The sequence below is a fragment of the Styela clava genome, chromosome 5 (assembly GCF_964204865.1).
Source record: "Styela clava chromosome 5, kaStyClav1.hap1.2, whole genome shotgun sequence".
In the NCBI taxonomy this organism is placed as follows: Eukaryota; Metazoa; Chordata; class Ascidiacea; order Stolidobranchia; family Styelidae; genus Styela; species Styela clava.
Genome location: NC_135254.1, coordinates 2,665,248 through 2,940,412, shown reverse-complemented (window position 1 = coordinate 2,940,412; position 275,165 = coordinate 2,665,248). Strand labels below are relative to the sequence as shown.

Below are 275,165 nucleotides of genomic sequence, written 5' to 3'. Positions count from 1 at the left end.
TCGTGGTGGTGGTCATTTTAGCCTAAATTAAAAAATGAGCGTAAGAACATTTTTAGTGAGTACGGGAAAGAATTCAAAGTTAAACGAAGCTTGAAGGGTAAGTGCTTCGCACACTGTGACGTCTGTAATTGTGACATTAACCTGGAGCCCATAGGAAAGCCAGCTATTTCTGCTCACAATGCAGAAATTTTTCCAGTCGTCCTTATTTTGGGTTCCAGATCGATGGAATCCCTGCATATAAGCATTATACAAAATACTGCCTCATTCTGTATATTTCTATGAGAAGCAATAACTCATGTGAGTGAATGGCTGAATGCAAACATTTAGCAATACTGCATTCAAGCTTCTGGACTGTGCAATGGCCTAACGCATTGGTTACCAAAGGCTGTACCGCAGTGCACAAGTGTTACGTAACAATAGAGATGGACACTGCTTGCTGCAATTTCCCAAGCTGCAGTTTATTTATCTGCTGCACAGAGTTTGTTTGGAGTTTCGAAATAAAATCAGGCAGAGAAAAGTTGACATTAGGCCTATATGTTTACAAATATAAAGTACACATTAATGATCACAATATTGATTTTTATTCAAATTTTTTCCATTAGTGAGCAGTTTTTTCCCTAATAAATAAGCGGCGCACAAACAATAGGTTTTGGAACAGCTGGCCTAATGGTTGAAGTGTTGGACTGAACTAAGCTGACATCACATATTGAACATCTCGCGTCAAATCCCCATGCCAACCATCTCACCCAGGATGAAATAAATTGGATAGGAAATGCAGAATCAGAAAATTCGAAATAATGATATCTCCTTAAATATCATTAGATATCAGTGTCTGATAGCTTAAATTTCATTAAATATAAGATATTACAGAATTAACATATTTATCCTGGGGAGAGAAAAGTCGATAAGACGACTTAATCAAGTGGCGAACCACAGCCTCTCATCCGGTTACCAGTCTATAACACGTAAGAGATTGTTTAGCCAGTTATTCGTTTTCGGAAGCCTGGACTTGATGGTGGAGGAGGCTGTAACAGACCAGTGGTTACGTGAACCACCCTACTAAATATTTGTGGCTGCTTGTATAGGGCCTTGTTCCGAGCAAAAGGCATGAATAAGCATCTCATAAAAAAGTAACATGACAGTACTATTATAAGGGATGTCTTTGCCATTATATCAAAATCACCATATTTGGAGCATTTATGAAATTAAAGGGTATGACAGAAAATTTTCTATTTTCCATCAACGTTATTTGTTTACATCATGTTGTATTTAGTAAATTTTGACATATATAATGATTTTGCTTCTCAATTGCTCAATAAGATATATACTTGTGACCCCTCAATGAATGGCTTCAAGAAATTCACATTAACAATAATTGTACCAAAGAATTCTAGGCAAACTATCAGGTTGTGGGCATCCCTAAATATCACTTTTACCAAATTGTGATTCTTCATTTATTGCACTGGTATTTAAATAACTCAGGAAAGAAATTTAAATCAATCGATGTTCAAATATGCTGATGTGCAATGGGTATTAATATTAAGAACAACAACCTTCTTGAATAAGAATCTTGATTCCAATAAATCTATAATTTATTTTTCAACCGACAATTAAATTTGTTCCATAACTCACCATCAGACTTCCAGCAGGAAATGAGTAGGTGATGACATGAGTCAACTCTCCTTCATATCCTGGCAGTGATTCTTCCAACAAATCCCATGTCCTCTCACCACCAGGTGGTTGTTGGTTGATGATTTTTAGACCAGAAATAGTTTGACTTGAAGACTGAAATCCTGCACCTGGATAAAAGAAACCAAAACTTGTAGCAAAAATAATGTTTCTTCTTATTCAAGCAAAAATGCTTGTAATTGAGGGGTTTAAGTATATTTAAAAGGTACCATGATATATAAAAATTCAAATTATAATTTAAAAGAATGAAAATTACGATATCTAGATGTAATTAAGCTATTGTGTGGTTATTTAAGTTTTGGGCAATGCCATGGTCTAGTGTAGAGTTTCCCAAACCAGGGGGTCGCGACCCCAAATTGGGTCAGAGTGATAAGTAGGTAAGGTCGCAAACAGGTCATGGAGTCGGCGAGATCGCTGAGGTATGGAAGAGGATGTACAAAACATCTGAAATTTGAAAAACCATGTTAAATTTAGCAGTTTGTATCATGTCTTACAGTAAACCAGGCCCATAGGCATCGCTCTATGCTTATGCTATAAAAAAATGTAGGTGCTTATTGTGACATCACTATTTGGTTTTCGCTTATTTTTACTTAATACCACCACATGACGTGGCCCCCTTCCGGCGCCTTTTTGCACTCGTGGCCCCCCTGTTCGCCATGCAAAAAAACTAAACGTGTTGGATTGTATTATATTTTTACGATCTTTTATGGAATGCAAAAGCAAACCACAGACAAGAAAGTAACTGCTTTTTAGTATACAATCAATAGGAAGTCTTTTAAATATAGAGCCAGACAAATGTCACTGTTAACATTGAACTCGGCAAATTGAACTAGAAGTTAATGAGCTTTCTTACTAATTAGTGGGTAAGAATCTGATATGCTACTTCATAGCTGCTTTCAAGAGCGGGCTATTCCTCTGATAAAACCGGACTTGGGCAATGTCTTGTCAATCTAACTCGCTTGACATCAAAGAAACCGATATCAACCTCTTTCACCTGGGGATGATTTTTGTCACGGTGGTTTTGGAGTTTAGATGGCTGTAATGATTCATTGCTAATAACGGTTCCATTACATTTGAATCCACGTACATTTGAACCCATAAACATTTCCACCTGCATACTATTGCACCTATGGATATTTGAACCCATACTAACCCTAACCCATGAATTTTAACATCCGCATGTAGACTGAACCCGCGGATATACGGGTGCAAATGTATGGGTTCAAATGTACGTGGGCCAAATGTGCTGTCACCCTAATTACACACTAGCAATGCAACCATTGCGCACATTTTCTCTCATCTCGATTTACTTTGGTGAAGCCAAATCCAACGTTACTGTCGCGCCATTTCCGTATTTTGGGCATTGGGGATTTATAAATGGGTTTTGCGTCTATAATATGATAGCGACGATTATCTCGCAGTCTAGTGAAACTGCCGTTTACAGGTTAGACGGCCTACCAGCAAACTATTTTGATAGGTAGATTCCAAGTTCCATTATGATCAAACAATTCACTAACAAGAAAGTGACTACACCCTGCAATCGCAAATACCGCATGAACGGAGAATTTTATTTTAAAAGAAAAGCATGCAAACGAAGTCGTTTTGTGGTCAAATTTTAGCCTTGTGTCGGGCCCCCCTTGAGCTGATTCGTGGCCCCATTGAGAGGCCATTGGCCCCCGGTTGAGAACCACTGCTCTATCGTTTCATAAAAATATATATATTGAAATGGGGATGCACTGGACACTCGAAAGTTGTTTTTGGGGTCGTCCTGAAAAAAGCTTGGGAACCCCTGGTCTAGTAGTTAAAGCGGTAGACTTAACTGTAGGATGAAATGACAGATTACACATTTCAGGTTTCAATCTCTATGCCCCCCCCCCCCCCCCCCAAAGTCAAAGTGTGTAATAAATAAGGTAGACAACGCCATATAGGGAAAAGTCTGGTTCTTTGAAATAAAGTGCCTTTTTGCATATCAATAGATATCAGTAAGTGAAGTGTATGGCTTAGTTTGTAAATTAATGTATCTTCGAACAATTTAATGTAACAAATTTCTGAGGCTAGGATTAAAAAACTGTCAGTCGTGGGCTTCCTAAAACAAAAATTATGGTGTATGGTTTCCTTTTTTATTTTTTGATATTTTACATTGTCGCTTTTCAATCCAAAAATTTTGATTGTGGATTCACTTTCTTATTATCGAAACGCAATTGCATGCGCCATTGGCGGCTTTATAAGTCTTCAAAAATTTTAAAAAAGGGGATGAGGGGAGTTCCGACCCGCAAAACCACTCCCTTGAGCCACTTGGTACAATACATTTTTGTTGTACATTAGCTGTTTGTTTGTAAATGAACTGTTTTTATTTTGTGTTTCATATTGAGCAATCGGCCCAGTAAGCAATCTAGAACCGGCCGACTCAAGAAAGTAGTTGCCCACCCTGAGCCTTGATTTTCAAGATTTATATATTCAACCTGCGGGAGAGGAAAGTGAATGAGACGGCCTAATCATATGACAAACCATGACAGCTCGTCCGGTTAAATAAAATTCAGATTGTATTTACGAAGTATTGCAAAATGACCAGAAAAGAAGAATGTATGATGACGATTATCTCAAGTATGGCTTTATTCATACAACATTGAACGGTGAGGTTATACTCAAATGCGTTTTTATGACTATAAAAATTTAAGCAATTAAGTTATGAGACCAACTCGCTTACAGCGCCAACATTAAACAAAGTAACCTGCCAATTACAAAGGCATTTGACTTTTTTCAAAGCAAAAGGGGAGCGCAAAGTTTGTAAGATTTGGGGGCGCGGCTCAAAAAGTTTCCAACCAATGGTCTAGTGCAGGGGTTCTCAACCTGGGGTTCGCGAACCCCCGGGGGTTTTACGAGAAGATTTCCAGGGATACTTGGAAGGCAGGCGAATTTTTTTGTGTTGCTGTTTATCCTTTATTACTACCAGAGGAAAATGCGTGCCAATTGAAACGTAGATTTTCCATGTTCTTGCGTTGTTGTGATTGTGACGCAACAATGTGAAATTCTCGGCTTTGCAAGCAAACTGAAATCTCTAAGACAGTGTGCTGCGAGCATTGGAGAAAGTGATTATGCTTATTGAAACTTGGGAAAGATTTTAAGAATTCGTTAGCTAGGCAGACGACAAGGGCAATATTATCAATGCGAATATTTAATTTAGTTGCATTATGGTCAATGAATTGTTGTTGCAACAAATTGTTAGTCAATATATCACAACTTAGTTCGATGCCTGATTACGGGGGTTCACGTTGATTGTTTCGTGACTCGGGGGGTACAGGACATAGAAAAGGTTGAGAACCCCTGGCCTAATGGTTAAAGAGCTAGATTTAACTGTAGGATGACATGACAGATTACACATCACAGGTTCAAACCCTGTGTCATGTCAAAGTGTGTAAAAGATTGGGTAGGCAATGCCTTACAAGGGAAAATCTGGTTCTTTAAAATAAAGTGCCGTTTTACATAACAAAAGATATCAGTGGCTGCAAGTATATGGCCTTGTTTGTAAATTAATGTTTTATAAAAATATTTAATGTGTCAAATGTCTGAGGTTATGAAGTAAAAAACACTACTGACATGGGTAACTTCAAATGTGCCAGGTCATGTGTTTATCCAATACCAAAGGCCTGGGTCAAAGACATACTAAAAATATTACAGAATTTACTTATTTCAAATTATTTTATAGAATTTATAATTTATTCGTACATTCGACTGACTATTGGAAAGCCAGGGCTTGAAATTCAGTTTCGTTTGCACCTCTTAATGCACTTCAATACAAAAAGTTTTTCAATATTTCCATATTTTTCGATTAATTAGCCACTGTTGCGTATACTCTGGGCCAATTGTTAGCCAAATGAGAGTTTTATGAGAGATATTCCAGATTCACATTGTAAGACCGCTGTTTCATAAAAAACGACAGGGAAAGTACGTCATCTTTGTTTTTCAGTATTTATAGTATAATAAACCTTTATGATAAATCTTTCTTTTTATTACCATTAGCAGGTCTGGAACTGGCAGTGCCATAACCAGATGCCCCTCCAATGACAGAAGATCCTTCCTCATCATCTTTTGAAACCGGTAGAGTCAAAGGTTGCTCTGCCTTCGGCTTTTCTTCAGCTTTTAAAGATGCTCGTGAAAATATTTCATCGATAAGCAAATCATTGCATTTATCTGATTTTTTCACTAAGGGTTCAATTCGAACTGTCTCTTTTAGGAATTCGAGAGATAAATCTCCAAGTTTCAGCAAGCTAAATAAATCTTGGAAGATTTTTCTTCTGTTTTTGACATCATGTTTCACCCATTTCATCATCCCCACATATTTGATAGCCTCAGAAGAATACTTTGTTTCTGAAGATTTGAAAAGTCTCAGTATGTCATCCTTGCTGATATCAAGAAATTCCTTTTTCTTGCTAATTTGTTCAAAATTTGTCTCCAAGAATAGAATAATGGAATCTTTTACTGTCGTTTGTTTAGGAGTTTGATTGGTTTCAGAGAGATTCTTCAAGATAAAGCAGTTGTCAATATCAAGGTTTGTCTCAAGTTTTTTGACGTCAGAAAACAATGCAGTGAATACGGATTTCTCAGCTGTTTTATTGTTCCTAACAATGGGTTCTTTGAGGACAGTTTCCAGAAGAAATTTGAAGGGAAATTGCTCAATCTTGAAGAATTCAGAAACATGTATTTTATCTTTTCCTTTTGCCCATGTTACCACAGCTTTCCATGATGTTTGGTAAGTCTGGTTACTTATGTAATGCAAGAGATCTGATTTGGTGATGAATGGAAACATCTCGGAAGAAATAACAGATTCGAAATTATCAATCACGACCTGTACGGCTTGTTGTTTTATATCATGGCGATCATACATTTGAGCCAGGTTGATGACAGAGAGACAATTTATTGAAGAAATGTTAATTTCCAAGAATTGAAAACAAAGATTCGTTAATTCCTCCATTTGTAAAAGATTGGAAGCATGCAGGATATGCTGAATGTTTTCTATTTTCAAATCTGCCTTTCCTTTATACATGAACTCTACACATTGTGCGATCCCATTCTGATCGACATCCTTCATATTAACGTGACCATCATGAACTTCCTTCAAGTTGCTTGAAAACATGGCTTCGAAGTACTCTGAAGAGGCTGCCAAGACAGTACGATGCACTCGATATGATTTTTCACCAACGTTGATGTTGAAATCGCAAAGAAATCCTTTTTCTTTGAACCTGTCATATGATGTCATGAGACGATCTGACTGTTTTGCTCTAGCCTGGTCTATTACTTTCGAATTCATCTTCATACATCAACAGACACTTACAATTTAATCCTTAAACTAAGATCTAAAATTATTAGTTTGGTTTTTTATCGAGGATAAAATGCACAAACACACGTTTATCTATTACAAATTAGCTTCAACTTTACTAGTTCAGCTCACAAACGACAATGAATTAATGCGCCAATAAGTTAATAATAAGTATTTCTCTAGATCAGCTGTTCCCAGAGTAGGCGATATCGCGCCTGATTGGCGAAAGCGATACAGAAGGGGGCGAAAAAGTCGAAGAGGGCGATGAAGGACAATTTTGCAAAACTTGTTTTTGTTCGACGACTGGCACATCATACATTTGATTGGTGTACCCCACCCTGATTGGTGTACTCGTGTTCCCAGGTTTGAATCCCGTGGGCAATAATCACACGCGAAAGGGTTGCTGGACTCCTCCCCGCCGTGAGGTAGTTTGCGTAGCCCATGAGTCTGCAACCTACGGCCCGCGAGCCAGTTAATTAGACAAATGGCAACACGCAGAAAAGTTGATGCTAAGTGAAGGGTTTCAATGGCGTAGAAAATATTTAAATGAAGCCCCTTGAGATGCAATGCAATAAGGAAATTACATTTATATTCTATTCGAGAGATGCATAACTGCTTGATTTTTATAAAAAAATTTACTTCGAGGTTTGGAAGTACATATATGTGTGACCAATTATTTTCCAAAATGAACATTACAAAGAACAAGCAGAGAACTAGAATTAGCAACAAGACAGTGTCACATTAAATGTCATATTCAAATATTTTTTTCAATAAGACGAATGAGTTGAGTTCACTGGTTGTTGCAGTCTTCGAGCACGACCACTAATATAACTCTGGCTTATATACTACAATGTGGCTATAACTTTCAAAGTGTAAATGGGAAAGGCTATGGAAACTGGAAAAATATATCAATCACTAATTTCATTATAATTTAACAAAGTAAACTCTGGAATATAATTTGGCTCAAGGTGTGGACCATTTTTTAAACAGCATTCCAACAAAGTTGAAATTTAAAAGTTCTACACCAGACTAAACCAAGCAGGTATTAATAATATTTTCCAAGTCCCTAAAAAGTTCACTGTGTATTCATACAAATTGAAATTTTGAATAAATAACTTGGTATAAATTAAAAGGGATTTGGTATAAAAGTATGTGAATTTGTCAATGCACATTTTCCGTTTAGCTGATGTCTAGGGCTGTCCAAGCGAACCAAATAGTCGAAATCGAAACGCAAATTATTCGAATCGTTTTTCGAATCGCTAAAATTAGGTACAGAAAGCGGAAACCACCTTTGCAGGACGTTTTTTATCGGACAAGCAGCGGCGTTTCGAGCTTAGACCACTCTCGCTCCCGGCTTAATTGGTTTCCCGGTATTTCACTCGCCTTCATTTTGTGATAACACATGTCATTCCTAATGCCCGCACGATGGCACGGTAATGACGTTTTTGAGAGAGAACAAGGAGAAAAAGGCAATTTAGAAAACGATAGTTCTATAAATAGAATCGATTTGAAGCTGTTGAATTAGTTATCATAAGAACATGATACGAGCAACTCAAAGCTGAAACAGTTGTTTTGGGATCCTCATGATGGCAATACCTTCTTTCAATATAGTTTGTAATTTCTTATGATGGCAATACTGTATTATCCATCTATATACCAAGACCAATAATTGCACTCTTGGATTTTGATGGCTGTTGTATACTAACAATATTGTAGTCATCAAAAAATATTGTCATCAGATTGCAATTTTTTTTTTGTGCAATTTTTACTCTTAACACTCAACAGTTTGAGACCCAAATTTTGCAGTCCTTCAATTTTCTGACCAGTTCATACAAGCGTGTGACCTCTGAAAACATTTTATTGCAAAATACCAGCAGTAAGTAAGATGTAACTGCACATACGTTACCACAACATCAAAGGGTAGGTGTTTATTGTATAATAGAGGCAGATTTAGGATTGCGCAATAATATTCGATTATTCGGTTCGATTTGGCAAAAATATTCGATTCGAATCGAAAAATTATTCGATTTTGGACAGCCCTACTGATGTCTCTTCCCTGGTATAATTAAGTCAAATATATACATATATCCCCACATATAAGCCGATCCCCTAAAAACGCCCATAAAAGAGTGAATTTGTAAAAAAAAAAAATCATATGAGCCGACGCTGCAAATTGTAACACGCCGTTTAGACTTACTATCACAGCAAATTGTTGCAGAATTGAATTAAGTTAGCATGTCTTTTTGTTTGAGTGCGATCAGAGCTATGCACGTATAAGCCGACACACAATTTTGACAACTTTTCTCTAGTTTTAAACTAGGCTTATATGTGACGATATAGTACTCAATAATTTACCAAATCAAAAATCACAATAAGTCATCCATAACTCTGCTGAGACTTCAGAGCATAATATAATCTGATTCCCTGATGCTGTAATTACATGCACAAATTGGTACACTTTAAAAGCTGTTTACGTATTCTGCTACAGGTAATATTTTATATCAAATCAGTTTTACGCTATTAGTCTACAAATTGAAAGGTTCAGACAACAGCGCTAAGTTCAATTCAAACTAGGTTCTGTCACTCATATTAATTTGGATAATTGATTTTTCTTAATGCCAACCCTCCATTTATTGTATCCTGGAATCAAAAAATACTTATCTCACACCAAAGTATTTACTGCAGCGGCTCCAAACCGGGGGATACAGAGCGGTCGGAGGAGGGGGCAGAATTGATTTCCCATTTGCCTTTACAGGAAAACTCCCCATTCTTACTAGTTTCATTGCCTTATATGGTTATTTCACAAGGTGTTCACATTGTTGAGCATGAATTGTTTGAGCATAATGGGATTTGAAATCTAACAATAATAATACCACTATAAATACCCCTGAAATGATAAACAGAGGGGCCATTAGTGCTAAGTACCTCCGAAAGGGGGCCATGAGCCATAGAAAATTGGGAACCACTCTCTCAGAGCAATATAACTGAAGCAAAATGCAGTCAATTGTATTTTGATAGTGTGTGAATTTTTACCTGTGTTCCAGCAGCAACAATATAGCAGATTTCAATGAAAATTGTCAACACTTTGAGAGTGATAACACGACCCAGGTGTTATCCAAATCCCACTCAACTGCCCACAAAATATATGATATTAATAAGATATACCTACTACCAACGAAAGCTATCTATCTATCTACTTACGGTATCTATCGACTACAGTTACCTAATACAAAACTGGAATTAGACCGTTGCTCATATTTCCTAGAAAATTCTGTGTTGCAGAAGTGGCAATGTTGTTTGTAATTGCCAATAAATTGTTTTCATCGCTTCTTCAGTTTGCTTGATCATACCAAGCTATAGGATAGGATTTACATATTGATCCCGGGAAGAGGAAAGCCGATAGGACGGCGTAACCATAGGGCGAACCACAGCCTCTCATCTGGTTACCATTCCATGTCGGGTATGGAATTAGCTAGTTATTTGTTTTCGGAAGCAGGGACTTGATGGTGGAGGAAGCCTTAACCAACCAGCGGTTACAAGAACCATTCCACAGCAGTGAGGAGTCCAGCAATCCTCTTGCACATAACTATCTCCACATGGAATTCAAACCTACGATCTCATGCAGAGTAATCAGAACATATTCCTAACACTTAGCATGATGAGACACACCGCAGTGCTGCCAATTTATCAATATACTGAATCTGAAGAATAATATGGATGTTGAATTTGTCATACAAATTGATTTACTGAGCACAATCTTGGACTTTTTAAATATCCTGTTGTTTAATAATTCTCTGATATGTTTATAAGTTCTTTAAAATAACATCTGCTTTTCAATTTAATAATGTGCAACAAAGTTTGGCCGGCAACAGTTTTCTATGTTAGTTCATGCATATGCAACAATCAAATTTGTAAACAATTTTTATTTGGTCATGAGGGGCTGGCTTGCATTATTTTGGTAATAAAAAAAATCAAATAGTCTACCAGGTCATAGTCATGTACTTTATCGAAGTATTTTATCTATGTTAAAATGTAATACTGCAGGAAATCCGTTTTTATCAGCGGTATTCGGACACGGCCTAACTGTAGCATACATGATGCAAACATTTTTCGGTTTTGTACCATTCCTAGTATATGCAAGAGAACTGCTAGTCTTTCTGCTATTACAGGGTAGATCTCATAATTCTGTAATTGCTGATCTGTACAGCTTTGTTTACTAATCAATCCATACATTTTAAGCAATCAATTAGTTCAATAAACAATGCCAGTATTCCCATACCAAAGTTGGATTAACCGTACTGTCAAACTGTACAGCTGTACCTGTACTGACAGACAGGTGACAAAATAACCGGACATGGTTCGCCATACGATTTATAATCCAGCTTATCAAGGATATTTATAATAACAACAAATATAGTAATATAAATACACCAGTTCAGGAAAAATGTAAGTAAAACAGAAAATAGCTAAAAAGAGATTTATAACTACCTACAACTACCCACTTTCCCAGCCCTCTTACCACTGTTTTGAATCAAGCAGAAAACAAGGAACTACCGGTAATAATTCTGGGGTTTTCAACGAAATCCCACACAGTAAAAAAACTCCCCCATTGAAAATATTTCTTCAAATAAACAATTCATAATCCTACACAGAATTAAAGTTTACAGACAATAAAGCAAATTTTTTACATTACTTAGACTTATTGAGTAATTAGGGGTAATATTCGCAAACCATGGAAGACTATACAAAAATAATTAGATTTATGAGGGGGGAACACTATGATTCCATAAAAAATATATGCAAGTCTGAAGGTTTAAAAACAAAATAAAATACCATCAGAAACTTGCTTACTACTTTGGACAACGATTTTCGATCGTCACAAGTTGAAATACAAAAGAACGGTGGGCAGCAAACTTTATGAGTAAAATGTACTAAAAAAAATCAAAAATCTATTTTACTCACATTTAATGCAAACTCAACAATTTGGGACCAAATTCAAATATCAATTCGCTTTTGGAAGTAACTTTAATCACAAGCATGTGTTTTATTCACAACTCTGTAGAGGCTTTGAAAATCAACAAAAAGGAGATTGTTTCCATATTTGGCGGAAACAAAAATTTGATACAGTGATTTTGAAAAATTTTTGAGGCCACGAGTATCAATAGACAATAGACAATAAATTTATTTCGTCGTGCAAGAAATCACAATACAAATTCAGTATTACAGTACATTTCAAATACAGTAACGGATTTCATCGCAATTGACAGGAAGTCGCGAAGGACCAGGAATGGTCATCACAAGTCTGCGACACCAAGATTAAAAACGAGTCAATAATAAAAAATTGAAATAAGTGAAAGCAATATGCACAAAGAAAAGCTTATCCATTCATAAATTAACCAACAAGGTTGATATGAATCATTATATATGATTTGGGAGAGAAAGTAAAAATAAAAGTCGGGAAAATTCAATTGATATACAGTAATTATAAAAATAAATCACCATATCATTCAGCTGTGTTTTTGTACAATTGCAGCGATTAAATTTTTATATATTGTCATATGCAACATTAAATTGAGCGATCATTTTATTTGATGAGAAAAATTAAATTAAGCAACCTCTATGTACGAATTATAAGGCACAATTCATACTCAATGTACAACCATCCACGTAAAACTTTTAGGGTAGAAAATAAAATTTGGCACCAGGCCGATGTTAGGCGCATATATCCAGATCGGAGGCGACTCCAGCCACATCTTAGTTACAGTTGGTTAGCTACGGAGGGCAATCATTTGTCAACGAACTGGAAAATTGTTCAGGTTGCTGAGCGACCGCACGCGCTTCAGAATCTGATTTAGAGAGACAGAAAATTTGAAAATATTTCTTCGTAATGGTACAATTGAAGGAGCCTGCTCTGAAATACATTGTAAGATATTGTCCAATAACATAAAAACTTTCAATTTTAAATTAATGTGGGATATTCTTTCTGTTAAAGTAAAGCCCAGAATTAAACATATTTCTGGGAATGATTTATGTGTGTTTTGCACACAAGAACCTGAGTTTGTTTCTCATTTATGTTGGAAATGTCCTTTTACGCAAAATGTTTTTGATTATATTTTTTCTGTTGCATTAAAAATCAATCATTGTGTACTGAATAATAATTACAAGACTTGTATTTTACTAGATTTAACTCACCTATGTTATTCACATTTGTCCAAAATAGAACGGAATGCTATAATATTATTATTTTGCACTGCCAGACACAAAATTTGGCTTGAAAGGAATACAGTAATTTTTCAAAAAGTTAATCCAAATGTTAGCAATGTAATCATGAAAATTAAGAAGTCACTTATAGCAAGAAGAAATATAGAAAAGTTGAGACAATATCCTAATTTTACAAGAGAACTAGATATCATTTATAATAACTTGTGAATTTTTAACGATGTGATATATAGTATCAAAACTATTAGATATTAAAATTTTTTTTTTAATAATTAATACTAAAAAATATAAATAATGATCAAACATTATGGATTATGGAAATTACATGATGGACATATCAATGGCAATGGGATACTATGGACAATACAATCAATGGACTGTAATGAAATGCTTTGTTACTTATGTATACTTGGTTATTGTTGTTCATTTATTATTTTATGATTTTTATATATTGCATAAACCACATTGTGGAATCATAAAAAAAAAAAAAAAAAAAAAAAAATAATTTGAAAATATGTGAGTAAGTAAGATAATACCATATTAGATAACTCGGAAGCTATATCACGGTACACAGTGAAGCGAACTAATGAACCGCTATCGTTTATATGACACAGAAGACAGTACCGGTAGGTTACCACGGTACCGGTATGGTGCTGTATGACACTGTCCAGCTGTCAGCAAAACCACAGTTTATGAAGACTAACGGTACCGGTAGTTTTTGATTAAATATTTTTTATATGTATTCTTGAAAGTCGTGTAGCCATGTGATTTTACTTCATGTGGAATATTGTTCCATATTTTAATGCCCGTATACTTGATTGAGTTTTGTGTTCTTGCAGTGGAATATCTGGGCACAAAATAATTTCCACGCGCAGAAGATCGGGTGTAGTGTGTGTGTGTTTTAGACTGCTTAGTGAAATATTTATCGAATGCTTCGGGTAGGGATTTATTTTGGTGTTGATGCATTAGTTTTGCAATTTCAAAATTGAATAAGTCTGTTAATTTTAGAATGTTGAGTGACGAATAAAGATGATTAATATTAGTTCTAGGTGCTGCATTGCAAAGAGATCTAGCAATTCGGTTTTGTAAAACATTAATTTGTCTCAAATATTTTTGTGCAGCAGCTCCCCATGCTGCGATTCCATACTGGACATAAGATTGAAAAAGGGAAAAATACACAGAGCGCAGGGTAGATGTAGGCATGTATTGTTTGAGCTTGTAGGTGATACCAACTGCTCTGGTTATTTTTTTTACCACATGCTCAATATGTTTGTCCCATTTAAGACCAGAATCAATAAAAATTCCCAGGTATTTGTATGATAACACATTTTCTAATTTGGTACCATCAATTTTTATTGACAAGTCATGGTTTATCTGATGCTTTTGAGGAGTGATTATCATGGATTTCGATTTTTCAATATTAACTGTCAGTTTGTTTGATACCATCCAATCATGCACCTTCATCATTGCATAGTTCACATTATTCTCTAAAGTTGGAATTGAATTATGACTGGAGAGAAGGCCGGTGTCGTCGGCGAATAATTTCGTTAATAAGTTTGAGCAGTTGGTGAGATAATTGATATATGTTAAGAAAAGGATTGGACCTAAACATGATCCTTGTGGGACGCCACAAACTATTGGTAAAGTCTCAGATGTTACTTCACCAATTTTTACAAATTGTACTCGGTTTGTTAGGTAGCTCTTTAAAAGTGATTGGGCGGGTTCACGAAATCCATAATTAAATAGTTTATGAAGCAAAATTTTGTGGTCAACTGTATCAAACGCTTTCTTTAAATCAATGAAAACAGAACAAACAATCTCATTATTTTCTAATTTGTCATAGATGTATGACATCATGTCTAAAATAGCATGGTTAGTTGAGTGGTTGTCCCTAAATCCAAATTGAGACTTATTAATTATATTATGTTTAGTAATAAATTTTACCATTCTTTCGTATATTAGTTTTTCAAAAAGCATGTTTAAACAAGAAAGGATAGAAATCGGTCTGTAGTTAGATATTAATTTATTATCACCAGATTTGAAAATCGGTGTTACTCGAGCAATTTTGAAAACTGAAGGGTACATACCCAACTGTATTGACGCATTGAACAAAATCATAAGGGCCGGCGATATTATGTCTACAATATGCTGAAGGAAACATGATGGAATGTTATCAGGACCAACAGCTTTGCCCTTTTTCAGGCTTAAAATACCACATATAATTTCAGAGAGTGAAACAGGCTGAAGAAATATGGTTTGTGAGATCTTCAGATGTAAATATTTTTTGTAATCCGAAACATCATTAAATTCACTGGCTAATTTTGGACCGATGTTAGTGAAATAGCTGTTGAACTCATTTGCTATCAGCAATTTGTCAGAAGAAATAATTTTATTTTGTAACATAATTTCTGTAATAGTATTCTGTTTGTCATTCTTAACATTTACTATTTCTTTGATTGTTCTCCATGTTTGCTTTATATTGTTTCGGTTTTGCTTTAGCGTATTATGATAATAAAGTTGTTTAGCTTTGTTTATTATTCCTTTCAGTTTGTTGCAATACCTCTTGTACAAATGCTGCTGTGACATGTTACCTTTCAAATAGTACTTATTGCGCATTTTATTTTTATTTTTGATTGACACTCGAATACCCTTGCTTAACCAGGGTTTTTTCTTAATTTTCAGGTCTTTTCTAGATAGCATTTTCATAGGGGCATGTTTGTCAATAAGATTTTTGATTTTGAAGATAAAATCATCACATAATGCATCAAAGTTTTCCCTATTGGGTACTATTGTAGAAGACCAGCTGGTGAAGATTGAATCAGCATCCTCTCGGAAATTGTCGATGCGAAACTGTTTCATGTCTCGTTTGTATCGAGGTTCGTTACGACTGTTGAGAGATATGTCGGAAATAGAACACAAAACTGGAAAGTGGTCGGTTATCGAGCAGGATATGACATAAGCATGGATTTTTTTATGTATGATGATGGTGTATACATGATCAATTAATGTGCAAGATGAACTTGAGACTCTGGTAGGTTTTGTGATGATCTGCACCGTGCAATATGAAGATATCATATCCATGTATTCAGATATGGATTTGTTCAAGGAATGTTTCAAGAGGTTTATGTTGAAATCTCCAAGCAAAATGAATTGTTTGGTCGATATTCTTTCAAGAACAGCAGAAAGAGCACTTGTGAAGGTTGGAATATCATTTCGTGGATGTTTGTATAGAATGCAAATAATGAGTGTTTTGACTGTTTTATGGTTATCCGAGTTATTTAACTCTATCCAGAGGTCTTCGCAATCTGGATGATTCAATTTTATATCATGGATAATCTTGAATTTAAAGTTGCTTCGGATATAGCATCCTACCCCTCCAGCATTTGTATCAGAGGGTTGATGAATGAAGTTATAAACCAGGATTCCGTTCCGACCGTCGTCGGGTGCGGACGTGTCAGCTTGAAAAGACTAGTGAATGCCACGCGTTGTATATTTCGGTATCTGTAATCTGTATCGCGCAATATCAACATGAGCAAAGCCCATCTACTAAAATTAAAGAAGTTTATGGATAAAAGATTGGATTTAAAGGTAAATGGTGGACGATCCTTTTATGAATCTAGTCGTGTATGATGAAACAGAGCATAGAAAAGATGGGATCACTGCACCTGTTGGAATGGTTGAATGGTGGTCGTTCGTGGAAATTCGATATTAATGTTGGAAGCATTGGAACGGATACAATGATTTTAAAGTGAACTAACCGAAAACGACAAAAGAACCCAATACCCCAATTCATGATTTGTGCATAGACTGCTATGGAACATTCAATCCATTTAGCAAGCTTGTTTTTTAGTAAAAAAAAATTGTCACTGTGTTATTTTTGCAATATAATTGAAGTAGGCCCACAACATCATCATTTTTTTGTCAGCGAGTGTTCTTTAATCCATATATCTGTATAGGAAAAGCACATACACGTCTCACATTTTAATTTGAATTTATAAGATATTGCCCGATGTCACATCGTGTTTTTGTTTTATTGTGTTTTGCCTGTTTTTGGGGGGACGGGCACGTACTTGTACGTATTTAACTTTTTTATTAAGTTATGCCCGTCCTCCAGGTCCTCTGTATTTTGTTTGTCCCTTTGTTGTTGTTTTGTGTTTTGTTTGTATCAGAGTGACCGAATAAAATTGATTGATTGATTGAATGTTGATTTTTGCCAAGGGGTTGTGTTTCAACTTGGTCTCACTGATTCCAATGATATGAGGTGGGTGTTGGAATTCAGACAGAAGATTTATCAAATAATCGAAATTTCTCTGGATTGACCGAATATTCATATGGAAAATAGAGAGATTACTAGGATTGGAAATAGTCGATATTTCTTCTATTTCAAGAGTATCACATGAGAAGTTTGTCATGGAGTTGAAATTAAATAATATGGGGTCATTTTCTAGACATGGTTGTTGAGAGCCAATTGAATTGGAAAACAAAGCCTCATTTGAATGTTGCATTGACAATTGAGTTCGAGTACAAGATGGACAGGTATTCGAGATGCAATATATATTCCCTTCAGAGGTTGCACAATCATTATGAAAAGGTTTCAAACAGAAGGCACAGCAAAAATAAGATTCATTTGCTCTACAAAGTCTATTACATATGGTACATTGGTTGCCCCATGACATTATAATAAGAGTTTCAATAAAAAAAATTAGGTGTGACTCTATTTAATTAAATTCAGGTCACCTTCATTCTTGATGAGTATTGGTCTGAAAAAGTCATTTTTCTTGACTAGGATCCTCCCACTCGATGTCCAAATGCTTGAGTAGCCACATTCGTTTTTCTTTTCTCTCGCTTGATACAATAGATCTCTTGTGTAATCCGTTAAATTTTCTACTATAAACATGTTGGTAGGGTATCCAGAGTCTTTTGGAATAAGCTTCAAGTTTCTTCTATTTTTCATTATTTGGCTGATAACCCTTCTGTTAGAAAATTTGATTATTAAAGGGGGTGGTCTTTCAGTTTTTGTGTTTGGCTGAGTCGATTGGTTTTTGTATCTTGTGTTGAGCCTGTGTGAATTAACTATATCTGTTTCTTTAATGTCAACTTGAATAAAAGAGCAAATTCTTGTGATTACTGCATCAGTGTTTTCTTTTGTTGTAACAGGGACTCCATGGAATTCCAGATTTTGGAGTCTAGAGCGCCTTTCTTGATCATGCTGGCGTTCCGCATAATACTGCAGGTCGTCCTCAAGCTCATCAATACGCTCTTCCAGGCTTTTTATCCGTTTTTGATTAGAGGATGTAGAATCTTTTAATTTATCAAGACTTTCTAAAATTGAGTCAAATTTGTTTGACTGGAATTCCTGAATTTTTTTGATTTCAGATATGTCATTCTGTATTTCAGCAACAGATTCAAGTTTTCCAAAGATTTTTTGGAGAGAAGCCTCGACTGACATAAGTGACTCCTGTATATAGGAAATATTACCATCACCAGGTGTTGATTGGTTTGAGAGATCAAATTTGTCATTAAGGAATTGCTCTATCATAGTAGGCAGCTGCACTTTGATTGCATTGAATATTGAGGAATGGAGTACAGGCAGAAGTGAGCTTGAGTCGATTAACCCCTTGGATGTCGATGGTGACGAATCTGACATGCTTACAATTGCCGTTTTTGCTTGTTCAGTTGGACTATTCCTCTTTGAAGATTGCTTCTTTTCATGATTTCCTTTTTTGTTTTCACTCATGGTGTTGTTAGAGCAGGATGTATTATATTATCTATATTAGATTAACTCTAGTTTTAAATCTTAATCAAACAGCGAATATAATAAATATAATCATATAATAAATGATCGAAAATGAAGTGTGACCTAAGGGTATATAAGCCTTCAAAATTTTAAATGACTGTCACAGTCTTTCGCGACCCCTTATCTATTGTTAAGAATCTCTCACTTGTATGAATTCTTATGTGTATAATCACATTTCTTACGATTGTCATTATAAACTCGTTTAATGAGCCTATAATGTTCAGTCCTCGCGCCCTGCTTAAAATTTAACTTCTGATCTGTGTGATAAAATGAGATTCATCGGTCATCCATTCGATTTTTAACATTCTAAAAATATGTGCGGCCCGCCAATGACTTGCAACCTTTAATTTTGGCCCGCGTGCGACAAAAGGTTGCCGACCCCTGCTGTAAGTGTTCATTTTGAACCAGTTCTTTAGTGGCTGCTTATAGCGCTGAGTTTTGTTCAGTGCGATCATAGTCTGCTCCAAATTGGCCCACTTAAAAATTAAGCAACAAAGCCGACATATTTTCAATCTAACTTCATTCAATCCATTCCCTAAACTTTCTAGATTTAATGGGTGTTCATGATTTGAAAAATGTTCCGAATGGAAATATTAGATTAACTATATATTGGTGACGCTGTTGTTCACAGGGGAATCCCCCATTCAAATCTAAAATTCCAAGATTCCTCAAACTTCGACCATTCGACCAGCCGTTACGTGAACCACCAGTCCATCATTCCTCTCCCACATAATCAATGCGACTGGGATTCGAACATCACGAGACCAAAGCCCATATGTACCTAAGTTGCGCAACAATGGAAATTTGCCGCCATTTTCGATTAACGTCGCCTGCGAGGTTACGGCGGTTCTGCGTGATCCTCGGCTAGGCTGGTACCTTCTATACCTGGTACCTGCTATAAAATTATAGGCTGCTCGGCGTCTAATTGCAGCGGGAATAGCAAACAGTGCAACTATTGAAGCTATCAGCAGATGCCGAGAGAAGAAACAAATGGGAAAACAACTGTAGAGGCTGGAAATCCGGCCCTGGCAGTTCGTTGTGTGAGGTTAGTCAAACGAATGGCCTAATGTCAAACTGACATCAGGAAAGACAGGTTGGTAATCTGCAGGCTGTACAGAGTTTTAGGATGATGTCACATTTAATTATTTATATCACGTTGCCCATCCGACTCACTAAAGTTAGCCCAGAAAAGTTACCTAAAGTTAGGTTGAACTACAACGATTTTCTAAACGCTGGCTACAGGTGTCAGATTAGGAAAACTGTATTTAAATCATTCTAGGTAATGCAAAGTCGGGAATCAGTGCATTGAATGTATAAGATTCACTGTCATGATTGCTTGGAGTCCTGCGGTCACAACAATTCATAGTAGCCTAATTAGCAGCAATATGAATAGATAATTCGGAGCTTAAGGGAAATAATGCTTTATCTTTCAAATTTTGATCTTCTGAACTGAATGCGTGTTTAGTTAAGTCACTGTCAATTTGAACGCTTGCTATTTCAAAAATACGTTCATTTTATAACCTACAACTCATTCCATTTTCAGACTCATTTTTGAAAATATCAATTTGAACAGAAGAGGACGGATAAATGGGAAAAAATAAAATGGGATATAGACAATATCGATGAGCCAAACTCATCAAAAAATTCAAATCATCAAAACCTGAATTAGCTAAAATATTGACTGAGATGAAATTTCAAAAAAGAACAATAAGCCTACAGTAAGTTTTGAATGCCAAAGTAATCTGTAATTGTCAGTTTAATTGTCTTGAAATGAATCATTTCACCTACGTTTTAGGTTTCATCAAAACATCCTACTCCGGGTGCCACCAGGACAAACCAGTTGTGTCAGAAGCCTATAATGTTGGGTCATATACAGAGTGTGAGACTGCTGTCTAAGCCTCAAGAATGACTTCAGAAGGCTTCTGTTTATGCATATGATGTATTGTAGACTGTAGAGGACGCAATTTGATGGTTACTACTGTTGCATGTGTCCAGAACCACATTACACTGTGTAACGCACATTTTGTTACTGGCTTCTGATTATTGTTTTCTGATGAACAGGTACACACCAAAACTGAGGCAAAATGGATTTCACCCAAATCTTTTTTTTTTTTGGGGGGGGGGGGGGGGGATATAAAACAACATAAAACTTATAACACAGGGGTGCCATTTTTTTTTCTTAATTATCCAAATTTTTACAAATTAAATATTTTTTTAGCGATTAAAAGACTTAAAATTGAACATTAAAACAAAGATTATTTGTCAAAGTCATTTTCATGAATAGGCACTCATATGTAGTCACCATCGCTTGGCTGACATGGGCAGTCCCGATCTTGTAATGGAACTAAGATAAGGAAAGTTGGAATAAAAATTGGGCCTAGCTTTAACCTGATACACATACTGCGGGAGTTTCAATTGATGTAGACTTTTTCATGCCTTTGTTATTTAATTGTTGAAATTTCTATTGTTGGTCAATCGAATAGCAATTCTTTTCCATGTCTTTTATATTTAGGTATACCTGCTATTGCCATTGCTTCGTTTTGTAAACACGATTCGCAAGATGTGAATTATTGAATTTTCCTATTGATTGACCCTCTTGTGTGAGTCAGAAACGTTTTCAAACTCCATCTGGTAATACTTATTGATAAGTATTAACATTTTTGGAGTGCAATTTTGTAAAAATTCCAAACATATATATATATAAAGTTCATGCAATTTTTAAACATTTTCAGATTATGACAAACCTATGAGTAAAATTCCTCTTACCTTATCCAGTGTGTTAGTTTTTTTCAGTAATGTGTATGTAAGCCTACCACCGAGTTGCATTTTATTATTTTCCACGTTCAGACACATTCACACCAATTCTCTGATCCACTTTTCATATATAGCCAGTTTATTATTTTTTCCTGATTATCATCGTCCAAACCCCATTAAATTTATTAATCAGTTAGGTATGAATTTCCATCACATTATTCTGGCCTCTTTAGATTGTTTTTTTTAACGAATGCAACACCGGACACCCCTGACGCTTTTTCTGTTTGTTTTAAAAACACACATTTATTACACTGCTTTTACCTAAGGATCCCCTCATTTTGTTCCCAAATTTATTGTAAAAATATTATCGTAATAGTTCGTATCGTAAGTTTTGCCACTGGTCATCTTTCAGTGTTAGTCTTAATCACATCAGCGTATATGGTGAGAGCTGACTTCGATGACCGTATGGTCGTATCGCTCCCTCCTGTCCATACCAAAACAGTTTATTTGCTGTGGCTATTTTATTGATGACTGTATTTTTTGGTTGACAAAATAATAAAATCTCTTTTTCTCGTTGTACTGCCATTGGTAAGGACGTTTACAATTCAATTATGCAGCTAGAGTGTCTGAAAAGGGCGAATTTATAATGTAACATTGACATCAATATTTAGCTACAGTCCCATTTGACGCCGCCTTTACTGTCAAAAAATTTAGTTTGTTTTAGTCATTTAGGCCTGTTGTAGTGTGAAACTGTGTGTGTCTACCAGAGATGGATCAAGTACATCAATTCAGTTTAATTACAACTACTTCCTTAAATTTTTTAATTACATAACAATTACTCCATGCTAAAAATATCAAATTACATTTATAATTACAAGAGAGCTATGCTCAAATATATGGACACGTAGCGCCACCCAGTGGCAATAATTTTGATGACGTCATAGCGAGAGAAAAAAAGTAATACCCTTCTGGAGAAAAATTTTATCTTTAACCACTGAAAATATCAAAGCAATTGGTCCAGTATTCGAAGAGAAAAGCGATTCTTTAAAAATGGAGACGGAGACAAATAACAACAAGAGAGCTATGCTCAAATATATGGATACGTAGCGCCACCCAATGGCGATAATTTTGATGACGTCATAGCAACAAAAAAAAAGTAATAGCCTTCTGGAGAAAAAATTTATCTTTAACCACTGAAAATATCAAAGCAATTGGTCCAGTATTCGAAGAGAAAGGCAATTTTTTAAAAATGGAGACGGAGACAAAAAAACAATAACAACAAAATTTTGAAACGATCGTTATGGCCACTAAACGTGTCCAATAACAACAAAATTTTGAAACGATCGTTATGTCCACTTCGTGTCCAATAACAATAAGAACAAAATTTTGAAACGATCGTTATGGCCACTAAACGTGTCCAATAACATTTTGGTATAACAGCATGCCTCAGTGCTGCTCAAAGATAAAAAAAAACTCTGACAATGGGAAGGAAGTGGTACAACACAGTTTTCGGGAAAGTTTGTTTGATGTTCATCCATTTTCAAAATACTAAGTTTAGTCCAATTGAAAGTGTAATTGAGCGAAAATGTTAGCAAATTACAACTACACAGAATGAAAATGCCTCCATTACATTACAATTACATGAAAAACTGTAATAATTACAATTGATCCAACTCTGGTGTCTACTATCCTAATGGAAAAATCAACATGGAGGTTTTGTCGCGCCATCAGGACGACTTGGTTATCAGTAAATTCCGGACAACCGGGAGGCCAGACGTCGATTCCAGGACTGTCCCGGCCGTTCCCGGGACGGTTGGTAGCCCTAGCATCATCAGGTATTGAATAGTTTTAGATTTTGCCTACTTTCCCGATATTCCGTAGGCTATATGTGTGTGTTGACTTGCATTGCCTATATATTTGTTTTAGTGTTACGGAAAATCGAAATGAACTTTACTAACCGTGCGTTGCGTCTATATTATGTTTGTTACCGAGCGGCGTGGGTTGTTAATGTAAGTGCGGCGGTGTGGCTCAACGGGCTAAGCGTTAGCAATACGCTCGCCACCGCACCTCTAATTACTCTGCGTGGGTTCGCAGGTTCGAATCCCATGCAGGGATGGTTATGTGCGAGAGGATTGCTGGACTCCTCGCCGTCGTTGGGTGGTTCACGTAGCCGCTGGTCGGTTACAGCTTCATCCACCACCAAGTCCATGCTTCCGAAAACAAACAATATAACTAATCCCATACCCGACTTGGAATGGTAACCGGACGAAAGGTCGTGGTTCGCCATATGGATAAGCCGTCTTATCGGCTTTCCTCTCCCCCGGGATAAATATGTAAATCCTATCCTAAGTGCCCCGTATTGGGTTCGATACTGACTGAGACGTCCTATCGGATTTCTGCGCCCTTGGAATATAACTATTGATTTAAATCTGCCCCAATAGCCTTTTAAAACTACTGAAATTAGGCCTGTTTGCGTTACACTACCCGATCCGAATGATTGAAAATGGCGTCCATATGACGCCATAGTGGGACAAGTTAGTTTCACGGGGTTGCGTAAAAGTACGGCGCTTGCCATCTTGTTGTTATGTAATATCTATGGGTGATCACTGCCGATTCTTATGGCGGCGGTATCACCATCAGGGGCGATAGAGATACCCAGAGATGTTTTTGAACGAGTTCGCCGATTCAGCTTCAGGGAAATATTTTCGCTACCGTTATTTTAACAGATACCGGTACCGGTAGGCCTACTGTCAAAATTATCAACTTGGCAAGCGAACTTGTTAAAAAAATATTTTATATCTGACAAAGCAGGTGAATGCAAAAAGGAATATACCGGTAACACACAAGAGCCGTCAGCTTCCTTTTATGTACCGGGACCAGGAAAAGAAAAGTTATCATCAAGTAATTAATTCCATGCTGACGCTTGATATTTGGTCACAAGATTGAAGGTAGTCTATAATATTTCAATGGTTTTAATTAAAATATATAAAATATTTGTTACTGCAAGAAGGTTTACAACTTGCAGACATGGGTTGTAGTACAGAATATTGGAAATACAGTTTGTTTTTCGCCAAACCTAAATAACAATTTTGATTGAATTGTATGCCAATCGGAATCCCATGGCCTGGTTTTTTGGTAGTATAGATCAAATGTGCATGAAATGTAAAACTTGTACGATACTTGAAGACTTTTAGTAATTTAATGTTGATACTGTAATAAAATCAATATTTTATTTCAATGCCCCCTGATTTGTAGGTATCAATTAAAGTGACTGTGTCGGGAGTTCGAAAACAAGAAGTTCAAGGTATATTTCTTATCATTATTCTCTCCATTCCAGGACTATGGAGGTTTCCCAAACTGCTTTCAACTCAGTCTGGAGCACATATCAAAAAATTCGATTGAAATGAATAAAGCTGCTGGACACAGACTCTAGTCTTGGGTATGAAAGATGTTTTATATCAAGATTTCTAACTCTTGTTTTCACTCTTTGTATTTGTGACATTCCAAGACAAACACTTGAAACTGAATAATTAATGCAATGAAAATAAAATTTAAATGGTTCAAAGAAATTTGTCCAAAATGTTCTGGCTGAAACAACTAAATCAATCGGATCAATAACCTTGCAATTAATATGAATTTTTTTCTTTTCTCCCGTTTTAGGTTCTGTACTGTTATTGTCCAACCTTTCTTTTCCTATTCTAATCTATCATAGTTGGGTCTGATTCAGGATATTAAAATTTTGAATATGAAAACCTTGCATTCATATACTTTTTTTGTGGTTTTATCATATTATTGGCCCACCAGTGAGCTAATCCTAAGTAAGGATTAGTTAGATGAGGCAATAGCAAGACATTACACACTGCGATAATGGACTGGTTTGAACTTCTAGATCAGCCCTAATCAGCCTAGTATCAAGCGAATGTTTCATGGGTGCTTGTCTACTGTCTTGCTTAGAGATCAGAAATAAAAACCTTGATCAAATCGAGAGTTTTTTCATTCTGAATGAAATGAATTGCAGGTACTCCTGTAGTATGTGGACCAAGATGGGGGACACCAAAACTTAGTATGTGTACCAGTTTAGGATTAGGCCATAATTTGATTCCAATTTTCCTTATTTTAGTTCTATTACGAGTTCGGGGACTAGTCAAGTGACTCCTGTAGTATTTGTACCTGAAATTATGGCCTGGTACACATACTACGTTCCGGTGTCTGCCATTTCGGTTTGCATACTACAGGAGTACTAAATCGCACTGTAAATAAATTCATAAAATCCCATGTGGTAAATAAATTGGCATTTTTAATTTCAAAATAGGAAGAACATATTGCGATCCGATCTCCCCAATATGGAAACGATGATTTGCGAGTGTGACCGACCACCAGAATACATTGGAACTCATCATGACCAAGTGGGACAGCAGATGATGAAGTTTACAGAGCACCAAAAGTATCAACATTTTTCGTAATCCCAGGGTGAGGAAAGTTAATTGCTTTATTAATATTTTTTTAGAATGTCGTGAATCTGAAGCGAATAAAAATAACTGGCTAACTAACTAACTAACATATCTGACATGGACTGGTGAATGGGCGTGAGGCCATGGTACGCCATGACTAAGCCATCTTATCGGCTTTCCTCTTCCTCATGATAAAAATAATATCTTATCCTTAATATGAGCAATCCTAGTTGAATAAAACAAAGCTAGAAGACAAATTATTGGATTAGGCAAATGTCTTCCTAACCAGGGGAGGGCAAGGTTTTAGGACCAGGGGCCAAAAAGCAAAAGCAAAAATGGAAACCCGTATGCCTCCTGCCAAAACTAAATTTGATCGCAATCTCAACAAATTCCTTGAGCTAATTTTAGCTAAAACCACAAAATTTGGTTTTAATTTGATTGCGGCAGCATCAGGTGGCCAGATTAAATTACCCAATGGGCTGATTAATTAACCTTTGACCTATGCAAAAATACTTCGTCAATGTATTGCGAGACTGGACTGGACTGGCGTGCCACGGCCACTGATTGCACGCTCGATTTCTCGTGTAAAAAAGCCATAAAAACCAGACTGGACTACCATGGGGTCTCGGGTAGTTTTGTACTTCTAGTGGACGTAGTATAACAATTTTTGCACATGTCAATCCTAACCCCCACCTGACTACGCCATCCAAATAATATGTCATTACGTCGCCACAATCATCTATAGACCTTGCTACGATTGTCCAAAATGGCATCTGCCCCAACTCACTCATAAAGAACTCACTATCGTCAGTGGTCTTTTTCATATCGGAATCGTTGCGATGAAAAAACGAGAGAGATAGCTTGCTCAATATCAGGTGATCGTCTGCACGTCTTGGATGACAGTTTGTATAGTTTGTAGGGCTTTATTAGGTCACTGTGACCTAATATTCAGGTTAGGATTGACATATGCAAAAATTGTTATGTCACACCCACTAGAAGTACTTTAGGTACGAAACTACACTGGACCCCTTATCATGGAGACTTCTGACTTTCTTTACTGTTTATTAAGATTCTGCTATTTATTGATAAAAGTACAACAGTCTGAAAGTTCAATATTATTGAGTAATTTAGTCCTTAAAATTATTACCCAGGCCTCGTTTAATTGGGTTTTTGTGTGTGTTGGTGGTCAGGCACATGATATTTCTCATGTTTTAAACTTCTTTATAGGTTTCGCTTACTCTCCAGAATTCTCCATTTCAAATTTTTGTGTGTTATGGAGTTTTCAAAATAAACCAAACTAATCCCGGGGGCAGGGAAAGTTAATAAGAGGGCTTAATCACATGGCGAACCACAGTCTCTCGTCTGGTTACCAGTACATGTTGGGTATGGGATTAGTTAACCAGTTTATTTAGGATGCATGGACTTGATGGTGGGAAAAACCGTAACCGACCAGCCGTCACATGAACCACCCTGTTCCTTTGTGTATACAAATATGAACTCCTTGCTATCATATGGCTGTTCATGTGAAGGCTGGTTTGTTAATGCTTTCTCCAATGTCTAAGTGTGCGCCTGTAATATAGATATGTAAATTAGTTTTAATATATTCTTATTGTTGTGCACAAGTCGCACTCCAGCTTTTTCTACACTTTAAGTAGTTCATAATGTCATAGGAAATCAAATCAGTATTATAGTAATGATAAAGAGTCTCGCACCAAATTCAGAAAATTCCACCTTGGTTGGGAAAAGTGGCCCCATGGTATTTTGAATTGTTTTAAACTTCTCAGGGCCCTGGATACACAATAGTTAACTAATGATTTTCAATCTTATTTTCTGGTTGGACTCTTAAGAATATTTTAAATGCTCAGATCATAAAAATATTGTCCACATCATTAATGCTGGATGCGTCATATCAGAAATATTTTAAATTAAAAAAAGGAGCGTTTATGTGGGCTACACTGCAACAATCAAACTTATCAATGCTCTCTAACATACACTTCCAAATGATTTAATTTCATCTATTATCCCAGGATCATGACAGTGCTGCTGAAAGTCTTGCCGAACAGGCTTCAACTCTCAAGAAAGAGATGGAAGCGAGTATCACATATCAAGAAAATTTGATTGAACTGAACAAAGTTGCTGGACACAGACCAAGGTCTACTTTAGTCTTAGGTACGACAAATTTTTACAAGAACCAGTATCAGCTTTGCTCATTTTGTAACGCAATATTTATTCTATTATCTTTACTTGCCTGTATGATATTTCCGGACATAAATTGATCGTTTTCTATTTTGTACCAAACTCTGCATGAACAGAAAAATTCAATTTGAAATTAATTAAGAACTAGTCTAAAATCAGTGGGTATTTTAGATCAAGGGTGCGCAATAGGCAGCCTGTGGGCCACAACCCGGCCCACCAAGCCGTTCAGTGTGGCCCTCGTCAATGCTCTGATTCTCCTCATCAAGCATAAAATCTGAATCCAACAGTTTATGTCCAAAAACCGCTCATGTGGATAAAAATACATCTTTTCGCTGCGTTAAATCTTTGCTGTTTTGTTGGTGCCTTTAATACTGTGAGGCTGAGCAGCAGTCATATTATTTTCTCTTGCCTTTTTCGCATGGATAAACTAATAACATGGATAAACTGAATCCAACAGTTTATGTCCAAAAACCGCTCATGTGGATAAAAATACATCTTTTCGCTGCGTTAAATCTTTGCTGTTTTGTTGGTGCCTTTAATACTGTGAGGCTGAGCAGCAGTCATATTATTTTCTCTTGCCTTTTTCGCATGGATAAACTAATTTTTTGTGTGGCCCGGCTAACTGTATGAAGTTGGGTATATGGCCAACCGACAAACAATGTTGCAGGCCTTCGCTTTGAAAGGTATAAGTTTTGAAGAGAAAAATATAAATATTGATCCAAAATTGTAAATATTCAAATGTAAATCTCAAATAATAGTTCTGATGGAAACAAAATTATATTTGCTCAATTCCCATTTTTATCTTCAAGATATTCAGCATAAAAATAATGCAATTCGGTCCCTACAACATGAAAACGATGAATTGCGACAAAGTTTGACCATCCACCAGAACGCATTGGAACTTATCATGACCAAGTACAGACAGCAGATGATGAAATTTACTAAGCACCAAAAGTATGTTGATCTTGTCAATTTATTTCATAATCTCAGGGAGAGGAAAGTCTATTGTTTTACTATAAAATGGCTGTATTATTACTAATAAACATTTAATTGAAGTTTCAGTCTTTCAGAATACCTTATGGTTCTAATACAAACGATCCTATTTCCCGTAGAAATGGCAAATTAAGGTTTTTATCCTAGGCTTTTGGCCAGTTCAGTGCAGCGTCTCCAAAAGTTTACATTCAAATACGACAGTCTATATAATATATGTACAGGGTGTCCATGAAGTACCTTTACAATTTCAATTTTGTTGTGAAGTCAGTTCTCAATATATCTTAACCATTTTTTTTTCAAATCGGTAATTGTTCAAGTATTGTTACTTCATTTAATACATCTGTGAGGGCCGAAACAATATATGGTATCGATAAATTTCTTTCCAATTTTAACAAAATTTCACGACTTTATGGACACCCTATATATTGTTTGAATAATATCAAATACTTGTACTTGTATTTAAAACAAAATATACTTTTTATTAGGTTTAACATTATTATCAGACCTGCTACACTTTAAATTTCGCTATGTTTTGCAAGTATTAGTGTTAAGTATTGTACTGGGGTACCTTGAGCCTATGGAATGTTCTAATGGGGTTCCAACCCACCAAAAAGGTTAAGAACCAGTGGATTAGGCATATTGGAGCAACAATTCCAAAAGCTAAGAAGAACACATTATAGCATGGGGTGTGCAACCTTTAATACAGGAGGTCCAGATAGAAATAACTGGGTGAAACCTGTTACGGCATTGTAAAGTCGTAGGCATGTATAAACTAGACTCAGATATTGGCTTCGCAACGCACAGGGATTGGAATTACTCGCACGTACCAAATTGAATTTAATTGAAAACTGATTTTGCGGTCCGCACACCATTCAAAATTGCCACTCTTGTGGGCCGCATTTGGCCCATGGGCCAGTCGCAGGTTGCACACCCCTGCATTATAGTATTTGTAAATTAATATTAAAAATCCAAAGCCGTATAGCTGAATAATATTCACAAAGAATAATTATGAAGTTTTACTTGGATTCAAATATTTCAACAAAATCAATGAACCATGACTTAGCAGCATTAATAATTTTATTTATATCTTCCATTTGCAGCATCCAGATCACTTAAAATGCTTATCAAGCAGAAAAACAATATCATAAAGAGAATATGGAACTTGTATGGAATAAGGTATTGAGACCAAGGTTATTCTAACCCACAGTTATGTTGTAGTGCTTGTTACGCCATCCCACAATATTGGTTACCCTGGCCCACAATTCTGGTCCCACGTTTCAGTTTATCACAGATTTGATTCTGGGGATTGGTTTTGATGTAAAACTAAAAAAACATGTTATTAGTCCCATATCTAAATTCGTTAGGTATTCCTGCTAAAAATCCCACAATCGCTGTAAATATATGCACGATTAACCCTCTGACCACCACAAAATTGTGGCATGGCAAATTGTAGGAGTAACCTTGGTGGTGTTGAACATTTATATATACAATCTTATAGTAGAAACAGTGTGTACCAATATGGAGGTAACTAATTTTGTTTGCCTACTTTACATCATGTTGTATAAAGAGACTGAAATTTATGGTCAGAGGTAGGGTCGTCATCGGCCTGCCGATATATCGACCGTGTTTTTCACAAATTTCGAAAGATCGGTATCCGCTAATTTTACCGATTTATATCGGCCAATCATGTGACTGCCAAAGTGTCAAAATTACGTCGGAATACAGTTTTATCGTTATCCCTCAATTATGTCGTAGTGCTTGACAGCTTGGTTACCCCACAATTTCAGTTACCCTGGCCCACAATTCTGGTCCCTTGTTTCCGTTTAGTGCAAATTTGATTATGGGTATTGGTTTTGATGTAAAACTAAAAGAACATGTTATTAGTCCCACAACTAAATTCGTTAGGTATATCCTCTGTAATTGCTGTAAATATATGCACGATTAACCCTCTGACTTCCACAAAATGGCAATTTGTGGGAGTAACCTTGCGTAACATTGAGCATTTTTATGTATAACCTTATAGTAGAAACAGTGTGTACCAATATGGAGGTAACTAATTTTGTTGCCTATTTTACATCAAGTTGTGTAAAGGAACTGAAATCTATGGGCAGGGAGTATATTCACTTGGCTAACACAGACAGTCCTCGTACTTGTAATAGAACTAAAATAAGGTAAATCGGAATTATGGCCTAACTCGAACCTGGTACACACACTACGTGATTTCTGAAATAGGCATCTTGATTAATCAAGTTCAGTTTATTGTATATTTGCCACTGATATCAAACAGTATGTAAAGGGCTACTACTGTTTGAAGAACTGAAATCATTCTTACTTGGCATTCTGTCATTAGTAATGCTGGAGGTTTGACAATAGTTATTCCAGCAAAATAATTCAGCCACGTGGTGGCGCTGAAGGTTCAAGTTATTTCAAACCAAAATAGATAGCAGTTTTATCTTAAAAGACATGAATTATCTTTCCATGTTTCAGATCCATGAGATGGTTGCTGCGATGAGGCATGCTGCGGATGTTGATAATGAGCATTATCTCAGAGATTACGAAGAATTATCCCGATTGGAAACAGAAAATGACATTTTAGGAGAAATGATGATAATTATCCCGATTGGAAACAGAAAATGACATTTTAAGAGAAATGCTGATGATATCTAAGAGTTCATTTGGATCAAGACTCATAACCACTATACATGGGGGGAATCCCCTTAAGACTACTCCCCAGACAATTATTATATTACAATAGGGAGGAAGTTTATGTTCCTTCAAAGGGTACTCTCCTAGTATGTGTACCAGGTTCATAATTTCATTCGTATTTTCATTATTTTAGTTCTATTACGAGTTTGGGGACTGTCTATTTTAGCCGAGTGGATATACCACCTGCCCATAGGTTTCAGTCCCTTTACACAACTTGATGTAATGTAGGCGAACAAAATTAGTTACCTCCATATTGGTACACATACTTCTGGAGTGCCCCTTACTCTTGTTATTCCTTGTGTTTCTACTGAAACTCAGTATTGAGAAAATATATCTGGTTCATACAAAGTACTCTGCACAAAGCTGTAGACCTGGGTTTTCCAAACTGGGGTTTGCGAACCTCTGGGTGTCAGTGATGACTGCACAGGGAGTCCGCAACTATATGAAAGGAGTCTATCTTTAATGATTGGATTTAACCAGAAAGCCTTTGCATCATCTTGGTTGAGCGCTGCAGACGAATATCCATCGCTCTCAGAAAAGGCAATAATAATTTTATGTGCGAGGCAGCAGTTCTTGCCAATATGATGACAAAATACGGGTCGAGACTTGCAATAGAGTTGAACCTACGAGTTTGCTTGCCACAAATTGCTTTAAAAATTGATGAATTGTGCAGTGAAAAGTAACCTCATCCATCATATTAACATTTTTTGTGTTGTTCATTCTTCCTCGCTGGTTTGACATAGAAATCGATATGGCTTATTAGCATGGGGGTTTGTCAAATACAAGATAAACAAACAGGGGTGCGCATTTCGAAAAGTTGGAGAAAATACTTGTATGTTCCTTTTGTGTTTAGCTCAGAATTGGAAAAATATATCTAATTAATTCAATGTACTCCACACAAGGCTGACATTGACAGTTGACAGTGATTTATAACCGGGATTCCTTCCGCCAGTACAGTCCAGCGGTTTGCGTTTAAATCCGATAGTCTATAGTATTAAATCTATATTATTAAATACATGAATAATATAATAAGTGTGTTTCATGAGAGACTTTCATTATTCTGCATCAAATTTCTGTTTCCACATTTTTTGATTGGCATTACACTGGAGTTCCTTAAGCCTTTGAAATGTTAATTGGGGTTCCGCTCCTCCATGGAGATTGAAAAAACACCGCTCTAGACAAGAAACACTCGAAAGAGGTTCAATATAGCGTCCCTAACATTTGGGAATGGGGCATGATCTTCTACGCAAACTGGTCCCACATCGTGCTCATGCGTCAACCTTTACAACCTTATCACCGACCTTGGGCCCAAAGTCAGGGATTTTAAATGGAGTTCGTTAGTATTGGAGTCTTGAGTCATAATTTAAAATTAGATGGCCCGAATTCGAGATTTTTGGAAACGCCTGTGATTTTGTTGTTCTCGAGTCCTAGTTGATAGATTTTTGTCAATTTCAAATTATCTAAAATTTTGTTATCGGGAAGTCCAAATTCGGGGCCGTTTTTGTCAACACTGGAGCAGTTTCTCAAACGAATGTTTAACTGAATAGAACCTTTATAAAAAAAAAAGGAAAATGCAAAGTTGGAATATTGCACATCTGTGACACGCTGTTTTAGCATTTTGAGGTTTTATAGCAATTGGAGGTTGCCAATTTTGATTAATGTGCGGGTGCGGCCAACTATAGGAGTTTTTAATTTAGTAATTCCAATTACTTTGCGTTGCGAAGCCTATACCCGAGTCCAATCTATGCGTATGAGGTTACAATGCCCTAATAGCTAGCTTGTGCAAAGCGAACTACGCATGTCATAGGATCAATAACCAAATATTTTGTGCCTGCAACAACTAAAAAGCATATGTTAAATAAGTTGCGGCCTACGGTTTCACCCAGTTATTTCTAAAGGTTGCACACTGCTGGTGTAGGGATTGGCCAAATCAACAATCTAGTATTGGAAACAGCATTTTTGAACATATTCTTAATGTTCAGTAAAGAACATGAGGTTCTTGTTTCTTGAATATTGATTCGAATCAGATTGGACATTCTTAATACTCCATCATGTTGGGTATATCCAGGAATAAAAATGTTTGAATTTGGTATACAATTTATTTATTAAACAATGTTATTGAAATGTCAACTGAAAGCAGATTTCCTGAATTATTATTGATTTGAAGGCAGAAATCACGATTCTCCTGTAGGGTTAGATCATAATTGTTATGAAATATATAATATAATTGTTATAAATGTTATGAATTATTAACACATTCTTTTATATTAAATTTGTCCGAAAACACATAAAATACACTTGAGCACATAGACAAATTAATTTCGATGTGCAAGAATATACAAAGTCACATATTTCCATAAAATTATTTTGATGGAACTCTTTGATTTGTATATTGTCAAATGCTTCATAATAGGTACTCCTTAAGTATGCGAACCAAGATGGCAGACACTGGAATGTAGTATGTGTACCAGGTTAGGCCATAATTTCAGTAACAAATACTACGGCATAATTTTATTCCAATTTTCCCTATTTCAGTTGTATTACGAGTTCGAGAACGAGCCAGGTGACTCCCATAGTATCTGTTACTAAAATTATGGCCTAACCTGGTACACATACTACGTTATGGTGTCCGGCATCTCGGTTCACATACTTCGGTAGTACCTCATATTCTACAGAACTTGGCTTGGTTGCGTAATTATAAAAATAAAACATGAAAATGCTATAGGATATTGATAGATATATACAGTGGTGGTTGGTAATTAGGAGATCAGAACAATTGTATAGATCTATTGGAATGTGGTATATACAGTAGCAGTGGGGAACCTAGGGGAAAAGTATACAATATGCCATAAAAATATTATAATAAAGTACATAAGAACGACATTGAAACTTAGATTAATATTATATTTAATTGTGGATAGCAATTGGGACCCATGGTAGAAATAGAAAGTATGAACCAATGGGCATTCGGGGGTTCTCCAGATGTATGCGCAACAGGGTGTCGCACAACCTGAATCCTAACCGGTACACACATACTATGTTCAGGTTGTGCGCCATCTTGGTGCGCATATTTCTGGAGGTCCCATTCGGGTATAACCTGTTACAAATTGCCCAAACAATTTTCAGGTATTGTGACTGACATAAAAATGCCAGTTGAATTAACATATTATTTTAATTTATAAAGAATTATTGCGAATAAATTCACTAAATTGTTTTCACTAAATTGATTCCCCCAAATCTAATATATTGACAATACAACCATCCTGTTAGCCTAGTGTTCGAACTAAACAATGTTTGCATGTCTGATTAAAAAACCCAGGTCATATGCCCACCACCTCCAAGTTCAATCACTGCGGCACCCAGAGTGTTGTATGCAGTGATAAACAAGAATATTTCAAGTCCTTTTGTGCGATATAGAAGTTCCATATTCGGTACTCCTGTAGTATGTGAACCTAGATGGCAGACACCAGAATAGGGTTAGGCTATACCGATAATTTCAGGTATAAATACTATGGGAGTCACTTGGCTGGTCCCTGAACTCGTAATAGGACTAAACAAGGAAAATTAGAATAAAATTATAGCCTGTACTTACTACGTTCCGGTGTCTATAGTCTCGGTTCACATACTACGGGAGTACACCATATTTATCATTGGATGCTTGTTCAGGGCAATGGTAGCCATGAGAATACCTCAAAAATATTTATATATTTAGCAGTCACAGATATCTAACAATATGTAAAGAGCTAGTATTCATTAGAAAGGACCAGAATGTATACAGCTTGTCATTGCCCACCCAATCTAATACACTCTGGGTGAGGTGAGGAGTGAAATCTAAACATGAGATGTGTAATCTGCGATGCCAGCAAAGTCAAGTCTTACGCTTTAGCTTTTTAGGCTGTTTCAATTATTTCATAAAATGCCCATATCCATGTCGCCTAGGGCATTCTACTTATTGATATGCCCATTAGCCATACAGCAATGGCACAAATATATTTTCTCAAAATATTCACCATTTTCATCTTATAAATTAGTTGATCAAAGACACCATTTGCACAATGGCTGTAATGGCATTATTGCTTTGACCTTTGATGTAGTTTTGATTTAGGCGAGGTCAACGTCTCAGTTCAGTATCCCATGCAGTAAAAGTGAAACCAATGTTGCAGAAAATACTTTCTTGTCTTTAACTTATTCATAAATTATCCCCAATAAACTCTGTGAAATGAAATAAATATTATTATGTGAGTTATTATGTGAATTTCTTGTCTCTGGTAAAATCTCAGTATCTCTGAAAAATATTAGTCATTTACATATCAGTGGATGCTTGCTTGTACAGAGTCTTGTCCAGAGGTAAAAGGGGAAAAAAAAAACATTATTTTCTATATTATTAAAATCACCATATCCTACACACTGTTTTGTCATCACTTCAATAGTGGATTGTCAAAGAACCTACATGAAATCAAAAGAACTGGGTGGATGTAAAAGTTGGACCTTGAACCTATATTGTCAATAAAAACTGCCCAGAAGATAGAGTGTCTCATTGAAGATTGCGCTTTTGAATTTGCATTTTAAAAGCTTCAAAATCCTGTTATTGTGACATCATATGTGACAGTAGAGCACTTTATGATGTCTTTAGGGCTGGGCTTTCCAAATCGAATTATTAGAATTGGAGAAAATTTCATGTAAACAAGCAACCCTTTATCTACCTTTGATACCAATGCAAGTTCATTACTCAATTCAGTTTCAAGTGATGATTATCCAACTTGTTATTTCAGGAATTTAAGACTGTTCATATGGATGCATGTTGGGGAAAGTGGGCAAAGCAATATTTTGCCAAATGAATAAAATTATCTCACCCGTATTGATTCATCATACTTGAATCCTTTCGCCTCCAATGCTTCCTGCAGTTTTATTGTATGGTTTGAATCTGGATATCCATTGCTGAAAAAATGAATTTATGAACTCTCATTGAACATGTACATAGAAAAAGAATGGAAGTTTGGTAAATGATGGATCCTGACTTCAGAGTATTGCAGTACAGAACTTGCACCTAGGGATTTGAAGAAAAAACTCTTATTTGACAAACATTTAGGCGCTCCGGAAGTATTCGTACCAAGATGACGCACAACCTGAAAACTAACCTGGTACACAATACTATGTCAGGTCGTGCACCATTTTGGTACGAATACTCCAAGAGCACCAACATTTAAATTTATCATAAGCGACCAATTTAGTTTCTGTTAAAAAGTCTGAAATTGCAACTTCTTAACAGGAACAAATTATGACTCTGGCTCCCAAATAAATGTTAAAATTCAACTTGTCTTGAGTTTTGAGAGTGAATTATAACAATACCATTGGTACTGAGAACCACACCCATAGTGCAGATGCCCAAAATACAACATTTTAGAATCATAATTTAGATTTCTTATCTATTTAATAAATACGAGTTGTGGTCATCATGGTTAGGTGGATATGTCCGGAATTTTAGACCAGACCCTGGCAGTTAAAAAACATTAAGTCACTCTGAATTTAATAAATCATTTTCCTATAAAAATGAGCCTAATTTTCCTTTGAGCAAGGTTGGAAAAACCCAAATAAATAAATTTGAATAATTTTTAGGAAAACTATTTCATCCAAAATGTCTTTATGGTTTAAATCCCAAGGTCATTATGAGCAATAACTTAAATACCAGGGGTTGTGAATCCTATTTTTTATTATTTTCCATAAATGACGATTTAGATATCAAAATAAGGATTTAGAAAGAATTTTGAATTGTTTTGTAGTGCAATACATAACAAGATTTTAAATTTGTTTTATTCCTTCCTATTTCCTAACATTTTATGAAGTAAGTAACCACCAAATATAAAACACACAAAGTACTTACTTTTCTGGTCCTCCAGTTTTATTAGTCTTATGAGGAAACTCGTCGTTCCAAATAATTTTTCCTCTTCTGTCACCAACTTCCTGAATCTTGAAAATCAATTCTGCATCGAATGCTTGTCTGAGTAAGTTGCGACATATCCATCCATCATCAGTATTTGGCAAATATTCAGTAAATTCTTGAGCTTCATATGAAACCCCCTGAAGAAACAAACAAAACTAATCATCTCCCATACCTGGGGGTTTGTTAAACTGATATAAATATCAGAATATCTATGAAAGTTTAGCAGAAGTTAAAAAATTTCTAACAAAATACTTGGTTTTTCTAAAAAATTAATTCAACTTGACAACACAACAACTTAATTAAACATTGAAATCAGAAATTATAAGAAAGCCCGCTAAATATTTAGCTTGTCGTGATTTTACTGCATCATTGAATCAAATTCTAAATTAAACATAGCAGAACTAAATTCTATGAACAAATTAAATTTAAACGAACCACGAGTTTAATATTACTCAAGTTTCAACAAGCATGATCTATATATGGCTATGTTACGATTTTACTGCACAAATGGCTTCTATATTCGAACTTTTTCTCAATAACAAACCTTTCAAAGCTTTGATTTCCATTAGAACTGAATTCAAACAGCATACCAGTTTAAATTAATTATAGATGGACAAAGCATGAACCCGAGTCAACCCATATAAGCATTATACAACATACTGCCTGATTCTGTATATTTCTATGAGAAGCAATAACTCATGTGAGTGAATGCAAACATTCAGCAATACTTCTTTCAAGATTCTGGGCTGTGCAATGGCCCAACACAGTGGTTACCAAAGGGTGTGCCGCGGTGCACTAGTGTTACGTAACAATAGAGATGGACACTGCTTGCTGCAATTTCCCAAGCTGCAGTTTATTTATCTGTTGAACAGAGTTTGTTAGAGTTTCAAAATAAAATCAGGCAGAGAAAATTTGACATTAGGCGTATATGTTTACAAACATGAAGTACACATTAATGATCACAATATTGAATTTTATTCAAATTTTTCCCATTATTGCGTCGTTAGCAGTTTTTTCCCTAATAATTCAGCACTGGCTGCACTGCACAAACAAAAATATTTGAAACAATTGGCCTAATGGTTGACGTGTTGGACTGAACTAAGCTGACATCACATATTGAACATCTCGGTTCAAATCCATGCCAACCACCTCACCCAGGATGAAATAAATTGGATAGGAAATGCAGAACCAGAAAATTCGAAATAATAATATATCTCCTTAAATATCATTAGATATCAGTGTCTGATAGCTCAAATTTCATTCAATATAAGATATGACAGAATTAACATATTTATCCTGGGGAGAGAAAAGCTGATAAGACGGCTTAATCAAGTGGCGAATCACAGCCTCTCATCCGGTTACCAGTCTATAACACGTAAGAGATTGTTTAGCCAGTTATTCGTTTTCGGAAGAATGGACTTGATGGTGGAGGAGGCTGTAACACACCAGTGGTTACGTGAACCACCCTACTAAATATTTGTGGCTGCTTGTATAGGGCCTTGTTCCAAGCAAAAGGCATGAATAAGCATGGCATAAAAAAAGTAACATGACAGTACTATTATAAGGGATGTCTTTGCCATTATATCAAAATCACCATATTTGGAGCATTTATGAAATCAAAGGGTATGACAGAAAATTTTCTATTTTCCATCCACGTTTTTTCTTCACATCGTGTTGTATTTAGTAAATTTTGACATATATAATGATTTTGCTTCTTGATTGACAATAAGATATATATTTGTGACCCCTCAATGAATCAATTCAAGAAATTCATAATAACAATAATTGTACCAAAGAATTCTAGGCAAACTATCAGGTTATGGGCATCCCTAAATATTACTTTCAACAAATTGTAATTTTCCATTTATTGCACTGGTATTTGTTTCAGGAAATATATTTTAATTGATCGATGTTCAACTTTACTAATGTGCAATGGGGATTGATATTAAAAACAAAAACCTTATTGATTAGGAATCTTGATTCCAGTAAATCTGTAATTTATTTTCCAACCAACAGTTAAATTTGTTTCATAACTCACCTTCAGACTTCCAGCAGGAAATGAGTAGGTGATGACACGAGTCCACCATCCTTCATATCCTGGCAGTGATTCTTGAAACCTATTCCATCTCATCCCCCCACCAGGTGGTTGTTGGTTGATGATTTTTAGACTAGAAGTAATTTGACTTGACGACTGAGATTCTGCACCTGGGTAAAAATAAAATCAAAACTTGTAGCAAGAGTAATGTTTGTTCCTGTTTAAGCAAAAATGCTTGTGATTGAAGGGTTCAATGATATCTAAAAGGTACCATGGTATATAAAAATTATAAATTAAAAGAATGAAAATTATGATAACTAGATGCAGTTAAACAATTTAGGGGTTATTTGAGTTTTGGGCAATGCCATGGTCTAGCGATTGAGGTGCTAAACTGTAGGGTTTGCAGATTACACATCTTAGGTTCTAATTCTTTGCCCCTCATACCTAAGTGTGTAATAAATTGGGGACAAAGCCAACAAAAAAAAATCTGGTTCTCCTTCTTACATATCATTAGATATCAGTGGCTTAGAGTATATAGCTTTGTTTGTTAATTAAAGCATTGAATAAATTTTTGAAAAGTTGAGTTTATGGAAAAATAACACTGACATGGCCAACTTCAAATATGCCGAGTCATGAGTTTATTCAATACCATGAGCCTGGGTCAGAGACATCAGATATTGTTAAAATTTACTTATTTCATTGAATTTATAATTTATTCATACATGCAACTGTTGAAAAACCAAGGCTTGAAATTTAAAATTTCGTTTGCACCTATTGATGCATTTGAACACAAAAAGTTCTTCCATTTTTCCAGATTTTCAAGCCAACGCATCGTATAATCGAGTCCTAGAATGAGAGTTTTGATGAAAGATATTTCAGAACCACATTGGAAAACCCCCGATTCATCAAAACTGACAGGGAAGCATCGTTAACCCAGTGATTTTCAGTATTTAACATATAATAAACTTTTTTTCTATTACCTTTACATGGCCAGGAACTGACTGTGCCATAAGCCGATGCACCCCCTGTGGCGGAAAATCCTTCCTCATCATCTTCTGAAGAGCTTGAATCTGGTGAGGCCAAGGGTTTCTCTGCATTTGGTTTTTCTTCAGCTTTTGAAGACAGACGGGAAAATAATTCGTCTACCAGCGAATCGTAACATTTATCTGACTTTTTTACTAAGGGTTCGAGTCGAACTGTCTCTTTAAGAAACTCGAGAGATAATTCTGTGAGTTTAATGAAACTAAACAAATCTTGAAAGATTTTTCTTCGGTTTTTGACATCATGTTTCACCCATTCGATCATCGCCTTATATTTGACAGCCTCTGAGGAATAATTTGTGCCTGAAGATTTGAATAGTCTAAGTATGTCATCCTTACTGATATCAAGAAATTCACTTTTCTTGCTAATTTGTTCAAAATTTGTCTCCATGAATCGATTAATGGAATCCTTAACTGTTGTTTTTTCAGGAATTTGATTGGTTTCAGAAAAATTCTTCAAGATAAAACAGTTGTCAATATCAAGGTTTGTCTCAAATTTTTGGACGTCAGAAAATAATGCAGTAATTACTGATTCCTTGGTTGATTTATTGTTTTTAACAATGGGTTCTTCAAGGACAGTTTCCAGAAGAAATTTGAAGGGAAATTTCTCGATGCTGACAAGTTCAGAAACATCTACTTTATCTTTTCCTCTTGCCCATGTTACCACAGCTTTCCATGATGTTTGGTAAGTCTCATTTCTCATGTAACGCAAGAGATCTGATTTGGTGATGAATGGAAACATCTCAGAAGAAATAACAGATTTAAAATTATCGATCACGACTTGTTCGGCTTGTTGTTTAATATCATGGCGATCATACATTTGAGCCAAGTTGATTACAGAGAGACAATTTATTGGAGATATGGTAATTTCCAAGAATTGAAAACAAAGATTCGTTAATTCCTCCATTCGTAAAAGATTGGAAGCATGCAGGATATGCTGAATGTTTTCTATTTTCAAATCTGCCTTTCCTTTATACATGAACTCTACGCATTGTGCGATCCCATCCTGATCGACATCCTTCATTATAACGTGGCCGTCATGAACTTCCTTCAAGTTGCTTGAAAACATGGCTTCAAAGTATTCTGAAGAGGCTGTCAAGACAGTACGATGCACTCGGAATGATTTTTCACCGACGTTGATGTTGAAATCGCAAAGAAATCCTTTTTCTTTGAACCTGTCATATGATGTCATGAGACGATCTGACTGTTTTGCTCTAGCCTGGTCTATTACTTTCGAATTCATCTTCATACATCAACAGACACTTACAATATAATCCTTAAACTAAGATCTAAAAATATTAGTTTGGTTTTTTATCAAGGATAAAATGCACAATCACACGTTTATCTATTACAAATTAGCTTCAACTTTACTAGTTCAGCTCACAAACGACAACGAATTATTGCGCTAATAAGTTAATAATAAGTATTTCTCTAGATCAGCTGTTCCCAGAGTAGGCGATATCGCGCCCGATTGGCGAAAGCGATACAGAAGAGGACGAAAAAGTCGAAGGGGGCAATAGAGGGAACAATTTTGCAAAACCTGTTTTTGTTCGACGGCTGGTGCATCGTACATTTGATTGGTGTACCCTGCGCGTGTTCCCAGGTTTGAATTCTGTGGGCGATAATCACACGCTAGAGGGTTGCTGGACTACTCCCCGCCGTGAGGTAGTTTGCGTAGCCCATGGGTCTGCAACCTATGGCCCGCGGGCCAGATAATTAGACAAATGGCAACACGCAGAAAAGTTGATGCTAAGTGCAGGGTTTCAATAGCGTAGAAAATATGTAAATGAAGCCCCTTGAGATGCAATGCAATAAGGAAATAAAATTTATATTCTATTCGAGAGATGCATAACTGCTTGATTTTTATAAAAAATTTTACTTCGTGGTTTGGAAGTATGTATATGTGTGAACAATTATTTTCCAAAATGAATATTACAAAGAACAAGTAGAGAACTAGAATTAGCAACAAGACAGTGTCACATTAAATGTCATATGTAATTTTTTTTTTAATAAGAAGAATAAGTTGAGTTCGCTGGTTGTTGCAGTCTTCGAGCGCGACCACTATTATAACTCTGGCTTATGTACTACAATGTGGCTATAACTTTGAAAGTGTAAATGGGAAAGGCTATGGCAAACAGGAAAAATATAGCAATCACTAATTTCATTATAATCTAACAAAATAAACTCTGGCATATAATTTGGCTCAAAGTGCGGACCATTTTTTGAACAGAATTCTAACAAAGTTGAAATTTAGAAGTTCTACACCAGACTAAACTTAGCAGGTACTAATAATATTCTCCAAGTCCCTAAAAAGTTTACTGTGTATTCATACAAATTTAAATTCTGAATAGGCTAATAAACTTGGTTTATATTAAAAGGGATTTGGTAGGAAAGTATGTGAATTTGTCAATGCAAATTTTCCGTATAGCTGATGTCTCTTCCCTGGTATAATTAAGTCAAATATATACATATATCCTCGTATATAAGCAAACCCCCTAAAATCGCCCATAAAAGGGTGAATTTACAAAAAAAAAACTCATATGAGCCGACGCTGCAAATTGTAACACGCCGTATGCACCTACTATCACAGCAAATTGTTGCAGAATTGAATTAAGTTAGCATAATGTCTTTTTGTTTGAGTGCAATCAGAGTTATGCATGTATAAGCCAACCCACTATTTTGGCAACTTTTCTGTAGTTCTAAACTAGGCTTATATGTGACGATATAGTACTAAATAATTTACCAAATCAAAAATCACAATGAGATATACATAACATACTCTGCTATGACTTCCAGTGCATATGATAATTTCCTGATGCTGTAATTACATGCACAAATTGGTACACTTTAAAAGCTGTTTACGTATTCTGCTACAGGTAATATTTTATATCAAATCAGTTTTACGCTATTAGTCTATAAATTGAAAGGTTCAGACAACAGCGCTAAATTCAATTCAAACTAGGTTCTGTCACTCATATTGATTTTGGATAATTGGTATCCTTGCCACTCATTGTATCCTGGAATCAAAAAATATTTATCTCACACCAAAGTATTTACTGCAGCGGCTCCAAACCGGGGGATACAGAGCGGTCGGAGGAAGGCGCAGAATTGATTTCCCATTTGCCTTCACAGGAAAACTCCCCATTCTTACTAGTTTCATTGCCTTATATGGTTATTTCACAAGGTGTTTCACATAGTTGAGCATGAATTAATTAAGCATAATGGGATTTGAAATCTACCAATAATAATAACACTATAAATACCCCTGAAATGATAAACAGAGGGGCCATTAGTGCTAAAAACCTCCGAAAGGGGGCCATGAGCCATAGAAAATTGGGAACCACTGTCTCAGAGCAATATAACTGAAGCAAAATGCAGTCAATTGTATTTTGATAGTGTGTGAATTTTTACCTGTGTTCTAGCAGCAACAATATAGCAGATTTCAATGAAAATTGTCAACACTTTGAGAGTGATAACACAACCCAGGTGTTATATAAATCCCGCTCAACTGCCCACAAAATATAGGATATACCTACTACCAATGGAAGCTATGTATCTATCTACTTAGAGTATCTATCGACTACAGTTACCTAATACAAAACTGGAGTTAGACCGTTGCTCATATTTCCTAGAAAATTCTGTGTTGCAGAAGTGGCATTTTTTTGTAGTTGCCCACAAATTGTTATCAACGTTTCTCCAGTTTGCTTGCTCATACCAAGCTATAGGATATGATTTACATATTGATCCCGGGAAGAGGAAAGCCGATAGGACGGCTTAACCATAGGGCGATCCACAGCCTCTCATCTGGTTACCATTCCATGTCGGGTATGGGATTAGCTAGTTATTTGTTTTCGGAAGCACGGACTTGATGGTGGATGAAGCCGTAACCAACCAGCGGTTACAAGAACCATCCCACAGCAGCGAGGAGTCCAGCAATCCTCTTGCACATAACTATCTCCACATGGGATTCAAACCTGCGAACCCACGCAGAGTAATCAGAACATATTCCTAACACTTAGCATGATGAGACACACCGCAGCGCTGCCAATATTTCAATATACTGAATCTGAAGAATAATATGGATGTTGAATTTGTCATACAAATTGATTTACTGAGCACAATCTTGGACTTTTTAAATATCCTGTTGTTCACTAATTCTCTGATATGTTTATAAGTTTTTTAAAATAACATTATCTGCTTTTCAATTTAATAATGTGCAACAAAGTTTGGCCGGCAACAGTTTTCTATGTTAGTTCATGCATATGCAACAATCACATTTGCAAACAATTTTTATTTGGTTATGAGGGGCTGGCTTGCATTATTTTGGTAATGAAAAAAATCAAATAGTCTACCAGGTCATAGTCATGTACTTTATCGAAGTATTTTATCTATGTTAAAATGTAATACTGCAGGAAATTCGTTTTTATCAGCGGTATTCGGACACGGCCTAACTGTAGCATACATGATGCAAACATTTTTGGGTTTTGTACCATTCCTAGTATATGCAAGAGAACTGCTAGTCTTTCTGTTATTACAGGGTAGATCTCATAATTCTGTAATTGCTGATCTGTACAGCTTGTTTTACTAATCAATCCATACATTTTAAGCAATCAATTAGTTCAATAAACAATGCCAGTATTCCATACCAAAGTTGGATTAACCGTGACTGTACAGCTGTACTGGCAGACTGGTGACAAAATAACTGAACATGGTTCGCCATATGATTTATGATCCAGCTCATCAAGGTCATTTATAATAACAACAAATATAGTAATATAAATACACCAGTTCAGGAAAAATGTAAGTAAAACAGAAAATAGCTAAAAAGAGATTTATAACCACTTACAACTACCCACTTTCCCAGCACTCTTACAGCTGTTTTGAATCAAGCAGAAAACAAGGAACTACCGGTAATAATTCTGGGGTTCTCAACGAATTCCCACACAGTAAAAAAACTCCCCCATTGAAAATATTTCTTCAAATAAACAATTTATAATCCTACACAGAATTAAAGTTTACAGACAATAAAGCAAATTTTTTACATTACTAAGACTTATTCAGTAATTAGGGGTAATATTCGCAAACAATGGAAGACTATACAAAAAGATTAGATTTATGAGGGGCGAACACTATGATTCCATGAAAAATATATGCAAGTCTGAAAGTTTAAAAACAAAATAAAATACCATCAGAAACTTGCCAACTACTTTGGACAAAGATTTTTAATAGTCACAAGTTGAAATACAAAAGAACGGTGGGCAACAAACTTTATGAGTAAAATGTCCTAAAAAAAATCAAAAATCCATTTTACTCACATTTATAGGTATAAGTTTATTTCGACTCCAGAATCAGCATAACAATTTATTTGACAGATAAAAACAAATCAATAAAAACTGAAGTTATTTAAGTAAGAATAAAACGCGATAAATTTAGGGTATACTATACAGTAAACAAAAAAAAATAAATAAATACTAGAAAAGAAAAAAAATTATTTGCCACACCATATTGATATTTTTGTAATGGTTGTCATTGCCAAATTAATCGATCTTCTAATCGTTAATTAAAACATAAAAGGAAGATTCTATTGAAAACATATTGTCCAGCTGATTATAGTTGGAGTCAAATGCCAAGTTGCCCAACCGAAGTTGCCAGAATTGGGTGCATGAAGAGGTGGGCGAGACCATTTCATTCCCCAAATTAGAGCCTATTTTTGCCAAATTATCATCCAGATTGTAATAAGTAATTAAAGTTACCGGTAACAGTAAAATTATTATAATTTAGTAAAGTAAAGGGTGTAAGTGAGGTTTTTCATTCTTGGGTATTGATTTCAGACAAGGATATAGGAATAAGGTTGTTATTTCACAGGATATCGGGGTCTTTGTTTGATTTTTTCCTTATGTGTTTTACTTCATTTAATTACTTTGAAGTAACCGGAAAAACAAAAAATAAAACTGCGAGCAGTGGTTTCAATGATTGGGTGAAGGGGAACGCGCTGAACTATTTTATACAGGCAAAACAAAATTGTTCAAATAAATGGGATGTATTGTCATTATATAGCGATGGATAGATCTATGATGACATTCTGCTTGGGACAGAGAAAAATTTATCACACCATGCAAAAAACACACAAAATTTTACTATCTATACATTGGCCAACAAGTCAACTCAAACACCAATACCATGCCCTAACATAAAATGCATGCATACATAAATGATATAAAAACCACATCCAATTACAATGACCCACAGCAAATTAAAATCTGAAGGGGAGAATCCAACATAGCTCTACTACTCGCCTAGTTGCAATAATTAGTAACCTTGCAGGAACTATATTATACTATCTACAACCCCTATACCACCACTCAAATATAAGACCAAGCGTGTATGATAAGGAAATCACGGCTAGAAAAAGGTAAAAAAACGAGTGAAGTGATAGAGTGTGTGCAGTTATTTGAAGAAAATATCATCCGGGTACGTTAGCTACCTATATATTTAAAAAATATATACTCATGCATGTCACAATACCATTTCTTTGGTGCTGGACTAGGTCTGGCCAAGCCATGGCAAGATATAACAATATTATTATAGCTGTTCAACATTTTCATTAAAACAATAATGTGCAAGTGTGGAGTGTCCCAAGTTTTTGTCATCGAGTACCACCAGTAGTAATTTTTAATATTTGGAAACCAAATGAGACTTGACTTGTTTTTGAAAAGATTTTTCGGACTTTAACGTCTTTAAATTTAAGGGAAGAGAATTCCAAAGTTTGGGTCCAGTAAAAGACAAGAAATGCTGACTCACAGATTTACTCATGAAAGGTACGAATAAACCAAAACTACTTCTTCGATTGGAGGTATTTTTGACAAGTATGTCATTAAAGCAATTGGGCAGCGCATTATTATGGAAGTCGTAAGCTAGGGATAATATTTCAAATTTCATCATATCTTCAACCTTAAGTATCTTTAGTGATTTGAAGTAAGGGTCTACACTTTCACGTTTTCTTTTACCAAAAATTATTCTTAAAAAATTATTACAAATACTCTGCAGTTTTGAGACAAGTGTTTTATTACCATGAAGCCAGACTAAACAATAATATCGAATATGGCTAAGTAGTAATGATTGAAACATTGCTAGTAGAGCTGATTGATCAACACACTGGGATACTTTGGCAGAAACTGTTAGGTTTCTTTTTGTTTTACCAATAACATGCATTAGTTGTGATTTCCATGACAGATTTTCATCAAAGATAACTCCTAGAAATTTTATTTCTTTCACTCTTTCAATTTCATTGCCACTGAGCAGTAGTTTTTTTGAACAACTCACACTTTTATGCTTGCTTGGATGGAATAATACAAATTTAGTTTTGTTAGCATTAAGAGATAATTTATTAACTAACATCCAGCTATGAATGTTGGTTAGTTCTTGGTTTGCAACTGTGAATATATCTTCAAGGTTTTTCCCATGAAAAATCAAGTCAGTGTCATCAGCAAACATGATCGACTCAGAGGATTTCAGACACCTGGACATGTCATTAATGTAAGCTAGAAAAAATAATGGGCCAAGTAAAGATCCTTGTGGAACTCCGTGCTTCATGACACAAATATTTGTAGAGAATGAGTTGTCATATTTCACAATTTGCTTCCTGTCTTGAAGGTAGCTCCTGATCCAATTGAATGGGACGCCTCTAATTCCATATTGATAGAGCTTACTTAAAGAGGATGGAATGGTCAATGGTGTCAAAAGCTTTTGAGATATCAAGAAATATTCCAATTGCATGTTGTTTGCATTCAAACGCCTTGGTCAGTTTGTGTATCAAAACATTAGCAGCCATAGCACTGGAGGGATGCTTGCGGAAACCAAATTGATGCGAGTAGAATACATTGATAGTTTGAAAGTAGTTTGACATTCTACTATACATTATATTTTCAAGAATCTTAGAAAATGATGGTAAAAGACTAATAGGTCTATTGTTTCCAAGATCTGAAACACTACCCTTTTTAAAGAGAGGAAGAACTTTGGATGTCTTGAAACTTTTAATGAATAATCCACTAGATAGTGAAAGATTAAATATATATGTCAGGATATCAATAATATGTTCTGGAACATATTTCAATATTTTGAATGGAATACCATCGATTCCAAAACTTGACTTGGGCTTCATATCGCGTATGATATTTTTTATTTCTAATGATGTAGTTGGCCTTAAGAACATGGATGAGGATTCTTGCTTCCCAAGGTATGAAATGTAATTTTTGTCGCAGCCAGCTGGCTGTGGCATACAGTCGAGCAGGCTTTGGGCCACTTCGGAAAAGTGTTCATTAAATTCATTTGCAATTTGTGTATTACTGCAATCAAGTCCAATCAAAGGACAAGAATTTGTTTTATTTTTACCAATAAGTTCATTAATTGTTTTCCACACTGCCTTGATGTTGCCTTTGTGAGAAACAAATTTAGATTTGTAATAATTTGATTTATTTTTGTGGAGCAATCGAGTATAAAGGGTCGTGCATTCATTGAACTGTAATTTGTGCTTGTCATTTATGTTTTTATTGTTTATTAATTTTTCATTAAGTTTTCGTTTGACTTTGTTGAGTTTGCGTAACTCAGTATCATACCAAGGTTTGTTTGATCTGTTTGTCTGTTTTTTGTAAGGAAAAGATTGTGAGTAAGCAGTGGAGAATTTATAAAAAAAAATGTCAAAGCAAGTGTTGGGATCCTGGATGCTGCTGAAGTCATCAATATCAATAGAATTCAGTTCATTCATAAAAGTATTCAAGTTGGGCGAAGTAAACTGGCGATAAAGCGTTTCAATTCTGGTCCGAATTTGCTTTTCTAGAAGAGAGCATTGTACAATTGGCAGATGATCAGAAATACATTCTGCTAAAACAACACTGTTAATTTTTTTATCATATACGTTTGTTCAGATGTGGTCTATACAGGTAGCAGAACTTGAAGTTATCCGGGTGGGGCAGTTTATCAGAGAATAATAGGCCAGGTTGTGCATAATATCAACAGATAGGCTATTGGACTCATCAAAAAGATTATAGTTGAAGTCACCCATTTATATAATTATAATTCAACCTGTTCATCTTTGAGAGAACTTGGGACAAGAGATTCCGAAAGTTAGCATTGTTCAATTCATCAGTTAGTGGTGATCTATAAATAGTACCGCGTTTTATTTTCCAATGATATGTCAATGAATATAGATTCAAAAACCTTCTCCTTTTCGCACATTATAGTAATATCTTTGCGGACAATGTATTTCAAATCATTTCGAATGTAGAGACGAATAGACTCAGACGTTTTATTTCGTCGTGCATGAAATATTGTACGCAATTAAACAATTATAATGATAATACAAAAATCAATTGAAGACTGAAGTATACATGCATACAATATATCGCAATTGACGCGGAGCCGCGAAAGACTGCAAAAGTCATCGTGTCAACGACACCGTGTTGATTTATTGATGAACAGATGACGTTAAATAAATGTAAAAAAAAAAAAAGATATGGATTGGATGATATCATCATGACTTGCTGAGCGAATTTAATTCAGGAAATAAAAAGTAAATATGATGCAAGTCAATCGGGAAAGAGTGACTGAATAAGTCAGTTCTGCTTTATATAATCATGCTCGGGTGAGCGTAAAATCAACAAAGAAATTTATGACTAACATGACGCCGTATAGCGTAGTTACTAGTTAGCAACCAGAAAAGGGGAGAATTTCGTTATATGAGTTAAAGAGACATTAATAATATTCAAATTTGACAAGTGAAATGATTATATCGACAGAGGAATTAAGCAACACTAAATAATGTGAGATGAAAAGGCATGTATGATAAGATAATAATATTAAAAATATTCAATAATATGCCTTTAGATTAACGTACTAACAGCTGTACAGACTTATGCATTCATGTAATGGCAGAGCCACATGCCCAAGTCTGTAAGTGTAAAGTGTTATCATTAATATTGATTTAGTGCTTTCAGAGGTTCATAAAATTTAAGATTATACATCAATAGATATGAGAATTGATACTGCAGTATTGGCAATGCTAGTAGCATTGCAGCTTTGTTGAATTATTACATAGAGCACATGAAGACAACATACTGACATATATATTTTATGATTTCGAAGAAAGGGGTAAACCTGACAACAAGCCTAAATGGTATAACAACTGGGAAATTACTGACATATATAAGCATCAAGGTGAAGATTTTTCAACATTTGTTTAAATAAGTTATAATTTTTGGAACGAATTGAATTAGGCAGTGTGTTCCATAGTTTCACACCGATGCATTTGATACTGTTTTGTGTATGACTTGAAGAGTAACGAGAAACATAATATGAGCTATTGGCAGAAGATCGAGTTGCATACGAGTGGATACTGCTTTGCTTAACAAAATATTTAGTGAATGCAACAGGCAATTTATTATTGTGATGCTGGTGCATGATTTTCAGTATCTCAATTTTATATATATCTGCCATTTTGACTATTTTCATGTTATAATAGTGGGGGTCTAGTTTCGACCTATATCCAGCGTTAGTAATAGCACGGATAGCCCTATTTTGCATAATTTCTACTCGATGCAATGAGGTAGGCACTCATATGGCAGTCAATAGGCACTCATATGTAGGCACCATCGCTTGGCTGACATGGGCAGTCCCGATCTCGTAATGGAACTAAGATAAGGAAAGTTGGAATATAAATTGGGCCTAGCTTTAACCTGGTACACATACTGCGGGAGTTTCAATTAATGTAGACTTTTTCATGTCTTTGTTATTTAATTGTTGAAAATTCTATTGTTGGTCAATCGAATAGCACTTCTTTTCCATGTCTTTTATATTTAGGTATTTACCTGCTATTGTTAATCAATTGAATGGTTCTTTTCTCAGATCTTTGTTATTTGATAATATTATTCTATTTTTGGTGAATTAAAATGTTTCCAAATTGCTCTGAACTATCAGTAGGATCAGTTCGTTTATGATGGTTTCATGAATCGTACTGTAACACCAAATATTTGAATAAAAACGTTCACTATTCCTATGATGATCATTGCTTCGTTTTGTAAACACGATTCGCAAGATGTGAATTATTGAATTTTCCTATTGATTGACCCTCTTGTGTGAGTCAGAAACGTTTTCAAAACCCATCTGCTAAAACTTATTGATAAGTATTAACATTTTTGGCGTGCAAGTTTGTAAAAATCCCAAACATATATATATAAAGTTCATGCATTTTTTAAACATTTTCAGATTATGACAAACCTATGAATAAAATTCCTCTTGCCCTATCCACTGTGTTAGTTTTTTCAGTAATGTGTATGTAAGCCTACCACTGAGTTGCACTTTATTATTTTTCACGTTCAGACACATTCTCATCACACATTCACATCCATTCCCTGATCCACTTTGTATATATAGCCAGCTTATTATTTTTTCTTGATTATTATCGTCCAAACCCCATTAAATTTATTAATCAGGTAGGTAAGAATTTCCATCACATTATTCTGGCCTCTTTAGATTGTTTTATTTAACGAATGCAACACCGGACACCCCCGACGTTTTTTTGTTTTAAAAACACAAATTTATTATATTGCTTTTACCTAAGGATCCCCTCATTTTGTTCGCAAATTTTATTGTAAAAATATTATCGTAATAGTTCAAGTTTTGCCACTGGTCATCTTTCAGTGTTAATCTCAATCACATCAGCGTATATGGTGGGAGCTGATTTCGATGACCGTATGGTCGTATCGCTCCCTCCTGTCCATACCAAAACTGTTTATATGCTGTGGCTGTTTCATTGATGCCTGTATTATTTGGTTGACAAAATATTAAATCTCTCTTTCTCGTTGTACTGCCATTGGTAAGAACGTTTACAATTCAATTATGCAGCTAGAGTGTCTAAAAAGGGCGAATTTATAATGTAACATTGACATCAATATTTACCTACAGTCGCATTTACTGTCGAAAAATTTATCAAATTACATTTATAAATATAACATTTTGGTATAACAGCATGCCTCAGTGCTGCTCAAAGGTGTAAAAAAAAACTCTGACAATGGTGCAGGAAGTGGTACAACACAGTTTTTGGGAGAGTTTGTTTGATGTTCATCCATTTTCAAAATACTAAGTTTAGTCTAATTGTGTAGTGTAATTGAGCGAAAATTTTAGCAAATTACAATTAGACAGAATGAAAATGCCTCCATTACATTACAATTACATGAAAAACTGTAATTAACTAAATCAATTACAATTGATCCAACTCTGGTGTCTACTATCCCAATGGAAAAATCAACATGGAGGATTTGTTGCGCCATCAGGACGCCTTGGTTATCAGTAAATTCCGGACAACCGGGAGGCCAGACGTCGATTCCGGGACTGTCCCGGGACGGTTGGTAGAGCTAGCATCATCAGGTCTTGAATAGTATTAGATTTTGCCTACGTTCCCGATTTTCCGTAGGCTATATGTGTGTGTTGACTTGCATTGCCTATATATTTGTTTTAGTGTTACGGAAAATCGAAATGAACTTTGCTAACCGTGCGTTGCGTCTATATTATGTTTGTTACCGAGCGGCGTGGGTTGGTAATGTAAGTGCCCCGTATTGGGTTCGATACTGATTGAGACGTCCTAACGGATTTCTGCGCCCTCGAAATATAACTACTGATTTAAATCTGCCCCAATAGCCTTTTAAAATAACTAAAATTAGGCTTGTTTGCGTTACACTACCCGAGCCGAATCATCGAAAATGGCGTCCATATGACGCCATAGTGGGACAAGTTAGTTGCACGGGGTTGCGTAAAAGTACGGTGCTTGCCATCTTGTTGTTATGTAATATCTATGGGTGATCACTGCCGATTCTTATGGCGACGGTATCACCATCAGGGGCGATAGAGATACCCAGAGATGTTTTTGAACGAGTTCGCCGATTTAGCTTTAGGGAAATATTTTCGGTACCGTATTTTAACAGATACCGGTACCGGTAGGCCTACTGTCAAAATTATCAACTTGGCAAGCGAATTTGTTAGAAAAATATTTTATATCTGACAAAGCAGGTGAATCCAAAAAGGAATATACTGGTAACACACAAGAGCCGTCAGCTTCCTTTTTTGTACCGGGACCAGGAAAAGAAAAGTTATCATCAAGTAATTAATTCCATGCTGACGCTTGATATTTGGTCACAAGATTGAAGGTAGTCTATAATATTTTAATGGTTCTAATAAAAATACATAAAATATTTGTTACTGCAAGAAGGTTTACAACTTGCAGACATGGGTTGTAGTACAGAATATTATGGAAATACAGTTTGTTTTTCGCCAAACCTAAATAACAATTTTGATTAAATTGTATGCCAATCGGAATCCCATGGCCTGGTTTTTGGGTAGTATGGATCAAATGTGCATGAAATGTAAAACTTGTACGGTACTTGAAGACTTATAGTAATTTAATGTTGATACTGTAATAAAATCAATATTTTATTTCAATGCCCCCTGATTTGTATCAATTAAAGTGACTGTGTCGGGAGTTCGAAAACAAGAAGTTCAAGATACTGAGATATATTTCTTATTATTATTCTCTCCATTCCAGGACTATGGAGGTTTCCAAAACTGCTTTCAACTCAGCCTGGAGCACATATCAAAAAAATTCGATTGAAATGAATAAAGCTGCTGGACACAGACTCTAGTCTCGGGTATGAAAGATGTTTTATATCAAGATTTCTAACTCTTGTTTTCACTCTTTGTATTTGTGACATTCCAAGACAAACACTTGAAACTAAATAATTGGGGCTCCCGAAGTATGCGAACCAAGATGGCGGACATCGGAATATTATATGTGTACTATGTTAGGGTTAGGCCATAATTTTAGGTATAAATACTACGGGAGGCTCTTGGCTAGTCTTCGAACTGATAATAGGACTAAAATAAGGAAAATTGGAAAAAAATTATGGCCTAACCCTAACCTGTTACCCATGTTACGTTCCGATGTCCGCCATCTTGGTTCGCATACTTCGGGAGCACCAAATAATTAATGCAATGAAAATAAAATTTAAATGGTTCAAAGAAATTTGTCCAAAATGTTCTGGCTGAAACAACTAAATCAATCGGATCAATAACCTTGCAATTAATGTGAATTTCTTTCTTTTCTCCCGTTTTAGGTTCTGTACTGTTATTGTCCAACCTTTCTTTTCCTATTCTAATCTATCATAGTTGGGTCTGATTCAGGATATTGAAATTTTGAATATGAAAACCTTGCATTCATATACTTTTTTTGTGGTTTTATCATATTATTGGCCCACCAGTGAGCTAATCCTAAGTAAGGATTAGTCAGATGAGGCAATAGCAAGACATTACACACTGCGATAATGGACTGGTTTGAACTTCTAGATCAGCCCCAATCAGCCTAGTATCAAGCGAATGTTTCATGGGTGCCTGTCTACTGTCTTGCTCAGAAATCAGAAATAAAAACCTTGATCAAATCAAAAGTTTTTGCATTCTGCATGAAATAAAATGCAGGTACTCCTGTAGTATGTTCTCGTGTTCGCCATCTTGGTTCGCATACTACAGTAGTACCAAATTGCACTGTGAATAAATTGCATAAAATCTCATGTGGTAAATAAATTTGCATTTTTATTTCAAGGTAGCAAGAATATATTGCGATCCGATCTCTCCAACATGAAAACAATAAATTGAGACAAAATTTTACCGATCACCAGAACGCATTGAAACTTATCATTGCCAAGTACCGACAACAGATGATGAAGTTTATCGAGCACCAAAAGTATCAACATTTTTTTAAATCCCAGGGTTAGGAAAGTTAATTGTTTTATTAATTTTTTTTTAAAGGTTTAAAATACCATGTATCTAAAGCAAATAAGAAAACTTGCTAACTAATCCCATATTATGTAATGTTTATATGTAAATTAGCTTTAATATATTCTTATTGTTGTGCACAAGTCACACTCCAGCTTTTTCTACACTTTAAGTAGTTCATAATGTCATAGCTAATGAAATCAGTATTATACTAATAATAAAGAAAATAAGTAATACTACACCAAATACAAAGTTCCTGTCCATATCAAGAAATTCCACCTTGGTTGGGAAAAGTGGTATTTTGGGTTTTTCTAAACTTCTCAGGGAAACACAATAGTTAACCTGTGATTTTCAATCTTATTTTCTGGTTTGACTCTTAAAAATATTTTCAAGGCTTGGATCATAAAAATATCGTGCACGTCATTAATGATGTCCTCGTCAAATTAGAAATATTTTAAATACAAACAACAAGCATTTACAGCTACACTGTAACAATCAAAAAACTAATCAGTGCTTTCTAACATACAACAATACATTTTAACTTTTGAATATTTTAACTAGTCTTTTATTTTCATCTATTATCCCAGGATCATGACAGCGCTGCTGAAAGTCTTGCCGAACAGGCTTCAACTCTCAAGAAAGAGATGGAAGCGAGTGACACATATCAAAAAAATTTGATTGAACTGAACAAAGTTGCTGAACACAGACCAAGGTCTACTTTAGTCTTAGGTACGACAAATTTTTACAAGAAATAGTACTAGCTTTGCTCATTTTGTAACGCAATATTTATTCTATTATCTTAACTTGATATATATATATGATATTTCCGGACATCAATTGATCGTTTTCTATTTTGTACCAAACTCTGCATGAACAGAAAAATTCAATTTGAAATTAATTAAGAACTAGTCTAAAATCAGTGGTTATTTTAGATCAAGGGTGCGCAATAGACAGCCTGTGGGCCACAACCCGGCCCACCAAGCCGTTCAGTGTGGCCCTCGTCAACGCTCGGGTTCTCCCCATCAAGCATAAAATCTGAATCCAACAGTTTATGTTTAAAAAGTCGCTCATGTGGTTAAAAATACATCTTTTTCGCTGCCTTAAATCTCTGCTGATATGCTGGTGCCTTTAATACTGTAAGGCTGAGCAACGGCCATATTATCTTCTCTTGCCTTTTTCGCATGGATAAACAAATTTTTTGTGTGGCTCGGCTAACTGTAATACTAATAATAATCAAATGTAAATCTCAAATAATACTTCTGATAGAAACAAAATTATGTTTGCCAAATTCCTATTTTTATCTTGAAGGTATTCAGCAAGAAAATAATGCAATTCGGTCCCTACAACATGAGAACGATGAATTGCGACAAAGTTTGACCGACCACCAGAACGCATTGGAACTTATCATGACCAAGCACAGACAGCAGATGATGAAATTTACTAAGCACCAAAAGTATGTGGATCTTGTCAATGTATTTCATAATCTCAGGGAGAGGAAAGTCTATTGTTTTACTATAAAATGGATGTATTATTACTAATAAACATTTAATTGAAGTTTCAGTCTTTCAGAATACCTTATGGTTCTAATACGAACTATCTTATTTCCCGTAGAAATGGCAAATTAGGGTTTTTATCTTAGGTTTTGGCCAGTTCAGTGCGGCGGCTCCAAAAGTTTACATCCAAATGCGACAGTCTATATATTATATGTACAGGGTGTCCATGAAGTCTCTTTACAATTTCAATTTTGTTGTGAAGTCAGTTCTCAATATATCTTACTAGTTTTTTTTTTAATCGGTAATTGTTTATTAAGTATTGTTACTTCATTTAATACATTTGTGAGGGCCGAAACAATATATGGTATCGATAAATTTCTTTCCGATTTTAAAAAATTTCACGACTTTATGGACACCCTATATATTGTTTGAATAATATCAAATACTTGTACTTGTACTTAGAACAAAATATACTTTTTATTAGGTTTAACATTATTATCAGACCTGCTACACTTTAAATTTCGCTATGTTTTGCAAGTATTAGTGTTAAGTATTGTACTGGGGTACCTTGAGCCTATGGAATGTTCCAATGGGGTTCCACCCCACCAAAAAGGTTGGGACAATTCTAAAAGATTTTAAGAACACGGCCCATTATAGCATTTGTAAAATAAATTTGAAAATCCAAAACCGCATAGCTGAATAACTAAGAATAATTATGAAGTTTTACTTGGATTCAAATATTTCCACAAAATCAATGAACCATGGCTTGACAGCATTTATAATTTTATTTATATTGTTTTCAGCATCCAGATCACTGAAAACACTTATCAAGCAGAAAAACAATATCAAGAAGAGAATATGAAACTCATTGATAAGGTAACGAGACCAAGGTTACTCTAACCCTCAATTATGTCGTAGTGCTTTACTGCTTGCTCAACCCACAATTTCAGTTACCCTGGCCCACAATCCTGGTCCCACATTTCAGTTTATCACAGATTTGATTATGGGGATTGGTTTTGATGTAAAAGAACATGTTATCCGTCCCATATCTAAATTCATTAGGTATTTCCTGCCAAAAATCCCCTAATTGCTGTAAATATATGCACGATTAACCCTCTGACCACCACAAAATTGTGGCATGGCAAATTTTTATGTATAATCTTATAGTAGAAACAGTGTGTAATAGTGTTCACTATTAGCGCACTTTTTTGCGAAAATTGCGAAGCACTTTCGCAACTTTTTTTAGGGACTGCGAAATAGCACTTTTTTCCGATTTTGAAGAGAAATAGCACTTTTTTCTGATTTCGAATGGAATAAAAATTCAAAGTTAACAAATATTTTCGAGTATTAAGTTGACAAATAAGTAACATACTAGTACTTTTGTAACTCAATTCTGCATATCATAACGATATTTACCGGAATTCTAACCTATGAGATGCAGACATAGGAGATAAAGCTTTTGCATTAACGGCAAAATTCTTGTTTATAATATGATTATTATACAAGCACACCGATTCCGCTTCTCCCGCAAAAAAACGCTCCCGGTGCTGGAAACCAGATGTTGGAATAATACGCAGTGCGTTTCTTTGAACGAGAGTGGTCATGTGACTATCAATGATATCGATGAATTCAAAATGACTATAAAAGTGTTACGTGTTATAGTCACTTTGGATGAATTGTGACCAAACTGCACGATTTTCAAATCAGACGAAACTTTTAGCAGCATGTCACAGATTTGCAAGATCACCAAATTCACAAAATACCATTAAGTGCCATTTTATTGCAATCACAATGTTGAAAGGACGTGGCATTTTCCGATATTTACACAACTATTTCTCATTGATATGCGAGGTTGGGTGGGCAAAATTCAATATTTTTTTGAATCGAATATTTTTAAGGAGTACCGAATAAACGTGGTGGAAACATTAAAAAATCGGCAACAAAGCCTTTTTACTGGTTAATTCCGTTGTAATCGCTAATTGTTCTTGTCACCGATCGTTTTGGCGGCGATATCCAGGTTTTGGGTAATCTATATTCCCGCCCTCTCTTTTTTACAAATATGAATTCTTGTGGGTCGGCGGACATCGAAGTTTTATATTTCGGGTTTACCCGTTCGTTCACATCGGCAACAGCTGTTGAAGACATTGAGGACTCAAATTAACATTTGTGTTGGCTTTAATATTACCTATCAAGATTTGTAAATTTACCGTCCTAATTTTATGCGAATGGTAATATTATTGTCCATACCGTGATGCAGATATTTATTAAGACGATAATTAACTTTCTCATGTATTTCTATGGTGATAAACTTCGCAAGTCTGAAATTGTGCCAATCCTGAATGTTGATTTAAAATAGTGATTGAATAATTCGGCAATAAAGGCATTTCTGCGTGGTCATAAGACGAGATGACGTCAATGAACAGCACTTCTTTTACAGGATATTTTACATATGCGACTTAATGCTAAAAAGATTGGGCTCGAGTGCTTTTGTGCCTAATAGAGGTCAGGCGCTAATTGTAACTAATTCCCTCAAGTTTCAACGTTTTTTCAACAAAACAATACCCCGGCGATAATTATAGCTGAAATGTTACCGAGCAATTCACAATTTTATTTATGGAATTTGCAAATTCACCAGTTTCTTGACGATTTTGATATTGTCACGCCCTAATTATTAGTGCAAAAAATACTCCCCTTCTTCCGCGGCGGTTTGACGGGTTCTTTGTTCCATTCGTCAGGAAGTTCTGACACGGGGATATAGAACACTGAATCCGGAGGGTTGAATCCCTGTCCACTTACTGGTGATTTTCCGTTTTGAAATGCGTGAAACATTCTCTATTTTAAATTAAATGACGTTTCGCGGGCTAGAGTTCTCCCCGAAAATGATGTGTTCCAGACGTTAGTTAGACGATAGATAAAACGTTAGATTAATAATTTTCGCGACGCTCCGTTTTCGAAAATACAAAGTTATATCGCAAAAAATGTGTTATGATACATTTGGAATGAAACATTATTTACGGTTAATTCAGATCATATTTTACTCTTCATGACACCCGGTATCCGATACAGTTGTATCTCGAAAAATGTGTTTTGTTACATTTAAAATAAAACCTTTTTGCAATTAATTTAGATCAAATTTTACCTTTCACGGCAACCCGTTTCCGAAAATACAAAGTTATATCACAAAAAAATGCGTTTTGTTACATTTATTCTGCATTCCCAATAAAATACATATTTTCCTTAATTAAGGTCGTCGATGAATCTGTTCCTGTCGTTCAAGCTCGACACACGTTTGGACGAGTGTGGGGCGGTTTTTTGGTCGACGATAAATTAAAAAGTTGCCACACGTTATTTGTATAACGATAATAACTGAAAATTAAGATTTTATAATAGAAGTGAATTTGTCTCAAGATGGTATTTTACGATTCCTGCCCACAGAAAATAAACACGCTGACAGGCTTGGTTATAATTAATATTCGTTTAATTTATTTTACACTATTAATAAACGCGCCACACCAATTGCGACCATATAAATTGCAGTCGCATCGGTATGGACTGTATGTTTTTGGCGCTCTCACATTAATAATAATTTTCAACAAAACAATATCCCGACGGTCATTAAAGCTGAATTCGTTACCGAATAATTCACAATTTTATTTACGGAATTTGCAATTTCAAGATCTCACTTGACGATTTTGATGATGTCATGCCCTAATTATTACTGCTTAAATGCCTCAAAATACAACAAATGTAATCATTTTCGACGATAACAGGCGCAACAATTCGTAAACGAGCCGTTATAACGAAACTCGCGATTGATTTTACCTCTCTCTTGTTTACAATTTTAACATCCCGCCGGCCATGTATGGTCGAATAAAATGTTCACATATTCGAAACATGACTTGGCCAAGGATGGAAGGGATCACTAAAGAGCTAATAGAAAGTACATACGCGAGGGTATGATATTAATATCGAGAATATTTGTGAGCATATCACAGGACGGAAATATTTTGCACCCGGCTGTTTGTTGGCAGAACAACGATACCCTAAAGTTAATGGATCCAATACAGGGAAGTATTTATTTATCATCTCACTTGCGAACATCGAGGTTTTGGCGGATTGTACGATCATGTTGTCTTTCTTAAATAATAACTTTTTCAATAAATGTTCATTTTTCCTTTGCGTCTTTATTATATGTCGGGTTTTCATTTATTTTAAATTCTAAATTGTCCGAAATACTCCAACAGGTGTATAAGTACAATAATAATAGTACTTAACAGGGAAGTTTAATACACACAATGTGTAAAGGGCGTCGTAACTCCCGTTTATTAGTTATAAATTTTTTTACATTCTGCTTAAAAAACAACGCACGTAACTCTCGCGACCAAATCTTTTTGTTTTGTATGGCATCGCCTTGGCGACGAATTTACTGCCGACTGAATTTTAATTGTGTTTTAGGATAAGTTATTTTCTGTTTGTTGGTTTCTAAACTTCACAAACTTGGGTAGCAATTACTATTAATGTGAAATTTGTGCATATAAACGATTGAATATCGCGACTGGATGTCCGATATCTGATAATGCGATAATTCGATATGCGATATCTGATAATTCTCTTTCAACATTAATTTTCAGGATATCAGCGGTCATGTGGTTGAATAAAAATTATTTATCAAATGGATTGGTATTTCGAGACACTCTCAAAATTATTTGGGACCACTATCATTTCATTCGTTTATTTTTTATATTCATGTTTTTCTCAAGAATCACCCTCATTATATTTAGTGTACCTTCGCAAAAGAAAACTCTTTGGTGTCATGGTTCCTATTAGTGTAATTGAAATATATGGAAACCTCGCAAGTGGCGTTGTGATGCGAATATTTGATACTAGGTAAGCAGCATTACAAAGAGTGCTATTTATGAATGCTGAAAGTACATGGCATTACTAAACATTTTGCCAATATATGATGTTTTCTGCCCGATGATTTAAACTAACTCGCACGCAAACCAAGGCATGTCGACATTTAAAAATTACTTGTCTTTGGGTGAGCTCTGAAATAGTATAATATAAATGTAAATGAGAAATTAGGTCACGCTAGCTCACGAAACGGGAAGATTTTCAAAGTGATCTTGTGTAATATTTTGGAGAAAAAAGTTTGAAAGGAAAGTAGGTCAACCTATCTCCTAAAACAGGGGAGTATCTTGCGATAATATTTCGGAGGGAACGTAGGTTAACCTATCTTTTAAAACAGTGGGTGGCGACTTTCAAAGTGGTTCAAAATCACAAATTAATAATTATCAGATTAGGTTTAGGGGTAAATCGAAAAGTTGAATTTCCAGCGCACCTAACCCTAATTAGTTGATTGCTATTTATATTTGGAGGGGGGGGGGGGGTATTTTGCACGGGATTTGTACAAACGATCTACCCTGTAACTAATATGATTTCCAGCCTGGCTCGTGTCTGTTAGATGGAAGGAGTAACAAATGTGAAGTCTTTGCTGTTTACGCGAGTAAGCAACTGACACCGTGATACATTGCATGAAAGTTTTGTCGGGGCAGGTGTTAGCAGATGTCATTTCGTTGCCGATGAATTCGCTTGTTTTAATTAAACATGAATTCGCTTGAAGGGAACTCGGAAAAGGCTTCTCTTTAATTCATAATATTAACCGGAGCTAGGGCACCTAACTTGGTAAAATCGGCAAAAGCACTTTCGCACTTTTTTTTCCGACTGCGAAGCACTTTCGCACTCATAATTTGCTTAGAGTTAACACTGGTGTGTACCAATATGGAGGTAACTAATTTTGTTCGCCTATTTTACATCAAGTCGTGTAAAGGGACTGAAACCTATGGGTAGAGAGTATATTCACTTGGCTAACACAAACATTCCCCGAACTCGTAATAGAATAAGGAAAATACGAATGAAATTATGGCCTAACCCTACCTGGTACACCCACTAAGGCAGTACTGAAATAGGCATCCTGATTAATCAAGTTCAGTTTAAAATATATTTGCCACTGATATCCAACAATATGTAATGGGCTACTATAATTTGTAGGACTTTATAATCTTTCTTACTTGGCATTCTGTCATTAGTAATGCTGGCGGTTTAACAATAATTATTCAAGCAAAATAACTCAACCACATGGTGGCGCTAAAGGTTCAATTATTCCAAAACAAAATAGATGGCAGTTTTATCTTAAAAGACATTGATTATCTTTCCATGTTTCAGATCCACGAGATGGTTGCTGCGATGAGGCATGCTGCGGATGTTGATGATGAGCAATATCTCAGAGATTACGGAGAATTATCCCGATTGGAAACAGAAAATGGCATTTTAGGGGGAAATGCTGATGATATCTAAGAGTTAATTTGAATAAAGACTTATAACCACTGAACAGAAAGATTCTGGAAAGGCTGAAAAACCAGAGAATGAATCTAAAATGGTGCCCACTGACGATACTACTAGTGATAAGGCAGTTATACAGGAGGGGGAATCCCTCTAAAACTACTCCCCAGACAATTATTTTATTACAATAGGGAGGAAGTTTATTTTCCTTCGAAGGGTACTCCTGTAGTATGTGTGCCAGGTTCATAATTTCGATTTTCAATATTATAGTTCTATTGCGAGTTCGGGAATGTCTGTGTTAGCCAAGTGGATATACCCCCTGCCCATAGGTTTCAGTCCTTTTACACAACTTGATGTAATGTAAGCGAACAAAATTAGTTATCTCCATATTGGTACACATACTTCCGGAGCGCCCCTTACTCTTGTTATTCCTTGTGTTTCTACTGAAACTCAGTATTGAGAAAATATATCTGGTTCATACAAAGTACTCCACACAAAGCTGTAGACCTGGGTTTCCCAAACTGGGGTTTGCGGACCTCCGGGTGACAGTGATGACTGCACAGGGGGTCCGCAACTATATGAAAGGAGTCCGATCATCTTTAATGATTGGATTTAACCAGAAAGCCTTTGCATCATCTTGGTTGAGCGCTGCAGACGAATATCCATCGCTCTCAGAAAAGGCAATAATAATTTTATGTGCGAGGCAGCAGTTCTTGCCAATATGATGACAAAATACGGGTCGAGACTTGCAATAGAGTTGAACCTACGAGTTTGCTTGCCACAAATTGCTTCAAAAATTGATAAATTGTGCAGTGAAAAGTAACCTCATCCATCATATTAACATTGTTTGTGTTGTTCATTCTTCCTCGCTGGTTTGACATAGAAATTGATATGGCTTAGCATGGGGTTTGTCAAATATAAGATTTACAGACAGGGGTCCGCATTTCGAAAAGTTGGAGAATATAATTGTATGTCCATTTTGTTTCACTGTCCCCGTAGTTTGGTTTAGCTCAGTATTGGGAAAGTATATCTAATTAATTTAATGTACTCCACACAAGGCTGACATTGACAGTTGACAGTGATTCATAACCGGGATTCCTTCCGCCAGTACAGTCCAGCGGTTTGCGTTTAAATCCGATAGTCTATAGTATTAAATCTATATTATTAAATACATGAATAATATAATAAGTGTGTTTCATGAGAGACTTTCATTATTCTGCATCAAATTTCTGTTTCCACATTTCTTGATTGGCATTACACTGGAGTTCCTTAAGCCTTTGAAATCTTAACTGGGGTTCCGCTCTTCCATGGAGGTTGAAAAACCACCGCTCTAGACAAGAAACACTCGAAAGGGGTTAAATATAGCGTCCCTAACATTTGGGTATGGGGCATGATCTTCTACGCAAACTGGTTTCACATTGTGCTCATGCATCAACCTTATTACCGACCTCGGGCCCAAAGTCAGGGATTTTAAATGGAGTTCGTTAGTATTGGAGTCTTGAGTCATAATTTAAAATCAGATGGCCCTGAATTCGAGATTTTTGGAAACGCCTGTGATTTTGTTGTTCTCGCGTCCTAGTTGATAGATTTTTGTCAATTTCAAATTATCTGAAATTTTGTTATCAGGGAGTCCAATTTCGGGTCCGTTTTTGTCAACACTGGAGCAGTTTCTCAAACGAATGTTTGACTAAATAGAACCTTTATAAAGAAAAAGGAAAATGCAAAGTTGGAATATTGCACATCTGTGACACGCTGTTTTAGCATTTTGAGGTTTTATAGCAATTGGTGGTTGCCAATTTTGATTGATGTGCGGGTGCGGCCAACTATAGGAGTTTTTAATTTAGTAATTCCAATTACTTTGCGTTGCGAAGCCTATACCCGAGTCCAATCTATGCCTATGAGGTTACAATGCCCTAATAGCTAGCTTGTGCAAAGCGAACTACGCATGTCATAGGATCAATAACCAAAAATTTTGTGCCTGCAACAACTAAAAAGCATATGTTAAATAAGTTGCGGCCTACGGTTTCACCCAGTTATTTCTAAAGGTTGCACACTACTGGTGTAGGGATTGGCCAAATCAACAATCTAGTATTTGAAATAGCACTTTTGAACATATTCTTAATGTTCAGTAAAGAACACAAGGTTCTTGTTTCTTGAATATTGATTCGAATCAGATTGGAATTCCTAATACTCCATCATGTTGGATATATCCAGGAATAAAAATGTTTTAATTTGTTATACAATTTATTTATTAAACAATGTTATTGAAATGTCAACTGAAAGCAGATTTTCTGAATTATTATTGATTTAAAGACAGAAATCACGATACTCCTGTAGGGTTAGGCCATAATTTTTTCTGATTTTATTTCTATTATGAGTCCGGGACTGTCTGTGTTAGCCAAGTGAATATACCCCCTGCTCATAGGTTTCAGTCCCTTTCCACAACTTGATGTAAAGTCGGTGAACAAAACTAGTTACATCCATATTGGTACACACACTTCTGGAGCACCGAAATCTCTATGCCAAGGACTTTGTTATTCCATCTTGATACACACAACTGGACCCCATTCCCACCTTCTCATCCAGGGTGTAATAAATCGGTTTCTGGGACTGGTTTTATACATTTGGAGTGGAAAAATGGAAAATTAGCCGTCTCCTATTTTGAACTTGAATGGTTTCAAGTGAAGAAAACAGCGTGATAATCATTTAATATTAAATTGGTTCGAATAACACTTGGATGCATGTCAAATTATTTATGAAGGGGAAATGTATACAAAAGATTTTACTGGAATGATATCTAAGTGATATTTTTACTTCTGAAGTCTTGATAGGTTGTATATACAGCATTGGCTTGATTGCATAAATTGTTATGAAATATCAACACATTTGTTTTATATTGAACTGGTTCGAGAACACATATAATACACTTGAGCACATAGACAAATTAATTTTGATGTGCAAGAGAATACAAAGTCACATATTTCCATAAAATTATTTTAAAGAAACTCTTTGATTTGTATATTGTCACATGCTTCATAATAGGTACTCCTGAAGTATGCGAACCAAGATGGCAGACACCGGAACGTAGTATGTGTACCAGGTTAGGCCATAATTTCAGTAACAAATACTACGGCATAATTTTATTTCAATTTTTCTTATTTCAGTTGTATTACGAGTTCGAGGACTAGCCAAGTGACTCCCATAGTATTTATTACTGGTTTATGGCCTAACCTGGTACACATACTACGTTATGGTGTCCGCCACCTCTGTTTACATTCTACAGAACTTGGCTTGGTTGTGTAATTATAAAAATAAAACATGAAAATGCTATTGAATATTGATAGATATATTCAGTGGTGGTTGGTAATTAGGACTTCAGAACAATTGTATAAATCTATTGAAATGTGGTATTTACTGTAGCGGTGGGGATCATAGGGAAAAAGTATACAATATGCCATAAAAATATTATAATAAAATGCATAAGAATAACATTGAAACCTAGATTAATAATATATTTAGTTGTGGATAGCAATTGGGACCCATGGTAGAAATAGAAAGTATGAAATAATGGTCATTCGAGTATAACCTGCCACAAATTGTCCAAACAATTTTCAGGTATTGTGACCGACACAAAAATGCAAGTTGTTTCAACATCTTATTTTAATTTATAAACAATTAATGCCAATAAATAGTGTGTTCACTAAATTGATATTGACAATACAACCATCCTGTTAGCCTAGTGTTTGGACTAAACAATGTTGGCATGTCTGATTAAAGAACCCAGGTCATATGCCCACCACCTTCAATTTCAATCACCACCTCACCCAGAGCCAGAGTGTTGTATGCAGTGTTAAACAAGAATATTTCAAGTCCTTTCGTGCGATATAGAAGTTCCATATTCGGTACTCCTGTAGTATGTGAACCTAGATGGCAGACACCAGAATAGGGTTAGGCTACACCGATAATTTCAGGTATAAATACTATGGGAGTCACTTGGCTGGTCCCTGAACTCGTACTAGGACTCAAACAAGGAAAATTAGAATAAAATTATAGCCTGTACTTACTACGTTCTGGTGTCTATAGTCTCGGTTCACATACTACGGGAGTACACCATACTTATGATTGGATGCTTGTTCAGGGCAATGGTAGCCATAACAATACCTCGAAAATATTTATATATTTAGCAGTCACAGATATCTAACAATACGTAAAGAGCTAGTATTCGTTTGAAAGTACCAGAATGTATACAGCTTGTCATTGCCCACCCAATCTAATACACTCTGGGTGAGGTGAGGAGTGGAATCTAAACATGAGATGTGTAATCTGCGATGCCAGCAAAGTCAAGTCTTACGTTTTAGCTGCTTAGGCTGTTTCAATTATTTCATAAAATGCCCATATCCATGTCGCCTAGGGCATTCTACTTATTGATAAGCCCATTAGCCATACAGCAATGACACAAATATATTTTCTCAAAATATTCACCATTTTCATCTTATAAATTAGTTGATCAAAGACACCATTTGCATAATGGCTGTAATGGCATTATTGCTTTGACCTTTGATGTAGTTTTGATTTAGGCGAGGTCAACGTCTCAGTTCAGTATCCCATGCAGTAAAAGTGAAACCAGTGTTGCAGAAAATTCTTTCTTGTCTTTAACTTCTTCCAAATAACTCCCTTAAACTCTGTGAAATGAAATAAATATTATTATGTGAGTCAATCGAAAAAAAAGACAATTTGTCAATCTGTGCATTATGATAGGGCAGCTTATTCACACACAATATGCTTGTGTTATATTTATTATATCTATCCAGGCTCCACATTTCCCAAACTCCAAAACTAATTTCTTGTCTCTGGTAAAATTTCAGTATCTCTGAAAAATATTAGTCATTTACATATTAGTGGATGCTTGTCCAGAAGTAAAATCGTGAAAAAAAAACATTATTTTCTATATTATTAAAATCACCATATCCTACACACTGTTTTGTCATCACTTCAATAGTGAATTGTCAAAGAACCTACATGAAATCAAAAGAACTGGGTGGATGTAAAAGTGGGACCTTGAACCTATATTGTCAATAAAAACTGCCCAGAAGATAGAGTGTCTCATTGAAGATTGCGCTTTTGAATTTGCATTTTAAAAGCTTCAAAATCATGTTATTGTGACATCATATGTGACAGTAGAGCACTCTATGATGTATTTAGGGCTGGGCTTTTCAAATCGAATTATTAGAATCAGAGAAAATTTCATGTGAACAAGCAACCCTTTATCTACCTTCGATACCAATGCAAGTTCATTACTAAATTCAGTTTCAAGTGATGATTATCCAACTTGTTATTTCAAGAATTTGAGACTATTCATATGGATGCATGTTGGGGAAAGTGGGCACAGCAATATTTTGCCAGAGTGTCAAATGAATAGAATTATCTCACCCGTCCATCATACTCAAATCCTTTTGCCTTAAATGCTTCTTTCAGTTTCATCGTATGGTCTGGATCTGGATATCCATTGCTGAAAAAATGAATTTATGAACTCTCATTGAACATGTACATAGAAAAAGAATAGAAGTTTGGTAAATGATGGATCCTGACTTCAGAGTATTGCAGTACAGAACTTGCACCTAGGGATTTGAAGAAAAAACTCTTATTTGGCAAACATTTAGGCGCTCCGGAAGTATTCGTACCAAGATGACGCACAACCTGAAAACTAACCTGGTACACAATACTATGTCAGGTCGTGCACCATTTTGGTATGAATACTCCAAGAGCACCAACATTTAAATTTATCATAACGACCAATTTAGTTTCTGTTAAAAAGTCTGAAATTGCAACTTCTTAACAGGAACAAATTATGACTCTGGCTCCAAATAAATGTCAAAATTCAACTTGTCTTGAGTTTTGTTCAGAATGAATTATAGGAAAACCATTGGTACAGAGAACCACAAACGTAGTACAGAAGCCCAAAATACAACATATCAGAATCATAATTTAAATATCTAGTCTATTTAATAAATACAAGTTGTGGTCATAATGGTTAGGTGGATATGTCCAGAATTTTAGACCAGACCCTGGCAGTTAAAAAACATTAAGTCACTCTGAATTAAATAAATCGTTTTCATATAAAAATGAGCTTAGTTTTCTTTTGAGCAAGGTTGGTAAAATCCAAATAAATAAATTTGAATAATTTTTAAGAAAAATATTTTATCCAATATGTCTTTATGCTTTGAAAATTTTGAAAATAAATCCCAAGGTCATTATGAGCAATATCTTAAATACCAGGGCTTGTGAATCCCATTTTTTATTATTTCCCATAAATGACGATTTAGATACCAAAATAAGGATTTTGAGAGAATTTTGAATTGTTTTGTAGTGCAATACATAACAAGATTTTGAATTAGTTTTATTCCTTCCTATTTCCTAACATTTTAGGAAGTAAATACCCATCAAGCATGAAACACACAAATTACTCACTTTCCTGGTCCTCCAGTTTTATTAGTCTTATGAGGAAACTCATCGTTCCAAGCAATTTTTCCTCTTCTGTCACCAACTTCCTGAATCTTGAAAATCAATCCTGCATCGAATGCTTGTCTGAGTAAGTTGAGACATATCCATCCATCATTCCATGGCAAATATTCAGTGAATTCTTGAGCTTCATATGAAACCCCCTGAAGAAACAAACAAAACTAATCATACCTGGGGGTTTGTTAAACTGGTATAAATATCAGAATATCTATGAAGGTTTAGCAGAAGTTGAAAACTTTCTAACAAAATACTTGGTGTTTCTAATAGATTAATTCAGTTTGACAACCCAACAACTTAATTAAACATTAAAATCAGAAATTATAAGGAAGCCCGCTAAATATTTAGCTTGTCGTGATTTTACTGCACCATTGAATCAAATTCTAAATTAAACATAGAAGAACTAAATTCTATGAACAAATTAAATTTAAACAAACCACGAGTTTAATATTACTCAAGTTTCAACAAGCATGATATATATATGCCTATGTTATGATTTTACTGCACAAATGGCTTCTATATTTAAACTTTTTCTCAATAACAAACCTTTCAAAGCTTTGATTTCCATTAGAACTGAATTCAATTAGCATACCAGTTTAAATTAATTATAGATGGACAAAGCATGAACCAGAGTCAACCCTTATAAACATTATACAAAATACTGCCTGATGTATGTATGTATGTATGTATGTTTATTCGTCTCGTAAAAGCAATATAAAAGAGTAAATACTTATAAATACTGAAGACGGGATGTATGCACAAGACCATATTGGCCTAAAACACAGATGTGCGGCATACACCCCTTTGATTTATATAAATTATAATAGGGTAAATCAAATATGTACAATATGGTCCTTTATACAGGCAGTTGTGTGAGGAGGGTGGGTGGATGCGGTAACAGGGATATGGGTGGAGTGTACAAAACTGTTTGTACAAAGGAGTTTGTTAGACAAAACAACATCTATAAATAGAGACACAACACAACATGAAACACAATGCATATGAATATAGTAATGAAATTTTTTTCTAAATAAAAAAAAAAAAAAATTAAGAATTTGGATGAATGTACAATACCATTGAGTGATGATACCACATACTATAAAAAGCGGGAATGGTCAAGTTTAAAGGGTGTGTACATATATGGTATGCACCACTCAAGGGTGACAGTGTTATAAGTGGTCTATGGCTGTTCTGGCCAAAATGTGACCCTACAGGTTTTGGCGAAATATGATAATAAAGGTATGTATCAAATGACTCACTATTATAAGGTTTTTTTTGAAATTCTGGATTCGGCCAAAAACAATGAAGGTTCAAAAATAAAAAATAAAAAAAATTAATAAAAAGCATTTCCACAAGGGATAGGGAATGATAAGTTATAAAGAGAAGCCATTTTACCATGTCATGGATTTTCCAATGTAAATTAAAATAATAAAATTATACGGTATCCCGGGATGAGCAGAAGAAAAAGTGGTAGCAACAATGGAAATAAATTGAACAGCATGCTACTCAAACAAAAACCATTGTCCCTATTCCCTACTATTTGAGCGTTCTATCTATAACCTAAATTGCTGTACTTTTGTTGTTGTCTAATTACGCATTATAATGAAATTAGAATGGTGTGCTAGTTATTAATTCAGTCCATTGTTCTATATTGAATCCGGGTGAAGTATCCTGTGGAGTTATTGAAATTGTCAGCTGGTCTATGGTGACTGAAGAGGAGGACAGTTTCCTGATAGTTCATTTAATCCAAATAATCAACAGCTCTCCCTTTCAGTGATGAATTGACCTTAAAAAAAATGATCTCCAAACAGTAACATGTTCAAAGCAGAGAAAATTGCTAATATGATGATAATATATATTGTTTAAGTTTGGAACGAAATTCTGAGTTCGATTTTGACTTTTTGATGTCATCGGGTAGGGAGTTCCAAGCTTTTGGTCCACATACTGCGATTGATTCTTGTGAAATACTTTTACTGACAAATGGAATAAAAAAATTATCTTTATTTCTGCTGTTTGAATTTGGGTTTGCTTGGAACAGGCTGTTCAGGCTGGACGGAAGCTCTCCAATGTGACAAGAGAACATCATATTACATAGTTCGAATTTAGCTAAATCCACAACTCGTAGTAGCCTATGCTCTTTAAATAAGTCATCAATTTTTTCGCGATTACCTCTATGAAAAACTCTTCTAATAAAGCGATTGCAAACACTTTGAATTTTTTTGAGAATGGACGATTGGCGATGAACATAGGCTGAGGCACAATAACGAATATGGCTTTCTATCAGCGAGTGGTATAGAGATATTAAACAAGATGTATTTAAGTAGTTGGCTATTTTCGTAATGGCACTAAGAGACGACCTTGTTTTCGATAGAACCATATTGGTGTGTTGTTTCCAAGACAATTTGTCATCGATCATTACACCCAGAAAGCGAGTCTGATTAACTCTTTCTATATTTATTCCATTTAATTCCAAATTTTGTTGCAGAGTTGGACACTTTTGCTTCGGCGTGCTAAATATCATATATTTAGTTTTATCGACATTAATAGTGAGTTTGTTCGCAGACAACCAAGCTTGAATATTTTCTAAGTCGGTATTTGCCTTGGTCAAAAGTTCAGGCAAGTTTTTGCCTCGAAGATATGGCGTTGAGTCATCAGCAAAAAGTATGATATCAGAGTGGAGAAGAGAATTCGGAAAGTCGTTAATAATGATTGAAAAACATAATGGAGCCAAAATAGAACCTTGTAAAGTACCTACAGTCAAATTACAGTATGTGCTAGATGCTACATCATTGTATATAACTACTTGTTTCCTTCCTGATAAGTAGCTTTTAAACCAATTATAACTCTGACCTCTAACGCCAATATGGTGCAATTTGGCTAGTAATATGTCATGGTCAATACTATCAAATGCCTTGGAAAGGTCCAAGAACATACTGAGAGTATACTCATTCTTATCAAATCCTTCTAGAATTTTACTGACAAGCAGGGATGTTGCATGAGATGTTGAATGATTTTGACGAAAGCCAAATTGTTGTGAATAAAAGAAATTTTTTTGGTCTAGGAAATGGTTGAGTCGTTTGTACATAATTTTTTCTAGAATTTTTGAAAATGCGGGAAGTAAGCTGATCGGTCGGTAGTTTTTTACATCTTTTGCATTTCCTTTTTTGAACAATGGCATAACTTTGGATAATTTGAACTGGTCTATGTATTTACCAGATTGTAATGAGCAGTTAAAGATATGTGCGAGAGCACAAATACAATTCCAGGGCATCATTCGTATAACTTTAAAGGGAATTCCATCTATTCCACAACTGGTTTTGGGTCGAAAAGATTTCAGAATATTTTGGACTTCGAAAGCTGTTGTCGGGGCAAGAAACATGGAGGTTTTACTGGGATGCCCCATATATTGCTTAAAGTCATCCCTTCTAGTATGAGTAAACCGTTCGACCATTTTATTTCCAATTGTAGAAAAGTGCGAGTTAAAATGATCTGCTATTTCGACAGGATCCGAGGTTTCCTGGCCGTTAATAGAAAATACTTTTGTTAGATTTGGTTTAGAACGCCCAAGCAGATTGTTCATAGTACGCCAAGTTTTCTTAAGATCATTGCGATGTCTACCTAGTAATGACTTGTAATAATTTTGTTTCTTAGCAGTTATCAATTTCTCATATTTTTTCTTGCATTCTGAATATTTAAATTTGGTCTGCTCTGATTTTTCAGTAAGATAGTTTTTGTATAGTTTATGCTTTTTTTTCTGCATTTTTAAGAGTTCCTTGTCAAACCATTTATTATTATTTTTAATATTTCTTTTCTTCAGAGGGAAGCAAGTTTTAAAAGATTCAGAAAAATACTCATTAAAAATTCTGAAGGCTATATCAGGATCTGTTTTGCTGAACACAGCAGAAAAGTCACTTTGTTCTAACATGAGTTTAAAATTATCTAAATTTGAGATATTATATTGCCTGAAGTATTCGTTTTCTGCCTTGCGAAGTTTTTTTCTTAATGGAATGCAAACCAGGACTGGCAGGTGGTCTGAAATAGGATCCACTATTATTGCACTGCGGGGTTTACAATCAAAGATGTTTGTCCAAATATGGTCAATGATTGTAGAGCTGCTTTGAGTGATTCGAGTTGGCTTTGACACCACAGGGTAAAATGAAGCCGAATTCATCAGCTCACAAAATTCATCTACAGTCTTGTTTGTTTCCAGAAGATTATAATTGAGGTCTCCCATGATAATACAATTTTTCGATAAGGTTTGGAGTGTCGATTCCAGAATACTAATAAATTGATTATTGCTTTGACTATCTGATAAGGGAGATCTGTAAATTGTTCCACACGTCACAATTCTATCCTTCAAATAAATGTCTACGAAAGTGGATTCAAAAATTCGCTCATTCATAATTGAAATGTCAGGTCTAGCCTTGAAGGTAATATTTTTTTTGATGTATAGGCCAACACCCCCCCCTTTCGAAGTCACTCGAGGATTTGATAAAAAAGTATAGTCACCCAGGTTCATGTGGGATCCTATCTGATTTGGTTTTAGCCATGTTTCATTGACTGCTATTAAATCTGGGCAGACTGTCATTGAGGCTATAAGAGCTTCAAGTTTTGAAAAGTTTCTTGGGTTGGCCAAGGAACGCATATTAATACACATTGTGACAAGTGGGTTCAAGTTATCACTGCATAGGATATCTAAATTAGCGGCAGAAAGATATTGACAATCAGACATACAAATTTTTGTGGAATCGCTTATTTCATCATTATCAATATTCAGTAACGAAGCCTCAGTAAAAAATTCGTTAAGAATTTCTGGGGTCAGAGTCGAGGAAGGGTCATTATTCAGGCATTGGTCATTTACTTCTGTATTAGATAACGAGCTGAATGGCAGGCTATTTTGTAGGCAAAGTCTACAGTACCAAGGTATATCATTTGGTTCATTACATAGTTTACGAAACTCTTGTAAATTTAAACCACTACATTTTAGATGAATCCAACGATTACATTTATCACAGTAGATCCCCTTTTCCCTATTGTTTACAGATTTTTGGCATCCATGACATGGTAAATCTCTCTTATTAACATTCATATGGGCAAAAAAGATAAACAAAAGTAAATAAACAAAAGTTGCTCTTGTGTTTAGTGCTTACAATGAGAATTTGGGCTGTTCTAGCATATCAATAATTCATAGTCTGTAGTTTTACGGTATCTTACTTATATCATAATATCTGATGTGGTTCTAATAATTATTTTCTTACCGTTATGAAATCCATATATGTCTCCATTCATAGTCCAAACATTCTTAAGTCCGAGAACTCTTCTTGATTCGGTGAGAAGTTCGACTCGACGTTTTGTCAGCGATTCGGTAATTGATAGTCCAGTCTTTTTAAGTCTTCTTTTCATGGAGTAAATCTGTATATGCGAAGCAATAACTCATGTGAGCGAATGCAAACATTTAGCAATACTTCTTTCAAGCTTCTGGACTGTGCAATGGCCTAACGCAGTGGTTACAAATAAAATCAGGCAGAGAAAAGTTGACAAGTTCCCTAATAATTCAGCGCTGCACAAACAAAAAATATTTGGAACCGCTGGCCTAATGGTTAAAGTGTTGGACTGAACCTAGCTGACATCACATATTGAACATCTCGGTTCAAATCCCCATGACAACCACCTCACCCAGGATGAAATAAATTGGATAGGAAATGCAGAACCAGAAAATTCGATATAATAATATCTCCTTAAATATCATCAGATATCAGTGTCTGATAGCTTAAATTTCATTAAATATAAGATATGACAGAATAACATATTTATCCTGGGGAGAGAAAAGCTGATAAGAGACGTAATCAAGTGGCGAACCACAGCCTCTCATCCGGTTACCAGTCTATAACACGTAAGAGTGTTGTTTAGCCAGTTATTCGTTTTCGGAAGCATGGAGATGATGGTGGAGGAGGCTGTAACAGACCAGTGGTTACCTGAACCACCCTACTAAATATTTGTGGTTGCTTGTATAGGGCCTTGTTCCGAGCAAAAGGCATGAATAAGCATCGCATAAAAAAGTAACATGACCGTACTATTATAAGGGATGTCTTTGCCAATATATCACCATATTTGGAGCATTAATGAAATCAAGGGGTATGACAGAAAATTTTATATTTTCCATCCACGATTTTGTTTACATTGTGTTGTATTTAGTAAATTTTGACATATATAATGATTTTGCTCCTCAATTAGACAATAAGATATATATTTGTGACCCCTCAATGAACCGATTCAAGAAATTCACAATAACAATAATTGTACCAAAGAATTCTAGGCAAACTATCAGGTTGTGGGCATCCCCAAATATTACTTTTACCAAATTGTGGTTCTTCATTTATTGCACTGGTATTTGTTTCAGGAAATATATTTTAATTGATCGATGTTCAAATTTACTAATGTGCAATGGGGACTGATATTGAGAACAAGAACCTTATTGATTAGGAATCTTGATTTCAGTGAATCTGTAATTTATTTTTCAACCAACAATTAAATTTGTTACATAATTTACCTTCAGACTTCCAGCAGGAAATGAGTAGGTGATGACAAGAGTCCTTCCTTCATATTCTGGCAGTGATTCAGACAACATATTCCTTCTCATCCCCCCACCAGGTGGTTGTTGGTTGATGATTCTTAGACCCGAAGTAGTTTGACTTGAAGACTGAGATTCTGCACCTGAATAAATAAAATCAAAACTTAATGATAAAAAAAAGGTTTGTTCTTATTTAGGCAAAAATGCTTGTGATTGAGGGTTCAATAATATTTAAAAGATACCACGATATATAAAAATTATAAATTAAAAGAATGAAAATTATGATAACGAGATGCAGTTAAACAATTGTGTGGTTATTTGAGTTTTGGGCAATGCCATGGTCTAGCGATAAAAGTGCTAAACTGTAGGCTTTACAGATTACACATCTCAGGTTCTAATTCTATGCCCCCTCATACCTAAGCGTGTGATAAATTGGGTAGGCAATGCCTAACAGGAAAAAATCTGGTTCTCCTTCTTACATATCATTAGATATCAGTGGCTTAGAGCAGGGGTGTGCAAACTGCGGCCCGCAAGAAAAAATTGTGCGGCCCGCGGAGACCAATTTTGAATGGTGAGCCCGCGAAACGTTTTTTAGTTTAGGTAATCTGGTACGTGCGAGTAATTCCAATCCCTTTGCGTCGCAATGAGTGCCACTGTCATATTAGCAGAACTAGCTTGCAAAATACACAATGTTATAAAAACGTGTTTCTCACTGAATTCGTTTAAAGTCGGTGTGGCAATAAATTTGGATAGCAGTCTCTTTAGAAATTTATACGTTTTCACTCACCATTTCTGCAAGGACCCCTAATCCTAACAAAGCGTAAGATACATAGTAAAAAGAAACAACATTTTGTGCCTACAACTACTAGAAAGGCTATCTTAAATGAAGGTGCGGCCCGCGGCTTCACTCAGATACTTGTATTTGGCCCGCCTGTAATAAAGGTTGCACACCCCTGGCTTTGTTTAATAAACGCATTAAATAAATTTCTGAAAAGTTGAGTTTATGGAAAAACAACACTGACATGGCCAACTTCAAAAATGCCGAGTCATGAATTTATTCAATACCATGAGCCTGGGTCAGAGACATCAGATATTATCAAAATTTACTTATTTTATTGAATTTATAATTTATTCATACATGCAACTGTTGAAAAACCTAGGCTTGAAATTTAGGATTTTGTTTGCACCTATCAATGCATTTGGACACAAAAAGACACTTCCATTTTTCCAGATTTATCAGTTAACAAGCCAACGCATCGTATAATCCGAGTCCTAAAATGAGAGTTTTGATGAAAGATATTTCAGAACCACATTGGAAGACCCCCGGTTCATGGAAACTGACAGGTTAACCCAGTGATTTTCAGTATTTAACATATAATAAACCTTTACTTCTGTTACCTTTCTTCTTCTTAGCTGGTCTGGAACTGACAGAGACAAAACCCGATGCACCTCGAATGGCAGAAGATCCTTCCTCATCATCCACTGAAGAGCTTGAATCTGGTAAAGCCAGGGATTTCTCTGCAATTGATTTTTCTTCAGCTTTCGAAGATGCTCGTAAAAATAATTCGTCCATCAGCGAATCGTAGCATCTCTCTGATTTTTTTACTAAGGGTTCAAGTCGAACTGTCTCTTTCAAAAACTCTAGAGATAAATCTTTGAGTTTAATGAAACTAAACAAGTCTTGAAAGATTTTTCGTCTGTTTTTGACATCATGTTTCACCCATTTGATCATCGCCTTATATTTGACAGCCTCTGAAGAATACTTTGTGCCTGAAGATTTGAATAGTCTAAGTATGTCATCCTTACTGATATCAAGAAATTCATTTTTCTTGCTAATTTGTTCAAAATTTGTCTCCAAGAATCGATTAATGGAATCCTTAAATGTTGTTTGTTCAGGAATTTGATTGGTTTCAGAATGATTCTTCAAGATAAAACAGTTGTCAATATCGAGGTCCGTCTCAAGTTTTTTGCCATCAGAAAATAATGCAGTGATTACCGATTTCTCAGCTGTTTTATTGTTTTTAACAATAGGTTCTTCAAGGACAGTTCGTAGAAGAAATTTAAAAGGATATTGCTCGATGCTGACAAGTTCAGAAACATCTACGTTATCTTTTCTTTTTGCCCATGTTACCACAGCTTTCCATGATGTTTGGTAAGTCTGATTTCTCATGTAATGCAAGAGATCTGATTTGGTGATGAATGGAAACATCTCGGTAGAAATAACAGATTCAAAATTATCAATCACGACTTGTTCGGCTTGTTGTTTTATATCACAGTGATCGTACATTCGAGCCAAGTTGATCACAGAGAGACAATTTACTGGGGAAATGTTTATTTCCAAGAATTGAAAGCAAAGATTTGTCAATTCCACCATTCGTAAAAGATTGGAAGCATGCAGGATATGCTGAATGTTTTCCATTCTCAAATCTGCCTTTCCTTTATACATGAACTCTATGCATTGTGCGATCCCATCCTGATTGACATCCTTCATATTAACGTGACCATCATGAACTTCCTTCAAGTTGCTTGAAAACATGGCTTCAAAGTATTCTGAAGAGGCTGCCAAGACAGTACGATGCACTCGGAATGATTTTTCACCAACGTTGATGTTGAAATCGCAAAGAAATCCTTTCTCTTTGAACCTGTCATATGATGTCATGAGACGATCTGACTGTTTTGCTCTAGCCTGGTCTATTACTTTCGAATTCATCTTCATACATCAACAGACACTTACAATTTAATCCTTAAACTAAGATCTAAAAATATTAGTTTGGTTTTTTATTGAGGATAAAATGCACAAACACACGTTTATCTATTACAAATTAGCTTCAACTTTACTAGTTCAGATCACAAACGACATTAAACCTTGTGTTAATAAGTTAATAATGAGTATTTGTCTAGATCAGTTGTTCCCAAAGTAGGCGATATCGCGCCCAATTGGCGAAAGCGATACAGAAGGGGGCGAAAAAGTCGAAGGGGGCGATGAAGGACAATTTTGCAAAACCTGTTTTTGTTCGACGGCTGGCGCATCGTACATTTAATTGGTGTACCCTGCGCGTGTTCCCAGGTTTGAATCCAGTGGGCGATAATCACACACGAAAGGGTTGCTGGACTACTCCCCGCCATGAGGTATTTTGCGTAGCCCATGGGTCTGCAATCTACGGCCCGCGGGCCAGATAATTAGACAAATGGCAACACGCAGAAAAGTTGATGCTAAGTGCAGGGTTTCAATAGCGTAGAAAATATTTAAATGGAGCCCCTTGAGATGTAATGCAATAAGGAAATAAAATTCATATTCTATTCGAGAGATGCATCACTGCTTGATTTTTATAAAAATGTATCTTCATAAAGATAATCTCTATCAAAATTTGACAAACCATCCGAAAAAATTCACTTCGAGGTTTGGAAGTACATATATGTGTGAACAATTATTTTCCAAAATGAACATTACAAAGAACAAGCAGAGAACTCGAATTAGCAACAAGCCAGTGCCACATTAAATGTCATATGTAATTATTTTTTTAATAAGACGAATGAGTTGAGTTCACTGGTTGTTGCAGTCTTTGAGCGCAACCACTATTATAACTCTGGCTTATATACTACAATGTGGCTATAACTTTCAAAGTGTAAATGGGAAAGGCTATGGCAAACTAGAAAAATATAGCAATCACTAATTTCATTATAATCTAACAAAATAAACTCTGGCATATAATTTGGCTCAAGGTGCGGACCATTTTTTAAACAGAATTCTAACAAAGTTGAAATTTAGAAGTTCTACACCAGACTAAACCAAGCAGGTAATAATAATATTTTCCAAGTCCCTAAAAAGTTCACTGTGTATTCATACAAATTGAAATTTTGAATGAATAACTTGGTATAAATTAAAAGGGATTTGGTATAAAAGTATGTGAATTTGTCAATGCACATTTTCCGTTAAGCTGATGTCTAGGCCTGTCCAAGCGAACCAAATATTCGAAATCGAAACGCAAATTATTCGAATCGCTAAAATTAGGTACAGAAAGCGGAAACCACCTTTGCATGACGTTTTTTATCGGACAAGCAGCGGCGTTTCGAGCTCAGACCACTCTCGCTCCCGGCTTAATTGATTTCCCGGTATTTCTCTCGCCTTCATTTTGTGATAACACATGTCATTCCCATTGCCCGCCCGATAGCACGTGATTAGCCATTTCATGCATGGTCATCATAACTTAAAAGGGATAATCGGTAATGACGTTTTTGAGAGAGAACAAGGAGAAAAAAGCAATTTAGAAAACGATAGTTCTATAAATAGAATCGATTTGAAGCTGCTGAATTAGTTATCATGAGAACATGGTACGAGCAACTCAAAGCTGAAACAGGTGTTTTGGGATCCTTATGATGGCAATACCTTGTGTTTTGGGATCCTTATGATGGCAATACCTTCTTTCAATAGAATTTGTAATTTCTTTTGATGGCAATACTGTATTATCCATCTATATACCAAGACCAATAATTGCACTCTTGAATTTTGATGGCTGTTGTACACTAACAATATCATAGTCATCACAAATATTGTCATCAGATTGCAATTTTTGAATTGTGCAATTTTTACTCTTAACCTTCAACAGTTTGAGACCCAAATTTTGGAGTCCTTCAATTTTTTTGACCAGTTCATACAAGCGTGTGACCTCTGAAAACATTTTATTGCAAAATACCAGCAGTAAGTAAGATGTAACTGCACATACGTTACCACAACATCAAAGGGCAGGTGTTTATTGTATAATAGAGACAGATTATTCGATTATTCGGTTCGATTCGGCAAAAATATTTGATTCGAATCAAAAAATTATTCGATTTTGGACAGCCCTACTGATGTCTCTTCCCTGGTATAATTAAGTCAAATATATACATATATCCCCACATATAAGCCAACCCCCATAAAAACGTCCATAAAAGAGTGAATTTGTAAAAAAAAAGTCATACGAGCCGACGCTGCAAATTGTAACACGCCGTATGGACCTACTATCACAGCAAATTGTTGCAGAATTGAATTAAGTTAGCATAATGTCTTTTCGTTCGAGTCCGATCAGAGTTATGCACGTATAAGCGGACACACAATTTTGGCAACTTTTTTCTAGATTTAAACTAAGCTTATATGTGACGATATAGTTCTCAATCATTTACCAAATCAAAAATCACAATAAGTCATCCATAACTGACTCTGCTGAGACCTCAGAGCATAATATAATCTGATTCCCTGATGCTGTAATTACATGCACAAATTGGTACTCTTTAAAAGCTGTTTACGTGTTCTGCTACAGGTAATATTTTATATCAAATCAGTTTTACACTATTAGTCTACAAATTGAATAGCCTGGTCTACTACTTTCGAATTCATCTTCATACATTAACAGACTCTTACAATTTATTCATCATTAAACTAAGATCTAAAAATATCAGTTTGGTTTTTTATGGAGGATAAAATGCACAAACACACGTTTATCTATTACAAATTAGCTTCAACTTTACTAGTTCAGCTCACAAACGACAATGAATTATTGCGCTAATAAGTTAATAATAAGTATTTTTCTAGATCAGCTGTTCCCAGAGTAGGCGATATCGCGCCTGATTGGCGAAAGCGATACAGAAGGGGGCGAAAAAGTCGAAGAGGGCGATGAAGGACAAATTTGCAAAACCTGTTTTTGTTCGACGGCTGGCGCATCGTACATTTGATTGGTGTACCCTGCGCGTGTTTCCAGGTTTGAATCCAGTGGGCGATAATCACACACGAAAGGGTTGCTGGACTCCTCCCCGCCGTGAGGTGGTTTGCGTAGCCCATGGGTCTGCAACCTACGAGAGATGCATAACTGCTTGATTTTTATAAAAAATTTTACTTCGAGGTTTGGAAGTACATATATGTGTGACCTATTATTTTCCAAAATGAACATTACAAAGAACAAGCAAAGAACTAGAATTAGCAACAAGACAGTGTCACATTAAATGTCATATTTAATTATTTTTTTAATAAGACGAATGAGTTGAGTTCACTGGTTGTTGCATTCTTCGAGCACGACCACTAATATAACTCTGGCTTATATACTACAATGTGGCTATAACTTTCAAAGTGTAAATGGGAAAGGCTATGGAAACTGGAAAAATATATCAATCACTAATTTCATTATAATTTAACAAAGTAAACTCTGGAATATAATTTGGCTCAAGGTGTGGAGCATTCTTTAAACAGAATTCTAACAAAGTTGAAATTTAGAAGTTCTACACCAGACTAAACCAAGCAGACACTAATAATATTCTCCAAGTCTCTAAAAGTTCACTGTGCATTCATACAAATTTAAATTTTGAATAAATAACTTGGTATATATTAAAAGGTATTTGGTATGGAAGTATGTGAATTTGGCAATGTACATTTTCTGTTTGGTTGATGTCTCTTTCCTGGTATATTAAGTCAAATACATACATATATCCCCACATATAGGCCGACCCCATAAAAACGCCCATAAAGAGTGAATTTGTAGAAAAAAAACTCATATGAGCCGATACTGCAAATTGTAACACGCCGTATGCACCTACTATCACAGCAAATTGTTGCAGAATTGAATTAAGTTAGCATAATGTCTTTTCGTTTGAGTACGATCAGAGTTATGGATATATAAGCCGACACACAATTTCGGCAACTTTTCTCTAGTTTTAAACTAGGCTTATATGTGACGATATAGTACTCAATCATTTTACCAAATCAAAAATCACAATAAGTCATCCATAACTCTGCTGAGACTTCAGAGCATAATAAAATCTGATTCCCTGATACTGTAATTACATGCACAAATTGGTACACTTTAAAAGCTGTTTACGTATTCTGCTACAGGTAATATTTTATATCAAATCAGTTTTACGCTATTAGTCTACAAATTGGAAGGTTCAGACAACAGCGCTAAGTTCAATTCAAACTAGGTTCTGTCATTCATATTAATTTTGGATAATTGGTTTTCCTTGCCATTCATTGTATCCTGGAATCAAAAAATAATTATCTCACACCAAAGTATTTACTGCAGCGGCTCCAAACCGGGGGAAACAGAGCGGTCGGAGGAGGGGGCAGAATTCATTTCCCATTTGCCTTTACAGGAAAACTCCCCATTCTTACTAGTTTCATTGCCTTATATGGTTTTTTCACAAGGTGTTTCACATTGTTGAGCATGAATTGTTTAAGCATAATGGGATTTGAAATCTACCAATAATAATAACACTATAAATACCCCTGAAATGATAAACAGAGGGGCCATTAGTGCTAAAAACCTCCGGAACTGAGCCATAGAAAATTGGGAACCACTGTCTCAGAGCAATATAACTGAAGCAAAATGCAGTCAATTGTATTTTGATAGTGTGTGAATTTTACCTGTTCCAGCAGCAACAATATAGCAGATTTCAATGAAAATTGTCAACACTTTGAGAGTGATAACACAACCCAGGTGTTATATAAATCCCGCTCAACTGCCCACAAAATATATGATATTAATAAGATATACCTACTACCAATGGAAAGCTATCTATCTATCTACTTACGGTATCTCTCGACTACAGTTACTTAATACAAAACTGGAGTTAGATCTTTGCTCATATTTCCTAGAAAATTCTGTGTTGCAGAAGTGGCAATGTTGTTTGTAGTATCCCGGAAGAGGAAAGCCGATAGGATGGCTTAACCATAGGGCGATCCACAGCCTCTCATCTGGTTACCTTTCCATGTCGGGTATGGGATTAGCTGGTTATTTGTTTTCGGAAGCACGGACTTGATGGTGGAGGAAGCCGTAACCAACTAGCGGTTACAAGAACCATCCCACAGCAGCGAGGAGTCCAGCAATCCTCTTGCGCATAACTATCTCCACATGGGATTCAAACCTACGATCCCACGCAGAGTAATCAGAACATATTCCTAACACTTAGCATGATGAGACACATCGCAACGCTGCCAATATTTCAATATACTGAATCTGAAAAATAATATGGATGTTGAATTTGTCATAAAAAATTGATTTACTGAGCACAATCTTGGACTTTTTAAATATCCTGTTGTTCACTAATTCTCTGATATGTTTATAAGTTCTTTAAAATAACATTATCATTATCTGCTTTTCAATTTAATATTGTGCAACAAAGTTTGGCCGGCAACAGTTTTCTATGTTAGTTCATGCATATGCAACAATCAAATTTATAAACAATTTTTACTTGGTCATGAGGGGCTGGCTTGCATTATTTTGGTAATGAGAAAAATCAAATAGTCTACCAGGTCAGTCATGTACTTTATCGAAGTATTTTATCTATGTTAAAATGTAATACTGAAGGAAATCAGTTTTTATCAGCGGTATTCGGACACGGCCTAACTGTAGCATACATGATGCAAACATTTTTCGGTTTTGTACCATTCCTAGTATATGCAAGAGAACTGCTAGTCTTTCTGCTATTACAGGGTAGATCTCATATTTCTGTAACTCCTGATCTGTACAGCTTGCTCTACTAATCAATCCACACATTTTAAGCAATCAATTAGTTCAATAAACAATGCCAGTATTCCCATACCAAAGTTGGATTAACCGTACTGTCAAACTGTACAGCTGTACTGACAGTGACAGACTGGTGACAAAATAACTGAACATGGTTCGCCATATGATTTATAATCCAGCTTATCAAGGTTATTTATAATAACAACAAATATAGTAATATAAATACACCAGTTCAGGAAAAATGTAAGTAAAACAGAAAATAGGTAAAAAGAGATTTATACCCACTTACAACTACCCACTTTCCCAGGCCTCTTACAGCTGTTTTGAATCAAGCAGAAAACAAGAAACTACCGGTAATAATTCTGGGGTTTTCAACGAATTCCCACACAGTAAAAAAACTCCCCCATTGAAAATATTTCTTCAAATAAACAATTTATAATCCTACACAGAATTAAAGTTTACAGACAATGAAGCAAATTTTTTACATCACTTAGACTTATTGAGTAATTAGGGGTAATATTCGCAAATCATGGAAGACTATACAAAAATAGTTAGATTTATGAGGGGGGAACACTATGATTCCATGAAAAAAATATGCAAGTCTGAAGGTTTAAAAACAAAATAAAATACCATCAGAAACTTGCTTACTACTTTGGACAACGATTTTTGATCATCACAAGTTGAAATACAAAAGAACAGTGGGCAGCAAACTTTATGAGTAAAATGTACTAAAAAAAATCAAAAATCTATTTTACTCACATTTAATGCAAACTCAACAATTTGGGACCAAATTCAAATATCAATTCGCTTTTGGAAGTAACTTTAATCACAAGCATGTGTTTTATTCACAACTCTGTAGAGGCTTTGAAAATCAACAAAAAAGAGATTATTTCCATATTTGGTGGAAACAAAAATTTGATAAAGTGATTTTAAAAAAAATTTGAGGCCACGAGTATCATATAATAAATGATCAGAAATGAAGTGTGACTCAAGGGTATATAAGCCTTCAAAATTTTAGATGACTGTCACAGTCTTTCGCGACTCCTTATCTATTGTTAAGAATCTCTCACTCGTATGAATTCTTATGTGTATAATTACATTTCTTACGATTATCATTATACACGTTTGTCATTTTTTTGTGCTTTAATTTTCGTGTTTATTCTTGCATGTTAGAAATAAATCATCTGAATCTGTAAGAATAAATTTTCGTGTATTTCAGTATTCTGCTTGCCTAGAAGAAAAAAACAATGACAAGACAATATGGAGCTAATCATTCAATGAATTCAATTTTGATCTTATAATACAAAACAATGTGACAACAGCAAACCACACGGAAAGCAAACATAACTTAGGATGAATTTGAATGTGTATGCGCACCATATCCACCCAACATGACGACAAATTCAATCTAAACATGAGGTTTAAGAAATTTGTAATAAAAATATTTGTAGCAGGGCAATAGATTTCCAGCAATACTAAACAAAACGAAAACATGTTATAAAAAATAAATTACCTCCTATTCCAAACATCATTAGTTTTAAACCAACAATCCTCTCAGCATGAAATAGGTCCTTCATATTAATGTAGATCGGTTTGAAAAGCACACAAACGCATATCACAATTTAAATTTCAATATATTAGAGAATCTATAAAATGCTATAGAAATTTGATGCAATATTTGTTCATGTTTTCACTCCCAACAGGGCAAGCAAACACTGACATGTAGAGAGCTAATTTTTTTGAAACAACCCAAATATTTTTTGGGGTCGATATTGTCTACTCAATTCATTACACATTAGATGAGGTGGTGTGCATGGAATCAAAGATGTGTAATACATGTTAACCACTGAGCCATCGCTTCTGATTGTTAGGACATACATGATCCAAACTTTTCGTGAATAACTAGTCTGTTGTTATTACTGGTTTGGGGATAATAGTGCATGTTTAAATATGTAGGGACATGCTGTGTCTTCTAGTTCCGCAGAGTTGTGAAGCTAACTATGATGGACAGAAACTTTTAAGGCCACCGTACATTAGGAAACATGATGATTCCTAAAGAATCTAGTCAAACAAATGTTGGTTTATCATAGGTAAAATTGAACCAAGTTGGTACGCTCATGTCATGAAAAATTCATGATAGTTTGCTGTAAGTGTTCATTTTGAACCAGTTCTTTAGTGGCCGCTTATAGCGCTGAGTTTTTGGACACGTAGTGGACATAACGATCGTTTCAATATTATGTTGTTCTTGTTATTTGACACAGAATAACACACCGAGTGGAAATATTAATTTCTTTTCAAATACTGGACCAATTGCTTTGAAATTTTCAGTGGTTGAAGATAAAATTTTCCCCAGAAGGCTATTACTTTTACTCATTTTAAATACTTCTGTTGGCTCTGTGAGATTTGTTTTTGTTTGCTATGACGTCATTGAGCGTTTTGCGGACATCGGACGCCTTTTTGTGTCCTACTGTACTGCTTCGCTTGGTGTGAATATATTTGTAGACTGTGATCTGACGGTACGGTAAACCGTACGGTACTGTACTGCGAACAGACGTGTCCATATATTTGGGCGTAGCTCTCTTGTGTTCAGTGCGATCATAGTCTGCTCCGAACTGACCCGCTTAAAATAAGCAACAAATCCGACATATTTCCAATCTAACTTCATTCAATTCTTTCACTAAATTATCTAGATTTAATGGGTGTTCATGATTTGGAAAATGTTCCGAATAAAAATATTAGATTAACTATATATTGGTGACGCTGTTGTTCACAGGGGAATCCCCCATTCAAATCTAACATTCCGAAATTCCTCAAACTTCGACCATTCGACCAGCCGTTCCGTGAACCCACCAGTCCAGCATTCTTCTCCCACATAATCAATGCGGCATGGGATTCGAACATCACGAGATCAAAGCCCATATATACCTAAGTTGCGCAACAATGGAAATTGGCAGCCATTTTCGATTAACGTCGCCTGCGAGGTTACGGCGGTTCTGCGTGATCCTCGGCTAGGCTGGTACCTTCTGCTATAAAATTATAGGCTGCTCGGCGTCTAATTGCAGCGGGAATAGAAAACAGTGCAACTATTGAAGCTATCAGCAGATGCCGAGAGAAGAAACAAATGGGAAAATAATTGTAGAGGCTGCAAATTCGGCCCTGGCAGTTCGTTGTGTGAAGTTAGTCCAGTGTTTCCCAACCCGAGTCCGCGGTCTTAAATGAGTCTGCGAAGCATTTGAATGAGTCCGCAACGAGCCAGAAATTCACGGCGGGCGCAAACTCTTTCGCGAAACTTAACTATAAGCCAAATTACGATTTACGTTAGAATTTACATAACACATAAAAAGAAAGTTTATTCAAATAGCATTAATCAAGTCGATAATTACTGGTTACTGAGTAGGGCTGGGCATATATTCAACTATTAGAATACCAATTTACAATTTGAAACTTTGGTAACAGGTGACGCGACAGGTCGCTTGCGCGTCGCTTAATCAGACTTGCGGAATTTCGACGAAAACACGAGGATGCACACGCTTTGATAAATACCGATAGTGGTGTTTCTTGCGAGTTTGAGCAACGAGGAATAAATTTGTGGTGGATGTCAATGGTGGAAATCCAAATTTTCTAAATTGAAAAGCGGCAATACTAAAAATAAACCGGAGAACGCTATCAGTTTTGTTTTATGATGGTCCGCGACCGATTAATAATGTTTTTTTTAGACATTGCAAAAGGCAAAATTTCGGGTGCTACTGTAGGTAACGTACCAAGGCATTTTCCTTCTGGATTCTTTGCTTCACTGCCTCTACATCTTCACAGCCTCTACATTGGTAGGTACAGTACTGGAGCGTTGTACCAAAATCTCAGATTTATCGAATTCACAAAAATACGAATTAATTAAAACAAAATATTATCGGGCCACGCATTTTTGTGTCCACAGATTGTCATGATATTTTCTGAGCAGTATTGCTTTCTTCTTGTCAACACAACCGCGGATTAAAATGATTTTTGATTTACTAATGATTTTCGATTCACTAATATACTTTGAATATATTTTTAATAAGTACTAAATCAAGTTGTACTTTCTGGCAATTTATAGCAGATAGTAGGATTTTTCTAACGACGATTACAAATTCGCAAGATCGCAAAAAATATGTATTATATTCAAATATATATAATGGGGCAATGTATTTTCACATTATTATGTTCCTAGATTGCCGTGGCATTTTGAAGAAGTAATGCTTTCAACTTGTCGTGAGTCGACGCAACCGCGAGTTACCATGAACACAATTAAATTAAAATAGAATGACATTTAAATTGTCGTCGTTGTCATGGATTATCTATTGTGCGACAGAAAAGGCTATTATACACAAAAAGTTGGCTTTTTTGACGAACGCGTAATTGCGGAGAATTTCCAATTTTGAAATTTGTTAAATTCTGTTGTGTTTGGTTTTATCGCTTCTTCACACAAAGTACGGTTGCAATAAACGCACTTTAGGTCCGCAAAGGTTTTCGCCGATGAGAAAATAGTCCGCGAACAAAGAAGGTTGGGAAACGCTGAGTTAGTCAAACGAATGATCAAATGTGAAACTGACATCAGGAAGACAGGCTAGTAATCTGCAGGCTTGACAGAGTTTTAGGATGATGTCACATTTAATTATTTATATCACGTTGCCCATTCGACTCATTAAAGTTAGCCCAGAAAAGTTACGGGTATCTAAAGTTAAGTTGAACTACAACGATTTTCTAAACGCTGGCTTCAGGTGTCAGATCCTAAGTAATGCAAAGTCAGAAATCAGTGCATTGAATGTATAAGATTCACTGTCATGATTGCTTGGAGTCCTGCGGTCACAACAATTCATAGTAGCCTAATTAGCAGCAATATGAATAGTCAATTCGGAGCTTAGTGGAAATAATGCTTTATCTTTTGAATTCTGATCTTCTAAACTGAATGCGTGTTTAGTTAAGTCACTGTCAATTTGAACGCTTGCTATTTCAAAAATAGGTTCATTTTATAACCTACAACTCATTCCATTTTCAGACTCATTTTTAAAAGTATCAATTTGAACCGAAGAGGACATATAAATGGGAAAAAATAAAATGGGATATAGACAATATCGATGAGCCTCATCAAAAAATTCAAATCATCAAAACCTGAATTAGCTAAAATATTGACTGAGATGAAATTTCAAAAAAGAACAATAAGCCTACAGTGAGTTTTGAATGCCACTGTAATCTGTAATTGTCAGTTTGAATGTCTTGAAATGAATCATTTCCCCTATGTTTTAGGTTTCATCAAAACATCCTACTCCAGGTGCCACCAGGACAAACCAGTTGTGTCAGAAGCCTATAATGTTGGGTCGTATACAGCACAAGAGTGTGAGACTGCTGTCTAAGCCCCAAGAATGACTTCAGAAGTACTATGGCTTCTGTTTATGCATATGATGTATTGTAGACTGTAGAGGACGCAATTTGATGGTTACTACTTCGCGCACAGTGAGTGGACTGTTGCATGTGTCCAGAACCACATTACACTGTGTAACACACATTTCGTTACTGGCTTCTGATTATTATTTTCTGATGAACAGTTACACACCAAAACTGAGGCAAAAGGGATTTCACCCAAATCGTTTCTTTTTGGGGGATATGAAACTTTCATTATAACACAGGGGTGCTATTTTTTGTTTTTTTAATTATCCAAATTTTTACAAATTAATTAATTTTTTATCGATTAAAAGAGAGTTAAAATTGAACATAAAACACAGATTATTCGTTAAAGTCAATTTCATGAATAGGCACTCATATTTAGCCACCATCGCTTGGCTGACATGGGCAGTCCCGATCTCGTAATGGAACTAAGATAAGGAAAGTCGGAATAAAAATTGGGCCTAGCTTTAACCTGGTACACATACTGCGGGTGTTTCAATTAATGTAGACTTTTTCATGTCTTTGTTATTTAATTGTTGAAAATTCTATTGTTGGTCAATCGAATAGCACTTCTTTTCCATGTCTTTTATATTTACCCCTCTATGCATTAGTCCCGCAAACTTAAGTGAATATGCACAATTTACGGCTCAAAATATGCAAAAGAAAAAAAGTGTCCCAATCTTCCACACTTTCCCATATAAGTTCATGCAATTGTTAATTATTTTCAGATTATGACAAACCTATGAATAAAATTCCTCTTGCCCTATCCAGTGTGTTAGTTTTTTTCAGTAATGTGTATGTAAGCCTACCACTGAGTTGCACTCTATTATTTTTCACGTTCAGACACATTCTCATCACATCAATTCTCTGATCCACTTTTCTTATATAGCCAGCTAATTTTTTTTTCTGATCATTATCTCGTCCAAACTCCATTAAATTTATTAATCAGGTAAGTATGAACTTCCATCACGTTATTCTGGCCCTTATTAGATTGTTTTATTTAACGAATGCAACACCGGAACCCGACGCTTTTTTGTTTGTTTTAAAAACACACATTTATTACATTGCTTTTACCTAAGGATCCCCTCATTTTGTTCCCAAATTTATTGTAAAAATATTATCGTAATAGTTCAAGTTTTGCCACTGGTCATCTTTCAGTGTTGATCTTAATCACATCAGCGTATATGGTGGGAGCTGACTTCGATGGCCGTATGGTCGTATCGCTCCCTCCTGTCCATACCAAAACTGTTTATATGCTGTGGCTGTTTCATTGATGACTGTATTTTTTGTTTGACAAAATATTAAATCTCTCTTTCTCGTTGTTCTGCCATTGGTAAGAACGTTTACAATTCAATTATGCAGCTAGAGTGTCTGAAAAGGGCGAATTTATAATGTAACATTAACATCAATATTTAGCTACAGTCGCATTTACTGTCGAAAAATTTATCAAATTACATTTATAAATATAACATTTTGGTATAACAGCATGCCTCAGTGCTGCTCAAAGATTAAAAAAAAAACTCTGACAATGGTGCAAGAAGTGGTACAACACAGTTTTTGGGAGAGTTTGTTTGATGTTCATCTATTTTCAAAATACTAAGTTTAGTCTATTTGTGTAGTGTAATTGAGCGAAAATTTTAGCAAATTACAGTTACACAGAATGAAAATGTCTCCATTACATTACAATTACATGAATAACTGTAATTAATTAAATCAATTACAATTGATCCAACTCTGGTGTCTACTATCCCAATGGAAAAATCAACATGGAGGATGTGTTGCGCCTTGGTTATCAGTAAATTTCGGAATCCGGGAGGCCAGACGTCGATTCCGGGACTGTCCCGGGACGGTTGGTAGACCTAGCATCATCAGGTCTTGAATAGTACTAGATTTTGCCTACTTTCCCGATTTTCCGTAGGCTATATGTGTGTGTTGACTTGCATTGCCTATATATTTGTTTTAGTGTTACGGAAAATCGAAATAAACTTTACTAGCCGTGCGTTGCGTCTATATTATGTTTGTTACCGAGCGGCGTGGGTTGTTAATGTAAGTGCCCCGTATTGGGTTCGATACAGATTGAGACGTCCTATCGGATTTCTGCGCCCTCGGAATATAACTACTGATTTAAATCTGCCCCAATAGCCTTTTAAAACTATCAAAAATTAGGCTTGTTTGCCCTACACTATCCGAGTCGAATTATCGAGAATGACGTCCATATGACGCCATAATGGGACAAGTTAGTTTCACGGGGTTGCGTAAAAGTACGGTGCTTGCCATCTTGTTGTTATGTAATATCATAGCCATTATATAATATTATATAATATGTTATATAATGGCTCTGGTAATATCTATGGGTGATCACTGCCGATTCTTATGGCGGTGGTATCACCATCAGCGGCGATAGAGATACCCAGAGATGTTTTTGAACGAGTTCGCCGATTTAGCTTTAGGGAAATATTTTCGGTACCGTATTTTAACAGATACCGTACCTGGATACTGTCCAAATTATCAACTTGGCAAGCGAACTTGTTAGAAAAATATTTTATATCTGACAAAGCAGGTGAATGCAAAAAGGAATATACCGGTAACACACAAGAGCCGTCAGCTTCCATTTTTGTACCGGGACCAGGAAAAGAAAAGTTATCATCAAGTAATTAATTCCATGCTGACGCTTGATATTTGGTCACAAGATTGAAGGTAGTCTATAATATTTTAACGGTTCTAATTAAAATATATAAAATATTTGTTACTGCAAGAAGGTTTACAACTTGCAGACATGGGTTGTAGTACAGAATATTATGGAAATACAGTTTGTTTTTCGCCAAACCTAAATAACAATTTTTATTAAATTGTATACCAATCGGAATCCCATGGCCTGGTTTTTGGGTAGTATGGATCAAATGTGCATGAAATGGAAAACTTGTACGGTACTTGAAGACTTGTCGTAATTTTATGTTGATACTGTAATAAAATCAATATTTTATTTCAATGCGCCCTGATTTGTATCAATTAAAGTGACTGTGTCGGGAGTTCGGAAACAAAAAGTTCAAGATACAGAGATATATTTCTTATCATCATTATTCTCTCCATTCCAGGACTATGGTTTCCCAAACTCCTTTCAACTCAGCCTGGAGCACATATCAAAAAAATTCGATTGAAATGAATAAAGCTGCTGGACACAGACTCTAGTCTTGGGTATGAAAGATGTTTTATATCAAGATTTCTAACTCTTGTTTTCACTCTTTGTATTTGTGACATTCCAAGACAAACACTTGAAACTAAATAATTAATGCAATGAAAATAAAATTTAAATGGTTCAAAGAAATTTGTCGAAAAAGTTCTGGCTGAAACAACTAAATCAATCGGATCAATAACCTTGCAATTAATATGAATTTTTTTCTTTTCTCCCGTTTTAGGTTCTGTACTGTTATTGTCCAACCTTTCTTTTCCTATTCTAATCTATCATAGTTGGGTCTGATTCAGGATATTAAAATTTTGAATATGAAAACCTTGCATTCATATACTTTTTTTGTGGTTTTATCATATTATTGGCCCACCAGTGAGCTAATCCTAAGTAAGGATTAGTTAGATGAGGCAATAGCAAGACATTACACACTGCGATAATGGACTGGTTTGAACTTCTAGATCAGCCCTAATCAGCCTAGTATCAAGCGAATGTTTCATGGGTGCCTGTCTACTGTCTTGCTTAGAGATCAGAAATAAAAACCTTGATCAAATCGAGAGTTTTTTCATTCTGAATGAAATAAATTGCAGGTACTCCTGTAGTATGTGGACCAAGATGGGGGACACCAAAACTTAGTATGTGTACCAGTTTAGGATTAGGCCATAATTTGATTCCAATTTTCCTTATTTTAGTTCTATTACGAGTTCGGGGACTAGTCAAGTGACTCCTGTAGTATATGTACCTGAAATTATGGCCTGGTACACATACTACGTTTTGGTGTTCGCCATTTTGGTTTGCATACTACAGCAGTACCAAATCGCACTGTAAATAAATTCATAAAATCCCATGTGGTAAATAAATTGGCATTCTTAATTTCAAAATAGGAAGAAAATATTGCGATCCGATCTCCCCAACATGGAAACGATGATTTGCGAGTGTGACCGACCATCGAAACACATTGGAACTCATCATGACCAAGTACAGACAGCAGATGATGAAGTTTATAAAGCATCAAAAGTATCAACATTTTTCAAAATCCCAAGGTTAGGAAAGTTAATTGTTTTACTAATTTTTTTTAAAGGTTTAAAATACCATGTATCTAAAGCAAATAAGAACAACTTGCTAACTAATCCCATATTATGTAATGTTGATATGTAAATTAGCTTCAATATACCGTATATGCTCGTTTTACCACCCGATCTTGATTAAGGGCCCATTTGAATAGCCGCCCGTGTGAACAGAACATAAAAATAAATAAGGGCCGGTGCTTGAATACCCGCCCGATGTAAAAGCTAATTTTTCAGTGGAAGAGAAAAATAGGAAATAAGAAGAAGTTTTGGCACAACGCTGTTGAATTTTAAGCGCTGGTAGATAACACTCACGCCTCAGGCGTCCAATTACATAACAGATAGCATTGATTACGTAACACCGTGGTTCTCAAACTGGGCGTCGTTTCAATATTGATGGGGCGTCGCAAAACTTTTCTTCTTTTGCGGATTTGTACCTGGGGTGCATAGAAAAAGTCAAAATTTTTGTCATTCTCATTTAAATCATCAAGCGCCCGTGCCTGAATAAGGGCTGGTTTGAATAAGGGCACGGTTAGTGAGTTTGGTTCCAAAAATATGGGCCCGGGCTACAAAACAAGCAAATGCGGTATTCTTATTGTTGTGCACAAGTCACACTCCAGCTTTTTCTACATTTATAGTTTATAATGTCATAGCTAATCAAATCAGTAATATTGTAATGATAAAGAGTTCCGCACCAAATTCAGAAAATTCCACCTTGGTTGGGAAAAGTGGCTCCATAGTATTTTGAATTGTTTTAAACTTCTCGGGGCCCTGGAAACGCAATAGTTAACTAATGATTTTGAATCTTATATTCTGGTTAGACTCTTAAGAATATTTTAAATGCTCAGATCATAAAAATATTGTCCACGTCAGTAATGCTGAATGCGTCATATCAGAAATATTTTAAATTCAAAAGAGGAGCGTTTATGTGGGCTATACTGCAACAATCAAACTTATCAATGCTCTCTACCATACACTTCCAAATGATTTAATTTCATCTATTATCCCAGGATCATGACAGTGCTGCTGAAAGTCTTGCCAAACAGGCTTCAACTTTCAAGAAAGAGATGGAAGCAAGAAACACATATCAAGAAAATTTGATTGAACTGAACAAAGTTGCTGGACAGAGACCAAGGTCTACTTTAGTCTTAGGTATGACAAATTTTTAAAAGAACCAGTACTAGCTTTGCTCATTTTGTAACGCAATATTTATTCTATTATCTGAACTTGCCTGTATGATATTTCCGGACATAAATTGATCGTTTTCTATTTTGTACCAAACTCTGCATGAACAGAAAAATTCAATTTGAAATTGATTAAGAACTAGTCTAAAATTAGTGGTTACTTTAGATCAAGGGTGCGCAATAGGCAGCCCGCGGGCCACAACCCGACCCACCAAGCCGTTCAGTGTGGCCCTCGTCAACACTCAAATTTCCCCATCAAGCATAAAATCTGAATCTAACAGTTATGTTAAAAAAGCTGCTCATGTGGGTAAAAATACATGTTTTCATTGTTTTGACTTGTGTCTTTATTATTGGAACGCTGAGCAAAAGTCGTATTCTTTTGTCTTTCTCGCATTGATTTTTTGTAGGCCCGGGTAACTGTATGAAGTGGTTATATGGCCAACCGAAAAAATGTTGCACACCCCCTGCTTTAGAATAATAGTAAATAAAGTAATAAAATGTAAATCTCAAACAAAGTTATGTTTGCCAAATTCCCATTTCTGTCTCCAAGGTATTCAGCAAGAAAATAATGAAATATGGTCCCTACAACATGAGAACGATGAATTGCGACAAAGTTAGACCGAACACCAGAACCCATTGGAACTTATCATGACCAAGTACAGACAGCAGACGATGAAATTTACTAAGCACCAAAAGTATGTGGATCTTGTCAATGTATTTCATAATCTCAGGGAGAGGAAAGCCTATTGTTTTACTATGAAATGGCTGTTTTATTACTAATAAACATTTAATTTAAGTTTCAGTCTTTCAGAATACCTTATGGTTCTAATACGAACAATCGTATTTCCCATAGAAATGGCAAATTAGGGTTTTTATACTAGGTTTTGGCCCGTTTAGTGCAGCGGCTTCAAAAGTTTACATTCAAATGCGACGGTCAATATAATATATGTACAGGGTGTCCATGAAGTCCTTTACAATTTCAATTTTGTTGTGAAGTGGTTTAGGCATATTGTAGCGACAATTCTAAAAGCTAAGAAGAACACATTATAGCATGGGGTGTGCAACCTTTAATACAGGAGGTCCAGATAGAAATAACTGGGTGAAACCTGTTACGGCATTGTAAAGTCATAGGCATGTATAAACTAGACTCGGGTATAGGCTTCGCAACGCACAGGAATTGGAATTACTCACCCGTACCAAATTGAATTTAATTGAAAACTGATTTCGCGGTCCGTACACCTTTCAAAATTGCCACTCTTGTGGGCCGCATTTGGCCCATGGGCCAGTCGCAGGTTGCACATCCCTGCATTATAGTATTTGTAAATTAATATTAAAAATCAAAAGCCTATAATATTCACAAAGAATAATTATGATGTTTTTCTTGGATTCAAATATTTCAACAAAATCAATGAACCATGGCTTGACAGCATTTATAATTTATTTATATCTTTCGTTTTTAGCATCCAGATCACTGAAAATGCTTATCAAGCAGAAAAACAATATCAAGAAGAGAATATGAAACTCATTGATAAGGTAACGAGACCAAGGTTACTCTAACCCTCAATTATGTCGTAGTGCTTTACTGCTTGGTCAACCCACAATTTCAGTTACCCTGGCCCACAATCCTGGTCCCACATTTCAGTTTATCACAGATTTGATTATGGGGATTGGTTTTGATGTAAAAGAACATGTTATTAGTCCCATAACTAAATTCATTAGGTATTTCCTGCCTAAAATCCCCTAATCGCTGTAAATATATCCACGATTAACCCTCTGACCACCACAAAATTGTGGCATGGCAAATTGTGGGAGTAACCTTGCATAACATTGAGCCTTTTTATGTATAATCTTATAGTAGAAACAGTGTGTACCAATATGGAGGTAACTAATTGTGTTCGCCTATTTTACATCAAGTTGTGTAAAGAGACTGAAAGTTATGGGCAGGGGGTATATTCACTTGGCTAACACAGACAGTCCCCGAACTCATAATAGAACTAAAATAAGGAAAATCGGAATTATGGCCTAACCCTAACCTGGTACACACACTACGGGAGTACCCAAATAAGCATCCTGATTAATTAAGTTCAGTTTATTATATATTTGCCACTGATATCCAACAATATGTAATGGGCTACTATTGTTGGAAGGACTGGAACCTTTCTTACTCGGCATTCTGTCATTAGTAATGCTGGAGGTTTGACAATATTTATTCAAGCAATATACCTCATCCACATGGTGGCGCCAAAGGTTCAAGTTATTTCAAAACAAAAAAGGTGGCAGTTTTATCTTAAAAGACATTAAATTATCTTTACATGTTCAGATCCACGGGATGGCTGCTGTGATGAGGCATGCTGCGGATGTTGATGATGAGCAATATCTCAGAGATTACGAAGAATTATCCCGATTGGAAACAGAAAATGGCATTTTAGGGGGAAATGCTGATGATATCTAAGAGTTAATTTGAATCAAGACTTATAACCACTGAACAGAAAGATTCTGAGGAGACTGAAAAACCAGAGAATGAATCTGAAATGGTGCTTACTGACGATACTACTAGTGACAAGACAGCTAACACGAGGGGGAATCCCCCTAAGACTACTCCCCAGACAATTATTATATTACAATAGGGAAGAAGTTTATGTTCCTTCAAAGGGTACTCTCGTAGTTTGTGTACCAGGTTCATAATTTCATTCAGATTTTCCTTATTTTAGTTTTATTACGAGTTTGGGGACTGTCAATGTTAGCCAAGTGGATATACCCCCTCCCCATAGGTTTCAGTCTCTTTACACAACTTGATGTAATGTAGGCGAACAAAATTAGTTACATCCATATTGGTACACATACTTCTGGAGCGTCCCTTACTCTTGTTATTCCTTGTGTTTCTACTGAAACTCAGTATCGAGAAAATATATCTGGTTCATACAAAGTACTCTGCACAAGGCTGTAGGCTGTCCGGGGGTTTTGCAGGTTTGCATTGAAATCCTGTAGTCTATATCGGGGCTACTCAACTGGCGGTCCGAATCCGAACCTTTCGGGTATCCGATTTGTTAGCCCCACTTTTGAAGTTTCCTTTTATAAAATCAGTTTTATAGATTTAAAAATATATATGAAAAGAACTATAACACCATAACAAACAATCTTGATTAGCTACTAATAATCATTAGTCGGCCGAGGAATCTTGTGCTTGAGGATGCCGAAATATAATGTCTGGAAAGTCCGGACTTGAATATTTTTGAAGTTTTGTATGCGGACCTTTGGTAAAATAGTTGAGTAGCCCTGGTCTATATTATTATATTTATATTGTTTAAATATAATTAAATACGCGGATATAATATAATAATTGTGTTTCATGAGAGACTTCCATTTTCTCTACATTAGAGGTAAGATCAGGCTCAAAAACTTCGACCCGGCCAGAGTCCTACTAATTAACCGGATTTGCAGGCCCGAGCCCGAAGCAAACCCGAAATTTCATATTTTAATCAGGAGATATCTGAATTGTCATTGCAAAAGTGTCGGGATGATGAGGCAACTTCTGTTTTTTTTGCAGACCACGGTCTCTCGTGGCCAAAACGCCCCATTTAAAAAAAAAGTAGCGATAGAACAGCCAGACCCGGCTCGAATTTCGGGTTCGGGCTTCAGATCTCAGCTCTACATCAAATTTCCGTTTCACATTTTTTGATTGGCGTATTATAATGTATATTCAGTTACACAGGGGTTCTTAAGCCTTGGAAATGTTTATTGGGGTTCCTCTCCTCCATAAAGGTTGAAAAATCTTTGCTCTAGACAAGAAACACTCAGAAGAACTCAAGAGGTTCTGGTTGTCACTCGAATGAACACAATATTTCCAAATTCCACAACTTGAGGATTTGATGATACATGAGATGGGAAAGACCACTGGTCTTGATTGTCACATTTCCCTGTACTGTACTTACTTGGGGCAATGGTTTAGTACAAATCGCACAGTTGTAGTTTCCAATATCGAACTGAATAGAACATTCATAAAAAAAAAAAGAAATACAAAGTTGGAATATTTTCACATCTGTGACAGACTTAGCATTTTAGAGTTTTATACCAATTGGGGTTAGACGAAAACAGATAAAATTGCCCTTGTCCCTGTAGGGGGAATTCTATAGCTAGTCTTACTTCTGGACAAAAGCAGTGAATTGTTTTTTATTTTATAGTTATTATCATACTGTGGAATGAAATTTTTATTTTTGGTAATTTCATCGCTATTCAGATACCTTCAGAATTAATTATGGTAAATGGTAGTTCAACCACAAGCTATATGATCGAGTTGTCTTGTCCTAGTCCATAAGCATTAGATATAGTAAATACAAGTTCTTTGTGTATGTTAGGGGTGTGCCAGATGCAGCCCTGAAGAAAAATTGTGCGGCCCTCTGAAAAGTGCCATATTTGAATGACATGTTCCCGTGTCACGAGATTTTATTTTTGTAATTCCAATTCTTTACGTTGCGAAGCCTATATCTGAGTCCGATTCATTATCAATGCCTATGACATTGCAATGGCCCAACAGCTAGCTCGTGCAAAGCGAACTACTCAAGACTACCGTATGTATATAAAGCTGCAGCCGCAGTATCACCCAGTTATTTGCTATCTGGCCCTAACGATGGCGCATCCCTAAGGGATTGTGGTGCCATATTTGAATGACATGTGGCCCATGAAACGAGTTTTTATTTTTGTAATTTCAGTCCCTTTAGTTGCAAAGCCTATACCAGAGTCCAATTGATTATCAATGCCTGTGACGTTGCAATGGCCCAACAGCTGGCCTGTGCAAAGCGAACTACTCAAGTCATAAAATCAATAACCAAAATTTTTGTGCCTGCAACTACAAGAAAGACTACTGTATGTATATAAAGCTGCATCTGCAACTACAAGGAAGTATCACCCCATTTCTATCTGGCCCTAACGATGGAGCACCCATGAGGGAATGGCCAAATAAACAATCTAGTACCGATATTTTAAATACATACTGAAATGGTATTTTTGAACATATTCCTAATGTTTAGTAAAGAATACGTTTCCTGGATATTTATTCGAATCAGATTGGACATTCCTGATACTCTATCATGTTGGTTTTATTCAGTAATAAAAATGTTTGAAGGGGTTTTGCTGATTTATTATTGGTATCATAGTAGAAGTATGTGTAGTGTACCAATATGGAGGTAACTAATGTTATTCGCCTACTTTACATCAAGTTGTGTAAAGAGACTGAAACCTATGGACAGGGGTATATTCACTTGGCTAACACAGACAGTCCCCGAACTCGTAATAGGACTAAAATAAGGAAAAATCTAAATAAAATTATGGCCTGACCCTAACCTGGTGCGCACACTACGGGAGTACTCACAATTGGACCCCATACCACTCATAGTGTATAAAAAATTGGTTACTAAGACTGGTTTTATACATTTGGAGTGAAAAAGTTTGCCGTCCCCCATATTGAAACAATTTCAGCATGATAATCAATTTTGCAAGATCACACATTCTTTATATCAAATTGGTTTGGAAAACACTTTAATGCATATCAAATTATTTATAAAGTTGAAACATATAAAAAAATATTTTACTGGAATAATAACTCAGTGGTATTTCTGCGTCAGATCTTTTAATAGTTTGTAAATACAGTATTGGCTTGGTCGCATAAATTGTTATAAAAATATTAACACATTCGTTTATATTATTATTAAATTAATTTTGATGTGCAAGAGAATACAAAGTCACAAATTTCCAAAAATAATTTTGCTGGAACTCTTGATTTGTATATTGTCAGATGCTTTATATTAGGTAATCACGAAGTATGTAAACCAAGAACATAATTTGCACAATGGCTGCAATGGTAATATTGTTTTGGCCTTTGATGTAGATTTAATGAAGCAATTTCAGTATCCTATGCAGGGAACAGTACAATCAGTGTTGTAGGAAATCTTTCTGAATCTCGTCAACTTTGGAACCATGCGAAGGGAATCTGAGAAGTGGAAGAAAATTTTTACTGGAAGGAAAAGTGAAAATATAATTTTGATAAGAGGCGATAAGATAAAACTAGAATTTATTAATCTATACACTGACTATAATACGGCAGCTTATTCAGACATAATCTGTTGAAGTCATGTTTTTGTTATATTTATTTATCTATCCAAGCTTGATATTTCCTACAAGCTGCAGAGCTAATTTTTTGTCACTGGTAAAATTACAGTATCTATGAAAAATATTAGTCATTTACATATCATTGGATGCTTGCACAAGGCCTTGTCTGGAGGTAAAAACATGAAAACGTGGAATAAAAAACCATTTATTCCTATATTATTAATATCACCATATCCTACACACTGTTTTGTCATCACTTTAATAGTGAATTGTCAAAGAACCTACATGAAATCAAAAGAACTGAGTGGATGTAAAAGTGGGACCTTGAACCTATATTGTCAATAAAAACTGCCCAGAAGATAGAGTGTCTCATTGAAGATTGCGCTTTTGAATTTGCATTTTAAAAGCTTCAAAATCATGTTATTGTGACATCATATGTGACAGTAGAGCACTCTATGATGTATTTAGGGCTGGGCTTTTCAAATCGAATTATTAGAATCTGAGAAAATTTTATGTAAACAAGCAACCCTTTATCTACCTTTGATACCAATGCAAGTTCATTACTCAATTCAGTTTCAAGTGATGATTATCCAACTTGTTATTTCAGGAATTTAAGACTATTCATATGGATGCATGTTGGGGAAAGTGGGCAAAGCAATATTTTGCCAGAGTGTCAAATGAATAAAATTATCTCACCCGTATTGATTCATCATACTTGAATCCTTTCGCCTCCAATGCTCTTTGCAGTTTACTTATATGGTTTGAATCTGGATATCCATTGCTGAAAACAAATAATCATGAACTCTCATTGAACATGTACATAGAAAAAGAATGGAAGTTTGGTAAATGATGGATCCTGACTTCAGAGTATTGCAGTACAGAACTTGCACCTAGGGAGTTGAAGAAAAAACTCTTGGTTGACAAACATTTAGGCGCTCCAGAAGTATTTGTACCAAGATGACGCACAACCTGAAAACTAACCTGGTACACAATACCATGTCAGGTCGTGCACCATTTTGGTATGAATACTCCAAGAGCACCAACATTTAAATTTATCATAAGCGACCAATTTAGTTTCTGTTAAAAAGTCTGAAATTGCAACTTCTTAACAGGAACAAATTATGACTCTGACTTCCAAATAAATGTCAAAGTTCAACCTTTCTTGGGATTTATTCAGAATGAATTATAAGAAAACCATTGGTACTGAGAACCACAACCATAGTGCAGATGCCCAAAATACAACATTTTAGAATCATAATTTAAATTTCTAATCTATTTAATAAATACGAGTTGTGGTCATAATGGATAGGTTGATATGTCCGGAATTTTAGACCAGACCCTGGCAGTTAAAAAACATTAAGTCACTCTGAATTAAATAAATCATTTTCATATAAAAATGAGCTTAGTTTTCTTTTGAGCAAGGTTGGTAAAATCCAAATGAATTAATTTGAATAATTTTTAGGAAAACTATTTTATCCAATATGTCTTCATGCTTTGAAAATAAATCCCAAGGTCATTATGAGCAACAACTGATATACGAGGGTTTGTGAATCCCATTTTTTATTATTTCCCCTAAATGACAATTTAGATATCAAAATAAGGATTTTAAAGGAATTTTGAACTGCCTCGTAGTGCAATACATAACAAGATTTTGAATTTGTGTTATTCCTTCCTATTTCTTAACATTTTATGAAGTAAGTAACCACCAAATATAAAGAACACAAAGTACTTACTTTCCTGGTCCTCCAGTCATATTAGTCTTATGAGGAAACTCATCGTTCCAAATAATTTTTCCTCTTCTGTCACCAACTTCCTGAATCTTGAAAATCAATCCTGCATAGAATGCTTGATAGAGTAAGTTGTAACATATCCATCCATCCTCAGTATATGGCAAATATTCAGTGAATTCTTGAGCTTCATATGAAACCCCCTGAAGAAACAAACAAAACTAATCATCTCTCATACCTGGGGGTTTGTTAAACTGATATAAATATCAGAATATCTATGAAAGTTTAGCAGAAGTTAAAAATTTTCTAACAAAATACTTGGTGTTTCTAATAGATTATTTCAACTTGACAACCCAACAACTTAACTGAACATTGAAATCAGAAATTATAAGGAAGCCCGCTAAATATTTAGCTTGTCGTGATTTTATTGCACCATTGAATCAATTTCTAAATTAAACATAAAAGAACCAAATTCTATGAACAAATTAACTTTAAACAAACCACGAGTTTAATATTACTCAAGTTTCAACAAGCATGATCTATATATGTCTATGTTATGATTTTACTGCACAAATGGCTTCTATATTCGAATTTTTTTCTCAATAACAAACCTTTCAAAGCTTTAATTTCCATTAGAACTGAATTCAAACAGCATACCAGTTTAAATCAATTATAGATGGACAAAGCATGAACCCGAGTCAACCCATATAAGCATTATACAACATACTGACTGATTCTGTATATTTCTATGAGAAGAAATAACTCATGTGAGTGAATGCAAACATTTAGCAATACTTCTTTCAAGCTTCTGGACTGTGCAATGGCCTAACGCAATGGTTACCACAGGGTGTACCGCGGTGCACTAGTGTTACGCAACAATGGAGATGGACACCGCTTGCTGCAATTTCCCAAGCTGCAGTTTATTTATCTGTTGAGTTTGTTTAGAGTTTCAAAATAAAATCAGGCAGAGAAAAGTTGACATTAGGCCTATATGTTTACAAACATAAAGTACACTTAATGATCACAATATTGAATTTTATTCAAATTTTTACCATTATTGCGTCGTTAGCAGTTTTTTCCCTAATAATTCAGCGGCGCACAAACAAAAAGTTAGGAACAGTTGGCCTAATGGTTGAAGTGTTGGACTGAACTAAGCTGACATCACATATTGAACATCTCGGTTCAAATCCATGCCAACCACCTCACCCAGGATGAAATAAATTAGATAGGAAATGCAGAATCAGAAAAATCGAAATAATAATATCTCCTTAAATATCATTAGATATCAGAGTCTGATAGCTTAAATTTCATTAAATATAAGATATGACAGAATTAACATATTTATCCTGGGGAGAAAAAACCGATAAGACGACTTAATCAAGTGGCGAACCACAGCCTCTTGTCCGGTTACCAGTCTATAACATGTTAGAGATTGTTTAGCCAGTTATTCGTTTTCGAAAGCATTGACTTGATGGTGGAGGAGGCTGTAACAGACCAGTAGTTACGTGAACCACCCTACTAAATATTTGTGGCTGCTTGTATAGAGCCTTGTTCGGAGCTAAAAGAATGAATCAGCATTGCATAAAAAAGTAACATGACAGTACTATTATAAGGGATGTCTTTGCCATTATATCAAAATCACCATATTTGGAGCATTTACGAAATCAAAGGGTATGACAGAAAATTTTATATTTTCCCTCCACCTTTTTGTTTACATCATGTTGTATTTAGTAAATTTTGACATATATAATGATTTTACTTCTTGATTGATGATATATATTTGTGACCCCTCAATGAATCGATTCAAGAAATTCACAATAACAATAATTGTACCAAAGAATTCTAGGCAAACTATCAGGTTGTGGGCATCCCTAAATATTACTTTTACCAAATTGTGATTCTTCATTTATTGCACTGGTATTTAATTTAGGAAAGAAATTTAAATCGATCGATGTTCAAATTTACTAATGTGCAATGGGGATTGATATTAAAAACAAAAACCTTATTAATTAAGAATCTTGATTCCAGTAAATTTATAATTTATCTTCCAACTAACAATTAAATTTTTTTCATAACTCACCATCAGACTTCCAGCAGGAAATGAGTAGGTGATGACAAGAGTCTCCCTTCCTTCATATCCTGACAGTGATTCTAGCAACCAATTCTCTGACAGCTTCCCACCAGGTGGTTGTTGGTTGATGATTCTTAGACCAGAAGTAGTTTGACTTGAAGACTGAGATTCTGCACCTGGATTAATAAAATCAAAACTTAGCAAAAATAATGTTTGTTCTTATTTGGGCAAAAATGCTTGTGACTGAGGGGTTCAATGATATTTAAAATGTACCAGGATATGTAAAAATTCAAATTATAAATTAAAAGAATGAAAATTATGGTATCTAGATGTAATTAAGCTATTGTGTGGTTATTTGAGTTTTGGGCAATGCCATGGTCTAGTGCAGGGTTTCCCAAACCAGGGGTCGCGACCTCAAATGAGGTCGGAGTGATGAGTAGGTAGGATCGCAAACAGGTCATGGGATCGGCGAGGTCGCTGAGGTATGGTAGAGGATGTACAAATTATCTAAGATTTGACAAACCATGTTAAAGTTAGCAGTTTGTACCATGACTTACAGTAAAACAGGCCCATAGGCATCACTCTATGCATACGCTATAAAAAAAATGTAGGTGCTCATTGTGACATCACTGTTTGGTTTTAGCTTATTCAACTCAATATCACCACATGACGTGGCCCCCTTCCGGCGCCTTTTTGCACTCGTGGCCCCCCTGTTCGCAATTCCATAAAACTAAATGTGTTGGATTGTATTATATTTTTATGACCTTTTATGGAATGCAAAAGCAAACCACAGACGAGTAAAAGCTTTTTAGTATACAATCAATGGGAAGTCTTGAATATATATAGCCAGACAAATGTCATTGTTAACATTGAACTCTGCAAATTGAACTAGAAGTGAATAAGCTTTCTTACTAATTAGTGGGTAAGAATCTGATATGCTATTTCATAGCTGCTTTTAAGAGCGGGCTTTTCCTCTGATAAAACCGGACTTGGACAATGTCTTGTCAATTTAACTCGCTTGACATCCAAGAAACCGATATCAATCTCTTACGCCTGTGGATGATTTTTGTCATGGTGGTTTTGGAGTTTAAATGGACGTAATGATTCATTGCTAATTACGGTTCCATTACATTTGAACCCATGTACATTTAAACCCGTAAACATTTCCACCTGCATACTAGTATTGCACCTACAGATATTTGAAACCATCCTAACCCATGGATTTTAGCATCCGCACGTAGACTGAACCCGCAGATATACGGGTGCAAATGTATGGGTTCAAATGTGCGTGGGTTCAAATGTGCTGTCACCCTAATTACACACGAGCAATGCAAGCATTGCGCACATTTTCTCTCATCTCGATTTACTTTGGTCAAGCCAAATCCAACATAACTGTCGTGCCATTTTCGTATTTTGGGCATTGGGAATTTATAAATGGGTTTTGCGTCTATAATATGATAGCGACGGTTATCTCGCACTCGAGTGAAACTGCTCGTTTACAGGTCAGACGGCCTACCGGCAAACTATTTTGATTGGTAGATTCTAAGTTCTGTTATGATCAAACAATTCACTCACAAGAAAGTGAATACACCCTGCGATCGCAAATACCGCATGAACGTAGAATTTTATTTTAAAAGGAAAGTATGCAAACGAAGTCGTTTTGTGGTCAAATTTTAGCCTTGTGTCGTGGTCCCCCTTGAGCTGATTCGTGGCCCCCTTGAGGGGTCATCGGCCCCCGGTTGAGAACCACTGCTCTAATGTTTCATGAAAAATATATATATTGAAATGGGGATGCACTGGACATTTGAGAGTTGTCTTTAGGGTCGTCCTGAAAAAAGCTTGGGAACCCCTGGTCTAGTGGTTAACGACCTAGACTTAACTGTAGGCTTAACAGATTACACATCTCAGGTTCAAAACCCTGTGAGCCCCCCCCCCCCTCATGGCAAAGTGTGTAATAACAAAAAAATTAATGTATCGAATTTCTGAGATGATGATGTAAAAAACAACACTGACATAGACACCTTCGATTATGTCATATGCATCACACAAAATATTATGAAATTCACCGTCATCGATAAACATGAGTATTTGGCTGGTTAATATAATATTGAAAGCCTTTTTGTGGAGTGCATTAATAAACAGTGCAACTGCACTTGATTTAGAGCAGTGGTGGGCAAATTACAGCCTGTAGGCCGGATCCGACCCGCAGAAGTGTTTCATCTGGCACAATCAGCACAACAGCTTCTACGTGGGCGTATCCAGGACTTTTAAAGAGGGGGGGTTCCAAAAAATCGGGATCAAAAATTCCCACGCAACGACTCTAAAACAAGTGCTGCGATTGCGACACTCTTTAAAATAGACTTTTTCAGTGGATTATGATTTTTCTGTTGCGCAAAATATTCAATCTGTGGCTGATACAGGCATTTAAAATGTCTTGCCATATTATTTTGATTATGTTCATTGTGTCGACTAAGATAAAATAAAAGCACTACTACTCTAAAATACTACAGTAATCTATGGACATGAAATACGAGATAAACTATTGACCGGATTATAAATAAATTGGATTTGGATTTTCGCGACCTTGGAATTTTTTACTATTCATTTGGCACTTATGATTAATTTTAAAATATCATCGTTGGAAAAATTCCAGGGTCTCCATGTTTCTGGAAAATTCATACTTCCCGATAAACAATAAAATTTTCAAAGGCAACCCAGCATAACGTGTGCCGTCAATTTTGCGATTTAAACAGTCTTAACAGCATTTTTAATCTGTTGCGTACCTCCTAAAACAAAACCAATGGTGCTTCCCTCTGTTTTATTTTTTAATATTTTACACTGCCTTGATTTTTAACTTTAAGACTGAGATTCTGCACTTGGATTGATAAAATCAAAACGTATAGCAGAAATACTGTTTGGTATTCATAAAGTCACAGGAAATGCCTGCGATATAGAAGTTTAATAGCCAAGGTATGATAATACACAAATTCATATTCAGATTTACATTTACTGTGTCTAGTTGTATTTTCACTCTTTTGTGTTTTTGATATGGGCCTGAAAGGATGCTGTAATAAAATAAATGGATTTATATTTGACCAATTTGAAAATAATTATTTACAGAAGAAATTTCTCAACAAAATTTACCTTGACACTTGACTTTAGCAGTCTTTTGATAAATGGACTTGTTTGCACTAGTGGAAACAGCAAGCTGGTTTGTTGCAGAGATATTGGAAGGCTGAGCAAAATCTAAAAAAGGAGTGAAAATTATTGATATTGACCAACTTTTTCAAAACACTCATGACAGTAAATGTTCAACTAAAGTCTCCAAGCTGGGATTGGGATACTAGACAAACCACAGTTTCATGGTTTCGATGGAAAATCAAACAATAATAATACGTCCAGTATGGTAGAATAAGATTTATATATTCAACCTGCGGGAGAGGAAAGTGAATGAGACGGCCTAATCATATGACAAACCATGGCCGCTCGTCCGGTTAACAGTCCATGTTGGGTATGGGATTAGTTTTCAGTCAGCTATCTATTTTCAGATGCATGGACTTGATGGTGTACCCAAACAGCGCTAACGTGAACCACCCTACAAGGAGTCCAGCAATCTTATTGCACATAATTAACTCGCAAGGAATTCCATCCTGCGAACCCATGCATGGTAATCAAAGCTGTGAAGGTGAGCATATTCGTAATGCTTAGCCACATCACCAAGCCAATTAGCAGTCTCTTCTGCATAAGCCCGCGATTACCAATAACAATCTAGAAATCTAGAAAACCTTTTTTTCCAGTTTTGAGCTTTTCAATCTCAATTTTCATTTTCCTCTTTTCTTCTTGCACCCGCTTCATTTCCTTTTCGTGCTCTCTCCGCATTCTCTCCGACTCTTCCCTCTTTTCTTGTTCATTTTTTAATTCCATCTGCTTCATTCTTTCTTCAAACTCTTCTTTGACTTTTACAACTTCCTTCTCTCGAGCGCTTCGTACTACAGAACCTAAAAGTATTAGTTTCATTTAGACAGAATAATAAAAATCTTTTATGAAATGCAAAAGCAAACCACATACAAGTAACTAAAAGCTTTTTAGTATACAATCAATGGGAAGTCTTTTAAATATATAGCCAGACAAATGTCACTGTTAACATTGAACTCAGAAAATTGAACTAGAAGTGAATGAGCTTTCTTACTAATTAGTGGTTAGAATCTGATATGCTACTTCATAGCTGCTTTCAAAAGCGGACTTTTCCTCTGATAAAACCGGACTTGGACAATGTCTTGTCAATTTAACTTGCTTGACATCCAAGAAACCGATATCAACCTCTTTCACCTGGGGATGATTTTTGTCATGGTGGTTTTGGAGTTAGATGGAAGTAATCGTTCATTGTTAATTACGGTTCCATTACATGTGAATCCACGTACATTTGAACCCGTAAACATTTCCATCTGCATGCTATTGCATCTACAGATATTTGAACCCATACTAACCCTAACCCATGAATTTTAGCATTCGCATGTAGACTGAACCCGCGGATATACGGGTGCAAATATATGGGTTCAAATGTGCTGTCACCCTAATTACACACGAGCAATGCAAGCATTGCGCACATTTTCTCACATCTCGATTTACTTTGGTCAAGCCAAATTCAACGTAACTGTCGTGCCATTTTCGTATTTTGGGCACGGGGAATTTACAAATGGGTTTTGCGTCTATAATTTGATAGCGACAGTTATCTCACAGTCTAGTGAAACTGCCCGTTTACAGGTTAGACGGCCTACCGGCAAACTATTTTGATTGGTAGATTCCGAGTTCCATTATGATCAAACAATTCACACACAAGAAAGTGAAAACACCCTGCGATCGCAAATACCGCATGAACAGAGAATTTTATTTTAAAAGGGAAGTATGCAAACGAAGTCGTTTCGTGGTCAATTTTTAGCCTTGTGTCGTGGCCCCCCTTGAGATGATTCGTGACCCCCTTGGGGGCCTACAACCCCCGGTTGAGAACCACTGCTCTAACGTTTCATGAAAAATATATATATATTGAAATGGGGTTGCACTGGACACATAAAAGTTGTCTTTGGGGTCGTCCTGAAAAAATCTTCGGAATCCCTGGTCTAGTGGTTAACGCCCTAGACTTACCTGCAGGCTTCACAGATTACACATCTCAGGTTCAAACCCTGTTTCCCCCTCATGTCAAAGTGTGTAATAAATTGGATAGGCAATGCCTCACAGGGAAAAACTTTTTTTTTTTTGAATAAAGTGCCTTTTAACATATCAATGGCTATCCTTTCATGTAAAGAAATGTATCAAAAAAATTAGACAAAATATAATAAAAGGAGTATTTGGCTGGTTAATATACCTATAATATTGAAAGACTTTTTGTGGAGTGCATTAATAAATAGTACAACTGCACTTGATTTAGAGCAATGATGGGTAAATTACGGCCCGAAGGCCGGATCCGGCCGGCAGGAGTGTTTCCTCTGGCACAAATCAGCACAGCAGCTTCTACGTGGGCGTATCCAGGACTTTTAAAAGGGGGGTTCCAAAAAATCGGGATCAAAAATTCCCACGCAACGACTCTAAAACAAGTGCTGCGATTGCGACACTCTTTAAAACAGACTTTGTGGATTATGATTTTTCTGTTGCGCAAAATATTCAATCTGTGGCTGATACAGGCATTTAAAATGTCTTGCCATATTATTTTGATTATGTTCATTGTGTCGACTTAGGTAAAATATACATGAAATACGCGATAAACTATTGACCGGTTTATAAATAAATTGGATTCGGATTTTTGCGACCTTGGGATTTGTCAACTTTGAGCTATTCATTTGGCACTTATGATTATTTTTAGAATATCGTCCATTGGAAAAATCCCAGTGACTGCGTTAAAATCCCGAAGAGTACAATGCGCAATTCAATCCATAGCTGATATGGGCAAATTTAAAATGTGTTTCTTTTTTTTTAATTGACTTCAATGTAACCTGCTGTTCCATTGATTGAGAATGAAAGCATTACTGCTCCAAAATGCCAATGTCGTAAAATTTTTTAGCAATGTGTCCGATTATATCTTGTTTTAATTCATACTCCCAGATAAAACGTAAAATTTTCAAAGGCAACCCAATATAACGTGTGCCGTAAATTTTGCGATTTACACAGTCTTAACAGCATTTTTAATCTGTTGCGTGCCTCCTAAAACAAAACCTATGGTGTTTCCCTGTTTTATTTTTTGATATTTTACATTGTCACTTGTGGTTGCGGATTCACTTTTTTATTATCGAAATGCAATAAACTGTTTTTATTTATAGTTTTATATTGAGCCTTCGGCCCAGTAAGCAAGTCTATTATCTAGAACTGGCCCACTCCGGCCCAGGAAAGTAATTGCCCAACCCGATTCAGAGCTTTGATTTTTAACTTGAAGACTGAGATTCTGCACTTGGATTGATAAAATCAAAACGTATAGCAGAAATACTGTTTGGTATTCATAAAGTCACAGGAAATGCCTGTGATATAGAAGTTTAATAGCCAAGGTATGATAATACACAAATTCATATTCAGATTTACATTTACTGTGTTTAGTTGTATTTTCACTCTTTCGTTTTTTAGATATGATCCTCAAAGGTATGCTGTAATAAAATAAATGGATTTATATTTGACCAATTTGAAAATAATTATTAACAGGAGAAATTTCTCAACAGAATTTACCTTGACACTTGGCTTCAGCAGTCTTTTGAGAAATGGACTTGTTTGCACTAGTGGGATTGCACAAATCGGGATCAAAAATTCCCACGCAACGACTCTAAAACAAGTGCTGCGATTGCGACACTCTTTAAAATAGACTTTTTCAGTGGATTATGATTTTTCTGTTGCGCAAAATATTCAATCTGTGGCTGATACAGACATTTAAAATGTCTTGCCATATTATTTTGATTATGTTCATTGTGTCGACTAAGATAAAATAAAAGCACTACTACTCTAAAATACTACAGTAATCTATGGACATGAAATACGAGATAAACTATTGACCGGATTATAAATAAATTGGATTTGGATTTTCGCGACCTTGGAATTTTTTACTATTCATTTGGCACTTATGATTATTTTTAAAATATCATCGTTGGAAAAATTCCAGGGTCTCCATGTTTCTGGAAAATTCATACTTCCCGATAAACAATAAAATTTTCAAAGGCAACCCAGCATAACGTGTGCCGTCAATTTTGCGATTTAAACAGTCTTAACAGCATTTTTAATCTGTTGCGTACCTCCTAAAACAAAACCAATGGTGCTTCCCTCTGTTTTATTTTTTAATATTTTACACTGCCTTGATTTTTAACTTTAAGACTGAGATTCTGCACTTGGATTGATAAAATCAAAACGTATAGCAGAAATACTGTTTGGTATTCATAAAGTCACAGGAAATGCCTGCGATATAGAAGTTTAATAGCCAAGGTATGATAATACACAAATTCATATTCAGATTTACATTTACTGTGTCTAGTTGTATTTTCACTCTTTTGTGTTTTTGATATGGGCCTGAAAGGATGCTGTAATAAAATAAATGGATTTATATTTGACCAATTTGAAAATAATTATTTACAGAAGAAATTTCTCAACAAAATTTACCTTGACACTTGACTTTAGCAGTCTTTTGATAAATGGACTTGTTTGCACTAGTGGAAACAGCAAGCTGGTTTGTTGCAGAGATATTGGAAGGCTGAGCAAAATCTAAAAAAGGAGTGAAAATTATTGATATTGACCAACTTTTTCAAAACACTCATGACAGTAAATGTTCAACTAAAGTCTCCAAGCTGGGATTGGGATACTAGACAAACCACAGTTTCATGGTTTCGATGGAAAATCAAACAATAATAATACGTCCAGTATGGTAGAATAAGATTTATATATTCAACCTGCGGAAGAGGAAAGTGAATGAGACGGCCTAATCATATGACAAACCATGGCCGCTCGTCCGGTTAACAGTCCATGTTGGGTATGGGATTAGTTTTCAGTCAGCTATCTATTTTCAGATGCATGGACTTGATGGTGTACCCAAACAGCGCTAACGTGAACCACCCTACAAGGAGTCCAGCAATCTTATTGCACATAATTAACTCGCAAGGAATTCCATCCTGCGAACCCATGCATGGTAATCAAAGCTGTGAAGGTGAGCATATTCGTAATGCTTAGCCACATCACCAAGCCAATTAGCAGTCTCTTCTGCATAAGCCCGCGATTACCAATAACAATCTAGAAATCTAGAAAACCTTTTTTTCCAGTTTTGAGCTTTTCAATCTCAATTTTCATTTTCCTCTTTTCTTCTTGCACCCGCTTCATTTCCTTTTCGTGCTCTCTCCGCATTCTCTCCGACTCTTCCCTCTTTTCTTGTTCATTTTTTAATTCCATCTGCTTCATTCTTTCTTCAAACTCTTTTTTGACTTTTACAACTTCCTTCTCTCGAGCGCTTCGTACTACAGAACCTAAAAGTATTAGTTTCATTTAGACAGAATAATAAAAATCTTTTATGAAATGCAAAAGCAAACCACATACAAGTAACTAAAAGCTTTTTAGTATACAATCAATGGGAAGTCTTTTAAATATATAGCCAGACAAATGTCACTGTTAACATTGAACTCAGAAAATTGAACTAGAAGTGAATGAGCTTTCTTACTAATTAGTGGTTAGAATCTGATATGCTACTTCATAGCTGCTTTCAAAAGCGGACTTTTCCTCTGATAAAACCGGACTTGGACAATGTCTTGTCAATTTAACTTGCTTGACATCCAAGAAACCGATATCAACCTCTTTCACCTGGGGATGATTTTTGTCATGGTGGTTTTGGAGTTAGATGGAAGTAATCGTTCATTGTTAATTACGGTTCCATTACATGTGAATCCACGTACATTTGAACCCGTAAACATTTCCATCTGCATGCTATTGCATCTACAGATATTTGAACCCATACTAACCCTAACCCATGAATTTTAGCATTCGCATGTAGACTGAACCCGCGGATATACGGGTGCAAATATATGGGTTCAAATGTGCTGTCACCCTAATTACACACGAGCAATGCAAGCATTGCGCACATTTTCTCACATCTCGATTTACTTTGGTCAAGCCAAATTCAACGTAACTGTCGTGCCATTTTCGTATTTTGGGCACGGGGAATTTACAAATGGGTTTTGCGTCTATAATTTGATAGCGACAGTTATCTCACAGTCTAGTGAAACTGCCCGTTTACAGGTTAGACGGCCTACCGGCAAACTATTTTGATTGGTAGATTCCGAGTTCCATTATGATCAAACAATTCACACACAAGAAAGTGAAAACACCCTGCGATCGCAAATACCGCATGAACAGAGAATTTTATTTTAAAAGGGAAGTATGCAAACGAAGTCGTTTCGTGGTCAATTTTTAGCCTTGTGTCGTGGCCCCCCTTGAGATGATTCGTGACCCCCTTGGGGGCCTACAACCCCTGGTTGAGAACCACTGCTCTAACGTTTCATGAAAAATATATATATATTGAAATGGGGTTGCACTGGACACATAAAAGTTGTCTTTGGGGTCGTCCTGAAAAAAGCTTCGGAATCCCTGGTCTAGTGGTTAACGCCCTAGACTTACCTGCAGGCTTCACAGATTACACATCTCAGGTTCAAACCCTGTTTCCCCCTCATGTCAAAGTGTGTAATAAATTGGATAGGCAATGCCTCACAGGGAAAAAAAATTTTTTTTTTGAATAAAGTGCCTTTTAACATATCAATGGCTATCCTTTCATGTAAAGAAATGTATCAAAAAAATTAGACAAAATATAATAAAAGGAGTATTTGGCTGGTTAATATACCTATAATATTGAAAGACTTTTTGTGGAGTGCATTAATAAATAGTGCAACTGCACTTGATTTAGAGCAATGATGGGTAAATTACGGCCCGTAGGCCGGATCCGGCCGGCAGGAGTGTTTCCTCTGGCACAAATCAGCACAGCAGCTTCTACGTGGGCGTATCCAGGACTTTTAAAAGGGGGGTTCCAAAAAATCGGGATCAAAAATTCCCACGCAACGACTCTAAAACAAGTGCTGCGATTGCGACACTCTTTAAAACAGACTTTGTGGATTATGATTTTTCTGTTGCGCAAAATATTCAATCTGTGGCTGATACAGGCATTTAAAATGTCTTGCCATATTATTTTGATTATGTTCATTGTGTCGACTTAGGTAAAATATACATGAAATACGCGATAAACTATTGACCGGTTTATAAATAAATTGGATTCGGATTTTTGCGACCTTGGGATTTGTCAACTTTGAGCTATTCATTTGGCACTTATGATTATTTTTAGAATATCGTCCATTGGAAAAATCCCAGTGACTGCGTTAAAATCCCGAAGAGTACAATGCGCAATTCAATCCATAGCTGATATGGGCAAATTTAAAATGTGTTTCTTTTTTTTTTAATTGACTTCAATGTAACCTGCTGTTCCATTGATTGAGAATGAAAGCATTACTGCTCCAAAATGCCAATGTCGTAAAATTTTTTAGCAATGTGTCCGATTATATCTTGTTTTAATTCATACTCCCAGATAAAACGTAAAATTTTCAAAGGCAACCCAATATAACGTGTGCCGTAAATTTTGCGATTTACACAGTCTTAACAGCATTTTTAATCTGTTGCGTGCCTCCTAAAACAAAACCTGTGGTGTTTCCCTGTTATATTTTTTGATATTTTACATTGTCACTTGTGGTTGCGGATTCACTTTTTTGTTATCGAAATGCAATAAACTGTTTTTATTTATAGTTTTATATTGAGCCTTCGGCCCAGTAAGCAAGTCTATTATCTAGAACTGGCCCACTCCGGCCCAGGAAAGTAATTGCCCAACCCGATTCAGAGCTTTGATTTTTAACTTGAAGACTGAGATTCTGCACTTGGATTGATAAAATCAAAACGTATAGCAGAAATACTGTTTGGTATTCATAAAGTCACAGGAAATGCCTGTGATATAGAAGTTTAATAGCCAAGGTATGATAATACACAAATTCATATTCAGATTTACATTTACTGTGTTTAGTTGTATTTTCACTCTTTTGTTTTTTAGATATGATCCTCAAAGGTATGCTGTAATAAAATAAATGGATTTATATTTGACCAATTTGAAAATAATTATTAACAGGAGAAATTTCTCAACAGAATTTACCTTGACACTTGGCTTCAGCAGTCTTTTGAGAAATGGACTTGTTTGCACTAGTGGGATTGCACAAATCGGGATCAAAAATTCCCACGCAACGACTCTAAAACAAGTGCTGCGATTGCGACACTCTTTAAAATAGACTTTTTCAGTGGATTATGATTTTTCTGTTGCGCAAAATATTCAATCTGTGGCTGATACAGGCATTTAAAATGTCTTGCCATATTATTTTGATTATGTTCATTGTGTCGACTAAGATAAAATAAAAGCACTACTACTCTAAAATACTACAGTAATCTATGGACATGAAATACGAGATAAACTATTGACCGGATTATAAATAAATTGGATTTGGATTTTCGCGACCTTGGAATTTTTTACTATTCATTTGGCACTTATGATTATTTTTAAAATATCATCGTTGGAAAAATTCCAGGGTCTCCATGTTTCTGGAAAATTCATACTTCCCGATAAACAATAAAATTTTCAAAGGCAACCCAGCATAACGTGTGCCGTCAATTTTGCGATTTAAACAGTCTTAACAGCATTTTTAATCTGTTGCGTACCTCCTAAAACAAAACCAATGGTGCTTCCCTCTGTTTTATTTTTTAATATTTTACACTGCCTTGATTTTTAACTTTAAGACTGAGATTCTGCACTTGGATTGATAAAATCAAAACGTATAGCAGAAATACTGTTTGGTATTCATAAAGTCACAGGAAATGCCTGCGATATAGAAGTTTAATAGCCAAGGTATGATAATACACAAATTCATATTCAGATTTACATTTACTGTGTCTAGTTGTATTTTCACTCTTTTGTGTTTTTGATATGGGCCTGAAAGGATGCTGTAATAAAATAAATGGATTTATATTTGACCAATTTGAAAATAATTATTTACAGAAGAAATTTCTCAACAAAATTTACCTTGACACTTGACTTTAGCAGTCTTTTGATAAATGGACTTGTTTGCACTAGTGGAAACAGCAAGCTGGTTTGTTGCAGAGATATTGGAAGGCTGAGCAAAATCTAAAAAAGGAGTGAAAATTATTGATATTGACCAACTTTTTCAAAACACTCATGACAGTAAATGTTCAACTAAAGTCTCCAAGCTGGGATTGGGATACTAGACAAACCACAGTTTCATGGTTTCGATGGAAAATCAAACAATAATAATACGTCCAGTATGGTAGAATAAGATTTATATATTCAACCTGCGGAAGAGGAAAGTGAATGAGACGGCCTAATCATATGACAAACCATGGCCGCTCGTCCGGTTAACAGTCCATGTTGGGTATGGGATTAGTTTTCAGTCAGCTATCTATTTTCAGATGCATGGACTTGATGGTGTACCCAAACAGCGCTAACGTGAACCACCCTACAAGGAGTCCAGCAATCTTATTGCACATAATTAACTCGCAAGGAATTCCATCCTGCGAACCCATGCATGGTAATCAAAGCTGTGAAGGTGAGCATATTCCTAATGCTTAGCCACATCACCAAGCCAATTAGCAGTCTCTTCTGCATAAGCCCGCGATTACCAATAACAATCTAGAAATCTAGAAAACCTTTTTTTCCAGTTTTGAGCTTTTCAATCTCAATTTTCATTTTCCTCTTTTCTTCTTGCACCCGCTTCATTTCCTTTTCGTGCTCTCTCCGCATTCTCTCCGACTCTTCCCTCTTTTCTTGTTCATTTTTTAATTCCATCTGCTTCATTCTTTCTTTAAACTCTTTTTTGACTTTTACAACTTCCTTCTCTCGAGCGCTTCGTACTACAGAACCTAAAAGTATTAGTTTCATTTAGACAGAATAATAAAAATCTTTTATGAAATGCAAAAGCAAACCACATACAAGTAACTAAAAGCTTTTTAGTATACAATCAATGGGAAGTCTTATAAATATATAGCCAGACAAATGTCACTGTTAACATTGAACTCAGAAAATTGAACTAGAAGTGAATGAGCTTTCTTACTAATTAGTGGTTAGAATCTGATATGCTACTTCATAGCTGCTTTCAAAAGCGGACTTTTCCTCTGATAAAACCGGACTTGGACAATGTCTTGTCAATTTAACTTGCTTGACATCCAAGAAACCGATATCAACCTCTTTCACCTGGGGATGATTTTTGTCATGGTGGTTTTGGAGTTAGATGGAAGTAATCGTTCATTGTTAATTACGGTTCCATTACATGTGAATCCACGTACATTTGAACCCGTAAACATTTCCATCTGCATGCTATTGCATCTACAGATATTTGAACCCATACTAACCCTAACCCATGAATTTTAGCATTCGCATGTAGACTGAACCCACGGATATACGGGTGCAAATATATGGGTTCAAATGTGCTGTCACCCTAATTACACACGAGCAATGCAAGCATTGCGCACATTTTCTCACATCTCGATTTACTTTGGTCAAGCCAAATTCAACGTAACTGTCGTGCCATTTTCGTATTTTGGGCACGGGGAATTTACAAATGGGTTTTGCGTCTATAATTTGATAGCGACAGTTATCTCACAGTCTAGTGAAACTGCCCGTTTACAGGTTAGACGGCCTACCGGCAAACTATTTTGATTGGTAGATTCCGAGTTCCATTATGATCAAACAATTCACACACAAGAAAGTGAATACACCCTGCGATCGCAAATACCGCATGAACAGAGAATTTTATTTTAAAAGGGAAGTATGCAAACGAAGTCGTTTCGTGGTCAATTTTTAGCCTTGTGTCGTGGCCCCCCTTGAGATGATTCGTGACCCCCTTGGGGGCCTACACCCCCCGGTTGAGAACCACTGCTCTAACGTTTCATGAAAAATATATATATATATTGAAATGGGGTTGCACTGGACACATAAAAGTTGTCTTTGGGATCGTCCTGAAAAAAGCTTCGGAATCCCTGGTCTAGTGGTTAACGCCCTAGACTTACCTGCAGGCTTTACAGATTACACATCTCAGGTTCAAACCCTGTTTCCCCCTCATGTCAAAGTGTGTAATAAATTGGATAGGCAATGCCTCACAGGGAAAAACTTTTTTTTTTTTTGAATAAAGTGCCTTTTAACATATCAATGGCTATCCTTTCATGTAAAGAAATGTATCAAAAAAATTAGACAAAATATAATAAAAGGAGTATTTGGCTGGTTAATATACCTATAATATTGAAAGACTTTTTGTGGAGTGCATTAATAAATAGTGCAACTGCACTTGATTTAGAGCAATGATGGGTAAATTACGGCCCGTAGGCCGGATCCGGCCGGCAGGAGTGTTTCCTCTGGCACAAATCAGCACAGCAGCTTCTACGTGGGCGTATCCAGGACTTTTAAAAGGGGGGTTCCAAAAAATCGGGATCAAAAATTCCCACGCAACGACTCTAAAACAAGTGCTGCGATTGCGACACTCTTTAAAACAGACTTTGTGGATTATGATTTTTCTGTTGCGCAAAATATTCAATCTGTGGCTGATACAGGCATTTAAAATGTCTTGCCATATTATTTTGATTATGTTCATTGTGTCGACTTAGGTAAAATATACATGAAATACGCGATAAACTATTGACCGGATTATAAATAAATTGGATTCGGATTTTTGCGACCTTGGGATTTGTCAACTTTGAGCTATTCATTTGGCACTTATGATTATTTTTAGAATATCGTCCATTGGAAAAATCCCAGTGACTGCGTTAAAATCCCGAAGAGTACAATGCGCAATTCAATCCATAGCTGATATGGGCAAATTTAAAATGTGTTTCTTTTTTTTTTAATTGACTTCAATGTAACCTGCTGTTCCATTGATTGAGAATGAAAGCATTACTGCTCCAAAATGCCAATGTCGTAAAATTTTTAGCAATGTGTCCGATTATATCTTGTTTTAATTCATACTCCCAGATAAAACGTAAAATTTTCAAAGGCAACCCAATATAACGTGTGCCGTAAATTTTGCGATTTACACAGTCTTAACAGCATTTTTAATCTGTTGCGTGCCTCCTAAAACAAAACCTATGGTGTTTCCCTGTTTTATTTTTTGATATTTTACATTGTCACTTGTGGTTGCGGATTCACTTTTTTATTATCGAAATGCAATAAACTGTTTTTATTTATAGTTTTATATTGAGCCTTCGGCCCAGTAAGCAAGTCTATTATCTTGAACTGGCCCACTCCGGTCCAGGAAAGTAATTGCCCAACCCGATTCAGAGCTTTGATTTTTAACTTGAAGACTGAGATTCTGCACTTGGATTGATAAAATCAAAACGTATAGCAGAAATACTGTTTGGTATTCATAAAGTCACAGGAAATGCCTGTGATATAGAAGTTTAATAGCCAAGGTATGATAATACACAAATTCATATTCAGATTTACATTTACTGTGTTTAGTTGTATTTTCACTCTTTTGTTTTTTAGATATGATCCTCAAAGGTATGCTGTAATAAAATAAATGGATTTATATTTGACCAATTTGAAAATAATTATTAACAGGAGAAATTTCTCAACAGAATTTACCTTGACACTTGGCTTCAGCAGTCTTTTGAGAAATGGACTTGTTTGCACTAGTGGGATTGCACAAATCGGGATCAAAAATTCCCACGCAACGACTCTAAAACAAGTGCTGCGATTGCGACACTCTTTAAAATAGACTTTTTCAGTGGATTATGATTTTTCTGTTGCGCAAAATATTCAATCTGTGGCTGATACAGGCATTTAAAATGTCTTGCCATATTATTTTGATTATGTTCATTGTGTCGACTAAGATAAAATAAAAGCACTACTACTCTAAAATACTACAGTAATCTATGGACATGAAATACGAGATAAACTATTGACCGGATTATAAATAAATTGGATTTGGATTTTCGCGACCTTGGAATTTTTTACTATTCATTTGGCACTTATGATTATTTTTAAAATATCATCGTTGGAAAAATTCCAGGGTCTCCATGTTTCTGGAAAATTCATACTTCCCGATAAACAATAAAATTTTCAAAGGCAACCCAGCATAACGTGTGCCGTCAATTTTGCGATTTAAACAGTCTTAACAGCATTTTTAATCTGTTGCGTACCTCCTAAAACAAAACCAATGGTGCTTCCCTCTGTTTTATTTTTTAATATTTTACACTGCCTTGATTTTTAACTTTAAGACTGAGATTCTGCACTTGGATTGATAAAATCAAAACGTATAGCAGAAATACTGTTTGGTATTCATAAAGTCACAGGAAATGCCTGCGATATAGAAGTTTAATAGCCAAGGTATGATAATACACAAATTCATATTCAGATTTACATTTACTGTGTCTAGTTGTATTTTCACTCTTTTGTGTTTTTGATATGGGCCTGAAAGGATGCTGTAATAAAATAAATGGATTTATATTTGACCAATTTGAAAATAATTATTTACAGAAGAAATTTCTCAACAAAATTTACCTTGACACTTGACTTTAGCAGTCTTTTGATAAATGGACTTGTTTGCACTAGTGGAAACAGCAAGCTGGTTTGTTGCAGAGATATTGGAAGGCTGAGCAAAATCTAAAAAAGGAGTGAAAATTATTGATATTGACCAACTTTTTCAAAACACTCATGACAGTAAATGTTCAACTAAAGTCTCCAAGCTGGGATTGGGATACTAGACAAACCACAGTTTCATGGTTTCGATGGAAAATCAAACAATAATAATACGTCCAGTATGGTAGAATAAGATTTATATATTCAACCTGCGGGAGAGGAAAGTGAATGAGACGGCCTAATCATATGACAAACCATGGCCGCTCGTCCGGTTAACAGTCCATGTTGGGTATGGGATTAGTTTTCAGTCAGCTATCTATTTTCAGATGCATGGACTTGATGGTGTACCCAAACAGCGCTAACGTGAACCACCCTACAAGGAGTCCAGCAATCTTATTGCACATAATTAACTCGCAAGCAATTCCATCCTGCGAACCCATGCATGGTAATCAAAGCTGTGAAGGTGAGCATATTCGTAATGCTTAGCCACATCACCAAGCCAATTAGCAGTCTCTTCTGCATAAGCCCGCGATTACCAATAACAATCTAGAAATCTAGAAAACCTTTTTTTCCAGTTTTGAGCTTTTCAATCTCAATTTTCATTTTCCTCTTTTCTTCTTGCACCCGCTTCATTTCCTTTTCGTGCTCTCTCCGCATTCTCTCCGACTCTTCCCTCTTTTCTTGTTCATTTTTTAATTCCATCTGCTTCATTCTTTCTTCAAACTCTTCTTTGACTTTCACAACTTCCTTCTCTCGAGCGCTTCGTACTACAGAACCTAAAAGTATTAGTTTCATTTAGACAGAATAATAAAAATCTTTTATGAAATGCAAAAGCAAACCACATACAAGTAACTAAAAGCTTTTTAGTATACAATCAATGGGAAGTCTTTTAAATATATAGCCAGACAAATGTCACTGTTAACATTGAACTCAGAAAATTGAACTAGAAGTGAATGAGCTTTCTTACTAATTAGTGGTTAGAATCTGATATGCTACTTCATAGCTGCTTTCAAAAGCGGACTTTTCCTCTGATAAAACCGGACTTGGACAATGTCTTGTCAATTTAACTTGCTTGACATCCAAGAAACCGATATCAACCTCTTTCACCTGGGGATGATTTTTGTCATGGTGGTTTTGGAGTTAGATGGAAGTAATCGTTCATTGTTAATTACGGTTCCATTACATGTGAATCCACGTACATTTGAACCCGTAAACATTTCCATCTGCATGCTATTGCATCTACAGATATTTGAACCCATACTAACCCTAACCCATGAATTTTAGCATTCGCATGTAGACTGAACCCGCGGATATACGGGTGCAAATATATGGGTTCAAATGTGCTGTCACCCTAATTACACACGAGCAATGCAAGCATTGCGCACATTTTCTCACATCTCGATTTACTTTGGTCAAGCCAAATTCAACGTAACTGTCGTGCCATTTTCGTATTTTGGGCACGGGGAATTTACAAATGGGTTTTGCGTCTATAATTTGATAGCGACAGTTATCTCACAGTCTAGTGAAACTGCCCGTTTACAGGTTAGACGGCCTACCGGCAAACTATTTTGATTGGTAGATTCCGAGTTCCATTATGATCAAACAATTCACACACAAGAAAGTGAATACACCCTGCGATCGCAAATACCGCATGAACAGAGAATTTTATTTTAAAAGGGAAGTATGCAAACGAAGTCGTTTCGTGGTCAATTTTTAGCCTTGTGTCGTGGCCCCCCTTGGGATGATTCGTGACCCCCTTGGGGGCCTACAACCCCCGGTTGAGAACCACTGCTCTAACGTTTCATGAAAAATATATATATATTGAAATGGGGTTGCACTGGACACATAAAAGTTGTCTTTGGGGTCGTCCTGAAAAAAGCTTCGGAATCCCTGGTCTAGTGGTTAACGCCCTAGACTTACCTGCAGGCTTTACAGATTACACATCTCAGGTTCAAACCCTGTTTCCCCCTCATGTCAAAGTGTGTAATAAATTGGATAGGCAATGCCTCACAGGGAAAAACTTTTTTTTTTTGAATAAAGTGCCTTTTAACATATCAATGGCTATCCTTTCATGTAAAGAAATGTATCAAAAAAATTAGACAAAATATAATAAAAGGAGTATTTGGCTGGTTAATATACCTATAATATTGAAAGACTTTTTGTGGAGTGCATTAATAAATAGTGCAACTGCACTTGATTTAGAGCAATGATGGGTAAATTACGGCCCGTAGGCCGGATCCGGCCGGCAGGAGTGTTTCCTCTGGCACAAATCAGCACAGCAGCTTCTACGTGGGCGTATCCAGGACTTTTAAAAGGGGGGTTCCAAAAAATCGGGATCAAAAATTCCCACGCAACGACTCTAAAACAAGTGCTGCGATTGCGACACTCTTTAAAACAGACTTTGTGGATTATGATTTTTCTGTTGCGCAAAATATTCAATCTGTGGCTGATACAGGCATTTAAAATGTCTTGCCATATTATTTTGATTATGTTCATTGTGTCGACTTAGGTAAAATATACATGAAATACGCGATAAACTATTGACCGGATTATAAATAAATTGGATTCGGATTTTTGCGACCTTGGGATTTGTCAACTTTGAGCTATTCATTTGGCACTTATGATTATTTTTAGAATATCGTCCATTGGAAAAATCCCAGTGACTGCGTTAAAATCCCGAAGAGTACAATGCGCAATTCAATCCATAGCTGATATGGGCAAATTTAAAATGTGTTTCTTTTTTTTTTAATTGACTTCAATGTAACCTGCTGTTCCATTGATTGAGAATGAAAGCATTACTGCTCCAAAATGCCAATGTCGTAAAATTTTTTAGCAATGTGTCCGATTATATCTTGTTTTAATTCATACTCCCAGATAAAACGTAAAATTTTCAAAGGCAACCCAATATAACGTGTGCCGTAAATTTTGCGATTTACACAGTCTTAACAGCATTTTTAATCTGTTGCGTGCCTCCTAAAACAAAACCTATGGTGTTTCCCTGTTTTATTTTTTGATATTTTACATTGTCACTTGTGGTTGCGGATTCACTTTTTTATTATCGAAATGCAATAAACTGTTTTTATTTATAGTTTTATATTGAGCCTTCGGCCCAGTAAGCAAGTCTATTATCTAGAACTGGCCCACTCCGGCCCAGGAAAGCAATTGCCCAGCCCGATTCAGAGCTTTGATTTTTAACTTGAAGACTGAGATTCTGCACTTGGATTGATAAAATCAAAACGTATAGCAGAAATACTGTTTGGTATTCATAAAGTCACAGGAAATGCCTGTGATATAGAAGTTTAATAGCCAAGGTATGATAATACACAAATTCATATTCAGATTTACATTTACTGTGTTTAGTTGTATTTTCACTCTTTTGTTTTTTAGATATGATCCTCAAAGGTATGCTGTAATAAAATAAATGGATTTATATTTGACCAATTTGAAAATAATTATTACCAGGAGAAATTTCTCAACAGAATTTACCTTGACACTTGGCTTCAGCAGTCTTTTGAGAAATGGACTTGTTTGCACTAGTGGGATTGCACAAATCGGGATCAAAAATTCCCACGCAACGACTCTAAAACAAGTGCTGCGATTGCGACACTCTTTAAAATAGACTTTTTCAGTGGATTATGATTTTTCTGTTGCGCAAAATATTCAATCTGTGGCTGATACAGGCATTTAAAATGTCTTGCCATATTATTTTGATTATGTTCATTGTGTCGACTAAGATAAAATAAAAGCACTACTACTCTAAAATACTACAGTAATCTATGGACATGAAATACGAGATAAACTATTGACCGGATTATAAATAAATTGGATTTGGATTTTCGCGACCTTGGAATTTTTTACTATTCATTTGGCACTTATGATTATTTTTAAAATATCATCGTTGGAAAAATTCCAGGGTCTCCATGTTTCTGGAAAATTCATACTTCCCGATAAACAATAAAATTTTCAAAGGCAACCCAGCATAACGTGTGCCGTCAATTTTGCGATTTAAACAGTCTTAACAGCATTTTTAATCTGTTGCGTACCTCCTAAAACAAAACCAATGGTGCTTCCCTCTGTTTTATTTTTTAATATTTTACACTGCCTTGATTTTTAACTTTAAGACTGAGATTCTGCACTTGGATTGATAAAATCAAAACGTATAGCAGAAATACTGTTTGGTATTCATAAAGTCACAGGAAATGCCTGCGATATAGAAGTTTAATAGCCAAGGTATGATAATACACAAATTCATATTCAGATTTACATTTACTGTGTCTAGTTGTATTTTCACTCTTTTGTGTTTTTGATATGGGCCTGAAAGGATGCTGTAATAAAATAAATGGATTTATATTTGACCAATTTGAAAATAATTATTTACAGAAGAAATTTCTCAACAAAATTTACCTTGACACTTGACTTTAGCAGTCTTTTGATAAATGGACTTGTTTGCACTAGTGGAAACAGCAAGCTGGTTTGTTGCAGAGATATTGGAAGGCTGAGCAAAATCTGAAAAAGGAGTGAAAATTATTGATATTGACCAACTTTTTCAAAACACTCATGACAGTAAATGTTCAACTAAAGTCTCCAAGCTGGGATTGGGATACTAGACAAACCACAGTTTCATGGTTTCGATGGAAAATCAAACAATAATAAAACGTCCAGTATGGTAGAATAAGATTTATATATTCAACCTGCGGAAGAGGAAAGTGAATGAGACGGCCTAATCATATGACAAACCATGGCCGCTCGTCCGGTTAACAGTCCATGTTGGGTATGGGATTAGTTTTCAGTCAGCTATCTATTTTCAGATGCATGGACTTGATGGTGTACCCAAACAGCGCTAACGTGAACCACCCTACAAGGAGTCCAGCAATCTTATTGCACATAATTAACTCGCAAGGAATTCCATCCTGCGAACCCATGCATGGTAATCAAAGCTGTGAAGGTGAGCATATTCCTAATGCTTAGCCACATCACCAAGCCAATTAGCAGTCTCTTCTGCATAAGCCCGCGATTACCAATAACAATCTAGAAATCTAGAAAACCTTTTTTTCCAGTTTTGAGCTTTTCAATCTCAATTTTCATTTTCCTCTTTTCTTCTTGCACCCGCTTCATTTCCTTTTCGTGCTCTCTCCGCATTCTCTCCGACTCTTCCCTCTTTTCTTGTTCATTTTTTAATTCCATCTGCTTCATTCTTTCTTCAAACTCTTCTTTGACTTTTACAACTTCCTTCTCTCGAGCGCTTCGTACTACAGAACCTAAAAGTATTAGTTTCATTTAGACAGAATAATAAAAATCTTTTATGAAATGCAAAAGCAAACCACATACAAGTAACTAAAAGCTTTTTAGTATACAATCAATGGGAAGTCTTTTAAATATATAGCCAGACAAATGTCACTGTTAACATTGAACTCAGAAAATTGAACTAGAAGTGAATGAGCTTTCTTACTAATTAGTGGTTAGAATCTGATATGCTACTTCATAGCTGCTTTCAAAAGCGGACTTTTCCTCTGATAAAACCGGACTTGGACAATGTCTTGTCAATTTAACTTGCTTGACATCCAAGAAACCGATATCAACCTCTTTCACCTGGGGATGATTTTTGTCATGGTGGTTTTGGAGTTAGATGGAAGTAATCGTTCATTGTTAATTACGGTTCCATTACATGTGAATCCACGTACATTTGAACCCGTAAACATTTCCATCTGCATGCTATTGCATCTACAGATATTTGAACCCATACTAACCCTAACCCATGAATTTTAGCATTCGCATGTAGACTGAACCCGCGGATATACGGGTGCAAATATATGGGTTCAAATGTGCTGTCACCCTAATTACACACGAGCAATGCAAGCATTGCGCACATTTTCTCACATCTCGATTTACTTTGGTCAAGCCAAATTCAACGTAACTGTCGTGCCATTTTCGTATTTTGGGCACGGGGAATTTACAAATGGGTTTTGCGTCTATAATTTGATAGCGACAGTTATCTCACAGTCTAGTGAAACTGCCCGTTTACAGGTTAGACGGCCTACCGGCAAACTATTTTGATTGGTAGATTCCGAGTTCCATTATGATCAAACAATTCACACACAAGAAAGTGAATACACCCTGCGATCGCAAATACCGCATGAACAGAGAATTTTATTTTAAAAGGGAAGTATGCAAACGAAGTCGTTTCGTGGTCAATTTTTAGCCTTGTGTCGTGGCCCCCCTTGAGATGATTCGTGACCCCCTTGGGGGCCTACAACCCCCGGTTGAGAACCACTGCTCTAACGTTTCATGAAAAATATATATATATTGAAATGGGGTTGCACTGGACACATAAAAGTTGTCTTTGGGGTCGTCCTGAAAAAAGCTTCGGAATCCCTGGTCTAGTGGTTAACGCCCTAGACTTACCTGCAGGCTTTACAGATTACACATCTCAGGTTCAAACCCTGTTTCCCCCTCATGTCAAAGTGTGTAATAAATTGGATAGGCAATGCCTCACAGGGAAAAACTTTTTTTTTTTTGAATAAAGTGCCTTTTAACATATCAATGGCTATCCTTTCATGTAAAGAAATGTATCAAAAAAATTAGACAAAATATAATAAAAGGAGTATTTGGCTGGTTAATATACCTATAATATTGAAAGACTTTTTGTGGAGTGCATTAATAAATAGTGCAACTGCACTTGATTTAGAGCAATGATGGGTAAATTACGGCCCGTAGGCCGGATCCGGCCGGCAGGAGTGTTTCCTCTGGCACAAATCAGCACAGCAGCTTCTACGTGGGCGTATCCAGGACTTTTAAAAGGGGGGTTCCAAAAAATCGGGATCAAAAATTCCCACGCAACGACTCTAAAACAAGTGCTGCGATTGCGACACTCTTTAAAACAGACTTTGTGGATTATGATTTTTCTGTTGCGCAAAATATTCAATCTGTGGCTGATACAGGCATTTAAAATGTCTTGCCATATTATTTTGATTATGTTCATTGTGTCGACTTAGGTAAAATATACATGAAATACGCGATAAACTATTGACCGGATTATAAATAAATTGGATTCGGATTTTTGCGACCTTGGGATTTGTCAACTTTGAGCTATTCATTTGGCACTTATGATTATTTTTAGAATATCGTCCATTGGAAAAATCCCAGTGACTGCGTTAAAATCCCGAAGAGTACAATGCGCAATTCAATCCATAGCTGATATGGGCAAATTTAAAATGTGTTTCTTTTTTTTTTAATTGACTTCAATGTAACCTGCTGTTCCATTGATTGAGAATGAAAGCATTACTGCTCCAAAATGCCAATGTTGTAAAATTTTTTAGCAATGTGTCCGATTATATCTTGTTTTAATTCATACTCCCAGATAAAACGTAAAATTTTCAAAGGCAACCCAATATAACGTGTGCCGTAAATTTTGCGATTTACACAGTCTTAACAGCATTTTTAATCTGTTGCGTGCCTCCTAAAACAAAACCTATGGTGTTTCCCTGTTTTATTTTTTGATATTTTACATTGTCACTTGTGGTTGCGGATTCACTTTTTTATTATCGAAATGCAATAAACTGTTTTTATTTATAGTTTTATATTGAGCCTTCGGCCCAGTAAGCAAGTCTATTATCTAGAACTGGCCCACTCCGGCCCAGGAAAGTAATTGCCCAACCCGATTCAGAGCTTTGATTTTTAACTTGAAGACTGAGATTCTGCACTTGGATTGATAAAATCAAAACGTATAGCAGAAATACTGTTTGGTATTCATAAAGTCACAGGAAATGCCTGTGATATAGAAGTTTAATAGCCAAGGTATGATAATACACAAATTCATATTCAGATTTACATTTACTGTGTTTAGTTGTATTTTCACTCTTTTGTTTTTTAGATATGATCCTCAAAGGTATGCTGTAATAAAATAAATGGATTTATATTTGACCAATTTGAAAATAATTATTAACAGGAGAAATTTCTCAACAGAATTTACCTTGACACTTGGCTTCAGCAGTCTTTTGAGAAATGGACTTGTTTGCACTAGTGGAAACAGCAAGCTGGTTTGTTGCAGATATATTGGAAGGCTGAGCAAAATCTAAAAAAAAAGAGTGAAAATTATTGATATTGACTAACTTTTTCAAAACACTCATTACAGTAAATGTTCAACTAAAGACCCCAAGTTGGGAATTGGGATACTAGACAAACCGCAGTTTCATGGTTTCGATGGAAAATCAGTAACGAGAAAAATATGGCTAGTATGGTATGGTAAAATAAGATTTATATATTCAACCTGCAGGAGAGGAAAGTGAATGAGACGGCCTAATCATATGACAAACCATGGCCGCTCGTCCAGTTAACAGTCCATGTTGGGTATGGGATTAGTTTTCAGTCAGCTATTTATTTTCAGATGCATGGACTTGATGGTGTACCCAAACAGCGGTTACGATAACCACCCTACAAGGAGTCCAGCAATCTTATTGCACGTAATTAACTCGCATGGAATTAGATCCTGATTTTGCGAAGGTGAGCGTATTCCTAATGCTTAGCCACACCACCAAGCCAATTAGCCTTCTCTGGAGCGCTTCGTACTACAGAACCCAAAAGTATTGGTTTCAATTAGACAGAATAATAAAAACCACAGAGCAAAATTAATTGAATAAACAAAGCAAAAATGTTCCTGAATGTTATATAAAGCAAACATCTTGGGTATTATCACAATATGTCAGGTATGATTTAAGCTAGGCTTTGGGGAAAATATGAAACCTAGACTTTATTAAATGATAATTTCATATAAAAGTCTTGCAATAAACTTTGTTTCTGACTGAGTTCAAAATTTTCTACTAAGGTGGAATATACCGTGTTCAATCAATTATCCGAATTTTTGATTAAAGGAAATATTTCATTAAAAACTATAGAACCTTTCTACTTACTCAGTTTGGGAAGAGGGCAAACAAGTTGACCATGAAAGTATTTATGCTTCCGAATTTGTTCCGTATTAGGACGATTCTGTGGTCGGAATCTGAGCATCCAACCAACCAAATCCTCCAGATCCCCTTCTAATTTGCTCAGGTCACATCCTTGATATCGTTTGATATTGAGATTCCATGAATCTGGGTCATTACCGAATGGGTGGGAACCATCGGTCGATATGAAATGGATTACGAGTGCAGAAGAGAATATGTCCGATTGTTTAGAACAAAGGTCAGAAAGGTATATTTCCGGGGCCCTCCAACCATCAGTTATTTTGGTTACAAAATGTCCTTTTCTTAACTGTTTTCCCAAACCAAAGTCAATTATTTTGAGAATTCTACCATTGTCCGATACCAAGATATTATCTGGTTTGAGGTTGCGATGTAGAACTTCGTTAATGTGGATATGATCGACAGCTTCAACAAATTGTTCTATTTGTTTATGTTTGACTTCGTCAGTCTTAGGCTTTGGATCGTCTTTGACAAAGTCTGTCAAGGTTTTAGATTCAAAGTATTCCATTGCGATGTATAAATGTTCTATTGGACCTAAGAAATAAGTCCCAGATTGGAGGACAGTTATCACATTTGGGTGGGAACGAAGCTTTCGGATGATTTCCACTTCTTTCCTATTTTTATCGCTGAGTTTGATAGTTTTTATGGCGATTGGATCGAATCCTCGAGAACCTTTATGAGTCTGCAAGCCTCTGTAAACTTCGCCATACTTTGCTAGTCTTTCATTATAAAGCAGGAACAGGTTATGATCGACGCGAATTGAATCTGTAAAACATAAAATAGTATGTCTTTGATAGATAATTTGAATTGTGTGTGAAACACATCTGGTACAAATCTAGTATTTTTTTACATCAAAGCCACTGGGAGCTCAATACTAAATACACACATTTCCGTTAGCGCGAATGCCACATTATTTTCGCCTATGAACAATCGCCACATGAAACTTCATATCATGGTGCAATTGCACACTCTATTGCTGTGTTAAAAGCCTGCCACAAAGGGACATGTATGAGGTGTTTTTTAATAAATTATCAAACAATGCATTGTTTTTATTCACTTATCATCAATATGAAGAATGATGTTGTGTCTGTGTTATGGCCAAAATGTTATAATCAATTTGCAACTTCGTTGCCGAGTGGTGCATTGTTCGAATGATAATCTGACAAGCGAGTACAAAAATTTAATCTCAGTGCAATGCATTTTACATACAGGTGTATATAGAAATATATTCTTTCGAACGTGCACATCAACTTTAGTTTTGGCACAAGGTTCATTGTTTTCCACTGTTGCTTTTCTAACACTGTAAACATTGTTTATAAAATGTAACTCTTTACGTCATACTACATGGCCCGCCAGTCTAGGTGGGCAAAATTTTTGGCCCCTGATCCAAAAACCGTGCCCACCCCTGATATAAACACTTACATGCAAAGTTTGTGTCCAGATCAGCCCAAAAGTTTCCTGGGAAAGGTAGAATCCACCCAAATCGTGTAAAATTGCAATTTACATTTAATTTATAAAGTCATCAAAAATCTATGTTGCCGAGTGGTGCATTGTTCGAATGATAATCTGACAAGCGAGTACAAAAATTTAATCTCAGTGCAATGCATTTTACATACAGGTGTATATAGAAATATATTCTTTCGAACGTGCACATCAACTTTAGTTTTGGCACAAGGTTCATTGTTTTCCACTGTTGCTTTTCTAACACTGTAAACATTGTTTATAAAATGTAACTCTTTACGTCATACTACATGGCCCGCCAGTCTAGGTGGGCAAAATTTTTGGCCCCTGATCCAAAAACCGTGCCCACCCCTGATATAAACACTTACATGCAAAGTTTGTGTCCAGATCAGCCCAAAAGTTTCCTGGGAAAGGTAGAATCCACCCAAATCGTGTAAAATTGCAATTTACATTTAATTTATAAAGTCATCAAAAATCTATCTATAATATACACTACCAAGTCAAACTTTGCCTTCAATCATGAGGCAATAAATATAGCAGAGCTCAAAATGGAAAGTTAGATATGCAGTTCATTCACAATACCAACAAAGCATAAATGCTAAAAACTTTTGCTCCACTGCTTATTGGATAGAATTCTAGAGTATATTTACGACCTTACTCAATATAAATGTTTATACAGTATTTATTATTATAGGAAAGTGAACATAAAACCAGGAAACTTCCAAACTTCGAGGTTTATTTACTCAATCATTTCATATCGACGACAATAAACATCAAGATGTAATGATAAATATACTTGATTTGCCTTAAGTAAGCTGACATGTTTTTAGGCAATAAAATTTTCATTTCTAATAAAATTATTCGGCACTCCTGAAGTTTTGCACCAAGATGGCGCACAACCTAAACCCTAATCTGGAATACATACTGTATTCAGGTTATGCGCCATCTTGGTACGCATACTTCTGAATCTCCAATTAATCAATATTGTAAATTTACCAAAATCAAATTCACCAAGGTAATTTTAACACTTAGTATTTAAGTATTTAAATGTCTTATGACATAAAATAAAACCAGGTAATTTTGTCAAACTGCCAGACAATTCTGACCAGGACTGAAATAAAATATCAAACTGTTCCTGGGACCTGATAATACAAATTGTTTGTATATGCCATTTTATACCGGTAATGCACTTATTCTAATCTTGATACAAACCCTATCAATCCTATAATTTTTGAGTTAAACATGATTTTATGAATGAGATAAGAGCACTTGGCAGAATACAATGTTTTATATAACAGAACAATATTGTGCTTAAAGAAATTTGATCAATGCGGGTAAATTTTTGCTGCAATTGTTAGTTAGTTCATAAATTTCTTTATATAAATAACTTTTTGATTTCATTTCATAACATTCAATAATTGATTCCATAACAGGCATTCAAATTGTTTAAAAATTATGATTAACAGGACTGATTTCAGAACAATTGAAAACAGTACGAATAGTACGATGTGATAAAGATTTATTGATTGAGCTCAACAAAATTAATTATAATTTATAGGTCTTGAACAGTGGTTCTAGCGACTCACCTCGAAAAATAACTAGCAAACAATAAGTTACAAATAACAGATAGTAAAGCGAAAGTATGATTTGTTCAAAAAAACATATTTAAAATACATGGATGAAATAGCAATCTCTAAACCAGTAATGTCCACCCTGCAGCCCATGCGGCCCACTTGAGGTTTTTTTTATAAATAGAGCCATGGAGTATCAAATGGCTAGATTATTTTGATGGCCTTTGCACCGATGATCGAATATGATTAGTAAGCAGACAGCCAGAACTCGTTCAAACTTGCTTTCCTGTTGCCTAACTGAACACGTTAGTCAACATGGTGGAAGGTGGACGTCTTGTTTACAAAAACGTTATGACATCACAATACAATTATGCCAAAACAACCGCCCTTAATACCACAACAGGGCAAATGCAATAATAATATCAGTCTAATTAATTATGGTTACTCAACTCTCCCAAGCTTGCCCGTTGCAAGCATGCCTATGTGTAATGCAGACAGATTATTTTCTAAAATTCTAAAAAGGGCCGCGGCACACTTGAAAGTCTCTTGCGGCACACAGTTCGAGAAACGCTGGACTAAACCCTAGCACGGAATAAATACAAGTAAAGGTGGTGCAACCAAAATACAGATTACAAAATGCTGGCAATTCAGGTCATATGTGACATCACGAATGCGACGCTATCCGTGTTGCACAAAAATGCTAGAATGTGACATATCTCTGAAAAAATAGGATTTCATGGATGCGCAATATCTGAAAACTCGAGGAATTGTAGCAGGGATTCATTGTATTCGAAAATCCCTGACAATTAGGCACTTTTTAACATTTCTCCCCGACACAAATTTGACCACTAAAATCCCGGACATGCCAGGGGAAAATATGGCTTATGGCAACCCTATACTATTGGAGACACTTTCACTTGTTACACAATATTCAACCTGTGACCCTAATAATGATGACTTTATAAATTAAATAAAAATTGCAATTTATAATTCCATTAAAGAACACACTACACTACAACAGGTTCTATCATTTATTTCAAACAAAACTTCTCTACACCAAACAAGAGTATTTTCAATTTATCATACATTTTTAATATCAAGAGTTAGAAATTGCATGAAAATGATGACTTATTTAGAAGAAGAATTATCACAACAACAAAGCATTCTATAACCTGTATAAGTAAAATTCTGACAGAGTTACGCTTGAACTTTTATTTAGTTCTTCTTTAATGACTAACTATTCTTTTATACCTGATATCAATAATGCAAGACTTGGCTATTAGAATAATAAAACTACTTGTACAAGGCTGCTTGAAGGCAGAAATACTGTTTCTTGATATCTTTCAATGGAATATTTAAATATTTTTCAACATTAGGACAGAGCTCAAAATTAAATCCTGATACTTCGAGAGTGACATCACATACATATAATACAATATAATATGCTAAGATATCAAAAAGCATAAATATGTATTTTTACAATGAAATAAATTTGCCAATATTATAATAAAAACACACAATGGTAGAATATATTAAAATAAAGTCTGCATTCTAAAACAATTTCAGTTTAAAAATAAAACTGACAACAGAAAATTAGATCATAGGAAAGTGTAAATCAACCAGTAACATTTTTTATGAAATATGATTTATAAATATTATGAAACTTTATCCAATGGCTATATTTGACGTTTTATCAAAAAAAAATCAAATCATTCAAAAAAAATTAAAATCGTAACGAAAGAACCCAAAATATGAGGGGCTGTGCCAGAGTAAAATGCTCTTCGATTTAGAATACTTTCAATTAAATTAAAACAGCTAAACGCAGAATCATTTGCTAATTTGAGGGCGTGGCTGATTTGACCCCCTGAGGTGGGACATCTGTCGTATATTATTATCTACATATTTAGTATTCAGGGCTTGTTATTTTCCACGTAGTCACTATTCAGCTCTTCATTGACTACAAGAAAAATCAAACATTTGAGGGCGTAGCTATTTTGACCGACTGACGTCATACAACATACAAACAGTGGGTAATAAAACCTATAATATTACCAGGTATTACCATTAAAATTTGCGTGTTTATTGTGTAACAACGGATTTCACAATATTTGCTCAAAGACATGCCATAAAACACTAACCGACATAGTGATTTACAACCTTTGTATTCCTTAATATTATGTTAATTATGTTAGCAGATTTCACCTCTTGTAGAATAAAAAATGAAACTATTTAAGTAAAATATCTGCATAAAACTGCTCGTTTACCGTAAATATGTATAGGCATAACTTTTCGTAATAACTTAATAACTCAAAAACTTTTGCTACTATTTATCTGCTTACCAACTCCACACAAAATTTTGATTTGATTCTTAAGCTCTTAGGTTACCTGGGTAACTTTCTGATTTATATTATTATCAATTTATTTTCATATTTATTTTCGAAAATTCGCATTTTCCAATTATGTTCCCCTAGGTATGTAATACTGGCATTCTTTATTAAACAATCATACTGATTATAGTCTATTGCATTTCTGTTCCATGCTCATGATATTTCACAGTCAGCAATTGTAGTTATATTTAGACATTTGAAAGTAAACAACTCACTCCTAGTGCGCAGCCAAGTATGGATTTGTAACAACTAAATCTGTTACATTCATGACACCCATGCTTGTTTCCTTGTATTTTGTAATGGTACACATACAAGTGTTTAGAATACAGCAATCCTTCAGACCACTGAAAAGTCCACTGAGTGCCGAAATTGGCAGACTACTCGAAAGCATATTTTTCAAATTTTGACGATGGAATCAAATACGTTTGTGAAACTGCTTATCAATATTCAAAACCTTGGAACCTAACTTCACTAGAAATGCAAACAGTGGATAATGAAACTTATAATACTACTGAGTGTTACCATTAAAATTTGCCTGTTTATTGTGTGTCTGGATTTCAGAGTGAGCCATAAAACAGGTTCTGACAAATAGATTTTTAACTTTTGTATTAGTCAACACATTTATGTTGTCAGATTTTAAATCCATTAGAATTAAAACTGAGTATTAATTTAGTAAAAACATTTGCTTTATATTGTTATATATTTAATATACATATCGTAACTAAAAAGAACCATGTACTAGAAGAAGTGTAACAATTATTATTCATAAATAATTAATTTATAACTGATAACCCGCTTTTGGCCGCCCATTTTATCAGTATCCAATAATCAATAATAACTAATAACATGTAACTATCGAAAAAGCACAAAGCCATGTTTAAACACCCACTTATATCTCACAATATGTATGAAACTACTGTTATTTGGGACTGCCACAGTCTTTCCGGTTTAACATTGTCGGCCCAATTTATTACACTCTGGTGAGGTTGGGGGCGTGGCAGAGGTAAGGCTAATGCTTTAACTGCTAGACCAGCGCGCAACCCTATCCTGATAACAGTCATTTGCAAATGCACTGAATTTGGGTGTGTCATATGACGTACATGACTTTTAAAAAAATGCAACAAAAGTATGCAAACTTCATTTGCACAAAACACTGATGCATGGAATAATGGGCTAATGCTAATGTGACTGAACTAAAACTAGAATTAAAATTAGAAACGCTTCCTATTATTTCTTTCCTTTACATTTTAAAACATAACTAGATGTGAGCATTGCCTAAATAAATATTTTTTCTTAAGAAATATTTCTCAAAGCCAGATATCGCGTAATCGCTTAGACATAAAAGAAACTGATCTATGAGCAAAGATACGAGAAATTAATGAAGTGCCATCAGCTATAAAGATTATGAAGAAATATAGTGAGGTACCACTTTGCTTAATGCTGTATAGATAAAACAAAAATTTAGCTTGGTGCAGAAATGACCCAAACGCCTAACGTTGAGCTGGGAGAAAATGTCTTTATTACATGATTTTATGTTTAAAATAACCTTTATATAAAAGAAGATTCAAATCACAGATGTCAATGTAGCTGACAATTTCTAGACTCAAACTCGATTTTCGAATCAAAACAGCAGCAGCTTGACTTGATTTGAGGCAGGAAGTTTGCAATTTCTTGATTAAAACTTAAATGACATAAATTAGAATTTGGTTGTTAAAGCTCAAACTTGTTACAAAAAATTAATTTGTGATAATTATGACTTTGTAATTTCTAATTTCATTCAAAAACCTTCTTATACTCTGTAGCTTCTGCCACTAAGTCTAAATAAAAATTCTCTGCATTAAATGAAAATATTTTCAATTTTCTAATTGATTTTAATACATACTAATAAAATATATAATCAGAACTTTCTAATGCTTTGTAACTCTACTAGCATGACAAAAGTACGCTAGAAGCAAGCTGGAGAAAATTTATTGTAAATAAATTGTTGCAAAAAGGACTTTATATTTTAACTTTATTTGAGACAAGCAAGCGGCAAAGTATGGTATATCTGGGATGTTATGATGAGCATTTGGTAAAAAATGATATTAAAATATAATGTGACTTTATAATACTACAGGTGCTGAGATATTCTATAACATTTAAACTGAAATTACAATCTTCAAATATATGGACACCACACTAGATTATACTCATACTTTGCAAAAACATGGATAATTGTGTATTGAACATATAGACAAGTGGCTCCCAAACTGGGGGTAATTACCCCAAAGGGGTAGCGGGACATGCAATGCCCGCATCTAGTCAGTGAGCCAAGTCATCTGGTTTCGTACTTTGTGAGGGCATAATAATAATACTTCGCCATACAAATTATGGGCTAAAAAGCTGAACTACCGCAAATATAGCATATTAAAGTCGGATCGTTAAGTGCAAAGCTGTTAGTATATTCGCCATTTTTAGTAAAAGAAAAAGTGAAATCTGTATGACAACTGTTTTTTATGAAAGGGGTAATTGAGCTTTTGGCAATTTGATTAAACGATATTAAAAATTTTGGGAATCACTGATATAGCCTTAACTTAACATTTAAGTTTTTTTAACCTGAAAATGCCATAACTTTTGCCTAAATTGTGAACAGTTCAACAAGAGGTTTGTATTTTAAAATAATTTACTTTCTGTACTTTGTCCCTGATATCACATAGCTGGCTGCCGTTATCAAAAATGCAAACGAACCACTCTTAGTATGGGGCCACTTAATATAAATTCCTATTTGTTATCTCCTTGTGACACTCAGCACTGTTTGTTTTGTATTTCGTAATAAACTTTACTTTTAACAAAAATGTAGTTTTTGCAAGATGCAAAGTTAGGTTATTCAATATCTTTGTAGCTTCTGCCACTTATTTAAAAAAAAATCTTTACGCAAAATGAAAATATTCTCAATTTTTTTAGAGAGAGAGAGAGAGAGATTTATTGATTCGTCAACCAAAACAAATATAAATATGAAAGCATAAATACAAATAAATAAACACTGTTTATGGTAAAGACTGGAGGAAGCGATACGACCATACGGTCATCCAAGTCAGCTCCCCCCATATTCACTGTTAGGCATAAGATTCACAGATTATAGAGTATTATACACTTAAATAATTGTAAAAAGCACAATTACAAGGGGCTAATGATTTAAGTTAGGTATCACACTCATATGATCATTGATCCATGCATATTAAGAAAAAATTACTAGGGGTCTGGAGAATTACTAATATGGAGAACAAAATGTGGTAATTATACCCAATGAGCGTATTTGGATAATTATTATGGTAAATGAAAAGGAATATATATGAAAAAAATAAAAAATTAAAGTATTGGATTTACGAAGATAGGAATAGGATTAACTTTGGTTTATGAAAAACAATTAAAACACAATGTGAATATGAAGATCAATTTCAATGACTACTGAAAGGGATTTTTCAAAGTACGAGAAGGGGGTTTGTAATCAAATATCTAAATAACTTCCAGCAATATTGAATTTTCAAATAGTTCAAATACCAATAGCAGTGTTATTGATAGGAAGTGGAGCTAATGTATTTGTGGTAATTAGCCAAAATATAGTAAAAAATTTTACCATCAGGGATGTAGAAGGATGAATATTTAAACTCAAACTTCCCTTACTATAATGTGAATAGAATACTAATTTGAGTTTGAAAATTGTCCATTAATTAGAAGGATACAAAGCATTGAATTATATATATGTAATCGAATATTACAACATTATATCGAATATTACAACATTATAGGCTGTTGAGCTATCGCAGGTATAGCATCCTAAAGTCGGATTGGTAGATGCAAAAGCTGTTAGTATTTTCACCATTTTCAGTCAAAGAAATTGATATAGATATGACTACTGTATTTTTATGAGAGGGGTAATTGAGATTTTGGTAATTTGATTTATGGGTATAGATATTACAAATTTTGTGAATCACTGATATAGACATTACCTGAAAATTAAGATTTTTTTAACTTAATGCCATATATATTGCCTAAATTATGAACAGTTCAACAAGAGGTTAGTATTTTAAAATAAGTTACTTTTTGTACTTTGTCCCTGATATCACATAGCTGGCTACCGTTATCAGAAATGCAAACAAAGCACTCTTAGTATAAGGCCACTTAATATAAATTCTTATTTGATATCTCCTCGTGACACGCATCACTGTTTGTTTTGTATTTTGTAATAGACTTTAATTTTAACAAAATGTAGTTTTTGTAAGATGTAAAGTTAGGTTATGAAATGGATGAATTCCGATGTAAACTTCGAAAAAATATCCAAAACTTGTATTCATGAATCTCATCAAATTTATTTTAATTTATCATGATTAGTCATAATTGGTTGATTAATAATAATCTTAAATAATTTTAGTAATGTCACAAAATTAGAATTTTTTTTTTTTATATATGTCACATATTATGGTAATCAGAACAATTTCAGTAAATGATTCTTGTTAATTCACTGCATAATCGCTGTTTCCCCGATAATATTGATTTGGAAAGCTTCAGGCTAACTGGTATTTGCTGAAGTTTAATTCTTTCCTACATTTTATGGTGCTGCAGAAGTATGTGTACCAATATGGAGGTAACTAATTTTGTTCTCCTACTTTAAATAAAGTGACGGGGTAAAGTGTGTAAAGTGGGAGAGAAGCCTATTATGGGCAGGGGGTATGTTCACTGGGCAAAAACAAACAGTCAACAGTCCCCGAACTCATAGCAGAACTAAAATAAGCAAAATCGAGGTAAAAAGATGGCCTAACTCTAACCTGGTACACATATTATGGGAATACCCATTTTGTTATATTCTCAGTAGACTTGGTACTTTAGGGATCAACCATATTGTCAATAGGAGTATGTGTGACCTTGCTTTGAACAAATTTTTGCATAAAAATATGATGTAGAAACTTTTTACTCAACATAGAGCACAGTGAGGTCTTACCCATATTCCTGTATAAACCTCTAATTTAAAAATACCAATACAGTTGTTTCACAAATACGCTGACTAATTGAAATTCTCTGGAAGTATTGTTACGAATATTAATATCCTACAAAAGTAACTAAAACACATGTTCATTAATGTCACATTCATGCTATTCCCCCAAACATCATCTGAAATCTAAATGAATATTTGCAACTAAAAAATCAACAACAGAACGTTTGCAAATCACAGAACATAAAAAAGTTTTATCAACCTCCACTCAAATTTTATATCATGGATATAAAGTCAGCAGATAGATTCATAGGCTCGCACCGTGCTAAGTGTTTGTAATACACTCGCTACCGCACCTCTGATTACCTTGCATGAGTTCGCAAAATAATTATGTGAGAAAAGATTGCTGGATTTCCCCGTTGTAGCCATAAATGGAGGTAAATCATGTAACCTCTAAATGCATCTGAAATAAACAATTGACTAACTACTATTCCCATACGCGACATGAACTGGACGAAAGGTATGATAATGCTATCTTATAGGATTTCCTCCCCTCGAGAAAAACTAGTAAATGCTATTCCAACTATGTAATGAGGTTAATTGATATTTCGTAATTTGCAGACTACCAAAAACTACTCCACACTACACTAGTCTACTTACTCATACAGCAGGTATGAATATACAGGTATGATTATGCTATCTTATAGAATTTCCTCCCATCGAGAAAAATTAATAAATGCTATTCCAACCATGTAATAAAGTTAATTGAGATTTCGTAATTTGCAGACTGCCAAAAACTACTCCACACTACACTAGCCTAATTACTTATAATACAGCATCTCAGTAAGTAGAATCTCAGTAAGGAATCACTTAAACGTAACTGTATATTATCTGAAGCAAAATGAATCATGAAACTTTAACTGGCTAAGTTTCACAAATAAAAATGCCCAAATGAAGGAGCAATATAAAATGAATCTGCATTAATATTTAAGTATAAAATACACACAAACAAATTTGCATTGGCGTATTTGTGCTTAGATGAATGGGACAGCAATTGTTTGTTGTAATTAATAATAGTCAAAGCGGTCGACATCAAAGTTCTAAAACATATTTTTATATAAATATCTGATTCAGGAATAATATAAATGTTTCACAAAAACACTGAACAATGAGACCCCATGGTTAAATTGTTACTGGTATTGATACAAGAGAAATTCTATAATAAATTATCACATGGGGGCCTAATGTTGAGTAATTTAGTACAGCAACTATAGAAAAAGCAACCATTATAAACCTTCAATCGAAGAATAATAAAGTTGTTTTGGTAAATAAATAATATGATGATATATTATGATGTTCTGGAAATATTGTTACAAGTATTAACACAATAGAAACTGAACCAGAAACTTATGGAATAAAACGACCATCTAATCAAGGCATTATCTAACTTTAACCATATACAACAGCAACTCTAGTATCAGTATCAGTCACTAAAAGTATCACTAAACTCACTAGCACTAAATCATTGTCACTAAAAGTATCAGTTAATTTTAAGAGGCATGATAGCAACCAAAAACGAAAGTGCTATGTGGATACATTTACAAGTACCTAAATACGAGGCAACTACAAGAATAATTAGAACAAAATAGAATTTAAATAGGCATTAGTCGATTATCACTTGTCGGAAAAAAGTAAGTATAAAAGGATAAAATTGATAGGATAGGATTTACATATTTATCCCGGGGGATGATATGTGATAGGTCATCCCCTATGCACAGTGGGCCCCACACTTTTATAGGACTCATGTTTATTCTAGGACAAAAACAAATTTTGTATAATTTGCCCTATCTAGATGATATATATATATTAGGGGCAGATAATTGTTTCATCTTAGCAAGAACCAAATAGCAAACCATTGCCATTGCGAGACAAATCAAATATCAATTATTGAACTTTATAATTAATTTTATAAAGAAAATGATTCAGATACATACGACAAGTTTTGAACTAAGCACAAAATATGAAAATAGCCCAAATTTAGAACCTTTCAGAAGAAACAAATCAAAACTTACTTCATAAGTAAAAAGGAAAATACACCAATGTTAAAATATTAAGCTGATAATGTAGATTTTGGTCGCAAATAGAAGATTGAAAATTAAATTGTTAGTTAAATGTAATAGATCTTAGCTGCTTATCAATGGACAGAAACCTAATATTGTTTGATTTGCTACAGCAGGATGAAATTGGCTATTATAGGTCACAGTGAATTTTTGTCTGTCTAGAGATCAAACCATGACCAACACCTCTCAGAATGTAACTTAGCAAACTGATGCCCTGTTACCCTGGAAATTACTTCAGGCCCTCATAAACCAAGTCACTCACACTCCAGTACCTCTTATCTTTTTATTATAAGTAAAATATGCCTATTCATCTGCAACATTTAACTAGTAACATACTGACATCTTAGACAATTAATTGGGTGCATATATATTCCGATATTGCAACTGTCTTACTATTTTTGAAAAATAAATTCTGAAGTCCTGTTCTATTGTTTTAATACTTCATGGAAATACAATGCTTCCTGAACATTGGTTGAGATTTTATATACTTCAAAATTGTTTTCATACGTTTTTCCTAAATTGTCTTGCATAAGGAACTTAAAATGAATTTATCTAGTTTATTGTTAAATCTTTTTAATTGGTCCTATTTACTGCCTTCAAGCCCAGAATAGTTCTTAAATATATTTTTAAAATAAAGAATGCAACATGTTCAGTTAGTAATTACTAACTAGAAGATTTAGGATGACTTGCTGGTAACATTTAACTTTATTTTTGCTTTCACTGACTAAATTCAGCGGTTAAAATGCTTTTGATAAATTAATGATGGTCCATGGTCTTAATACCTGGTATCTATCGCCCCCCTAAGGTCGTCAGATAAAATCATATAAACACTATTAAAAAATAATACAAAATTCGTTTCAGAGATGAATTAATATAAGAACAATGTCAAATAATAAGATAAATGTTCTGGATATAATGGGTGTACGTGGTTTGGAAAATGTTCGGTATAGAAATTCTCAACTATCTATATAATCGATTGGTGGCGCTGTTGTGCGCGGGGGAAGTCCCCATTCAAATATAACTGCGCTAGTGATAAGTAAGTCACAATACTATAAAGAGTTTACAACACTTTGAAAACTCTCAATCATAATTGAAGAAGGACCTATCAATTTTTCCATACCAGGAACATTATGTTCTGTCAGTGATAAAAGATAGTATACTAAATTTACATATGCTTCTTTTCCGGAGGCGAGGACCACGGCGTCTTGTCCGGTTACCAGTCCATGTCGAGTATGGGATTAGTTAAACAAATATTTGTTTCACATTTATGGACTTGATGGTTGAACTTCCCGATTATTCAAAACTTCTGTGTATTCATTGTTTTGTTTTATGTTTTTTTAGGGGAGAGGGAGGGGAAATTAAAATATACCCATAAAATAGACTTGCACAAGTGAAAGCCGTAACACCACCCTGTGTTGGCGAGAGTCCAGCAATCCTTTCACATATAATCATCCCCATGGATTCGAACCATGCAGGGTAATCAGATGTGTGCCAGAAAAACGTACTCCTATCGCTTAGAATGAAGCACCACACCGATGAGACGATAAACAGTTTTATTGATTTGAAAAACAACAATTGTGCATTACAGAATTAAAGGGTGGAATTTGGGGCAGCAATTTTGTGAATGTTTAATAAACTATACGTCCAAATACAGAGTTGAATTCTAAACCTTCTATCGCGAAGTCTATTTTGTCAGAAAGGGTGAAGATATATGGAATAGTTATGAATGTATGGGTAACTGTTAAGGTGCTGAGTTTGCAACACTCTTGCTATATTGCTGCTGATACTTCTTTAAATTTCTTTATTCGACTCTGTCAATGCGGAAGGAAAGAGCCTTATTTGATTGCTACTCATTTTGAAACTAAATACTACATGCCTGTGGACTATACTGAAAATTATTCAATGACTAAACATAAACAGTATCATATCTGACAAGTTGTCAAGTCGGGCAATTTGCAAGACTTAAATCATTAAGTTAGATGACTCAAATCTAGTATTGAATTATCTAATTTGACTTTCTCAACTGTCCAACTCATGGCATATGGAAAGGTTAACCAGATTGCTATTTCCATATCCAACCTTCTATAATCTGGGCAATATCTGAGGGCCAACAGGTGGTTAGGTTATTGGGTAACTATCCTAAAAGAACATTGGTAAATTCCCAGGTGTCATTCTCACTCAATCCTAGCCCACCTGTAGACTACATGGGACAACGGGATGTGTTTACTGTAATGATGGAGAAATACGTTAAGTCTGGCGATGGCCTCGTGTCCAACGTGTTGGATTTATCTATGTTGGTATTGAGATCACACATTTCGGGTTAGAGTTTCATGCCGTCACCCCCACTTTACCCAGGGTGAAATGAATTGGATGAGCAATACCCAACCAGTGATATTCTGGTCATTTTAAATAAGTATTAGCTTTTTACGAAATATTAGATATGAGTAGATGGTTGTACAAGGCCTTGTTCAGGGCGAAAGTTGTAAATAAGCGTCGTACAAAGAAAAAAAATGAATTTAGAATGATTTTTTCTTGAATTAAAAATATTTTTATTTGTGGGATTGACAAAACCAATCAATCTACCATTCCCAATACATTCTAAAATATTTTCGAATTCTAATTATATTGGAAATAGACTTTAAAAGTTAATGTGTATTCAGTGAGTTTCTTCACAAATGTCTACTTTTTTAATTATTGAAATGATGATAAACTCTCCCTCTGCCACCTCATTGACATGGTTTTCCTTCTCCAGGAATAAAATGACATACGTTGCAACTGATCTACAATCAGGTTTATTAATATTTGGAAAATCATTGTTACAATAAAAATTATTACAATTGTTAAAGAATGGATAAGGAAATTTTCAGACAATATGTAGCGCCACATCAATTGGACGTCTTAAAATGTTGTGCCACACACCAGTCCTAATTGTTCTTGGGTTAAAATCAAATTTCCACCTCCTCGCCGATGATGTGATAAATTGGGTTCGCAATGCAGAACTAGAAAGAACCAGTTGAAAGCTGACTCCTTGTCTAAAGTCTTGTTGGCAGTGGAGATGGGATAACAACTCATAAAAACATGTTTCACATCCCAAATATAACCAGTTTCAAACCGGAATTTATCTCCGTATGAACTATGAAATTTGCAAACTAATACATTTTTATATATGATGAATAAATGGTTTGAAAAGCAATACATATCAAAAATTTATAACACAATTATTTATAAAGTGGAAAGTATACAAAGTAGCCTATTTGCAAAAAAATTATTTTACTGGAATGATAACTCAGTGGTGATTTTGCTTCAGAACTTTTGATAGTTTGTAAACAGTATTGACTTGGTTGCATAATTATAAAAATAATATATGGTAATTGGATATTTAATACGATATTGATAGACATATACATGGTTGTAGCAAACGTATACAAAATATTTTTCCGGAATGATAACTCAGTGGTATTTTTGCTTCAGAAGTCTTGATAGTTTGTATGTACAGTATTGGCTTGGTGGCATAAATTGTTATAAAAATATTAACACATTTGTTTATATTAAATTGGTTCGAGAACACATAGAATACACCTGAGCACATAGCAAAATTATTTTTAATTTGCAAAAGTATACAAAGTTACATATTTCTATTGAATTATTTTGATGGAACTTTTGGTTCGTATATTGTCAGATGGTTTGGTTGCGTAATTATAAAAATAATATATAAAAATGCTATTGTATGGAATATTGATTGATATATACAGCGGTGGTTGACAATTAGGCGATCAGAACAATTGTATAGATCTATTGGAATGTGGTGTCATTGACCTAAGGAACTTACGGAAAAAGTATACAATATGCCATAATAGTATACAATAAAAGTAATATATTAAAATGCATAAGGACGACATTGAGAGTTATACATACTTTGATTAATAATATATTTAGTTGTGATTAACAATCAGTACCCAGGGCAGAAATATAATATTTAAACAGATAATCTATTCAGCATAATTCATGAGCTCAATAACACAGGGTTGGGTTGGACATTTTTAAATCAAATCAAGACTTGATTAATTAATTTTTGGTTGAGGTACGAACCAATTGGCATTCAGGTATAACCTGCCACAAATTATCAGAACAATTTTGTAGTATACGGACTGACACAAAAATGCCAGTTAATGCAACATATTTTAATTTATGGAGAGTTTCGCTGATTGATTCTACCAAATATAATATATCGACAATGCAATCATCCCAAATAGCCCAATGCAGGGGTCGGCAAACTACGGCCCACAGGCCATGTTGCCACAACGACGCCATACTTCACATTGATAATAAGTAAACAATGTTTTGTTGAGTAATATATTAAAAAACTCCACATACGCTTCTCATTGTGACAGATTTTGAACGAGGCATAAGAATGCGCGAATGCACCATAATTTGAAGTTTAGTATTATTTATATGTAGGCAGCAATTATATGTAGGCAGAAATATTGCTGTCCATACGCTGCCGTAAATGTGTTATATTTGGCCGCAAGTACCTAAAGTTTGCCGACCACTGGCCTAAAGTTTCGAACTTGGCTATGTTGGGATCGCATATTAAAGCACCCAAGTTCAATCACCACCTTATCCGGAGTGTTGTATAGAGTGCTAATCAGAAATATTTTAAGTCCATTGTACAATATAAAGGTTCCATATTTGGTACTCCTGTAGTGAACCAAGATGGCGGACACCAGAACACAGTATGTGTAGCAGATTAGGGTTAGGCCATTATTATACGTACAAATACTACGGGAGTCACATGACTAGTACTCGAACTAAAATAAGGAAAATTATATTAAAATTATGGCCTGGTACACATACTAAGTTCGGTGTTCACAGTCATGGGTCAAATACTACGAGAGCACCCCATATTTATCAATAGATGCTTGTTCGGGGCAATAGTAGCCAAAAAAATATCAAATAATAGCTCAAAAATATTAATTTTAGCAGCCACTAACGATATGTAACGACATGTAAGGGGCTACTATTTTGTAAGGACTAAAATCTTTTCAGTTCAACATTGCCTACCAAATCTAATACACCTGGGTGAGGTGAGGAATGGAATCTAAACCTGAAATGTGTAAATTGCAATGCCAGCACAGTTGAGACACTTCAGCCGCCTATGACATTTTACTTATTTTATGGTATACCTATTTCTCAAAATATTCGCAATTTTCATTGTATGCTATAATTGATCAAGAACGTCATTTACACAATGGTAATATTAATGTAGTTTTAATGAAGGTGAATTCAACATCTCCATTCAGCATCCTATGCAGGGAACAGTACAATCAGTGTTGTAAGAAATCTTTCTGGATATCTTCAACTTAATACTGTGAAATGCAAGAAGAATTATTATGGAAGTCAATGGAACGAAGCAAGAATTTGTTAATCTGTGCACTATGTGCAGCTTATTCAGACATTTTATGTTTTTTGTTATATTTATTATATCTACCCAAGCTCCACATAATCCAAACTACAAAACTAATTTCTTTGGTAAAATTCCAGTATCTCTGAAAAAGATTAGTCATTCACATATCAGTGGATGCTTGTACAGATACTTGTTCGAAGGTAAAAACATAAAAAACTATTTATTTCTATATTATTCATATCACCATACCTACACACTTTTTGTCACCACTGCAACAGTGAAATGGTAAAGATACTCCTTGAAATCAAAAGAACTAGACTAGATGGAGGTAAAAGTGGGACTTGGACCTATATTGTCAAAACAAAAGACTGCGAAACACACAGAGCGTCTCATTGAAGATAGCGCTTTCGAATTTGCTTTTGGATTAGGATTCTTGAAATCATGGCATAGTACTTTATATTTACAATATAGTACTCCTTAGAGCTGGGCGTTTCGAATCAAATATTCCAATCGAATCAAATGGAGAATTTTCAGAATCTGATGAAACTTCATTTAAACAAGCAACCCTTTATCTACCTCCGATACCAATGCAAGTTCATTACTCAAATCAGTTTCAAGTGATGATTATCCAACTCGTTATTTCAGGAATTTAACACTATTTATACCGATGCATGTTAAGGAAAAAGGAACACAGGGAATTTAACACTATTTATACCGATGCATGTTAAGGAAAAGGGAACACAGCAATATTTTATCAGAGTGTCAAATTAATAAAAATATCTCACCCGTATTGATGCATCAAACTTGAATCCTTTTGCCTCCAATGCTTCTTTCAGTTTCATTGTATGGTCTGGATCCGGATATCCATTGCTGAATAAGAATAAATTTATGAACTCTGTTTGAACATTTTCATATAAAAATAATGGAAATTTGTAAATTTTCTGTTCAACAATGATATGTGTATTGAAGTACATAACTTTTGTTGGGTTTCGAAGTCCTTAGGCTTTCGATATATGTGAACCAAAATCCGTGTAGAGATATCGGATAATAATATATCTACGGACACCGGAACGTAGCATGTGACCAGGTTAGGGTTAGGCCATAATTTTATTTCAATTTTCCTTATTTTAGTTCTATTACGAGTTCGGGGACTAGCCAAGTGACACTGGAATTATAGCCTAACCTTAACCTGGTACACACACTACGTTCAGGTGTCTGCCATCTTGGTTCACATACTTTAGGAGTACCAAGATTTCGTCTGAGCAATCGAGTAAAAGTCATGGTGGGTACAAACTATGGGTTGACAAACATTTAACTTTACCATAAGCAGCCATTTTAGTTTATGTTAAAAATTTGAGAAAACTTAATGTATGTCAGAAATTTCGACTTTTGCTTCAAGAAGTCTGAAATTAAAAAAATAATTAAGAAAATATGACTCTAATTTTGAACTCGATACCAAAACAATGTCAAAATTAACTTTGCTCCCTGCTCCCGTCACAGGTCATTACAATTTCAAAAGAAATCAAAATCATACTGACTCATAAAGTCATAGCAAATAATCTTCTACACCAGTGGTCTTCAAACTTTTTGAGACACGACCCCATCTACAATATTATTACGTATGATAAGCACTCGCGACCCCAAGTTATATACCTACAGACACGAAAAAAATATTTATCAAATTAGGAAATTTATTAAAAGAACCCAACAACAACCATATTTAATCAGTGTGAAGAATCGACTGCTTCCTTTCAACGAGATCTTGCATTCGTGGCTTATTGTTGCCTAAGCTCAAACGCAAATCGGGTTCTACGTTTAATCGATTTGGGTGCTTTGATTTTAGCAGACTCATAGCACTAAAAGTCAAGCTTTCAAAAAGATTGATCATACGATATTTTTTTTTATGTTTATCAGCCATTTGATAAATTGTAATTATCAATATGACGGTAGCCTGGAAAAGGAGGCTTTGCAGTAAAAGCAACGGCCACTGTACAGTACATTTAAGACAAAATAACGATTTACTTCAAAATATAAATTACTGTCGTTACGCAATAGCCTTATTATAAAAGAAGTCACTCCGATTCGAAATATCGAAACTTGCTAGCCTATGTAGCATTATTCAACTTAACAGTGCAGACTGCACACTGTTGTGTATTTGTGTCATAGAACGCTGTTTTTGACACGGACTAAATTTGTCATTATGATTTATCGTAATTGATATTACCTGTCTGCGTGCTTGTTATTCATTCTTTGGTTTGAAGTATCTAGCGCTAAGCCGAGAAGTCACGCACATAATAAAAAGAAAAGACAACGATGGGCACTCGGCGATCCCAGAAATATTTAAGGCGACCCCACTTGGGGTCGCGACCCACACTTTGGTGACCACTGTTCTACACGATGACCAGGCAATTTTATTAACATAGTTGGTCAGAGTGAATTATAAGAAAACCATTGGTTTGATTAGTCTATCAGTTAATGCTTGTCTGGAGACTTGTTCAGAGTGAATTGTATAAAAACCATCGGTTTGATAAGTCTATGGTAGTAATAAAATGTTAAATCCCTATAAAATAATATTTATATAAAATGAGTTTCGTTTTCTTCTGAGTAAAGACAGACAAAAAAGGTGGAATGAATCTAAATAATTTTAAGAAAACTATTTTATCCACTATGGATTTTATGAATTGAAAATCGTGAAAAATAATCCCCAATATCATTATTTGCAAAAATTATTGAAGTTTATTTCCTATAAATTTTACTCAGCTGTTAAAATTGGGCTCCTAAAGAAAACTTTGTGTGTAGTGCAATACGCAAATTTTAAAAGTCGTTTTATTCCCTCCTATTTACTAACATTTTATGAAGTAAATACCCATCAAACACAAAACACACAAAGTACTTACTTATCTGGTCCTCCAGTTTTATTAGTCTTATGAGGAAACTCATCGGTCCAAACAATTTTTCCTCTTCTGTCACCAACTTCCTGAATCTTGAAAATCAATCCTGCATCGAATGTTTGTCTGAGTAAGTTGAGACATATCCCTCCATCACCATTCAATGGCAAATATTCAGTGAATTCTTGAGCTTCATATGAAACCCCCTGAGGAAATAAACATAACTAATCCTCCGACATAGCTGTGGGTTTGTTAAACTGATATAAATATCAGAATATCTATGAAAGTTTAGCAGAATTTAAAAATTTTCTAACAAAATACTTGGTGTTTCTAATAGAATAATTCAACTTGACAACCTAACAACCTAATTAAACATTGAAATCAGAAATTATAAGGAAGCCCGCTAAATATTTAGCTTGTCGTAATTTTACTGCACCATTGAATCAAATTCTAAATTAAACATAGAAGAACTAAATTCTATGAACAACTTCAATTTAAACAAACCACGAGTTTAATATTACTCAAGTTTCAACAAGCATGATCTATATATGCCTATGTTATGATTTTACTGCACAAATGGCTGCTTAATTGGAACTTTTGTCTCAATAACAAAACTTTCAAAGCTTTGATTTCCATTAGAACTGAATTCAATCAGCATAGCAGTTTAAATTAATTATAGATGGACAAATCATGAAACAGAGCCAACCCATATAAGCATTATACAAAATATTGCCTGTTTCTGTATATTACCATGGGAAGCAATAACTCATGTGAATGATTGCAAACATTTAGCAATACTTCTTTCAAACTTCTGGACTGTACAATGGCCTAACGCAGCAGTTACCAAAGGGTGTGCCGCGGTGCACTAGTGTTACGTAACAATAGAGATGGACACTGCTTGCTGCAATTTCCCAAGCTGCAGTTTATTTATCTGTTGAATAGAGTTTGTTTAGAGTTTCAAAATAAACACAGGCAGAGAAAAGTTGACATTAGGCGTATATGTTTACAAACATAACGTACACATTAATGATCACAATATTGTATGTTATTCAAATTTTTTCTATTAGTGCGCGGTTAGCAGTTTTTTCCCTAATAATTCAGCGCTGCACAAACAAAAAGTTTAGGAACATTTGGCCTAATGGTTAAAGTGTTGGACTGAACTAATCTGACATCACATATTGAACATCTCGGTTCAAATCCATACCAACCACCTCACCCAGGATGAAATAAATTGGATAGGAAATTCGAAATAATAATATTGCCTCAAATATCATTAGATATCAGTGGCTACTTGTATATCTCCTAAAATATTATTAAATATAGGATAAGACAGAATTAACCTTTTTTATCCCGGGGAGGGAAAAGTTGATAAGACAGCTTAATCATATGGCAAACCACGGCTTCTAGTCCGGCTACCAGTCCAGGTCGGGTATGGGATTGTTCAGCCAGTTATTCGTTTTCTGAAGCATGGACTTGATGGTGGAGAAGGCTGTAACAGACCAGTGTTACGTGAACCACCCTACTAAATATTTGTGGCTGCTTGTATAGGGCCTTGTTCCGAGCAAAAGGCATGAATAAGCATCGCATAAAAAAGTAACATGACAGGACTATTATAAGGGATGTCTTTTTCATTATATCAAAATCACCATATTTGGAGAATTCATAAAATCAAAGGGTATGACAGAAAATGACGTCCCTAAGTATTACTTTCAACAAATTGTGATTATTCATTTATTGCACTGATATGTAACTCAGGAAAGAATTTTAAATCAATCGATGTTCAAATATGCTAATGTGCAATGGAGATTAATATTAAGAACAACAACCTTCTTGAATAAGAATCTTGATTCCAATAAATCTATAATTTATTTTTCAACCGACAATTAAATTTGTTTCATAACTCACCATCAGATTTCCAGCAGTAAATGAGTAGGTGATGACAATAGTCCGCCTTCCTTCATATCCTGGCAGTGATCCTTTCAACGAATTCAATAACATCCTCCCATCAGATGGTTGTTGGTTGATGATTCTTAGACCAGAAGTAGTTTGACTTGAAGACTGAGATTCTGCACCTGGATAAATAAAACCAAAACTTTTAGCAAAAATAATGTTTGTTCTTATTTAAGCAAAAATGCTTGTGATTGAGGGTTCAATGATATTTATAAGGTACCAAGATATGTAAAAAATTATAAATTGAAAGAATGAAAATTATGGTACCTAGATGTAATTGAGCTATTGTGTGGTTAGATGAGTTTTGTGCAATACCATGGTCTAGTGCAGGGAGGTCCAAGTTTGTCGGCTTCGCGTGTCACACTATTACTTTTGTATTGTTCACGGGCCACAATAGTGCCAAGAATAAGTCAACAGTGCAATACAAAACAAGCACTTTTATTGTCCAAGCACATTGATCAATATTTGTCATTTATCAAGCTAAAACATGCAAAACCACCAAAAAAACTCACTAAAATGTTTTAGTCTATATCTACATTTAGTGTGAGATTTCAAACTCTTCATAACAGAGAAAATGTCGTTTTAGATTGTCACCGACACAACTTGCACACATATCAAGCAAGCATTGGGTTATTTTCCCTCCTATATTCAGTCAGAAATCTGTTTGAATCGGTCAGCTTTCTTTTCAAACTCATGTTTACAAAAAAACTTACAAATAACTGCAGATTACCTGATTACCGAACTTTATACCAAATTTGAGATACAGGAGGGTAATACCTAACTTTTCTGACATTTTTTGTAATACTGTAGAGGCTGGTTGCGAAAAACCACCTGGCAGGGATTATATTGTCCGGCCATAAAATTAACATTTATTTATCAGGCATAGCCAACCTAGGTTGATAAGATTCCTCATCAGATTTTTAATTTTCTATTGAGCCTATTTTGTTCCTGACCAAAAACATAGAAAGCCAGTTAACAATTTAAACTAGTCAAGCACATTATCCAACTTCGCAGTTGCCTCAGCTAGCCATAACACTAGTCAGTTCAGTGACACTAGTGATGTAACAATATGTTGAAACATTTTTTATTTTTATGACGAGACAACACCAAATGCGATTTTTTGTTTATCTCCCGCAAATGCGACGCGGGCCACAGATAATGAAGAGACGGGCCACTTGTGGCCCGCGGGCCTGGACCACCCTGGTCTAGTGGTTTAAGTGTAAATTTAACTGTGAGATGGCATTACAGATTACCCATCACTGGTTCAAACATGTTAGGTAGGCAATGCCTCGCACAAAAAAAAAATGTTTTTTTTAAATAAAGTGCCTTTTTACATATCAATACTGTAGTGGCTGCAAGTATATGGCCTTGTTTAACATCTTCTAAAATTATTTAATGTAACAGATTTTTGAGACTAGAATTAAAAAACAATACTGACATAGACAACTTCAAATATGCCGAGTCGTGAATTTATTCAGTAACAGACACCTGGGTCAGAGACATCGGTTGGATTAAAATTTACTTCATTTTTATAAAATTTATTCATAGATACGGTTTTGGAAAGCCAAGGCTTGTAAAATTAGTGCAATTTGGTTTTGTACCTATTAATGCACTTGAACATAAAAAAGGTCTTCAATATTATCGTATTTTTTCGCCGATAGCCAATAATCTGCAGCGAATCTTTAGCCCGAAAATGAAAGTTTTGATAAGAGATATTCCAAATTCAGTGTGAGAACCCTGATTCATGAAAACTGACTGGGAAGGCTCGTTATCCCTAATTTTCAGTATTTAACATATGACAAACCTTCACTCCTATTACCATTAGGTGGTGTGGAACTGACAGTGTCATAACCCGATGCACCTCCAATGGTAGAAAATCCTTTCTCATCATCCTTTGAAGAGCTTGAATCTGGTAAAGTCAAGGGTTTCTCTGCATTTGGTTTTTCTTCAGCTTTTGAAGATAGACGGGAAAATAATTCGTCCATCAGCGAATCGTAACATTTATCCGACTTTTTTACTAAGGGTTCGAGTCGAACTGTCTCTTTGAGAAACTCGAGAGATAAGTCTGTGAGTTTAATGAAACTAAACAAATCTTGAAAGATTTTTCTTCGGTTTTTGACATCATGTTTCACCCATTTCATCATTCCCTCATATTTGACAGCCTCCGAAGAATACTTTGTGCCTGAAGATTTGAAAAGTCTGAGTATGTCATCCTTACTGATATCAAGAAATTCATTTTTCTTGCTAATTTGTTCAAAATTTGTCTCCAAGTATCGATTAATGGAATCTTTAACTGTCATTTGTTCAGGAACCTGATTGGTTTCAGAAAGATTCTTCAAGATAAAACAGTTGTCTATATCAAGGCTTGTCTCAAGTTTTTTGACGTCAGAAAATAATGCAGTGAATACGGATTTCTCAGCTGTTTTATTGTTTTTAACAATGGGTTCTTTGAGGACAGTTTCCAGAAGAAATTTGAAGGGAAATAGCTCGATCTTGAAGAGTTCAGAAACATCTACGTTATCTTTCCCTTTTGCCCAAGTTACCATAGCTTTCCATAATGTTTGGTAAGTCTGGTTACTTATGTAATGCAAGAGATCTGATTTGGCGACGAATGGAAACATCTCGGAAGAAATAACAGATTCGAAATTATCAATCACGACCTGTATGGCTTGTTGTTTTATATCAAGACGATCGTACATTTGGGCCAAGTTGATGACAGAGAGACAATTTATCGGAGAAATGTTAATTTCCAAGAATTGAAAACAAAGATTTGTTAATTCCTCCATTTGTAAAAGATTGGAAGCATGCAGGATATGCTGAATGTTTTTTATTTCCAAATCTGCCTTTCCTTTATACATGAACTCTATGCATTGTGCGATCCCATCCTGATCGACATCCTTCATTATAACGTGGCCGTCATTAACTTCCTTCAAGTTGCTTGAAAACATGGATTCAAAGTATTCTGAAGAGGCTGCCAAGACAGTACGATGCACTCGGAATGATTTTTCACCAACGTTGATGTTGAAATCGCAAAGAAACCCTTTCTCTTTGAACCTATCATATGATATCATGAGACGATCTGACTGTTTTGCTCTAGCCTGGTTTATTACTTGTGAATTCATCTTCATACATTAACAGACTCTTACAATTTAAGCGTTAAACTAAGATCTGAAAATATTAGTTTGGTTTTTTATCAAGGATGAAATGCACAAACACACGTTTATCTATTAGAAGTTAGTTTCAACTTTACTAGTTCAGCTCACAAACAACAACAAATTATTGTGGTAATAAGTTAATAAAAAGTAAAACAACAAGGGGTTTTAAAGCAGTTTATGTCACTTAATACACCATATCAAAAATGTGAAAAGGCCAGGCTATTATAAACTATTTTAGGAGTTTCAAGATTAACAAACCTCACTGATTTATATAGCATTCCAAGTGATTGGTGAAGTTTTATTTTAAAGTAATCTATGTGATTTTCCATAAGTTTTTCATCCAAGACAATTCTCAAATATTTTATAGTACTAACTAATCGTGCCAACTTCTAATTTGAAGATTTCGTACCTTATTTTTTTCATAGACCCAAAAGCCATAAATTTGTTTTTGGAAAGTTAAGCGACAATTTATTCAGTTTCAACCAATGTTCAATTTGCTTTATTTTCAAGTTATTCATAGTGTGTTGAAGATCTACAATACTTGAGGCAGTCGAGCAGAGCTGTGTCATCAGCGAATAGTGTGGTATCAAATGCGATGGAAGTAGGAAGGTCAATGAGGTAGACTAGAAAAAATATGGGGCCAAGAGTGCTACCCACAAGATGCATATTAATTATAAGATTTATGACCATTTGATTCATTGAATTGTTGACGCTTTGTTATATAAGATGTAATTAGATCAAGTAGCAATCCGCATATGCTGTAGTGGGACAATGTGTATTATAAAAACAAGGAAAAAAACATGAAAAAGGCATTTTATGGTGAAGGACGACGCGAAAAAAATAATGTTGGTGATCGAGCAGCGACACCCATGGTAAAAGTCTAACTTTGATACATGTAGAATAGAAAGACGTCGAACAAATATATGTAATTAAAAAAATAAATGGCGAAAAAACAAAACCGATACAAAAAAGAGACTCCAAGCAGCATAGCAGAATGAGAAAATTAGACTGAAAAACAAATCAGTAATTCTTGCTGCCTTCAGAAAAGCCAGGGATTGCACAAAGCATTTCGACCATTTCTTTTTTTCAAATGTTTTATTGTTTTTTTCAGTGTTATTGATAAAAGCATATTTTCCACCCATATAATATAATTAGAAATAAAAACATTATGCCACATATACATATGTAAAACATGCATGAAAACCTTGAAAAAGGCAAATTGTCAAACTCAGGCTTATAAAGCCTTATGTGGCTACAACTCCCAAATTATTGTTTGGGAAGGCTATACATAAGAAATATGGCAACCACTAATTTCTTAATACTATACAAAACCAACTCTGGCATAGAATCAATATATGTTTTCAAAACTAAAACTACTTACATAGGTCACCCTGTAATATAACTCTGGCTTATATACCACAATGTGGCTACAACTTCCAAAGTGTAAATGGGAAAGGCTATGGCAAACTGGAAAAATGTAGCAACCACTATTTTCTTATATTTTTCCTCAAGATGTGGACTGAAATAGAATTCTTATAAAGTTGAATTTTAGAGGTTCTCCACCAGACAAAACTAAGCAAATACTGATAATATTCACCGGACGAAACTAAGCAAATACTAACAGTAATATTCACCAAGTCCCTAAAAATTCACTGTGCATCCATACAAATTTAAATTTTGAATATAGCACTTAAAGTTTATTAAAAGCGATTCGGTATGTAAGTATGTGAATTTGACAATGTACATATTCTGTTTGGTTGATGTCTCCTTCCTGGTATATTTACCGTATATTCCCACATATAAGCCGACATCCTAAAAACGGCCATAAAAGGGTGAATTTATAAAAAATCTTATTAAAGCAGACCCCGCAAATCGTAACACGCCACATGCATCTATTACAGCAAATGGTTATAGGACAAAATTAAGTTGGCATAACGTCATTCCATTGGAGGGCGATCAGAGTTATGCTCGAACAAGCCGAATTCTTAATACGATCAGAAATATGCTTGTAAAAGCCAAATTTTTAGTGCGATCAGAAATATACATGTACAGTATAAGCCGAACCACTATTTTGGCAACTTTTCTCTAGTTTATACTAGGATTATATGTGACGATTTAGTACTAAATAATTTACTGAATCGAAAATCACAATGAGATATCGATAACATACTCTGCTAAGACTTCCAGTGCATATGATAATTCCCTGATGCTGTAATTACATGCACAAATTGGTACACTTTAAAAGCTGTTTACGTATTCTGCTACAGGTAATATCAAATCAGTTTTACGCTATTAGTCTATAAATTGAAAGGTTCAGACAACAGCGCAGAAGTTCAATTCAAACCAGGTTCTGTCACTCATATTAATTTTGGATAATTGATTTTTCCTAATGCCAACCCTGCCATTCATTGTATCCTGGAATCAAAAAATATTTATCTCACACAAAAGTATTTACTGCAGCGACTCCAAACCGGGGGATACAGAGCGGTCGGGGGAAGGGGAAAGGCGCAGAATTGATTTCCCATTTGCCTGTACAGGAAAATTACCATTCTTACTAGTTTCATTGCCCTATATGGGTATTTCACAAGGAGTTCCACATTGTTGAGCATGAATTGTTTAAGCATAATGGGATTTGAAATCTACCAATAATAATAACACTATAAATACCACTGAAATGATAAACAGAGGGGCCCTTAGTGCTAAAAACCTCCGGAAGAGGACCATTGGGAACCACTGACTTATACTGACACTGCAATATAACTGAAGCAAAATGCAGTCAATTGTATTTTGATAGTGTGTGAATTTTTACCTGTGTTCTAGCAGCAACAATATAGCAGATTTCAATGAAAATTGTCAACACTTTGAGAGTGATAACACAACCCAGGTGTTATATAAATCCCGCTCAACTGCCCACAAAATATATGATATTAATAAGATATACCCAGGGTTGTCCAAAACGAATCGAATATTCGAAATTATTCGAATATCGAAGTATTCGAATACCTTTTCGGCTCATTTCCGAATAATTACGAATAGTAGTCACTTTTCGCCGTAAACACGGTGTTTCGTTTTACCGGAATCTTCAAACGACTTTTTACGCTTTCTCGCGTATTGTAATGACGATGAAATAGAGTCGGCATTTTGATTGTTTATATTCAGCGCGAATGTACGTCGCATAGTGTTGCGACACATTTGCACGTTTGCGTTGGTGGACATTGCCGACATTCGTCTTTTAATTCACAAAATCATTTGCATTAGTCCAAAAATCCACAATCACCGTATTTCCCGGCTAATTAGTCGCTTTTGCTTTTCTAGACCCAATTTTGGCTTGATTTTTTGGGGGGTGGGGCGCCTTATTGAGAAAGCATGTTTATTTTATTTCTATGTGGCCTGCTTATTTTTCGCATTAGTCTTCTCAAGCATAATTTGTGTAAATCTTATATTTGGTTCTTATGGGTCTGCCAATCATGATATTTAATCGTAGGCCGGTTATCGTTACTTAAAAGAGAAAACACGGCCACCGCCACCGAGATAAAGTAAGTGATTTATGACCCTTTGATTTTGCCGATTCAGCAGAAAATGACAGGGACATGAAACACAGCTGTGAAATAACCCGTGGACGTACCTTGTGGAACTTATCACATTCCAAAATTATTTCAACATTCGGGTTGATAGGTTGTCCAAAATGATTGCCAATTTATAATTTAAATTTACCGCTTCGTTGTTGAGAATAGTTATTTCCGTGAGTATGGTTCTATCAAACAAACATGATCTGGTTCTTTTCTGACCCTATAAACTTATAGATTGTTCAAAATGATTGTGATTTTTAACTTAAAATTACCACTTTATTGTTAAAAATAGTTAATTCTGTGAGTATGATTCTACTAAACAAACATTATTATTAGCGCATATTAGCATAACTGAACGACAGGGAACAATTTTTCTACCCGTCTTCTTGGAGGCCTATATGGAAAACCCCCTTTTTTTGAGTGCTAAAAATATACATCGTCATACATACATTTGCCATGTAGACTTATTAGCCGGGAAATACGGTATTTATAGCCGTAATTGTTACGATATCCAATAAATTGTCACAAGTTGGGAAACAAGTTGATTTATTAGAAAAATACTTTCACCCGCTTTCTTGCAAATAATTTTGATAATGATGGTCGAAAGTATCGATAATGAAAGTATTAATACCAAATACCACGGGTATTTGTGGGCATGAAATGTGTGGTAAACTGCCCAATTATAATTAATTTCGGATTCGTATTTACAAAATATTAAAACTATTATAACTCAAAAATACAACGGCGATTTGTGGACTTGAATGTGTAATAAAGTATAAATTATTTTTCCGACTTGTGACAATTTTTTCGTGAGTACGAAAATAGGAATCAAAAATTAATTATATTCGGGCACAATATCACGGCATTCTGTGGACATAAATTGTGAAGCAAACTCGCGATTGATATTAATTTTTGATTCCTATTTTCGTATTTACAAAATACAACGGTGATCTGTGGACATTGAATGTGTGGTAAACTACCCGATTATAAATAGTTTTCGTATTTATAAAATAATAAAAGTATTATTACACAAACATACAACGGCGATCTGCGGACTAACATGTGTGGTAAAGTTCCCGAATAATTACTTTTTGATTCGTATTGTTGTACTCACGAAAAAATTGTCACAAGTCTGAAAAAGAACTCGTACTTTATCCCGCTTTTTGACAAATAGTTTGGATAATGGTTGGTATTTAAAAGTATGGGCGTTTTACTAGGATGATTTTGTGTTGGCAAGCATTCAAATCCATCACCGATACCACTATTTAAAATACCTTGTCGTATTATTTTAATTATGTTAATTAACACAACTCATGTTATATAAAATATATATCGCAATAATCTGCAAACATGAAATGCCTGGTAATATAGCCAGGTTGTAAATAGAAGTTTTCCCATTGTTTATTGTATGAAAATTCCTTCATACACTTAGATTCTATTACTGGATTTTAATTTCGAAGTATTCGAAATTTCATATTCGAAAATAATAATTTCGAATGTATTCGAAATAGTGAACTATTCGGTATTGGCCATCCCTGCCTCTCATGCAAGGTGCAACATCGTTCGATGACCATTCTATGTCGGGATTAATTAGCCAGGTATTTGTTTTCAGAAGCATGGACTTGATGGTGGGGGATGTCGTAATCGACCAGCGGTCGTGTGAACCACCCTCAATGGGAGGAGAGCTGCAATCCTCTCGCACATAACTATCGCATGGAATTGGAACCTGTGAAACTACCAGGGTGATTAGAGATGCGGTGGCACGCGTATTCCTAGATGGCGAATTCAATTGAATTCTGGTTATTTTTTGCATTAGCACTGGCGTTAAACTTTAGTTATCTATTCAACTTTTCACACCTACTAATAGATTACCTGCTAACAGGGTTGTCCAAAACGAATCGAATATTCGAATATCAAAGTATTCGAATACCTTTTCGGCTGATTTTCGAATAATTCCGAATAGTAGCCACTTTTTGCCATAAACGTGGTGCTTCGTTTTACGGGAATCTTTAAACGACTTTTCACGCTGTCTCACGTAATGACGATGAAATAGAATCGGCACTTTGATTGTTTATATTCTGTGCGACTGTACGTCGCATAGTGTTGCGACACATTTGCACGTTTGCGAGGGTGGACATTGCCGACATTCGTGTACGAGGCTTTTAATTTACAAATTCATTTTCATTATGTCGAAAAATTGAGAAAGTATGTTTATTTTATTTCTATGTGGCCTGCTTATTATTCGCATGAGTCTTCTCAAGCATGATTTGTGTAACCTTATATTTGGGTCTTAGGGTCTGCCAATCATGATATTTAATCGCAGGCTGGTTATCGTTACTTTAAAGAGAAACACGGCCACCAAGATAAAGTGATTTGTGACCCTTTCGTTTTGCCGATTCAGCAAAATACGACAGGGACAGGAAAACACAGCTGTGAAATAACCCGTGGACGTACAGTGTAGTACTTATCACATTCGAAAATTATTTCAACATTCGGGTTAATAAATTGTCTAAAATGATTGCCGCTTTACAACTTAATTTACCGCTCAATTGTTAAAAATAGTTAATTCTGTGAGTATGACTCCACCGAACTAACATGATCTGGTTCTAAACATATAAAATTATTAGCGAATTTTTCTACCCGTCTTATTGGAGGCCTATATGGAAAAATCCCTTTTTTGAGTGCTAAAAATAGACATCGTTCTATTTGCCATGTGGACTTATTAGCCGGGAAATACGGTATTTATAGCCGTCATTGTCATTGTTACGATATCCAATAAATTGTCACAAGTTGGAAAAACAAGTCGATTTATTAGAAAATAATTTCTGGCAAATAATTCTGATAACGATAGTTAAAAGTATCGATCCTTTACCAGGATGATTTTTTGTTGCGCAAAATAATCCAATCCATGACTGGTACCAGCATTTAAAATGTCATGCCGTATTAATTTAATTCTGTTCAACGTAACTCATGGTTGTATCGACAATCTGTGGACATAAAATGTGTAGTAAACTGATCGATAATATTAAATATTGATTCCTATTTTCATATCGATAAAATAATGAAAGTATTAATGCCAAATACAACGGGTATTTGTGGACATGAAATATGTGGTAAACTGCCCAATTATAATTAATTTCGGATTCGTGTTTACAAAATAATAATGCAACGGCGATCTGTGGCCTTCAAATGTGTGGTAAACTGCCCGATTTACCAACATTTGAGTTATGATGATAGAATTAAATTAACGCGGTAAGGCATTTAAAGTAGTGGTATCCGTCATGGATTCGAATATTTTGCGCAGAACAAAATCATCCTCGTAAAAAGTCCATACTTTTAAATACAAACCACTGGCAACCATTATTCAATTTAGTTCCCAAGAGCGGGATAAAATATAAATTCTTTTTCCGACTTGTGACAATTTTTTGTGAGTACGAAAATAAGAATCAAAACTAACTAATCAATTCGGCCCAATATCACGAATTTTATTTTCGAAGTATTCGAAATTTCATATTCGAAAAAAATAATTTCGAATGTATTCGAAATAGTGAACTATTCGGTATTGGCCATCCCTGGATATACCTACTACCAATGGAAAGCTATCTATCTATCTACTAACGGTATCTCTCGACTACAGTTACCTAATACAAAACTGGAGTTAGACCGTTGCTCATATTTCCTAGAAAATTCTGTGTTGCAGAAGTGGCAATGTTGTTTGTAATTGCCGACAAATTGTTTTCATCGTTTCTTCAGTTTGCTTGCTCATACCAAGCTATAGGATAGGATTTACATATTGATCCCGGGAAGAGGAAAGCCGATAGGACGGCTTAACCATAGGGCAAACCACAGCCTTTCGTCTGGTTACCATTCCATGTCGGGTATGGGATTAGCTAGTTATTTGTTTTTGGAAGCAGGGACTTGATGGTGGAGGAAGCCGTAACCAACCAGCGGTTACAAGAACCATCCCACAGCAGCGAGGAGTCCAGCAATCCTCTTGCACATAACTATCTCCACATGGAATTCAAACCTGCAAACCCACGCAGAGTAATCAGAACTGAGACACACCGCAGCGCTGCCAATATATCAATATGCTGAATCTAAAGAATAATATGGATGTTAACTTTGTCATACAAATTGATTTACTGAGCACAATCTTGGACTTTTTAAATATCCTGTTTTTCACTAATTCTCTGATATGTTTATAAGTTCTTTAAAATAACATTATCTGCTTTTCAATTTAATAATGTGCAACAAAGTTTGGCCGGCAACAGTTTTCCAGGCTTGCAAATCTACGCGAGTACGCGAGTCATACTCTAGTCTAGACTCGCGTATTTTGCCCTACCCGAGTCTAGCTATTACTCCCGTAAAAAACGTCATGACTCGCGTCCAGCAGTACACGAGAGTCCGAGGCGATTTTTTCCGCCGCCTCTCTCTCTTTATTCTTCAGTGACGTAAAATCGTTTGCGGGCGATGGTTTATGATGTCACAATAGTACATTAGAGCGAAAAGCGAGGAATCAAGCACGGGCACGCCTCCGGACGACTAGGCGCGTTGGCGAATGCAGAATGTTCCCTTGTAATAAGGCAGACTGCGAATGCGTATTATGAATTTAATAGAAGTGTTGCAGACTAACAAAGATGAGATGTCGGTAAGATTAGGGCTAGTGTAATTAATTAGTTATATTAACGGCTGTTTTGTTGTAAATTACCGGTAAAAGGGTATCTTTGCGTAACACCGTTTTTTTTTGTTTAAAAATACCACAGGAGATATTATAAATTGTATGATTAGAGTAAATGGAGGAAAAATCAAGGTCCGTCTCTGTAGCGGCCTGGAAGTTTTGGCCAAACAGATTAAAGGACAGTTTTATGTTCGGTTTCAACGAAGATAATACCAAAGTCGTACATGCAGCATGCATTGTATGCAAAAAACATTGTGACAGAATACAGCGCGGCTATGGAGGCAAAGTTGTTAATGATGTGACGACTTACGGGGAGAATGGCACCAACTGGATTTTAAGATATAATTTGGAACGACACCTCAATTCCGAGGGCCACCTAAAGTGTGTCGAAATTGAGAATGGGGAGCTCCCGACGCAAACAAGTATCGCTCGCTTATGGGGCTGCCAAAAACAGAGGGCGGAGAACGCCATAAAACCTCTTGTTCGTACTGCACTGTATGTCTCTAGGAAGGAACTGCCTTTCAATGCGTTTGCGGACTTATTACAACTGTGCGCAGACAATGGCGGCAAAATAACCACGTCATATGGTAACAGAGAAGGTTGTAAAGCCTTTATACATATTCTCGCGGAGGAGATATTGTCCTCAATAAGAAATGAAGTGCACGAAAAAGTAAATTTTTTTAGCTGGATGGTGGATGGGTCAACAGTCGCCAAGCGCAAGTTATCGTACGAGTCGGAACTAATTTACATAAGAATAGCGCACGAATGCAAACCAGCTGTACACGAAATTGACTTGATTTCAATGAAGGAATATGTTCGAGTGGACGCTAACAATTTGTACCACGCTACATTGCGCTCTCTGTTGAGTTTCCTGATTCCCGATTTAACAACAAATTGTGAGACACCCATTGAAAATCTTGTGGAACTTATTAAGCCTTTTTCTTCAAAAATTATCGGGGCCGGCGCCGATGGCGCTGCTGTTAACTTTGGGTGTAAAACGGGTTTACTTAAAAAATGGGAGGACGTGTGCCCTGGTCGGCTAATCAAAGTACATTGCTATTCACATCGAATTGAACTAGCATCGAAAGACGCATTGATCCCCCATTTCAAACAAGTTATTGACTTCCTTATTGACATATATTATCATTTTCGGAATAGCCCTAAAGAACGGGCCGCCGTATGTAATGCGGCAGAAAAGTTGCAGATCGCGGTTGTTAGTGTACCAAAGTCGCAAGGCACAAGATTTGTGGCACACACACTCAACGCACTCCATGCGCTAAAAACAAATTGGATTGTTTACATACATCATTTCACTAACCAGAGGGAGGCTGAGTCAGATATGAAGGCTGAGAAATTTCTTGTTAATCTTCACAGCTTCAAGTTCTATATCCTATGTCGCCAATACGAGGATATCGTAAATTGGGTATCTGCCACGTCAATCGCAATACAATCAGATCATGACGGGTCATCCATTATTGACGCTACCAAGCAGATAAAACGGTTGAAAATGAAATTAACTTCTATGGAACTTCGCGGCGGTCCTGCAGAGCGAAAAGCGCTCGATGCTTATGACAGGGGCGACCTAAATTGCACTCCGCTTCCGTTCCGTTTTACCAGACACGAAGATGGTGGACAAACGAAGGCAATACGCATTACTTGTAAAAGGCGTGAAAACACCGACCGCCAGACTCCTGGAACACGAGGAAAGCGTGGTTTTTCATTCTGCAGAGGTAACCATCATCCAGAGATCCCAAACAACAAGATCGCAATGCATAAGAAATCTGCGTGATTGCCTGGACGAGCGATTTACAGAAATAGAAGAACAAGAAAACATTTTGAGTAAGTTATCATGGCTGTACCCTGAAATCTTGATGTCGGATGGCGGGATTAATGTGTCCGTCCCTGAATATGGCAATCAAGATCTTTCACAAGTCTTTGAGTACTTCAAAGTACCTCTACACGCAGCTGGGTGCGAGAAGGGTGCATGCTTGAAAGAATGGGATGATTAGAAGTATGACGTCCAGGGAAATGAGGTTTACAAAGATTTGAGCACTACCGACTTTTGGCACAAGTTGCACCAGCGAAAGAAGGAGACGTATAAAAATTTGTTGATCGTTGTCGAGTTAGTGCTTTGCTTACCATTCTCAAATGCTGTTGTCGAAAGAGGGTTCAGTTGTTCACGGCAAATTCTCACTGATTGGCGATCACATCTCGGACACAATATGATAAAAGATCTTCTATTAATTGCCACGCGAAAAGAACAGTTCGAAGACGGGGCCATTCGAGAAAATCTGGTCAACAAGGCTTCCGCCCGATTTATGGGAAGCGATGGGACGTCTGAACGAGGTCTCGTGAAACGACGATAAATTCAATTTTAGGGGGGTTGGAAACAACAAAAACCAGCTTGGTACAGCCTCAACTAATAAACATCGACGATAGCTCGTCGGAAGAAGACTAAAACTGTGATATGTGAACCTGAAAGCGTCTCACGCATTTCTTTGTTCGTCGACACAATTTCTAACCTTTCTTTTCATACATTTTAAATGATGCGAAGTCGACGGGCGGCGATTAGCGTTTAATATTCAATTTCGTTCTTTCTGTGCGATGTTTATTTTGCATGAACTCATCTGCTACATGCGAACACTATTTTATAGATTTCAGTTTGTACGGCAAATGTCAGACTGCATGAATAGTTTTGTTTATTAAAAAAAAAAACACGCGATGGCAACGGCGACTGCCGTCCAGTCCACAGTTTGCAGCAAAACCTGCAAAATAGCAAAATGGTTGATTACCCCGATATATAATTAGGTCATTTACGTCGTGCGGGGAAAACGGCGTCGCAGAGCACGCACGTAATATTTAATGAGTTGCTCGCAAGTAGCAATATCGCAGAACGAGGGTACCGACGGAGTAGTGTTTATCGAGCGAAAGTAGGTGTGTAGATAGTGTGTGCGTAGATATAATTAGACACATTGACTCGCGCCTGACTCGCGTAACATTTTCCTGGGACGGGAGTATATGTGACGTCACTATGACGTCATTGAATCTTTCGAATTCCGTTAGGAGGTCGACGAGAGTATGCCTAGACTCTCGTTTTCGGGCGCGGATTTGCAAGCCTGGTTTTCTATGTTAGTTCATGCATATGCAACAATTAAATTTGTAAACAATTTTTATTTGGTTATGAGGGGCTGGCTTACATTATTTTGGTAATGAAAAAAATCAAATAGTCCACCAGGTCATAGTCATGTACTTTATCGAAGTATTTTATCTATGTTAAAATGTAATACTGCAGGAAATTCGTTTTTATCAGCGGTATTCGGACACGGCCTAACTGTAGCATACATGATGCAAACATTTTTCGGTTTTGTACCATTCCTAGTATATGCAAGAGAACTGCTAGTATTTCTGCTATTACAGGGTAGATCTCATAATTCTGTAACTCCTGATCTGTACAGCTTGCTCTACTAATCAATCCACACATTTTAAGCAATCAATTAGTTCAATAAACAATGCCAGTATTCCCATACCAAAGTTGGATTAACCGTACTGTCAAACTGTACAGCTGTAATGACAGACAGGTGACAAAATAACTGGACATGGTTCGCCATACGATTTATAATCCAGCTTATTTATAATAACAACAAATATAGTAATATAAATACACCAGTTCAGGAAAAATGTAAGTAAAACAGAAAATAGCTAAAAAGAGATTTATACCCACTTACAACTACTCACTTTCCCAGCCCTCTTACAGCTGTTTTGAATCAAGCAGAAAACAAGGAACTACCGGTAATAATTCTGGGGTTTTCAACGAATTCCCACACAGTAAAAAAACTCCCCCATTGAAAATATTTCTTCAAATAAACAATTTATAATCCTACCACAATTAAAGTTTACAGACAATGAAGCAAATTTTTTACATCACTTAGACTTATTGAGTAATTAGGGGTAATATTCTCAAACCATGGAAGACTATACAAAAATAGTTAGATTTATGAGGGGGGAACACTATGATTCCATGAAAAAAATATGCAAGTCTGAAGGTTTAAAAACAAAATACCATCAGAAACTTGCTTACTACTATGGACAACGATTTTTGATCGTCACAAGTTGAAATACAAAAGAACGGTGGGCAGCAAACTTTATGAGTAAAATGTACTAAAAAAAATCAAAAATCTATTTTACTCACATTTAATGCAAACTCAACAATTTGGGACCAAATTCAAACATCAATTCGCTTTTGGAAGTAACTTTAATCACAAGCATGTGTTTTATTCACAACTCTGTAGAGGCTTTGAAAATCAACAAAAAAGAGATTGTTTCCATATTTGGTGGAAACAAAAATTTGATAAAGTGATTTTAAAAAAAATTTGAGGCCACGAGTATCATATAATAAATGATCAGAAATGAAGTGTGACTCAAGGGTATATAAGCCTTCAAAATTTTAGATGACTGTCACAGTCTTTCGCGACTCCTTATCTATTGTTAAGAATCTCTCACTTGTATGAATTCTTATGTGTATAATTACATTTCTTACGATTATCATTATACACGTTTGTCATTTTTTTGTGCTTTAATTTTTGTGTTTATTCTTGCATGTTAGAAATAAATCATCTGAATCTGTAAGAATAAATTTTTCGTGTATTCCAGTTTTCTGCTTGCCTTGAAGAAAAAAACAATGACAAGACAATAAATAAATTTTGGAGGGGGCTGACTTCGATGACCGCATGGTTGTATCGCTCCTTCCAGTCTATACCGAAAAAAGTGTATTTTTTTATAGCCATTATTTATTTATTATTATGACTGTTTTTTTCTAGTTGACGAAATAAATCTCTCTCTCTCTCAATATGGAGCTAATCATTCAATGAATTTAATTTTGATCTTTTAATACAAAACAATGTAACAACAGCAAACCACACGGAAAGCAAACATAACTTAGGATGAATTTGAATATGTATGCGCACCATATCCACCCAACATGACGACAAATGCAATCTAAATTTATGAGGTTTAAAGCAATCTGTAATAAAAATATTTGTAGCAAGGCAATAGATTTCCAGCAATACTAAACAAAACCTGTTGTCCATAGTCATGTTCGCAGTGGACACACGAAAACATGTTATAAAAAATAAACTACCTCCTATTCCAAACATCACTAACCAACAATCCATCTCAGCATGAAATATGTCCTTCATATTAATGGAGATCGGTTTAAAAAGCACACAAACGCATATCACAATTCAAATTTCAATATATTAGAGAATCTATAAAATGCTATAGAAATTTTATGCAATATTTGTTCATGTTTTCACTCCCAAAAGGGCAAGCAAACACTGACTTGTAAAGAGCTAATTTATTTAAAACAATCTAAATATTTTTTGGGGTCGATATTGTCTACTCAATTCATTACACACTAGATGAGGTGGTGTGCATGGAATCAAAGATGTGTAATACTTGTTAACCACTGAGCCATCGCTTCTGATTGTTAGGGCATACATGATCCAAACTTTTCGTGAATAACTAGTCTGTTGTTATTACTGGTTTGGGGATAATAGTGCCAGTCAGTCAGTCAGTAGTTTATTTTATCACAAACCGAATGTAAACATTGACGAACAAAATTGAAAAAATGAAAAATTACATTTCAGTGTGAAGGGAGACGCGATAAACCAGAGAAGGTTATCGGGCAGCGTCACCTTTGAGGCAGTAAGTCTAATATTAAATCATAATGAGAAAGAAGTCAAACATAAAATACTAACAAAAGCCGGACTTGAGACGCCATTAAGCGACCCGTTAACCCGGATAATAACGAAAGAAAGCAACTCCAGGCACGACAGGCCGCGGTCGCCATGGTGACCGCATATCATTGAACAACCAACCAAGAGAGCCGGACTGCCGGTGGTTATTCTGTGGCTGCGCTAAAGACTTTTGTACCGGTATCGCATTTGAGAGGGACATCACCGGATAGTTTTAATTAATTTACAAACTAAGCAATGTTTTAAATTCACACTCGTGGGGCTATGCAGAGGCTGTGTGTTGGGGGTAAATAATATATATACCATAACAAGAAGAAGAGTTAGAAATGGGGAAAAAAATAAATAAGAGGTAAGTTAAACATTATTCTGATGTATGCTAAGTGGTTGTTAGACCGAAACGTTGTTAGCGTAAAACATTACATGATACAAAAGATGCACATTATAAAGAATGGTAAAACCAGTAGGATATCATACTATGAAAGTTGAAACATAGAACTTGTGCATTTGAGTGTTGACCAGATACCACAAGGTAACAATCGAGCAATTTTAAGAAGTAGTTCACAAATTCAATAAAAAGAACACGACTTATTAATTTCACTGTACAACATATAATCTATAAACAGAAATAAGGATGAATAATTAATAATTAATTCACTGTGCGATATACTATAATAAAGTATCACAAAATAATCCAAGCTTTTAATTCCAGGTGATGTCGATTTGAGGGCTGTGGATCAAGTCAGGTATTATCTTGATAAACACGAAGGAAGGGTAAAAGTGTGACTTGACAAGTTCAAGAGGCCTGGTAAGAAGAGATCAGAAGATTTTTATATTTAAATTTGAAGGTCACATAGGATGAGTCATGTAGGTCTTGGGGTAGGTTATTCCAAATTAAAACGTCTTTGTATTTTAAAGAGTTTTGGGATTTGTTAAGTGAAAAGCGAGGTACAAATAAATTACTCTTTGTCGAGGAACGAGTGTTGTGGTCATGTACTGAGCTAAGTGTCACAAAGTAATGCTCAAAAGCTGCTGGTAATTGATTGTTTTGGAATTGATGCATAATCTTAGCAATTTCTAGCTTATGGATATCAAGTAATTTTAACACTCTATGATTGTGGTATAGAATGTTTAAGTTAGAACGTAAAGGTGCCCGGGAAAGAATTCTAATAGCCCTATTTTGCAGAATTTCTAAGTTGCGCAAATTTTTTCGAGATGTAGAACCCCATGCAGCAATAGCATACTGAATGTGGGACTGGAAAAGCGCGAAGTAGATGGTCCTCAGAGTAGAATCCTGTAAATAATATCTGAGCTTACCCAGAATCCCTACAGTCCTTGATAGTTTCTTATGCAATTCATAGGTGTGCGTGTTCCACTTTAATTGGTGGTCAATATTGAGTCCAAGATATTTAAAAGAATCGACTACTTCTAATTTGTTACCCTTAATTTCAACTGAGAGTTTTGGGTATTTGATGCGAGAGTTTGGGCTGAATACCATGATTTTAGACTTATCTATATTTACTGTTAGTTTGTTGCATAACATCCATTCATAAATTTTATTTATTTCAGTGTTCATATTAAGTTGAAGAGTGGCTGGGTCCTTTGCGTTGGCGAGCAAGCAAGCATCATCTGCAAACAATTTACTCAAGAGGTTCGAGCAGTTGGACAAGTCGTTTATGAAAAGGAGAAAAGCTAATGGGCCAACTACGGAACCCTGAACAATTCCGCAGTGGATGGGCAACATTGGAGATCTGTGTGGGCCTACTTCAACAAATTGGTAACGACCCGTCAGGTAATTGGATAATAGTTTGCCTGCATTACCTCTAAAACCGTAATGTTTTAACTTATGGGTGAGAATAGTGTGGTCCACAGTGTCAAAAGCCTTTTTTAGATCTAAAAAGGCACAACAGACATAGTCGCCTTTGTCTATTTTATCATAGATAAATGAAGTCAAATCAAGTATGGCATGACTGGTTGAGTGTTTGGCCTGGAATCCGAATTGGCATTTGTTTATCAAATTAAATTTGGTACAATAACTCATCATTCTAGTATAAATCAACTTTTCCGCTATGATGCTAATTGAGGATAAAATGGAAATTGGTCTATAGTTCGAAGGGTTATTCTTTTTACCACATTTAAAAATTGGTATTACTCTAGCCATTTTCAATGAGGAAGGATGTATGCCTAGACTAAACGATGAATTGAAAAAGTGACTTAGTACCGGTGATATAATATCGGCAACTATTGTTAGGAAATAGGAGGAAATACCATCGGGCCCAACAGCTTTACCCTTTTTCAGGTTCCTGATTACATAGAGAACTTCCGAAGGTGTTGTTAATTCAAGAAAGAAAGAGTTCTGCGAAGGTACACCTAGAAATTCGGTACATGGTTTTGAGCAACGTGCGATTTTATCTGCAAGTTTCTTCCCTATGGTTGAGAAGAATTTATTAAATTCGGTGGCCACTTGAACTGGATCAGAAACTGTGGTACCATTTTCTAGTATCAACTCTGAGATGGTGGTGTTATCTCTTGACTTAATTTTGATGATGTCATTGATGGTTTGCCATGTGCGTTTCACATCGCCTCTGTTGTTCACTAGAATATTATGGTAATACTTTTGTTTCGATTTTCTCTGCAAATGAGTTAGAATGTTTTTGTACTTTTTGTAGTGAAGACGCTGGGATGCATTTCCCTTCAGATACATTTGCTTGAACATATTATTTTTGTGTTTGATTGACTTATGGATTCCCCTGGTAATCCAGGGCTTAGAATACAATTTATTTTCTCTACGTGAAAGTGGGCGGAGTGGTGCATGTTTGTTAATTAACCACTTAAAATGGTTGAGAAAGAGATCGAATGAGCTATTAAAATTTTGTTCAGATAACATTTCACCAATATAACGGTTGCACATCAACTCGACTTCTAATCTGAATGTGTCAGTAGAAAAATTGGCCATGTCACGTTTCATGCGTGTTTCTGTTTTAACTCTAGGACTGGATGAAGATAGTGTACACATAATAGGGAAATGATCAGTGAGATCACTAAGAATGATAAATGATGATGAACAAGATTTTATGGTGTTGGTGTAAATGTGATCTATTAAGGTGTGGGAGGTGGAAGTTACTCGAGTGGGTCTAGTGATGATTGGAAATACAAAGTGGGACAAAAGCATATCTAGATAATTGGAAGTGGGAGTATCGTGGGAATCTAGGAGGTTGATATTGAGGTCACCTAGGATTAAAAACTGCTTTTTTGCCCTCGCTAACTTGTCAAATAAAGAAGCCATGGCTTCAGTAAAAGATGGAATATTGCGATGCGGATGCTTATAAATTACCCCCATAACTAAGCTTTGGGCTTTTGAGTTTGGTTGAGAATACTTAAGTTCAATCCACATGTCCTCACAATTTTGAAAAGATAAGTTGAAAGCTTGAACAATTTGATATTCTATGTTAGTTTTGATATAAATACCTACACCACCAGCTTGCGTTGGGGAGGGGGCATGGATAAAGACGTAGCCAGGAATGTCCACATTGGTAACAGTGGACTGACTTTTGATTCTGGTTTCGCTCAGAGCGATAATTTGTGGCAGGGTACGGAAGTGAGAAATCAGTTCCATTAGATGATCAGCGTATTTACCCAGGGATCTAATATTAAGATGTAAGACAATGAGATCAGAGGGTAAAAAAGTGGACGTTTTTTTGTTTATAGAAGATATTTCTAGATATCGACACAGAACTGTAGGAACGTGAGGGTGGAAGCTTGTCGATTCCCATGAGCTAAGGTTAGAATTTAGTTCTTGGCCCAGTGGTATTGTTTAAACAGAATTTTTGCAAGAAAAATCTTGAGTATGAACACAAAAGCTGATGTGAAGAGGTAGATCAGGTAGCATAAGGGGCATATTGTGACAGAAGTCCCACTACAAGTATCATATAAACAGTTGTTAGAGAATCTTAGGTAAATCATTACAGAATAAAAGGGTGGCGTTTTTAAAAAAAAATAAGAAAATTGTGACCAAGAGTAGACTTATCTTATTTTGTTCAAGTCCTATATTCAAGTCCCATCATATAAACAGTTGTTAGAGAATCTTAGGTAATTCATTACAGAATAAAAGGGTGGCGTTTTTAAAAAAAATAAGAAAATTGTGACCAAGAGTAGACTTATCTTATTTTGTTCAAGTCCTCTTCATTAACAATAGGTAAAGTGTTGGTATCTTTATTCTTCCTCATCAAAACCTTGCCATTTGAAGTCCAAAGGAAGGCATATCCGCAACGTTTTTTGAGAAGTTTCGCTTGATAGAAGAGGTTCTTATTTTTATCAGTCAGGTTCTCAACAATAAATACTTTGGCCATATTTCTTATCGATGTTGTGTTGGCCGCAGATTTAATTAGGTGGCGGTTTTTTAAGATTTTGGAGCGGATTTTTCGGTTGGTGAATTTTGCCACTATGGGCTTATGAATTTTAGAGTTGTGAGTTGGAGAGCGATGAGTTATAGAGATGTCGGAAGGTTTTATTTCGACATTTATCATTTTACCTATTTCCATGACAAGATTATCAGTGTCTTCATTAATGTTAGGAGCAATACCGTGGAATTCAAGGTTGTCTAATCTGGATCGACGTTCGTGCTCCTCTATTTTTTCAGTGGCATAGAAAAGTTCTTCCTCAAGATCGTACATAAGGTCTTCTAGATCCCGTATTCTTTTGCCATATTGGTTTAGGGATTCTTCTGTTACTTTTTGTTTGGATAAGATTTCATCATATTTCTCTGATTGAAAGTTTTGAGAATCTTTAATGGATGCTATATCTTGTTTGATTTTGGTAAGAGATACCATTTGTTCTTCCATGCACTCTTTCAAACCAGGACTCAGGGGTAGATATTCTGAGGTAGATATTTGCAGAGATAAAATTTTCGGCAAGGCATGTTGCTATTAGAGATGGAAGTTGATTCATGATGTTAGTTTGAATTGCCTCCTGGAGTGCTATATGGAAATTTGTGTATCCCTCGAGATGTTGTGAAATGGGACCGATTGGTGATAAGCCAGGATCGGGTAGGCTCCTGCTTAAGCGTTGTTTGGGCTTTGGCTTGATGAAGCTACACTGTTGTTGTTGTTTGACATCTCGCTGTTGAAATTAGATGTTGAGTTTGACAGCGAATGTTGAAGAGTTAGACTATATCCAGCTATTTTAGGTTAGATTTAGAACCTGTAGATCTTAATCAAATAGCGAATGGCGTATCCAGTGCATTTCCATTGGTGCATTTCCAGTAGGATGATATGGAGTTGTTCGGCTTGCACTAACTCCACGAAAATGCAAAAAGGACTTGAATTCATGAGATGAGAAAGATCCTCCTCTGTCAGAATGCACAAAACTTGGAAAACCAAACAAGCAGAACAATCGAGATAAACACTCTAAAACCGTAGTGCTTTTCATGTCAGCACAGGGAAATGCAAATGGAAACCGACTCATTTCATCTATGATAACCAATAAATAAGGTCTGGGACTCTTCAATGGCCCTTTGAAGTCAACACTCAGTCGCTCCCACGGCTGCATTGCCTTAATAAGAGGTTTCTCTTCAGGCTTGAAAAAGCAGGGCTTTATCTCAGAACAAATTCGACAGTTAGAACAAGTATTCCGTCCGTTCTTCCTGAAGAGAAAAAGGTAGATTTTGGCTTTTAATAAAATGATTCAGTCTGGTAACTCCAGGATGACCCAGCTCCTTGTGTATTTTATTAAATTTATCAATGTGGGACAAAGAAGCACAAATTCTAGACAAAGTATCTGCAGCAGTATTTTCAGATCCTGGCTTGTGCTCAATCGTGTAGAAAAAGGAACCCAGTTCGAGTCGCCACAGCTGTAGTTTAGTATTCTTTATTTTGCTTCTTATGGTAGGATCAAATATAAATGATATTGCTTTTTGATCTGTAAACAATCTGAAATGGCGTCCATGTAAGTAATGCCCCCATTTACGTGTCGCCTCTATTATTGCCATAGCTTCTTTCTCTATTGCTGGATACCGCTTTTCACTATTGCTCAGTGTACGAGATAAGAAAGCAACAGGACACCCATTCTGGGCCAACACAGCAGCAATAGCAACATCAGATGCATCAGTTTTAACTGTGAATGATTCATCATCTGATATTGTTTTTAAACACGCATTAGCAAGGTCCTTACGCAAATTCAAGAATGCAGTTGTAGCTTCATCATTTAGTGGCAATTGGCAGTCTTTAATCGGTGGGGCAATTTTCCATGAATAGTCACGAATCCATTTGGCATAGTATGCGAAGAGTCCAACACATCGTTTTAATTCTTTGCTCGTTCTCGGAATGGGTAATTTCCATAATGGCTGTAATCTCTCTGGATCAGGCTTGATTTTGCCACAAGAAACTCTATATCCCAATAAGTCAATTTGGGTTACTCGTAGGACCGTTTTGGCACTATTGAATGTAAAATTTTCCTTTATTGAAGCTTCTAAGAATGCATTTAAATTGATATCATGATCCCCCTCAGTCATTCCACAAATTGTTATGTTGTCTAGGTAAACGAAAACTCCCTTGAGATTATATTTCTGGATTAAAGCACTCATCGTCATTTGGCAAGCTGAAACTCCATTTGTGAAACCGAAAGGAACTCTACAAAACTGATATAGGTTACCATCAGCTTCAAATCCAGTGAATGGCCGGTCTTTTTCAGCCAGAAGTAACTGGTGATATGCGCTTTTTAGATCCAAAGTGCTAAATACCTTAAATTTAGAAATGTCGTTTACCATTTTGTCAATTCTTGGCAAAGGAAAGCCATCTAATAGTGTAAACTTGTCTATTGTCATGAAATAGTCAATCACCATCCTCTTTCGATGTCGGTCATCTTTAGTTACAAGTACTTGAGCTCGCCATGGCGTTTCAGCAGGTTCAATAACACCATCCTTCAAGAGTTTTTGCACTTCATTACGTATAAAAATTAAATCATCTTTTTTGTATTGACGTGATGGTGTTGCTATTGGTTTCCAGTCATCAGAGAGATGTCTAAACAAGCGAGGGCGTTCTATATTTGCAGCGGCTACATTGCAAGCAGTTTTATAATTATTTTCTCCATGAATACGAAGGTGTTCATTTCCACCCTTCATAACAAAAGTCACACTACTGTGCAACTTCATGAAATCTTGACCAAGAATTAAGTCTGAACAATACCACATTTCGTACGTTATGATTTAATTCTCTATTTCAAAACAACAACCCAGCATGCTAATACGCTGCACCGGGATCCCACCAGTACCATTTACCGGTCCTTTAAAGTTCAGCAGCGATAAAATAGATGCGAAAGAAGTTTGAATTAAACTTTCACTATCTAACTAAATTTTTATTTGTTGAAAAAGCAACTCACTTACCTGAGATGAAAAGAACAACTTCCATACCCTTTCGATCAACGTACGTAACTGCGGTTTCTCGAGTAGCACGGCGAAGCAACAGAGCAAGACCAGTGCAGCTCACTTCGGGATCTCCTCGACGAGGAGGTCTCATGTTCAGGACCGACAGTATGGATTTGAATCGCAGGCAAACCACTGAAGTGAAATAGTTCTCCTATGTGGTCTGACCTCTTTAGAGACAGCTTTGCTTTTTTAGTTAAGTGATTTCTGAATAGGTCCCAGGCTAACATGGAGCGTTTCTTAAAAGCACTCACACTTTATTTATTCATTTGATTACGCCTTCCTCATACATCCTTTTTTTGGGTGCTGATGGATGACCACACCACAGGAAAATTTATCCTTCGGGGGTACAACTGCAGTGCAACTTAGCACTCCCTTAAAATGTTTTTTTTCATGCCCTGTTGTCCTGATAAGGGATGTTTTGTCACCCTTTAGAGGGAATGTTTTATTGCTTGGCTATAATAATCACGTTTGAACCTCACTACAAATCTTTAAACCCCATCCCAAATATCACGAAACCATTTTTAACTTATCTAACACTGAATCCAACCTTCTTACTCCTTATCATCAAAAAAATTTCCCTCACAAATAACAACAAAAATCTTTCCGACAATTTTCTTCTTACAACTTTTACTTGTTTTCTCAGGCAACTTCCGCACACGTGTGCTTTGCTTTTGACTATTGTCCTCGTGCACACCACATTTCAAACCCTACTGACTTGGACTATAATTTTTTGAGTGGTTGGCTTTTAGATGAAGCGGAATATCCTCATATGACCTTTCTTTTTATCACTTGTAGAAGTGAATGAATCTCAATACCAGCAACACCCGTTCCAGGAATCTTATCCATATATAATGGGTAAATTCCAGTTTATTTGAAGGCTAAATTCGAATTTTTTAGGGTACATATTTTATCGAAAAGTTTCATCTGGTAAAATCAACCCCTGGTTTGTTCTTTATAATAGTCCCTCGAGGGTTTTTAAAGTGCAGTTTATCCAAGCAGACAGTGTTTGGAGGTGGAGGCAAATACCTGGGTTTCACTACTCACCAACCAATTCTGCAATAACATAAATTCCTACGTAAATTGTTTCAATAATGTAACCGGGTGTCATCGCCGAAATGTGATCTTGGTTTATTTATTATACAACCAATTGTTATTACTTCAATGTAAATGTTCCCAATTAGGTTTTTCAAAAACCTATATTTTGTGTATATCAAAGGAACAATCCTGTTTCAGAGAACACAAAAAAAACGACCTAGAAAAATAATCGAGAAAATGTGTTTTAAACTTGCCGTGAATAGCGGTCAAAAATCGCAAATATATAATACAAAAGTGATTTTGTTTATTTATTATATGTTCCCCACATCTTTCGATATTTTCTGCATTCCGACAGTTGAGCCTGCTTTAGAAATTTTTTGGGTAAGTATGTTTCTAAACTTGCTGTAAACGATGACCAAAAATTGCATATTTCATACCAAAACGGTTATTGTACAGATGGGCGGGAATCCTTTTTGCTTATTTATAACGACAATATTTTCGTACACAAAAGTCTGTACTGTAAATATTTTTCGCAAATTCATAGGACCTCGTCTAGTGCGGCGCACGGAATAGGAGAAGATAAACATGCGGGATGCTAACAATCTTTACATACCTGCACTCGATATAAAATTTCAACAATGATGAATTGATAGCCAATTTATAAATGCAGAATTCAGATACTTCTAAATCTTCAAGACAGTTTGTACTGGCGGCTGTTCTTCTTTAAAAAGAGGAAAACTTTCTTGCTCATGGTACTCTGAAATATTTGTTTCCGAAGGTCAAACTCTTTACCAAAATTGTGATCTCTTGGCGTTGGCGAAAACAGTGGTGATGTTTCGCATCCTTCTGCATCTTCGCGTTGACGCTGTATTTGGTATACGGTAAAGATCGTCCTATGTGTATGACAAAGGAGCCTTGTACTGCATCGATATTATTACAGAATAAATTTGATACAACATTCTATTGATTTTGTCGCCTGCAAACATGTTTGATCAGCGTCACTATTATTCTCACTCCGAAAAAATACCAATATTTTTTCCGTTTTGAGCCGAGAGGTTCTACACTGTGAATGAAAAAGAAATCCCCACCAAAGTTTGTAAGGTAAACACCCAATAGCAGGAGATCATCACTGATATGGCTTCTATATAATTAGACACAAAAACAAACACAAAACATAAAAAGTTAGAGCTGTGCTTGTCCTTTGCATTGGAAAAGGTTATGTTAACTTGATCAAATTCAATATAAAATATATATAAGTGACTAAATCTTAAAAACATTGAAAAATATGGTAAGAAATACCTCATTTAATGCAAGCTAGTCTTCGTTCCATAGGGAAGGCAATGTCAGAAGCCAGTAGATTTCTTCTGCATCCAAAACAAAAATTAATTTTGAAGGATATTGCCGTCATAAAAACTAGTATAAATATTGAACATGTTTGCAATTCAATCGTAGTTGTTATACTGGGCATCCAAATTAGGCCCCTCCTGAATTTTTATTTTGTGAACAACAGAGACTAGCACATTTCATACACAGTCATATAACATTGTGATTTGTGATTTTTTTTTTCAAATTTTGTTATAATGCGCACAATCATCCCACTATCTGCCCTATTAAAATCATCCAGCTACCCGCGAGGATAAAGGAGATGTCTGTTTGGAATTGGTTTTTAAGGATGTAATGCTGTCGTGGTGGTTATTTCGTGTGGCATGTCGTCACGCCGGACGAATGGCGGAGATTCGTCCGGCGTAGTGCCCCCATCCATTAGTGCGTTTACATGGCAACGATTATCGTGCCAAAACCGTATTTTGAGCGAATCGTGTTCATGTAAACACTTTGGTTTGATCGCCAATCATGACTGAGCGTGTTTGCATCGTGATATTCCAGCACGATTGCACAGGGTAAATTAGCAGGCACGATGCTTTCCTCGCACGCGCGAACAGGGACGCGCTGACGGTGTTACTTCGGCGTTTTCGAGGTCTCTTGCTCTGCGCTTCTGTGAACCTAGTGCAGTAATGCTTTCAGGGCGACAGCGTTGCAATTGCAAGCTAGTTTGAGCTGTTTGAAGTAATTATTAGTTGTAGATAGAATTCTTTACTTGAGGAAAATGTTAAAATTCTTTTGGACCAACCAACAGCCTGTAATGCACAGTGCATTACGGTCTGACGGTACCGGTAACTTGGTATGAATATAAAATATTGAGTACGGTAAAGTCGCGGAATTCTAGTGCTACAACTGACTGAAACGTATGTAAGTGTAGAAGTTCCCCGGATTACGGTATGTAATTTAGCAAAGGGTACAGTCAGATAGTAGTATGTTAAACACAAGTACAGCACTGATACGAGTCAGGAACTAGTGGACAAGAATAGGCCTATGGCTGTTCGGAGCTTTTCAACCCTACCCTAGTCTAGCAAAGCAAACGTCAAAACGTTGGGCCTGTTATATAGGCCTATTCATACACCAAAAATACGGTACAGGTACTGTATCAGTTAAATCGATTATCGTTTTTTATTTCAAAAATTTAATTTCTTGACATAATGAATTGCATTCATAGCATTTAGCAAACTGTTATTTAATTTATATTTAAACATTAGTTATCGCAGAAAAATAGTAGTACAGTTTATGTTTGTGAGTGAAATGGAGTCAATGTCAAGTCCGAAAGCTAAGTGGGAGGACAACGAGGTTATCTCTACTCAATTTTTAGAAAATTGCAATTGATTTTCGTTGAAATATTATCAAATACGAACTATGTTAAATTCTTGACTAGCAGTATGTTTTCAGTTTTTCAATTAGCTGGTTACTAAAGCTGGATGTTTTTACACTAGGTAACTATTTTTCTTTGATGTTTTGGATTGATGCATTTTGTCAGTTCCCTATTACCTGTATACTGGTGTATGTCATGTTTTTATTTTATTTCAGAAATTGATAAACCAAGGGATGCAATGCTTTCAAGCAAACCAGAACCAGGTATGTCTTCGTGTGTAGTTCAGTTCTATATACTTTTTTTAATTTTCAATATACTTATATATTTCGTATAGCTCTTACTGATAGCCAGCAGTGAGCCTGGCCCAGACTTTGACTGCAGAGGATAATAAATGAAGTTGTCACCTCAATCAACTGCTCCATGCGCCATAATGATTAATGGCTTAAATATTCCCATACCTGGCATAAACAGATATCCAGACGAGCATATGATTAAGCCGTCTGTGATTAATGACCCTTCTCACTTCCTGAGATAGATATTCTGTTATCACCCTAATAATGTCATTTTAGCACACAAATTTATTAGGATAGGAAATTGACGATTGTCTTTTTAAAATTGTTTTGCTTATGCTTAATGTTGAAGAAGATGCAGCTTCAACTACAGACACATCTGTTGATACTTCATCCAATCATAGAGGGAATCCAGAATCTGGTTCGTATCTATAAAAATATTTGTTATATATTATATGTCTCAACCAAAACATCATGCTACTTAACTGAGATAAGTCTTATTCAATTATATTTCCATGAAAGTTTGACTAGGAATTGTGCTTTTCCTAGTTAGGTAAAAGTCTCTTAATGCCACTATGCAGGGAAAAGACCTTCAGTTGACTTTGAAATCCTTTTCGAGAAACAAAGGGAGTGGGAAGAAAAATTGATGCACGGGCAAATGGAAGCCCATGCCCGATTGATGAGAGAGACTGTGCAACAAATGGGGACGATACTTTTTGCGTGTGTATCTCAGCTTTCAAAAAATCGAGGTAAAAGCTCATATTTTGCTTAGGCGCAATATATAAGGCAATTCCCTTCTGGAGAAAAATTTTCTTTGTAAAAAGCGAGAAGTAATATGTTTAAAATACACCCCGCTCCTACTGCCACACATAATTTATTGTAAGAGATTTAATTGTAAACTTTGTTTTAAGGGTCCAAGAAGTAAGTATGGTTCATTGTGCCACAACAAGGTCACCCGTTTGTAAAAAGCAGTTCAAGTTGAAGCATAAAAAATTTGTTTATCATCTGCATGAGAAACTGAAACGATTAGCAGCTCTGTTGATACATCGCACAGGAATGAAATCAAAACCATTGTGTTGTGGCATGGTCCGATCAAAGTGTATGGATATAGGCAAGCCTTTACGATATAAATAGATTTTCTCCACAAGAAAGCTTAATGAGAGGAAGGTTTTGTACATCAACTTAATGGAATGACTACAGAGATACATTTGGAATAAATCCTAGAACAGTTGTTCCAAGCCTCTGCACGCCTAATTTTGAACTCTTTAATGTGGTTTATATTCTATATAAACGAGCATCATGGTAAAATAAATAAAGTTCGTAACCAACGCAATAATCCCCGATTGCCTGGGAAACGTCGCTGTAGTGTAGTAAGTAAAGTGTTGAAAATCGCCAAGCGTTTGTAATTGATATGTACTGATATTTTGAAATATGCCAGATAGAAGATATGAAGAACTAACAGCATATTTGCGAAATTTGTAACTTTGCTCTGTTTCATATAAATGAGAAACTTATTAACACGTACAAGATCGCTGACTTGTAAAATTAAAAACATTTTGAACAAAAATGGATTCATGTTCTGCAGTTAAACCGAATTTAAAAGCAGCCGCGGAGCATGAAACTGGCAATGGTATTTAAGTTAACGCCAAGTAAGATACCCACGATTTTAAACTTAACTACTACGTTTACATGGTCACGATAATAGTTTTATCAAAAAACGTTTCCACATCGTATTTCGGACAATCGAAAGCCAAAATATGTCTCGTGTTTACATGAACACCATTGAATTTCGATCCTGTTTAAAATCGTTGGCATCGTACTTGGAGTTGAAAACAGTTGCCAGTTTCATCTTCCACGGCTGCTTTTAAACTCGGTTTAACTGCTGAAAATGAATTCATTTTTTGCAAAATGTTTTTAATTTTACAAGTTCACTATCTTGTACGTGTTTTATAAGTTTCTCATTCATACGAAACAGAGCAAAGATACAAATTTCGCGAATATCCTGCTAGTTCTTCATATCTTTTATCTGACATATTCCGAAATATCAGTACATATCAACTACAAATGCTGGGCGATTTTCAACGCTTTACTACACTACAGTAACGTTTCCCAAGCAATCTGGAATTATTGCTTTGGTCACTAACTTTATCTATTCTACCATGATGCTCATTTATATACAGATTACAAACCACATTGAAGAGTTCAAAAATGGGCGTGCAGAGGCTTCGCACATCTGTTCTAGTCTATCTGCAGAAATTTATTCCAATTGTCTCCCTGCAGTCATTCCATTAAGTTGATGTGCAATACCTTCCTTTCATTAGGCCACACTCTGATCGGACCATGCCACAACACAATGGTTTTGATTTTATTACTGTGCAATGCAATATATGTAATAAAACAACAACATTGGATCCACAGAGCTAATCGTTTCAGTTTCTCATGCAGATGATAAACGAATTTTTGATGCTTCAACTCGAACTGCTTTTTACAATCGGGTAACCTTGTTGTCACACAATCATCCATATTTACTTCTCAGACCCTTATTACAATTAGATCTCCAGATTACGTGTGGCAGTAGGAGCGGGGTGTATTTTAAACATATTAATTCCGGCTATTTTACAAAGCAGTTGGTTGTAGTCGAGGGAGTAACATTTTTTTAAGGGAATTGCCTTATATATACGCCTAAGCGAAACATAAGCTTTTACCTCGTTTTTTGAAAGCTGAGACACACATGCAAGAAGTATCGTCCCCATTTGTTGCACAGTCTCTCTCATCAATTGCGCACCAATTCCTAGTTAAACTTATATGGAAATATAATTAAATAAGACTTATCTCAAATTGAAAGGGATGTACGAATACCACTTTTGTCGCCCATACCAACTAAAAATGCCGATACAGATACCAAACTGATACATTAAGTTACGTGCAAGATTTTGTTCCAATATCAAAACATCATTCTTTTTTTTAGCCGATACCGAAATATTGGCCGATATCAATGCATCAGTACATTTCCAATTAGGTAGCATGATGTTTTGGTTGAGACATATAATATACCGGTATACCAAATATTTATATAGACACAAACCAGATTCTGGATTCTCCCCATGATTGGATGAAGTATCAAAAGATGTCTCTGTAGTTGAAGCTGCATCTCCTTCAACATCTAAGCATAAGCAAAACAATTTTGAAAAGACAGTCGGCAATTTCCCATAATAATAAATTTGTGAGCTAAAATGACATTATTAGGGTGATAACAGAATAGGATTCTCACAGTAGCCCACATAGTAGTATATTACTCATAGAACGGCTTAATCATATGCTGAACCATAGCCTCTGGCTCATAGCCTCAGAAACATCAATGAAAAATTGTTACCTAGTGATACAGCGTTTGTGATTCCAGTATCCACTCCCATATTTGTATAATCAACATCTGGGTGGTGGCCGAAGGTTTCATCAAGCTCATCATAATAATCACATGTTATGTGAGCCGTCCCATCAACAGAATGCAGACGTACTATCTTGTTGAAAGTAGACCATAAGGCCTTCACTTTATAATGTATTTGTTGGAAACTACAAATGAAAAAAAAACATCTAGCTTTAGTAACCAGCCAATTGAAAAACTGAAAACATACTGCTAGTCAAGAATTTAACATAGTTCGTATCTAATATTATTTCAACAAAATCCAATTGCAAATGTCTAAAAATTAGGTAGAAATAACTTTTCAGAAATTACTAAAATATATGAATCAAAGAACTGAAACTGTATAACATAACGATTGTGCTTCCAAACCTTTTCTTGTATCCCTTCGCTGTCAACTGTTTCTCAACTTCTTTGTACAAAACTTCTGATCTAGACTCCTCTTGGTAAAGCAGAACAACCAGATTCATTTCTCGAACAATGCCAAGCATTGTTTTAACCTCGTTGTCTTCCCACTTAACTTTCAGATTTGACATAGACTCCATCTCACTCATGAACATAAACTGCACTACTACCTTTCTGCGATAAATATAAATCAGTAAACCAAATAAAGGTTTGCTATGAATGGATTATGTCAATAAATTACATTTGGTAAATTTTCGAAATCAAGAACAGTACCGGTACTGTATTTTTGACGTAGCCTATGAATATATCAGTATATATAATCTATAATTAACATGCCCTACGTTCTAATTTAGAACGTAGAGCATGTAACGTTTGCTTTGCTAGCTGTGGTTGAAAAGCTCCACACATCCCTGCCCTGGCTGCCCATAGCCCTATTCTTGTCTCGTACTATTCCCTGACTCGTACCGGTATCAGTTCTGCGTAGGCTACTTGATTTTACAGATAAAACATCCTACTGTCTGACTGTATCTTTTGCTAAATTCCATAATCCACGGAACTTAAACACTTAGTTATGTTTCAGCCATTTATGGCACTAGAATTCCGCCACTTTACTTAATATTTTATACCGGTATCCAGTTACGGCACCGTACCAGTATTGCATTGTGCAGGACAGGCCGTTGTTGGTTCAGAAAGAAGTTTAACATATTTTCCGCAAGTAAAGCGCGCTGCAAGCATTACCGGTACCGGTACGGTACTGCATTAGGTCCACAGAAGCGCAGAGCAAGCGACCTAGAAAACGCTGAAGTAAAACCGTCAGCGCGCCCCGTTCGCGCGTGTGAAGAAAGCATCGTGTTTGCAGATCTACCCTGTGCAATCGTGCTGGAATATCACGATGCAAACACGCTGAGTCATGATTGGCCATTGAACCAAAGTGTTTACATGAACACGATTCGCTCAAAATACGGTTTTGGCACGATAATCGTTGCCATGTAAACGCACTGAATAATGATGTCATAGCTCTTGATCACCATATAGTGACAATTCACGAACACGCCTTCCAGATTGCCAATAAGACCTCTCAGAGGCCCGCAATAGGCAAAAATCATTACTGAAGATAATTTGGAAGATTTAATATTTTATTTTAAATTGTACACACTACCAAATAAAGCAATTGAAATGAAAATGTATAAGATGTTGATGGCTGTTTTGGTCACGGTCTCTGTGGTGACATGTGTGGCGACAGGTTCGTGTTCGAATTCCAGTAACTTTGATCCCATTATTACCAAATCGCTTATATGCAGTTTGAATTTGCATGTGACCGTGTCGGAAGAACGTTTCTCAGGCCGAAACCAACCTAATATCCGGTAGCCTTTGTGTTGACGTAGTGACATTTTTAAGAATCCCAATATTTTTCGGTAATCGATTGTTGTCGCAGGCGATACAGACAGCAATTCCCGTTTGAAAATGGCCAACGTAGACATCCTGCTGCTGTATGGCTTCCATTTTGACTTGCATGCCGGGTATATGTATTTTGATTTGATCCACCAGCATTCTATTCTGGCCATAACTGGCTGGACAGTCAATTTCATATCGGCCATCGCAATAATTATGTATACAACTTTCGATAAAATTTGAACTAGTCACTTTTATGTTTTCAGCATTAAAACTGAATGCAGTTATGTCTGTTGAGGATAATTGCCCAACAGGTATATCGGATATAATCGGGACTGGAGGGTCGCGAGCGGGCAAAATTGGGTGATTAGTGGTTATCACCGGTAATCCTCTCCACTCATTCTCGCACGTCGTATCCACTACAACAATATGCTGTCCTATCTGCAACATGTTCTCCTAACGGAGAACAATGGAGTTCGTGTTAATACCAACAATGAGGACAGCCATTTCAGGCCAAACCTCAAATACAACATTCTGTAATAATTTACCGATATATTACCATTTTTTTTGCCCCTTGGCTGTACGATAGCCGTTAACAAAGTTTTGCTTGGCTTCTTTGTATGGAGTAACTCCCCTATTATTTTGAACCCTTCCTCCATGGGCTCATCACATTTCTCTATATCTGCTATATGCTTTTCTTCATACTCGGTATCAATAATACGCTGTAGATATGAAAAATTATGCATATCTAATTCCCTAATTAGTATAGACATACCGGTAGTTAATTATTGAGTTTTGAAGGCGATCTATAAATACAAATAAACATTTTCATTAACGTATCACGAGAGATACATTAGGTGACGCTAAAATCATTCAAAACATTGTTCGATACCAATGCTTCCCTACCCATTGTAATTCGCGGACCAGTGACATTAAATATAATGGCGTCACGAACTGACGTTTTATTATAAAAAGCAATAAATACCACCAAATTATACAATAAAGCGGTCACTCTTAATCTTTTAAACGCTATCTGCAGCGATAAAATCGGGAATTAATAATATCCGAATGCTACTATATTAGAAAATAACAAATATCAATTTAAAAGCGACGTAACATATATCAACAATAGCAAAAAAAGAGGCGGTCATCGATAAATCTTAACCAGACTGTCCAAACGTAAGCGTCGTGTTAATTTATAATGCTTAAATAAAGCAAGCACGCAAATTATACAAGTTAACCGAAAAGTCTATAAAAGTACATCCAGCGAGAAACATGTTATCGCGACCAGCTTCACTATCCGAATGTCCTTCAAGAATGTCCGCAGCGCAACGTGCTTGACCATGATGTCACAGCTCTTGATCACCATATAGTGACAATTCACGAACACAACATTTCCCTCAAAAACATAGTTATTCAAATAAGTTGGTTGTCGTCTACTGCGCCGAGGTCTTGTATTAACAGGAGAGAAAAAATCCTGCAAAAAAAACATTAGTTAACTATTTTTTCACATCGTCTCCTTTACTTTCGAACTCACTGGAGTGTGACTGGGAGGGTAATTCCCCATTTTCCGGTGTCTAAACTTTCAATTAATTATCCTCTTCGAGAATTGAGCGACACATCGCCAAAATACCCCTTCAACGGTCCCCGAATTATTAAAAACAAATAAGGCCCAAGTGGGCGGGGCTTCCCACGCTTTTTCTCGCCACTGAGGAAGACTCATCTCGGTCTTCGCTTAGCATAGCCTAGAGTCAGCCAAAAGTAAATAAACATACCATTCGTAGTTTTTATTAGTTATTTCTTTGATTTTTCTCTTCTACCTCAGAAATATGATACATAGAAATATGCAAACATTAGCACTTGGATAAAGGAGTACTCTACATCAGCGATAGTCTATCAAGGATTGGTATGTGCTTATCGCGCCTTGTAACGTGGACGCAAGACTTGGAACTATAATTATGCCGGTTGTAAGCCATTTAACGTGGATCGAAACACACTACCGAGCTTTTCGAGAGCGACGTATACCTTTCCCACTTATATACTAGAGAAAAATTCTATTCTACCATTTGTGGTGCGTTGTGGGTTTTTTACCTTTTAATAGGTAGTTTCTACTTGATCAATTGTAACGCATAGATAACTTATTCTACAATTTTAGAACTTTATAGATGCCTTCCTTATATGGTATTAGTGTGGTCATTCGTAAAGAAACAATTGAGCCGTGTATGTAGGCTTTGGTGGTCTGCTAAGCATAAATTTATAATACAATTTAAATATTAGTGCGCGATGTCTGTGACACTAATATACATCTGATGCGTTAGGTTCTAAGTAAATATGATGTAAATTTAGGTTATAGGTGTCAGGTGAGGATAAGAGGGCGATTTAAGCGCAATCATAGGAGATACATAAAGTCTGTTACATGCCTAATTTTTTGTCATATATCGCATTTCCAGCTGGTTTTAATTTTGAAAAAACGTCGAATTGGCTCCATGATTTCTTGAAAGCAATTCGCCTTTGCATTTTTATTGTGTTTTACACAATCCTTCAGAATCTTTCAATTCGGGTTTAAGTGATTCCAAAGTCCTGCAGTTGATTTTCTCCAATCAAATCCGTTGTCCTCGAATTTTTTCTAGTTTTTGATCACGTGGTTTCAGGAGGTATTGCTATTGCGGGTAGGCTGAAAGTCTCGTTGTGGATCGACTTGGAAGACTTGAAGTAAATGACAGTAACGGAGTTGTTGGAACCGGAAAAACGAAGTATGACGGAGCTCATTATTTTTTTAACACCTAAATTCCAGTACGGCGCCTCTGAGTAACGTTAAATAAGCGCATCTTATGAAAGTGATTCAATATTGGGGTATGAGGTATTAGACCTCTTAGAGCATAGGTTCTCAAAGTGCTCCGTACGGAGCCCCAGGGCTCCGCGAGAGGAACCCAAGGGCTCCGCGAGCTATTCGATTACTTTTTAAAATACTGGCTAATTTTGTAACTGTTCAAAGAAGCAAGAACAGCTTTGATAAAATTTGACAATAATATAGCCTTGAAATATGGTAAAGATGCGGAATTAAAAATGACGTTATTTAGGAGCTGGAGCGCAGTCAGGTTTCTTGAAAGGGTTCAAAATTGAAATCGGAAATTTCTGCGCAACATCATTTAGCAATTGGAAAAAAACGGATAACGAGATTTCTGTTGCGTAAAATATTCATTGCATGACGATGCGAGTATTTAAAGTGTCTTGTCGTAATAATTTATTTCTGCTCATCTTTACTCACGTTTCATTCGAAATTACTATTAGGATTGCTAAAAGGAAAGAATACTATTCTAAAATAACATAAAATACGTGATAAACTGCCAACTATGAATAAATTGGAGTTGTATTTTTGCGATTTGTCAAACTTGATTTGTTTTTTCGCACTCGAGATTATTTTTAAGCAAGATAAGATCGCTGTTTGAAAAATCACAAGATCTGGGCAAAATACGAATGATTGAAATTTATTTTATTGCATGCGGCTCCGTTGGTAGTTTCAGAGTGAAAAAAGTTACACCATGCGTACAATTGACTGTGTTTCAATTTCGCAGTTACTACGATGAATACCCAATAAAAAACTAACAAAACATCAAATTTTGTGATTTACAATGCCTATAAAAGCATTTTTAATCTGACGTGAGTCTGCTGAAACTAAACTTATAGTGTGATTTTCCATTTCAAGTTTTAATATTTTAGAATGCCGTTTTTCAATCAAGAAATTTGATCTGCGGATTTACCTCTTTAATAATTAATATCTTTAGCATTTCGTCGCAGATGACTATAATACGGTAACATGTTTTTCACACTGAACTCATAATTCCCCACGAGAACAAATAAGCAATTATCGTCGTCATTGTAGAACAATACATGTATATATATGCCGAAGGAAATTTTTGATTTAGGGAGAATAAACACCGACGTAAAGATGTTTAAAAACACGCCATGCTGACGAAAACAATCGGCGATTGTAACAAAATGCAATCGCGCACATTATTAGTGGCCTTTCAAGTCCTCCGAAAATGTCAAAAAGTAAAAGATTCGACCCCCCAATTTATTAATATGTTTGTCAAGTGTCAAATTCACAGCTTTGGTATATTTAATTTATTTTTGAAATTGACATTTATATATGACTTGTATTACCCTATTAAAAAGGTTTAGCATTTAAGTTAGGTAAAGTACGTTTAACTTACTCAGGAATATTAATCGGAAAGTAACAATTTTAACATTTATTTTGGGGCTCCGTGAATGATAGTCAACTCTTCAAGGGCTCCGCAACACCAAAAGTTTGAGAACCCCTGTCTTAGAGGCCCGCAATAAGCAAAAATTACTAGACCGTAAATGGGGAGTAGCAGAAAATAAATTTCATCTAAAAATCATTCGACTATTTTTTCGGACCGTGCCCATGCTCTCAGATTCCTTATAAGGCCTCTCAGAGGCCGGAAATAAGCAAAAATCACTAGACCATGACTGGGAAGTTGTAGAAAAAAAAAATTCATCTAAAAATCATTTGACTTATTTTTTCAATCGTGCCCATACTTTCAGATTCCCAATAAGACCTCTCAGAGGCCCGCAATAAGCAAAAATCACTAAACCATGACTGGGGGGTAATAGAAAAAAAAATTTATCAAAAAATCATGTGTCTTATTTTTTCAATCGTGCCCATGCTTTCAGATGCCCAATAAGACCTCTCAGAGGCCCGCAATAAGCCGAAATCACCAGACCATGACTGGGGGGTATTAAAAAAAAAAAAATTCATCTAAAAATCATGTGACTGATTTACCGTGACCGTAAGTAACCTCACCCGGTCAAACAAAACCCTCGTTTTGACCGAAGTTCACAATGTCCGATTGCGCAATATTACGAATTAACAAATCAACTCAAAGGTCAAAGCGATTTAACATAATATCAACAACAACGAAACACGCTTGATTCATACTTAATCCTAATCCTAACGTGCCAAATGACAACCCCTGGCATTTTCAAGTCCCGGGTCCAGATGAATCAATTAAGGCGATTGTTACACTTAGACGCGTAGAAAATAATAATTCATAACAAGCGGGGATGAATACTGTGCGTTTGTATCATAGCGACAGCCTTAATATGTGCTGCTCTTTTATTGGATGCTTCAGCTTAGGTCGTGAAGGAAGGTTGATAGGACTCACTATTGAGTTAGTGTGTGAGTGATCAGTTAAGTTATCTATCAACTGAACAATCAAACTCAAATTAACGACTTCAGGAATAAGTGATATTCGGAAATATACATAAATTCGGAGATAGCTGTGTACTCTTCGACAAAGTGATTCCAATATGTGATCAAAACTACCGGATGTCGAGGCGAGAGTTAAGTAAGCCGTTCAAAAATCATTCCTTAGCGTGAACAATACACATCCTTTATATGATTTAAAACCCTACTATGCCGAATGGCATATACACAGTCGTACCATGTATGATTCATGCATGGTCAAGCTCTAAATGGTATGAATGATCTATTACAGTCAATGTTCTAAAGTGGAATGTAATGTTTTGAAAAATATGGTTTCGGCTGCACCATCTTCATCTGGTAATCTTCACGCGTAACGGCGCGCATTAGAATGATTTCTACGCGCATTTCCGTCGGAAAAAGTAACATTTTTTGAATTGAGGGGGGGGGGGGCTGTGCAGTAATAATTAGAGGTGTGACATCATCGAAATTGTCAATTGAAGCGTTGAACTTGAAAATTCTGTAAATACAATCGTGAATTTTAAGTAACAATTCTTGCTATAAAAGTGGTTTGGGTGTGTTCTGTTGAAAAATAACACAAGAAACGTTGAAATAAAAATTAATTATTCAGGAATTATTATTAACCCTCTACTAGACGCAAAATCTCGCAAGTTCAAGGCTGTTCAATAGAAATTTTGTAGAATAGGAAAAACATTATTAAAGAAGTGTGTTTCAAACACATACTGCTGAATAGAACTCTAGCACATGCTATTAAAAGCCATGAGTTATCTGTGCGTTCCATATGTTTTTCAATTATCTATTCACTATTATTTTATACGCTTTATTACGCTGCCTTCTATGTAGTACACACGTTTTTCATTTGGTATTATGAATGTGAAGAGGTGCAAATGGGTATCTAGCCCAGGGTCATTTGTCATATTACAACATCAGAGCACTCTAATAGTTCCAATTTACTATGGATGCAAGCCTTGTAACTATACACACCTGGTTGTAAGCCATTTCGACAAGATCATACAGGGTGTCCATAAAGTTTCGCCCGATCATATGGTCTTTAAAACCAAATGATAATTTATTTTTTAATTGTAAAAATATATATAGTCAACCTGTATTGAATTGGATGTTACAGATGTTTGATGTTGTACATATCAATTATTATACAATAAAATTTATTTAAATTTTACATGTTTTCCTGCAATAAAATCGGGCGAAACTTTTTGGACACCAGTAATTTACATTTTTGTGGAACATGGGCCAAAACACACTTCAAAGTTTTTCCGGAGCAAAGCATGTCTTTTCCATATACATCCTAGCGATGAATTCTATTCTATCATTTGTGATGCGTTTTGGAGTGTTTACGTTTCAATAGGTATTTCCTACTTGTTCAGTTGCAACGCTACATCTTCAAAGGCAGGGGACAAGTATAATAATTTTAAAGTTATCACAGATAACCCTCCTTTAAAATGTTGTTTTGAATTCTTTAAAGAAACTTAAATGCATTCTGCTTTTTACACACATTATGTATTACCTTCTAAAAGTCACCTAATTTCCATTTTTATGAGTTATCATATCACCCGTTTCCAGATTTATATCTTAATCTCAGTCAATGGCTTATATTCAAGATTCTATTTTGAGCTTATATTCAAAATACGTCGTTAGTAGTAAGAGCAAGGGCAAGTACCCAATTCATCATTCTCAGGATTTCATACAATTTAAAGGTCAATTGCGATTTAAAGGTGAGAAAAATAGTCTTCCATCCCAGACTTCATTCTTCAATACTCAATAACACAAAAAAAAAAATTTCAGGCTCTGTGCATCATTTGCATTACATATTTACACCCGACAATCCACGACCAAGAGTGTTTACCGCCTTCATCAATTCAGGATTTCGTACAGTTCAAAGATAATTTCAATTTAAAGGTAAGCAACGTTTAAGCTTCAATACTTATTTACGGGAAAAATATTTTTCAGGCACTGTGCGTCTTTTGTATCATATATTTACACCCGACAATCCAAGACCAAGAGTGTTTACCTCCTTCAGCATTTCAAGATTTCATACAGTTTAAAGATAATTACGATTTGAAGGTAAGAAAAAAACTTCTATCTCGAACTCAAAGCTTCGATATTTAATAACATGAAAATAAATTTTCAGGCTCTGTGCATCTTTTGCATTATATATTTACACCCGTCAATTCAAGACCAAAACGATGTGTAACCAGTTCATCATTTCAGGATTTTGTACAGTTCTATAGATAATTACAATTTAAAGGTAAGAAAAAAAGTCTTCTATCGTTTATGCTTCAATATTTAATAACATGGAAATAAATTTTTTGGGCTCTGTTCATCTATTGCATTATATATTTACACCCGACAAAGCAAAAGTTTTCTATCTTGGCGTTTATGTTTCAATACTTAACTATATTAAAATAATTTTTAAGGCATAATGGTTGGACGCAGACGCGCTAAACGTTCATGCTCTTACTGTAAGGGTACAGACCATAATGTGCGGACATGTGCCGTTAAAGCGTCCATCGGAGCCAAAGAACCGAACCAGACAATTGAAGAGGAAGCCACGTCTCACGAATTGACTGACAGAAATGCTGAGGAAGCGAAGGAATCAACGGAGCAAAACTCGAACCAACAGCTATCGACTCGTTATCCGGTTATTGGAGACACTATTTGGGATTTGCTGCCGACTACTGCTTTTCCGCCGTGCACTGACGGACTTCGAGAAAGCTCTTACGATAATCCTGGTGGTATGTCATGGCTTTTGAAGGTATGTCAACTAAATAATTTACACTTAGTGAACAATTCGGGAGATGATAACTGTGCATACATTTCTATATTACAAGGTATGCAATTTCTTGGCTTAAGCAATATACCGACAACTGTCGAACGACTTCGGTCAGCCGTAGCCGATGAACTTACTAGCCGTGCACATATTTATAGAGATTTATTAGAAACTGATAATCGCCAGTTGGATTTTGAGAATGTTATTTCCTCAACATGAATTACTCGTGAATGGGCTTAAACTTGTTGTTTTTATGCAATAGCTGCTCTTTATCCAATAACAATTCGTTTACGGGACGACCGGACAAAACATTTCGGTTCTTTTGGCACTTTTCCGCGAGTAGTTAACATCGGGTATTTATCCAGCGACTTCCATTATGTAGCTCTGCTCCCGTCTTCTACTTTGTCCAACAATTCATATGGTGATGATACATCAATAGAACAATCTATTCCAGGAATAAATATCGTTTCCAGTTCCTCCCCATTAGACGGAGGCGAAGATATTCGACATCGTATTGGGACAAGCGGAAAACCTGGATGATTATTTTGTGCATATTCCGAGATTGCCACCTCACGGATTCTACGAAGCTCTTATTGATTCATTGGCATGCTATTCCAACGTTCGATATACCGTCAAATCCTTGCGCCGTCTCTGTTGGATGGAATTGTCAAACAATGTTTGCGAATATCAGCGTGAACATGCATCTGACTATGGTGAAATATTACGTGACACCATGGCCGGTGGTTCGGCTTGTCCTATTCATTTCAAAGCAATAGCTAGGAGCCTGGTCGGTTGCATTGATATTATCGACGCAAATGAAACAACAAGAGTTCGGCATGGAGAAGGTGATAAATTTTGTTTAATTATAGCTAAGGCCGATGAAAGGTTTTGGTCTATTTTGCCCAAACAAAACGTTCATTCAGTGACTCATGTACTGCGGAAACACACGTTGAATCAGTAGAGCAAACAGCCGCCCATGTTTCACCATCTTCAATATTACAAATTGAATCAACCAATCGTGTGCCTAAGCGAACGGGACGGCCAGATGAACCAAAATATCCGTTGAACCTTCGAGGGATTAGACACGACACCAGAAAATGTGCCAATTGCTGCAGAAACAGTACTGCAAATTATAATATTAATTTGCGTGCCAGATCACAACCAATCAAGCGAAAATTATACGGATCTCTTCATCGCAATATTACCTCGCAACAGGTGTTGCTGTGCGATGTTTGCCATAACTATTTGACTGCTACATTTACAACTACCCAAAAATCCTGGTTGTTCTTGGCCCAGCGTCATTTTATCACTTTTGTCACCAGTTGGTAACGATCATGGCGTTCCTCAAATAGTTTGGTCAATTTTGCCATCAACAATTAGGGAAATGTGGAGTGAAATCAGTTTAAAAAATACAGAGTCAAAGTTTCTAGATCGTACTCACGATATTAATCAATTTAATTCTTTTGTGGCCACGTACGACATGGGTTATATCAAAGAAGCTTTCAACTTGTTCCCAGTCGCTGACGTAAAATGCCCGCTGGACTGCTGGGAGTTTTTCGAACAATGTGATTTCATCCCTCTTCTGCATTATTTAGCAGATATAACAGATGTCAAACTATCAGGAGCTGATCCGGACGCATTTAGAAGAGCAAGACCTGATTGGCCACCTGTGCAAACAACTTACTTGGGCGATTACATATGCGCAGCTGGAATGGCTGTTTCGGATGAATATGGGATAAGCGTATTGTGGTGCAAAAATAAACACGATTCCCTCAAACGTTCAACTCTCCATCCACCGACCAATCCCGTTTTTTGGCCAAATGCAGAACAAGGGGACGACTATTTAGCTCCTTACACCCTGGTTCCTCACGTTAAACGTTTGGGGAAGATTAAAAAATGGAATTCTTCATGGAATATCGTCGTGCTCGTTAAATCCTAATCCATCAAAAATGACCATTTCTCGTGACCATCAAGCGGTTAATTCTCTTATAGTAGGACAACGTCATGACATCAGAAAAAGACTTCATAAGGATCACAATAAACGCCGGGATGCAGAATCATACATGTTCGCTTATGATGTACATCGTCGGGAAAAGTCTGGGATTTATGATGATGACGTTATTAATAAACATTTGACATCAGGAACATATTATATGTGGCGAGCACAAAGAACAAAACAATTACAGAGTTCTTTACAGTCTGACGGTGAATTCATTGATCCATATAAAATGTTTATGGTAATTGTTCACCCCGCCGATTCATTTGGATGTAAGCCATTTCGTTGCTATGTTGACATTAACTTTAGTAAAAGAATCAACATTTCCGATCACGATTACAACGGCGACCCATGGTCACCCGCTGGATTGATATTTTTTATACTCATACATTGCAGACAATTTTACAATTCAGCCCTCATGCAAGCAGTGGAAGATGATGACAAATATACAGCTTCCAATTTATGTACTGTTGCGTTTATTGAAAAGTTCCAAACCCGTTCTAAACTGAGTATGGCAACAAACGTTTTTCAGAAAAGCTTCAGCCATACGATTGTCTCACAGCAACAAAAGGGAATAACTTCAGAAGCACAGATTCTGTCAAATATTTTGTTAATAATTGCTCGAAAATGCATTACGTACATTACAGATGTTTTTTGTCCTCCACCTCCTTTAATATTACAAGATGATGCTGTTTTGTTGATTGTGAAGCCTCCTACTTCTCGAAATCGGCATACTACGCCTCCTGATTGTTTTATAGGTAGGCTCCTACTTATGTTGCTATCTTCCGCGCATGGGCACGCTTTCTGATGGGATAAATCAATGTTTTGGTGGTTGGTCAATAACAAACAGGTGCACAAGTACAATGTTCTTCCAAGACTGCCTTCGTGGCAATTAGCTATATACGGTGTTCTCACTAATGCGGTGGAAGTGGAACGTCTTTCAAGATCCTTAGACGGGCAAAGACATTTTAAGTGTAGAAATCTAGAACACAACGACTTTTTACTCAAAGAGCCGCGTTACACTCACAAAACAATGCTTCAAAACAGCATGTACCAATAAAGCTGTTTGGGGATGCCACTGGAGCTACTTGGACAATCAATGCTATGTCGGAATATGCCGCAGGCATTTTATTTCTGAGATGCCGAACGATGAAATTGTCGAAATACAAACTGATCGAGATTACGTTGTGGTACCTGAGAACGTAAACATGAACGAAGGCGATGATGGTGAATCTGATATTATTGACATTTCGTCTGTAGAATCCGGTGATGACGATGGTGTAAGTGAAATTTTGTTACACCATGCAAATTTGGACTTCATTGATGATGAAACCATTCACGACCTATTACATAATATCTCATCGAACCTACCACTATTTAATGAAAAGAGTAATCCAGTCCCTTTGCATTTTCTGCTCAATGACTCATTCCAGGTTCTTAAAAGAAGCGTACGACACAGGAAAAATGCGAGAACTCAAAACGTACTTCACCATTTCGCTGGAAACAGTGACTCAACGGTTGTGTCTCTTCTCTTTCCAGAGGCACAAATTCTTCCAACCACATTCTGGGCGATGAAAAACAATTCTCCTATCGGCGCCATGCATCAAACTCATTTTTGCCAAAATTGCAACTTTTGCACATATCGTTTTTATTGTTGAGAACTTCTTCCGTAGCATAGAACATTCATTCATGATGCGCAAACAATCGTCACAAATCATACTTACCTGACGAGGCAGTCAACCGCGATCACGAAGGCGGTTCTGCCTAGGCGAGGTTTAGTCATAGCACCCAGACTAAATTGACCCTAGCGATTATCCCAAATGTGGATAACTCGGTCGTGTAATTTCTGCTAGTGGGGACTGCGTTTGCGCTCTCCCTTTTGTGTATTTGCTCCTTATTAATATCCTGTTGGCATGCGAGTTAGGTCAATGAGCGGCCACGCTATTTTCGTATGGCTCCATTAGTTGGGAAGTAGTGTCTTACCGAAAGGCCGTGTTAAGCGTCGTAACGCATGGCTGATTTCGGATATACTGAGTGTGAAAGCCGATTTTTCACTCCATGTCTCAACGTGGCCCACTCTCCCCTATAGCTGTGGAGCAGTGGGTGGTCTTTTTCATTCGAAACCGGCTCAAACTATTAGTGTGGAAGCTGCTAAGCGGCAGCACCTCTTCAGTATATTTCCGGCGTACTGCAATGGTTTCATTATTATTGCCTTTGAAATCGGATTCGCTTGTTTTGAGAGTTGTTGTAAATGAAAGAATCAGTTTTCTGTTTTTATTCATGCAGGTCCCAACAGCTGCAAAAGGTAAGTATCTTATCAAAAGCCAAAAAAAGTAACGTCTTTCTTCATTATATAGTACCTGCTAATGCAAATACAACACGTTCTCCAACTGTATCTTCACATCGTTTCCTTTCTCTTCCAGCTTACACATTCATATTATATACATACCCATTAGACTAGAAGCATCGCATCTTAGGGAAATACTTTCCTCATAAGTGGATTACCCAGTGAACAGTGACTAGACCAGTAGTCGTTGATGGATGAAAGCTTATTCCGATTGGTAGACAAAGATGGAGTTTTTCATCATCATCATTTTGACTTGTGCAATTATCATTATTAGTACGGCGGAATCGTGGCCGAAGATTGTTTTGTTAAATAATGATACCCAGGTGGGTGTGGAGTATATAATGTTGAGCAATTTTCTTTAAGTGGATTTTAGGGCGCTACGGAAGTATTCGTACCAAGATGACGCACATCCTGAACCATAACCTGGTACACATACAATGTTCAGGTTGTGCGCCATCTTGGTACGAATACTTCGAGAGCACCTTTTTGTTGACTTTTACATAACCAACTACATAGGTTAATTTTGAATGCGTAGTAACAATAAATCTTCTTACAGTCAGAAATTCGATTTTAGTACTATAAAGGGTAGTTAATTTTACTAATATAACCCAAGATCCAATGACAGCATCTAGCCACTTACTTTTGCACTATTCAAACTACACTCGTGTTGCCGCGGGCATTTCGTTTTCCTGCTTGAAACTTGGGAAATATTTTATCAGTTAAAACGGACTGAAATATTGGACCTCGTCTCTTGCTTAGAACAAGGCCATGTAAAACCGTCTACTGGTATCGTCCACTGTAACGTCTTTACTTTTGGAAGAACCGGAACCTTTCAGGAATTTGCAGAATTTGTATCCTGTTCTAAAGAATAATAGTTTCAGCTTTTCTACAATGCGAAATTATATAGTCACATTCATTTAAACCGCGTGTTGGAAGTAAGTCCAACTCATTTCCAAGAAATTTTGCTTTCGATGAGCAATACTTAATAAATACTCATTATCGAAAACTTTTAGTCCCAAATTTCTGCTAATATAAGTCGGTTCAGCGTTATTCATGCCCTCCAATGTAAACTTAACTGCAGGTGCAAGCTCATAAGCGCCAGAGCTGCCGCTTGGGCAGTTTGTGCCATAACGGCCGTTGCACAAATTGTGCAAACAAACCTCAACGAAACTAACTCCCAACACTCTGAGGTGTTCTTGGGTTATACAAATGGGTTTTTTCACTTTTTGCCATACTATTCCAACTGGCAAGTTTGAAAATATTAAACTGTTTGTTTCTTCAGGTGCTGGTAGAATTGAATATTCTGTACGGAGTACCGGGAGATAACCCCAGTACCGTACGCAAATTGGTTTCACAATAGTACATGGTTTTCCGATTGACAACTTCTCCTCAAGCCGCAAAGTGACAGACTTGAGCGAGGTCTGTGCAACGAGACATGCGATGGTATGGCCAAATTTTATGTAAATTAAACGGTAACACTCTGTATCATCCCATTTCATGTTTGTTGACGCCACACAAAACTGTTCACTTTCTGGCTTACGACTTCTGGAAGGAACTGCTACATGGAGAATATCACCGACGATTTTGACATTTAGGTTTCATCTTTTCTCCATCTAGCAAAGTTATATCGTCCAAGCAAACCTCTTCGTATTGACCACGAACTGTCTTCAGAACGTGCGCTAGCCCTTTATGATTCAATTCAGTTAATATGGCAGACATCTCTTATTTAATTTATACCCTGTTATATAAAACAAATTTATTTTCATAGGATTTTAATGGTATTTTAACATGTGTTACCAAATGAATATTGTCATTGTTTTTTCTGCGTGATGTTTAGCTTACATACTTTGGTTGTTTGATATATACAACAATAGACCAAAATGGTAATAAAAAACATTTGACCATTTTTATTAACATATATTGAAATTTAAGGTACGCCTAAAAAGCAATTCAATACATTATAGCGGTGTTAGCGTGTTAATTTATAATGCTTAAATAAAGCCAGCACGCAAATTATACGAGTTAACTAAAAATCCTATTAGAGTACATCCAGCGAGAGACATGTTCCCGCGACCAGCTTTGCTATCCGAATGTCCGCAGCGCAACGTGCTTGACAATGACGTCATAGCTCTTGATCACCATATAGTGACAATTCACGAACACGACATTCAGATTGCCAATAACACCTCTCAGAGGCCCGCAATAGGCAAAAATTATTACTGAAGATAATTTGGAAGATTTAATATTTTATTTTAAATTGTACACAATACCAAATAAAACAATTGAATTGAAAATGTATAAGATGTTGATGGCTGTTGATGGAATTTATTCTTCTTCCGCTTCTTCTGGCACACTCTCTGTGGACACACTCTCTGTGGCGACAAGTTCATGGTATTCCGATTCCGGGAAATTTTGTCCAATGGATGTTGATGGTTCATCGTTTCTTGTTTTTTTATAGGGGATTTCACATTCTTCCGACACGGTTTCTGTGGTGACATGTGTGGCGACAGGTTCGTGTCCGAATTCCAGTAACTTTGATCCCATTATTACCAAATCGCTTATATGCAGTTTGAATTTGCATGTGACCGTGTCGGAAGAACGTTTCTCAGGCCGAAACCAACCTAATATCCCGGTAGCCTTTGTGTTGACGTAGTGACATTTTTAAGAATCCCAACATTTTTCGGTAATCGATTGTTGTCGCAGGCGATACAGACAGCAAATCCCGTTTGAAAACGGCCAACGTCAACATCCTGCTGCTGTATGGCTCCCATTTAAGTTGCATGCCGGGTATATGTATTTTGATTTGATCCACCAGCATTCTATTCTGGCCATAACTGGCTGGACAGTCAATTCCATATCGGCCATCGCAATAATTATGTATACGACTTTCGATGAAATTTGAACTAGTCACTTTTATGTTTTCAGCATTAAAACTGAATGCAGTCATGCCTGTTGAGGATAATTGCCCAACAGGTATATCGGATATAATCGGGATTGGAGGGTCGCGAGCGGGCAAAATTGGGTGATTAGTGGCTATCACCGGTAATCCTCACTCATTCTCGCAGGTCGTATCCACTGCAACAATATGCTGTCCTATCTGCAACATGTTCTCCAAACGGAGAACAATGGAGTCCATGTTAATACCAACAATGAGGACAGCCATTTTCAGGCCGAACCTCAAATACAACATTCTGTAAGAATTTACCGATATATTACCAGTTTTTTTGCCCCTTGGCTGTACGATAGCCGTTAACAAAGTTTTGCTTGGCTTCTTTGTATGGAGCAACTCCCCTATTATTTTGAACCCTTCCTCCATGGGCTCATCACATTTCTCTATATCTGCTATATGCTTTTCTTCATACTCGGTATCAATAATACGCTGTAGATATGCAAAATTATGCATATCTAATTCCCTAATTAGTATAGACATACCGGTAGTTAATTATTGAGTTTTGAAGGAGATCTATAAATACAAATAAACATTTTCATTAACGTATCACGAGAGATACATTAGGTGATGCTAAAATCATTCAAAACATTGTTCGATACCAATGCCTCCCTACCCATTGCAATTCGCGGACCAGTGACATTAAATATAATGGCGTCACGAACTGACGTTTTATTATAAAAAGCAATAAATACCACCAAATTATACAATATAGCGGTCACCCTCCATCTTTTAAACGCTATCTGCAGCGATAAAATCGGGAATTAATAATATCCGAATGCTACTATATTAGAAAATAGCAAATATCAATTTGGAAGCGACGTAACATATATCAACAATAGCAAAAAAAGACGCGGTCATCGATAAATCTTAACCAGACTGTCCAGACGTAAGCGTCGTGTTAATTTATAAAGCTTAAATAAAGAAAGCACGCAAATTATACAAGTTAACTGAAAATCCTATTAGAGTACATCCAGCAAGAGACATGTTTCCGCGACCAGCTTCGCTATCCGAATGTCCTTCAAGAATGTCCGCAGCGCAACGTGCTTGACAATGATGTCATAGCTCTTAATCACCATATAGTGACGATTCACGAACACGACATTCAGATTGCCAATAAGACCTCTCAGAGGCCCGCAATAGGCAAAAATCATTACTGAAGATAATTTGGAAGATTTAATATTTTATTTTAAATTGTACACAATACCAAATAAAACAATTGAAATGAAACATTGAAATGAAAATGTATAAAATGTTGATGGCTGTTGATGGAATTTATTCTTCTTCCGACACACTCTCTGTCGCCACAGAAACGATATGTGCAAAAGTTGCAATTTTAATTGATTCGTCTGTCAGTAACGTAGAATACGATTCATTGCGTTCAAATCTTTTATGTGATACATTGCGAGTTCTTTGCCATTCGATGGCAGAATGAAGCCGAACAACTTTACAAGAAATAGCAAGGACCAGGGGTTGAAATATTAAACTATAAACAAAGAGCCGCAGCTCCGATACGTACCTTAAACGGAGAATAATGATATTTCCGAATCTTGGCGCTCATTCTATTGCTCAATCAATGGCAACACAATCTGAATGTGAAACTGCAAACAAGGAATCAATCTAGAGACGGTTGGATAAAGAGATACTTTGGATAATGGCAAGGCATGTCATGGAATAATATCAATAAATGGATTGTGAGATTGGTCATGAGAAATATAACACACCCAAACGAGGATCAATACGGCCACAACTAATGAAAGCAACGTGGCCGCTCATTGACGTAACTCGTAAGCCAACAGGATATTGGTAGTGAGCAAATATATGAAAGGGATAGCGCGAACGCAGTCCCCACTAGCAGAAATTACACGACCGAGTTATCCACATTTGGGATAATCGCTAGGGTCAATTTAGTCTGGGTGCAATGACTAAACCTCGCCTAGGCAGAACCACCTTCGTGATCGCGGTTGGCTGCCCCGTCAGGTAAGTATGGTTTGTGACGATTGATGGCGCATCGTGAATGAATGTTCTATGCTAAATGTTGAGATAGAAGTTCTCAACAATAAAAACGATGTTTGCAAAAGTTGCAATTTTAATTGATTCGTTTGTCAGTAACGTAGAATACGATTCCTTGCGGTCAGATATTTTATGTGATACATCGCGAGTTCTTTGCCATCTAATGGTAGAATGAAGCCGAACAACTTCACAAGAAATAGCAAAGAGCCAGGATTTGAAATATTAAATTATAAACAAAGAGCCACAGCCCCAATACGTACCTTGGACAGCAAATAATGATACTTCCAAATCTTGGCGCTCATTCTATTGCTCAATCAATGGCAACACAATCTGAATGTGGAACTACAAATATGGAATCAATCTAGATGCGGTTGGATAAAGGGACAGCTTTGATAATGGCAAGGCATGAATATAACATACTCTAACAATGATCCCGACGGCCACAACTAATGGAGCCATACGAAAATAGCGTGGCCGCTCATTGACCTAACTCGTATGCCAACAGGATATTAATAAGGAGCAAATACACAAAAGGGAGAGCGCGAACGCAGTCCCCACTAGCAGAAATTACACGACCGAGTTATCCACATTTGGGATAATCGCTAGGGTCAATTTAGTCCCGGTGCAATGACTAAACCTCGCCTAGGCAGAACCGCCTTCGTGATCGCGGTTGACTGCCTCGTCAGGTAAGTATGATTTGTGACGATTGTTTGCGCATCATGAATGAATGTTCTATGCTACGGAAGAAGTTCTCAACAATAAAAACGATATGTGCAAAAGTTGCAATTTTAATTGATTCGTCTGTCAGTAACGTAGAATACGATTCATTGCGTTCAAATCTTTTATGTGATACATTGCGAGTTCTTTGCCATTCGATGGCAGAATGAAGCCGAACAACTTTACAAGAAATAGCAAGGACCAGGGGTTGAAATATTAAACTATAAACAAAAAGCCGCAGCTCCGATACGTACCTTAAACGGAGAATAATGATATTTCCGAATCTTGGCGCTCATTCTATTGCTCAATCAATGGCAACACAATCTGAATGTGAAACTGCAAATAAGGAATCAATCTAGAGACGGTTGGATAAAGGGATACTTTGGATATTGGCAAAGCATGTCATGGAATAATAATCAATAAATGGATTGTAAGATTGGTCATGAGAAATATAACATACCCAAACGAGGATCAATACGGCGACAACTAATGAAAGCAACGTGGCCGCTCATTGACCTAACTCGTAAGCCAACAGGATATTGGTAGTGAGCAAATATATAAGAGGGATAGGGCGAACGCAGTCCCCACTAGCAGAAATTACACGACCGAGTTATCCACATTTGGGATAATCGCTAGGGTCAATCCAGTCTGGGTGCAATGACTAAACCTCGCCTAGGCAGAACCGCCTTCGTGATCGCGGTTGACTGCCTCGTCAGGTAAGTATGATTTGTGACGATTGATGGCGCATCGTGAATGAATGTTCTATGCTAAATGTTAAGATAGAAGTTCTCAACAATAAAAACGATATTTGCAAAAGTTGCAATTTTAATTGATTCGTTTGTCAGTATCGTAGAATACGATTCCTTGCCGACAGATATTTTATGTGATACATCGCGAGTTCTTTGCCATCTAATGGCAGAATGAAGCCGAACAACTTTACAAGAAATAGCAAAGAGCCAGGGTTTGAAATATTAAATTATAAACAAAGAGCCACAGCCCCAATACGTACCTTGGACAGCAAATAATGATACTTCCAAATCTTGGCGCTCATTCTATTGCTCAATCAATGGCAACACAATCTGAATGTGGAACTACAAATATGGAATCAATCTAGATGCGGTTGGATAAAGGAACAGCTTTGATAATGGCAAGGCATGAATATAACATACTCTAACAATGATCCCGACTGCCACAACTAATGGAGCCATACGAAAATAGCGTGGCCGCTCATTGACCTAACTCGTATGCCAACAGGATATTAATAAGGAGCAAATACTCAAAATGGAGAGCGCGAACGCAGTCCCCACTAGCAGAAATTACACGACCGAGTTATCCACATTTGGGATAATCGCTAGGGTCAATTTAGTCCGGGTGCAATGACTAAACCTCGCCTAGGCAGAACCGCCTTCGTGATCGCGGGCCCATCCACTGCGAAATTGTTCAGGGTTCCGTAGTTGGCCCATTAGCTTTTCTCCTTTTCATAAACGACTTGTCCAACTGCTCGAACCTCTTGAGTAAATTGTTTGCAGATGATGCTTGCTTGCTCGCCTACGCAAAGGACCCAGCCACTCTTCAACTTAATATGAACACTGAAAGAAATAAAATTTATGAATGGATGTTATGCAACAAACTAACAGTAAATATAGATAAGTCTAAAATCATGGTATTCAGCCCAAACTCTCGCATCAAATACCCAAAACTCTCAGTTGAAATTAAGGGTAACAAATTAGAAGTAGTCGATTCTTTTAAATATCTTGGACTCAATATTGACCACCAATTAAAGTGGAACACGCACACCTATGAATTGCATAAGAAACTATCAAGGACTGTAGGGATTCTGGGTAAGCTCAGATATTATTTACAGGATTCTACTCTGAGGACCATCTACTTCGCGCTTTTCCAGTCCCACATTCAGTATGCTATTGCTGCATGGGGTTCTACATCTCGAATTTGAAAATTTGCGCAACTTAGAAATTCTGCAAAATAGGGCTATTAGAATTCTTTCCCGGGCACCTTTACGTTCTAACTTAAACATTCTATACCACAATCATATAGTGTTAAAATTACTTGATATCCATAAGCTAGAAATTGCTAAGATTATGCATCAATTCCAAAACAATCAATTACCAGCAGCTTTTGAGCATTACTTTGTGACACTTAGCTCAGTACATGACCACAACACTCGTTCCTCGACAAAGAGTAATTTATTTGTACCTCGCTTTTCACTTAAGGGAACACTGTTTTATACACTGTGGAATACTTTCATACATTAATGTCCTCCAGCTTTTTTCATGGCTAAGACTGATACCGCGAGTTACCGTATTTCCCGGCGAACAAGTCTAACCATCAAATAAGTCGAAGCCTATTTTTAGCACTGAAAAATAGGGTTTTTCCATATAGCTCTCAAATAAGATGGGGCTGAAAAATTGCTTCTCTGTTGGTCAGTAAGGCACTAATATGTATCAATAATTTTATATCATTAAAACCAGGTATGTTCGCTTCAGTTAGAATAATACGCACAGTATTAATTCTTAACAATATAACAATAATTTCAATCATTTTGACCAACCCATTAACTGGAACGCTAAAATAACCTGTGAATATGGTGTAATAACTTTGATAAGTACTGCGCTGCCTATACGTCTACGAATTAATAACAGCTGTGTTTTCCATCTAGTGTGTTTTCCCCCTGTATTGGCAAAATGGTCATAAATCAATCACTTTATCTCGGGGTAGTCGTTTTGTTTTCTTTTTGAAGTACCGAGCATAAACAGGGAATGCTTCGTGTCACGTTTTTTAAAGGAACAAAACAAATAACAGCTGGCAGTACAAAGTCAATTAAATAAGCTTGATTGGCAGACAGTTTGACAATACATTATAAAATATATCAACCCATATATGAAACATATGCAAGTCATGTTTAACAAGTGAAAAAATTAGCCCATCCCAGAAAAAATAAAATAAGCATACCAACTTGCGTACATCATGTCAGGGGATACTGAAAGATTCAGTCTAAAGGGAATTATAGTTAATCGTTATATTTTTTTTACTCCACATCGATATATAACATATTTTATGTCTTTTCGTGCAACCGTTTAATTCATACAGTGCATTTCATCTTTTATGAATTTGGTCACTGATTTAAATAATAAAAAAACATGCTCGTAACCAGGATGTTATGTTTTTTTTATTTTAAATACTTATGATGGATATTTGGTATTTTTTGTTTTTTGAAAATGTTCTTTTTTTCTTCAAAATATTTATTTTGAAATGTTTTGGTGTTTCATTAACTTTTTAAGCTATTAACCTGAATCAACAAGCGTTTCAGGTGTCGCTGCCTGAAGACCTCTTGAGGTCCCTCGCGACTCCTGTCACACAATTTAAGTTAGTTTCCACTTGTATTTGTAATTATTTTTTTTATATATCATACCATGTTTAAATTGTGTTGACGAATAAATGATGATTGATTGATTGACTCAAAACAATTTCTGTAATGCATAATTAAAAAAATTTAAATACAAATGTGCATATGCAAATTTAGAAACAACCACTTCAAGTCATCGAATCTAACTTAACAAGTAATTGTCTTTTGCTTTCAATAATTCGTAACATTCAGAAATCGTAGCTTGGTTTTAAGTTCAGAAGTTAGGGAACAGACTTTTGTTGTCGTACGGTACCATAAACTACAATGCAGAAGTTCGTTGTAGCACGATACTTATCCTAACAAAACGCAGTGGTTTGCCGAATGACTAAACCGTCTTACCGACATTCATACCCATTTTAATAATATTAAAATTGTACTTTCTATAAAGATATACAGAGTACAAATGCGCCATTCTATTTTTTTGTCAAACCTGTTGCTAACGACCAAGGACATTTTTTGCGTAGAAGTCTTGCGCATTTCAAATTTATTCATGCATATTATTGCGTCATTACAGCTCAAAACCTGAGATTATTTATCTGTAGTTTTCAAATTATGGATTGTATAAAAAGGCTTTAACCCGTCTTCTCAAATCTCACTACATATCGTGTTTCAATGTCAATATCAAATTATAAAAAATGACGTGCTTTCAACCATTCACATGCAAGCAAATTTATGATACAATAAGGTCACAGGGTGGCGGTCAACACCGACGACCATGGAAAGTGATATCTGACTCGTGTCTCCGCTGAATGAAATTCACTTTGAAAGAGGATTTCCATATTTATCCCGAGTTAAAAAATCCGAAAGAACGACAAATAAGCCAATAACCATGTGCCGAACAACGTCTCCCGGATAGTAATCCACGTAGGGCAGGGGTCTCCAACACGCGGCCCGCCAGCCAATGTTTTGCGGCCCGCGTCATGGTTGGTATTTTTCACAAAAAACTAAATTAGTACGATGTCAATTTTTACTAGGTTTTATCGTGTCATTTATCATCAAGAGTCCGGTCCGACAAACTATAAAAAGTAAAGCAAAATTCCCCCCTGTTGTCCACGTTCATGTTTTATTATTGGACACGTAGTGGACATAGCGATCGTTTCAATATTATGTTGTTGTTGTTGTTCTTAGTGTCTTTGACACGTTTTGGAGAAATCGCTTTTCTCTTCGAATACTGGACCAATTGCTTTGAAATTTTCAGTGGTTGAAGATAAAATTATTCCCCAGTAGGCTATCACTTTTATTCATTTTAAATATTAAATAAATATCTGTTAGTTCTGTAAGATTTGTTTTTGTTTGCTTTGACTTCATTAAACGTTCTGTGGATATCGTAGCTCTCTTGTATTGTTATATTGCAAATATAAATACGATAATTTCGCATGTTCATTGTGACGAAATAAAAGAGTTTCGGTCAGTCCATTGTGCCCAAAGAAAGGTTTGCAAAGCTAATTGCACATTCACTTTGCATACCTGCGATTTTTGCAAGTTCCTATATTTGCGAGCAGTGTTTTTAGACTATGAAAGTTAGCAAGTCAGCCCTCCGCACACGACTAATGGACGAGCATTTGCTTGTTTTCTTGAGACTAGCAAACCAACGCAAAATAAGGCCAAACATCGAGACCAAATAACCAGCACAAGTGAATGAATATATATATATGTTTTATGTCTCGTTTGCTGTAAGATTCAAGTGTACTTTCAACACAATACATTCAGATACCCATTTCTGTACCTAATTTATTGGTTTGCGGCCCGCGTGGTCAATAATTTTCAAAAAGTGGCCCGCGACATGTTTTGAGTTGGAGACCCCTGACGTAAGGTATAGGAGTAGTCAACCACCGGACTACTACTCCACGACCTGGTAACCCTGTGCGTTCGGGCACGGTTTAAATACTTTCATTGCCTTTTGAGCTGATAAGGAATAAAAGTAGAAAATAGAATCCACTACAAACCATTTAACCGTATTCAAGACTCAGGTTATCACTGACGATTCTTATGGCGACGGTATCACCATCAGGGGCGATAGAGATACCTAGAGATGTTTTTGAACGAGTTCGCCGATTTAGCTATAGTGAAATATTTCCGGCATCTGTTAGAATACCGGTACCTGTCCAAATTATCAACTTGGCAAGCGAATTTGTTAGAAAAATATTTTATATCTGACAAAGCAGGGAAATACGGAAATAACACACATACAAAAGGCTGTCATCTTCCTTGTTAGTATGGCTACCGGTACCAGGAGAAGAAAATGTCCAGAATGTCAGGATGTCCAGAACATATCATTGACATCCTGACATATATATTTAATCTTTCACTATCTAGTGGGTTATTCATTGAAAGCTTCAAGACATCTAAAGTTCTTCCTCTATTTAAAAAGGGTAGTGTTTCAGATCTTGGAAATTATAGACCTATTAGTCTTTTACCATCATTTTCTAAGATTCTTGAGAAAATAATGTATAGTAGGGGTCTCGTGTAGTTTCGTACCTAACGTACTTCTAGTAGGCGTAGCATAACAATTTTTTGACATGCCAATCCTAACCCTCACCTGACTACGCCATCCAAAAATTACGTCACTACGACGTCACAATCACGTCATAGAGCTTGCCAAATACTCGTACGATCGCCCGAAATAGCATCGGCGCCGACGATAAAGAACTGACTGACGTCAGCGACCTCTCTCATATCGGGATCGTTGCGACGAGAAAACGAGAGAAATGGCTGTTCGATTTCGGGTTCTCGTCTGCGCGTCTTGGATGACAGTTCGCATAGTTTGAAGGGCTCTATTACGTCACTGTGACGTCGAAGTGACGTAATTTTTTAATTGGTGTGGTCAGGTGGGGGTTAGGATTGATATGTAAAAAAATTGTCATGTTACGCCCACTAGAAGTATGTTAGGTAAGAAACTACATGAGACCCTATAGTAGAATGTCAAACTTCTTTGAAACTAACAATGTTTTCCACTCTCATCAATTTGGTTTCCGCAAGCATCACTCCACTGCTATGGCTGCTAATGTTTTGGTACACAAACTGACCAAGGCCTTTGAAAGCAAACAACATGCAATTGGAATATTTCTTGATATTTCAAAAGCTTTCGACACCATTGACCATTCCATCCTTTTAAGTAAGCTCTATCACTATGGAATTAGAGGCGTCCCATTCAATTGGATCAGGAGCTACCTGCAAGACAGGAAACAAATTGTGCAATATGACAACTCATTCTCTACAAATATTTGTGTCATGAAGCACAGAGTTCCACAAGGATCTTTACTTGGCCCATTATTTTTTCTAGCTTACATTAATGACATGTCCAGGTGTCTGAAATCCTCTGAGTCGATCATGTTTGCTGATGACACTGACTTGATTCTTCATGGGAAAAACCTTGAAGATCTACTCACAGTTGCAAACCAAGAACTAACCAACGTTCATAGCTGGATGTTGGTTAACAAATTATCTCTTAATGCTAACAAAACTAAATTTGTATTATTCCACCCAAGCAAGCATAAAAGTGTGAGTTGTTCAAAACCACTACTGCTCAATGACAATGAAATTGAAAGAGTAAAAGAAATAAAATTTCTAGGAGTTATCTTTGATGAAAATCTATCATGGAAATCACAAATGTCGCATGTTATTGGTAAAACAAAAAGGAACTTGGCAGTTGCTGCCAAAGTATCCCAGTGCGTTAATCAATCAGCTTTACTAGCAATGTTTCAATCTCTACTACTAAGTCATATCCGATATTGTAGCTCAGTCTGGCTCCATGGTAATAAAACACTTGTCTCGAAATTGCAAAGCATTTGTAATAATTTTTTAAGAATTGTCTTTAGGAAAAGTAAACGTGAAAGCGTAAATCATTTCTATAAATCGCTAAATATACTCAAGGTTGAAGACATAATGAAATTTGAAGTATTATCATTAGTTTATGATTTTCATGACAACTCATTGTCAAACTGCTTTGACGACATACTAACCAAAACCACCTCCAATCGAAGAAGTAATTCCAATTTATTTATACCGTTTATGAGTAAATCTGTGAGCCAGCATGCCCTATGCTATAATGGACCTAAGCTATGGAACTCTCTCCCCTTGAATTTGAAGTCATTAAAATCCAAAAAATCATTTCAGAAACAAGTTAAGTCGTACTTGGTATCCAAATATTAAAAGTTATTTTCCCATAACCACACTGATATATATACTCTTTCGTATGTAATTAGCAACAACGTTTTGATAGCTCGGACACAAAAAATATTGAACCTTCATGAATGACCATGATAGAAAGTTGGGACACTCTTCACTTGCACATACTTATTTTCATGAAAATATTAAACAGCTACAATATTGCTATTGCTCCTGCAGCTGCTGATTGTTGTTGAGCCGGCAGTTAATCTCTCTCCACCTGTTCTACATCTAATGTTGGTGTGTCGGGTTCTGTAGCATGCACAGCAAATTATTTTATTTATTTATTTTTCAAATGGCTGTTTACACTCTGACATCTGCATGCGCATGTTCCCTTTTTTGCTTAACGTTGAATTTTTGACATTACACATGCATGGTCTTTGTTTCTATATGGGTGGTGTGATACCTTATGAGGGTTGTAGACCGTATAGTTTAGCTCCTGTACCTATTATTGTAATTAGGCGACCAGTGGAGATATATTGGATTCTCCCCTTCATTTTAATTTGTTGTGGTATTCTATGATTTGTTTTGTGTGTATACAAAATTTTATCCTAGGTTGAGGTTCTGCTGTGAAGTTGATGTGAAGGCCAACATACGAATGGTCAGTGTGGTTTGAGAGTTTCTGCATGGTTTGCGAGGAATTCACCCTGTGTCCCAACCATATTTCAACTCTGGTCTTTGAACTAGCGTTTTATAGATAGATAACTAATAATCAATATCTACTCGAAATAATAATTAATTCTAAACAAAAGTGTAGGGTAGTGCTGTTTCCAAATATGTAACCCTTGAATATCCTACTCGCAGATTTATTTTCTGTTTTTCAGGTCTTTCTGTGATGATCAATACAATGGCTAGTTTATTGAATATAAATGGTGTCTACAACAACAAAATTCGCAGGCTGATGTCTCATCCACGATAAACTTGAATTGACATCTATTACGCCACAATAATTAAATGAAGAAATGATCCTGTGAAATAACAATACTAATTCCTTTATTGCTAATTCCTTTATCCTTGCAGAAGTCAATATCTATGAAAAAAAAAAACTTATAACCTTAGCAACCAACATATTCCTATACCCTGTCTTTCTACCTTAATTGATTATAATTACTCATACTTATAAAGTTACTGATAGATTTAAATACTTATTGCAATCTGGACTATAATTTGGCAATAATAGGCTCTAGTTTGGGCAATGAAGTGGTCTAGCCCACCTCTTCATGCACCCAATTCTGGCAACTTTGGTCGGGCATTTTGGCATTTGACTCCATCTATAATCAGCTTGACAATATATTTTTTTATAAAAGTTTATCTTTACTGTTCACTCCCATTTATAAAATTATCAATTTGGCAGTGGCAATCGTGATAAATTTATTAATATGGTGTGGCAAGTAATTTTTATTTATTTATTTTTTATTAACTACCAGTATGTAATTTTTCACGTCCCTTTACTTAATAACTTCTATATGGTTGTGTGTGTGGGTGCGTGTGAGCGTGTGTGAAATATTTCAATTATTTTAGGTGAGTGAACACGTACCACATCTTCTTGGCAAAACCTTCCATCTTATATACATTCTGTACGTTTTAAACCTTATCTAAGGTTTTGTTCGCTCTCCCGATTTCATAATCAGTTTTTATTTATTTATTTTTAGCATTCATTTTATTGTTTTGCTGATTATGGAGTCGAAATAAACTTATTATTATTATTATTATTATAAAAGTTATCAAGTACCGGTACGGTAGTGAGATCCATGCTGACGCTTGATATTTGGTCACAAGATTGAAGGTATAATATTTTAATAGTTCTAGGCTAGATAAAATATATAAAATATTTGTTACTGCAAGAAGGTTTACAACTTGCAGACATAGGTTGTCAGGTTGTGGTACAGAATATTATGGAAATACGGACATCATAACAGATTCGAAAGATGAATACATCAGGAATTGATTCAGATATTTTATTTAATAACATATTTTTGATTTGTTCTCTGTGTGTATACCGGTACTGTTTTAACAATGTTGGCCACGTCAATGTATCGATTAGGCTACAGACCTGCTCACGTGTGATTAGTGTTTTCCCCGATAATTGCTTTTATGAGTGTCCGCACACCGAATTTGCCGCCATGGTTTTGCGTTTGTTTGTATATTAAACCACTTATCACCTTTTCCGCAATGCCCAATCTAGCAATCAGTGTAGTTTTTCGTGGCTTGGTTTTTCTTAAGCTTTCAGGGCTTCATAAGTATGACTATCATAGCAAATTTATCACATTCCACTCCCCACATTATCTTTGCATGAGGTTGTAGAGGTTCAACATAATTGTTGAAAGTACAACAGCCCGAAAGTTTAATACTGTCGTGTATTTTGTTTGTCAAGCTTGGCCCAAGCCTCATTAAAATGGGCTTGTGTTTTTGTGTGCGTGCTGGTGGGCAGGCACATGAGATACTTCTCATGTTTTAAACTTTTTTATAGGTTTTGCTTGCCCTCCAGAATTCTCCATTTTTAATTTATGTTTGTTATGGAGTTTTCGAAATAAACTATCTATCTAAATACAGTTTGTTTTTCGCCAAACCTAAATAACAATTTTTATTGAATTGTATATCAATCGAAATCCCATGGGGTGGGATGAGATAAAAAAAAATGTGTTCGATGGTCGATGGACAAGCCTGGTTTTTGGGTAGTATGGATCAAATGTGCATGAAATGTAAAACTTGTACGGTACTTGAAGACTTGTAATTTAATGTTGATACTGTAATAAAATCAATATTTTATTTCAATGTGCCGTGATTTGTATCAATTAAAGTGATTGTGTCGGGAGTTTGAAAACATGAAGTTTAAGATATATTTCTTATCATTATTCTCTCCATTTCAGGACTATGGAGGTTTCCTAAACTGCTTTCAACTCAGCCTGGAGCACATATCAAAAAAAGTTTGATTGAAATGAATAAAGCTGCTGGACACGGACTCTACTCTAGTCTTGGGTATGAAAGATGTTTTATATCAAGATTTCTAACTCTTGTTTTCACTCTTCGTATTTGTGACATTCCAAGACAAACACTTGAAACTAAATAATTGATGCAATGAAAACAAAATAAGATTTAAATGGTTTAAAGTAAATTTGTCCAAAATGTTTTGGCTGAAACAACTACCCCCGGTAAATTGTTCGGATCAATAACCTTGCAATTAATATGAATTTCTTCCCTTTGTCCTGTTTTAGGTTCTGTACTGTTATTGTCCAACCTTATTTTTCCTATTCTAATCTATCATAGTTAGGTCTGATTCAGGATATTGAAATTTTGAATAGGAAAACCTTGTATTCATATACAGTGGCGCAGCCAGGGGGGGGGGGGGGGGGGGGTTTCGGGGTCGAACTCCCCCCCCCCCCTTTTGGATTTTTTGGATAACAGAAAAAGTCGCCGATAACGCGTGCAATTGCTTTCTGCTAAAATCGCCGTATGTTTTCATCAAGGCGGCGTGTTATTTAGGCCGTAATCGCCTTCTCGTTGGTATTTATTCTCTCTAAATCACAAATTTGTGCCACGGGAACAATTATAATTATTTTATTTTTGTACTCGCACGGAATTGTGAAAACTGAAAAAGCGTGCAATTGCCTTCTGCTAAAATCGCCGATTGTTTTCATCAGTGTGTTATTTAGGCCGTAAACGCCTTTACGTCGGTATTTATATTCTCTAAATCACAAATTTGTGCCACGATAAACATGATGATTATTTTATTTTTGTACTTTGCAAGGAATTGTGAATTCGGTGAGAGTTATTATACGTTCATCGGCGGCGAGGTTCTAAACACAAATGAAGGAGTAAACCCGCGATCTAAATTTGACTGAAAATCGACAATATAAAATACTGATAACAAAACCGTAAACAATAGGCTATAAGATTAGTTGAGACCCGCGACAGTCTAAAAACGCTTTTCTAGTCTAAAAACGCTTTTGAAAATCGCAAAATTTCGTGTGCTCACGGCACACATTATGTTTCCTCGCTGTTTAGGAACATACCGCCATTAAAATCAAAACACGGCTAATTGTGGGTGGGATCCATTACTTTACAATTGTCGTCGAAAATTTTAGTGTTATCATTAAACAAGGTTGAAAACGCGTTTTTCTCCGTTAGTGATGATATATAAGATAATTAATCTGAAGTATATCCATCAATTTTTATTCTACTGAAATAAATTTTACTCCATGAGAATTTACAACAGATTTACAGATTTTTCGAAAGCTTTTATCTTTAAAAATAATCGGAGTGGCAGCATTGCGATTAAACGGAGTCAATGTTACAAGCACATCTCAAATTTGTCGAATTTGAAAAATAGAAAAAATACGGATCAAAACAATATATAATAGGGCAGTTTACCACACATTTTTATGCGGAATTCCGTGGTGTTTTAGAGTGGCTCTTGTTTTGTCGGCGCAACCGCAGGGTAAATTGAAGACAATTAAATTAATAAAGCAGGACATTTTAAATATGCACTTATCGGTCATGGATTGGTTACCTTGCGCAAGAGAAAACTCATTTTTCGTTAGATAAGTCGGCTCTTCTAACGAGTGACGTAATCGCGGCGACTGTTCGGCGTGGATTTCGAGGCGGTGAATTTGTATTTTTTATTTACTGTTATACTTTATATCTATTTTCATTGTATGAAGTAAAATTGTACTAAACGTGATTTTATATCAGATATCGAGATTTTACTAACGGCGATAACGAGATCACAAGATTGCAAAAATACGTATCAAAATTAAATATATCAGGCAGCTTATCTCATTGTTTTATGTCCACGGCAGTAATGTTTTTATTTTGACGTAGAAAGTCGAGACCGCGAGTTGCGTTGGGGACAATAAAATTAATATATACGTAAGGACATTTCAGAATCTCGTAGTTGTCATGAATTGAATATTTTACGCGACAGAAGCTGAAAAGGCGGCTCTATTAACGAGCGCGTGATCGCGGTGACTGTTACAGACTGCATTAGTAATTTCCGATTTTGAAACCCCCCCTTTTAAAAAACCTGGCTGCGCGCTTGTTCATATACTTTTTTGGGGTGCTATCATATTATTGGCGCACCAGTGAGCTAATCCCAAGTAAGGATTAGTTGGATGAGGCAATAGCAAGACATTACACACTGCGATAATGGACTGGTTTGAACTTCTAAATCAGCCTAGAATGTTTCATGGGTGCTTGTCTATTGTCTTGCTTAGAGTTCAGAAATAAAAACCTTGATTAAATCAAAAATTTTTGCATTCTGCATGAAATAAATTGCAGGTACTCCTGTAGTATGTTCTGGTGTCCGCCATCTTTGTTCGCATACTACAGGAGTACCAAATTGCACTGTAAATAAATTGCATAAAATCCCATGTGGTAAAAAAATTTGCATTTTTAATTTCAAGGTAGCAAGAATATATTCGATCCGATCTCCCCAACATGGAAACGATGATTTGCGAGTGTGACCGACCATCAGAACACATTGGAACTCATCATGACCAAGTACAGACAGTAGATGATGAAGTTTACAGAGCACCAAAAGTATCAACATTTTTTATAATCCCAGGGTGAGGAAAGTTAATTGCTTTATTAATATTTTTTTAGAATGTCATGAATCTGAAGCGAATAAAATAATTGGCTAACTAACACTATATCTGTCATGAACTGGTAAATGGGCGTGAGGCCATCGTACGCCATGACTAAGTATTTTATTATTGGATGAGTATTTGGTTGTTTTGAAAGTGAGAGGTGTTTGGTTGTATTAAAATGGAATATTTGGTTGTTTTGAAAGTGTGAGGTATTTGGTTGTATTAAAATGGAAGATTTGATTGTTTTGAAAGTGTGAGGTATTTGGTTGTATTAAAATAGAATGTTTGATTGTTATGAAAGTGTGAGGTATTTGGTTGTATTAAAATGGAAGATTTGATTGTTTTGAAAGTGGGAAGTGTTTGGTTGTATTAAAATGGAATATTTGGTTGTTTTGAAAGTGTGAGGTATTTGGTTGTATTAAAATGGAAGATTTGATTGTTTTGAAAGTGTGAGGTATTTGGTTGTATTAAAATGGAAGATTTGATTGTTTTGAAAGAGGGAAGTGTTTGGTTGTTTTGAAAGTGTGAGGTATTTGGTTGTATTAAAATGGAAGATTTGATTGTTTTGAAAGTGTGAGGTATTTGGTTGTATTAAAATGGCATATTTGGTTGTTTTGAAAGTGTGAGGTATTTGGTTGTATTAAAATGGAATATTTAGTTGTTTTGAAAGTGTGATGTATTTGGTTGTATTAAAATGGAATATTTGGTTGTTTTGAAAGTGTGAGGTGTTTGGTTGTATTAAAATGGAATATTTGGTTGTTTTGAAAGTGTGAGGTATTTGGTTGTATTAAAATGGAATATTTGATTGTTTTGAAAGTGTGAGGTATTTGGTTGTATTAAAATGGAAGATTTGATTGTTTTGAAAGTGGGAGGTGTTTGGTTGTATTAAAATGGAATATTTGATTGTTTTGAAGGTGTGAGGTGTTTGGTTGTATTAAAATGGAATATTTGGTTGTTTTGAAAGTGTGAGGTATTTGGTTGTATTAAAATGGAATATTTGATTGTTTTGAAAGTGTGAGGTATTTGGTTGTATTAAAATGGAAGATTTGATTGTTTTGAAAGTGGGAGGTGTTTGGTTGTATTAAAATGGAATATTTGGTTGTTTTGAAAGTGTGAGGTATTTGGTTGTATTAAAATGGAATATTTGATTGTTTTGAAAGTGTGAGGTATTTGGTTGTATTAAAATGGAAGATTTGATTGTTTTGAAAGTGGGAGGTGTTTGGTTGTATTAAAATGGAATATTTGGTTGTTTTGAAAGTGTGAGGTATTTGGTTGTATTAAAATGGAATATTTGATTGTTTTGAAAGTGTGAGGTATTTGGTTGTATTAAAATGGAAGATTTGATTGTTTTGAAAGTGGGAGGTGTTTGGTTGTATTAAAATGGAATATTTGGTTGTTTTGAAAGTGCGAGGTCTTTGGTTGTATTAAAAGGAAGATTTGATTGTTTTGAAGGTGTGAGGTGTTTGGTTGTATTAAAATGGAATACTATTCCCGGGGGCAAACTATTCCCGGGGGCAGGGAAAGTTAATAAGAGGGCTTAATCACATGGCGAACCACAGTCTCTTGTCTGGTTACCAGTACATGTTGGGTGCGGGATTAGTTAACCAGTTTATTTAGGATGCATGGACTTAATGACTAAAAAAGCCGTGACCGACCAGCCCTCACATGAACCACCCTGTTCCTTTGGGTATAAAAATATGGACTCCTTGCTATGGCTGTTCATGTGAAGGCTGGTTTGTTACTGCTTTCTCCATTGTCTAAGTGTGCGCCTGTAATGTAGATATGTAAATTAGCTTTAATATATTCTTATTGTTGTGCACATGTCAACTCCAGCTTTTTCTACACTTTAAATACAGTAGTTCATAATGTCATAGCTAATGAAATCAGTATTATTCTAATAATAAAGAAAATAAATAATACTACACCAAATACAGAGTTCTGTTCAAAATTAAGAAACTCCACCTTTGTTGGGAAAAGTGGCTCCATAGTATTTTGAGTTGTTTTAAACTTCTTAGGGAAACACAATAGTTAACCTGTGATTTTAAATCTTATTTTCTGGTTCGATTCTTTCAAAAATATTTTCAAGGCTCAGATCATAAAAATATTGTCCACGTTATTAATGATGTCGTCATCAAATAAGAAATATTTTAAATACAAACAACGAGCGTTTGTGGGCTGCACTGCAACAATCAAAAAACTAATCAGTGCTTTCTAACATACAACAATACATTTTAACTTTAGAAGGATTAGTCTTTTATTTTCATCTATTATCCCAGGATCATGACAGCGCTGCTAAAAGTCTTGCCGAACAGGCTTCAACTCTCAAGAAAGTGATGGAAGCAAGAAACACATATCAAGAAAATTTGATTGAACTGAACAAAGTTGCTGGACACAGACCAAGGTCTATTTTAGTCTTAGGTTAGACAAATTTTTACAAGAACCAGTACTAGCTTTGCTCATTTTGTAACGCAATATTTATTCCATTATCTTTACCTGTATGATATTTTCGGGCATAAATGTTCGAGTTTTATTTTTACCGAACACTGGAGCCCATTCCTTGCCCGTTCCTTGTCAACACTCAAATTTTTCCCCATCAAGCATAAAATCTGAATCTAACAGTTACCGTATATGCTCGCTTTACCGCCCGATCTTGTTTAAGGGCCCGTTTGAATAGCCGCTCGTGTGAACAGAACATAAAAATATATAAGGGCCGGTGCTTGAATACCTGCCCGATGTGAAAGCTGATTTTTCAGTGTTAGAGAACAATAGGAAATAAGAAGTGCTTTTGTCACAACGCTGTTGAATTTTAAGCGCTGGTAGATAACACTCACGCCTTAAGCGTCCAATTACATAACAGATAGCATTGATTACGTAACACCGTGGTTCTCAAACTAGGCTTCGCGACGCCCAAGTGTGTCGTTTCAATATCGATAGCGCGTCGCAAAACTTTTCTTCTTTTGTGAATTTGTACCTGCAGTGCGTAGAAAAAGACCTGAATAATTTGCGTTTGACGTAAATAAATTTGCATGGAAAAAGGATTAATGTCTCCAAATATTTGTCTTCAAAAATACGGTAATTTTTGTGTATAATTTTACTTTAAAAACAACAAGCGCCCGTGCTTGAATAAGGGCCGGTTTGAACGAGGGCCCGGTTAGTGAGTTCGATCAAAAAAATATGGGCCCGGGCTACAAAACGAGCAAATACGGTATGTTAAAAAAGCTGCTCATGTGGGTAAAAATACATGTTTTCATTTTTTTGACTTGTGTCTTTATTATTGTAACGCTGAGCAACAGTCGTATTCTTTCCTCTTTCTCGCATTGATTTTTTGTGTGGCCCGGCTAATTGTATGAAGTTGGTTATATGGCCAACCGGAAAAAAAAGGTTGCACACCCCCTTGCTTTAGAATAATAGTAAATAAAATAATAAAATGTAAATCTCAAACAAAGTTATGTTTGCCAAATTCCCATTTCTGCCTTCAAGGTATTCAGCAAGAAAATAATGCAATTCGGTCCCTACAACATGAGAACGATGAATTGCGACTAAGTTTGAGCGACCACCAGAACGCGTTGGAACTTATCATGACCAAGTACAGACAGCAGATGATGAAATTTACAAAGCACCAAAGTATGTGGATCTTGTCAATTTATTTCATAATCTCAGGGAGAAGAAAGTCTATTGTTTTACTATAACATGGCTGTATTATTACTAATAAACATTTAATTGAAGTTTCAGTCTTTCAGAATACCTTATGGTTCTAATACGAACAATCCTATTTCCCGTAGAAATGGCAAATTAAGGTTTTATCCTAGGTTTTGGCCAGTTTAGTGCAGCGGCTCCAAAAGTTTACATCCAAATGTGTTGAAGTCCATGAAGTCCCTTTACAATTTCAATTTTGTTGTGAAGTGGATTAGGCATATTGGAGCGACAATTCTAAAAGCTAAGAAGATCACATTATAGCATGGGATGTGCAACCTTTAATACAGGAGGTCCAGAAAGAAATAACTGGGCGAAACCTGTTACGGCATTGTAAAGTCGTAGGCATGTATAAACTAGACTCAGGTATAGGCTTCGCAACGCACAGGGATTGGAATTACTTGCACGTACCAAGGTAAATTTAATTGAAAACTGATTTCGCGGTCCGTACACCATTCAAAATTGCCACTCTTGTGGGCCGCATTTGGCCCACGGGCCAGTCGCAGGTTGCACACCCCTGCATTATAGTATTTGTAAATTAATATTAAAAATCCAAAGCCGTATAGCTGAATAATATTCACAATGAATAATTATGAAGTTTTACTTGGATTCAAATATTTCAACAAAATCAATGAACCGTGACTTAGCAGCATTTATAATTTTATTTATATCTTCCATTTTTAGCATCCAGATCACTGAAAATGCTTATCAAGCAGAAAAACAATATCAAGAAGAGAATATGGAACTCATTGATAAGGTATTGAGACCAAGGTTATTCTAGTCTACAATTATGTTGTAGTGCTTGTTACGCCATCCCACAATATTGGTTACCCTGGCCCACAATGCTGGTCCCACGTTTCAGTTTAGTGGGCCACAAATTTGATTCTGGGGATTGGTTTTGATGTCAAAGAACATGTTATTATTCCCATGCCTAACCTCATTAGGTATACCCTGCTAAAAGTCTTGTTATCGCTGTGAATATATGCACAATTAACCCTCTGACCACCACAAAATTGTAGAATGGCAAACTGTAGGAGTATCCTTGGTGGTGTTGAACATTTATATATATAATCTTATAGTAGAAACAGTGTGTACCAATATGGAGGTAACTAATTTTGTTCGCCTACTTTACATCATGTTGTATAAAGAGACTGAAATTTATGGTCAGAGGTAGGGTCGTCATCGGCCTGCCGATATATCGACCCTGTTTTTCACAAATTTCGAAAGATCGGTATCCGCTAATTTTACCGATTTATATCGGCCAATCATGTGACTGCCAAAGTGTCAAAATTACGTCGGAATACAGTTTTATCGTTATCCCTCAATTATGTCGTAGTGCTTGACAGCTTGGTTACCCCACAATTTCAGTTACCCTGGCCCACAATTCTGGTCCCTTGTTTCCGTTTAGTGCAAATTTGATTATGGGGATTGGTTTTGATGTAAAAGAACATGTTATTAGTCCCATAACTAAATTCGTTAGGTATATCCTCCGTAATTGCTGTAAATATATGCACGATTAACCCTCTGACTTCCACAAAATGGCAATTTGTGGGAGTAACCTTGCGTAACATTGAGCATTTTTCTGTATAACCTTATAGTAGAAACAGTGTGTACCAATATGGAGGTAACTAATTTTGTTCGCCTATTTTACATCAAGTTGTGTAAAGGGACTGAAATCTATGGGCAGGGGGTATATTCACTTGGCTAACACAGACAGTCCCCGAACTCATAATAGAACTAAAATAAGGAAAATCGGAATTATGGCCTAACCCTAACCTGGTACACACACTACGGGAGTACCCATATAAGCATCCTGATTAATTAAGTTCAGTCTATTATATATTTGCCACTGATATCCAACAATATGTAATGGGCTACTATTGTTGGAAGGACTGGAACCTTTCTTACTCGGCATTCTGTCATTAGTAATGCTGGAGGTTTGACAATAATTATTCAAGCAATATACCTCATCCACATGGTGGCGCCAAAGGTTCAAGTTATTTCAAAACAAAAAAGGTGGCAGTTTTATCTTAAAAGACATTGATTATCTTTCCATGTTCAGATCCACGAGATGGTTGCTGTGATGAGGCATGCTGCGGATGTTGATGATGAGCAATATCTCAGAGATTACGAAGAATTATCCCGATTGGAAACAGAAAATGGCATTTTAGGGGGAAATGCAGATGATATCTAAGAGTTAATTTGAATCAAGACTTATAACCACTGAACAGAAAGATTCTGGAAAGGCTGAAAAACCAGAGAATGAATCTGAAATGGTGCTCACTGACGATACTACTAGTGATAAGACAGTTATACATGAGGGGGAATCCCCCTAAGACTACTCCCCAGACAATTATTATATTACAATAGGGAGGGAGTTTATTTTCCTTCGAAGGGTACTCCTGTAGTATGTGTGCCAGGTTCATAATTTCGATTTTCTATATCATAGTTCTATTACGAGTTCGGGACGTCTGTGTTAGCCAAGTGAATATACTCTCTGCCCATAGGTTTCAGTCCCTTTACAAGACTTGATGTAAAATAGACGAAAAAAATTATTCTCCTTCATATTGGTACACATACTCCCGGAGCGTCCCTCACTCTTGTTATTCCTTGTGTTTCTATTGAAACTCAGTATTGAGAAAATATATCTGGTTCATACAAAGTACTTTGCACAAGGCTGTAGGCCTGGGTTTCCCAAACTGGGATCCGCAAGAGAACCCCCTGTGTGAGGCAGCATTTTCAGTTCTAGCCAATATGATGACAAAATACAGGTGGAGATGCAACAGTGTTGCCCCTAGGCAATAATAATTTTATGTGCGAGGCAGCAGTTTTTTCCAATATGATGACAAAATACGGGTCGAGACTTGCAATAGAGTGGAACCTACGAGTTTGCTTGCCAAAAATTGCTCCGAAAATTGATAAATTGTGCAGTGAAAACAACTTCATCCATCATATTAATGTCGTTTGTGTTTTTGTATCCTCCCTGCTTGTAAGGCACAGAAATTGATATGGCTTAGCGTGAGGGTGCGTCAAAAATAAGATTTACAAACGGGGCTCTGCGATTCGAAAAGTTTGGGAAACACTGCTGTAGACAAGCAACTCTAGCAACAACATGAAAAATTGGGAGAGAATATATGTTTCCTCATTTCACTGTAAAACTTCGTGTTTTAATTAAAGTGAAAAAAAAATTAATTTATGAACTCCGCACTAGACATGCACCACGCAGAATTCAGATTCAGATTTTATTTTCGTCATGCAAAACCAATATACGATATGAAAAAATAAAAAAAGACATATAACAAATTACGAAGACAGATATCGGCTTGTTGCAATAGACGAGGGATCGCGAAAGACTCAAAGAGTCATCCAGTCAGCGACACCTTGTAGCTGCATTGAAGCAGCAAATATAGCAACCGAACAACTCAATATTAAATAGTCACTAAATTCGACAAAATCATATATATAAAAGGGACAACAAAAAGAATGCCACAATGACCACGAAAAGTTACCTAAACATTCACTTAATTAGCCTCAATCACAAAAAGGAACAACAAAGTTTGAAAAATAAAATACAGGATGTCATAATAACTATGGAGTATTAGATATTTACCTAATTAAACTCGATCATACAGAGTAAGAACAAAATAAAATCGAAATAAACACCGAAAAACTACAATGATCACATCGTATTATATGACTTAACAGCGACATCTGTAAGAAGGATATGCCTCAATGACAACAAAGAATTGCGAAATAATGCTGACTAAGCATACACAGTAAACCAATATGGCGTGCCCAGCAACGGGCTTCTGGCTGCGAGAATCAATACCGTATTTAACGGATTTTTATGTTGAAAGCGATTGTTAGTGGCTATTAGAGTAGTGCAGAATAATTATGGGTTCTGCAGTATTCGTGGCATATAGGTTGGGCGGAAAATATTAAAACAAGAACAGTACACAGCGAGCACACAACTTGACGAACATGGATGGGAAAAGCAGCACCACAGGGATAGGTACGGTACATACCGGTATACAAATATAATATTTCTAGACTAATTGCAACTGGGCTTATAAGCATCTAGGTATAGGCTCTTCAGTGCATGTTTATACAAGTTATAGGTACTGGTCCTAATGCTATTGGGGAGATTATTCCACAATTTAACACCAACAAACTTGATTGAGTTTTGGGTGAGTTTGGTGCTAAAACGATTTACATAATAAGAACTGCTAATAGAGGACCGTGTTCCATATGAGTGAACATTGCTTTGTTTTGAAAAATAGTTTGTGAACGCAGGAGGGAGTTTTTTGCAGTGGTGTTGGTGCATCAATTTCAAAACTTCTATTTTGTAAATGTCTGCCAATTTAATAATTTGAAGGTTATAATAAATAGGACTGAGTCGTGAAAAATAACTAGCGGCAGATATTGCACGGATTGCTCGGTTCTGCATAATTTCAATGCGAAGTAATAATGTTTTAACAGCTGAACCCCAAGCAATTATGCCGTATTGGATATGGCTCTGGAATAAGGAGTAGTACACCATCCTTAGTGTTGTTGGTGATGTAAATCGTCTAAGCTTGTAAAGTATTCCAACCGATTTAGATAATTTAACGGATAATTTGGATAAGTGAACATCCCAATTCATTTTACTATCTAAATATATGCCAAGATATTTATAAGAATGGACATTTTCAAGTTCTTTGTCATCAATTTGTATTACTGTTTCATTTTTAGATTTGCACTGGTGTGGAGATATTAACATAGTTTTTGATTTGCCAATGTTCAGTGTTAGTTTATTAGACCGCATCCAATTTGATACTTTCGCAATTTCAGAATTTACTCTCAACTGAAGAACTGCACAAGATTTGTCGCTGTCGAGAAGATTGGTATCATCAGCAAACAATTTGGTAAAGAAGGAGGAACAACAAGTTATGTCATTTACATAGACTAGAAATAGAAGAGGACCCAAGCAACTACCTTGAGGAACTCCGTGAGTCACTGGTAAGGGAGAGGAACGACACGACCCAACTTGAACATATTGTGATCTATTACTTAAATAACTAGAAATGAGTTTGTTTGCTGTACCCCTGATACCGAAATGTCTCAACTTGTAAATCAGGATGTTATGATTTACGGTATCGAAGGCCTTCCTTAGATCTAGGAATGTTGCACTGACAAACTCCTTCCTCTCTAGTTTATCGTAGATATATGATATTGTGTCTAAGATAGCATGTGATGTAGATAGATTATTTTGGAAGCCAAACTGTGATTTATTTATTACATCATGTTTCGTAAAAAAAGCATTGAGTCGCTTATGAATCAAACGCTCAAATATTTTACTTATTGATGAAAGAATTGAAATTGGTCTGTAATTTGACATACATTTTTTATTGCCAGATTTGAAAAGAGGGATCACTCGGGCAATTTTGAGACATGCAGGGAAGATTCCAAACAAAAGTGAGCAATTGAAGAATTCAGCCAAACATGGTGCAATGAGATCAGCAACTAATTTAAGGAAACGTGCTGGTATGTTGTCTGGACCAACTGCCTTCCTGTCTTTCAAATTATGTATTTCTATTATCAATTCATTTGTAGTCGCTGGGCTCATGAAGATGGACTGGTTTATACAATTGTGAAGAAATTGTTTAAAGCTATCCTGTTCAGTGGAAAACTTGCCTGAAAGGCTAGACCCAATTGTAGAAAAATACTTATTAAATTCTGTAGCAATCAAAAGTTCATCTCTAATTATAGAGCCATTTTCAATATCGATCTCGTTAACTTTTTGATTAGATTTATTTTTTACATGAGTGATTTCGTTAACTGTTTGCCATGTTGACCTAGGATTACCTTTGTTTTTAGCAATAAGGTTTTGATAATAGGTTTGTTTTGAATCATCTATGGCTCTAATCAAAACATTTCTATACTTTTTGAAATAGGAGCGTTCGGAAGTGTTCCCTTTCAAAAAGTGGGATTCAAACATCTTATTTTTGTGGCGAATAGAAGCAAGCAGACCTTTGGTTAGCCATGGTTTTGATCGTAGCCTTTTTTGACGACGTGAGAGTGGTCGAAGCGGGGCGTGGCGATCAATCAGGTGAACAAAAGATTTTACAAATTCGCTGAAAACACCATCAAAGTTTTGGGAACTCAAATTGTTTCTAGCAATATAATTATGAAAAATTACTTGTGTATCTGTGCGAAAGCAATCGATCGAGAATTTTGACATGTCCCTTGCTATTTTGACATAATTTGTATGGGCTGGTTTTATGCCACTGAGGCAACACATAACAGGAAAATGGTCTGTTATGTCTGAGAGAACTACATGAGATTTGATTCTAAAATTTGAAATATTAGTATAAATGTGATCTATAAGTGTTGATGATGTACTGCTCACTCTAGTAGGCTTAGTGATTAATGACTTGGCATTGTGAGAAATTAACATATCGGCATAATTTGCAATTTGGGCATTAGTTGACAATGTAAGTAAGTTAATGTTAAAATCTCCTAGTATCAAAAACTGTTTCTTTGCCAATTTAGCAAGAGATGCTTCAAATGCATTAGTAAAGCTTGGAATATTATTACGAGGATGCCTATATATAACACCAACAATTATCTTATTGACTGCGTTGGCCAAACTTATTTCAAACCATATATTTTCACAGTTGGAGTGATTGAGATTGTAATCTGAAATTTCATTATAGATGAGATCGTTTCGAATATAAGCACCAACACCACCTGCTTTTGTGATGGATGGCATGTGTATAAAGCTATACCCATCAATATTAGTGTTGGAAACAGGGTTACACGATAACTTTGATTCGCTTATCGCAATTATTTGTGGAGGGGATGAGAAATTAGATAATAGGGTTGTTAATTTATCAATATTTTTTTGCAGGGATCGAATGTTCACATGGAAAATACAAAAGTCAGACACTGATTGAGAAGAATTTAAATCAACAACTCCTACATTATTGCACGTTTCAATGTCACAGGAATAAGCTAATTGAGGGTCGTTTGCTAAAGCCATGTATGAAATGTAAGAGATATTTTCTCCAGGCTGGAAATAAATGGCCGGTATTTTTGATATATGTTTGGGTAATACATAAAATTATTTTGACTATACAATGTATGAATATTTATAATCAATAGACCTACTTGATGAGAGAAAGGTCATCTTCGTTATTGATGGGGATGGTAGTTGTCATTTCGTTCTTTTTTATTAAAACTTTTCCATTATGTGTCCATAGATATTTATATCCACATTCTTTTTTAAGATCTCTTGCTTTAAAAAATAAGTCCTTGTTATTGTCATTAAGGTTTTCTATGATGAATATTCTAGTAGATCTTGTAAAATGCTGAAAATCTTCATGAAAATTGGCCGATCTCAGTTGGCGACGATTTTTTAGAATTTGATGCCTTGTTTTTCTGCGTACAAATTTAACAATAATTGGTGAAGGCTTTTTGTTGTTTTCTTTTGACATCCGGTGACAGTTTGATATGTCAGATGATTGCAGCGGTACATTTATTCGTGCTGCTACCTTCATAATTAATTTTTCACAATCTTCATCACGCGAGTAGGGTATATTGTGAAATTCTAAATTATCCAGCCTTGACCTACGCTCCTGGTCGTATTGGCGTTCAGTAAGGATATCTATTTCTTCTTCTAGTTCTTCCACAATACTTTCAAGTTGACGAATTCTTCGGGTGTTTTTAACTGTGATGGTGCTCAGTTTGTCATAATTGGCATTGAGTTCGTCAAACTTTCTGGCAATGAATTCTTGGCTTGTCTTTATTTCTCCAACCTCATCTTTAATGACATTGATCGAGGATAACTGAGTTTTCATTTGTTTTATAGATTCATCCAGAGATGATAGAGATTCCTGGATTCCAATGCTGGTCGGGGTGGTTGAAGAGAGATCCAGAGCTAATTTTTCAATGTGCTGTTCAATTATAGCCGGTATTTCCAGGCGCAGTGTCTTTAGAATTGTGCTCTCAAGTATGGAGACTAAATTGGATATATTGTGTTCTGTTAAGTTGGATGCTGAAGAAGTACATGCTGCTTGACGTTCAGTTGGACTTTTACGTTTCGGGGGTTCAGGAGGGGCATCGCTTGATCTTGAATATGGCATATTGTCCTTCCTTGAATCCACAGACAGTCAGATTGATGTTGTGAACAGATGTTATAGTTCATTTGACGAATTCAACACCAGATAATTCAACATTCCATTTTTAGAGTGTCCATTATAGGCTATGATATTATTTAACACTAGTCAACTATATCTGCAAACTTAATCAAAACAGCAATAATCAAGTAAGGGGGAATCCTCATGACCTCATGATTTTTTACAAATAAGTAACCAAAGAAAAATGAGGTCAAACAATTAGAAGAGAATATCTGTTTCTACATCTTTTTGTTATCCTCAGTTTAAGAAAATGTATCTAATTCACCTAATTTACTCCACACAAGGCTCTTAACTGTAGTTCCTTCCTTCAGTACAGTCAAAGTATAATTAAATACACGGGTATAATATAAAAAGTGTGTTTCGTGAGAGACTTTCATTACTCTGCATCAAGTTTCTGTTTCACATTTTATGATTGGCATTACACTGGAGTTCCTTAAGCCTTTGAAATGTTAATTGGGGTTCCGCTCCTCCATGGAGATTGAAAAAACAACCGCTCTAGACAAGAAGCACTCGAAAGAGGTTCAATATAGCGTCCCTAACATTTGGGAATGAGGCATGATCTTCTACGCAAACTGGTCCCACATCGTGCTCATGCGTCAACCTTTACAACCTTATCACCGACCTTGGGCCCAAAGTCAGGGATTTTAAATGGAATTTGTTAGTATTGGAGTCTTGAGTCATAATTTAAAATCAGATGGCCCGAATTCGAGATTTTTGGAAACGCCTGTGATTTTGTTGTTCTCGAGTCCTAGTTGATAGATTTTTGTCAATTTCAAATTATCTAAAATTTTGTTATCAGTGAGTCCAACTTCGGGTCCGTTTTTGTCAACACTGGAGGAGCATTTTCTCAACGAATGTTTAACTGAATAGAACCTTTATAAAAAAAAAAGAAAAATGCAAAGTTGGAATATTGCACATCTGTGACACGCTGTTTTAGCATTTTGAGGTTTTATAGCAATTGGGTGTTGATGAGAACAGGTAAAATCGCCCTTGTTTCGGTAGGTGGAATTCTATAGCTAGTTTTACTTCCCGACGAAAACAGTGAATTGTTTTTCATTTTATAGTTATTATCATACTGTGGAATGAAGTTTCATTTTTGATAATTTTCCTCGCTATTCAGATACTTCCAGAATTACTTAAATGGTAATTCAACCACTGAAAATGCCTGGAATGACTTAATTTTAAAGTCTCGCTTAGTATTTGGCTCAAACAGTGTGTTAGTGAATCCAAAGCCTCGCGCGAAGATTGAGAGTATACTTGCAACATTGCCAGAGCTTAAGCCAAGTGGATGATAGGATTTCTGAACTCCTTGCTATTGCATAGTATTTGTGTAGCTACTGGCCGACGATAATGCGTGAGATCGTTGTTTTCTCACAACTGTAGCGTGTGTTCATGCTTTCACTGTCTTCATAAGTCCACATGTTAATACAAGGGGTTGTGGTCAAGTTGAAGCTTTATAGTTAATTGTCTTGTTATAGACCAGAAGCATTAGATATAATAAATACAAATTCTTTGTGTAGGTTAGGGTTGGGCAACGTGCGCCCACATGCTGAATGCAGCCCTTATGAAAAAAATTGTGTGTCCCGTGTATAAATGCCAATAATGATTGGTGTGCAGGTGCGGCCAACGAAAGAAGTTTTTAATTTGGTAATTCCAATTACTTTGCACTGCGAAGCCTATACCCGAGTTCAATCTATGCCTATGAGGTTACAATGCCCTAATAGCTAGCTTGTGCAAAGCGAACTACGCATGTCATAGGATCAATAACCAAAAATTTTGTGCCTGCAACAACTAAAAAGCATATGTTAAATAAGTTGCGGCCTACGGTTTCACCCAGTTATTTCTAAAGGTTGCACACTACTGGTGTAGGGATTGGCCAAATCAACAATCTAGTATTTGAAATGGCACTTTTGAACATATTCTTAATGTTCAGTAAAGAACAGGAGGTTCTTGTTTCTTGAATATTGATTCGAATCAGATTGGACATTCCTAATATTCCATCATGTTGGATATATCCAGGAATAAAAATGTTTCAATTTGTTATACAATTTATTTATTAAACAATGTTATTGAAATGTCAACTGAAAGCAGATTTTCTGAATTATTATTGATTTAAGGACAGAAATCACGATACTCCTGTAGGGTTAGGCCATAATTTTTTCTGATTTTATTTCTATTATGAGTCCGGGGACTGTCTGTGTTAGCCAAGTGAATATACCCATGCTCATAAGGGACTTGATGTAAAGTCGGTGAACAAAACTAGTTACATCCATATTGGTACACACACTTCTGGAGCACCGAAATCTCTATGCCAAGGACTTTGTTATTCCATCTTGATACACACAACTGGACCCCATTCCCAATTCACTGGAACCCAGGTCATATGCCCACCACCTTCAATTTCAATCACCACCTCACCCAGAGTGTTGTATGCAGTGATAAACAAGAATATTTCAAGTCCTTTCGTGCGATATAGAAGTTCCATATTTGGTACTCCTGTAGTATGTGAACCTAGATGGCAGACACCAGAATAGGGTTAGGCTATACCGATAATTTCAGGTATAAATACTATGGGAGTCACTTGGCTGGTCCCTGAACTCGTACTAGGACTCAAACAAGAAAAATTAGAATAAAATTATAGCCTGTACTTACTACGTTCCGGTATCTATAGTCTCGGTTCACATACTACGGGAGTACACCACATTTATCATTGGATGCTTGTTCAGGGCAATGGTAGCCATAACAATACCTCGAAAATATTTATATTTAGCAGTCACAGATATCTAACAATATGTAAAGAGCTAGTATTCATTTGAAAGTACCAGAATGTATACAGCTTGTCATTGCCCACCCAATCTAATACACTCTGGGTGAGGTGAGGAGTGGAATCTAAACATGAGATGTGTAATCTGCGATGCCAGCAAAGTCAAGTCTTACGCTTTAGCTTTTTAGGCTGTTTCAATTATTTCATAAAATGCCCATATACATGTCGCCTAGGGCATTCTACTTATTGATATGCCCATTAGCCATACAGCAATGGCACAAATATATTTTCTCAAAATATTCACCATTTTCATCTTATAAATTAGTTGATCAAAGACACCATTTGCACAATGGCTGTAATGGCATTATTGCTTTGACCTTTGATGTAGTTTTGATTTAGGCGAGGTCAACGTCTCAGTTCAGTATTCCATGCAGTAAAAGTGAAACCAGTGTTGCAGAAAATTCTTTCTTGTCTTTAACTTATTCATAAATTATCCCCAATAAACTCTGTGAAATGAAATAAATATTATTATGTGAGTCAATCGAAAAAAAAAAGACAATCTGTGCATTATGATAGGGCAGCTTATTCACACACAATATGCCTGTGTTATATTTATTATATCTATCCAGGCTCCACATTTCCCAAACTCCAAAACTAATTTTTTGTCTCTGGTAAAATTCCAGTATCTCTGAAAAATATTAGTCATTTGCCTTGTCCAGAGGTAAAATCGTAAAAACGTGAAAAAAAAAATTATTTCCCATATTATTAAAATCACCATATCCTACACACTGTTTTGTCATCACTTCAATAGTGGATTGTCAAGGAAACTAACATGAAATCAAAAGAACTGGGTGGATATGGAAGTGGGACCTTGAACCCATATTGTCAATAAAAACTACACTGCACATAGTGTGTCTCATTGAAGATTGCGCTTTTGAGTTTGCATTTTAAAAGCTTCAAAATCATGTTATTGTGACATCATATGTGACAGTAGAGCACTCTATGATGTATTTAGGGCTGGGCTTTTCAAATCGAATTATTAGAATCTGAGAAAATTTCATGTGAACAAGCAACCCTTATCTACCTTCGATACCAATGCAAGTTCATTACTCAATTCAGTTTCAAGTGATGATTATCTAACTTGTTATTTCAAGAATTTAAGACTATTCATATGGATGCATGTTGGGGAAAGTGGGCAAAGCAATATTTTGCCAAATGAATAAAATCATCTCACCCGTATTGATTCATCATACTTGAATCCTTTCGCCTCCAATGCTTCCTGCAGTTTTATTGTATGGTTTGAATCTGGATATCCATTGCTGAAAAAATGAATTTATGAACTCTCATTGAACATGTACATAGAAAAAGAATGGAAGTTTGGTAAATGATGGATCCTGACTTCAGAGTATTGCAGTACAGAACTTGCACCTAGGGAGTTGAAGAAAAAACTCTTGGTTGACAAACATTTAGGCGCTCCAGAAGTATTTGTACCAAGATGACGCACAACCTGAAAACTAACCTGGTACACAATACTATGTCAGGTCTTGCACCATTTTGGTATGAATACTCCAAGAGCACCAACATTTAAATTTATCATAAGCGACCAATTTAGTTTCTGTTAAAAAGTCTGAAATTGCAACTTCTTAACAGGAACAAATTATGACTCTGACTTCCAAATAAATGTCAAAGTTCAACCTTTCTTGGGATTTATTCAGAATGAATTATAAGAAAACCATTGGTACTGAGAACCACAACCATAGTGCAGATGCCCAAAATACAACATTTTAGAATCATAATTTAAATTTCTAATCTATTTAATAAATACGAGTTGTGGTCATAATGGATAGGTTGATATGTCCGGAATTTTAGACCAGACCCTGGCAGTTAAAAAACATTAAGTCACTCTGAATTAAATAAATCATTTTCATATAAAAATGAGCTTAGTTTTCTTTTGAGCAAGGTTGGTAAAATCCAAATAAATCAATTTGAATAATTTTTAGGAAAACTATTTTATCCAATATATGTCTTTATGCTTTGAAAATTTTGAAAATAAATCCCAAGGTCATTATAAGCAATAACTTAAATACCAGGGGTTGTGAATCCCATTTTTTATTATTTTCCATAAATGAGGATTTAGATACCAAAATAAGGATTTTGAAAGAATTTTGAATTGTTTTGTAGTGCAATACATAACAAGATTTTGAATTTGTTTTATTCCTTCCTATTTCATAACATTTCATGAAGTAAGTAACCACCAAACATAAAACACACAAAGTACTTACTTCTCAGGTCCTCCAGTTTTATTAGTCTTATAAGGAAACTCAGCGTTCCTAACAATTTTTCCTCTTCTGTAACCAACTTCCTGAATCTTGAAAATCAATCCTGCATTGAATGCTTGTCTGAGTAAGTTGAGACATATCCGTCCATCATCAGTATTTGGCAAATATTCAGTGAATTCTTGAGCTTCATATGAAACCCCCTGAAGAAACAAACAAAACTAATCATCTCCCATACCTGGGGGGTTCGTTAAACTGATATAAATATCAGAATATCTTTGAAAGTTTAGCAGAAGTTAAAAATTTTCCGACAAAATACTTGGTGTTTCTAATATATTAATTCAACTTGACAACCCAACAACTTAATTAAACATTGAAATCAGAAATTATAAGTAAGCCCGCTAAATATTTAGCTTATCATGATTTTACTGCACCATTGAATCAAATTCTGAATTAAACATAGAAGAACTAAATTCTATGAACAAATTGAATTTAAATAAACCACGAGTTTAATATTACTCAAGTTTCAACAAGCATGATCTATATATGGCTATGTTATGATTTTACTGCACAAATGGCTTCTATATTTAAACTTTTTCTTAATAACAAACCTTTCAAAGCTTCGCTTTCCATTAGAACTGAATTAAATCAGCATACCAGTTTAAATTAATTATAGATGGACAAAGCATGAACCTGAGTCAACCCATATAAGCATTATACAAAATACTGCCTGATTCTGTATATTTGTATGAGAAGCAATATCTCATGTGAGTGAATGCAAACATTTAGCAATACTTCTTTCAAGCTTCTGGGCTGTGCAATGGCCTAACGCAGTGGTTACCAAAGGGTGTACAGCGGTGCACTAGTGTTACGCAACAATAAAGATGGACACTGCTTGCTGCAATTTTCCAAGCTGCAGTTTATTTATCTGTTGAGTTTGTTTAGAGTTTCAAAATAAAATCAGGCAGAGAAAAGTTGACATTAGGCGTATATGTTTACAAACATATTAAGTATCACAATATTGAATTTTATTCAAATTTTTTTCATTAGTGCGCCGTTAGCAGTTTTTCCCTAATAATTTAGCGCAGCACAAACAAAAAGTTTGAAACAGTTGGCCTAATGGTTGAAGTGTTTGATTGAACTAAGCTGACATCACATATTGAACATCTCGGTTCAAATCCATGCCAACCACCTCACCCAGGTTGAAATAAATTGGATAGGAAATGCAGAACCAGAAAATTCGAAATATTAATATCTCCTTAAATATCATTAGATATCAGTGTCTGATAGCTTAAATTTCATTAAATATAAGATATGACAGATTTAACATATTTATCCTGGGGAGAAAAAAGCCGATATGACGACCTAATCAAGTAGTGAACCACAGCCTCTCATTCGGTTACCAGTCTATGACACGTAAAAGATTATTTGGCCAGGTATTCGTTTTCGGAATCATGGACTTGATGATGGAGGAGGCTGTAACAGACCAGTGGTCACGTGAACCACCCTACTAAATATTTGTGGCTGCTCGTATAGGGCCTTGTTCCGAGCAAAAGGCATGAATAACCATCGCATAAAAAAGTAACATGACAGTACTATTATAAGGGATGTCTTTGCCATTATATCAAAATCACCATATTCGGAGCATTTATAAAATCAAAGGGTATGACAGAAATTTTCTATTTTCCATCCACGTTTTTGTTTACATCATGTTGTATTTAGTAAATTTTGACATAATATGATTTTGCTTCTGAATTAACAATAAGATATATATTTGTGACCCCTCAATGAATCGATTCAAGAAATTCACAATTACAATAATTGCACCAAAGAATTATACGATATCAAACTGTAAGGTTGTGGATATCCCTAAATATTAATTCAACGAATTGTGATTCTTCATTTATTGCACTGATATTCATTGTGCAATGGGGATTAATATTATGAACAAGAACCTTCTTGATTAGGAATCTTGATTCCAGTAAATCTGTAATTTATTTTCCAAGCAACAGTTAAATTTGCTTCATAACTCACCTTCAGACTTCCAGCAGCAAATGAGTAGGTGATGGCAATAGTCTTCCGTCCTTCATATCCTGGCAGTGATCCTCGCGACCAACCCCATAACAGCCTCCCACCAGGTGATTGTTGGTTGATGATTCTTAGACCAGAAGTAGTTTGACTTGGAGACTGAGATTCTGCACCTGGATAAATAAAACCAGAACTTAATGATAAAAATAATGTTTGTTCTTATTTAAGCAATAATGCTTGTGATTGAGGGGTTTAAGTATATTTATAAGGTGCCACGATATGTAAAAATCATGTATTGGAAGAATAAAAATTATGGTACCTAGATCATCTAGATGTAATTAAACTATTGTGTGGTTAGATGAGTTTTGGACAATACCATGGTCTAGTGCAGGGTTTCCCAAACCAGGGGTCGCGACCCTTAATTGGGTCGCAGTGATGAGTAGGTAAGGTCGCAAACAGGTCATGGGGTCAGCGGGGTCGCTGAGTTATGGTAGAGATGTACCAAACATCTAAGATTTGACAAACCATGTTAAATTTAGCAGTTTGTATTATGGCTTACTGTAAAACAGGCCCATAGGCATCGTTCTATGCTCATGCTATAAACATAGCACATTTTCTCTCATCTCAATTTGCTTTGGTCAAGCCAGATCCAACGTGACTGTCGTGCCATTTTCGTATTTTGGGCATTGGGAATTTACAAATGGGTTTTGCGTCTATAATATGATAGCGACGGTTATCTCGCAGTCTAGTGAAACTGCCCGTTTACAGGTTAGACGGCCTATGCATCAGACAAAATAGTATAAAATTCACTGTCATCGATAAACATGAGTATTTGGCTGGTTAATATACCTATAATATTGGAAGCCTAAATGTGGAGTGCATTAAAAAAACAGTGCAACTGCACTTGATTTAGAGCAATGATGGGCAAATTACAGCCCGTAGGCCGGATCCGACCCGCAGAAGTGTTTCCTCTGGCACAATCAGCACAGCAGCTTCTACGTGGGCGTATCCAGGACTTTTGAAAAGGGGGGTTCCGAAAAATCAGAATAAAAAATTCCCAAGCAACGACTCTAAAACAAGTGCTGCGATTGTGACACTCTTTAAAATAGACTTTTTCAGTGGATTATGATTTTTCTGTTGCGCAAAATATTCAATCTGTGGCTTATACGGGCATTTATTATTTTGATTATGTTCATTGTGTCGACTAAGGTAAAATAAAAGCACTACTACTCTAAAATACTACGGTAATCTACGGACATGGAATACGCGATACACTATTGAACGGATTATAAATAACTTGGATTCAGATTTTTGCGACCTTGGAATTTTTCACTATTCATTTGGCATTCCAGGGAGTTCATGTTTCTGGGAAATTCATATTTTCCGATAAACGATAAAATTTTCAAAGGCAACCCAACATAACGTGTGCCGTAAATTTTGCGATTTACACAGTCTTAACAGCATTTTTAATCTGTTGCGTGCCTCCTAAAACAAAACCTATGGTGTTTCCCTCTGTTTTATTTTTTAATATTTTACATTGCCTCTTTCAATCCAAAAATTGTGGTTGCGGATTCACTTTTTTATTATCGAAATGCAATAAACTGTTTTTATTTATAGTCTCATATTGAGTCTCCGGCCCAGTAAGCAAGTTTATTATCTAGAACTGGCCCACTCCGGCCCAGGAAAGTTATTGCCCACCCCGATTTGGAGCCTTGATTTTTAACTTGAAGACTGAGATTCTGCACTTGGATTGATAAAATCAAAACGTATAGCAGAAATACTGTTTGTTATTTATAAAGTCATAGGAAATGCCTGTGATATAGAAGTTTAAAAGCCAAGGTATGATAATACACAAATTCATATTCAGATTTACATTTACTGTGTCTAATTGTATTTTCACTCTTTTGTGTTTTTGATATGGGCCTCAAAGGATGCTGTAATAAAATAAATGGATTTATATTTGACCAATTTGAAAATAATTATTAACAGGAGAAATGTCTCAACAAAATTTACCTTGACACTTGACTTTAGCAGTCTTTTGAGAAATGGACTTGTTTGCACTAGTGGAAACAGTACTAACTTTTTCAAAACACTCATGACATTAAATGTTCAACTAAAGACCCCAAGCTGGGAATTGGGATACCTGACAAACCGCAGTTCCATGGTTTTGATGGAAAATTAGTAACATGAATAATATGGCTAGTATGGTATGGTAGAATAAGATTTATATATTCGACCTGCGGGAGAGGAAAGTGAATGAGACGGCCTAATCATATGACAAACCATGGCCGCTCGTCCGGTTAACAGTCCATGTTGGGTATGGGATTAGTTTTCAGTCAGCAGTTTTTTTTTTCCAGATGCATGGACTTGATGGTGTACCCAAACAGCGGTTACGAGAACCACCCTACAAGGAGTCCAGCAATCTTATTGCACATAATTAACTCGCATGGAATTAGATCCTGATTCTGCGAAGGTGAGCGTATTCCTAATGCTTAGCCACACCACCAAGCCAATTAGCCGTCTCTTCTGCAGAAGCCCGCAATTACCAATAACAAGTTAGAAATCTAGAAAACCTTTCTTTCCAGTTTTGAGCTTTTCAATCTCAATTTTCATTTTCCTCTTTTCTTCTTGCACCCGCTTCATTTCTATTTCGTGCTCTCTCCGCATTCTCTCCGCATCCCTCTTTTCTTGTTCATTTTTCAATTCCATCTCCTTCATTCTTTCTTCAAACTCTTCTTTGACTTTTAAAACTTCCATCTCTGGAGCGCTTCGTACTACAGAACCTAAAAGTATTGGTTTCATTTAGACAGAATAATAAAAACCACAGAGCAAAATTAATTGTTTCAACAAACCAAAATGTTCCTGAATGTTATATAAAGCAAACATCTTGGGTATTATCACATTCACAATATGTCAAGTATGATTTAAGCTAGGCTTTGGGGGAAATATGAAATCTAGACTTTACTAAAAAAAAATATTTCATATAAAAGTCTAGTAATAAACTTTGTTTTTGACTGAGTTCAAAATTTTCTATCAAGGTGGAATATACTGTGTCCAATGAATTATCCGAATTTTTGATAAGAGAAATATTTCATTAAAAATGATAGAACCTTTCTACTTACTCAGTTTGGGATGAGGGCAAACAAGTTGACCATGAAAGTATTTATGTTTTCGAATTTGTTCGATATTTGGACGATCCTGTGGTCGGAATCTGAGCATCCAACCAACCAAATCCTCCAAATTCCCTTTTAGTTTGCTCAGGTCACATCCTTGATATCGTTTGATATTGAGATTCCATGAATCTGGGTCATTACCGAATGGGTGGGAACCATCAGTCGATATGAAATGGATTACGAGTGCGGAAGAAAATATGTCCGATTGTTTAGAACAAAGGTCAGAAAGGTATATTTCAGGGGCCCTCCAACCATCAGTGCCAACACGTAAAGTGCTCATTTTGGTTACAAAATGTCCTTTTCTTAACTGTTTTCCCAAACCAAAGTCAATTATTTTGAGAATTCTCCCATTGTCCGATACCAAGATATTATCTGGTTTGAGGTCGCGATGTAGAACTTCGTTCATGTGAATATGATCGACAGCTTCAACAAATTGTTCTATTTGTTTATGTTTGACTTCGTCAGTCTTAGGCTTTGCATCGTCTTTGACAAAGTCTGTCAAGGTTTTAGATTTAAAGTATTCCATTGCGATGAATAAATGTTCTATTGGACCAAAGAAATAAGTCCCAGATTGGAGGACAGTTATCACATTTGGGTGGGAGCGAAGCTTTCGGATGATTTCCACTTCTTTCCTATTTTCATCGCTGAGTTTGATAGATTTTATGGCGATTGGATCGAATCCTCGAGATCCTTCATGAGTCTGCAAGCCTCTGTAAACTTCACCATACTTTGCTAGTTTTTCATTATAAAGCAGGAACAGGTTATGGTTGACGCGAATTGAATCTGTAAAACATAAAATAATATGTCTTTGATAGATAATTTGAATTGTGTGTGAAACACATCTAGTACAAATCTAGTATTTTTGTACATCTAAGCCACTGGGGGCTAAATACTAAATACACACATTCCCGGTAGCGCGAATGCCACATTATTTTCTCCTATGAACAATCGCCACATGAAACTTCACATCAGTGTTAACTCTTAGGAAATTATGAGTGCGAAAGTGCTTCGCAGTCGAAAAAAAAAGTGCGAAAGTGCTTTTTCTGATTTTAACTAGTTAGGTGCCCTAGCTTTCGTTTAAACTCATTTCAAACAGCATAGATACTCGAAAAAGCGCTCCTTCCGTTAATATTGTGAATTGAAGTCTTTCCGTTAACGGAGTTTCGTTTAAACTCTTGTTAAAAACAAGCGAATTCATCAAAGGACACCTGATAAGCACACTTGTCGGGAATAAAAGTTTCGTGCAATCAACCACCAGCGTCAGTAACGAAGCGCACTCCCGCCTGAACAGACAAGCCTTGCAAACTTGTTTCTTCCATCTAACAGACACCGATTGATACATGCAGATATTAGTTACTACCGGCCATAGCTAGGGAGCGGGATCATTTGTACAAAACCCGGGCAAAATGACATCCCCTTGACCCATCACCAATATCGCTTTAGTATAACACGCTTCCTCGTCCGAAAGAATATGCTTGAAAGTAGTCCGCCCTCTTCCCTTTTAAGAGATTGGTTAACGTCATGTTTCTCCGGCCAGTTTTTCTTTGGGAAATAACGCAAGATCACCATGAAAGTACCGCTGTTTTTATAGATAGAGTGACCTACTTTCTATCGAAGATTTTTTTTCCGAAATACGCAAGATCACTTTGAAATCCCTTTCATGAGCTAGCTTGGCCTAATTTATATTATACTGTCTCACGGATTACGCTAAGACATGTAATTTTCAAATATCGACTTGCATTGGTTTGCGTGCCAGTTAGTTCAAATCGGGTGGAAAACATCATATATTTGCAATTTTTTTTAGAAATGCCATGTACTTCCAGCATTCATAAATAACGCTCCCTCTAATGCTGCAGACCTAGTATGAAATATTCGCATCTCAACGCCACTTTCAATTACACTAATAGTAATGATGACACCAAAGAGTTTTCCTTTGCGAAGGTACAGGAAATACAACGGGGTGATTCTTGAAAAAAACATGAATGTAAAAAATGAACGAATGACATGATAGTGGTTCCCAAATAATTTTGAGTGTGACGCGAAATACCAATCCATTTGATAAATCTTTTTTAGTCGACCACGTGAACGCCGAAATCTTGGAAATTAAAGTTGAAAGAGTAAAAAGTTAAAGTACGCATTCTCACATAAATAATCGCGATATATAATCGTTCATGTGCACAAATCTCACATGTAGCATCGGTTAGTTGTGCATGAAATGTAAAACTCTTATGTGTGTGCGTTTCAATAAAATCAAATTCGTTTTTCCATGCACCATTACTTGTAATTTTAATATTAATTGCGTTCCGAGTTTGTAAAGTTTAGAAACCTCTTGTATATACCATTACCACTATTTTGATTGGCTAAAGAAAGATAACACGTAACCCCTTTTCGGCAACATGGTATTCGTTTTATATCTGCTTTGAACAGAGAAAAAACATGTGCCCTCTCAGTCATCTGATCACAATCGAAAATCCGTATTCATTTTTTTCGCGATTTCGGCAATCGTTATTATTAAGGGTTTTCGTCGACTGAAAATAAACATCGTTCTGTTAATTATATATTTCAGGCCATGTTCTTTATATCCTGCCATAATTAGCAAATCTTTATTAAGCAGCCCATGATTATAAAATAGCTTTGCTTATCATTTGCTGCTGAATCTTGTGCTACGGCTTGTCAATTATAACAGAGACATAAGGAACATATTTAAAATTTTCCATGTTTATACAGAAATTAGCGACGTTATCAGCGCCAACTAACAGAAAATAACTTATCATAAAACACAATTAAAATTCAGTCGGTAATAAATGGCGCTAAGGTGATGCCATACAGAACAAAAAGATTCGGTCGCAAGAGTTACCTCAGATGACTGTATAACGATGTTGTTTTATAAGCGGAAGGTAGAACAATCAAATTTAATAATAAAAAAAAACGGGGGTTACGACACCCGTAACACATCAAGTTCATTAGACATCTCTAAAGACTTCTAAGTTGGTTACTCAATTACACTATACTATCAATATTACACCTGTTTGAGTATTCCGGACAATTTCGAATTTGAAATAAACGAAAACTCAACATATCATAATTAATACACAAAAGTAAAATAAACATTCATCGAAAAAGTTATTATTTAAGAACAACAACATAATCGTATAATTCCGCCCAAACCCCGATGTTAGCAAGTGAGATGATAAATAAATACTTTCCGTGTATTCGATAAATCAACTTCTGCAAACAGTCTTGGTGCAAAATATTTCCATCCAGTGATATGCTTACAAATATTCTCTGCGTTAATATCATAACCTCGCCTATAGGACTGGACAAAATATTCGTATCGTTTCAATTCCATACTTTGCGCCAAAAAAGGTACCAACAAAGCTTCCTAATTTTAGAAAAGTCAAAATGAATAGACTATTCAAAATAAATATCCCAGATTTCAAACTCCGTATATTGGCAGCATGAATTAGATGTTTCATGTAGGAGCCGCACATACAATTGATTGTCGAAAATTAAAAGTTAAATTGACGTTCCGTGAGCCCACACATGGTATAACATGTACAGGCTATAACCAGAAAAAAATGACAAGTCATAATCCTTTTAATGTGCTTTCAATTAGCTCGTTAGTGATCCCTCCCATCCTTGGCCAAGTAATGTTTCGAAAATGTGAACCTTCCACTCAGCCATGCATGGCGGGTGGAGTGTTGAAATCGTGAACAAGAGTATAACGTAAAATCAATCGTGAATTTCGATGTAACAACGCACACTGTCGCCGTCATGAATTGCGCCTATTAACATCGGAAATGATTAAATTCGTTATATTTTGAGTATTTTTGCACCAATAATTAGGGCGTGATTATCAAAATGATGAATTTGCAAATTCCGTAAATAAAATTGTAACATTTTAGCTAGAATTATCACCGGGCAGGGGCGCAGTCAGGATTTTTTCAACGGGAGATTAAGGGGAAGTTAAAACATTACACCAAAACTGCAATTCGCGATGACGTAATGCGTTTATAACTAAAATGTAAGGTCGTTCACGGCGAAATTTCGCAGTTACGTGTAGCCCGCCTCCGCCTTACGTGTTTGCCCAACGGTCCGAAGTCCTATTTTAAAACATCGACCATTTATCCGTAGTCAGCGGGCATCCGCATCTAGAAATGAAACATTAAAAATCGCGAAAATTAAATTTGGAGAGATCTTTAACTCGCAGATGTCAGTAGTGTCATCATGGTTTATATGTACAAAAACACGCTCGCATGTAGCGACGATCAAAATCATGAAAATGTGAAACTATTACTTGAAAATTATTGTTAATGAAGTTAAATTTTTATTGCCATTCAATGATTATTTCATAATTTTGTCATAATCGAAGGCTGCAGTAAATTTTTTGTCGCCGCGATCGTGTTGTTAAACTATATTAAAGCATGTTTTTATTCACTAGCAAATATTAATTCTCACGTAACGGCGGCCATCGTAGTTTGGTTTTTATATTTCGGATAGAATTGTGAATTCACATCGGCGAAGATTTTAAAGACAACTATTAATGAGCACATTCACAACGAAAATTGATTTTGTTCTGATTTTTATCTTCTGTGTAGGATTTGTATCAGTTCGTAAATTACCGTCCCGAGTTTAAGCGAACAATAATATTATTACTGACCCCGGGATGCGATATTTGTGAAGCAGATAGTTGACATTTCTATGCTTTTAATTTTAGATCGTGTCTCTGTTACTTTCGTATTAAATAATAATTGAAAAACTCCGCAAATTGGTTATCTCTTGAGTACTCAGTGTTAAGTATTTACGTAACTCAGCTTTGGGTTAAAACACTGATAGTAACTAAACACGTGAATAAATCGGCAATAATGGCATTTCGACTTGGTCAAAATAATATTTCTCACCAATATCTCATGAAAGTTCCATAAAATACATTATTTACTTGTCTTACTTATCGACATTTCTAAATTTACAAAAACGATGTTGACACGCTTTATACAAAATCGTTTCAAATTTATTGTTTCTACATGTTAGCGATAGCCGTCTGGTTAATTCTTACCCGTAACAATGCGCGGTTAACCGCGGTTAAATTCGTTTCATGGTGAGGAAGGAAAATACGTTTTCCGGAATTGCAATCAACAATTACACATTTTTTATTTATCATTATCAGTACCGAATAAAAAAGATAACATATCGTGAAGACGAAAAAAGTCGTTGAAACTTGAGTTGAATTAGTTGCAATTAGCGCCTGATTAGGCACCAGAGCACTCGAGCCCAATGTTTTTAGCATTAGTCGCATATGTAAAATATCCTTAAAGAAGTGCTGTTTATTAAAGTCATCTCGTCTTATGGCCACGCAGAAATGCCTTTATTGCCGAATTATTTAATCACAATTTTAAATCAACATTCAGGATTGGCACAATCTGAGATTTGCGAGGTTTATCTGTAAATTAATACAGACACCATAAAAAAATTATAAAAGTTAATTATCGTCTTAAATATCTGCAATCCGGCATCGATAATAATAATACCATTCGCTTAAAATTGGGACAGTAAATTTACAAACGTTGATAGGTAATATCAAGTCAACGCAAATGTTTATTTTGGTTTTGAAATTTGTCGTTAATGCCCTTAACAGCTGTTGCCGATGTGAACGCACGCGTAAGCCTGGATTGCCAAACCCAGGATATAGTCGCCAAAACGATTGCGGTGACAAAAACAATTAGCTATTATAACGAAATTAACCAGTAGAAAAGGCTTCCTTGCTAATTTTTCGACCGACGTTCTAGACTCCTGCTGTGCATGAAAAATATTCCTTATTCGTTAAAAATATTCAATTCGAAAAAATATTCGATTTTGCCCACCCCTACTCGCATATTAATGAGGAAATAGTTTAGATTGATTTTTGATCCTGGTCTGAGTTTGATTTATCGTGAATGACTAGACTAGCTAATACTGAATATCGCAAAATTCCGCGAAACGCCATTTGCTTTTAACATTCGTGGTTACAATAAAATGGCTGTTAAATGTTAATATGACGTATGTATTTTTGTCAATTTGGCGATTTTGCAAATCTGTGAGATGCTGCTAAAAGTTTCTTCTAATTTAACGAACAATGGCCCAAGTTTACATTCCATTACTAAACAATGTCGTGTCGAGTATCAGAAATTTCTGAATGGCTGTAAATTCACTAAGAAGAGAACACAGACGTGTCAAACCAGTACTAGAAAATCGTGTACTTTGGTCACAATTCATCGATGTCATTGACAGTCACATGACCACTCTCGTTTAGAGAAACGCACTGCCTTGCATTCGGACATCTGGTTTCAAAGACGCCGCCGAGCGTTTTCGCGGTCGAAGCGGAATCGGTGTGCTTGTATAATAATCATATTATAAACAAGAATTTTGCCATTAATGCAAAAGCTTTATCTTCCATGTCTTCACCACATAGGTTAGAATTCCGGTAAATATCGTTATGATATGCAGAATTGAGTTACAAAAGTACTAGTATGTTACTTATTTGTCAACTTAATACCCACACAAAAATATTTGTCAACTTTGAATTTTTATTCCATTCAAAATCGAAAAAAAGTGCTATTTCTCTTCAAAATCGGAAAAAAGTGCTATTTCGCAGTCCCTAAAAAAAGTTGCGAAAGTGCTTCGCAATGTTCGCAAAAAAGTGCGCTAATAGTGAACACTGCTTCACATCATGGTGCAATTGCACACTCTATTGCTGTGTTAAAAGCCTGCCACGAAGGGACATGTATGAGGTGTTTTTTAATAAATTATCAAACAATGCATTGTTTTTATTCACTTATCATCAATATGAAGGATGATGCTGTGTCTGTGTTATGGCCAAAATGTTATAATCAATTTGCAACTTCGTTGCCGAGTGGTGCATTGTTCGAATGATAATCTGACATGCGAGTACAAAAATTTAATCTCAGTGTAATGCATTTTACATACTGCTGTCTATAGAAATATATTCTTTCGAACTTGCACATCAACTTTAGTTTTGGCACAAGGTTTATTGTTTTCCACTGTTGCTTTTCTAACACTGTAAACATTGTTTATAAAATGTAACTCTTTACGTCATACTACATGGCCCGCCAATATAGGTGGGCAAAATTTTTGGCCCCTGATCCAAAAACCGTGCCCACCCCTGATATAAACACTTACATGCAAAGTTTGTGTCCAGATCAGCCCAAAAGTTTCCTGGGAAAGGTAGAATCCACCCAAATCGTGTAAACTTACCTTCAAAAAGGAATGGTATTTCTCCTTTTGTTTCATTTTCTACTGCATCTTTAGACTTGGCTGCCGTTTGCTTGGTTGTTGAGGTTTTTTCATATGTATTGCTGCTTCGATCAAGCGTAAAACCAGAACTTCCAGCAATACTGGTTTCTATATTGTCCCCTGTTGAGATAAAGCACAATAGTCAGAATGGTATTTATTTATTATTTACTGTAAAATATGTAAAATGTATGGTTGAACTTGAAACATGCTATTATTGTACAAAAACAATGAAATATTCTCCCTGAGTATTAGACAAATTAATTACTACAGTTCTTTCTTAATTTTTAACGTTTTTTTTTATTCACCCATTTTTAGTTTTTCAATTAAGCTCTATTGTTACAATAGCTGTGGCTTACAATGGCTGCTGTTATTTCAGGCATGGCTGGAACTTGGAAGTAACTTTGTACGAGCCAAAAAATATGACGAATAAAATTAACAAAATTTCACTCCATTTGCATAAAATATCAACTGAAGGATATATGAAATGGTTATTGAATTGCAGAAAAATTTATTTGTACTTGTATTTATTCACCCCAAATAAGGTAAAATGTGATTTATGTAATATTGACCAAAACAAATATTTTGAAATATGCTTTTATTTGTAGGCTATAGACCAGTGTTTCCCAACCAGAGTCCGCGGAGCTGTTGAATGAGTCCGCAACGAGCCAGAAATTCACTGCTGGCCGCAAGCGTTTTTGCGAAAGTTAACTATCAGCCAAGTTACGATTCAGTTTGAAATTCACATAAAACATAAAAAGCAAGGTTATTCACATAACATTAATCAAGTCAATTATTACTAGTTACTGAGTATGGCTGGGCATATATTCGAATATTCAACTATTAGAATAGCAATTCACTAATCGGAAATTTGGAGATTTGTTGAATTCACAAAAATACGAATCAAAACAAAATATAATCGGGCACTTCACATTGCATTTTTGTGTCCACGAATTGTCATGATATTTTCTGATTAGTATTGCCATTATTTTGTCAACACAACCGCAGATCAAAATGATCACCATTAAATTAATAAGAAAGCAAGGCGGTGAATATGTATTTTTGATTTACTAATATACTTTAAAAAATATTTTTAATAAGTACTTAATCAAGTTGTACTTTCTGGAAATTTATAGCAGATAGGATTTTTCTAACGACGATAACAAATTTGCCAGATCTCTAAAAATATGTATCAAAACTAAATATAATCGTGCAATATGTTACCAGATTGCTGTGGCATTTTAAAGAAGTAATGCTATCATCTTGTCATAAGTCGACGCAACCGCGAGATACCATTAATACAATTAAAATAGAAGACATTTCAAGACATAGACATTTTAAATTCTCGTCGTTGTCATGGATTGAATATAGTGCGACAGAAAAGGCCATTATACAATAAAAAGTCGGCTCTTTTAACAGACGCGTAATTGCGTCGAATTTCCAATTTTGAAATTCATTCAAATTCCGTTGTGTTTGGTTTTATTGCCTATTCACACAGAGTTCGGTTGCAATAAACGCACCTTGAGTCCGCAAAGGTTTTCCCCAGTGAGAAATTAATCCGCGACCAAAAAAGGTTGGGAAACGCTGCTACAGACATAAATTAGATCAAATAATTAACCTTTAGGATAACAGTGAACAAAACGGCAGACCTTATTCTCACCTTCATTAATGGTTTGCTTGAAAACAAATGTTGGAGCTACCACAGTTCCATGTTTTTCTGAATGTTTCATTAGACTTTGGAAAATATTTTTACCAAATTCTTGTACCGTCCCGGGCATGGAGGTCCTCGATACTTGTAATTCATTTCGAACTGAAAGACGTTTGTTTGCATATGAAAATTCTGTTGATTCATCTGAGGAACCAGCAGAATCGATTTCTTGTATTTTACCAGATTCAGCCATTTTGTCAATTACATGAATAAGGTATAACAAATATAGATTATCAGTCTGCAGTATACAAAAAATGCAAAATCATCAGAATCAAATAGTAGAGGTTCCCAACCCCTTAATGGGGGGCAACAGAGCGGATTGGAGGGGCCCATAAGGAGGGCACTGGAATGATAAACAGAGGAGGCCATGAGTGCTAAAATCCTCCATAAAGAAGGCACAAGCCATAAAGGCTAGGAACCACTGACTTGTAGCAATATAACTGAAGCAGAAATGCAGTCAATTTTATTTTAATAGTGTGGAAATTTTTACCCAGGTTGCAGGAGCAACAATATAGCACAGTGGTCCCCAAGCTTTTTATTTTATATATGTGCTGAATACAAATTAGTACGTCCCTCAAAGAAAGGTTATTAAGTTTTGATGCATTTCTGTAAATTATTTACCTTGAATCAATCCAAATACTATCAATTATTAAATTACCCTGTTATCCATAAAATTTAAATTTTTTATAACTGACTTTGAGTGCACTATCACTACTATTTTTTGAGTATCGTATTTCCGGCTATTAGGCCGATTTACAAGACCTAATTTTTAATACTGACTTACTGGAGTTGGATTAGTTTTTGACAAGAAAATACTCACTCTAGTCAAAATCAACCTGGGCGGTACCGGAAATGTGGTGATGAAAATGCATAAATTGTACTTTCATGTTACTCATTTCATAGAGTCTGCCTTTTGTAGACCAACAATTGAATTGATATTAGAGAGTGAAAATGAGGGCTGTTACAGTTGCGCAATTTACACGCAGAACCCCCCAAAAAAATGAAGAACATAACTTTCTTGAAATGAAACTTTGAATCTGCCATTTCTACAAAAATTTCCTGCCGCAACCACAAAGTTTCTTGTCAAATAATATTGTCAAACACACAAGTGGTGAAATTACAAACTTATTGCAATTCCCAACCAAGGAAGAATTACCCCCAAGAGAGGAATTCTGTTTTTTTTATATATACCGTAAGCACTTTGCATTGAGTAGCACAAATATTAAATCATTTGGTTTGTAGTAAATCATTCGAACTGTACAAAAATGGGAATGCAGCTTGCGCATTATATCAGAAAGCGGTTCATTAGAAATTTAATAAATATTATAGTATTCATAGAGAGGGAGGTAAGGTTCCAAAATAGGTAAAGGGGGAAGTAAATAAAAAAAGGTTGAGAATCACAGACTTAGAGTCAAATTAAATTGCGTACTGACAACAGATAAGATGTCATAATGGTAGCATTGTTCTGGAGTCGGAGACATTAGTTTGGGATTGGTCAACCCAAATACTTAAAAATTAGTTTCCTTTGTTTCTTGTTTTTAATTTTTCCGCTATTAAAAATTTATTTTTCCACCACTGATTAAGATAGATTTCATAGAAAAAAGTCGCACATAAAATAATTTTGTTCTGCGACCCCCTGAAAAGTGCCCAGGTTGGGAACCACAGATATAGCAGATCTTGGATCCTCAACATTTAGAGAGTAATCCCACAACCCAGGTGTTATATAAATCCCGCTCTACTGCTCATAGAATGTATGATAGTATTAAGATATAGGCTACCCACTACCGATATAACCTGGTTTGAAAATTACTTTCAATATAAATCTGCATTCTCCCAATGTCAATACTAGCTATACTTGCATTAAATGTTACTTTGCAATAGAGTTGAAAATTTTCAAAATTTGTAAATCAATAAAAAACTGCCAAATAATGCATCAGCCTTCGCATAGCTACAAGTTTGTTATGATTGTACTCAAAAATAATGCAACTTGCCATTTATTACCATTTTTAAAAAAATATGCAGTATTTGGTATCATAAGCATAAGTCCTTCATAATTATGAGACATAAGTTATACTTGAAATTAAACTCATCTACCGGCTATTTTTGGTTATCGCATATCCTTGCATATAAGCCGAGTCCCTAACTAAAAAAAAGTTGCCAGACTAAGGAATCGGCTTATACGCACAAAACTAGACTGAAAAGATTTCTTTAGGTAGTTTGACAGAGATAGTGAGGATGAATTTAAAGTGGTTTGAGACACTTTTTATCATTATTAAATAAAGACATTAGTGGTTATCATTCTTGATAAATCTCTTCTGCAACCATTTGCTGTGATAGGTTCGTCTGACGTGTTACAATTTGTAGGGTTATATGGTTTGTAGGATATACGGTTATATTAAATAATGATTAATGTATATTCAACAAATTTTCATTGTTCAATTTTCCTGACACTGGATTCTGACCAAAACCACTGCCAAACCATTTAATATGTTATTTAATACGAGCCAGCTCCTCATAACCAAACCAAAATTGTTTGCAAGTTTGGTCCTGATACATACATTCCTGATACTTAATACAAAACTGAAATTGGACTGCTGCTCATATTTGCTAGAAAATTCTGTTTTTCAAAAGTGTCATTTTTTTCGGATTGCCCACAAATTATTATCATTATTTTATTCAGTTTGCTAGCTTACACCAAGCTATATATCTATATACTGAAGCTGAAGAATATGAATGCAGGGTTTGCAATACAAATTGCAGAATTGATTTTACTAGCAACAATCTTGGATATTTTAACTAATTTGTTATTGCCTAATTCTCTGATGTTTCTATCAGGTTAGCTTTAAGCATGACCGACAACAGTATGATTTATTCTCATGTTTTAAACTATTTTACAATATTATATTTATTCTACTGATATAGCCAATTACGGTATAAGTTTTCGGAAGCATGAACTTGATGGATATGCGGAAGTTCTTATTTTTCCTGGTACATGTTGTGATGGTGAATTGTCACTATATGGTGATCAAGAGCTATTATGACGTCATTGTCAAGCACGTTGCGTTGCGGACATTCTTGAAGGACATTCGGATAGTGAAGCTGGTCGAGCTAACATGTCTCTCGCTGGATACCGGTATACTCTAATATACTTTTCAGTTAACTTGTATAATTTGCGTGCTTGCTTTAGTTATGCATTATAACTGTATAAATAAACACTACAGTAAAGTAGGGTAGTTCTCATAATTCTGTAACTGCTGATCTGTACAGCTTCCTCTACTACACCTTTCACACATTTTAAGCAAGCAATTAGTTTAATAAACAATGCCCATATTCCCATACCAGAGTTGGATTGGTACTGGTAGACTGGTGGCAAAACAACTGGGCGTGGTTATTCCAGCTCATCAAGGTTATTCATTATCACAACAAATATAGTGATTCAAAGACACCAGTTAAGAATATATGTAAGTAAAACACAAAAAAGACATTCAAGACCACTTAGCCTACAACTACCCACTTTCCTAGCACTGTTACAGCTGTTGTGAATCAAAGTGACTAGGCCTATATCAAAGTGACTATAGTCTTTTTTTTTTTTTTTTTTGTGCCAAATAAATTCCAATGCCAAACGGAATTTTCGTATTAATATTTTGGTATCAAATCATTTTATTATAAATATATAAATAGATATTTTTTTTTGTTTCCATGTTTTTGTTTATCATTTTTTAATTTAATCCCATTCCCCCCAATACATATGAATAGTAAAAATCAAAATAAAGACAAAATTCATACCATTACCATGATGTCATTAATTTAATATAATCCAATATATGTCCAAAAAAGTTGAGTTAATCCACATGTAATCCACTCAGCAGTTAGTTGAATATAATTTTAATTTACAGGTAATCAGTTTTTATTTTAATTTTTTAGTTAGCATGAAAAATACAAGAATACAAAAATTAGACAGAGAATATGGAAAAATCCACGCTTTCATATGGGTTTTTCCCATTCGCCATCTATGTTTCATAGTCGATACATCTTCCTCTTATGAAAATGATGTACAGATAACATACTTTCAATAATTTTCAGAGTATGGTGTTGCATATAAACTTACATCATGATTGACCTATGTAAAAGATCATCCATGTGCTCATATAACAATAATTTATTTCTTTCGCTTTCTTTTAGTAAATTTAAAATCCCTACCAGTTTACACTTGAAAATTGAACGCATACTACTTTTCATTTTATCTATTTCATCATATTTTACTGAATTTCGATATTCCCAAATTGTTGATTTTCCGCATAATATTGTGATTAATTTTGATTTGCATTCCGAATCGTTTGCTATAATAGTATTTTGATTAATATCTATGCAACACCATTGCCAAAAATCAATAGACCAGTCACATTCTAAAAATAAATGACACACAGTTTCTTCAACATTATTTTCGCATAAAACACACATTCCTGGTTCATCAATGAACCAGTGTTTTATTTTGTCTCCAGTGGGCAACCCATTATGAATTAACTTCCAACATAACTCTTTATACTTGTTTCCAATATTTATTTTCCATATTTTATTCCAATTAATTGCCTTAGTTAGGTGAAATTTATTAAAGATGTATTCCTTATGGTTTTTCAAAAATGTATCATTTTTCTTACTTTGTAAAATCCTATAAATTTGATTAGTGGTCAAGTCTTTCGACCCATTGTACCTATCAATTAATATTCTTGTTTGACCAAATTCCCTATTCCTTGATAAAATCTCTCTCCATTCTATTGGAAGTGCTTCCCATATTTGCCGTAATTCATTTTTGCACTTATTTATCAAGCAGTTTTTTCTTAAAGTACTTATTGCAGAGTTTTCTAGCTGGGGGTACACTCTTTTGGAAATATCATATATTGTTTTGCCAAAGATATCACTAACAGTAATTATTTTTGCCTGAACCCAATTTGATTTAGCAGTTATTTCAATATTATTTCTATCTAATATTAGAGGATTGTGCCAAATTATTTCCTGTGATATTTCTGCTATATTTTGTGGTTGATTCCATTTTAAGCCAATTTGTTTGAATGAGTTGATTATACTAGTATAAAATTTCGGTATATGTATATTGGTTTCCAATTTAAAGTTCAAATACAAGCATTCTAAGTTACCTTTCGATAATACATCAAAATAGTTATTTACAAAATACTTTGCTCTCTGAGACCATGGATTATTACAACCTTCAAGCAATTTTAACACCCATTTTACCTGTAAAGCTTTAATTTGATTCCTAATGTTCATCATTTTCACCCCTCCTTTGAAAAATTCGCCACAGCTGATATTTCTATTAATCATTTGTGCTTTATCATTCCAAATAAATTTCCAGATTATCGTTTCGATTTTTTGAATATATTTTTCCGGCATAAACTCAAAACTAGCCATATACCATAATTTAGACAGCATCAAAGATTTTGCAACAACAATTCTTCCTACAATGGTCAGATTTCGTCCCTTCCATAGGTTTACAATTTTTTGAACATTTGCAAGAATATTAGACCAGTTTTTGTCTCTAGACTTTTGGCAGTTTCCTATATATATTCCTAATAATTTTATCTCTTCCCTTTTTAAAGCAATATCCTTATAGGTATTATTTATTTGCCAGCTTCGAAAGGATCCACATAATAATATCGTACATTTATCCCTATTAATTTTTTGACCTGTACCACTTTCCAACAACTCCATTAATTTTAATACTGAATCTACAGACGCCATTGACTCAAGCATGAGTGTTATGTCGTCTGCAAACCCATTATATACCTCTCTTTGATTCGTGCAATTCTTGAATCCGATAATGTCTCTATTGCATCTTATATTGGTTGATATTAATTCTGAAATAAATAAATATAACAATGGAGAAAGTGGACATCCCTGCCTTACTATAGTCACTTTGTTGTGAATCAAGCAGAAAACAAGGAAATACGGTAATAATCCTGTGGTTTGCAACAAAATCCCACACGGTAAACAAACTCCCCATTAACAATAATCCTACACAGAATTAAAGGTAATGGATGACAAAACTAATTTAGGCCTATTAAGTAATTAGGGGTAATATTCCCAAAACAAGAAAAACTATTCAAGAAAGAACAGATTTTTGGAGAACACTATGATTGTATGAAAAATATATGCAAGCCTGAAGGTTTAATTAAAAACAAAAAAAATAAGATCAGCAACTTGCCAACAAATTTGAAAAAAGATTTTTAATAGTAATTGGGGTCACAAGTTAAAATATTAAAGAATGGTGGGCAACAAAGTGTAACTTTATGAGTAAAAAGTTCGTGAGTGAAAAAATCAAAAATCAGTTTTACTCACATTCAGTGCAAACTCAACAACTTGGGATCAAATTCAAATATTACTCCCCAAGTTGGTTTTGAAAGTAATTTTATTCAATCATGTGTTTCATTCGCTACTCTGTAGAAGCTTTGAAAATCAACAAAAAAGTGGTTGTTTTCATATTTGGCTGAAACGAAAATTTGAGACAGTGATTTTAAAAAACATTTGAAGTCACGAGTATCATATAATAAATGATCAGAGATAAAGTGTGACTTAAGGTTATATAGGCCTTTAAAATGTTAATGGAAACAATTTTTTTGTGTATTCCAGTATTCTGCTTGCCTATTAGAAAATCAATGTCAAGAGAATATGGAGCTAATCATTCAATGAATTTAATTTTGATTGTAAAATACAAAATAATGTAATAACAGCAAACTACCCGAAAGGAGTGGTAAAACCAGTTCTTTAGTGGCCGCCTATAGCGCTGAGTTTTGTTCAGTGCGATCATAGTCTGCTCAGAATTGACCCGCTTAAAATAAGCAACAAAGCCGACATATTTTCAATCTAACTTCATTCAATTCTTTCCCTAAATTTTCTAGATTTAATCGGTGTTCATGATTTGAAAAATGTTCCGAATAGAAATATTAGATTAACTATATATTGGTGACGCTGTTGTTCACAGGGGAATCCCCCATTCAAATCTAACATTCCAAGATTCCTCAAACTTCGACCATTTGACCAGCCGTTCCGTGAACCCCCTGTCCAGCATTCTTCTCCCACATAATCAATGCGGCATGGGATTCGAACATCACGAGATCAAAGCCCATATATACCTAAGTTGCGCAACAATGGAAATTGGCAGCCATTTTCGATTAACGTCGCCTGCGAGGTTACGGCGGTTCTCCGTGATCCTTGGCTAGGCTGGTACCTTCTGCTATAAAATTATAGGCTGCTCGGCGTCTAATTGCAGCGGGAATAGAAAACAGTGCAACTATTGAAGCTATCAGCAGATGCCGAGAGAAGAAACAAATGGGAAAATAATTGTAGAGGCTGCAAATTCGGCCCTGGCAGTTCGTTGTGTGAAGTTAGTCCAGTGTTTCCCAACCCGAGTCCGCGGTCTTAAATGAGTCTGCGAAGCATTTGAATGAGTCCGCAACGAGCCAGAAATTCACGGCGGGCGCAAACTCTTTCGCGAAACTTAACTATAAGCCAAATTACGATTTACGTTAGAATTTACATAACACATAAAAAGAAAGTTTATTCAAATAACATTTATCAAGTCGATAATTACTGGTTACTGAGTAGGGCTGGGCATATATTCAACTATTAGAATACCAATTTACAATTTGAAACTTTGGTAACAGGTGACGCGACAGGTCGCTTGCGCGTCGCTTAATCAGACTTGCGGAATTTCGACGAAAACACGAGGATGCACACGCTTTGATAAATACCGATAGTGGTGTTTCTTGCGAGTTTGAGCAACGAGGAATAAATTTGTGGTGGATGTCAATGGTGGAAATCCAAATTTTCTAAATTGAAAAGCGGCAATACTAAAAATAAACCGGAGAACGCTATCAGTTTTGTTTTATGATGGTCCGCGACCGATTAATAACGTTTTTTTTAGACATTGCAAAAGGCAAAATTTCGGGTGCTACTGTAGGTAACGTACCAAGGCATTTTCCTTCTGGATTCTTTGCTTCACTGCCTCTACATCTTCACAGCCTCTACATTGGTAGGTACAGTACTGGAGCGTTGTACCAAAAGCTCAGATTTATCGAATTCACAAAAATACGAATTAATTAAAACAAAATATTATCGGGCCACGCATTTTTGTGTCCACAGATTGTCATGATATTTTCTGAGCAGTATTGCTTTCTTCTTGTCAACACAACCGCGGATTAAAATGATTTTTGATTTACTCATGATTTTCGATTCACTAATATACTTTGAATATATTTTTAATAAGTACTAAATCAAGTTGTACTTTCTGGCAATTTAGAGCAGATAGTAGGATTTTTCTGACGACGATTACAAATTCGCAAGATCGCAAAAAATATGTATTATATTCAAATATATATAATGGGGCAATATATTTTCACATTATTATGTTCGTAGATTGCCGTGGCATTTTGAAGAAGTAATGCTTTCATCTTGTCGTAAGTCGACGCAACCGCGAGTTACCATGAACACAATTAAATTAAAATAGAATGACATTTAAATTGTCGTCGTTGTCATGGATTATCTATTGTGCGACAGAAAAGGCTATTATACACAAAAAGTTGGCTTTTTTGACGAACGCGTAATTGCGGAGAATTTCCAATTTTGAAATTTGTTAAATTCTGTTGTGTTTGGTTTTATCGCTTCTTCACACAAAGTACGGTTGCAATAAACGCACTTTAGGTCCGCAAAGGTTTTCACCGATGAGAAAATAGTCCGCGAACAAAAAAGGTTGGGAAACGCTGAGTTAGTCAAACGAATGGCCAAATGTGAAACTGACATCAGGAAGACAGGCTAGTAATCTGCAGGCTTGACAGAGTTTTAGAATGATGTCACATTTAATTATTTATATCACGTTGCCCATCCGACTCATTAAAGTTAGCCCAGAAAAGTTACGGGTATCTAAAGTTAAGTTGAACTACAACGATTTTCTAAACGCTGGCTTCAGGTGTCAGATCCTAAGTAATGCAAAGTCAGAAATCAGTGCATTGAATGTACAAGATTCACTGTCATGATTGCTCGTAGTCCTGCGGTCCTGCGGCTAATTAGCAGCAATATGAATAGACAATTCGGAGCTTAGTGGAAATAATGCTTTATCTTTCGAATTCTGATCTTCTGAACTGAAGGCGTGTTTAGTTAAGTCACTGTCAATTTGAACGCTTGCTATTTCTAAAATACGTTAATTTTAGAACCTACAACTCATTTCACCAGGACAAACCAGTTGTGTGTGTCAGAACTCAAAAGCCTATAATGTTGGGTCATATACAGCACAAGAGTGTGAGACTGCTGTCTAAGCCCCAAGAATGACTTCAGAAGGCTTCTGTTTATGCACATGATGTATTGTAGGCTGTAGAGGACGCAATTTGATGGTTACTACTTTGCGCACAGTGAGTGGACTGTCGCATGTGTCCAGAACCACATTACACTGTGTAACACACATTTTGTTACTGGCTTCTGATTAATATTTTCTGATGAACAGTTACACACCAAAACTGAGGCAAAATGGATTTTAATTTTTTGAAAATTGAGGGGGAAGTATTTCACCCGAATCGTTTTTTTGGGGGGGATATAAAACAACATAAAACTTTCATTATAACACGGGGGTGCCATTTTCATGTGTTTTTAATTATCCAAATTTTTACAAATTAAATATTTTTTTAGCGATTAAAAGACTTAAAATTGAACATGAAAACAAAGATTATTTGTTAAAGTCAATTTCATGAATAGGCACTCATATTTAGCTACCATCGCTTGGCTGACATGGGCAGTCCCGATCTCGTAATGGAACTAAGATAAGGAAAGTTGGAATAAAAATTGGGCCTAGCTTTAACCTGGTACACATACTGCGGGTGTTTCAATTAATGTAGACTTTTTCATGTCTTTGTTATTTAATTGTTGAAAATTCTATTGTTGGTCAATCGAATAGCACTTCTTTTCCATGTCTTTTATATTTAGGTATTTACCTGCTATTGTTGACCAATTAAATGGTTCTTTTCTCATATCTTTGTTATTTGATAATATTATTTCTATTTTTGGTTAATAAAAATGTTTCCAAATTGCTCTGAACTATCAGTGGGATCAGCTCGTTTATGATGGTTTCATGAATCATACTGTAACACCAAATATTAGAATAAAAACGTTCACTATTTCTATGATGATCATTGCTTCGTTTTGTAAACACGATTCGCAAAATGTGAATTATTGAATTTTCCTATTGATCAACCTCTTGTGTGAGTCAGAAACGTTTTCAAAACCCATCTGCTAAAACTTTTTGATAAGTATTAACATTTTTGGCGTGCAAGTTTGTAAAAATCCCAAACATATATATATATAAAGTTCATGCAATTTTTAAACATTTTCAGATTATGACAAACCTATGAATAAAATTCCTCTTGCCCTATCCAGTGTGTTAGTTTTTTTCAGTAATGTGTATGTAAGCCTACCACTGAGTTGCACTTTATTATTTTTCACGTTCAGACACATTCTCATCACACATTCACATCAATTCCCTGATCCACTTTGTATATATAGCCAGCTTATTATTTTTTCTTGATTATTATCGTCCAAACCCCATTAAATTTATTAATCAGGTAGGTATGAATTTCCATCACATTATTCTGGCCTCTTTAGATTGTTTTATTTAACGAATGCAACACCGGACACCCCCGACGCTTTTTTTTGTTTTTGTTTTAAAAACACACATTTATTACATTGCTTTTACCTAAGGATCCCCTCATTTTGTTCCCAAATTTATTGTAAAAATATTATCGTAATAGTTCGTATCGTAAGTTTTGCCACTGGTCATCTTTCAGTGTTAATCTTAATCACATCAGCGTATATGGTGAGAGCTGACTTCGATGACCGTATGGTCGTATCGCTCCCTCCTGTCCATACCAAAACAGTTTATTTGCTGTGGCTATTTTATTGATGACTGTATTTTTTGGTTGACAAAATAATAAAATTTCTCTTTCTCGTGGTACTGCCATTGGTAAGGACGTTTACAATTTAATTATGCAGCTAAAGTGTCTAAAAAGGGCGAATTTATAATGTAACATTGACATCAATATTTAGCTACAGTCCCATTTGACGTCGCCTTTACTGTCAAAAAATTTAGTTTGTTCCAGTCATTTAAGCCTATTGTAGTGTGAAACTGTGTTTGTCTACCAGAGAAGGATCAATTCAGTTTAATTACAATTACTTCCTTAAATTTTTTAATTACATAACAATTACTCCGTGCAAAAAATATCAAATAACATTTATAATTATAACATTTTGGTATAACAGCATGCCTCAGTGCTGCTCAAAGATTTAAAAAAAAAACTCTGACAATGGTGCAGGAAGTGGTACAACACAGTTTTCGGGAGAGTTTGTTTGATGTTCATCCATTTCCAAAATACTAAGTTTAGTTTAATTGTGTAGTGTAATCTAGCGAAAATTTTAGCAAATTACAATAACACAGAATGAAAATGCCTCCATTACAATTACATGAAAAACTGTAATTAATTACATCAATTACAATTGATCCAACTCTGGTGTTTACTATCCTAATGAAAAAATCAACATGGAGGATTTGTTGCGCCATCAGGACGCCTTGGTTATCAGTAAATTCCGGGTAACCGGGAGGCAAAGCGTCGATTCCGGGACTGTCCCGGGACGGTTGGTAGACCTAGCATCATCAGGTCTTGAAAAGTATTAGATTTTGCCTACTTTCCTGATTTTCCGTAGGCTATATGTGTGTGTTGACTTGCATTGCCTATATATTTGTTTTAGTGTTACGGAAAATCGAAATGAACTTTACTAACCGTGCGTTGCGTCTATATTATGTTTGTTACCGAGCGGCGTGGGTTGTTAATGTAAGTGCCCCGTATTGGGTTCGATACTGATTGAGACGTCCTATCGGATTTCTGCGCCCTCGGAATATGACTACTGATTTAAATCTGCCCAAATAGTCTTTTAAAACTACTGAAATTAGGCTTGTTTGCGTTACACTACCCGAGCCGAATGATCGAAAATGGCGTCCATAAGACGCCATAATGGGACGAGTTAGTTGCACGGGGTTGCGTAAAAGTACGGTGCTTGTCATCTTGTTGTTATGTAATATCTATGGGTGATCACTGCCATAGATAGGTAGAAAATAGAATACACTACAAACCATTTAACTGTATTCAGAACTCAGGTGATCACTGACGATTCTTATGGCGACGGTATCACCATCAGGGGCGATAGAGATACCCAGAGATGTTTCTGAACGAGTTCGCCGATTTAGCTTTAGGGAAATATTTTCGGTACCGTACCGGTATTCTAACGCATCCCGGTACCGGTACTGTCCAAATTATCAACTTGGCAAGCGAATTTGTTAGAAAAATATTTTATATTTGACAAAGCAGATGAATGCAAAAAGGGATGTAACACACAAGAGCCGTCAGCTTCTTTTTTGTACCGGTACCGGTACCGGTACCAGGAAAAGAAAAGTTAGCATCAAGTACCGGTACGGTACCGGTAATTAATTCCATGCTGACGCTTATTATTTGGTCACAAGATTGAAGGTATAATATTTCTAGATAAAATATATAAAATATTTGTTACTGCGAGAAGGTTTACAACTTGCAGACATACCGTAATCATCAAGTAATTAATTCCATGCTGACGCTTATTATTTAGTCACAAGATTGAAGGTATAATATTTTAATAGTTCTAATTGAAATATATAAAATATTTGTTACTGCAAGAAGGTTTACAACTTGCAGACATACCGTAATCATCAAGTAATTAATTCCATGCTGACGCTTATTATTTAGTCACAAGATTGAAGGTATAATATTTTAATAGTTCTAATTGAAATATATAAAATATTTGTTACTGCAAGAAGGTTTACAACTTGCAGACATAGGTTGTGGTACAGAATATTATGGAAATACAGTTTGTTTTTCGCAAAACCTAAATAACAATTTTTATTGAATTGTATACGGTACCAATCCTGCAATCGGAATCTCATGGGGTTGGTTGCCAACCGTCCTTTATTTCAAAGGACAATCCTTTAATTAAGCTTTTTGGTCTTTCAGCATTTAGAAAAGATGCTAATTGTCCATTATTCTTTCAAACGTCGTTTTGCCCGATAGTTATAGTACTGGTACTGTGTTCGATATTGTTTCGTTCTTGAAAAATTGCTTTCGATTATATATTTGCAAGCTTTTAATTATTCTTTTTAATTTCGCTTTGGCTCAAATAGCCAAAGAAATAATAATTTTATTAACATTGTTTGGGTCAATGTTAAATAAAAATTAAATGAAAAACACATGAAGATTGTTTTGATATATCTTTTTAGCTTTTATATAATTTTATTATATTGTTCTGCAAGTTACAAAATAAATGATTACGGTAATCTATGTCCTTTATTGAAACTTTTCATAGTGGGCAACCCTAGATGAGACAGAAAAATATGTCCGATGGACAAGTCTGGTTTTTGGCTAGTATGGATTAAATGTGCATGAAATGTAAAACTTATACGGTACTTGAAGACTCGTCGTAATTTAATGTTAATAAAATCAATATTTCTTTTCAATGCCCCGTGATTTGTATCAATTAAAGTGATTGTGTCAGGAGTTTGAAAACAAGAAATTCAAGATATATTTCATATCATTATTCTCTCCATTTCAGGACTATGGAGGTTTCCAAAACTGCTTTCAACTCAGCCTGAAGCACATATCAAGGAAATTTGATTGAAATGAAAAAAAGCTGCTGGATACAGACTCTACTCTAGTCTTGGGTTTGAAAGATGTTTTATATCAAGATTTTCTAACACTTGAAACCAGGGTTGTCCAAAACGAATCGAATATTCGAATTTATTCGAATATCAAAGTATTCGAATACCTTTTCGGCGGATTTTCGAATAATTCCGAATAGTAGCCACTTTCGCCGTAAACGTGATGTTTCGTTTTACCGGAATCTTTAAACGACTTTTTATGCTGTCTCGCGTATTGTAATGACGATGAAATAGTATCGGCACTTTGATTGTTTATATTCTGTGCGACCGTACGTCGCATAGTGTTGCGACACATTTCCATTAGTCGAAAAATTGACAATCACCGTATTTCCCCGGCTAATAAGTCGTTTTTCTAGGCCCAATTTTTCGGCCTGATTTTTTTTCTTCGTCTATTTGAGAAAGTATATTTATTTTATTTCTATGTGGCCTGCTTATTATTCGCATGAGTCTTCTCAAGCATGATTTGTGTAACCTTATATTTGGGTCATAGGGTCTGCCAATCATGATATTTAATCGCAGGCCGGTTATCGTTACTTTAAAGAGAAACACGGCCACCGAGATAAAGTGATTTGTGACCCTTCCGTTTTGTCGATTCAGCAGAAAACGACAGGAACAGGAAAACACAGCTGTGAAATCAGCCGTGGACGTACAGCGTAGTACTTACCACATTCCAAAATTATTTCAACATTCGGGTTAATAGGTTGTCCAAAATGCTTGCCGCTATAAAACTTTATTGTTAAAAATAGTTAATTCTGTGAGTATGATTCTACCAAACTAACATGATCCTATTTGCCAGGTAGACTTATTAACCGGGAAATACAAATTTTTTATCCGTAATTGTTACGATATTCAATAAATTGTCACAAGTTGGAAAAACAAGTCGATTTATTAGAAAATAATTTCTGGCAAATAATTTTGATAACGATAGTTATAAAAGTATCGACCCTTTACCAGGATGATTCGTTGTTGCGCAAAATAATCCAATCCATGACTGGTACCAGCATTTAAAATGTCATGCCGTATTAATTTAATTCTGTTCAACGTAACTCATGGTTGTATCGACAATCTGTGGACATAAAATGTGTGGTAAACTGACCGATATTATTAAATATTGATTCCTATTTTCATATTGATAAAATAATGAAAGTATTAATATCAGATACCGCGGGTATTTGTGGACATGAAGTATGTGGGGAACTGCCCAATTATAATTAATTTCGGATTCGTATTTACAAAATAATAAAACTAATATAATTCTAAATGCAACGGCGATCTGTGGACTTCGAATGTGTGGTAAACTGCCCGATTTACCAACATTTGAGTTATGATAATAGAATTTAATTAACACGGTAAGGCATTTTAAATAATGGTATCGGTCATGGATTGGATATTTTGCGCAGCACAAAATCTTCCTAGTAAAAAGTCCATACTTTTAAGTACAAACCAATGGCAACCATTATCCAAATTATTTCCCAAAAAGGATAAAGTATAAATTATTTTTCCGACTTGTGACAATTTTTTCGTCAGTACGAAAATAAGAATCAAAAGCTAATTATATTAGGCACAATATCACGGCAATCTGTGGACATAAATTGTGTGGCAAACTCGTGATTAATATTAATTTTTGATTCCTCTTTTCGTATTTACAAAATACAACGGCGATCTGTGGACTTAGAATATGTGGTAAACTACCCGATTATAAATAGTTTTTGATTCCTATTTTCGTATTTATGAAATAATAAAAGTATTATTACTCAAACATACAACGGCGATCTGCGGACTTAAAATGTGTGGTAAAGTTCACGAATATAATTAATTTTTGATTCGTATTTTTGTACTCATGAAAAAATTGTCACAAATCGGAAAAATAACTCATACTTTATCGTTTTACTAAGATGATTTTGTGTTGCGCAAATATTCAAATCCATCGCCGATACCACTATTGCCGTATTAATTTAATTCTGTTAACACGACTCATGGTATATAAAATATATACTGCAATAATCTGCAAATATGAAATGCCTGGTAATATATCTAGGTTGTAACTTGTAGATAGCAGTTATGCCATTGCTTATTGTATGGAAATTCCTACATACATTTAGATAAGCTTCAATTAGTGTTTTTTTTTTCGAAGTATTCGAAATTTCATATTCGAAAAAAATAATTTCGAATGTATTCGAAATAGTGAACTATTCGGTATTGGCCATCCCTGCTTGAAACTAAATATTTAATGCAATGAAAACAAAATAAAATTTAAATGGTTCAAAGTAAATTTGTCCAAAATGTTTTGGCTGAAACAACTAAATCAATCGGATCAATAACCTTGCAATTAATGTGAATTTTTTTCCCTTCTCCTGTTTTAGGTTCTGTACTGTTATTGCCAACCTTACTTTTCCTATTCTAATCTATCATAGTTAGGTCTGATTCAAGATCATGAAATTTTGAATAGGAAGACCATTTGCATTTATATTTTTTTTGGGGTGCTGTCATATTGGCCCACCAGTGAGCTAATCCTAAGTAAGGATTAGTTATATGAGGCAATAGCAAGACATTACACACTGCGATAATGTACTGGTTTGAACTTCTAGATCAGCCTAGTATCAAGCGAATGTTTCATTGGTGCTTGTCTACTGTCTTGCTTAGAGATCAGAAATAAAAACCTTGATCAAATCGAGAGTTTTTTCATTCTGAATGAAATAAATTGCAGGTACTCCTGTAGTATGTGGACGAAGATAGCGGACACCAAAATGTAATATGTGTACCAGGTTAAAATTAGGCATTAATTTGACTCCAATTTTCCTTATTTTAGTTCTATTACGAGTTCGGGGACTAGTCGAGTGACTCCTGTAGTATTTGTACCTGAAATTATGGCCTGGTACACATACTACGTTCCGGTGTCCGCCATTCTGGTTTGCATACTACAGGAGTACCAAATTGCACTGTAAATAAATTGCATAAAATCCCATGTGGTAAAAAAATTTGCATTTTTAATTTCAAGGTAGCAAGAATATATTCGATCCGATCTCCCCAACATGGAAACGATGATTTGCGAGTGTGACCGGCCATCAGAACACATTGGAACTCATCATGACCAAGTACAGACAGTAGATGATGAAGTTTACAGAGCACCAAAAGTATCAACATTTTTTATAATCCCAGGGTGAGGAAAGGTAATTGCTTTATTAATATTTTTTTAGAATGTCATGAATCTGAAGCGAATAAAAATAACTGGCTAACTAACACTATATCTGACATGGACTGGTAAATGGGCGTGAGGCCATGGTACGCCATGACTAAGCCATCTTATCGACTTTCCTCTTCCTCATGATAAAAATAATATCTTATCCTTAATATGAGCAATCCTAGTTGAATAAAACAAAGCTAGAAGACAAATTATTGGATTAGGCAAATGTCTTCCTAACCAGGGGAGGGCAAGGTTTTAGGAGCAGAGGCCAAAAAGCAAAAGCAAAAATGGAAACCCGTATGCCTCCTGCCAAAACTAAATTTGATCGCAATCTCAACAAATTCTTTAGCTAAAACCACAAAATTTGGTTTTAGTTCGGTTGTGGCAGCATCAGGTGGCCAGATTAAATTGTTCAAATGGCCGTTTAATCAACCTTTTACCTATGCAAAAATGTGTGCGTAAAAGACCCAGTTGTGACGTTCCGCTTAAATCATTTTACACCTGTTTGTTCGTTTTTTGTTTCAAACAAGACCAGTTAGTTGCACGCTAAGAATCTAGGTTTTCATTCACTTTGATTGCACGCCAGGATCTGTGATTACATGCCCAATTTCTCGTGTAAAAATGCCATGAAATCCAGACTGGACTACCATTGGGTCTCGTGTAGTTTTGTACTTCTAGTGGACGTAGCATAACAATTTTTCCACATGTCAATCCTAACCCCCACCTGACTACGCCATCCAAAAATTATGTCATTACGACGCCACAATCATGTATAGACCTTGCTACGATTGTCCAAAATGGCATCTGCCCCAACTCCTTCATAAAGAACTCACTATCGTCAGTGGTCTTTTTCATATCGGAATCGTTGCGATCGTCTGCACGTCTTGGATGACAGTTTGTATAGTTTGTAGGGCTTTATTAGGTCACTGTGACGTAATATTCAGGTTAGGATTGACATATGCAAAAATTGTTATGTTACACCCACTAGAAGTACTTTAGGTACGAAACTACACTGGACCCCTTATCATGGAGGCTTCTGACTTCCTTTGCAGTTTATTAAGATTTTGCTATTTATTGATAAAAGTACAACAGTCTGAAAGTTCAATACTGTTGAGTATTTTGGTCCTTCAAATTATTGCCCAGGCCTCGTTTAATTGGGTTTTTGTGTGTGTTGGTGGTCAGGCACATGATATTTCTCAAGTTTTAAACTTCTTTATAGGTTTTGCTTACTCTCCAGAATTCTCCATTTTTAATTTTTGTGTGTTATGGAGTTTTCAAAATAAACCAAACTATTCCCGGGGGCAGGGAAAGTTAATAAGAGGGCTTAATCACATGGCGAAGCACAGTCTCTCGTCTGGTTACCAGTACATGTTGGGTATGGGATTAGTTAGCCAGTTTATTCAGGATGCATGGACTTGATAGTGGGAAAAACCGTAACCGACCAGCCGTCACATGAACCACCCTGTTCCTTTGTGTATACAAATATGAACTCCTTGCTATCATATGGCTGTTCATGTGAAGGCTGGTTTGTTACTGCTTTCTCCATTGTCTAAGTGTGCGCCTCTAATGTAGATATGTAAATTAGCTTTAATATATTCTTATTGTTGTGCACAAGTCAACTCCAGCTTTTTCTACACTTTAAATACAGTAGTTCATAATGTCATAGCTAATGAAATCAGTATTATACTACTAATAAAGAAAATAAGTAATACCACACCAAATACAAAGTTTCTGTCCAAAATTAAGAAACTCCACCTGGTTTGACTCTTTCAAAAAAATTTTCAAGGCTCGGATCATAAAAATATTGTCCACGTCATTAATGATGTCCTCATCAAATCAGAAATATTTTAAATACAAACAACGAGCGTTTATGTGGGCTGCACTGCAACAATCAAACTTATCAATGCTTTCTAACATACACTTCCAAATGATTTAATTTCATCTATTATTCCAGGATCATGACAGCGCTGCTGAAAATCTTGCCGAACAGGCTTCAACTCTCAAGAAAGAGATGGAAGCAAGAAACACATATCAAGAAAATTTGATTGAACTGAACAAAGTTGCTGGACACAGACCAAGGTCTACTTTAGTCTTAGGTATGACAAATTTTGAAAGAATCAGTACTAGCTTTGCTCATATTGTAACGCAATATTTATTCTATTATCTTAACTTGCCTGTATGATATTTCCGGACATAAATTGATCGTTTTCTATTTTGTACCAAACTCTGCATGAACAGAAAAATTCAATTTGAAATTAATTAAGAACTAGTCTAAAATAAGTGGTTATTTTAGATCAAGGGTGCGCAATAGGAAGCCTGTGGGCCACAACCCGGCTCACCAAGCAGTTCATATTATCTTCTCTTGCTTTTTCGCATGAATAAACTAATTTTTTGTGTGGCCCTGCTAACTGTATGAAGTTGGGTATATGGCCAACCAACAAACAATGTTGCAGGCCTTTGCTTTAAAAGGGATAAGTTTTGAAGAGAAAAAATATAAATATTGATCAAAATTGTAAATAATAATCAAATGTAAATCTCAAATAATACTTCTGATGGAAACAAAAATATGTATTCTATACTCATTTTTATCTTCAAGGTATTCAGCAGGAAAATAATGCAATTTGGTCCCTACAACATGAGAACGATGAATTGCGACAAAGTTTGACCGAACACCAGAACGCATTGGATCTTATCATGACCAAGTACAGACAGCAGATGATGAAATTTACAAAGCACCAAAAGTATGTGGATCTTGTCAATGTATTTCATAATCTCAGTGAGAGGAAAATCTATTGTTTTACTATAAAATGGCTGTATTATTTCTAATAAACATTTAATTGAAGTTTCAGTCTTTCAGAATACCTTATGGTTCTAATACGAACAATTCTATTTCCCGTAGAAATGGCAAATTAAGGTTTTTATCCTAGGTTTTGGCCAGTTCAGTGCGGCGGCTCCAAAAGTTTACATTCAAATGCGACAGTCTATATATTATATGTACAGGGTGTCCATGAAGTCCCTTTACAATTTCAATTTTGTTGTGAAGTCAGTTCTCAATATATCTTAACCATTTTTTTTTCAAATCGGTAATTGTTTAAGTATTTTTACTTCATTTAGTACATCTGTGAGGGCCGAAACAATATATGGTATCGATAAATTTCTTCCCAATTTTGGAAAATTTTACGACTTTATGGACACCCTATATATTGTTTGAATAATATCAAATACTTGTACTTAGAACAAAATATACTTTTTATTAGATTTAACGTTATTATCAGACTTGCTACACTTTAAATTTCGCTATGTTTTGCAAGTATTAGTGTTAAGTATTGTACTGGGTACCTTGAGCCTATGGAATGTTCCAATGGGGTTCCACTTCACCAAAAAGGTTAAGAACCAGTGGATTAGGCATATTGGACAGACAATTCTAAAAGCTAAGAAGAACACATTATAGCATGGGGTGTGCAACCTTTTTAATACAGGAGGTCCAGATAGAAATAACTGAGCGAAACCTGTTACGGCATTGTAAAGTCGTAGGCATGTATAAACTAGACTCAGGTATTGGCTTCGCAACGCACAGGGATTGGAATTACTCGCACGTACCAAGTTAAATTTATTTGAAAACTGATTTCGCGATCCGCATATCATTCAAAATAGCCACTCTTGTGGGCCGCATTTGGCCCATGGGCCAGTCGCAGGTTGCACACACCTGCATTATAGTATTCGTAAATTAATATTAAAAATCCAAAGCCGTATAGCTGAATAATATTCACAATGAATAATTACTAAGTTTTACTTGGCTTCAAACATTTCAACAAAATCAATGAACCGTTACTTAGCAGCATTAATAAATTTTATTTATATCTTTCGTTTTCAGCATCCAGATCACTGAAAATGCTTATCAAGCAGAAAAACAATATCAAGAAGAGAATATCGAACTCATTGATAAGGTATTGAGACCAAGGTTATTCTAGTCCACAAATATGTTGTAGTCAGGGGGGGTAGTTTTCAAAGGGAAGGGGGGTTCTGAAATTTCTATTTGCCAAGTTTGATCGGAACAGCTAGCGGGTCTGGTCGAACGTTTCAAGCTACGGAAAATTGCTATGTATGATACAGAAAGATGCTTTTATTTTTTTTACATTTTGAAGGGGGGGGGGGGGGGGGGATCCGACCCCCAAAACAACACCCTGGCCACATCCCTGGTTGTAGTGTTTGGTTATACCATTCCACAGTTCAGTTAGCCTGGCCCAAAATTCTGGTTGCACATTTCAGTTTAGTGGAAAATTGATTCTTTGGATTGATGTAAAATATATTATTCCGTATCTAAATTCATTGGGTATTTCCTGCTAAAAATCCTGTAATTGCTGTAAATATATGAACTCTGACCACCACAAAATTGTGGGAGTAACCTTGCATAACATTGAGCATTTTTATGTATAATCTCATAGTAGAAACAGTGTGTACCAATATAGAGGTGACTAATTTTGTTTGCCTTTTTACATCAAGTTGTGTATAGGGACTAAAACCTGTGGACAAGGGGTATATTCACTTGGCTAACACAGACAGTCCTCGTACTTGTAATAGAACTGAAATAAGGAAAATCGGAATTATGGCCTAACTTGAACCTGGTACACACACTACCTACGGGATTTCTGAAATAGGCATCTTGATTAATCAAGTTCAGTTTATTATATATTTGCCACTGATATCAAACAATATGTGATGGGCTACTACTGTTTGAAGAACTGGAATCTTTCTTACTTGGCAATCTTGTCATTAGTAATGCTGGAGGTTTGACAAAAATTATTCAAACAAAATAATGCAGTCACACGAGGTCGCTGAAGGTTCAATTATTTCAAAACAAAATAGATGACAGTTATATCTTAAAAAACATTGATTATTTTTCCATGTTTCAGATCCATGAGATGGCTGCTGTGATGAGGCATGCTGCTGATGTTGATGATGAGCAATATCTCAGAGATTACGACGAATTATCCCGATTGGAAAAAGAAAATGACATTTTAGGGGGAAATGCTGATGATATCTAAGAGTTCATTTAGATCAAGACTTATAACCACTGAACAGAAAGATTCCGAAAAGACTGAAAAACAAGAGAATGAATCTGAAATGGTGCTCACTGACGATACTACTAGTGACAAGACAGTTATACACGAGGGGGAATCCCCCTAAGACTACTCCCCAGACAATTATTATATCACAATAGGGAGGAAGTTTATGTTCCTTCAAAGGGTACTCTCGTAGTATGTGTACCAGGTTCATGATTTCATTCAGATTTTCCTTATTTCAGTTCTATTACGAGTTTGGGGGACTGTCTATGTTAGCCAAGTGGGTATAACCCCTGCCCATAGGTTTCAGTCCCTTTTCACAACTTGATATAATGTAGGCAAACAAAATTAGTTACCTCCATATTGGTACACATACTGCTGGAGCGTCCCTTACTCTTGTTATTCCTTGTGTTTCTATCGAAACTCAGTACTGAGGAAATATATCTGGTTCATACAAAGTACTCTGCACAAGGTTGTAGGCTGTCCAGGGGTTCTGCAGGTTTGCATTGAAATCCTGTAGTCTATATCAGGGCTACTCAACTGGCGGTCCGAATCCGAACCTTTCGGGTATTCGATTTGTTAGCCCCACTTTTGAAGTTTCCTTTTATAAAATCAGTTTTATAGATTTAAAAATATATATGAAAAGAACTATAGAATAACAAACAATCTTGATCAGCTAATAATCATTAGTTGGCCGAGGAATCGTGTGCTTGAGGAAGCCGAAATATAATGTCTGGAAAGTCTGGACCCAAATATCATTGAAGTTTTGTATGCGGACCACCGGTAAAAATAGTTGAGTAGCCCTGGTCTATATTATTATATTTATCCTGTTTAAATATAATTAAATACACAGATATAATTTGAAAAGTGTGTTTCATGAGAGACTTCCATTTTCTCTACATTAGAGGTAAGATCAATTCCGGCCCAGGCTCGTGGGTATGAACCCGACCCGAGTCCGACTAATTAACTGGATTTGCAGGCCCGAGCCCGAAGCAAACCCGAAATTTCATATTTCAATCAGGAGATCTCTGAATTGTCATTGCAAGAGTGTTGTGTTGATGAGGCAACTTATTTGCAGACCACAGTCTCTCGTGGCCAAAACGCCCCATTTAAAGAAAAAGTAGCTATAGAACAGCCAGACCCGGCTCGAATTTCGGGTTCGGGCTTCAGATCTTAGCTCTACTCTACATCAAATTTCCGTTTCACATTTTTTGATTGGCATATTATAATGTATATTCAGTTACACAGGGGTTCTTAAGCCTTGGAAATGTTTATTGGGGTTCCTCTCCTCCGTAAAGGTTGAAAAATCTTTGCTCTAGACAAGAAATACTCAGAAGAGGTTCTGGTTGGCACTCAAATGAACACAATACATTATTTCCAATGTCAATTTTGATGTTTCCAAATTCCACAACCTGAGCATTTGATGATACATGAGATAGAAAAGACCACAGGTCATGATTGTCACATCTCCCTGTACTTGAAGCAATGGTTTAGTACAAATTCGTTCTGGTGCAGTTTTCAAAATGAATATCGAACTGAATAGAACATTCATAAAAAAAATACAAAGTTGGAATATTTGCACATCTGTGACAGACTTAGCATTTTAGAGTTTTATACCAATTGGGGTTAGACGAAAACAGATGAAATTGCCCTTGTCCCTGTAGGTGATTCTATAGCTAGTCTTACTTCTGGACAAAAGCAGTGAATTGTTTTTTATTTTATATTTGTTATCATACTGTGGAATGAAATATTTATTTTTGGTAATTTCCTCGCATTTCCAGATACCTTCAGAATCAATTATGGTAAATGGCAGTTCAACCACAAGCTATATGGTCGAGTTGTCTTGTCCTAGTCCATAAGCATTAGATGTAGTAAATACAAGTTCTTTGTGTATGTTAGGGGTGTGCAACCTGCAGCACACGTGCCAGATGCAACCCTGAAGAAAAGATTGTGATGCCATATTTGAATGACATGTGGCCCATGAAGCAGAGTTTTCATTTTTGTAATTTCAGTCCCTTTACGTTGCGAAGCCCATACCTGAGTCCAACAGCTAGCTCGTGCAAAGCAAACTACTCGAGTCATAAGATCAATAACCAAAATTTTTGTGCCTGCGACTACAGGAAAGCATGTATGTATATAAATCTGTATGTATATAAATCTGCAGCATCAACTGCAACTACAAGGAAGACTATCGTATGTTAAATGAAGCTTTGGTAGCCGCAGTTTTACCCAGTTATTTCTATCTGGCTCTAAGGTTGCACACCCCTGAGGGAATGGCCAAATAAACAATCTAGTACCGGTTATTTAAATACATACTGAAATGGTATTTTTGAACATATTCCTAATGTTTAGTAAAAGACACGTTTCTTGGATATTTATTCGAATCAGATTGGACATTCCTGATAATCTATCCATGTTGGCTTTATCCAGTAAAAAAAAGTTTGAATTTGTCTTAAAATCAGATTCATTTATTA

General features: G+C 35.7%; 11 protein-coding genes, 2 long non-coding RNA genes and 5 other non-coding genes across 25 annotated transcripts; 6 read left to right on the top strand and 12 right to left on the bottom strand.

The window, feature by feature from the left end:
- Nucleotides 1-17,939: 17,939 nt before the first annotated feature.
- On the bottom strand, nucleotides 17,940-19,026 carry LOC144422812 (uncharacterized). The gene has a single exon (XM_078112660.1). The coding sequence runs from the start codon at nucleotides 18,960-18,962 to the stop codon at nucleotides 17,940-17,942; it is 1,023 nt and encodes a 340-aa protein (XP_077968786.1). The 5' UTR covers nucleotides 18,963-19,026.
- A 15,198-nt stretch (nucleotides 19,027-34,224) lies between these two features.
- LOC120332850 (uncharacterized) lies at nucleotides 34,225-42,419 on the bottom strand. The gene is made up of 5 exons (XM_078113283.1): nucleotides 41,079-42,419; nucleotides 40,102-40,268; nucleotides 38,004-38,200; nucleotides 36,976-37,060; nucleotides 34,225-36,334 (listed from the first exon to the last, which is right to left on the bottom strand). Exons 1-5 carry the CDS (start codon nucleotides 42,385-42,387, stop codon nucleotides 36,308-36,310), a joined length of 1,785 nt encoding a protein of 594 aa, XP_077969409.1. The 5' UTR covers nucleotides 42,388-42,419; the 3' UTR covers nucleotides 34,225-36,307.
- Nucleotides 42,420-54,082: 11,663 nt separating this feature from the next.
- Nucleotides 54,083-95,554, top strand: LOC144422714 (uncharacterized). 2 transcript variants are annotated; one of them, XR_013475337.1, is made up of 3 exons: nucleotides 54,083-54,334; nucleotides 54,730-54,832; nucleotides 94,856-95,554. It is a non-coding gene; the product is annotated as an uncharacterized LOC144422714 (long non-coding RNA). The 2 variants fall into 2 exon arrangements; XR_013475336.1 differs by lacking the exons at nucleotides 54,083-54,334; nucleotides 54,730-54,832 and adding exons at nucleotides 93,227-93,484; nucleotides 93,883-93,982.
- Nucleotides 67,091-70,871, bottom strand: LOC144422784 (E3 ubiquitin-protein ligase DTX3L-like). The gene is made up of 4 exons (XM_078112608.1): nucleotides 70,806-70,871; nucleotides 70,256-70,449; nucleotides 69,218-69,296; nucleotides 67,091-68,469 (listed from the first exon to the last, which is right to left on the bottom strand). Exons 1-4 carry the CDS (start codon nucleotides 70,869-70,871, stop codon nucleotides 68,440-68,442), a joined length of 369 nt encoding a protein of 122 aa, XP_077968734.1. The 3' UTR covers nucleotides 67,091-68,439.
- LOC144422877 (uncharacterized) lies at nucleotides 75,518-79,629 on the bottom strand. Its single transcript, XM_078112805.1, has 3 exons — nucleotides 78,273-79,629; nucleotides 76,854-77,017; nucleotides 75,518-75,715 (listed from the first exon to the last, which is right to left on the bottom strand). The coding sequence occupies exons 1-3, from the start codon at nucleotides 79,588-79,590 to the stop codon at nucleotides 75,518-75,520; spliced, it is 1,680 nt and encodes a 559-aa protein (XP_077968931.1). The 5' UTR covers nucleotides 79,591-79,629.
- A 525-nt stretch (nucleotides 95,555-96,079) lies between the features above and the next one.
- Nucleotides 96,080-100,865, top strand: LOC144422709 (suppressor of IKBKE 1-like). Of its 2 annotated transcripts, XM_078112453.1 has the most exons (4): nucleotides 96,080-96,190; nucleotides 96,773-96,917; nucleotides 97,683-97,755; nucleotides 98,543-100,865. In XM_078112453.1, exons 2-4 carry the CDS (start codon nucleotides 96,871-96,873, stop codon nucleotides 98,672-98,674), a joined length of 252 nt encoding a protein of 83 aa, XP_077968579.1. In that variant the 5' UTR covers nucleotides 96,080-96,190; nucleotides 96,773-96,870; the 3' UTR covers nucleotides 98,675-100,865. The 2 variants fall into 2 exon arrangements, with proteins under 2 accessions (XP_077968579.1, XP_077968580.1); XM_078112454.1 differs by lacking the exon at nucleotides 96,080-96,190 and having other exon boundaries at nucleotides 96,366-96,917.
- Nucleotides 100,866-102,599: 1,734 nt separating this feature from the next.
- On the bottom strand, nucleotides 102,600-115,058 carry LOC144422811 (uncharacterized). Its single transcript, XM_078112658.1, has 9 exons — nucleotides 115,013-115,058; nucleotides 114,393-114,605; nucleotides 113,752-113,853; nucleotides 109,911-110,123; nucleotides 109,270-109,371; nucleotides 106,135-106,301; nucleotides 104,061-104,257; nucleotides 103,024-103,108; nucleotides 102,600-102,608 (listed from the first exon to the last, which is right to left on the bottom strand). Exons 1-9 carry the CDS (start codon nucleotides 115,056-115,058, stop codon nucleotides 102,600-102,602), a joined length of 1,134 nt encoding a protein of 377 aa, XP_077968784.1.
- Nucleotides 115,059-122,602: 7,544 nt separating this feature from the next.
- Nucleotides 122,603-250,845, bottom strand: LOC144422810 (uncharacterized). The gene is made up of 10 exons (XM_078112657.1): nucleotides 250,605-250,845; nucleotides 248,909-249,067; nucleotides 241,607-242,440; nucleotides 241,058-241,267; nucleotides 130,767-130,868; nucleotides 127,843-128,055; nucleotides 127,202-127,303; nucleotides 123,361-123,573; nucleotides 122,720-122,821; nucleotides 122,603-122,640 (listed from the first exon to the last, which is right to left on the bottom strand). The coding sequence occupies exons 1-10, from the start codon at nucleotides 250,843-250,845 to the stop codon at nucleotides 122,603-122,605; spliced, it is 2,214 nt and encodes a 737-aa protein (XP_077968783.1).
- On the bottom strand, nucleotides 147,167-155,199 carry LOC144422783 (E3 ubiquitin-protein ligase DTX3L-like). The gene is made up of 5 exons (XM_078112607.1): nucleotides 155,196-155,199; nucleotides 154,460-154,626; nucleotides 152,564-152,760; nucleotides 150,452-150,536; nucleotides 147,167-149,628 (listed from the first exon to the last, which is right to left on the bottom strand). The coding sequence occupies exons 1-5, from the start codon at nucleotides 155,197-155,199 to the stop codon at nucleotides 149,623-149,625; spliced, it is 459 nt and encodes a 152-aa protein (XP_077968733.1). The 3' UTR covers nucleotides 147,167-149,622.
- Nucleotides 154,656-157,671, bottom strand: LOC144422914 (kelch-like protein 3). Its single transcript, XM_078112913.1, has one exon. The coding sequence runs from the start codon at nucleotides 157,630-157,632 to the stop codon at nucleotides 156,286-156,288; it is 1,347 nt and encodes a 448-aa protein (XP_077969039.1). The 5' UTR covers nucleotides 157,633-157,671; the 3' UTR covers nucleotides 154,656-156,285.
- LOC144422782 (zinc finger protein 862-like) lies at nucleotides 165,716-168,272 on the top strand. Its single transcript, XM_078112605.1, has 2 exons — nucleotides 165,716-167,548; nucleotides 167,988-168,272. The coding sequence occupies exons 1-2, from the start codon at nucleotides 166,022-166,024 to the stop codon at nucleotides 168,270-168,272; spliced, it is 1,812 nt and encodes a 603-aa protein (XP_077968731.1). The 5' UTR covers nucleotides 165,716-166,021.
- Nucleotides 171,497-176,501, top strand: LOC120339487 (uncharacterized). 2 transcript variants are annotated; one of them, XR_013475416.1, is made up of 5 exons: nucleotides 171,497-172,008; nucleotides 172,369-172,464; nucleotides 173,226-173,448; nucleotides 173,956-175,610; nucleotides 175,746-176,501. It is a non-coding gene; the product is annotated as an uncharacterized LOC120339487 (long non-coding RNA). The 2 variants fall into 2 exon arrangements; XR_013475415.1 differs by lacking the exon at nucleotides 175,746-176,501 and having other exon boundaries at nucleotides 173,956-175,686.
- On the top strand, nucleotides 200,063-200,225 carry LOC120345226 (U1 spliceosomal RNA). Its single transcript, XR_005569867.2, has one exon. It is a non-coding gene; the product is annotated as a U1 spliceosomal RNA (small nuclear RNA).
- On the bottom strand, nucleotides 205,466-205,628 carry LOC144424226 (U1 spliceosomal RNA). The gene has a single exon (XR_013476590.1). It is a non-coding gene; the product is annotated as a U1 spliceosomal RNA (small nuclear RNA).
- On the bottom strand, nucleotides 206,185-206,347 carry LOC144424015 (U1 spliceosomal RNA). Its single transcript, XR_013476379.1, has one exon. It is a non-coding gene; the product is annotated as a U1 spliceosomal RNA (small nuclear RNA).
- LOC144423139 (U1 spliceosomal RNA) lies at nucleotides 206,932-207,094 on the bottom strand. Its single transcript, XR_013475633.1, has one exon. It is a non-coding gene; the product is annotated as a U1 spliceosomal RNA (small nuclear RNA).
- LOC144423560 (U1 spliceosomal RNA) lies at nucleotides 207,651-207,810 on the bottom strand. Its single transcript, XR_013476043.1, has one exon. It is a non-coding gene; the product is annotated as a U1 spliceosomal RNA (small nuclear RNA).
- LOC120332667 (FGFR1 oncogene partner 2 homolog) lies at nucleotides 211,395-274,455 on the top strand. Of its 5 annotated transcripts, none has more exons than XM_078112574.1 (8): nucleotides 211,395-212,038; nucleotides 215,683-215,747; nucleotides 264,339-264,447; nucleotides 267,443-267,604; nucleotides 269,583-269,724; nucleotides 270,225-270,369; nucleotides 271,503-271,575; nucleotides 272,542-274,455. In XM_078112574.1, exons 5-8 carry the CDS (start codon nucleotides 269,640-269,642, stop codon nucleotides 272,671-272,673), a joined length of 435 nt encoding a protein of 144 aa, XP_077968700.1. In that variant the 5' UTR covers nucleotides 211,395-212,038; nucleotides 215,683-215,747; nucleotides 264,339-264,447; nucleotides 267,443-267,604; nucleotides 269,583-269,639; the 3' UTR covers nucleotides 272,674-274,455. The 5 variants fall into 5 exon arrangements, with proteins under 5 accessions (XP_077968700.1, XP_077968702.1, XP_077968703.1 ...); XM_078112576.1 differs by having other exon boundaries at nucleotides 267,443-267,614; XM_078112577.1 differs by lacking the exons at nucleotides 211,395-212,038; nucleotides 215,683-215,747 and adding an exon at nucleotides 262,862-263,227.
- The last annotated feature ends 710 nt before the right edge of the window (nucleotides 274,456-275,165 follow it).

Excerpts from the sequence above, each read along its gene's own strand:
- LOC144422812 (XM_078112660.1), bottom strand. The coding sequence starts at position 18,962 with ATGAGTGAAAACAAAAAAGGAAATCATGAAAAGAAGCAATCTTCAAAG.
- LOC120332850 (XM_078113283.1), bottom strand. The coding sequence starts at position 42,387 with ATGAAGATGAATTCGAAAGTAATAGACCAGGCTAGAGCAAAACAGTCA. Across the intron at positions 40,269-41,078 it reads CAGTTCCTGGCCATGTAAAG|GTGCAGAATCTCAGTCGTCA; the intron begins GTAATAGAAAAA and ends ATTTTTACCCAG. Across the intron at positions 37,061-38,003 it reads AAAACTGGAGGACCAGAAAA|CAATGGATATCCAGATTCAA; the intron begins GTAAGTACTTTG and ends TCATTTTTTCAG.
- LOC144422784 (XM_078112608.1), bottom strand. The coding sequence starts at position 70,871 with ATGGAAATCAAAGCTTTGAAAGGTTTGTTATTGAGAAAAAGTTTAAAT. Across the intron at positions 69,297-70,255 it reads AAAACTGGAGGACCAGGAAA|CAATGGATATCCAGATCCAG; the intron begins GTGAGTAATTTG and ends TCATTTTTTCAG. Across the intron at positions 68,470-69,217 it reads GATTTGAGTATGATGGACGG|AGTTTAAGGGAGTTATTTGG; the intron begins GTGAGATAATTC and ends TTCATTTCACAG.
- LOC144422877 (XM_078112805.1), bottom strand. The coding sequence starts at position 79,590 with ATGAAGATGAATTCGAAAGTAATAGACCAGGCTAGAGCAAAACAGTCA. Across the intron at positions 77,018-78,272 it reads ACCAGCTAAGAAGAAGAAAG|GTGCAGAATCTCAGTCTTCA; the intron begins GTAACAGAAGTA and ends TTATTTATTCAG. Across the intron at positions 75,716-76,853 it reads TTCCTGCTGGAAGTCTGAAG|ATTTACTCCATGAAAAGAAG; the intron begins GTAAATTATGTA and ends TCGCATATACAG.
- LOC144422709 (XM_078112453.1), top strand. The coding sequence starts at position 96,871 with ATGACCAAGTACAGACAGCAGACGATGAAATTTACTAAGCACCAAAA. Across the intron at positions 96,918-97,682 it reads AAATTTACTAAGCACCAAAA|CATCCAGATCACTGAAAATG; the intron begins GTATGTGGATCT and ends TTTCGTTTTTAG. Across the intron at positions 97,756-98,542 it reads ATATGAAACTCATTGATAAG|ATCCACGGGATGGCTGCTGT; the intron begins GTAACGAGACCA and ends TTACATGTTCAG.
- LOC144422811 (XM_078112658.1), bottom strand. The coding sequence starts at position 115,058 with ATGCAGATGGAAATGTTTACGGGTTCAAATGTACGTGGATTCACAT. Across the intron at positions 113,854-114,392 it reads GCTCAAAACTGGAAAAAAAG|ATTTTGCTCAGCCTTCCAAT; the intron begins GTTTTCTAGATT and ends CTCCTTTTTTAG. Across the intron at positions 104,258-106,134 it reads TTCCTGCTGGAAGTCTGATG|GGGGTTTCATATGAAGCTCA; the intron begins GTGAGTTATGAA and ends TTGTTTCTTCAG.
- LOC144422783 (XM_078112607.1), bottom strand. Across the intron at positions 152,761-154,459 it reads TTACTGCTGGAAATCTGATG|GGGGTTTCATATGAAGCTCA; the intron begins GTGAGTTATGAA and ends TTATTTCCTCAG. Across the intron at positions 150,537-152,563 it reads AAAACTGGAGGACCAGATAA|CAATGGATATCCGGATCCAG; the intron begins GTAAGTACTTTG and ends ATTCTTATTCAG.
- LOC144422914 (XM_078112913.1), bottom strand. The coding sequence starts at position 157,632 with ATGAAGATGAATTCACAAGTAATAAACCAGGCTAGAGCAAAACAGTCA.
- LOC144422782 (XM_078112605.1), top strand. The coding sequence starts at position 166,022 with ATGGAGGAAAAATCAAGGTCCGTCTCTGTAGCGGCCTGGAAGTTTTGG. Across the intron at positions 167,549-167,987 it reads AAGATGGTGGACAAACGAAG|CGAAAGAAGGAGACGTATAA; the intron begins GCAATACGCATT and ends AAGTTGCACCAG.
- LOC144422810 (XM_078112657.1), bottom strand. The coding sequence starts at position 250,845 with ATGGCTGAATCTGGTAAAATACAAGAAATCGATTCTGCTGGTTCCTCA. Across the intron at positions 242,441-248,908 it reads AATACCATTCCTTTTTGAAG|ATTCAATTCGCGTCAACCAT; the intron begins GTAAGTTTACAC and ends TATGTTTTACAG. Across the intron at positions 128,056-130,766 it reads TGCTGAAGCCAAGTGTCAAG|GTTCTGTAGTACGAAGCGCT; the intron begins GTAAATTCTGTT and ends TAATACTTTTAG.
- LOC120332667 (XM_078112574.1), top strand. The coding sequence starts at position 269,640 with ATGGAAGCAAGAAACACATATCAAGAAAATTTGATTGAACTGAACAAA. Across the intron at positions 269,725-270,224 it reads AAGGTCTACTTTAGTCTTAG|GTATTCAGCAGGAAAATAAT; the intron begins GTATGACAAATT and ends TTTATCTTCAAG. Across the intron at positions 271,576-272,541 it reads ATATCGAACTCATTGATAAG|ATCCATGAGATGGCTGCTGT; the intron begins GTATTGAGACCA and ends TCCATGTTTCAG.